This window comes from Netta rufina (assembly GCF_964035555.1).
Source record: "Netta rufina genome assembly, chromosome: 6".
Lineage (NCBI taxonomy): Eukaryota > Metazoa > Chordata > Aves > Anseriformes > Anatidae > Netta > Netta rufina.
In genome coordinates, this window is record NC_140129.1 from 39,741,166 (window position 1) to 39,984,958 (window position 243,793).

General features: G+C 46.8%; 7 protein-coding genes across 9 annotated transcripts; 2 read left to right on the forward strand and 5 right to left on the reverse strand.

The window, feature by feature from the left end:
* Positions 1 to 28,160: 28,160 nt before the first annotated feature.
* GALNT5 (polypeptide N-acetylgalactosaminyltransferase 5) lies at positions 28,161 to 36,431 on the forward strand (the record flags this gene model as incomplete). The annotated part of the gene is made up of 9 exons (XM_084288933.1): positions 28,161 to 28,511; positions 29,370 to 29,489; positions 29,891 to 30,026; positions 30,402 to 30,521; positions 30,975 to 31,092; positions 31,643 to 31,966; positions 33,763 to 33,843; positions 34,351 to 34,512; positions 36,291 to 36,431. The coding sequence occupies exons 1-9, from the start codon at positions 28,208 to 28,210 to the stop codon at positions 36,429 to 36,431; spliced, it is 1,506 nt and encodes a 501-aa protein (XP_084145059.1). The 5' UTR covers positions 28,161 to 28,207.
* A 4,141-nt stretch (positions 36,432 to 40,572) lies between these two features.
* ERMN (ermin) lies at positions 40,573 to 43,249 on the reverse strand (the record flags this gene model as incomplete). The annotated part of the gene is made up of 3 exons (XM_084289210.1): positions 40,573 to 40,991; positions 42,590 to 42,676; positions 43,003 to 43,249. 3 exons carry the CDS (start codon positions 43,247 to 43,249, stop codon positions 40,573 to 40,575), a joined length of 753 nt encoding a protein of 250 aa, XP_084145336.1.
* Positions 43,250 to 50,582: 7,333 nt separating this feature from the next.
* Positions 50,583 to 60,283, reverse strand: CYTIP (cytohesin 1 interacting protein; the record flags this gene model as incomplete). Its single annotated transcript, XM_084289519.1, has 8 exons — positions 50,583 to 51,055; positions 51,750 to 51,816; positions 54,518 to 54,587; positions 54,893 to 54,986; positions 55,137 to 55,239; positions 57,455 to 57,509; positions 57,725 to 57,774; positions 60,119 to 60,283. The coding sequence occupies 8 exons, from the start codon at positions 60,281 to 60,283 to the stop codon at positions 50,583 to 50,585; spliced, it is 1,077 nt and encodes a 358-aa protein (XP_084145645.1).
* Positions 60,284 to 75,005: 14,722 nt separating this feature from the next.
* ACVR1C (activin A receptor type 1C) lies at positions 75,006 to 92,115 on the reverse strand (the record flags this gene model as incomplete). Of its 3 annotated transcripts, XM_084288816.1 has the most annotated exons (8): positions 91,947 to 92,115; positions 79,875 to 80,120; positions 77,704 to 77,934; positions 77,217 to 77,384; positions 76,309 to 76,465; positions 75,870 to 75,994; positions 75,465 to 75,595; positions 75,006 to 75,131 (listed from the first exon to the last, which is right to left on the reverse strand). In XM_084288816.1, exons 1-8 carry the CDS (start codon positions 92,098 to 92,100, stop codon positions 75,006 to 75,008), a joined length of 1,338 nt encoding a protein of 445 aa, XP_084144942.1. In that variant the 5' UTR covers positions 92,101 to 92,115. The 3 variants fall into 3 exon arrangements, with proteins under 3 accessions (XP_084144942.1, XP_084144943.1, XP_084144944.1); XM_084288817.1 differs by lacking the exon at positions 79,875 to 80,120; XM_084288818.1 differs by lacking the exons at positions 77,704 to 77,934; positions 79,875 to 80,120.
* Positions 92,116 to 114,844: 22,729 nt separating this feature from the next.
* Positions 114,845 to 174,622, reverse strand: ACVR1 (activin A receptor type 1). The gene is made up of 10 exons (XM_084289658.1): positions 174,509 to 174,622; positions 148,476 to 148,549; positions 141,803 to 142,069; positions 141,124 to 141,341; positions 136,184 to 136,283; positions 133,865 to 134,011; positions 131,146 to 131,421; positions 127,132 to 127,329; positions 120,903 to 121,033; positions 114,845 to 120,109 (listed from the first exon to the last, which is right to left on the reverse strand). Exons 1-10 carry the CDS (start codon positions 174,514 to 174,516, stop codon positions 119,975 to 119,977), a joined length of 1,554 nt encoding a protein of 517 aa, XP_084145784.1. The 5' UTR covers positions 174,517 to 174,622; the 3' UTR covers positions 114,845 to 119,974.
* Positions 174,623 to 183,511: 8,889 nt separating this feature from the next.
* On the forward strand, positions 183,512 to 190,109 carry UPP2 (uridine phosphorylase 2; the record flags this gene model as incomplete). The annotated part of the gene is made up of 7 exons (XM_084288622.1): positions 183,512 to 183,537; positions 184,040 to 184,157; positions 185,167 to 185,325; positions 187,087 to 187,201; positions 187,713 to 187,922; positions 189,350 to 189,496; positions 189,928 to 190,109. The coding sequence occupies 7 exons, from the start codon at positions 183,512 to 183,514 to the stop codon at positions 190,107 to 190,109; spliced, it is 957 nt and encodes a 318-aa protein (XP_084144748.1).
* A 2,070-nt stretch (positions 190,110 to 192,179) lies between these two features.
* On the reverse strand, positions 192,180 to 243,470 carry CCDC148 (coiled-coil domain containing 148; the record flags this gene model as incomplete). Its single annotated transcript, XM_084288623.1, has 14 exons — positions 192,180 to 192,326; positions 193,030 to 193,170; positions 195,399 to 195,516; positions 199,805 to 199,923; positions 206,280 to 206,420; positions 222,989 to 223,195; positions 225,242 to 225,380; positions 232,098 to 232,279; positions 232,364 to 232,459; positions 232,704 to 232,867; positions 233,033 to 233,115; positions 234,142 to 234,245; positions 238,405 to 238,526; positions 243,335 to 243,470. 14 exons carry the CDS (start codon positions 243,468 to 243,470, stop codon positions 192,180 to 192,182), a joined length of 1,899 nt encoding a protein of 632 aa, XP_084144749.1.
* Positions 243,471 to 243,793: the final 323 nt, after the last annotated feature.

Genomic DNA, 243,793 nt, shown 5'->3' on the forward strand with positions numbered 1-243,793 from the left:
GGTAACTCTTGTCTCTTAATAGCCATCATGAGGGGCTTACTCTCTGCTGCTGTCAATAGCTCATATGTTTGTCTTCTGTCTTGCTGATAGGTAATAATTTTCCAAGCAAGCTTAGGGAGCAGTGACTCTTTATTAAAACTAATAAGGGTGAGAGTCACGGGTTTTTAAAAATCACTCAGGAAATTATTACTGACAACTCTTTCTTGACTCATCGTGTAGAAGGAAAGCAATGAGAAGTTAAAATGCCTTTCAAGAGGTAAGCTCATGGTTTTGCTGCCACATTTACTCAGGACGTAGAAAACTTTACAAAGCAATTCCTTGCAACAGTGGCAAACAAATACACTGCAAATAAAACCATCCTGAAATTTCACCTGGAGTAGTAAAAGCTTTGAATCTAAGTTGTTCCAAGTGGATAATTTTGGTTAAATATGGCAAAAACAGCACGTTAAGGAAGTAATTAACAGTGAAATATTTGTGGTGCTTTTAGCATCTGCTCAGGTACAGGACATTCAGACATGGATAACAAAGCACAGTCAGCACTGATGGCGTGAGGCTGGGCAGAGCCCTCGGCCAGGCACACAGCAGCCTCGCCCCCAGGGGCAGTGGGAAGGGGGCAGCTGCAGGGCCTCGTCCTCCTTCCTCTCCCTGCTCTTAACCCAGTGTCCGGAACCCGTCTCCTCTCCAGATCCTGGACCAGTGACCCTGCCCTGCTCAGTAGGGCAAGCTGCCCCCGGCCTGCCCCATGGGGGATGCTGTGAGCCGCCTGGAACCAACAGCCATCAGCGGCACCCTGGCCTGCAAGGGATGCTAGCACGCAGTGACTCCCATACCAAGCTCGCATCTGCTGTTTCAGCGTATCTTCCATATCTTTGTAAAAATAAAAAATAAAAAAATAAAATTAAAATAAAATAAAATAAAATAAAATAAAATAAAATAAAATAAAATAAAATAAAATAAAATAAAATAAAATAAAATAAAATAAAATAAAATAAAATAAAATAAAATAAAATAAATAATTTAAAACCTGCCCAGCCATGAGGGGCTTGCCTGGAGCTCTGGCTGTTTTCTGAGAACTTTCATGTTTCAAAATCTCCTTCCCAAGGAGCAGAGCCCAGAGCTGGACATTGCCCTGCTGCGATTTCCCCACCACCCTGTCCCACCAGGCGGATGCCCTCGCCCCTCGCTTAGCTCTCACTCCCCAGGTGCCCACCTTGGTGCTGGGCACACGGCGGGGCAACATTTAGCCCAAAGCTCGCTGCTGCTCTTTCAGAGCTCAGCAGGAGCCCGTGTGCCAAACCCTCGCCTTTTGCAACTGTACGAGCTGGTCTAATAAAGGCGCTGACCTCTGCCTGTGCTTCAGCTGGGAATGCGATCTCAATGAGGTTACTTTTATCAATCAGACTTTTAACCTAATAAAAAAGATGACTGGGGAAATGACATAAAGACCAGTTTCTTGCCAATATTGTTGCATTACATACTATTATAACAATCTTCTCTGAAAAAAAGAACATGAACACGTGTGGCAACATCCATTTCTGTCCTGAAGGATGCTGGCCGAGGCACTGCCTTATTGCCACCCAGGACTGTCCCTCCGCAGGGAGCCATCCCTCGCTGTGACTGGCCGGGGTTCGCCTCGGTCACCTGCGGGGCTCCTCTGACCAGCCCCACAGCGGGGTTTTCCACCTGTGCCACTTCATAGCCGGGCTATCACACAAACAGTGGCATGATTTCTGCTTCTTCACTCACAGAGAGTAAAAGAGCCATTTGGGGGGAATATTTTAAAATGTTGGTGTTGCCCTTGGAACAGCAGAAGCACAGGGTGGCCCATGTACACTCTTCTAAGCCAGTCATGATGCCCCCCAAGCATGGAAAATTGATCCCACAAGGCAGCTCAGCCCACTTCTGCCCAAAGGCCGGGCCGTGGCACCCCGACTGCCCCGGAGAACGTACCCACACCAGGGGGGATGTTTCTGAGCCACCTCTGAAGACCAAAACTTGCTCATTTGTCAGGAACTATGAATGGCTGCTGAAAAATGGGGAGAATGAGGCTTTGTGGTGGCAGCATCTTCACCCCCAGTCACCAACCTACCAGATTCAATGCTTTCGTGCTCAGTCGTATCTGCAGGCTGGGCAAGAGTGCCAGCACCTGGCATTAAAACTACTTTATCTGCACTGCATACTGTCAGGCGCTTCGTTTAGAAAAATGCATGGGCTTTTTCCGCTCTCTTATTTTTGCACGCCTAGATGCAATTACTTTGGAGAGACAGCAAGGTGTTCCTGCTGTCAAATGGCCGGGGCAGCCCTCCCTGACAGCGCTGCCTCTGTAAATTATAACTTACCAACCTGAGCCCCATACCAGCTAATTTGCGGTGGGACTGGCTGGGAGTGTCTCCAGTGCTGCACTCACAGAAGAACGGAGGACAATGGAGAGAAGGAATAGGATGCACTCCCTGCATTTCACTCAGGTGTGTCTGCACTTTGGAAGTGAGCAACATGACAGTGCAATCACAGTAATTCACAGTATCAGTCCCGCAGTCCTATAAGGGTTCTGCATTAGTGCTCCACTTTTCCACTGTCTGCCCTTTGTGTTTCATTTCCAGGCTATGGGAACGTAAGGCCCCCAGGTTGGCAGCAGGGCCAGCAGCAGCCCGAAGTGGAGAGGTCAGGGGCATGGGTTGCCACACATCCCCAGAGGGCAAAGAAATGTGGGCTGGGGCTGCTGGAGGCAGTTGTCTCTTTGGGGAAGGAGCCCAAGGCTTGTTCTTGGTGTCATGTAGCTTTAGGGACACCTTGTGACAAAGTCCCCTATGTCCCATGGATGCTCTGAGTTTCTCTTAACAAAGCCAAAAGGAAAACAAAACTCCCACAGGCAAGGTGACACTCATGGTGATGCTGGCCTCGATTTGCAAATGGGCTTCCCCAGCCCCTGTCTCTCAGGGGGCAGTGGGGACAGCACTCAGCAGCACGCAGCAGGTCCCGGTCTGCTGTGTGTCCCAGCCACCCCCAGTGACGGCAGCTGGTTCGTTCGTAACCACCAAGTGGCGTGGACTAAGGGCCCCTCGTCCTGAACTTGGACTTAAAAACAGAAGCTTTTAACTTTTCATATGCCTCTTGCTTTCCTCCAGATTGTCCAGCTAGGTAAAACAAAGGGAACTTATTATGTTCCTGTGCCTTTTTGCTTATGACTGCTTTGGGTTTTTAACAAATTGCCACAAAATGTGGACCTTCTTCCCCAGAACACCCTTTTCCTCTTTACCTTTATTTTTGGCCATGCGTCTGTTCCATTTCCCATGCAAATGCCAAATCCTTTTACCTTGAGGCATTGCGTAGCTCTCAGGATCCAAGGAGCTACAAGAGGAACCTTTTTCCCACCTGCACCGTTTTTGAGGGCAGATTTGTGGGGCGCCAGGTGCCTGCAGCAGCTCCAGCTGCAGTGCCTAGTGCCCAGGAGCAGCAGAGATGCCTGGGTCTGGATTTGCAGAGCAAACACCTTTAAACTTTTTTTTTTTTTTTTTTTTTTTTTTTTTTTTAATTCTAAGAAAGGAGAAATATGCAGCACACTGTGAACTCCTCTCATGCTGCCAGCCGGGTGTGCACCTCTCACTCCCAGTGCACAGAGCTCCGGCCCTGCCTCCCTCTGACACCCTGGGCTCCACAGAGGCCTCTGAGCACTGAGAGCCAGAGCACACCCAAAACAGACCTGGCGTTACTGGGACTCCCAGCATCTCCTAGCTCCACAACTTATAATTATACAAGCTCTATAATTACAGAGTTAGCTTTGGAAAAAAAAAAAAAAAAAATCCAGCAAAGTCAGTCAGGTTCTATATATGATATTTGCTGGTAGATAATTCAATTATTGTAAAAAATTATTTTAAACATTAAGATGCACAAAGTTCAGTTTTTCCCCGTTTCTACTACTATCATACAAGCTATTGATAAGATGTCTAAATTTATTGCAGAATAATTCTGCAGGAAAAGAGATAAAAGGTTCCTGAATAAAATATGAGGCGAGAGCTGTAAATTGTAGCAATGCATATCATTTCATTCAAATGTAGGAAGCAATTACCATCTGCTATACTCATCAGTTCCCTCCTTTATGACTTAATTATATGTTTAATGCTATCAGATCAAGGAAAGGGCACAATAGATGAATGAGTGAAAGAAATAGAAAAGATTCAGCAACAAGACAAAAGGCAGATGAAAAGTAACCCAAGAACAGAATTGATTTCATTTGTTGGGAGAGAAGTTAATTTAAATAGTATATTCTATCATCTCCTGTGCTGTGCCGAGATAATATAAATCATGTGTTTGTGAATTTGCTTCATACAATTTTAACAAAAGCATTCAAGTTTCTGAAAACCTAGGGTCTGCAGGTTTTGATTTATTTATGAAACGAGTAACATTTACAAAGAAAGAGCAGTGACTGACAACCAAAGCATTTAAATTATTATTAACAGTACTTTGCTGTACAAGTATCAGATGACAGCGGAAAAGCTGACAAGCCCTTCTTGTTCCCTCCCTCTCCGGGTTAAATACCGGGGGCTCTCCGGTGGGCCCCCCCCGGTGGGAACTCCCGGGGCTGCTCTGCTCCCTGCAGGCGGCCGGGTGCCAGGGCCAGGTTGGCACCTCCACGCTGTGCTCCTGCGCCCTTACCCCTGCTCTCTCCACAAGTACAAAGCAGTCCTTGGTACCATCCTTTCCATCCTGCTCGTTCTTCTCTTCCCCAGTCCCTGGCGCTGCGTTGTGGTCCTGGTGTCCCCAGGTTAAGACAGAGCGCGTCTCCTGCCTTTAGCAGGGAAATACCCATTCCCACACTGCAGAAACCTCCAGCACCACATGTTTTGCACTTACACGCTTACAAATCATCCTACATTTGAAGGTCCTGGTAGTTTATTTACCAGCAAAGCCTGACAAGGTACCTGCCTGCTGAATGCTGTCCCTGCGCTCAGCAGGCTGCATACACATTTACAGCCTGGCTCGCGTTGCCACTCGAACGAGGCAGGGTGTCCTTGGAGGAGGTGGTGCTGCCCCAAACCCACACCTCCTGTCCTGCAGCAGCCCCTGGGGCACCAGAGAGGCCAGACCCCAAATCCCTGCTTGTGGACACCACGCATTTCACCTGCCATGTGCCAGGCTGGGGCAGTGATCCCGCCTGCATCCAGGGCTGCCGATGGGGCTGGCGAGAGCAACAGGCATGAGTGGAGACCCCACCAACACAGCCCAGACCGCTCCTTCCCCTCAGAAAGCTGAATGTGCCTTCTCCTGACATTTAGAAAGGATAAATGCTTGATTTAAACTAATCCACTTTAGCTAGACCTAGTCTGTAGGAGATTGTTTTGACAAAACAGCGCGGCACCCACCGAAAGCCCGGTAAAGTGGTCAGAAGGAGAGTGCCTGGCTGCAGCGCCCAGCCTGCCTCACCAGGTGCTCGTTGTGCCCCTGGGCCTTGCAGCACATCCCCTGTGCTGAGGGGAGAGGTTCCTAGCCTGGCAGCCTGCAAAGCCTCTGCCAGGCAAACCCTGCCATGGGCAGGGGCTGGGGAGCAGGGGGAGAGCGGCTGCAGGGGGTGCTCAGGGGGCCTTGATGCCTGAGCTGCTCGCAGAGGGCAGGCATCCATTTTTGGGTTATCCCCAGAGCAAGCAGTTGTAAGTGCCTCTGTAAGACAGCCATCCCCGTGCTGCCAGTCTTCTTGCTGCTTCTGCCAAATTCCAGTCTGGGGGAAATGTGGTTGGTGGTGCTGGAAGATGACAACCGTGGCCAGGTCTGAGGCCCTCTTGTCTCCCTGGTCTTTGTCAGAAGAACTGGTTGCCATCAGAAGCCCTTGTTTTTACACCTGTTATCCTTTGAACCCATTTGAGTACCCTTTGAATAACCAAGGCATGGCACGGCTACCACAAGGGGCAACCCAGAGCATCCAGAATCCGAGAAGAGAGCAGCCCCCTCCAGGCTGGTTATTGTGCTACACTTCATGTGGACGGAAAGTTAAACTGCTTCTCTGCTGCCTGCTATAGATACACATACAAAGGCAAAGCCAGGGATGGTTTGAGATGGATAGAGGGGTGGGAACATGGGAAACCCATGAGAAACCCAAGCAGAAGCCATCCGTGCCGCATGGATGAAGGCAGCCCTGTGGGTCCTGCCTGGGCTCCCACCTGCAGCTGGCAGAGCCGGGACCACAGCTGCCACGGCCCCACACGATGCTGCTCCTACAGCAGGGCAGACGCCGCCTGCACTAACTTTGTTTCCCCAGGGGCTTTATGGTATAGCCCCACGCTGAGCCTATTGCATTAATCTGTCCTTAATGGCGCTGCGCACTCAGGTATTTCATTAAGTGATTTCACTTTATGTATGTGCTCTCACTGGTGCTGCTGGGCCTGAAAAGCTTGCCACTGCTTTCAGTGGGAACAGCCTGCTCCTCTCCATGTGAAATGCAGTCTCTTTTCCAGCAGCTGTTGGAAACAAAAATTGAGGTACGGGTTACCTCTTCCCACGTTTCCAAGCACTGACAGAGCTGTGCTGGGGCGCAGCGGTGAGCTCCAGGAAGGAGAGGCTGAGATAGCGGGGTGTTTTTGGAGGGGTGATGTGGAGGGGTGGAGAGAGAAAGGTGTAGTGCTGAGGGGGCCTCGGCCAGCCCACCCTCTCCTCCTGGCTCTGTGCAGCAGTGGTGGCAGTGGCAGTGGCAGCTCCTGGCCCTTGCCCCAGGCCCCTGGCTGCGGTCAGCGCAGCAGTGAGCAGGAGGCTTGTGCAGTGCTGCCGCCCGGCAGCCTTCCAACCGCAGCCGGCCACAGAGAGAAGCAGTAATGGAATCGTGTAATTTGCTTAAATATCGCGTGGTAGGGTTAAAACACAAAAAAAGTGTGTCGTCTTTTAACATACTTTCTGATGCCTTTAATTTCCCCTACTGGTTTCAATAATGTGCAAGTGGCAATTACACTGCTGTCTAAAATTATGGGGTTGTAGGAAATAAAGCAGTAAGCCCTTTCAGAAAACCCAGGCAGAGCTGGAGTTAGATGCAGTTACAGGCACAGAAACAGCCCCATGGGCTGTATCTAGAAGTGCTCATCCCAGGAGTTAAACGTGATGAGCTCTGAGCGTTCCTTCAGAAGAGTAAAAAAAAAAAAAAAAATCAAAGTTTTTACTAGTTTTTATTTGAAGTTTGAATTCAGGTTGTGTTCAGATCATAGCATCACACTGTTCCTTACAAGCTCTAATGATACGGTGTTTGTCTACGGGTGATTTTCTCTCTGGCATGTGTGAGGTGTGCATGAGGTGTACCTTCCTCCAGCAGCTGATGGCCCCCCTGGGGTCTTCCAGCCTGACAGACCAGACCTACATGCAGCCAGGAATGCACTGGGGAGAAATTACAAGGTGTAATTCCCAGGGGACACGTGGCAGGGCCAGTCCTGCCTTTCTAGCTGGCAGATCAAGGGGCAGGGCCCACAGCTGCTGCCCCAGTGCCTGGCTCCAGGCTTGGTGCCCACGCAGCCACCCAGGTGTGGGCAATGTTGGAGGTCTCCCCAGGCCTGGTTTCTTCTTCAGGTTCTGCCCGGGCAAACCCTGACGGCTGCTGACAGACCACATCACATTGCCAAGACCTCCAAGGTGATTTCCGTGTCCGAAGTCCAGGCTGGCAGGTGCTCTTGACCTAAATCCCCACGTGTCTCACTTCCCCCTCTACAAGGCACCAATACTACTTCATTCCTGCTGTAAATACTTCGGGTGCTTAGCCCTGTGCCACGCCAGCCCACCCCAGCACTTGACCCCGCAGCACTCTCCTGAGGGCTGGCTGTGTGCAGGACAATGCCTCCTTCACAGCTGGCACCACGGCTGTGTGGTGGTGAACAAAACCCACATGGAGATGCTTTGGCTCCAGAACCAGGTCAGGGCTGGCTGAGCTGGAGGTAGGAGATGGCGTTTAGTGAAATGGTCTCAATTTTGGACCTTCCCTCTGCTAGCACTGCTTTACTCTTCTGTATCCCCACAGTACAACAGAGCACTGGTGGGTTTGGCTGCCACAAAGGGCAAAGCTCCAGAAGACAGCTAAGCACGGACAATCCCGCACTGCACTTGCGGCTGTGGGGTTGCCCTGATGCTGTGCTCTTGTTCCTATATGGGCACATGCAGACCATTGCCTTTGCACAGGATAGCCTTGCAGAAAGCACATGCATGCAAATATGCGCTGGGAAATCTATGAAGAAAGAACGCGGTTTTATACTAATTCCCTTAATTTATTCACACCAAATGTCAGTGCAGTGTCATATAAAAATCTTTAATGATTTTAAAACAAATGGTCCCTGAGGCAGGAAAATAGTTATAGTGTCATTTCTAAAATTAATTTAATTCCTTTGGAATAGAAATAAAAAAGAGTGCCTGCTCAATTGCATATGCATTACAAATAGCATCAGAAAATATCTGAGGCCTCACCCAGCCCCGACCAGGCAGGGTTTCCCAGCCTTGCTGCCGGTCCCCTCGACACGTGGCTGCCGGCCCGCGTGCTGCAGGCACTGCTCCCGCTGCCGCTCCGCACGCCATAAAGAGCACCCGGATTAATTAGTACCTGTTATTTTCTTTACACAGTAGCAGAACCTATTTTTATTACATTTCTAAATGACTCATAATTGTGTATCTTCTTGCCATATGTGCACAAGCTCAGGACAGCATTGCACTGATATTCTGGGCCTGGAATCCTTCCTCTCCAAGCTCATGGGATGATCATATACGGTCCCGCTTCGCTGCCCACCACCCCGCTCAGATGCTGCCGTACCTACTCACCATATGCTGTGCTGGCCTCACGCTGGGCGCTGCTGGCAGCGGCTCCGACGGGCAGCCAGCCCCCTGCCCCGGGGCCGGTCCCCGTCCTGGCTGCAGGCTGCACTCAGCCGGTGGCCACGCGCCTTCCCGCGGGCACCAGGGCAATGCAGCAAAGGGAAGATAAGCAAATGTGGTTAGAGCTGAGCTCAGCCCAAGAAACCAGCAGCAAAACCACAGTCCCTCAGCTAGAGCTGCCATACAAACCCGAGGTTTCACTGGGTGCTGCGTGGCAGCGCTACCGATCAGCTGGGACCTCTGGGGAAACACTCAATAAACACAGCCTGGGCACCAAACGTTCAGGTCACATCGCCACCCCCAAGTCCATGAGCTTAGCCCAGAAATCAAGCACCTTTTTTTAAAGATCATACTATGAAACTGATTTTTCACCTGCATTTTTGGATGCGTTCTGTGCCTCACCAAGTCAGACGTTGCTGCCAGACCTCCTAAATGCCCTGAAGGAGTTGGATTTGGAGCTAATAGTCCTCCACGCTGCTTATCTGTGCCAACTGCCTTCCAGCCTTTACCCAGCCTTCCAGCTCCTAACTAGGATCTAGATTTTTCCTCTTCCCCAGCCCTGAAATTAATTACATATGCCTTGGTGGTCCCTCACTGAGAAGCAAGTAACCCTGATATTTCCTAAATGTAAAGAGTTTGTCTTTGCAACCCAAAAGAACTAATTTTCTAGCTTTTAAAATGATGGTTTTAAATAAAAATATCATTTATCCTCCGCAGATTGGCCCTCTGAAGTCAGAAGCTCTTCTGTGCTGCCTCTGTTGAAGCTGCTGATTCACCTGCTCCTTTCCTCTGCTGCTCCCACTGGTTATCTCCCCTCAGGGAAATGGTTAACAGGAAAACTAGGCAAAGGAAAACTGCACCTCGCCAGATTCTAGACAGAAGCCTAGAAGGGGCAGCGTGAGATGGCACTGCAGAAATCGGCCGCCCCTCCCAGCAGCAGTTGCGGGGTGGCTCTAAAGGCAGGGACACCTCCCACCCCTACCAGGCTGCCCGAAGCCCCATCCAACCTTAAACACCTCCAGGGATGGGGCATCCACAGCTTCTCTGGGCAGCCTGTGCCAGTGCCTCACCACCCTCAGAGTAAAGAATTTCTTCCTAGTATCAAATCTAAATCTACCCTTTTTCAGTTTAAAACCATTCCCCCTTGTCCTATCCTTACACCCCCTGACAAAGAGTCCCTCCCTAGCTTTCCTTTAGCTCCCCTCCAGCCCCTAGAAATCTTTGTGGGATCGGTCAAGGATATCCCTGCCTGAGATCTGGTCCTTGCAAGACAAGACAAAGTTGTGTGTTAGGGAAAGCAAAGGGAAGTGTTGGCTGTAATAATTTTTAGCACATTGGATAAAGAAATGCTTCTGCTGCCTGGGAGGCAGCTTTGCTAAAAGGTTCTCTCGGTAATTCCGTAACACCTGTAACTGGAGAGTTTCCTAGGGTTTTCCCACCTGGAGCTGGGATGACACAATCGTGCAGTGCTTTCTTCCAGGCACAGAACAGAACCGTTATCTGTGCTGCTGTTGCACGGAGACTGGAGTCTTCATTTCACGTCCTACATGCATGGTTGCAGCATTAGACCACCTGTAAATGCAGACGGGTAGATTAATAAATTGGATATTCGTTCCATAATTTCACCTTGTAAGTACATTTCTGGGAAAGCACAGGCACAGATTACTGAAGGGTAAATCTCTTCCCCAGCCTTGCCATCATGGTTGTGATCAACCTGTGTATCAGTCCAGGAGAGGAGGTGGGCTGCTGAGTATTTTCTGTAAAAGTATGCTAGTAAAAACAGCAGAGCTAACCCGTACCTCCCATTGACGCGAGCATCGTTATGGGCACTGACAGGGAAGCGTTAGGAGTAGTACAAAGGTGGGAGATTTCCTGAAAATTGCCAGTGTGGATAATTAAAAAAATACCCAAACACATAAAATTATGTTCAGTGACTCAGTCCACACACTCCCACTCTCTCCTCCCACATGCCTTCTGATGCTCTGGGAGAAATTAAGCGCTTTAGTTTTTTTCATGTTTTGTACTTGCAGCTTTACATTTTCTCTTTCCTCATCTGAGGCTACCTCCAGCATGACGGTGAGTTTGCAAACCTACTGGAGATGCCTTCACCCATCCCAGCTAACCTGAAATGCTTGTGCAGAGAAGCCTCACAGCAGCACAGCTGCATTTTTAAGATAATGACTTTACATTGCTTATGGTTTTATTTAAAGTACCCAATTCACAGTGGGCTTTAAAAAAAAAAACTGAGGGATCATACAATTACCTCGTCCAAGGTTCTGAACAGGGCTCAAATTTATTGTGAATTATGCTCATTATGATTTTGATGGACTTTTGCAGAATAATGTGGAATCATCTTCTGCTTGTCTCCCACCTGTGTGGTTGAAGTAGTTCACAAATAGTTTGTGTTTGTGCTGTCTGTTGCTGAATGCTTTGCTTGTGGAGATATTTTCCAGAAATATTCTCATGGTTCTCCCAGAAAACCTGAGAAAATCACGCACACCTGATGCGATGCGAGGCTCCTCTAGCCTGCATGTTGGCCTTCGCCTAGAGCCAGCTCTTCTCATAGCATCCAGAGGCTTCTGTATGAGAACAATCACATTAAAGTCAGGGACCTAGAGAAAAAGCAAAAGGGAAAATTGCTGTTAAGTGCTTTAGTTTCTTTTCATTTCTTCCAAATCCATTATAATATATGCAGTTTTATTATGGAAGTAACACTATGTTTAAAGGAAAAAAAAATCCCAAAGCGTAGAAGGCAGCAAGGTGCTTATATCTTTTTTGCTTTAATTAAGAAAAAGGTAAACAAATCTGTTTAAATATATATATAAAAGATCTGGTGTCAACAATTCAGTGTCCTTATTTCCAGCATTGCTGTGAAGTAAGTTAAATACCATGACTTTGAATTAGTGGCTGCACTTAAACTGAGGTGCCAGGTTCTAATTATTAACAGATTCGATAGCATCCATATGACAGTAGATTACATTTCAAATGGAGATTTGACATTTTAATTTCAGCTGTGCCTTTAAATTTATTCAGGTGGAAAATAGAACAAATGACCATCTCCAAATATATCATTAAGCCATATGTTCTTAGCCTGACTCTCCTTTCCTTTTAGTTTAAAAACTGGGCTAAAACACAAGAGTACTCAGAAAAAGCTCCGATCCCAGCCAACTAAAACACTCAACTTCACCCAAGGTGGCCACTGCACTTGGCTGCTTATCAACAGACCGGAGTTTCAGAGCTTTCATGAAGCCTGGGGACTGGACAGGGGTGTCTGAATGTGGCAGCACACCTCATAGCGAGGGCACGTGTGACATGAGCAGCCGTGCTGCCAGGAGCTGGACATCTCCCACCTCACGTATCTCCCACCTCACGCATCTTCAGCCTTCAAGAAACCTGTCTGCGTAGGATGGGGCTGTCCAAGGGCTGCCCAGCTCTGAGGCACAGCCTCTTCTGACTCACCAAACTCCATCGGTGGTGTCTGTGTACTTTCCTGCTAAGGACAACCATTCCTCAGTCACAGCTGGGTGATTTGCTAGTCCTTGGGACAGGCCTCAACAAGGATTTTCAAGCTCATCTCCATACTGTAGTGAATATGCCTTGCAACAGGTCTTGTGTTCCAAGATCCTTTAAAGCATTCTTGAAAATCTGTCCCTGGGGTCATCAGCTCCTTCCACACTGACAGACCTCTGTAGGACAGGAATAATTCTTCACACACGAACATCAGGAAGATTTGAACAAATAGCATGCTGGACAGATGATTGATTATAATTTCCAAAGCCACCAGTTTCATCTACAATATGTGAAATCCAGCAAAATAATGGGGTGATTAACAGGTCAGGGCATTAAGTGCAGGTAGCATATTAGCTGGTGACATGTGGAGGGTCAGTCAAAGACATTTGTCTGTGCATTGGAATAAGCTATTATGGCTCCACACACAGAGAAGCACATAGTTTTAGCCCTCAGATCTCTCTTGAAAGTAACTTTTGCAAAAAGTCTGATTCATTTTAACCCACTGAAAAGTGGTAGTAGTACTCATCCAGGAGAGCCCCCCAGTCTGTCTCCTGATGGAGCTGGAGGTGTTGTAAAATTAAAACAATTTTTTACTAAACTCTTAGAAAAAAAATAAAGCTAGCTAAACTTGGGACACATGAGAAGAGGAAAGTAGTGTCATTTCCATTCTAGTTAACATTTTTGGATAGAGCAAGCCAACTTATGGAAGCATGCCACACCATGACCTGGGAACTCGGTTTTTGCTGTAGCACAGCCCTTGCTGACCTGGTGTGGGGCTGGCTCGGGGCTGGGGGTCACGGCAGGGAAGGGGCACACTGTGGAGGGTCTGCTCCCACAGGACTTGTCCCTGTGGCCGTGGAGCAGCCAGGCTCTCCGGGAGTCCTCGCACCCTCGTGCCGTGTGAGTCTGAGCACGGCCACAAGCGGCTCTTGCTCCAGCACAGCGCGGCGCAGCACCGGGCAAGGCACGGGATGGCTGGGCTTGTGCCTCAGTGCCTGAAACAACTCCTGTGGAGCTGAATAGGAAATGACAGCACTTCCGTAGGTACTGTAGTGTCCTGCAGAAAGTAAATAGGCAATCAGAGCCGTGTTACAAAACATCCTGGGACATCCAATAAAACAAATGGAAAATGTATTTCATTTATGCATTTGTAGAGCACGGCTCACCTGGGCTGAGTCACTAGGAAATCCCGACAGACTTTCCCACGTGGAAAGGGCTGCGAGGATTCGGAGCTGCTTTACTTGCTGTTTACACACCGAGCCCAGCACCCCGGAGCCCCGCACCCCGCGCCAGGCAGAGTGCGGCCTGCGAGCCCCACCGACCCCGGCCTGCCGGCACAGCCCGGCCAAGCGCCTCAGCACGGTACCGCACCGCCTAAGGACAACTGCTTTGATCCCTAATGATTCTTCTAAAATTAAAGACTTTCGTCAACAGTTTCCGAGCTATTTTTGCTGTACTGCCAGGCTATAAAGAGGGCAAAAGCACCACCCTGTGGCTAGAGGAGAAATACATTTCTGGACGAGGCACAGTTGGACAATCGCGTTTGTTCTTCCAGCAGCTGGTTTCTGAGAACACTGCCCATGGCCCTTGCTAAAAAGTGAGCGTGAGCGTACCTCCCTGGCCCATGGCAGCACCAGATGTGCTGGAAATTCCCGCTGATTCCTCTAGGCTCCTGATCCTGCAATGGAAACGAGGTAAATGCATCGTGTTACTCTACGATGAACTGTATTTTCAGCGTAAGCCCTTAAATCTGGACTCTGTTAATAGTCCACCAAAGATGTTCTCCCAGGAAGGCCCAGGGCTGGTGCTGATCTCTCAGGCTGGTGCAAACGGGTCTCACACCAGCACCGATGGGCACAGCTGCCTGTCCAGTCATCGGCCTTGCTGACTGCCAAAAAAACTCATTGCAGTGGTTTTGCATCAGTTTCCCTGCATGTGCAGCTATGGAAGATCTCACTCTGACCACCCTCAGAGGGGATGACCAGTTTCTCAGTTTACTATCCTTGCTGCACTAAAACAACTTTAAAATATCAGGCCCCTGTTATTTGCTTCTTCCTCTCTATGCAGGGTCAGCAGAGGTGGCCTGGTGTCCCAGCTCCTTGCTACAGGCACCCATGTACACTGGGATGCGAGATTTTATTTTGGATGTGGCAGAAACAAGATCAGGAGTGCATTTTCAAATAACCTATGGGCTTTTGAAATTGCTTAGGAAACCATTTTGATTGGCAAGTCTAAACAGTACATTACATATTACTGATTACTTTCCCCAGCTAGCAATAGATTACTGATTATTTTTACTTTCTTATGCATCATGCATGCGAATCTCTCAGCAAGACAATGACAGACTGCCTGATGGCGATCATGCCGACTGTCTTTACATGACATATCGTTTCATGGCCATCAAACTACCAAAACATCGTCACTCATTCTCAGGACAGGACTGTCAAGTACAATGACCGCCTGGTTACCCCGGATTTCATGGCAGGATTTTTAGATCTATCCATTCCTGTGACCACCCTTGTTAAAATATTACAGAAGGAATAGGCATTTCCTGCTATCAGCTCTTTTAACGTTTAGAATATTTTTAAAGTATTAACATATTGCATGAGCAATTGAGGACACATAGCACGCACTGCCTAGTGTCTTCCAGGACAGATGAACCTTAGCTCAAAGGAGACGCTGCAGCAGTGCTGTGGTGGGGCTGGAGCAAGTTCTGGCAGAGCACCACGGTGTTTGCTGCACCAGCCCACCCTGCCTGCCCTGCCTGCCCTGTCCGCAGCTCCAGCGGATTGCACAGGGATTCACTGTATCACAGAGGGGGTTCAAAGTTTTCCTACCACCAGGTAGAGGGAAGGGCTGAGGAAAAATCATCCAAAAATAGTCACTTTGTTTTGGTTAACTAACCCTTTTGAACTCCCCAGCACATTCTAGTTTTAATTGCTGCCAATGTCAAGATCAATGCCAAAAACATTTTAATAATTTCCCAAAATATTTGTGGTTTTAAAAAATGCAAAATGACAAATATTCACCTTGCAGTGGAGAAGAGATGCTTTGCAAAGAGCGGACACAGCCAGCCTACCTGGTACAAATACAAATGAAGAGCTGCTGATGCCATGCTCTAACATAGGCATTATGACCACACACCCTCGTACTGAAGGAAATGCCCCCTTTTTCCTAAAACTCAATGTACAGAAATTTATGGAGCAATTTGTTTTAATGTATTCACTCGGTAGTTTTAGCCAAAAAAAAACAGTAAAACCTTATATCTCAAATATAGATGAAAGAGTAAAGCTAAGGCTCAGAAGGGAGACTCTTATCTTTGATTTTATGTTGATAAAGATAAGCAACTCTACCAGCTTACTTTACTAACTTGGAGTGACGTGCTGCTACACATATTTAGGGAACAGCTGGGCCTTTCTCTCCCACCTGCAGAAACTTCCAGAAGACTTTACTTCCTAAGTTACTTAAACGATTTTTCAAATTGTACCCAACATCACTCAGAGGACAGGAGAAAGATCAGTCGGTGGAAGCAGAGCCTCCCAAAGCGAAACTTGGCCCTGCGGCTGACCGGGACGTGGGGAAGGCAGGAGACCCGCGGAGGGGCTGCGCCTCCATTTAGTTCGGGTTGCTGCCCATGGAATGAAATACAGGAGCGGCTAGACGAGGCAGGAGTGTGACTGCAGCCAGACAAACGTCTCCTAAACCGTGTTTGAAGACATTTGTCTCAATTCCCGGTGGCTGCATAGGTCAGCCATGTCCCGGTCCCTCAGTATTTGCTATTCACCAACATGTGTGTGCCCGGTCCTGTTCATGCAAATATTAGAGGAGCATTGCCTTTGGTGCTAATGTCCACTTCCACATGCAAACAAAGGTATACATGATTGCACACCTATAATTCATCATATATTAGCCAGCACTTGTGATACCTTTATTAACGGTTTTAGCCCTTCAGGCAGGAGGCAGAGAAAATAATGTATAACTTAGGAGAGCAGTCAAGTACCTCAAATATTAAATAATTATTTTGAACAGGCTTTGAACACCCTACCTTGTGAGCTGAGCACATACAGAAGTATATATTTACAAAAATCTGGATCCCTTCATGCATTAATTAGGATCAGAATAAAAGGTTGAGCTCGCCTGCTAATGTATTCATGGTGGGGCTGTCATCCTTGAAATACAGAGCGAGCAGCACCGTGAAGAAATGGCTGGGCAATGCGCTGTGTGCCCTGGCCTTAGGCTGCCTGCAGCCATGCTGCATCGCAGCAATGTTTGGGGTAGACCACGCAGATTTTAATATTTGGAATGAAAGAGGGAGAAAAAGATGTGCCAAGAGGGCAGGGGGCTTCTGGCAGCTGCTGGGGAGCGCACAGCACAGGGAAGTGTTGTGGTGGGTGAGATGGAGAGGTGGGAGCGGGGATGTCAGATGAGGAAAGCCTTCATCGCGGTGAAAAGCTGAGGACAGGGCCTTTGCAGCACTGATGGGTGGAGGTAAGAGGTGGCATGGCCCTGGCAGCAGGGCTTGTCAGAAAGTCTTGGCTGGAAGCTTCTCATCAGAGAGCACCCACCTGCCCCATCCTCCAGGAACTGCTGCATGTTGCTAAAATTTGATTTAGAGAAAAAAGGAAAACCAGTCCTAATGAAAATAACATGCTTATGCCAATGTTGTTGCAACATTGCTTCTTTTCTAAATTTTCTCCTTTAATAATTCTGAAAATAATTTCTCTTGTATTCTGCTTCATCAAACACTTCACAAAAACACCTAAAAGTAATAGTTCCATTAATATATTTTGAAGTTACCCTAAATGTTTGTTGGTTTTGTTTTTGTTTTTCTGGAATTTTCTTGCAAAGCTGGACACACAAGGCAGAATGCCCCGAAAGCCGCCCTGCACTGGGAAGGAAAGCACGTGTACCACCAAGCATGGCAATGACACTTCCACTTCGGTGCAGTGTGTCTGCTGGCCTCCAAACACAAGCTCTCCTTGCTGTAGGAAGGCCAGATGAGGAAGCTGAAGTCCTTCCTTAGAATCGGAATCATCAAATCTCCCTGCTAGGGCCCTGCCGCTGTCGAAGCAGCTGGTGCCTGCACGGTGCTATCTGTCTGGTTTTCTTTGGAGAAAGATGTCAGGGGAGCAAATTGCCTCTGCCTTCGGTGCCTGCCGCAGGTCGAGCACCGTTTCTCCATCATTAGAGCTAAGCACCAGCCGTTCCCATCCCTGCTGCTCACATCTCCTCGCCTCCCCAGCCCAGCAGCACCCAAAGCCGCCAAGCACCAACCTGCCCGGGGGTCCTGCCCCACCACAGCACCTCCGAGCGTCCCCAGTGCTTCGGCGACAACTTGACAAATTTCCTTTAACTATTTTGATGTAATAACGTAATTAGGTAAAAGGGTTCAGCAACCGATTGCGTTTCACTAATTTCAACCATCTGCTTCAACATTTGTTCCTGTGTGTGCCAGATTTCAGAGTGTCTTTGCTCTAATAGTAATTAATGAAACTGTTAATAAGCTACATATATCATATTATGCTGCAATAATTTATCAAAGGATAATGTTATGAGACAAATTATATATAACAATTATAGAAAACGGCTTACATTACTAAATGTTGCACACTGCTAACTAGTTTCTTTACTCTTCTCTTCTTAATGAATTCCCTAATTAATTTAATGCATACTTTATGCATAATTTGAAATTTAAAAACATCTCTGGGTCAGGTTTTAACCATCCTCTTTTACATGCTGTCTGCTTCTACAAGACACATATTAGCAAAACATGACCTCTATGCAAATGACGGAGACCCGCTGCTATTTCCATTCCCAATCCCGGCGCAGGCGCTGGGGCGTGCGGGAGCCCCGGCCGCCCTTGCTGGCATCCCGGCTGCACAGCAGCACACACACCCATACGTGGCCCAGGAGAGCCACTGTGAAAGTAGGTCACTATTTATACCCAAAAAAAATAAAACTAAATGGCTGTTCTAATCTTTTATTACATAACCAGCTCCGTTTTCGGGAAAGCTGTTCACTGTTATAGTTTGTGCAAACAGACATCTAAAAATAGAGCTTCGCCGGCATCATACATCAAAAATCATCCCGTCCCCAGAATAATGGGGTCAGATTAAAAATCGAGAAATCTTTAAAAATGGAAATGTAAAGTTTAGTTTCTTAATCTTCACAGAATCACAGAATCACAGAATTTTCTAGGTTGGAAGAGACCTCAAGGTCATCGAGTCCAACCTCCAACCTAACGCTAACAGCCCTCCACTAAACCATATCCCTAAGCTCTATCTTCAGATGTTTAAGCCTCCAACATATAATTTTCCAATATTTGCTAGTTTTCTACGTCTACAGCTTGGCAGCTTTACTGCAGAACAAGACCATAAACTTTCCTTTCAGAGCCAAAGCTTCTATTCTTGTCTGGCTGTAGGACTAACTGTTTTCTGCTGGGATTTCAGGAAAATCACCAGCACCCCAGCATTCCAGATAAATCACAAGCATACTCCAAGTTTAATGTTTCCTATTATTTTCTTCCTGAATTTCCATATTAAGAGATATAAGATACCCCTGAGCAGGACCCCACTCACCGCAGACATTACAGTGCGGTAAATTGCAGGCTGGACCACTAGCAAAATCCACAGAGAAGGGTGAAACTCCTTTTTGGCACACACAGGAGAGCCAGAGACTTAGCTCAAGTTTTGACACTTCTCTGTGATTTGCCAGCTTACCATAGGACACCTCTGGGTTTAAGTACTGCACATACCTGCTACTTCATTACAGTAACACTACTTACACTTTATTATACGTTATTTAATGAAGGGCTGTGAATTTTGTCTAGGAACAGGCTCTCAGCGATGCAGAGGGCAGATGCTTGTTTCTGTAGCACAAACATTTGCTGACGCACGAATGATCCGCTCTGCTCCTCATTCCAGGGCTAACTTGTTCCACTGCTCGCTATGGAAAACTTCGTGGGTTCCAGTTTCTGGAGGCAGCGATGCTGCGTGGACGAAGAGCAGACGCTGCGCCATCCCGATAGGCACTCAAGGGCTTTGTGCTCTCTGCAGGCTGTGGTGCCTGGAGCCTCTCTGCAGCGCTGCCTGTAAATACAGCCTGTAAACACAGCCCGCGCTTTAATAACTAAAGGAGAGAAGCATTTCCTCCCAGCAGTAACAACTGTTTGGTAAGCAGAAGCACGGATGTGTTTGGGAAGGGCCGCATTATGAGCCACAGACTGCAGGACAATTATCACATCAGCTACCAGCGCCCCGTGCCCGCCTGCCCTCGCGGGGCTGCAGCCCCCGAGCTGGGGGAGCCCCTGCCCCATCCCGCGGGGAGCACGGCCAGGTCAGCTCATCCTCCAGCACGTCCCCCGCGTGGATTCCTGCCCCGTTAGTCACTGCCTGGAACCCAGTCCGGCGCCCCTGCCAAAACACGCTCAGCGCCTGGCCAGGGAAAGCAGAAAGCAAAGCAAAACAAGTAGCTCCGCCACGTGGTTCTCCCAGCCCCCGTGCTCCCAGATGTCCAATATCCCACTGAATGAGGTAACAGCCTGCTGCAGCAGGTCCTGCAGCCGAGCCCTTCCTACCCGCCCACCAGCGTGGATTCTCTGATGCCTAGTAGTGTGGGTGAGCATTCACCTTTTCTTTCAGCAGGATGCTGAGCTGGGGCTGTCTGGCCTCCACTTGGGTACCTGAAGTCTTCATGATGTGTACTGCTCTGTCAAATTCAGTTAAGGTTAATCAGCAGATGCAAAAGCTAGCAGGCCTCAGAGACGATGCACAGACACAGAGATTTATCAGACATTCTTAATTAGTACAACTAATATCTTATGGAACTCGGTATCTTAATGAACAAACCATTCACAAATAAAGTTTTGTGGTGAGTTGATTATCATTTGGTAGGCATGATTGTATTTCAGAAGTGAAAACATGATTCGTAACTGGGAACACATACGAAGAGTGTGAGCTAGATGGAAAGAGCCCGAGCGCTCAGGTGGCTTTAACAACCGAGACGCCTGGGGTGCGGGGAGGAGCAGGCAGACCCGTCTCGTGCACAAAATTTAACCTTCAAATGTAGCAAAGGTGATGATAGGATACATACACCAATTTCTCAGTAAGATCCTTAAATGCAAAGTTTTCCCTTCTACTGGCATTCATGCTTATGCACATCTATACTGCTGCTGTCCCCTTCTCTGCACAGAGCAGGGTTTCTTTACACGAAGGTGCTTTTCAGCATGGCTTGCTTAGTGCATGCCCGTGTCCATATCCATGCCAGAAGTGATTAAGTCATCAAGTAACTAAGATATAGCAGATCCTGCCTTATGGCAAGAGGAAGAGCCTGATGGCTTTCTGAACTATCCATTTGCACTATTTCCTGCTATTTTCAGCCAAAAGGGCCCTTGTATTCTGCACGGTATGCCTACCCACAGGGGTCTAATCTTGCCATTTGTGGACAAAGGAGTTGTCTTCAGCTATGTTTGGTCTCTTATGCTCCAGAGCAGAAAGACAAGCTACCGAGCCAGCCAGCCTTTGGTATGGGATCATTCCTCCCTGGCTGCTCTTTGGACAGTATTTTTTTAATATGTTAAGAAAATATTATACGGAGAGCCAGAGCAACTTATTGTGATGTTACCTCACCTTCTGGCACACTTCTGGCAGGAAAAAAATGTTGAGTTTTCATCTTCAAGTTAGCTTGCTTCTGTGTTTTTCAGTCTGACACTTCAGATTATTTTAATGATGGAGTAGCCTTGATTAAATAATTTCTCCCTACAGAAGCAGCTGTCTTGTGTCAAGGAATCTGTTCAAGTATCTGGAACGTTTATATTTGCCAAGGAGGAAAGCCAAGGCGTAGAGCTAACAGTGGGAATGCCTGACCATACCCAACCAGTGACGACTTTGTCGTAACGAACAAACAGAAGCCGACGCTTGGAGAACCATTACAGACCTCCCCTTCCCACGGGTCGGACATCGCAGGAACAAGCCCAGGGGATAGGGAAGCTTCTCCCTTCCCTTCCCTTCCCTTCCCTTCCCTTCCCTTCCCTTCCCTTCCCTTCCCTTCCCTTCCCTTCCCTTCCCTTCCCTTCCCTTCCCTTCCCTTCCCTGAGCACCCCATGGGGTCAGAGGGGACACGCAGCCCCCCAGGGACATCACGTCACAGCAGGACCCCGAGCACTCCTGCCGCTGGGACAGGCAGACAGAAGCAGCAAGGGAAGAAACCAGAATAAAAACAAAGAACTGGTGCCAGCGTGGTGAAGGAAACCACAGTCCGTGGTTTATCTTAAATTTTTACTTCTAAACTGAAGGTATTATTTATCTTGAGTTTAATCTTGACTCAGAGCTATCCTAGTCTCCGACAGCTACTCATTTGTTCCCTTTTAACAATCCCTTTGCAACCTTATCCTTCACTCCCGCTTCCTGAAAGTCCTTAAATGTGTACCATCCGCACAAACAAATCCTGCTGAAATCAGATCTGCCCGGCACGTCTGAGTGAGCTTGCTTTACAAAGAAAAGCCTTGGAAGAACAACAGAATTGCCATTTATTTCAAAAAGGTATGCCTTAGATCTCACAATATAAACACAGGCTGGGCTTTGAAACTACTATTTTTTCTTAAGTATGAATATGAATGAAATTTTTTTCCACTTATTTATTTCTTTCAGTATTCATATATGCACTACAGTGGGTTGGAGACTTAAAAAAATGCTTTAAAAATATGTTGTTTTGTGATTTGGGGTACTGTGCATTGCTTTTAAATTCATTAATACCAGATTTTAAGAGAGCTGCAAAACATCGACTTGAGCTTTTCCCTCTTCCACATCCGTACCCGTATCCTGAGTTTTTGCAAGTGGTGCCCATACACCACAAGCGGTGCCCATACACCACAGGTGGTCACAGCTCTTTAGGCTGACCGTGCCTACAGGCTGCACCTGCTGTGACCGCCCAGCATTGCCCCTGCTCGCTGGCTGCCCTGCACGTCTCGATGGATGCACCCCGACCCCACGCAGAACATCTCCTGAACACCCTGGGCCCACGCAGGCCACCCTGGGTGACCATCTCTGCAGAACAGCTTCTGCTGACGATCCAGTGGGTTTTGTCCACGTGCAGCCTGTGGGCCTGGGCAGCGGGGACCCCAGGGGACACCGCACCCAGCTGTGCCCACAGCCGTAACCATGCTGTGCCATAATCCATAGCCACGGCCGTGCAGACCAGCAGTGCTGCCATGGGGGTGTTTATAGAGCTCCGGGAAGCCCTCCACGTCCTCACCCGCTGCCCAGGGCAGGAGCAGGGTAGGTACTTTCCCGAGCCTTTTCTCAGCCCATGCTCAGTAAACACAGCTTCTGTGCCAGCTGCCCGAGCCAGCGCCGTGCAGTTGTGGCTCGCGTGCCCTGGAATTAAGGCGGCATGGGACGAGCATCCACGTGTTCAGCTGAGGCTTAACCTACATGCTGCAGCGCCAACAGCCGCGTAAATCACACACCGGCACTGCTCCGGGACCGTGCCGAGTCCCTGCCAGGCAGAGCCCCGGTTACAGCGGCGTTCCCTCAGGGCTGCCCCGTCCCCCGCCGTGCGCTGGCTGCGGTACCTAAAAGAGACACCCTGCATCCCATTCCTCTTCTTCACCCGCAGGAACGCCGTGAGCTGACCCGGCAGCAGGAGAGCCGCAGCCGCTGCGTGCATCCCCCGCCAGCGGGTCCCCTGCGTGCTGCGGGAGCGCTGCGGGGAGCGGGGCCCGGCGGGGGGCGGCGGGGAGCCGCAGGCCGGGAGGGGAGCTGCGGCTCGGGCAAAGTCCTGCCGAAACGGTTAACAGCCGGCAGGACCCGGGAGGTAAGAGCCCGGCAGAAAGTTTGCTGGGTAATGGCCTGAAATAGTTTCCTTATGCGAGGAGGTGTTGAGTTACAGCGCAGCCTTTAGCCTTTGAGGGCTGGGTGGAGAGAGGAGAAAAAAAAAAAAAAAAAAAAAGAAAGAAATCTGCCCCGCCACCTTCCTTTCTGTCCGGGCAACGTGTGCAGCAGCCGGGCCGGGGCGCGGGGCGCGCTGCGGGGCCGTTCTCCCTGCCCCGGGCCGGCCGCAGGATGCCACGCAGGCAGCGGCCGGCGGGCGCCCGGGGCTGAGCTCCCCCCGCCGGGCCGGGCCGGGCCGAGCCGGGCCGGGCAGGGCAAGGCAGGGCCGGGCCGGGCCGGGGGCTGCACCGCCCCCCTCCCCTCGGGCGGCCGGGGATCGCGGTGAGGATGCACAAGCTCCGGAAGCTTTTCCGCGGCAGCGGGCGAGCGCTGGCCTTCGTCTTCGTGGCCTCAGTCGTGTGGCTGCTCTTTGACATGGCAGCGCTCCGGCTCTCCTTCGGCGACGCCGCCGGGCAGCGGGCGCTGGCGGCGGCGGGACGGGGGCAGCGGGAGCGGGGCCGGCTCTGGAGGGGCTCCCCGGGGCCGGCGGGCGGTGGGCGGCGAGACCCCGGCCCCCCCCGGGCGGCGGCGCCGCGGGGGCCGGGCGGGGGCAGAGCCGCGGAGAGCGCGACGGCGGCGGCGGCGGAGGGGAGCCCGGCGGGGGGCGCAGCCCGGCGGGCGGCGAGCGGCACGGCGGGGCCCCCCCCGGGCAGCCCGCAGCCCTCCGCTGCTAAGGGCCGGGCGGGGGGCTCCCTCCGGCCGGCTGCGCCCCGACGGTTCGGGTGGTCCCCGGCTGCGGCGGCCGCGCGGAGCGACGTGGCACCGGCGGCGAGCGGCCCCCCGGCATGGGCAGCGAGGACGGCGGCGGGCGCCGTCGCAAGCACGGCCCGGCTGCCCGGGGCACCGCCAGCCACGGCAAGCGCCGGGGGACCGAGGGACAGGGCCCTGAGCCCGGACCTGCCAGCGCCTGAGCCCGCGGAGCCAGCCGGGGCTGGGGCGGCGGTGCCGGAGGGAGCCGCGCACGCCGCACATGGGAGCCTGGCCCCCCCCGGCAGCCCGGCACACCGAGCCTCCCGGGCACCGTGGCACCGCGGAGCCCGAGCGGGAGAGGCAGCAGCGTCCCCTGAAAAATACTTCGTCCTCATCGGCAAGGCGGGGGCAAAACCCAGCAGCAGCGCAGCAGCCCCGAGCCTCGGGTCCGACGCCGTGCCGAACTCCTGGCGGAGCCCCGAAGCACGCGGAGCGCAGGAGCTCGCAGCCACGAGGCTCAGCACCACCCTCGCCGCCAGCACCACCGGCAGCGCCGCAGCACCGCGCTCCCCTGGGGCAGGAGCTGCGGGGCCGGCAGGAGATGCCGGGGGGGCAGCCGAGCAGGGCAGGCAGGGGGTGGCGGGCAGCAGCAGCCGCGCAGCCCGGCCGGGGGGCAGCCCCGGGACACACAGGGTCTTGGCCGTGGATGCAACGCTGGCCCCCAGAGACCCCCAGGCTCCCGGGCAGTTTGGGCATCCTGTGGCAGTCCCTGAGGACAAGCAAGAAGAAGCAAAAAGCAGGTGGAAAGAAGGCAACTTTAACGTCTACCTCAGCGACCTGATCCCCGTAGACCGAGCCGTGGCGGACACCAGGCCTGCCGGGTAAGATGTGCTTCCCTGCGCACGGGCTGCGCCGCGCTGCCGGGGGGCTCGCGGGGAGGGCAGCGGGGGCACCGAGGCCTTGGCTGCGGGCGTGCCAGCACTGACAGGGCTCCCTGTCCCCAGGTGAGAGGAGCTCGTCACTAACAGTAAAGCCGGGTAAAATTCCCTGGTGTCCAAACAGGCTGGGGCACATGAGGCAGGCAATGGGGCTCGGGCCTTTTTGTGCCTTAAAATGTTTTATTTGCCTTGTTGGGTGTAGCAGCGAGCACTGCTTTGTATCGCTCTCCGTGCGTCTGGTTCCCCAGCCACTTCTGCACACCACCAACGTGCCCAGGCAGCTGAAGCCCTCCCTGCCTGGGAGCACTGGTGCTCTCATGCCTGGAGCTGCCACTACCCCCTTCCTATCCCCCCCACCTAAAGGGCACAGAGGGGGCTCCTGGGCAAAGCCACCTGATGAATGCTGAGACAAGGACACGGCAGGTGGCTGCCTGCAGCTGCAGCAGCGCTGGGATGTCCTCGGGATTGCTCCTTTTTCCCACCAGCATCGCTGGCTGCTGCATGGCACTTTTGTTCTGCCCAGCGCCACGTGGGTGTGCGCTGTGTGAGCTCGGGGCCTGTGGGCAGAATTGTGGTTTGGTAAGCGATTGCTTCACAGCCGTCCCCCTGCAATGTGCAGCTGAGTCTGCAAATGTCAGTATTGCACTTTGAAACACAAACCAATGCCCTGCCGTAGGCCACATGCAAAAGCAGGGCAAGATGTGGGCAGTACCTTGCCAACAGAAGGGGCAGACATTCATGGGGCTGCTTTCTAGAGCAGGTGCACCTGAATCGCTGCAGACAAGGTCTAGAAGAGGTGCAAATTCAGGTGAATCCTCCTGCCCCCCGCATGGGAGCAGTGGCACGGGCTTTGTGCTGTGACACACAGGACAATACACAGGTGTTCCTGTGCCGCTGTCGTTACTCGCTTTGTGAGCCGAGGTGAAGTCCTGGAGAGGCAGGAGCAGGGCAGGGAAGGAGCTGCAGCACCTTTCCAGCGTGCAGATGCCAGGTATGGGAGCCGGCTGCATACAGAAAAAGAGCTGACGTGGCTCAAAACCAGGCTTGAAAGACGAGCCCTGGCGAGCTGCAGAGCAGAACACCTGCCTGCCTTCCAGGAGCACCCGCCCGCCTCCGATGAATCAGGCACCTGCCGGGAAGGGAGGCGCAGCCGCTGGGGTATCCGGGATAACACCTTAGCCAAACAGGGGCTGGTCCCAGCACCCTGGCCCCAGGACCTGTGCTGCCACATGGGGTCAGGCTGCACCCTGCGGATGGTGACGTGGGAAGCACCCGCGGGCACCCCAGTGCTGGCAGGAGCCGTGCAGGCTCTGAGCACATGGCCTGTTGGCACAGGGAAAGCTGGACGTGAAGGCCAGCTCTCTGCAGTCTGTCTGGATGTAACGCTGACTGCTTGCTGAGCGTTACTGACCAGCACTGGGGCTTGCTGAGCGCTGTCTCTCTGTAGCAGTGCATAAAGGCAGGGTCCCACGCACGGAGGGGCAAGATGCAAAAGCCACACAGCCTGGGTTAAATGTCCCAGGGCAGCTGTGATGTTTGCAGGCAGAACACTCAATGCAGAGCCTGGTAAAAAAAAGTGCTGCATGCCACTGTACGGTTTAGTGAGTCAGCCCCTGGGTGCCATCAGGCGCGGTGTGCCAGCTGCTGGGCAGGTGGGGCAGAGCAGGGCTGCGGTGAGGCTGCTGTGAGGCTTGGGAGCAGCAGACCCAACAGAAAGATCATCCAAAGCAACTTCAGCGACATGAGAGCCTGCACTTGACTGACTTTGAGGATGAAGTTAGCCAAACACAGAGGCTATGGACTGTTTTTCTGTAGAAGCCTCTCTGGGGGTGAAATTCCAACAGAATTTGACTTCTGCTTAATATTAGTTATATATATTAAGCAATATATATACATTATTTGTGTATGTGTATTTATGTAATTAGCAAAGAAACAGAGCCCAAACTCATATAGAACATTGTGAATACCTTTAGCTGTGTATTGACAGTAATAAACCCACTGCTCCGCCTAGAAGCCCTGTTTTTTAGGCAAGGAGGGAGAAAAAGGCACTCCTCAGTTTGAGGTTGCCTCAAAGAGCTGCTTCTGCCTGTTGCAGCCACTTGCCTCCACCACGTGCTGCCTTGGCCCCTTCCTGCACCCTGCATGGCTGCCCCTCGGAGCCTGGGCCAGGTGCCGGGGAAGTGCCTTGCGAGGGGTCTGTAATTTGGGGGCTATTTTCACTTACCCACAGCACTCCTGGCTAGCTAACACCTCTGAGGAAGAAGTCACTTCTCTGTACACTCCCACATACATATATATGTATATATATATTCACACACATATATATATGTGCATATATATATATGGCCCTGTTTGCTGTCCGCTGTGGATAACGGAGTGAACAGGAGCTCTGATTCATCACTGATAAATTCATTTTCTGCATCCGCAGGCAGGCTGGTGCCTGTCCTGCCTGCAGGTCTGCTCTGGAAGGAAGAGAGGAAAACCTGTTATCAGACCTCAGCTTATGGATGAGAGAAAGCAAGTCCCAGTGCGTCATGAATGTTCTGGATAAAGTGGCGCGTTTGGGGGCCCGCAGCTCTTCCTTGAGGCATCCCGGGCGCCTCGAGATGCCCTCGGAGATGGATTGCTGCAGGAGCGCAGCTCCCCGCGGGCAGGCAGCAAAGTGGTGCATGAATTGCAAATAGCGATGAGAAAAGCTGCTCATCGACCTTTTGTTCAAACACTGCAGACACAGGCCTGACCCAGCCGTTACGTTTTGGGCTGTCACAGAAGAAAATGACAAACTCACAGGCAGGGAAAAGATGTTATCGCTCCCTTGGCCCAGGCTGCGGGCGGTTTGTGGGGACGTGGGTGCTGCTCGGAGCCCCTGGGCAGGGCTGGGGCATGGCCGGTGGCGCTGGGTGTCCCTGGGGAGGTGTGGGTGCTGGGCTGTGAGACGCAGGGTGCTGGGGGAGCGGACCTGCCAATAGTGGTACACAAGAGCTGGATTTTTGGGTGTCTTCCCATCCTGCATGGCAGTTAGGTGCGGAGGTTGGGCTGGGAGACCCTTCCTCACCATCTGCCGGCTCCACAGGTTGCCCGGCCGGGTGGCCCCTCATGGAAATGGCCGTTCCCTGCACTCTGAGCGTGCTGCTGACTTTTCCCAGACAAGGCAACCTCCTGAAGCCCAGGGTCCCACGCCTGCAGGAGCTCAGAGCATCACAGGAGGGCACCCTGTGCACAAGGCTCCTTTCCCCGCAGGTGTCCCCAAGAGCAGGGTGCAGAGCTGGGACCGGCCTCGCTCTCCAGCACCCTCCCATTGCTCGTGGGGAGGAGATGTTGTCTCCTGGGGGTGGGGTGGAAAAGAGAGGTCCCTGTTGGAAAGGAAGGGTGGGTGCATCCCGTCCCCGCAGGGCTGCCCCCTGCTCTCAGCCGGAGGCAGTCAGGGCACAGCAGCAGTGCTGCCGTTGCAGGTGCTCGGAGCAGCGGGTCCATGACGACCTGCCGACCACCACCATCATCATGTGCTTCGTGGACGAGGTGTGGTCCACCCTCCTGCGCTCCGTCCACAGCGTCCTCAGCCGCTCGCCTCCCCACCTGGTCGAGGAGATCATTCTGGTGGACGACTTCAGCACGAAAGGTAGGCGAAGCTGCTTCTGCCTTTATGAAACTAATATAACTTGAGGCTCAAATACAATTTGTTCTCTGTAATTCAATTCTGAGTTGCAGGAAGAAATCGCATTTCCTTCTTTCCATGTATTGAAGTGCTTACGCAGCCTGCACGCTCATGAGGTGTCCTGGCTTAAGGGCACATGCGTTCATAAAGATGTTCTCACCCTTCTCTGCGCAGTTTCCAGATGGGTGCACATGGGTTTCAGTGCTGGTGGCAGGCGCACACGTCCAGGGTTGCTCGGACACAGGAGTGGTTATGATAAAAGCGTTCAGGATCTGGCCCTGTCTGCACAGTGACTTCGCCTGTGTAGTCACAGACATTTCACATCATATCAAACCTCTGCTTTGTAATACTTTGGCTTCCTGCTGTCTTCAGCCCTTACAGCTTTTAAAACGATGTAATTTTTCTGCTGCTGGTTCTTCAGCAAAGGTGCTGTCTCGACAGCAAGGCTCATGGCAGCACATAAAAACGTTTTCCAAAAGAGCCCCTAATGCAACAAGGCAATAGGTGTGAGAGAAGGAAAAGGGCTCTGCTTGCTCATTTTTTAAATAATCGTTAAACATGTCCATACCATCTCCTCCAAAGTGTCTCTGCAGTTTTCCTCTTCACTTTCCTCCTGGCTTCCCCTTGTGTCTGCTCATGAGCCAATGAAGCAGCAGAAACCTCGCTAGCACAAGTGGGTTACGGGGAGCCGTACTCTACGCTGCTGTCACCTAATGGCAGCAGCAGCGACCCCCTGCAAATGCTTTGCCCGTGGAGCCTTTCAAAGCCTGTGGCTGGCAAACAGCTGCGCCCCGTGCAGCCTCATTCTCTCCTTCTCCACAGAGTACCTCAAGGAGAAGCTCGACGCATACATGTCACGGTTCCCAAAAGTGAAGATCCTGCATCTCAAAGAGAGGCACGGTCTGATACGGGCCAGGCTGGCAGGAGCACAGGTTGCCAAAGGTAAGGAGAAGCCCGGCCACACACCTGCAGGAGCTCCTCTTGGCTGCCCTCGCTGAGCTCACGTGTTGGGCAGCTGAACACCGTGCTGAGCAGAAGTGCTCTGCAGACACCGTGCTGAGCAGACACCGTGCTACAGCCCTGCCCAAGCGGCTCCAGGCTGCAGAGCTGAGGGGCTGGTGGCTCACAGGTGGCTGGGAGGAGGGCATCTTGGTGTACCAAACCCGGCTGTCTGGCACCTGAAGGTGTCAGCAAGCATCCATCCGAATCTCCAGCTCCCCGCGCTGTAGCTCTGCTTCCCAGAGAAATTTTGGGAAGTGCCGGGGTGTGGGGCTGTGGCACCGTCAGCCCGTGGGGTGCCCGGGATGTGAGAGCCTGATGGTGCCCGTGGCTTCTGCCCACAGGCGATGTCCTGACGTTCCTGGACTCGCACGTGGAGTGCAATGTGGGGTGGCTGGAGCCACTGCTGGAGAGGGTCCGCCTGAGCCGCGCCAAGGTGGCCTGCCCCGTTATCGAGGTCATCAGCGACAAGGACATGAGGTAACACTTCACAGCACTGGGAAACCCAGAGATTCCAACCCATTGCCCTGAGAAAACCTCTTACCCTGGCCATAAAAATGTTACTTTTAAAAAGACATACGTACAACCCTTCTAATCAGCCTTCCACAGTCTCTCACAGGGGATATGCAATATAGGTGACTTCCACACAATCAAATTAACATTAGCAGCAGCCATGGCCACTTCATTTACTGCACACACCTTTTCACTTTTTCATGAATTCAGGCAGGATTCCTGATGAAATTTGTTAGAATCTTGTTTTAATTATGTGCAGATATTCCTCTTTGCTCATTAAGTGTGACATTTCAATCAGGAATGTGACTCAGAATTAGTCATCTCCATCTCTTCTGTGTTTAGCTACATGACCGTGGATAACTTTCAACGTGGGATTTTTACTTGGCCGATGAATTTTGGATGGAGGCAGATTCCACAAGAGGTCATTGAGAAAAACAAAATCAAGGAAACTGATATAATAAGGTAAAGAAAGTGAATCGGAGAGGTTTGTGAACCAGCCCATTCTGCTGTCACTGATTTAGCTACAGAGGCTCCTTCCAGGCTGAGCGTTTTGCTGGTAAGGACGATGGATGCGGTGGCCCAGCACAGATCACCTCACCTCACCAAAGCCCACCAAGTGTTTCCTGCTCCTGCAGCCCCGTGGGTGCATCGTGGTGCTGCCAGGACGTACCTTTGCGTGCCGTGCCACCCTGTTTCCCTCCCATCCCCACTCCAAAACACCATCTTTTAATCTCGCATTTGTCAGTGGGCACTGAGGGGACAAATCCTATGGTCCATGCTGTAAGCGCACATTTGGGCACCATCCCCGAGCATTCAGTAACTGACATTTTCGTGATGATTCCTGTGTAGAAGCAAGGTGAAAAGGATGGGTATTTTGTGACCGACTGATGTGCCACCTTGCTCGTCTGTTCCCAGGTGCCCGGTGATGGCGGGTGGCCTGTTTTCCATCGACAAGAAGTATTTCTTCGAGCTGGGAACATATGACTCAGGACTGGATGTTTGGGGAGGTGAAAATATGGAGATTTCATTCAAGGTACGTTGCTCTCGGCAGCCTGTCCTGTATCTCAGAATCACAGAGTCACAGAGTGTTAGGGACTGGGAGGGACCTTGAAAGATCACCTAGTGCAGCCCCCCTGCCGGAGTGGGAACAGCGAGGTCAGGTCACACAGGAAGGGTTTTGAGTGTCTCCAGAGAAGGAGACTCCACAGCCCCCCTGGGCAGCCTGTTCCAGTGCTCTGTCACCCTCACTGTGAAAAAGTTTTGTCTCATATTAAGCAGAAACTCCTATGTTCCACCTTGCACCCACTTCCCTTTGTCCTGTCATGGGTGTCACTGAGAAGGGCCTGGCTCCATCTTCTGACACTCGTCCTTTAAATATTTATAAATATGAACGTCACCCCTCAGTCTCCTCTTCTCCAAGCTGCCATATGCCTGGTTTGGGTGCTCGGGGGGCCCTGTCCCTCCTGGCAGGGCACAGCCCAGCGAGCCCCCTGCTGCCCCCCTCGCTGCTTCTCTCCTGGCGTGCGCAAAGCCAGAGCACAACCCTAGCCCGTGTTTCTCTCAAAGCAACCTCTGCTCCTCAGGTCTGGATGTGCGGAGGAGAGATTGAGATTATTCCGTGCTCCAGAGTTGGGCATATTTTCAGGAATGACAACCCTTACTCCTTCCCGAAAGATCGGATAAGAACGGTGGAGAGGAACTTGGCCCGTGTCGCAGAGGTCTGGCTGGACGAGTACAAGGAGCTGTTCTACGGCCACGCGTACCACCTGGTCCTGAGACGCCTGGACGTGGGCGACCTGACCCAGCAAATCGCGCTGCGAAAGAAGCTTCAGTGCCGAAGTTTCAGGTGGTACCTGGAGAACATCTACCCCGACCTGGAGGCTCCCCTGGTGAAAGCCAGCGGGCTGGTACGTACCCAAACCGCTTGCTGTTCCTCACGTCAAAGTGCTTGCAGCTAGAGCTGCGGCAGCATCCCGGTACGCCCGTCTCTGTATGCCTGGCGTGTGGTAGCACTTTTGAGTACCCAGCCTGTCACGGTGGTTAAACATCTGGTTTATAAGACAAATTGCAGTGATGCCAGGATTCAAAACCGAAGGGCTTGCTGCCTTCCCTGCCCACCCCGTGTCTCTGAGTGCAGCCGCAGGAGAGGCTCTCGCAGAGAGGAGGTGGCCAGGACCTGGTGACCACGGGGCTGGCACGGCTGAGGCACTGGGAACAAGCACTGCCTGTCCCCTGCCTCCCTGCCAAGGCACACAGCCTCAAACCTCTCTGCAGGCTGCTCTGGGAGCCAGGGAAAGCACAGCAGCCCTTTGGCCACGCTTCAAGGTTGTCTGCAGGCCAAGGGCGTAACGTGCAGGCTCCCACTCACGGGCATCCCTCGCAGCCCAGCCAGGCTGCCTGCTGGACGAGGCTGTGCTGCAGTGTGCCATGAAGGCGCGGGGCGGTGGCTCTGCAAGCACAGCGTGAGCTCTCACTGCTCATGGAAAAGGCGTAGGAACCCCCTGGGGTCGGGCACGTCAGCGGGTTATGAGCAGCTCATCCCTTCAGAGGCCTCTGTCCATCCCAGCGTGCCCCCAGCCTCGGTGCCTCCCGCAGCAGGACACGTGCTGAGCACTGCCTGCGGGTACCTGGCCCCAGGCTGTGTCCCTCTGCTTTCTCTTCGGAAACACCATCTGAGTTAGAACGAAGGTTTCTGTGAAACACCAGCTTAGGTGACTTTTTTAAAAAAAGGATTAGTAGTGATAATCTTGAGAGCATCAAAAAAAAAAAAAAAAGAATTTTTGGAAAACATCAACTTTTTCAGCTCTTTCACTCAGAGCAATAAAACCTTATGTCAAATCTGTGCAGTGCAGTTAGACCGTGCATAGAGACCTTTGTTTCAACAGGAGCAAAACCTCCACTTTTCAGTTCTGTGTTCACGAAAATGTTCACAACGGTGCCTTGCTTTGTCCTGATTCAGGCCACCTGAATGGTTCTTTTATCTTCATTCTCAAAATTTAATAGGGCAGAAAATCTGTTTTTCAGCTAGCTCTGCAAATTCCAGCTGTGCTGAACTCTAACCAAATTTATTTGAGAACTTTTTTTCTGAATAGCCTACTTACCCACTGGGATTAATTCAGAAATTCTTCAGCAGTCTACATTTGCAAGGAATCAAAGACAGGACTGGCCTAACCACAGCTGCGTTCCCCCGTGGGTGACGGTGCCAGGGCAGGCAGCCTAGGTGACAAACAGGCAGGTGGGGCAGTGAGCGTGTCAGGTGCTGCACTAAATGCAGAAATCCCTCTGCTTTCTGCCAGGGGAAGAGGGAAGGCAGGTCCCGGGGGTGGCAGCAGTGGGAGGGTGGTGGTGGGGGATGGTGCCCCCAGGGGGGGCGCGCTCCTTCCTGGGGTGGTGGCAGGACAGGGGTCGTGGTGGGCAGTTGGTGCTCAGGGATCTGCAGAACGGGAACACCGGCTGTGTCCAAAGGAAACCCAGGGAAAAGCCCGTCTCATCCAGCTGTGGATGCTCCCAGAAAGGGATGGTGTTGGGCTTCTCATGCTAGAAAAACGTGTAACAGGGCACGTGTGCACTTACACATCCCACCAAGGACTGGCACCATGCCTCTGCTTCGCTCCGTTGACAGTATTAATCAGTGTCTGCATTGTAACAGCCTCTCCTCTTTCTTCACAATTTGTGTCTAAATTTGCATTTGGTTATTTTCTAGCTTGTTAACATAGCCACAGCAAGATGCATCACTGTGGAAAACACCACTCTAGCTTTTCAGACGTGTGATGTTAACAACGAGGTAAGGATAACCCCGTACTGAGCACCCAGTAGCACCTCCCCACACTGACCTTGCCTCGCCTGCAGGGCTGGTGCCGACCCTGCCGTCCTTCCTGCCCCAGACACACCAAGTGGAGGGGCAGGAATTGCCTCTGCTTGCAGGGGCTGTAGCCAGGCACAAGCGCCCTGCCCCAGAACTAGCAGGAGGGTCAGATAGATCCATGAGCCTGCACGTGAGCATGGGGACAGACGCTTACATCCAAACCTGTGCTGTGTGCTGCTGCAGCACCAGCTGCGCCCCGCTGAGCACTCACCCCGGTGCACCGAGGGTAGCAGGCACTGCCAAGGGGCACACACGTGCCGGGTTGGGGCTGCTCTGGCACGAGCTCTCTCCTGAGCTCTGCCGGTCCCTGAGGGGCCCTCTACCGGGACACAGTTCTCATGGTGGGTGCTGAGAGCATGGAACGGGTGGGTTGTGACAGGGCAGTGCGGGGCGCGGGCTGACAGCTCCCTGCCATCCCTCCCACAGGACCAGAAATTCAACTACACGTGGCTGCGGCTGCTCCGGCACGGAGACCTGTGCATCGCCCCAGCAGGCACCACGGGAACACTGGAGCTGCGGCCGTGCACAGGCTGGGAGAGCAGCCTGGCCTGGCAGCACAGCAGCCTGGCGGCAGCCCGGCCAGAGCTGGTAAGTGGCCTTGGCAGTGGCGGTCCCATCACGTGTATGTGCAAAGGCACGAGCCCACCGTGAGGCCCAGAGCCTGTGGGCTCGCTGGTGTCCCCAAAGCTTTCACCCAGAGGTGAAGGTAGCCTCTTCGGTCCCCTGCCCGCACGGCCTTTCACCGCCTGGCTGTAAAGCTGCGCTCTGCTGTAGGTTTTGCCACTCAACACGACCCGCAGCCAGATCCTGCTGCACAGCCCGGCCAGAGGGCGAGATGGAAACTTGCAATGCCGAGGCACTCGCTCCAGCAGGGGTTTGCCATTTGTGGCACAATAGCAGAAAGTCCTGGTTTTACATAGAGGAGATCAATAGCACTTACATGGATATTACTTGGTATCGATCGGCATTCAGTTCACAGTGTTGTTTTTCTAACAGAAAACATTTATGAAAAGGAAGAAAATGGGTACTTACATTTATTACCTGCACTGCAAAAAGACAGAAAGTCATGGCTGTATCTGTGTCAGCCTTCTGTAAGTGGCGTTCTCCCTAAAAAGCTATAAAATGGCATACTTTACAACACTTAATTTAGGAAAGAAAAAGAGTAGTAGTTAAGTAGCACACTCGTTCTGTAGGCAAGATCCCATTCCTCTTCAGTCTAAAAAGATAATTCTTTTGAAGCCAAAACACTGCAGCATCAAGGCTGACAAAAGCCACGATATTTTGTGAAAAGTACAAGAAAATTGTCCTCCACTTAGGAGTCCAGACAGCAGTACAGGTACACAGTCAGTCATTGTCACCTGTTCCAGACTGAGCTCACATTAGTCTTGTCTGAAGGTCCCGGCCAGCATGGGGAAAGCCGTGGTGCCCCCCAAAGCCTGGCTGCTCCGGAGGGGTTGATGCGGGCAGCCCCAGACACCCAGTGCTGCTGCCCTGCCTGGGCTGGTGGGCAAGGCACAGCTGGAAATAGGAGCCAAGGGAATGTGCCAGGCTCTGATGTGCCGCAGTTTTACCATCTCCACACGGTCACTTAACTCAGCTCAAGTTGGGGAGCTGGCTGACCGCTGTGCTGGTGTTCATGGGGCAGTCCCTGTGTGAGCAAAGTGGCAGGGCAGTGTCACAACAATTTACTGGTCCTTTCAGGAATATTCCGTCTAGGTATTAACCGAATGATCGTAAGAACCATTGCAATGCTAGGCAGTGAAATGGAGCATCCCTTACCTTCAGCGGCACTCATCATATTGCCTTGCTGGCCACATGGGTTAAGTAGATAAAGATGAGCAGATGTGAAAACCAAAAGGACTGATATCACTCAAACTCTTCATTCCTTCCTAATCCAATTTACTACCCCAGCATTTGAAGTTCACTGCTGAATTACCTATCGTCCTTTTCATTGCAGTAAATGTGCTTTGAGTTCATTAGCAGAGAAACTCCAAAACACAAAAATCCGTCTCCTGACATACGTTTCCCTATATTGCAAATACCATCTGGAGTGATTTCCTTTGCATGGTAATTGCCACTCGGACGGGGAGAGAACTAATCTTCAATTTCCAGGGAGCTAAAAGCCACGAGGCACAGAAGGTATGGTGTAATCCTAGCTCAGCAACAGGTGTAAGTGTTGGATCCCACCCAAAATTCCTTTGAGTCAGCAAAGAGACCTCGTGTTAGGGAAATGCAGGAGAAAGAAGAAAAAAGGCATATCATAAAGAATCAAGCTCTCGGTAGAAAAGCAGAGCAACGTGCTTTGTTGGGCTTCAAACAGCATTTGCTGCGTGAGCCCAAGGACCTCCCGCCCCTCTCCCCTGCAGGCAGACCACCTCGTTTCAGAGCACCTCCAGCCGCCCGCCTGTCTGGAAGTGGATCCGTCTCTCCAGGCCCTGAGGGTGAGCGCCTGCAACTCCGCAAATCCTTATCAGAAGTGGCAGTTTGGCAATTACTATGCAGACTGAAGGGAACACAATCGAACCAGAAGCAGCGTGCTTTCATCTTGTGAATTCAGCAATGGCATCTGCGGGACTTGTGACAGCAATTACAGAACTGGAAGTTCATTTCCAAATGGTAATTGAAATCCGTAATTTAAACCGGCATATTGAGAGATCAAAATACCAAGAGTAGCACATCTGGTTTAACGACGTTTGAAATGTGGGTTTCCTTCAACTGTGAGACACTTTGGCAAAAACTCAAATAATTTTTCTGTGTTATTAAATGGAAACATTTTCTGAAGCCCCCCCCCCTCCTACTCTAAGCACACGTTCAGTAGTTACCTCCAGACAACAATATAAGCTAACAGAAATAATTCCAGGGCTCTCTAGTCTGTAAACAGTAAATTGGGCCATTTGTTTTTCAACAGCCTGGGGAAATGGAAGCTTATTGAGCAATGCATTACAAAAATCCATCCGACGTGCCCATGCTGGGCCTGGTGGCAGGATCCTGCCCAGCACGACCTGTTGCTCTGACAGTTAAGCATCAGAGTTGGCTTAGGAATTGATTGTGCATCGAAAAAGCCTGTTCTTGATAACAGGAGGCAAGTGTGGGTCGATAGCCAGCTGGGGCAGTGCTGCCTGCCCGCAACCCTGCGTGGTGAGGGTGTAGGCGGCCCCGTGAGACCTGGGGCAGGCAGCAGCCCCCAGCAGGACGCTTTGTAACCCACTCCACTTTGTAACCCGGCTGTGATCAGGATGGACAGGCACCCACGGCAGCCCGTGGGCACTTCTCCTGGCACACAGGTGGCTGTGAGGGTACGGGGGCCTCGCACAGGGAGTGTGGCACCGGGGAGATTGCCCCTCATCGGCCCTCGTGCAGCTGGGCCAGGCTATCAGGCCCTGCACACCACGAGTCCCTCCGAACTTGGTGTCACAGGCAGCTTTTGTTCTTACTGTGAAACTTGCATCTCCAAAAGCTGACCCCGGTTTTTGAAAGTCTGGATTAGAGAGGAGAGCAAATTCAGATGTGACAAGTCATGAGCCCTGAGATAGGTGACGCTGCAGCGCCACAGAAAGGACATGGCCAGCCCCGTGTCACACAGCTCCCAGGGGCTCGCCACGAGGAGCTGCCACCCGCACTCGGCAGTGTCACCAACAGGAAGGTGGTGCTGCGTCGCCGGGTACCAAACAGGCTTCTCCAAAGACGGGCCTTCTGCTTTGCACCTCGGGATCTGCAGGACTGAGCACTGCCCTGACTCTGGCGCCGCTGCTCACAATGGCCAAGCCTTCGCCATGCAGCATTTGCAGGCTGATACAAAGCAACTCACATCTCTCCTTTGATTTTTCAAGTGGCACCAGCATAATGTTACCTCTCACATCAAGGATCAATGCTGACAGCACTTGACAGGCTGCGTCTGCCAAAATATTGACTGGCCTAACAGATTTTCACGATTGGCTCCTGTTCCAAATGTCTTCCTGATTTTATCTCCCTCCTTTGGTGCTGCTCGCCTGCAGTCACTATCAGAAAAATTACACAGATGTTGTTTGTGCAGTCATGTTTTATCAGGAGCATGAATTTCATTAAATGCTGTTTGCTGACATTCAATCATTTGTCACTGAATAGGCAGCGAGTGTTCTCATGTCATGGTCACATCACATCTCCAGGCTTGTCACTTGCACTTTTATCCCCTGTTGTGTAAATGCTCACTTCCATGCTGGTATCTTTTACTTACAGACCTGAGCATGCCTTCGGGGACCGTTGGCCATGAACTTGGCTGCGCTGTTACACAACACCCAGAAACACCCAGATCTCCCCATCAGCCGGGTTTGCAGGAAGGAGAGCATTTTTCTGGCACGCTCACAGGCGCATGGGGCACGTTCCTGCCCATCCCCTAACCTAGCACTGTGAAAATGGGGAGGAATTGTATTCAGAACAACTCTGGGCCTGCAGTTACAGCATCCCAGAGCTGGTCACCCTACTCACCATCCCCACTCTGTTTTCTGTGCAAAACTTCCCCATGTGGAGCAGGAGCATTTCCAGGCTCTGTGTCCCCCTGGGTGCCCTGTAGCATGCTCTCCCCCTGGCTGCTCACAGCTCCTGCTCCAGCTCGCCGCAGACGTGCTTTGGGCAGAAGCAGCCCCTGCTCTGTGCTGTGCCCTGGGGTGGGCTGGGTGGCAGCACCCATGGGAGAGCATTCAGCTCAGTACTGCTCACTCTCTGCTGCATGCCCCTTGATTTCCATTTTCCAGCTCCCCTGAGGGTTTGGCAGGAGGTCTGTCTGTAGAAGAGGCCTTCACAGCATCCCCAGAGTTTACATTTTACTTTTCCAGCCACCAAGCCAAGCGGGAGAGGGAGGTCATTGCTCTCAGATGATCACATTTGCTTTCCACAGAAGCAAAAAACTCATCCAAGCTTCAGTGGGAGGCCACGCTCAGCTGGAGCCTGACTCTACAGTCAGCACAGCAAGTGTCCCTGCCACGCATGGCCCTGACAGCACGGGGAGTGGTGTGCTGGCTGCCTCCAGGAGCGTGAGCCAATGCTGCAGACTGACAGGGACAGACACGGTAACTCAAGGGATGTCTGCCTTTTGTGCTACAGCTGCCCCATCTCCCACCTGAACCCCACTGCTCCTCCTGCAGACATCTGCGTGCACCTCCCCGTGCTGTACTCATCCAGGCACCAGCCTTACCCTCAGGTTTTTGTTTCGCCTGGGGTCTTAGCCATTTTCTTCCCCATTACACTCTGTAACTGCAGCTGAGCACATCTCCAATGGCCCGTTGTCGTGGCGAGCACAGCTGGCCTCACTGCGAGGCGCGCTGCGTGCCGGGAGGTGACCGTCGGCAGGTCACGGGGAGCTGTCGGCGCACCCCAGCTCTCCCAGACAGCCCAGTAACAATCTAATCGTTAGGAGAAATGTGCCGTCATCCTTACAGGAATCGCTGAGGGCAGAAGTGGGTGGGGGTGCAGGGCAGCTGTCAGAGAGCAGGCGAACAAACTGGCAGTATAAGTTTATACAAGCAAACCTCTGAATTTTTGCAAGCCAAAGAGCAAATAAACAATTCTGAATAGTACAATGAGGACTGTGTTTTGTTTGTACAATACAGAATTGCCATTTATTAGTTTGACGTTGCCAATAAATAATTGCCTTTATGTGGAACAAACAAAAAAAAAATCAAAGCAATATTCAGTGCTGCTGGAAATGAAAAACTAATAGTTTAAAAAGCAATTGTGGCTAAAGGAGGCCTGGAGTTGAAGTCACAGCCTCAACCCCATTCTTACCTCCTCTCCCTTTTCAGCTGCTCTCAACTTTCCCCAGTTCTTTCTGGGATGCCATCTGCAAAGCTTAGCTCCAACTCAAGACAAAGCTTTCTGTAAAACAGTTTGAAAGAGACTAAATCAACAGCACTGTAGTTATGCAAAGGCTTTTAAAACTGGAGAAAGGCTGTGTTCAGATGACAAAAATAAATCGTGTTAAAAATCTGCCCTGTCTTGAAAAAAGTCTGTAAATTTTGCATCTAAACTTACCCTGGAAATTGAGAAGAAATGTATGAGAGCAAAAACTCACCGTCCACACTGCTGGCACTCAGAACAGATTTCTGGTGCCGGCTGGTTCTATTGGACAAACCAGTGTGCCCGCACAGACACACTGGTGGTTCCTAGCGCAGCACGAGAGGCACTGGCTGGCAGCAAGGACAAACAGCAAGGGAGTGCGCTGCGGTTGCAAACAGTAGTGGTGTTTATTATTCACCCTGTGCTGCCCAGCACCACCGGGACGGCTGCACTGCCAACTCGGTACCAGCACGGCTGGATCACCTGCGTGCCTGCAGCTACAGAAGCCCCAGCTCATTCTAGACATACCAGAGTTGGAATATGGTTACAAAACAAACAAACAAACAAACAAAAAAGGATAGAAAATAAAGGGTAAACTTCAAATCAAATGGTATTACACTTAGTGACCTGATTATTCTCCTGTTCTATGGGTGTCTCTGCCTGCTGGCAAAGTGAAGCATAGAAGTTACATTTTCACAATGTTTTATGAAATCATACAAAAAGCCAAAAAGCAGTGACTTCATGTTGCATGAAGAAATATGTCGGGGGGCAGGGGGAAGGAGACAAAACAAAAACCAAAGTGAACTGCTGTCTCAGTAAGCAATCCTCCGCCTCAGTTTATAAGTGCATCATGGACTCAAATTCATCAATTCTTTGTTTGGTGTTTCCTTTCCTAATCTTCCGGTAGGAGATGGTGTTGTACCGGGAGTAGCTGTGTCTGGAGATGTCATTCTTTTTCCCCAGGCTGGGCTGCTCCCCAGCTTTCTCAGCCTGGGTGTTGCAGCCGGGGCTGGTGGGGGGCGACACCTCCTTGCCGCTCTCTTGCTGCTGCCGACGGGACGCCTCACTGGTCTCCTTCTGCATCTCTATCACCTGCACTTCGTCCTCCTCGGTGTCCTCCTCTTCTTCTTCCACCTCCTCCTCCTCCTCCTCATCAGCATCATCTGCTCTCTGTTCAGCGGTGCCTGCGGGGGTCCCCGCCACCTCCCCGCTGGGGCTGGCCGCTGTCCCCAGTGCTGGCTGCCCACTGCCTGGCCCTGCAGCAACACAGTTATGCAGGTGGGGGCTGCCTGCCCGCATGCCCCATGCCACCTGCCTGCTGCCTGGCAGGACGAGCTGCTCCATCCTGCCCTCCCAGGACCAGATACAGCCCCCAACACACTGCAGTGCCACGGGGGGCACCCCCAGCTGCAGCTCACCCACCTGCACCCGTCTGCGTGGCCGTGGGGCAGGGACCCCACATGCGGCCTTCCCAGGGACGCGGGCACATGCACGTCCCGGCTTCAGAGGTGGCGGGCAACACTTGGATGGCTATTTGGTATTTGTCCTGTTTGGCACATCTCTGCTCCAGTGTCACAACAAACGGTCTATTCAACATTTTGCCTGTGGAGTCCTGAGTATTAATTAGACTAAATTGGTTAGGTACTAAAAAGCTGCCTGCAATTTAGAGATAAAGTGCTTGTGGCTGAGATGGATGGGGGGCTGTGCAAGATCGTTTAATAGGTTTTATTGTGCACTTGTAAAGCAGCACAGCTGGAGTGGAGATGTCAGCTCCGAGTGGGAAAGCCACCATCATGATTCACCTCCTCAAAACCCATACAGTTGCTAGGAAATATTATTTTGCCCAGGACAAATGTTCATACTTTTTTTTTTTCTTTTCTTAATCAAAGCAGCACCAGTTTCTGTTTACAAGGCACGACCATATATCTTTTATAGCTCTGTTCAAATGACTTGAGCTTTGCCAACACCACAACAACTACTCCGAGTTGTTAATCTGCTCTTCTGTGAGGAGAGGTTCAATATTTATGTGGCAGCTGACATACAGACACACCAGCTTATCGCAGCCTGGTGGGTGCACCAATGGAGGGAGAAATGCGGGATGGCCGTGGCCAGGAGAGCATCCCACCGGCATTTGGGACATCCAAGAGGATATCCCAAATCTTCAAGAGGACTTCACCCTGCACCACCAGCATGCAGGTGTGTCCCCAAGGCCATAAAATACCCCTCCTTTTTCAGTGACCTTTTGCATGGTATAACTAAATATGCTCACTGACTTTGTATTTTGGCGTGCCCACGAAGACAGAGAGCACACAGTGCCCCCAGCCCCACTCTGTGCAGGGGCAGGGGGGGCCCAGGCTTGGCCGGAGCATGCTTGTCTGTTTCCATCCAAGTACAAGTGGAAGGACACAGGAACAGATGTTCCAGAGGGCAGACAAATTTCTGCTCGTTACTTAGGGATCAGGGCATTTTAGACACTTCATAAATCAGGAAGGGAAGAGTTTGGGTTCTGAGGATGCAAAATTTAGACTTACAGCCATCCAACAAAACAGCAGGTAAACGTTATCCTGCATGGAGCAGAAGATGAAGCATCTCCCGTCCTGACAGGAGGGCTGGAGACCCCGTGTGTCAAGGCCCCAGGGTGCTTCGACCCCAGAGTAAAGGTGTCATGCACAGACCGCGGGAGGAGAGGCAGCAGCTGCTGCAATCCTACGGATGGGAGTGAGTCACCCTTCTCTGCAGCGTGAGGGTTTGAATGGATTTGAAAAAGATAAACATCTGTATAATCTCATCTCTGAAGGCTACTCATCACTATGCCTCAGAAGAACAAGTCACATCACACGGCATTCTTCATTACCTTCCTCTGACTCCTGGCTGCCGGTTCCTGTGTCCTGGAGATCAACTGATCCCTGCGGTAGCGTCACATCATTTTCCTCTTGCTTTTCTTTAGGAAATACAAAGCACGAGAAATGTACTTATGGAGCAGTTAGTGACAATAATTAGGTTTTAATGGCTGCAGATTGGCAGCAGAATTTTAGAGCAAAGTGAAAAAAATTGCTTTTTCCTTTGGTCATATACTTTTCGTTTCAGTCTCTGTAACCTCTAGCTCAATCTGTCCCTGACTCCCCATTACTCTGAGCCATTGTTACTATGCCTGTAGCTTTGCAGTTCTGAATAACACACACAATACATGCCATTATTCATAAGACTATACACAAAATAGAGGCTTTTCTCTCCAAATACCCAAATAAAGGCAGCATCATACTTTACCTTCGCATCGCTTTTCTCTGTCAAAATCTGCACACACTACGTCCTCCACCAGCGAGTTTCTACTTTCCTCCTCATTTCCTTTTGCGAGTGGCGCGTCAGGGCTGGTGTCTGCGTTCGTGTAGGGCCCCATCCCGATGGGCCTGGCGATGTCATCGATGATGCCAATGACCTGGAGCGGTCCCTTCTCAGGGACCACGCTCCCGTTGCACTCGGGCATGCTGGGCACCGCCGGCACGTCCTCGGTCATGCTGAGCACCGTGCCCAGGGGCTCAGGCCGTGCACCTGCCGGCCCCGTCCCGCTGCTCCCGGGCTGGGCCGCTGCTCCCGGGACGTCCTCGCGGTCACCGCGTGTCCCCTCTGCGGCCAGACGGGGCCGGCGGTGACAGCCACGGGCTGGCGGGGGCTTGTCCGCCGGCACCGCCACCGGGACCCAATCAGCACCTCGCCCGGCGCTCGGGCTGCTCGGCCTCGTAATTAGATGCACCGCTGAAATTTACATAAACAAACAATCTGAAGCAAGGCGGCTTTTGTGCTGGCATGTAGAGCGGGTCTTTCAGCATGTCAGCCCACGGTAATACACAGGGATTTTGTATTCTGCACACAATGGCCCTTTGTGCTCCCCCCCTGCGACAGGAGCACCGACTGTTCTCGCCTCCTAATCCGCCGAGGGTGACCTCGCTCCCACCACCACCGTGTAACCGGCTTACCGCAGCCCCCCGTTCCTGCCCCGTAAGCCCCATGGGCTGCCGCAGGACCAGGGCCTCATTTCGCCCTGTCTGAGTGGTTCGGCTGGGCCTGGGCACATCCTGCACGATGCCCAGTGGCTGCAGAATGTACCGTGCCTCCGGGAGGCAGCTTTGGGCCACAGCAGCTGAAATACTCCTTAAAGGAACATGGAAGGGGCAAGGCATGAGATAAACACATCGTGAGCCAGCAGACGGACCTACAAGCTCGCAGGGGGGCGAGGGTGGCGTGAACAGCGCCGGCCATTTCCTGAGCACAGCTGAACTCATCTCAACCCTGCCGAATGAAGCCAGGTTTACATAAGAATGTAATCGCCCGCTCTGAATGATTTTTTGTTTTCATACAATACAACATTTTTGACATCTTTGGGCTTTGGGATTTGGAAATCCTCTTGTTGAGATCAGACCTTGATTAGAAACAGAGCCAAAACACTTTGACTGTTCTTGTTCATCTGTGAGTTTGCATCTTTTAATCAACAACTTTTCACTGTGCTGTAAATGAGTTTGGTGTAATTGATTCAAAAATCAATCCTTTGTTGGAAAAAAATGTCCAAAACAAATGGATGATGACATTTGGAAGCTGGTTGGCAGCACCCACTTGCAGGTACCCTCATGAGGAGAGGGGTGGGTATGTGGCACAGGCTGACAGCTGGAGGGCAGAGAGATCATTTTCTGTTCTTCCCAAGCTATTTCCTTAGCTCTGAAATAATCCGAAAAGCCCTTGCATGCGATTCCTTGCTTGCCAGGTCCTGTCCCTAGGGTTCCCTCGGTCTGGAAACACCACTGAGGAAGGTCTGGCAGCTGGGAGGCTCCTCAGCACCTCAGGACGGGGAGCAGCAAGGCTGATCCGCAGTGCGGGAGGCAGCGCTGCAAGCAGCGAGGTGTCCCACGGGTTGGGGCAGCCCCTGGGAGCCGAGCTGCCCCCCAGTCCCGGTGTGGACAGGACAGGGACGGGTCCTGTCCGCCTCTCCCCAGCACCTGCCTTTCTTCTTGGTGCAAAAAGCTCTGGGAACACGTTGAGATACTTCGTGGTGCCATCTATTGGTGACACAACCAGCTGTCCCCCTTTCACGTCCCAAATTAGCGGCTCGTGGTTGAAGCTCTATTTGCATGAATCTATTATAAACCATTTTCCGAGTGACCTTTTAAGAAAGAAGTTTCCATTCAACAAGTCCCATTTTCTAAAATTTCGTAAGTAGCACCTGTGATTGCAGAGACACCAGAGCACATTGGGAATTTGAAAGTCGGTGAGCCTCATTAGGGCCACAGTAACTCAAATTCATCTCAGAAATACTAAGAAGCAGGTGCTGCAGGGTATTTGCAGGGTTCTTTAGGCTCATCTGTCATTAACTGCTTATCCTCCAGTTTCTGCTCCTCTCTGTCCCCACATGATGCCGTAGGAGGAGCAGCACTTTGCCTCCCTTCCAGGCAGGAATGCGTTCAGGAGTGGCAAAGCAGGGGCACACTACCTGCAGACAATGGGCACAGGCAGAGTAACTCAGGTGCTGACAGCCTGAAAAACAAACAGCTGCCGCTGGCTTTCTGGGAAGCGAGGAGACCAAAGTGATGGCCAGTGAGCATCCCACACAGCCGCAGGCACCGCCGGCACAGGACCCATGCCAGAGCCATGACAGCAGCAAGGAGCTGCCCGCCCTGTCCCCGTCCCTGTCTCTGTCCCTGTCCTGCCACGGTGGCCAAGAGCCCAGTGCTGCTCAGGCACCGGTGCGGTCCCAGCCAATTTTCATGCAGATGGAGTCGGAGCTGGGCACGAGGGAGAAGTAGCTGCAGGTTCCTCCCACCACTGGCAGCTGTTTATAAATAGAGTTTGGCAAAAATATGTTCTGAGCCTACAACAACATTTCATTTGCACAAACTGAAAGCCATCCCATTTCTGCCTCTTTAACCTTTTAAGAAAAATATTTTCCAATGAACGAGACAAACTTTACTGAAGCTGTTCCAGCTGCAGATCCCCCGAGGCAGAACACCATCGGGTGCCACACTGCCTTGTGGTCCCCAGCACTTCCATCAGGTCTGTCCCCACCTGCCTGGGGCAGTCCCTCGTTGCCAGCAGCAGCCCCGGGTGCTGCCTTAGCCGCAGGTTGTGCACCTAGCAGGAACAAGCAGGCATGTGGTGCTGAGACACGTGCGGCAGTGCCAGGGAATGCAGCAGGGCATGGGGCATGGTGCAGAGAGGAGCAGGCATGGAGGGATGCATGGGCACAGGCAGGGACCCCATGGCTGTGCACAGCTCACCTGCAGGCAGCCAAAGAAAGGAGCCGGGCAGAGCTGGCCTTAGGGGCTGCAAAGAGAACAGGAATTAGTATCTAACGTGCTAAAGGCACCACACATAGCAGACATTCTACTTCTTTTTGTATCAGTTGGGTCCAGATGAATAATTACATCAAATTACAGTGTTAAGAATTGAGTGATATTAACAATGAATTCTTGGCTTTATGCGTGTGCGAGGCGTGCTTGCTGTCTGAGTTGCAGTGGCAGGCAGCAGAGAGTAACCCCACATAAGCACGTCCCGTGATCTTCTTCTCACTGCTACAAGAGCTAGGTGCCACCAGCTGCTACAGAACACTTCTACAACAGCTGCACGAGAAAGGAAATGTCTGGTCTGAAAGCAGAAACTACCAGAGCAGAACCACATGCACGAAGGCAGAAGAAATGCAGCCATCCCTGAAAAACAGTGAACTGGCCACCGACATGAGAGGTGCCTGCCCCGAGCAGAGCTGAAGTGGAATGGAACAAAACCAAGGGCAAGCAGAAACTCGAGTCTGAGACAGGGAAATGCAAAAGCCTTGCGTCTGTCAGTAGCTTCCAGGCCTGGACCTGTAATCTGCGAGGGGTGAGTTTGTGCAGGGCAATACAGCCTTGAAGGCAGCATGCTTTTCCACTGTATTTGAAATTTTCCCAGCAGAAGCCAGAATACGCTTCATGGCTTTGTAGAAAAAACTTCAGCAATATGAATTACAGGCCAAGAGAGCCGAGCAAAATAACTGCAGAGTGGGAAGGTCACTAAAAAGGGGCACGGCTGGCTGGAGAGCTGCAGGAGCGTGGAAGAGGCGAACAGGTCTGAGGAGCAGCAGATGAGGCACTGCCAGGCCCTTGAAAAGCCACACTGAGCTGCCAACCACCAGTGCCTGAGCAGCAGGGACCGACCCGTGTAACCAGAGGGAACTTTGCTGCACCCTGCGCCCCGCTCCCCCCTTAGCAGCATGCGCAGTGCCGGGCGCGGAGGTGCTGTGCCAGCCCTGCTGCTGGAAATGCCACCGCGTGCTCGGTCCCATCACCGTCACCTCACGCGGAACTTCTGCCCATCTGCTGCTAAACCAGGGGCTGATACGGTGACCTTGTCCTTCCCGTGGTTTTTGCTTGGAGAGGGATCACCCTGACCCGGTCACTGGGAGGGGCAGACTTCAGGCTAAAAGAGGGGAGATTTAGATTAGATGTAAGGGAGAAATTCTTCACTCAGAGAGTGGTGAGGCACTGGCACAGGCTGTCCAGAGAAGCTGAGGATGCCCCATCCCTGGAAGTGTTCAAGGCCAGGTTGGATGAGGCTCTGAGCAACCTGGTCTGGAGGGACGTTGGCAGGGGGCTAGAAATAGATGGTCTTTAAGGTGCCTTCCCACCCAAACCATTCTGTGGTTCTTCACTGAGAGGGTGGTTGGGCACTGGAACAGGCTCCCCAGGGACGTTGTCATGGCCCAGAGCCCGCTGGAGTTCAAGAAGCATTTGGACAATGCTGTCAGACACAGGGTTTGATTTTGGGGTGGTGCTGCGTGGAGCCGGGAGCTGGACTCAGTGATGCTTGTGGGTCACGTCCAACTCAGGGTATTCTTATTCTGTGAAACATTGATTCTTTCTGTTGGCAGCTCGGATTGTCCCCTTTATCCACGGGGGATAAGAAAAGTCAGTCCCCTGGCTCTCAGGAAGCCAGGCAGCCCCATAAGCGCCGTGCTCAGCACCAGCATGTCCCCAGGAGCTGCAGCTGGCACAAAGGCTTGCAGCGCCGCTCCCTCCTCAGCCAGCACGTGCTGCCCCGTGCCCCTGGGCGTGCTGGCCCCAGCCTCACCACAGACCCAGCCCACACCACCACAGCATCCCTGTGCACATCCCGGGAGCACAGCAGGAATTGCTCCCAGCTGCTCCCTGCAAGAAGCAATGCAGTTCTAGAAGCTTTCTCCTTCTTTTTGCTCTCTCTTTAGTTTGCCTGTGTGTTTCTTCCTCCCCTCGAGAGGCTGTGGCACCTTTGATCCCCCGCCACGCTGCAGAGCCCCACAGAGCTTGCCGATCGCCCACATCCTGTTTTTGATCAGCCGCGCAGCTCATGGCCCTCAAAACACCGTGCTGCTGTCACACATCGTGTTGTAGCAACCCGAGTGTCCTCACCACCACTAGAACAGCACCATTTATCTAACTGCCTTTCTTACGCTTGCTGGGTGCCCAGGCTCATGGGCCTTCCCAATGCTAAAAGCAGGCACGTATCTCCCAAGGCTAGGAATATTTGTTTCTTCAGACATAAATGCATACAACAGCCACGGCCCTGAGTCCTGGGCCAGACGGACAGAGGTGTGCTCTGCTGTGGCAGAGCAGGACTTGTCCATGGCTCACGGCGATGGGCAGCTGGAAGCACCCCTTCTGCAAGCACCCAGGCTCTGTGCAGCTCTCTTCCTTTTCTCTGAGGTCTGGTAAAGACCTCAAACAGTGTCTGTGTGGCTTAGGGTAAAAGCAAAGTCACAATGTCCGATACTGTTCTGTGCAGGTCTCTGAGCACTTGTACCTCTGGGTTTGGCATTGGCTGTGTACTCACTCGTGTGACCTTGCGAGGGCCCTTTGCTGATGCCTGTGTTTTCCAGGAAGCCCAGCAAATAACAACATACATTTACTTGCAAATGAAAATTAACACATCTAAGGAATTCCTAGTCTGTTTCTTAGCAACTCTACACAGCAAGGAAGAATCTTGACCCTGCTGAAATATGAGTATTGCAAGCATTTCATTCGGACTCCGACATGGACACAGAACTTGCAGGTACAGTTAGCTCAGGCATAACTTGGTAAGAATAAGCAAACAGATTAGCTAAATTAGACATATTTCCACTAATAAGTTAGGCATGTTACTTGGCATGAGTTACAAAATCATAACATTTGCCGTACCAAATTGCAAAAACATGACTGAGTTTAATGTCTCTTTTTAAGTGTCGGATCTCTTTGTTCTCTTTGGGGTATTAATCAACCTTCGCCAGATTTTCTGGTTATTGTGGCCACGGTTGCTTTCACTTGGACACCCATGCAGCTGCCTTTAACTCCAAGTTGTCCATGTGGAAATAATCTCTGCCTTTCTTTGTTGTCTCTGCCACCATGACTGGCAAAGCGGAGCTGTTTCTTGAGGCAGATCACAGGCCAAAAATTCGGTGTCCAGAAACAAGCTCCAGTGAGGGGAATCATGGTGAATCCAGGCCCCAGCCCACCTGTCTGATGAGGATCAGCCCCAAGCCCAGCTCCATGCCCAGGTGCCGGGGCTGAGCCTCCCTCGGGGGCTCCCCGCCGGGCCTCCAGCAGCCCGCAGAGCAACGTTTACTGATTACAGGAGTACCAGGACAGTACCAGGCTGTTTTTATTTGGGGTTTGTCTCCACGGAAAGCTATCAGTTTCAGTCTGAGGTTTCTGAAAAGACCAGGAAATCCTGCCACAGCAATATCGGAATTGCAAACAGCTGCACATTCTTCTCGGTCAACAGATAAACGAGGCACACAAGGCATTTAAATTACATTTAAAATTCTTCCAATTGTACCTGAAAAACACAATTAGGCTGCTTGCTCTGGCCTAACAGCCTATTTCTGTGTTGCCTGAGAGGAAAATAAAAGTCCTCTGTTTCTTCACATTTATATCCATATTTATTATAGCACCTCATAAGAGCTGTCAGGTGAGCCCTCATTGCCTGTTGTCTCTGTGGGGTGGAGAACAAAACCAGCCCACAGGGAGACCCCGGCCAGCGCCTGCCTGCACCCACACCAGAGCCAGCCCTGGTCGTCCCTGGGGGAGATCCTCTGCTCCACTCACCTTAAAGAGGTCAAATTAACCTGAACTGTGTGCTTAGACCACTGCATGCTGACGAGCATTTTCTCCAACCTGCTAAAATTCCAGTAAGCTGATTTGATCGCAGTAATCTCAAGGGGTGATGGTGACGACACCCAGCACTGAAATGACCTGTCACTGAGCTGACACAGCACAGAACATGCTGTTTCAAGTAAGCATGATAGGAATTGCACAGAAAAGCTCTGTGGCTTCCACAGGGCTCCAGAGAGCCCCACCGCACCCTTTGCTGGTTTGGTCACTGCCACCAGCCTGTTTTCATCTTGGAACATCTCCCCTGGGGTCTGCCATAAGCTCCGGGCTCCAGCCCGTTTCTAACAGGACTTTGTCGCTGGCTTTAGTGGAAGTGCTTGATTTATTAGACACCGTTGAGGACTCTGACTTCAGTAACAGGAAATAAATAGCTACAAATCTTGCATTCAGTTATTAACCATTATTAATACTAAAGTATGCTGAGGAAGTTCTGCAAAGGTTCTTCACATCTTGGAGTTAGTCGTTTTTCATGTTAATGAAGAAGTCCACAGTGCACTCTGGTTAAAAATTAAAATTAAAATAATTAAAAACCCCAGAGCATTTTAAATACCATCAGTCCCACCGTAAGGTTGTGCGAGGAGAGGAACAAATGCAGCCTTGGGTTTGACCCGCTGCAAGCCTCCAGGTGGGCTGCAGCGTGTGGTCTCTGGCCCCGCTGTGGGCTCCTGAGCAGAGCCCCAGGCATCACGGACAGCATGCGCTGTGTCAGACCCGACTTTCTTCCTCTTCCAGCGCTCGGTGAAGGCCTGGGATGAATTTCAGAAGCTGCTTTCGTACGCTTGATCTCCTGCTCTTCCGTGGGAGTGTCCCAAAGCTACTCGAGCAGCTGCCTCCCTCCCAGAGGGGGGACATGGACCCGCTGCTGGCCAGGCTGATGCTGCGGTTCCTGCGCAGGGAGGACCTCCCGACCGCGCCGTCACCGTCCCTGGGGAAGAAGCACTCATCGTCGATGCTGGACTGGCGGCTCAGGCTCTCTGCAGCAGAATCATCGAAGGCACTGCTCTGGTAGAAGCTGTCCTCACTGTCGATGGTCATGGAGCTCAGCCGGCTTCGGGAGCTGCTCTCGCTGGAGAAGCGAGGCTTGATCGGAGAGACAGGTCCCGGTGTGCCACAGCCACCAAATAAGTTGGCCTCTTCCAGCTCCAGCATGTCCAGCAGAGCATTGTCATTCACCTCTCCTGGAAGCAGAGGTCGAGGAGGAGCATTATTCAATGGCATCTGCTCAAGGCCAGAGAGCTGGAAGCCTGTGCAAGCAGAGATGGCCTCAGGCTCCACAGCAGCTGTCCCAAAACAGCGCTTCAGGGAGGTCAGCGTGGCCATTCCCATCCCTCTATTCAGCCAAGGCCATCAGCTGTGTCTCTCGTGGGTTTCACCCTTCCCCTCCACCCTCCCAGCTGGGGCAGCCTGAGGGGTGCTGTGGTGTTTCCACACCATGAGGGAACAGGGGAGGATCACACCCAGTGTCCCTTCTCACCCCACATTTCCCAGCTGTGTGGGGCTCTCTACCCCTGCCTTGCCCCAAAATGCAGAACCAAAGTTGCCCCCAGGGCAACCTGTAAATAAGGGGAGGGCTTTGTTTGTTTGTTTTTAAGTCCATAAAAAGAGAATGGAAAAGAAATTTTACAACCCACACAAAACTCGTTTCCTAGAACTGATGCAAAAGAGCCTTCAGTCTGCATCAGCAAAGCAGCATCCAAATTCATTAGTCACTAAAAAAAAGCTTTCCCGTGGGCCAGCCCCATGCCCTCATTAACAGGAGAAAAAGCAAGCAAATGAAAATCAGGTTAAAGGAATGCTTGCTACTGATCAGCCCGAGTTTCCACGGAAGGTCTCAGCAGTGCTGTGGTTTCCGACCCGGAAAAGACGACTTACCATGCAGCAAGCGCTGTTCCCGTAAGTGCAAGGAGCGGAACTCCACCCATTTCTGCTGCAGAGTTTTCTGTGAAGGATAAAGAGGACTACCTGTCACTCACACGCTTTCACAGAGGCTTAGAACGCTTTAACAGACAGGGTTCTCAGGCCGTACGTTTCACCTACAGGAAGTATTTGTGCACCCCCTTCTCACCAGCACAACAGCAGTTGTCCTGGAGTTTGGGAACCTTCCCCCACAAAGCACAGACTCATGCCCTGAGTGCTCTGACCGAAGCGCTTCACATATGAGATTTGTGAAAGCAGAAGGCTGAAATCCGGAGAGCATGCAGCATGCATTCGGACAGCAAAGCTAGAAAACCAGTTTCTCAGTGGGGAGGCACAGCCAACCTCTGTCAGAAACCTGCCGCAGCCCAGAGCCGGCTGCCTCTGCCAGGGCCCCGTGCTCCTTGCTCCTGGCTCTGCCAGCAGCGCAGGCACATCACGGTCAGCAGTGCCCCAATCCTGCAGTAGGGAACACATCCCCCCGACTGTCCTTACAGCCTGCAGGTGCTGACAAACCATCCTAACAATGAGCAACGCCTAACTTTTTTCCTCTGTTGCAGATGATCTTTTGATATAACAAATACAATGCTGCATAACTGATTCAAAACCAGCCAGGTTAACCTCTGCCTGGAGTAGGTGCTACCTCAGTGATCTTCATGAACTCGGTGCACCTCAAACATGCAGCTAGGTGCTCTGACAAGTTATATTTATACTTGCAAAGTGCCCAGGCTAAGCTTGCGTGGACAATCTTGCTACTCCTTGCACATTTCTCCCCTGCTCCACGCTTCAGGAAAAACCAACCAAGCACACACACAGCCTCCTGAGGGCAAAGCACTGCCACCCATCCAGCACCCTGACAGCCTCCCCTGCAATACGGGAGCAGTGACTGCTGTCAAGGAGGGCCTGAGACACCGCCGTGCTCCCCTCCTGCCTCTGGGCGACCGCAGCTGCAGGGCAGGGCTGGTGGTGCCCGCACCCAGCGCCACGATGTGCCTGCTGTGGGGCAGCGGTGCTGGGGAGTTGGCCAAAGACATTCTTTGCCCCCTTTGGGACCCAAGCAAAGCAACCTCCCAGTGATGGTTTCTCCCATTTAGTTAGGCCTCATTAGCAGCTGGGCTCCCCAAATAACTGGCACACGGTACGTGTCCCCGCTCGCTGCTGCCAGCACGCTGCTCCCTGGTGTGGTTACACGGCTTCCAGCTGCTGAACACGTCCCGCGGTGAGACATCAGACACAGTCATGACCGAAAGTAGGTTCTTTCCACTGCCGCCACACTCCTGATCACGCAGGGCCAGGCCCACACCCAAATTCTGCACTGCGAGAACTCTCATTGCCAAGATTTGGCACTTCTGGGAAACAACTGTTTTCTAAAACCCGAAAGCAGGGCATTTCACAGGAGATTTGGGTTTTATAAGTTCTCTGGAATGGGAGGCAGCCTGTGTCTTGTGACTGTGCCGTTATTTCGTGAAGCTGCCTAAGGGAACAGCCCGGATGGCTTCTTCTGGATGTGGGTCTGGGACCAGTGGGTGGGCAGTGGGGCTGAGCGGGACTGGGAGCACCACAGCACAAACTGGGGCTGGCACCGCTGCCTCTGCCAGAGCAGTGCCTCCGCTTCAGCCAGCACTTTGTCCTTGCAAACTCCCCTGGGTGTTGCAGCAGGTCCTCTTGGTGCCAGTACCTCCCAGAGGCTTCAGCTGGGCAGCTCCATCAGGCTGGCAGGGCGAATGCATTCCCCTGCATGCCTCCTGCACGAGCGCAGCTCAGCACCCAGACACCGAGCAGCCCTCTGGGCTAACAAAGGTGTCCCAACCTCCTGGTGGTCCAGACCAGGTTTCAGTATTGCCAGCAGTCCTTTGTCCCCCGTCACCCTAAAGCTGAGAGCATCCCACAGCCCACAGATAATTTTACCTCCTTCAGAGAGAAAATAACAGCCAGCTGTGGGGCAGTAACACCTAAACCCAGCCCAGATATCTCCAGAAGTATTCTGCATAGCCAAGCTTAGTTTAATGAGTACTGAAGGGCCTCGTCCTTCCTCGCTGTATCCTTGCTGTACAGCCTCCACGTAGCCATTACATCAGCTACATCATAAAAATTATATACCAAGCTACCATGCCCTGTGCTATATTCTCATAAATTCAGTGCCAACCAGATCAAGGTTCCTCATCAATCTTACAATTTGATATTTGAGGGGGGGGAAAATACTCCAAAATTTCTACACACAATGTTTTGACATTTTCAAAATGTTGTGTAAACTTAACTGTTTACTTGGAGCACTCGTTAATTTTTAGTCTGACAAAATTTAAGAAGAGGTCAAAGCTATCAGACATCTTTTTTTTTTTTTTTTAATCATTTTTTCATCATTTGACCTAATTCAAAACAAGGCCATGAAATGCTGTCAAGATGAACGTTTTTTCTTCCCTAAACCAGGGCAGGGAAAGAGCTGGAGAAGCTCAGCGCCCCAGGCAGAGAACACTCAAGCCCATTCAGAAAACACCCAGGGGCTCAGGGAGGAGTGCTCCGTCCAGGCAGTCCTGGCACCGTCCGTCCCCGTGCACCCATGGGACCTGGCAGCTGCAGCACCACCCCTGGAGGTGCTGTGGCTGGCAGTGCCAGCACAGGGGACACGCGGGTGCCATCCCCCTGCCACACCGCCCAGCCACCTCCACAAACAGCAGACCCACAGCAGCCTCTGCGCTGCGCGGCAGAGAAGGGGCTCACCACGTTACCTTCAGCAGCTGCAGCTTGGTCTCGAGTTCCATCTTCCTCAGGTACATGGCCCCATTGACAGTCTCCAGCCTGGAAGGAAGAGGCGCTTTGGATACTGGTGGTCCCACAGCAGCACGTGGTGCCGCGGTGCACTCGGGGAGGGGACGCACATGGGACAGGGCAGGCCCCGTGTGCCGTCACCTCTCCTCGACAGCTGACTTCGGCAACAGTGGTGTTGGTGCCAGAGGGGCAAACACGGTGCGGGCAAGAGACACGCACATTACAGACCTATGCATCTGGGGCAGTGTGGGGCTGCTGGGTAGCACGAGAAGGTTTCCTAGCTTCCAGTGGGACAGACTGTTAAAGTACAAACACTATGGAGGACAGGTGCCTACCTTAAATAGTTCCCTGAAGACTTTATCAAGTCTACTATTTGCTTGTGACTAAACCCATCAGTGTTCACTCCATTGATATTGGCAAGGATATCACCTGTTAGAGATAAGCAGAGGCTATAATGAGCATCTTCAGCATACGTATCCCTTCCACTTTCTCTAAAATAAAACTAATGGGGATAAAAAGCAAGATAGGGCCACCCATCCATAGTGGGGAAAAAAAAAAAAAAAAAACATTAGTAGTTACCAATTTGAAGGCCAGATAAATGAGCAGGGCTTTCTTCTTGAATTTTGCAGACACAAGTGCATACCTCCAAGGAGTAATCATTTTGGTTTGGAAATCTAATAGTCTGTAATAACAAAGCAACAGTGTTACCAATATTAAAGCCATGATAGCAATTTAATACTTAAAATACTGTCATCCAGACTAATTTGTTTTCATAGTCTTTTTACATCTTTTTAAAATGGGAAGGCTGCGTTGATCAGATTATATGATATGATTATATTAGAAATAGCTTTCTTATGATTAGAGAACAGCAGGCACCTGACAGATGTCTGTACATTGTTTTTGCAAAATCTAGTTTTAAAGCAAGTTGATTATTCATTATCAAAAACTCAGTAACTTCAGTCAAGAACATCTACACAAATTGCTTTCTGGTTCTCCCCACAACTGGAAGGATATTTCACGTTCCCAGTCACGACATGGCAGGGCATGGCCTTGGCTTTTCAAACAATAGACTCCTCCTCAATGTGAACGCTGCATTAAGCCATCAGGTGTTGCCAGACAGACAAGTTAACAATAACAACTGAAAAGATTAACCAACTTTTGCTCTTCTGGTCTCTGAAACTCATTATCTACGTCTGTGCCTTCCTCCCCCTAAAAAGTGCTTTACGTTTTTGACTTATGCATTTAAATGTAGGTTAAATAACTGTAAGCAAAATCCATCATCTGATTATCAACTCTGACATTCATTTAGAAAATGCTAAACTAGGAGATGTAACCCCAGCAATCCTTACCATGACAGGAAATGTCTTTTTAGTTACATGCAAATATCAGTACTCAGCCACATCCTCTACCAAATTTTAGTACTGAAGCTGAAGTTCCTGAAAACCTATGACAGCCAAATCTATCCTGGATATAAGAAGTCATGTTAGTTTCTCAAATTTCTCAGTCCACATGGAACAAATAGGAATGAAGACTGGAATGAGTTCAGAGTTTATCAGGCTAAATTACACCAATTCAGTGATTTCAGACTTAGAGACCAACAGTAAAACTTTCAGTTAAACTAAGGACTCCAAGAGAAACACGAGGATTTTGAAGGACTTCACATTCAATACAGCAAATACAGCAGGCCAATTATTTTGGAGCAGATACCCAGGTTCTAGGTGGCTGCAGAGTGGGGAGAGACATGGGGCTCAGTGCCTTCCTGCAAGCATCTGGGCACGTACAGATCCATACTGCATCCACCTCGCCTCCAGACTCCAGTTCACGGGTGGGAAGTCCTAGTAAAGGCAGCAGCTCACGAGAAACTCTGGCACTCAGCCATCACTGTAATTCTCATAAATTCCCTGCAGATGGTGGACCTAGAGTTTCACATTGTCTTATTCTGGTTTGCTTAAATTTAAATTATAGTAATGGAACTGCAACTTCTAAATAATGGATTATTTTTAGTACCAGACAGATGCTGTCTTTTCAGAGCCTGGACTTTCTAGTGAAATGCTTACACTGAATGTACGTTCAGGAAGAAATATGCCAAGAACAATTAGTTTTAATCAGAATGTCACATGTAATGAAAATCCACCCTGACAATTTATACAAAAGCCCAATAATTGACTCAATTATATTCACTTCTGAAAGCTCTCTACTGTTCCTGAGCTGAACACTTCCACATTCATTAGTCACAGAACCAAATCGTAAAAAGTTAGGTTTTTCCTAATGCACTCATTTCACTGAAGTTAGTGTTTTCCCTTTGTGCATAGATAAGGGCAAGTGCTCTGACGACGCGCTGCAGCAGCAGTAAACGAGAGTGAAGGGGCAGCGTGGGAGGTGTTCTCATGCACCGCCGGGACAGAACAGCTCCTGCTCTCACAGAAGAGGCGTGTGGCTCAGCGGAGATGCCTAATGCTTCCTTGAGGGTGCTTCAAAATGCGTTGTTCATATGCTCTGCAGATGTTCCCATGTGGTTTATTTCACACCCTCAGTTGTGCCCTGAGGCAGTAACCACACTGCCTTGTACAGCAAGCACAAGGTGTTTTTTAGGAAAAGAGCTGTTTGATCTCTATCTCTTTATATAAAAATATTTCCATACAAAATTCTCTAAAAAATATTCAGCTAGGGAGAAAAGAACATGTTACCATTGCACACTTGGGATTTCTCCTGCTCTCAGTGCTCTGACTTCTGACAGGTCAGAAACTCGTATCTATGACCTTTGCTATGAAAAAAACATCAGAAATGCATCCCATTTCTGCATCGCTGCTCTATTAACATAATTTGGAGTATGTGACACTTGAGAGTTTGCACCAGATTTTATTTTCAAATGAATTGACTCATCATTTAGGCCTTACCTGTATTTCAAACCCAAACGTCTCTTTGTCATCCTTGAATATAGCAACAAGGTGTCTGTAAGGAAAACACTCAGAATTACGCACAGCCCCGGGGTGCACTCCCTTTCCAGCAGGGTCCTGTCCCCTCGCTGCCCCGCTCCGTGCAGGCAGGGGCACCAGCACGCCTCGCTCGCGGCCACAGCCATGGGGCCACCGCGCTCCCCGGGCCCTAGCCTGGCGGGCTGCGCTTCTCCCAAAACACGCGGCTGTTGCAGAAGGGAATCTTCCTACCTCTGTGGCCTGGAGGAGTCACCCAAGGAGCTGGATCTGGTTAAAGCAAGCTGGAACCAGAAATGGGAGAGGAAAAGGGTCAGTGGGTTCGCAGGTCCGTGGGGCTCTCCCTACAGCAGGTGCTCTGGAGGAGGTGCAGGGCACAGAGCCCTGCCCTGAGATAAAATCGGGGGCAGGAGAAGCATCTCCCCTCTTTGCACAGCCTCTGGAGGCTTCCTGAAACTGAAACACATGCAGCACGACGAAACTGTGAGCAAACGGGGCACAACTTCAGATAAAAGGCTGCACTTTAAAGTAGAAAACTGTCATCAGTCAAACGTGAGCATAAATGCTCAGAGTGTCAGGCAGAGCCAAGTGCAGGACTGCAAGAGCACTCAGCACCGCTCTCAGAGCCCTCTTCAGTGCTGGCAGCAAGCTCAGCAAGGTGCAGGCAGCCACAGCACGTTCTGGTGCAAAGCATGGCACTCGCCTGCATGGGGCCATAGTTGAAGGAATTCATGTGTATTTGTATTATGTTGGAAATTAAGCCCTGAAAAATGAGCTCTTGCATTTTTTCCAACCCTATAAATGCAAAATGAAGCACTACTGAAGTACTAACATTACAGAGTAAAAAAAAAAAAATACTTTTAGTACATAATAATATCGATTCAGTTGTTCTCCTCCAGTGAAGATCAAGGTATCCTCACTGACAGACAGTACTGCAGTGCCAGTCCCACCTTTACTTGAAAAAAATCAGTGTAACTACTCAAGACAGTAGAAACTGGGAGAACACGAGGCACAACCACTGAAGAGAAACCCTGCATTCAGTAGGGCTTCAGAGATGGAGCTCCCATCATATTTTAGCACACAAAACTCTAAAGGAGTGAGGCTCCAAGACTAAAAGCCAGGGATTGCCATCACTTCCATTAAAACTGTAACGGTTACCTGCATGGTGCCTAAATCATGTTTATGTTATGCTAAGACCTCACCTTTCTTTCACACCTTTTCCCTAAAAATCTGTGGGCACTTATAAACTTAACACCTACAAGAAAAAGCAGAAAGCGCACAGACACACGCTAAGAAAACTGCAGGCAGCTCTCAGCAGTTTCTAGCGGTGGCCACATAGCATTTCCAAGCTGATGCATGGCCATGGCAACAGGCACCTGGCATCCCTGCTTCAGGCAAGGCAGACCCGTGACTAAAGAGGTCTGGAGAAAAAAATAAAGGATCAGTGCTAAATATCAATTCTTCCCTTCACTTTTAGTGAACAACAAATTAGGGATTACATTATCGATACATAAAACATCCCAGGCTTCAGTGGTATAAAGTCATGCATTGTAAGACCACCTATAAAACCTCCATTTCATAAATATGCATTTACTTGGAGAGAGAAAAGGAGAGGAAGGAGAGGTGACTGCAGTAAGAAACTGGATGAGGTGGGAGAGCTAACTGCAGGCCTAAACCCAGGCTGCTCAGCCCCACTAGGCAAGGTCTCTGCGGAGCAGTTCCCATGCCTAATGTACGTGCTGTAATTTATCTTTAACACACACAGTTGCGTCACGGCCATTATCATTTGTTTATCTCTACATCTGGAGCAATCGCCACGCAAAGTGCTCCTCTGTCACCGCTGGCAGTGGCTGAACCAATGCACTGAGCGTTCCCAGCATTTGCCTGGTCCTGGCTCTCCTTTATCGTCCCAGGCTTGTACAACGAGACGGATGGAGTGCGCTTCTGTTACTGCGCTAAGCAAAGCCTTAAGTGCACAGACACTGTGTGCTGGTTTTCTGATAATACTTTGAAATTATGTGTTACAAGCGCTTTCTATTTAAGCGAGTTCACACTCGACAAATAGACAAGCTAGAATTGCTCAGCTGGCAATTTGCAGCAGCAGCAAAAGGGTTTTGTTGGACTCTGGTTGGAAACAACAGAATTTTACTGTTCTGCATGAAAAACACAGTGAAACAGACAGCCAAAGCAGCTACAATAGTTGTAGCAAAATACTCCAAAGTTTGGGAGGAAGCAGCTCGGGATACATCAGCTCCCTGCCAGAGATGCAGAACAAAGGGAAGCCCAGACAGGACACCATGCTGAAGCAAACCCAAATTTAAGGGTACCCCCAGTAGCAGGAGCCTCTGTGCCTCACAGCACAGCTGCAAATGGAGAAGAGAGGCAGCCTGGGCAGGGTACAAGCTGCAGAAGCTCTTCTGGCCCCCAGGCGCCCGTGGGCAGCCTCCTCCTGCATCTCCTCTCAAGAGCACCCTGCAAGGTCACTGCAGGAAAGACTTCATGACAGCCCCAAAACCCGTTCAGCCCGCGGCAACCCCTCCGGCACAGGGGGACTGAGCAGCAAAGCCCCGTGCTGGTGGCAGCCCAGCTCGTGCCCCAGGGCTCCGTGTGGGCTGTGAGGTGCCCTACCTGCTTGCGGCCCCGCGGCAGCGTGCCCACCGTGCTGGCCAGGTGCTGGAGCCGCCTGCTGTCCATCTGCGGCCCCGGCTCCCCGTGGGGCGTGCACGCCGGCCCCGCACCGAAGCCCACGGTGCTGGCGTTATGGTTTTGCTGAATGAGCTTTTTTAAAGACATGCCAGCAGAAGGGTTCCTAAAGAGGCATTGCTGAACGCTGGCATGTCCGAGGGAGCTCAGATACGCACTCTGAGCGATCAACAAGTATGAAAACGGAAAGCGGGCCATGTGACTTGTGGTTTAGGTGCACATTACATAAACCTCTTCTTGTAGATCACCAGGGCTGCTCGGCATGTTTTGTGCTCACAACAGAGTTAAGAACTCAGGTTGGCAGCTACAGAAATCTGCTTAATTTTTCCATTCCTGCGCACAGTAACAATTTTCTCTGAACAGCTTCTACTTTCTGCAATAGTTTGTCCTTAAACAACTGTTTGCTTTAGACACTTGCTTGAATTCAGCTTCCTCGTTCTTTCCCTTGCTCGCCATCCCTTGCTTTGCTCAAATTACCTTTTGGTAAAGACAGGAAAATAATGTTTTTTCTGGACAGCCATGCCGATGTGTGACTTTCCAGCCACAGGGAGAGAAGCAAGAACTTCTTCTACTTTCAGCCCATAGCCTGAAAGTAGAAGCTGAAACCACTGCTCTGCTCGTGCTCCGCAGTGTTAGCAGAGCGCTCATGCTTCGGTAAGGAGCGGTGACGCACCCAGCAAAGGGGGTTAGTGAGCAAACAGCAACAAAAGCACGGGGACGGAGGACAGGGACACGAGGTGCTGCCCCAGAACCAAGGGACAAGCACGGAGCCAGGATGAGTGTGGCCAGAAGCTCTCCTTGCCGCGGCTCCTCGCTGGCTGTTACGGTGCTGGCTGGGGGCCGAGGCAGAGCCATGGGGGCTGCGTGCAGGCAAAACGATGGGCAGCAGCAGAAGCACCGTGCCTGCGAGGCCCCGCACACTGAGCAAAAAGGGGGCAATGCCTGCACCCCTCCTTGTGCACACCACATGACGATGCCCCAGCAGGGTGCCCCGTGGGAGCAAGGTGGAACTGGCACCTTGGCAATGCCTGCCCCTGGCAGAACATCGTGCAGTAGCTTTAAAATCAAGCTTTGCACAAGGTTCCTTTCTTTGAAAGGTTTTACCTCAGCAGCAAACACATCTGGGAGGACTCAGGACTGTTGTGGAATTTGAGGCTGTTTTGTTTTTTCACCCCAGTTATCCTGCAACCTGCAGTCCATTTCAACCTGGTTGCTAGCACCCTTGAAGCGTTGATAACCTTCAGGTGGGTTGCTTGCTCCGTGGGTGTTATGGACAAGCCTGGGAGGAAACACAGAGCAGTGTCTGTCTCTGCTTCCCTTTGGCGATAGAGAAGTGGTTCAAAAGAAGAACTGGAAGCCCGGGAGGACCAGAGTTGCCCTCTCGCTCTTCTGGCTGTGCTGGCCGCCAGCCCTGCAGGCAGCCCAGGAGCAGCTGGGGCCACAGGCAGTGAGCCCAGAGCCCAAGCCCAGAGCCCAGAGCCCCCTCCCTGCCCCAGTTCATGACTGCGGGACCGCTCTGGAGCCGATGGGAGCACTCTGCCCCTGCCAGCTGCTGGTGGCCAGCACCAGCAGGAGTGGTGGGCTGCACATCTGCACACTCACTTGGAAACCCGATTCTTCAGTTGAGAAGGCTGGACAAATATCAGGGAAAATAACTTTACAAAGGAACTGAGTGTGTCACAATTAACCCTAGCTGGCATTTGAAGCTCTGAGGGGAGCTGTGACCCTGAGAACAGAGTCCCTCCCGGGGACGAGGCAGGCAGGGGTGCAGCAGCGCGGCGCTGGAGTGAGCTCTGCTTGCTGCTGGTGCTGTGGAGGCTGGGTGCAGCCCGGCATGAGCAGTCACAGCACCTCAGCTCGGAGCTGGTCTGCATGCCTTCACGAGCACACTGCCTTCACAAGTGGCTGCGGAGGAGGAGCACGTGTATTGGTGTCCGGCTGCGGCTGCGAGTGTTCACATGCTGAAAAAATAAAACCTTTGAAGTAAAGGATTACGAAAGAAGCGGTATGAGTTCTTAAAATAAGTATCATTAAAAAAAAAAAAAAGTGTCTTCTCTTAAGCTGTAAACAAGTTCATTTTTGGACTGTGAAGCACTATAAATCACACAGGATCTGAGCAGAATCTCAGGGTGAGTAAAACCACGAGCATGGTAGGATGGGCTATTCAAACTCAAAGATAAGTAAAATTTAACTCCTAGCACAGGGTGTTGTTTTTGTTTTGTTTTGTTTTGTTTTTGTGTGTGTGTGTGTGTTTGTTTTTTTGGTTGGTTGTTGTTCTCTTGTTTTTTCCACCAAACAGAACTCTCCCAGAACCGGGCTGGCAGCAGCGGTTACAGCGTGTGGCTGGGGGACACTGCCAGGGTGCATCCACCACCGCCAGGTGACACCGATGGTTCACCAGCCAAAGCTTGGACCCGCCGGCCCCCCGCAGCCTGGCAGACCTCCATCTGCCTGACGTGCCCGAAATTCTGATCTTGTCATTTATCTTACGCTTACTAAAGACAATGGCTAGTTTGAAAAGTAAAAGCAAAAGCTGCCATGGTCTTAAGCTGCACCAGTCATTTTTGTCAAAATTGGAGCATCTCCCAGGAGATGCAGAGGGTCTGCCCCTTCTACCAGCCCTGCCAGCTGGAACAACCTGAGCGCTCCTCTTGGCCCAGCAGAAGTTGCATGATTAAGCTCCAGCTAACACTGAACAATCGAGACTCTTCCTTCCTATGCTCCAAAAACAGGGATGACAAGAAAAGACACAAGCGCATTGATGACGTTTGCTGACTGTGAGACACGTCGTGCTGCCTCCCAGCCCTGCAGCTTGGATTCCTGGGCCATGTGCATGGGCTTCTGCAGCTAAATGGTGCACATATCCCAGCTTTAGGGGGAGGTTTTTATGTCAACCCTGAAAGATAAGGCTATCAGCACACCAAAACTTTTGTTTCCCAAGACCAAAATTCTAGTCTATCGAAAGCCAAATAAACCCCCTATTTTGCAGGTGATGCGTGTGATACAGCAGGCAGGAACACAATATCTTCCACTTTTAAAGAAGTACTGACAAGGCTTTGGGATACAATGGTAAATGAAAGGATTTTTATTTTCAGGATTTCTGGTAATGAATGAGCTGTAACGCTCTGTGGAGTTAGCCCTCGTGATACCGAATGCCTGTGAGAAGCATGGTGCCCACCTGCGTCTCCCTGGGGACCTTGACAAATGTCATTTCTATCTTCAGCCAGTGGTTGAGTTACCATTAGTACTATTTAGTATAACCAGTTTAAAACATGGCCACTGAAATGTTTTTATGTTTGGCAAGTATTTACAAACTAATCAAATGCCCTGGAGGGAAGGAAACAAACAAACAAACAAACAAACAAACAAAACCTTCATGGCCCAAGCTCAAAGTTCTGTGGAAGTTCATGTTTTTCCAGTCATCATTCCCTCTTTATCATCCCAGTTTCACCTCACGAGCTACCCCATGCTCTGCCCGGGATGGCTGCACATCCCGGCAGAGGGGGGATTCTCCCGGTGCAGCACTGCTCTGCCCGGGCTGGCAGCTCAGGCATCTCACACCTCCTCCCATGGAGCTTGCTCAGGAAAGAGAAAAAAGGAAGGAAAAGGAAGAAGGGGGAAAAAGGGGATGGGGAGAGGAAAGAAGGGGAAAAGGGAAAGAAAGTATGACGGGGGAGAAAGCTCTCCCATTTTTCCTGAGCAGAGTTATCTGTACCCCAGGGGTGACAATAGCTCAGTGCCTGAAGCAGGCTGAGTAATGCAGGGATGTGGTGACTCAAAGCCTCTTCCTTCTTCGCTGCTCACCCTCACCCTGCTGGGTGCCTTTGAAAACAAACAAAGTGCATTTCAGTTCCTCAGGCAACCCTCTTTTACGTTTCTGAAACCAAGTGACTCATCTCCAAACAAGCCAAGGAGAGAAACAAATTAAATCTCCCATCAGGACAGGGTGCGGGGGACCTGCACCAGCAGCCCCTCCACCCTACCCATCATTTGCTGTGAGGACATGGGACACTCTTGTACCTGCATGTGGCCTGGGCAGACACACGGCACTGGTTCCTCCGTGCCGATGGAAAGGGCAGAGCCTGCAGCTTCTTCAATGCCATCTCCTCAGGCCTGGCCTGGCTTTCCCAGGCACATCCAGGCTCAGCCTTTTCCAAGAGACATCTACCCCTCATATTCTTCACCCTGCTTCCTTGGTCTAATTCACTGCCAAGTTCTAGCTGTTGTAAAAAGAAACTAACAAGCTCACATGACGTTAAGGGACTGATTTTGCATTTCGGTAATTAGGTGGACCACCACTGACTTGGAAAGGGTTTGCATGCATATCACAAAACCAGAACTGGTTCTTGCTGAAAAGGCAACAGAAGGGTGTCCCTGTGAGGTAGTCTGAGCTGAGTGACTTCACCTGCGGTAACACAGACTGGTTTGATGAGCACGCATAGACCATCCTGGGGCCTGCATGAAATCTGCTGCATGGTTTCAAACAAATAGTCTCTCTCTATATTTTTCTAAGACAGTTTTCTAAGTTTTGTATTTTCACACTTTAAAATATAGAAAAACCACAAAAGCCATTTTGTATAAGTGGCTAATCCTTTGTGCCACCAGATTTTCCACTTGACAAGTAGCTGGCAAGCCATGCAATGACTCAGAATAACGGTTTGCATACCCAAATGAGTATCACCCCATGTGCCTCTCCCCTTAGCTGCTAATCCATCCCATATGCTCTTCTCTGCTTTCCTAACCAACACATGAAATTTGCAGAATACTAACAATACTCATGAAACATAAGGCTGATTTTCAAGAAATCCTGAACAGCCCTCTTGCTGAGAGTTGAAATTGTCCTGAAAGCTTAGATTCCTAACCTTTGTTTCCATGATTTTACATTAGATTTTCAAATACTTGCAAAAATGGAAGACAGTGATCCTGAGCAATAGTCTTGGTGCTTTTTTTATAGCCAGTAAATTTCCAGCACCTCTCATTTAATTTACCAATTAAATCAAAAAGGTGTTTTACAACAGATCTAATTGAATGCAGCTTCAGCTGCATGAGCAACAGTCCAGAAGTATGCCAAGTATCTGTACAGTTAATTTTTAAACAAATACATACCAAGTACTTGGCAGTATATTTAACGAAAATAACTAGTTGAAGGAAAACAAAATCCACATTTTTTTTCACTGCAGTATAGAGATTTGTATGGTTGCATCTGATATATGTTAAGGTGTATGTGTATAAAAACATAGAGAAGATTTTTATATTCATACAAGATGACACATCAAAGATACACAGTTTGTGTGCAGCTTCACACTGACCTTGGTGTCCTCCCCGTGACAGCAACAAGACCTTTGCCAATCCATGCTAGAGAAATCCTGAAAGACAAGTTTGATTGTCTGCTGTCATCTGACCGTTGTAATAAACCTCTGGGCATACCAGGATTTCACAATGGCTGTGCACCACTGCACAGGTGTTTGGGTATCTGAGAACAACATGTTTGTGATATCAGGGATAAAACGCAGGTTGATATGTTTCTCAGCAAGGCTGTCGTGTTAAAGGAGATTTCTGCTACCTGTCACTGGAGTACATCTGGGGAACACAGCTTCACAGTACTACCAGCTCTCAGGGCATTCAGCTGCATGACTGTGTAAATAACTGCTTATAGCAATGGAAGATCCCCAGACAACTTCAGTGCCACTGTATTGCAGTACTCCACCTGGTTTTGTTTCATTAAAATATAATTTAACTCTGTCCACCTTATATACTCTTCAAAATAACCTCAGTGTTTAAAACAGATTTTTCAGTGTTACATTCCCCCCACACACACACACACTGGCTCAGTTGAGTATCAATTTCATACTAAACTTTCCCATAATTTTGCTAGTACCACAACATCGAACCAAATGCCTCCTATGGCACAGTTCTGAAAATGCAGCTTCTTAGCTATTGCATTCCACACTAGAGGAGAAGGCCTAGGCAAATTATGTAAATCTCGTTAAACCCCAAACCTCCTGTTGTCCTTCATGTTATCACCACGACAAAATCAGCACAGAGTAGCTTTAGGGGCCTTTTCCTACTTGCTCTACTCCTGCTGCAGTGGACTGTTCATCCACGAGAGGGCCTGAAAAGCTAACACACATTTTTACCCTATGATTTTTTCCTGTTTCACTGGAAATAAAGTTCTAAATGGCAAACATAGCTGCTACTGATTCTGTAGTCCTATGAAATGAGTGTTTCTCAAGAGTACTCCTCTACCTCTGGAGGCTTCTAGAATTATAGCAAGCGTGCCCAGCACTGAGCAACTTGAAGCAAATCTTTCAGTAAGCCCATAACCATCACACTCAGTGCAAAAATCATCCCTTCCTTCCCCTTACATGCTTTATTGAAAGGATTAGCATGAAGCAGGAGAATAATTATTTGTAAGACATATCATATCAGGTCTGGAACATGAGCTTATTGAATTATTACAAGCATAATTAAAGTCCACTGCAAAGCTTTAGAATGTTATTTGCAAAGAAAACAAAAAACTTTATAAAAATATTGCAAGGAAAAGATCCAAGCATCTTTCAGTTTCTTTTACATGTACTTTGAAACCAAGTTCTAGTCAGATGCCAGATCCTATTCCCATTATGGTATTAATGACAGCAATATCTGAAGTGTATTCTTTAATATGAAGTGACAGAGTCTTAAAAGAGAGTCCCTTGCTTCCAAAGACAGCCCTCAAACTGTGAGGCAGATGAATAAAGCAGTGCCCTCCCACCCAGACTGTTGCAGACACAGGGCACATGGGCAACAACAAACACTGAAATGCAATTGCTACCAAACAACTAAGATGTAATCAAACACAATGAGAGAGGAAGAGGCCCTCCCTTCACAACATGATAACACTACGGCCTCTTCACTGGGGATTGTTGGGTTTTGGTTGATTGGTTGGTTTTGCCTTTGTTTTCTTGCTATTTTTCCTCCTTTTAATTTTCTTTATGGACTGCCTACACATTTCCCTGGCTCTCCTGAACTGACATGCTCCCTATGTTCCCACAGTCCAGCTGGCCCAGGAAAGAATCAAATGAGATACTACAGCTTTCTAAAAGCCCGAGTCATTTGGTGGTGGGACTGTGCCATTCCCATAGCTGTGGGATAACCCCTGCATCCAGCCCCCAGCGGCTGGCAGGGGCTCGGCAGATGCTGTGCAGACATGAACTGCTCCTCCTGTGCACAGGCATGCAAGCTCCTTACACTAATTAGTGCACATGTACACACCACCCTTCAGCCTCTTAAAGACAGAAATCTTTACACTTCATTACAGAATCACAGAATTGCCTAGGTTGGAAGAGACCTCCAAGACCACCAAGTCCAGTCTATGGCCTAACACTAACCAGTCCTCCACTAAACCATATCACCAAGCTCTACATCTAAATGTGTTTTCAAGACCTCCAGGGATGGTGACTCCACCACTTCCCTGGGCAGCCCATTCCAGTGCCTAACAGCCCTTTCGGTAAAGAAGTTTTTCCTAATATCCAACCTAAACCTCCCCTGGTGAGCTGTTCATTAACAATTTCCATTACAAAACAAAGCCTCCACGCACTGCATGCTGCACCATGGTGATTTCTAGTCAGTCACTGCTATGCGTTCAGCTCACTGTGTGATCAACAGGGACAGGAAACACCAGCTACAGATCTTGGAAGGGAGTCACAGCCTCATGGACAAAAAGCAGTGGTTAGCATCTCACCATGGCTTTGCAGCTGAGCTCACTGTTAATCTAACTCTGAAACACTCAGAATGCAAAGCGAAGCGTCCCTGGGATCAGAGCTCGTGTGAAGCCACCCTCTGCTGAAGAGCCCATCCTTCCAGCTCCGAGCTGCCAGCAGGGCTCTGCCTGCACTCTCGTTACCCAGACAGGAGGAAAGCAAAGGGAGGTACCCTCTGCAGGATGTCGACCTGTAGATCCATGCATCTGCAGAGCTGGCTCTTTACCTTTCACTCCAGGTGTACACCGATGACTCCAGTGCAGTTGCTTTACCTGAAGACAAGGACACGGAGCATTAGCAGTTTCTCTTAGACCCCAAGCACACCAACTAGTTTGTCCTGAACACCTCCCCACATGAAAGCCTCCAGCATGTTGCTGACATGGCAAGCACCAAGCCAGACACTGAGCACGGCTGCAGAGGCCGGGGCACAGCACCCACACATGGGAGCACCTGCCTGTCTCGTGGGATGAGCTGCGCCTGTCCCAGGGGATGAGCTGCGCCTGTCCCACGGCCGTCCACAGGCTCTGCTGGCAGGCAGCGGGCTTGCGCCCACTGGGCAATGGCAGCCCACACCCATGCAGCTGAAGGCGGCTGCCGCTGTGTGCCTCAAAGCAAGCACAACATGTACATCACAGACAGCGTGACACTTGAAAAATCATCCTTGAAATGGGCAGTTGCCAAAAAGTAAGAGCACACTTACCTGAGTTCCTGTCTCTTGCAGGACAGAACTGACAAGCAATTGCCTACAATACAGTGCTCACTGTAAGGGAGCAACAGAAGGCCACAATACCCTTCAAGAGTCATGAACATCTTGTTACTGCTTCGTAGTAGGATGGTGGATTTTATGCTGATGTGCCTTCAATTTGAACACGGCTGGACTTAAAACCCCAGGTTATGGCTATGTAACAGGGATTTTCAAGCAAAGAATTCAGAACTGAAGAACTTAAACAGCTGGGAGGATGGGGCCCAGTGACCTCTGTATTTAGTGAAGCCCAGCCAGTGCTGACGAGCAAAGCGTGCCATGGCACAGGAGCACGCACAAGGCCCAAGGCCATGCACAGGGTCTCCTCCCCACAGGAGCCAGAAGGCAGCCCCTCGTCTCAAGCCAGCTGTGCCAGGACACACGGGGCACACTGGTTCACCACGGGGCTCCCTTGCTGTCCACCTCCTGTATGGAGAAGAGGCGGATGCAACGCGCCACGCATCGCCACGTGCAGGACTGGAGGCAGCACTCCTGCACCACTGCTGCCACCCGCCGCCTCCCCACGTGGGAGCCCCCATGGCACGCAGGTGCCCCTCCAGACAGAGCCAATTCCCCCTTCGGGTGCTGCAGGGAAGGGTGAGCAGCAGGGATTTGGCCTTCCCCAGCTTCTCCTGCAGATGGACAGGAGCACCATGCTTGGCAGGGGCACCCCCGGCCAGCACAACCACAGCACAGCAGAGCCGGGGCTGGGGGCATGCAATGCTGCGGGAGAGCTGTGGTCACGCTTGACACCTTCGCTGTCTACAGGCGACCTGAAACAGCCCTCAGAGCCCTCGCAAAATGGACATAACAAGCAGAGGTTTACACTTCATGGGAACACAGCAACAGAGTGTGCTTAATTTATTAAAATCTCCACATTTTTCTGAAAGTATATTGGTATGTAAAATATGCATACAAAATACAACATTTCAACAAATTATTTACATCCAGGGGCAGCTGAGATTTCAAGCAGTAACTTGAGCAATAGTTTTAAAAATAACTTGCTGCAATATACACTAGATTAGGTATTTCACAATACGTAGACTGAATTTCATCCCTTTACTGCTATACTAAGTTCTAAAATATTACAGTACTTCCAGATAAAATATTAATGCTTTTTTTAAAAAAAAAAAAAAAAAACTTTTTTTTTTTTTTTTTTAAAAAAAGACGACAAGCTGGGATTTTTTTAGATTGACAGAACACTACACATTTCTCTTTGGGGACTGAAAACCACAGCAGATTTAGACACAAATGTGATAGCTACATTCAAAATACATTCAGTCTATTTATGCCAAAAATACATTCATAGCCTTTGGTTACAATTTATTGCACATTTCTTATATTCTGTAGAAATATATTGTACCTCTTAATGCTTTCACCCTCCTCTACCCCCTCCCCCCTCCCCGTACATTCATAAATTGTGCTGCCTGTTCGAACAGAACACGGACATCTTTCCCTAAAGGCTTACACCTACCGGAGTACCACAACGCGACACGACGGTGCCCACCGTATGGCTTCAGATGACAGACACACCGCTCACAATGCCCCTTCCCCAGGAGCTGCTGCGGGAGGGGGCACGGCGCTCTGCTGGCTGGCCAAGGAGAGCTCTGCGGAACTGATGCCAAACCAGGGCAGGAGCTTTGAGTCTCAGCATTCATAAACGCACACCACTGCACAAAAACGCACTCACGCATTTGTACCTGTTGGCTGAGACCCGTGTGTCTTCCCACCGGCCCTCTCAAGGGACTCTACTGCGTTGGCGAGACCACTGCACGCCCTACCCAAGCAATACCTGCCACAGCAAGGAGCACTGGTGCCAAGCACTTCCATGTCGTGGTGAGGCACTTTGTAGGATACTGTCCTCAACAACAACACGTGAAACAAACAAACAAAAACCTTCCTTCCCATTAGGATGTGCTGGGGACTGAGGGCAGCCAGAGCCCATCACTGGTCACAGGAGATCCTGACAGGAACAGACAGCAAGAAGATATTGTGCTGTCCAATGTCAAGACCTGTTGTGGGGACTAGATATGCTTCTACACACATTTATTTATAATTCCTGAATGTATACCCCCCTCCCCAAAAAAAAAAAGTGACCTAACAATGGCTAAAATATTGGATTACATGAGGGAATGATCTTGGTTAAGTGCAAATGACTATTAAAACAGCAAAGTGCAAAATAGATTACAGTTTGAATTTCTCATAGGGTATTTTTGTGGGGGGAAGACTTAAGGAGACAAAAAATTAGGTTCAAGAGAAAAAGTTCATTAATTAACTTTCCCTTTCAATTCTTGTTCCATGCATTAAGTTTTAGGTTGTTATTACAAGTAAATTAAAAAATATTAATTCCCCCAAAGTAGAAGAATCATTTAGGAAGGGCTAACTATGGTCACTAGCCTTGAGCATCATCAAGCTTGAAAAATTCTATGAGCTTCAGAATTTGTGCTTTAACTGGAGATTAGCAGGAAACATACTAATCTCTCTCTTTAGAAACCAAAGGCTCCCTAAATGAGCAAAGAAATAGCTCAGTATAAGTTCTATTTTTAAATTTGAACATGACACATCTACATGGAGAGAAAAGGCAACTAAAACAAAGGTTTTGTTTTGTTTTTAAAAGAAGCACATGGTTTACAAATATTTTGAAGCCCAATACAACGGTATTAGCCACTTGGCTCTGTTATGTTTAACTCTGGTTTACTAAAATATATATTTACCTCTCAAAACAAAAACAAAAACAAAGTCAATGCAAAAATACTGAGCAAAATGAATAGCGAGGAAAAACAGACCATAGCTTCTCATGCCACAAGATACACACAGGACAAGATTTGAAGTGTTGACAGGCTGGAGCTGCGACCAAGCCAACCTACTATCCAGCCCAGCAGAGCTTCCCCGGGCTCCAAAGCAGGCTTTTTCAAATTCCAGGACAGTGATTTGCAGGGACTCTATGGGGAAAACTGAAAAAACATAACATTAAGATCCACTACCACATATGCCTGAAAAAAAAAACAAGGAGAAAGTGGCATTTTCAACTAATAAAAAGTTGTGTATGTTGGTTATTCTGCTGTCCAAAGCCACGCTGGAACAAACAAGTAGGAGGAGCAGGCTGTGATCCAGGGCAAATGACAGAGGAGAAGCAGAAGCATCTCCTTGCTGTGCCCCACAGCAGGTCACCACAGGGGCTGCCCAGCGGCCTAACACCCAAAAGCCCAATATTTAATTTCACAGTGAGACTTCAGTCTAGCACAAGTCCTGACCGAGAGGAGCTTCTGCATAGACACCAAATTCTAACAGTGTGCAATCAAACTTACAGGGGAAAAAAGCCCCAGCAACAGTGATCTGATATGCTTCAAGGGCGCAGATACTTTCAAAGGATAATATAGAAAAAAAAAAAAAAAAAAAAGAAAAAAGTGCATATTAGTGAATTTGAAACAAAGAAAAAGTCCTTACAGAGTATTCTGATCATTCTCCCCATGAAGTTCAATGACTGTCTCCACTTTAGGGAAAAAAAAATATGTATTTTAAATGTCATATTAGGTAACCTTAATGTCTCCCTTGGTCATCTTGCATCGTGTACATTCTGTACAGCAACTGATCAACTTTCCACTCATGAGTCCTCACATCTCACGGCTGCTGCAGGCACCACCAGCACCACTGCTGAGGCGGTTCCTTCACACTGCTGCTCCCTGCCACCACGAGCCCGCTCAGCTGCAAACCATGCTGCCAATGTGAGACCGTATTGCTGCCAATGCAGGGCTGGGTGTGCCTCACACAAAAGGGCTTCTGCTGCATTTTACTTATGGAACTCTTTGTTTTATGATTGCTTCCTTCAGTTATTTCAGTGCTATTTCAAAGTATTATTTGTGTTTTGTGATTTACAACTTCCATATTTGTAAGCAGTGCTGCAATTTGTGCTGCCACACCATCCTGTGAGTAGCAGACGTTCAAAAATACACTGCAGCAATTTTTAAAGTTCCTATGGTAATTGTTCACATCCACTCTGTAACATCAGGCGGCCCAGTAAGACGGCTCTGAAACTTCACTAGCTTTACTCTTTGGTATGTTCTCCTCGCTGTTATTTGTTCGGGCACACTGTTTGTAGTGCACATTTTAACACACTGCTCTGGCTAGTCACAAATATTTGATTCTCTTTCCTCAGCACAGAAACTAACTGGATCTGTCAGTGTTGAGAGTTTTGGAAAGACTGACCATTTCATCCAGGCACCTTCCCGAGCGCTAAAGCAGTTCTGAACAGTTCATCTCACCCGCACAGCCTAAATGATTTGAAGAAGCAGCCCTCTATCAGCACAGTGCTTGCAGTTACTCTATTCCACTGCTATTGATCTCAGACACCCTATTCTACAATTTCAACGCAAGCTGATTTCAATGTATGAGAAGTTGCCTTTTCCCACTGTATACACCTGTTGAACTCTCCTGGTATACCTCATGCAGTTGAAGCATTTAAGAATTAAATCAGACAACTTTGATTACATCTCAGAAAGCATACCAGAAAAAAAAAATCCACTAGTAATCTGGTAGAAATGTTCTTCACCATTCAGCTAACAGACCATAACATGAGGCAAAGACTTGCATTAACACAAGCAGAAACGAATAAAAGTTATACAAGAAGGTAAGTTTCACTGGAGCCTGTTTATGTGGCAACTAACACCCCTAAGAGTCCATAACGTCCTAGAGTTTGTGCATCAGGATGAACCATGTGACATTGATACTACCAACGTCCCAATCACTGAAAGTTCAAACCATTCTTCCATGTAGAAGCCCCTGTTCAAGAAGTTTCATATCAAAGTTTGATCTTAAATACCATAATCAGCTAATAGCTTGCTTCCACAGAAGTAAGTGGGTGCTACACCAAATTTTTGCAAAGCTTTACTCTGGAGACATCTCTGGGTTTAACTTCCATGGACTGCCTAGATTTAAACACCTGAAGAAACAAAATATTTGTGAAATATATAATGCTGGCAACTAAAAACACTAGAATGATATATTCAAATGTGTGGACCACAGACTGTGACAGAAGTCACACAGTGCCAGAACTTGGGGGCATTTTGAAGACACCCTGCTTTCCATAGTTTGCAGTACTACGGAAATAAGATTAGGAACGTTGACACTTTCCACCAACCTGGTGCTACTACAGAAATTCATAGGAAACTTCTGAATAGGCTGCACTGACTTTTTGCAAGCACATCAGCACTTCACAGTTACATTTGATCAGGTACCTAGGCTGTGACAGAAAACAGCGACCCAGTCCAGAGCACAGGTACATCGGGAACAGCTGTGTCAAGCGTCAAAACTCGGGTGGCAGGGAGCACGCTAACCCCAAAGCCACAGGACAGCCCAGTGCACAGCCACACACCTGAGCTTCATGGTGGTGGCGGCAGCGGTGGCGAGGTGGGCTCATCGCACACGTCGCCACCACGGGAAGCGAGCTGTTCTGCTGCTTTCCAAGAACCAGCTTTGTCAAAGCTTCTCCCTAAAACATCAAAAGGCACTACAAAACGTTACCAATGATGGATTGGCAAGATGCTGTTTAAAAATATACATTTTCTCAGCTACAGTAAAATTTCTCCCATTCCATCCCTATGTACCTATCAGAATATTATTGCCTGCATTGTTTTTCCTACTAACTGTTAAAAAGAAAAATTGGCCCTTGATCAATATGTTCAACACAGATGAAAAGAACAAAATAATTCCAAATCCTAACTATAACAATATAAATGAAATCGAGACAATAAAAACAAAAGTTATTTAAAAAAAACAACTAGGTACTTTTGTTCACAATATACACGCTTAGTAGAATTTTCATCTTATTCACTTAGGTATTGATAAATACAGTATTTAAAAATTCATTTTATTTATAGCCCCTTTTCAGATTCCTGTGTAGAAATATGTAAAAAGCTTGATTAAATTTGGTCTTTTACTTCTTTTGAGGTTAAAATGTGTGGTTTTTCTTGCAAACACTTTAACTAATCCTGGCTGTTTGCAGTAAGTTTTGGGTTTTGACTAAAGTAAAAAGCACAATAGCAAAATGTATTTTTACACCGTGGTAGTGTTTAAAGCTCCTTTCTGCCATTCAACCTAGTATCTAAAATACTTTAGAAAACCCGCACAACCCAGGGACTTGCTGTACAAAACAAGAACTACAGGTCAAAAGCTGCCCCTCCCAGTGGCCAACTATGAAGCTAGATGTCAGTGCTCTGGTCCGGGCACTTAAATACTGAACCACATTATGTGAGGTAGACCAAAAATAAAAGTAATATCACATGTTAAAAGATGAACAGAAGAATGCATTCCCGTCTTCCTCCAAGGAGTTCTGTTAGGCTTTGGAGTCTTCCTGCATGCAGAGCTGTGAAATTGTCTTCTTGATGCGGAGCGCAGTCAGCCGGGCGGCTCCGTTAGCGTACCAGCACTCGCGCATTATCCGGCCCATCACTCGCAGTGCCTTCAAATCACAAGTTAGGAAAACAGGTCAGGAACAGAACCACCGCCTGCTGCTTTCAGCTGCTTACATGCAATGCTAGAAGATAAAATATAGCTCTGAAATGACAGAACAGCAATGCCATAAGTCAAGACCTATCTACCACAGTGAAAGAAAGAAGTTTGGAATTTGGTGCTAAGACAGTTTCCTACGCATTGATCTGGGAGCTGAAACAAGCCTAGACATCTGAATGCATTTAAACTGAGTGGAGGCTGGGCACGGGCTTCCCTCTGTCTCACTGAAATGTTCTGTCTTTATTTAGATAGGTTTTATAACAAACTCGAAAACTGCTTTTACCTCACAGCTTTGCCACTGGTTTGGGATATTTGGTCTGAGCTTCTGCTCACAAACTACCCTTCTCATATCTTCTATCGATGGATCAGAAGGCACAACATCATAGTAAGGCAGCTGGTATTCCTCAGTGATTCCTAGGAAAGATTTATCGTTTAGGGCACACAAAATGCACAATCGCTGCTTCAGAATACACTCCGATTGTTTTTATAGGCAATGAGAAGGAATGGGGACATTTGGGGCCACCTTGTTTCTTGGTGCAGAACAAGTGCTCAACAACAGATTTCTGCCTCCACATTCTACGAGGGTAATTGAGAGTACGGGGCCAGGAACATGGTTCCTTTAATTGTGTTCGGTTTATTTAGGATGAAAGCAGTCTGGACAGCAGAATAAAAAGGGCAGACAGCTCACCTCCAATGCAACACCTTCGTGCTATCTCCCAGTAGACTAGCCCAAGAGAGTAGATGTCTGCACGCTTGAAGGACTCGAAGATGTTCGTGTTCATCGCATCGTCAAGTATCTCAGGAGCCATGTACCTTTAAAGGACACACAGGTCAGTTTGCTAGAGCCAGCTCGCACAGATGACTGCGGCTGCGCTGCCACGTGACAGACATACAGACAGGAAAGAGGGATGCCATGGCCACCTCAAGTCATTGCAGCACCGGGAAGGATGTGCGGGCTGCCCCAGCAGTGTGCCCAGTGGCCACCAGCCTGTGCCCACCACACCATGCTGCACCCACCGCGCTGCACCACACCACATCCACTACACAGCATCCACTGCACGGCACCACACCACCCCGCCAGGAGCCTGGGAGCCTGCGGGGAAGCTCGTTGTGCTGCCTGCCCGCACCTCCTCGTCCCCACCCGTGGGTTCTGCGGGATGTCGATGGTGTTGAGAACGGAGTCGTGCTTCACAGCCAGCCCCAGGTCTGCGATGGCACAGCTCTCGTTCCTCTTCACCAGGATGTTCTTGGATTTCAGGTCTCTGTGTGCGATCGCTGGCTTGCCTGCTCACAACAAAGAACTGCTGTCTGTTCTGGTGGTCGCAGTACAAATTTTAGTATAATGAGCAAGTAAAACAAAAACATTTTTATTCAGTTTTGGTGCTATACCTTGTAAAAAAACACGACAGGCAATTTTGTTCCAAGTAAAGCTCTGATCAATGCTATCAAAATAAATAGTAAAAAAAAAAAAAAAAAAAAAAAAAGCATTTTTGTTCAAATATGTCTGTTTCAGGAACAAAACTGTAAATTCTCACTCCAAAGTCATTTAGAGAATCATTCATTAGCATACCCCTCTAATAGAGCTGCTCCCACAGATGCTCACTTACAAAGGCTGGAGCAGACAGGCAATGAGTGTTTTTTGAAACAGACACAATTAGCTGCAGCACTACCCAAACGCAGTGGTTAGCTCTGTGAAGTGGCTGCTTCATTATCACATCAATAACAGAGGAGAGTTTTGTTTATCCGAACACAGACCGGCCCAATATTCTTTGTGCCTGACTGGCAAGGAAGGGGTGTAGTTAGGTTATCCCAAATTACAGCAGAAACAGTGCCGAAAATCTGAAAATCTGCATTTTAAAAGCTACGAGGACCACAAACTCAGTTGGGAAGATTATATTGCTAGTCTCTATTTACCCTGTACCATGTATGCTCATGCTAATACAGTTTCTGGTGGTGCAAATAACACATGCTCTGCTCTATCAGCACCACCGAGTCCCTTCACATACCTGAAGGGCAGAGGGGGAGAAGTGCTTACCCTGCGTGCCCACGATCTCCATGTGCAGGTGTGCCAGCCCACTGGCGATGGACAGTGCCAGCCTCACCATGCCCTCCACTGTCACCGTGCCCCTGTTCAGGTAGTCGAACAGGGACCCTTGCTCGTGGTACTCGGAGACGAGCCACAGCTGGGTCCAGGTCCCGTTATCTGCCAAGAGGATGCGAGATGGTTCAGCTTCATAAGAAATGTCACCAAGAAAAGTCCTCCCCATCATCTGGCCAGCACCCACCCCCTTGGCAGGTCCAGATGGGGTCCCAGCACGCCTCAAGCACCACCTGGCCCCGTTGTCCCTGCCCTGGGCAGACGGTGGCAGCCTTGGCTGGGGACCTCCCCGGCACTCACTTCAGCTGGGACCGGGGCAGCAGGGCCCAGCCTCAGGCAGACACTCCGAGTGCCCCGTGGTATGGGTATGCTGTTGGCCAGACAGCTTTAAATTGTGAAACTGAATGAGGAAATGCAATTATACCCTTGTTATCAGCAGCAATAAAGCCCAGGATATTTTCGTGTCTCAGCATAACTGTCTGATAAATCTCTGCCTCCCGAAACCATGACCGCTCGTCTCTTGAGGAGAAGATTTTCACGGCAACATCTTCCCCACACCACTTTCCACGCCAGACTTCACCAAAGCGGCCTTTTCCCACGATTTCCTGCAGAACGATAGTCCTTGCAATTGTTCTTTGTACGAGCAGAGGTAAGCCTAGTTTGAAAGGAAAAGATGGGCGTCTGTGAAATAGGTCAGCAATTTCACAACTTTTGCAAGAAGGCGTTTTTTTTGTTTGTTTGTTTTATAAATAGATGTTGCTAAGTCCCGTATACTGTTTACCACAGCATTTCTCAAATACATTAAACATAAACTGACTTTTCAGATTTGTATGAAGTTTAGAGCATTTTCTTCCTCTCAGAAAAGGAGCATACACCCAGGTGCTAAGAAACATTGAGAACAGTAACACTAACATTTTCCTCACTTGGAATGCACATACATGTACGTTCTCTCCTTGTGGCAGCAGCCTTATCAATGTCAGTTGTGGTGTTAAACACACCAGAATTAATAACACTCAACCTCCACTTGGTCTCTTAAGTGTATTCTTCTGAAGAATTTCATTTTTGAAGCATTTCATTTTTACACATACATAACTGTACTTATGATCCTAGTTTTCCACCAGCCCATGCCTCAGTCAGTACATATCCCAAATAGTGTTCGTTTACTGAGCACCTGTAACACTGTGGGTTTTTTTTTGTTGTTGTTTGTTTGTGTTTTTGTGTGTGTGTGTGTGTGTGTGTTTATTCATTTATTTATTGTTCCTAATTATTTGATGTGATGTCCCATGCCTCATTTTCAAAATCTTGCTCTAATGTATCTGGAACTTTCTATCATATCTGGGATCTTTTCTATGGTATTCACCATATTTTTCCCTTTGTTTTTTCAAGCCATAAAGCCCTGCCTTGTTTGATTTGATACTGCATCTTAAAGCAAAACTTTTTATTTTTCTTAAATCCAGACAGCCTGGCTTTTAACAGAGAATATTAATCAGCATGAAAAATTACAGTTTGAAGGTCAGGTTATTCAAATTTATTCAAATTTCTCCTCTGGTTTCCCTGGCACCTTGTACCCACTGCTGCCTCTGTACAGCCCTGTCCTGGCTGCTGGTGGCCACCCTGCAAGCATCGTGGCAAGGCCACAAGGAATGCACTTGTTATTTGCCTGAAATCAGAATAAACTGCACCAGTGCCGGTAGATTCTTCCTCTGCCTCCACTGCAGGCTGGCACAAAGACAGCCCTGTGGTTAGCTCAGCTGCGTGTGAGCAGTTAAACCCGCAGGGTATACAAAGTTTATCATATCCACAAAGAAAGATTGGGAAAGTATAATAAATTAAGCCTGCAGGTATGCAGTCCATGGAAGGTATAGTCAATTAAATTAAGCATCATTTGCACATTTCTCACCTACAAATAAAATTCAGCATAATTTATGTATTTTTCAGATAAATAAAAATTATAGTTACAGCAAATTGGGCCACACACACCAGATGTGCCACCAACACGATGAACTGGAATTTGGGATTTTGTGATTCTGTGATTAGGCAAGTTCTCAATAGCAGTGGGGGCCTCATAGCAGAAAGGATATTACAAATGGGGAAAACATTAAAAATATTAGTATACTGCTCAAAATAAGTATTTGGAGTAATTGTATTTTGGCACAGTCGGGAGGACGTCAGCAGTGGCTTTCTGCTTCATCCAGTTAACAGCAGTACTTCCTGCGGCCAGCTAGGACATATTAGCCACCAATGGCTCTGTTAGCACAGGCAACACACTTCTGAGTCACCTTCTTAACCTTTGCGTCGGAGGAAGGAATTGAGCTTTTGCTACTTGACAGAAGGAGAGCAACCAAAGCCTGGCCAGCCCTCCTGGCCTCCCCCCAGCACAGCGTGTGCCAGGCGTGGGAGCCCATGGGTGCCCCTGCACCAGATCCCAGGCTCAGAGCACGTCTGTCACCGCTCTGCAGGTGAGTGCTTGGCTCAGTATCACCAGCGTTTGCTCTGAAGCCCCACAGGGAGCCAGCGACAGGGCGAGAACAGCAGCCCTGCTCCCCATGGTGCTGGTGGACACGAGACGCGGTGCACCCAGGGACACCCCCGTACCAGAGCCGGAGCCAGACGTGGTCATGTCGTAAATGAGGTCCTTGAGCGTCTTGCCCGAGCTGACCAGGTTGCACTCAGAGAGCGGCTCCTCCACATTGGGCTGCTTCTTCCTGCCGTAGGCGCAGCGCCGGCCCTGGCAGGCGCAGGCAGCCAGCACCGCCACGAGGGACAGGACGCAGACGGGCACCGCCACCGTCACCGCCAGCACCACGGGCCCTGCGCTGGCACGGCTCGGGGACTCGGACGCTTTGGGGAGAGACAAGGGAAAGGGTGGGGGAAAACAGACAGTGAGTGAGGGACTGCTGAGCAGATGAGACATCGAGGTTTAATTATTTCCCCGAGTCCTGCTGGCAGCAGGACAGACCAAGGCTCTGCATGCTACTGAGGCTTTCCCTGCACAGGTCTTTGTGTGTACCTCGGGCTCAGGCCAATGCTGTGTTACCACTGACAAGCACCACCACAAACACCATGGATGAGGAGACAGGACCAGCACAGCAAGCTGGCAGCAGGGCAGACCAAAATGCAGCCCGGTGCTAGGGCTGGCAAGGCACAGGCCGGGTGCGAGGCACCCACGGCACAGCTGAGACTCGGCCCCACACCCAGCACGACCAAGTGGTGCCACACACCCGATCAGCTCCACCGCCGGCAGCACCATGCCCTTCCCTCTCCTAACAGCTCGTGTACAGATTTCTCAATGCACTGTCCCAGCCAAAACCGAATCCTTGGAAAAGCTGCTTCCCTAATACTGAATGCATAGGGGAATACAGAGATCTAGTAATGAGGCAACAAAAGGATTTCTAAGACAGAACGCTTTTGAAACTTGTGTTCACAAAGTTATATTTTACAAGTGTCAAGGAAAGGGACTGTTCTGCATCAGTTTCCATTTAAAACTACAGGGGTAAAAAACATACCAAGATGCTGCAGGAATACATTATTACGGTGTTTACTTGTACATGGTCTCCCTAATGCCCACAAAATTGTGAATAAGCTAAAAAAATAAAACAACCACTTAATCAAAGCACACCGAATCACAAGTTCCAAATTGTGGGCCTAAAGGTTATAGAAGATTCAAGAATCATCAACTTCATACCATACAACGTCACTCCTGTAGTATTTCTAGAAAAAAAAAGGTCCTCTTTCCCTTTCAGAAAGTGCTAGGCAGTGAGTGTGCTGCAGTTTGGGAGCAGCTGAGGCACTGCACAGAAGCACTCTGCAGCTCACTCACTGCTCTGGAGTCTCAGAAGCCTGACGAGTTCCCTGGCTCTCAGTACGGACACTTACTTTCCTCCAGTTAATACTATGACTGAAGCAGTTTTTCTTCAAAGGACAGTATCAAGGCATGCACTCCATGATTCAGAAGTGCCAGGATCAGCAGTTAGCTGTGCAAAGTCAATTTGGTCCTTTTTCTTCTCTCCCTTACATTTTTAACACAATGCACTTGAATAAGTGAGAAAAGAAAAGAAAATAAACAAAAAGTTAACAACAGACCCGTGTCTATTCACAGAATACAATTCAAACCATTCTGAAAGCAAAGTCACTACATCTCGCCCACGGGCTTTTCCTTTAATAGTCTTCAACAGGATGTTCACAGGGTTAGCTGGCAGATTCATAAGAGGATTTGCAGGCAGGATGCTTCCTTGTGGCTGCTGCTCATTAACCGATGTGCTGTGATTTCCTAAGCTGTTTTTGACTGCATCCACATGCCAGAAAGTTCCTCCAGAGGACTGCTGAAGTGCAGAAAGCAGGTATCCTTTATCTCATGAGCTTTGGTGCCGCAGCTGGCTCTGGGCACTGTGGGGCCATTCCTGCTGCTCAGGCACACTGCTCCATGTATGACTTTGTGTGTGCTGGGCCCTGGCGAGGGCTGCCCAGCTGCATGGAAAGCTGTGCACCTGGTGCAAAGAGCCAGGGCAAGGAGCAGTGACTTGGGTGGTTGGCATACAAAACACAGGACTTCCAGTGCATTGCCCGAATCAATGCCCCCACGCACAGACCTAGGCACATTCACTGTCTGTCAGCGGGGGCTGGTAAAGACAAACATGCACAAGGCACTTTGAGATACCCATTCCTTCACCAACTGCTGAAAAACAACATAAAATGAGAAAACATACGACTTTATTGTCCTTAGGCCCATGCAAATAAGATCAAAAGAAAAAGAAAAAAAAAAAAAAAAACAACTCATGAGGCTTTGAACAGCAACAGTCGAGCAGCAGGAGAAGCGTTTCAGCAAGGAGGCGTTTCCATGCGCGGTCTTTGGAGACGGGCACACAAACTCAGTGCCCACGAACTGAAGTGGCAATCCTCCCTTCCTGCAAGAAGCGGTGACAGGTGGTCCTCCTATGAAATATTTGCTCCAGTTGCAAGTGACCTTAGGCACCTGCCATGCTTGTGGGTGCTGCCCACGTGGAATGGCTACGGGAGGCAAAGCAAGCAGTAGTCCTGATGGGACGTTCTTCACCCGCGCCTCCTGCTCCTGTCTGCAAACCTCCATCGCATGCACACGCCTGCTTTTGCCAGGCAGACGTTTTACTTCATCACCACATGGTCTCCTGCCAGCCCACTTCTGCCCCTTTCCATCAAGTACATTCACTGCTCCCACGTGTCCCCCTCCTGGTCCTTCCCTTTTGTCCATTTTCACAGCATCCTCCATTCTAGAGCACCATGCTTGCCAGAAGCAAACTTCCTCAAAATCTTCCATTTGGTTCCTTTTTATTTTATTTTTCTTTCAAGCCTTGTGAGTTCCCTTGCAAGCTTGGATGTCACAGGTGGCAAACCTGTACAAGCAAAAAGGATAACAGTTACTGCTGGCTTTCTTTTAATCTTAAAACTATATACTTATCTATGTATATATAAAAAAAAACTTTCCGTGGTTTCCTGAAACTGGGTGATGACAACAAGCACAAAATACTGATGTCTGAGCAAGGCAAGTGGTGAAACGTGCACACCCACAGCCACTTCTCTCATTGCAGGGCATGCTCCTGACTCACCCAATGAACCTAAAAGAAAGCACCCATTTTGATGGAATTTTAATATTAAAGCCATACTACGGCAGTCTTTATGTCTACGATTCTATGTCATACATTCTGCAAATCTAGGTTTGGTGCACGGATTTGCAAACAGAATTAAATGGCACAGCAATCCACCTGGGGCTTCTGGAGTAGGGACATGAAACTTTCTGAACTTTCAGTGCACGGGTTGTACATTGTACAAGTGTTTGTGCTGATGAAAGAGGTTTTATGGCAGATTTTTGGGACACTAAAAAAACACTCAGCATGTCTTTAAAAAAAAAAAAAAAACCTATGATTATCGGTAAAAAAAAAGTCTCAAACTGTAGCACCAAAGTGATCAGACATTTTTACTGAATATAAAGCATAATTTGTATTGTTAAACAATAGCAGTGCAGGCTGAGAGAACTTTGCATAACTTAATTTTTAAAGACATTTCCCTCTCAGTATGGTGCTTTGGGAGCCAGGAAAGCAGAAGCTGGCAGGTCTAGCAGGGACATAGCGAGTACAGCAGGCCAACAGGCACATTTTAACTCCTTGGGCACAGAGCAGAAAAAACTTGCCTTGCACAGGAGGATGGGCAAGGGGACACAGAGACAAAGACACTTAGGGTCATGCTGGGGACTCAGAGTGGGACATCAGTGAGGCAGAAGCAAAGCTCAAACACTCACATCCACTCAAGAAGGTAACATCCAGAATCAGGAATACAAACAGATGCCAACTTTATGACTTAAGCAGTAACAGTTGTTCAGAATAAAATCAAGTTCAGTGATGCTTACAGGACTCCTCTGGGATGCTGCTTAAGTTGAGAGTGCTCAGATGCAGGAGGCGAGGTAGCAGTGAGACTGGGAGCTGAGGCATCCGGGGCGGTTTGCATGGGGTCTCCACCAAGTTCCTGGGAAATGAAGAGATCCTGACTGTCTAGAGAAGTTTCTTGGAAGGAGTCAGCTGGAGACCACATTTGTCCTCCCTTAGTCTCCTGGCTGTACCAAAGCGTAGATCGAGGCTGCTGGCAACTACTCAAACCCCTTCCAGTTCTTCACAGAGCACACACGGGAGCCTTGGGAATTACCAGCCTTGTGCTTTCTGCTTCGCGTTCTGTTGCAGGCCGTCTTCACATGCTGACCCCTTGCGACATGGCATCCTGCAGCAGCACCGCGACCGTGCCCTGCAGCGTGCTGCTGTGGGCTGGGACACCGCGAGCCCCTGGGGCTTCCCACAGCAACGCCGTGTGCCGGAGGAGCGATGAGGAAAACACACAGCACACAAGGTACAAACAGTAATTTGAGACAAAAGCACCAAATAAGTGTGGTAATGTTTACGGCAGTTGAGCAATGTTAAACACTTTGGGAAATAAGAAAATCTCTCATGACTACCTAAAACTATTAAATCAACACCATTAATCAAAATGTTTTGCAATCTTATGTCTAATGTATTATTCAATGTCTTACTGATCAAGAATAGACCCTGAAGACATGTTGCCATGTATGAAACAAAAATAGCACATCTGGCAATCTTTAGCAATTTCACAATATGGTACAGTTATATTCCAAGTTGTGTAAATAGAAGAGTGCTTTTAGGCAGGAGAAAAAAAAAAAAAAAAAGTTATTTTCCCTCCCACAGAAAAGACATTCTCACACATGGCATTTGCCTGTTTTTTAACATATAATGGCAACCTTAAGACTTATAAAAGTCCTAAACTATTCATATTTAAGTTCCTAAACTACTTAGGTGGGAAAAAAAATATGTATTCTTTCCAATGCTGTAAGAAAATGTATTGTATCTAATGCAGAGCTCTAATCAGATGTACAGAATATTAAAATACATAATTTGGACTAGAGACTAAAATCAAGTTTCTCCAGCCTCCACCATGACTGCAGACTCCACCATCCCTTTCAGGACATTCAGAAATCATCTGGGAAAGGCCTGCTGAAGGATCTGGAGGTTCAAGCAAAGCCATCAGGGATACAGCTGCAAGATAAACAGATACATTACCTAAATTCCCATTTCCCCGATTCCCTGTCCCTTCCCCTGCCTTCTCTTCAAATGGCTGTATTCTTACAAATTCCTCTGGAGAACATGAACCTGGGACAGCCAAGATGTTCAACAGTATGTGAAATATTTGCCGAATTACACATTCACAGAGCAGCTATGACAGGCTGCAGCTCTGCCTACAGAACCTTTTTCAAGGAGAACTTCAGATCAGTCCAAGTGGGAGATTATTCGAAGAATTGCATCAGTGGTACAGCACCGAACTGGGTGAACATGGAAAGGAAACAGGTTTAGTACAGCTCACACAGTTATTTTAACCTCTGAGCAGCTCTGCACCACGCTACAACCCATGCTGACAACCTGTCATTGGGTCAGCTAACCTCCTAATGGCCAGGCAGAGAACGTGTGTAACTTAGAGGCTAAGGTCTTCAGGACAGCTGGTACTGGATGCGGCACTCCTCACAGTGGTCCAAACAGGTCCCACTGATCACATCTGCTCCAGAGCTTCCTGGCCAGCTCAGCTGGCCACTAGCAGGCTGCAGGACCCCGGGTCCAGGTAGAAGCTGGTCAGCAGCAGCTCTTCTTCCCCCTTCGTTTTCCAGTCTTAACCTCTGTCCTGACATCCGTGCCATAACATCATCTTTTTCATCAAAAACTCAACGCAGAAAACAATCAACTAAATGAAGTTTCTACTATTGCAGTGCAGCAGAGTAGTAACACAAGCTGTTAGTGTTGGCACTGGACTCTGGCACTGGCTTCCAAACCCACCAGTTCAGAAGAAACAAAGTGGCCTCAAAGAATAGCAAAAATATATACCAAAATATTTCACTTCCTCTTTTCTTTTTGCCGCATTCCCCATCCTCCCTATTTTTATCCATCACTAAACATTTTAGAAAAGTTAGAAAACTCAGTGAAATAATTGTCTTTTTTCTCTTCGCTCTCTCTGTACCTTCCTTCTAAGCTATTCTTGATGATGCTAGTACTGGGAAAACAAAAATAAACCTTTACATGATGTTCAATAAGAGACAATGAATGCCTAGAATAAAGAAAAGGCAAAGCCAGAGCCTTACCCTGAACCCTGACCAGCAGGGCAGCCTGCTCACCCATCTGCCCTTCAGGATCCTTTATAATCATGTTCCTTAATATGGATCTTTTTTTCTTTTTTCTTTTTTCTTTTTTTCCCCTGCTTTAAATTACAGAAAAACAGTTACTACTTTTTCTTACATTTAAACAATTGAATGTATTTCCTTTATAATATATTTTCAAACACTTGATTTCATTCTGAAAATTATTAGTTGAAGGCTGATTCTTCTAATTTTCTGCATTACTATGTGCCTTATAAACTAGTACAGCAGTATCTGACTTCTTGAATATTAACAAATCTGTGCATTCCATTCACCTAAAAAGGCTTTAATTTTTTTAGGGATTTTCAAAGAGGTAAATATAGTGAAAAGTAATTATTTGTTCATTAAAAGCAAAACAAAACAAAACACATAGATATTTAAAAAAAGAAAAGAGAGAGAGAGAGAGAGAAAATATTGTGTGGTAATTAATCTAGCTAGTACAAATCATCTTTCTTATCAATATGAATATGTCCAAGGATTTTTTTTCTTAGGATTTGTTCTATATTCCACTTTCTTTCATCCTGCTGTGTACCTCTGTAGGTGATATGAGTGCCTTTTGTGACTGCACAGTTTAGGCAATGACAGTAAAGAGAAGAGCTGGCAAATTACTTATAATACAGTTTGTTAATCCCACTGCTATCTTAATCTTGTTCCATAAAGCCTCCTCACTCCTCTGACTCATTTTCCATCATATAAATACAGAACAATAACTTTTTCATCTCAAGTTCTAGAGATGCTGCACCACCAGGACCCCAGAGTGAGCAGACACCTTTCTAGCAGTGTGGTGCTTTTTGGTGGAACCATGGGGGTAAATTTGAAGAGGAAAAGTGGAAAAAAAAATAGAATTAAAGCTTTTACAGAGACTTTTTGTTGTGTTGGATTTTCCCACTAACTCACAGGTGCATTATTGTACAGTCTGAACACATCACCAATTTCCTTCTCATAGAGGTCAAGGTTTTCTTTAGGCAGTCACTGAAAGCAGGCTGCTCTGAAAGCCCATAGCCCTATGACACATTAGCAAACCTACCAGCACCCATCCAGCCTCAATTTTCAGTATCTGTAAAGACAGAGACTTAATATTTGGCATCACTAGGTGTTTGGAGATCAAGAGTTTAGAATGACAGTCACACAAACTTTTCCCACGCATCTATAAACAGATGATATGCGAGGTTAAGAAGGCCCTGGTTACTGCACCTGGTAACAAGCCTAAGAAGTCTGAACCTTCAGGCTTGGGTTCAACAGCTAGTTCAACAGTTGAGTTACTGCCTCCACCGAAGGAGGTGACTGAGGCCAACACCAACATTGCTGCTTTGGAGAAGAGATGGGAAAGAAGTTCCCCAGCCTGTTTGTATTGAGACATGCTAAGCTCAAACACCGCCCTCCACCATAACCAAATGCAAGCATTGAGTTATGAGAACCTCCAGCCACCTGCCCTGGGGCTGCAGGTAGAGGTCTGTCAGCTATAAATAGGCTTGTGAGGGGGCAAAACCCTCTCACAAGTAGGGTGGGGACAGATCACAAGGACCATCTCCCTAATCTGAAATACAGTCTGATAGCCCTGTGAAGCACCAGTCTACAACTTGAGGAAATCTTCAAGATCTTATTAGCAAGCCCTTAAAACAGTCTGCAACATGCTGAGGTGAACACAGGCAATTTCTTGTAGACACACACATTCATCGAAAGAACCAGCATGGAAGCAGCATGCAGGCCATTTTCTGTAGACCTGATATGACACCACACTGACAGAGAAAGGTCCTCTCAGGTCACCGGCTTGGGCAGAAAGTGTTGTAGCTTAAATAGTAGAAAACTGGAAATAAATTCAGGGTAACAGAAAAACCCTAATTATTGAAAACCAGTCCTGCACTTTGGAACATATGACCTGTCAACACAAAAAAATTGCGATGAAATCCACAACAAGTATATCAAAAGCAGATATGAAGGTCGCATCTGCCCTTAGAAATGTTTATTTTCTTCACACATAGTAAAAAACCCAACTCAGAACAAGAGTAACCTCCTCTTGCACACGACACAGCAAGGACAGCTCTGCTGCTGAATGAGGCACGCAATGCCACCTGCAGCCTTACCGTGGAAATTCATGCATGGGCAATCATAAAAAACAAATTGCTTTCTGCTTCAGAGATCCTCACAGTGCACATCACTTCATTGTTTCCCAGTCACTCTTGGTATTACACACCGTGAGCCCTTGGTAATTAACACAGAGTTGAGCTGAAGCGGGTGGGCACAAAGAAGAGCTGCTGGAGAGTCCTGGGCCCCCAGGCTGGCGGGGGCTGCAGGAACCGGGTGGCAAGAGCCTGCAGAAGCTCCTGCCTTCTGGCAGGGATGTGCCCTGCCTTGGACCTTCCCAACACTTCTCAGTGAAATTCAATCCTGCCTAATGGCAAATTTTCCGTATCCATGCACTCTACTTTTAAACTAGGATCTGCATAGTGGAAACATATGTTGATATACATTTAACTCCCGTATTAAGATGCCTGCACCAAGTACCCAACTATTACGCTTTTAAAAAAAGGGTGGCTGTAGGTGGGCTGGCCTAAATTAGCATCTTGACAAAGCAGGTATGTGTTAAAGACCAGAGAGCCTGTGTGGCCAAGTGAGGCACCAATGGACAGACACTGTGGCTTGGTTACCTGCTATCACTGACAGCCAACATGAGAACAGCCATCCAGGAGGTGTCTGGTGACATGCCAAAGGATGAAGTGACCCTGCACATGGGCTGCTGGACCAACCACTTCTCCCTGGGGACTTGTTATGAGCACACCCTGAGCAGAGCCCTTTCACAAGTCCCAGCTGCGTGAATCCTGGCCTCATCCTTACACAGCAATGGAAATGAAACTTTTACCACTTCAGCAAGATCCTGGACTGATTACCACACCTAGAACTGTCTCTGGATTGCTTTATTTTTTTAATCACACCAGCTGATAGTTGCAGTGCCTACTGGTTATTTGCTACGGTGCCTCCATTTTACATTTCTTTCCTCAGTGATGAGTCCAAGACCTCAGTTAGAATGTCCAAGTATCACATAGGACTGGAATGAAAGAAGAAGAGATGCAAGCTGAGCAAGGAGTAGCCTAGAAGTTGCTTTGGACACAGAACCTCGCTCAGCGAAGGACCAGACCAGCGAGGCAGCAGAGGTAGCAGCAGCCAAAGCCTTCACCGCGGCCCGCAGGCCTCCCTCCAGCTGAAGGCCTCCTGCAGCACAGCGGGCCCGGCACAACCCCATCTCCTGCTGCCCAGCTCTTTCACCTACATACTCAGCAATACCCCTAAGAAAGTTTATCCCTGCTGGAGCCTAAATAAAGCTTTCAAATAATGTTAATTATTTGGAAAAGGGCTGTCCAGCAAGACCAGCAAGCAAGTAACATTGGCACTGTAAACTTTTGACTAACGTGAATTCCCCCAAATGTTTAGAGCAAAGGGCTCAGGCTAAAAATTAAGTAACTTTTGCTGGTACTGAAACACATAACCGGAGGTTTTGCAACTACCAGTTCAAGTGTTAGGAAGACAGACAATCCTCCACTCCATCTCAAAATTGCAGCTGTCTCCCAAGTTTCCAGCATCCCAACCTGAACAGGTGTGGCTTTTGCTTCTACGTATCTAGAGGGTAACTACTAAGAGGGTAACTACTATTAGTATCTCCCTTCTGTTGTTGACCAAAAGACACATACCCAAAAAACCCTTACTCCTTAGGTCAGGTTGGACACAGGGGAGCAGCCCCCCAGCCAAGAGGCCATGACCCAGCCCAGGTGCTCAGGGGATGCTCGCAGGGGCCAAGCCCCCTCCAGTAGCGCCCGGCCCCTCAGTCAGCACCAGACACCAACAATCCCCAGGGCCAGCCCAGCCACACTCCCTTTGGGTGATCCCACAGAGCGCTCTGTAGGCTCCCACCACCGCTCCCCTCAGGTACGGGCAGCTGGGACACACACATCACCTGCAGCAGGCACGGGCACTGTCCTGCGGGGTCTGCAGGCCCTGAGGTAAAATTGTTCCTGAAAACATCTTCAGCATGCAGACAACAGCAAGGCAACAATGAACCGAAGAAGAGAAGTAGCACAGCATGTGAATGGGCTTGAAAAAGCAGAATGGATTGCATCTCCATGGATAAGAGATTTGAAATGCTCATCCATCCATCTAGACACCGTTCAGTCGACTCGACTCGTACTACCACTACTCACATAGTTGCAAGTGTCTCTGTTGACATGGCATTAAGTGTCCCCTAAATGGGTCTCCTCACACACCATCACTTCCCCTCTCCCCACCCTACCTGCAGTCTCCTAGCCCTCCCTCCCCAAACCCATCCCTTCAGTGTCCCCTCTAGAAACTGACTTTTCAGGAGTCCTTCCCCTCCCTGACAGCTGAGTCTGCCCTCCTGTATCTTAAGTATCAAATGCTCACAGAAACAGATGGTTTTAATTCTGTTAGCTACTCTACAATAGCAGCTGAAGTGCAAATTACAACTGTAAATTATGTATTACTTTACATCTTTCTTATCTGTAACATCTCTCACTAGTGGAACTATACATAAAAAGGTATAATTTGTTGAAGTAGTAGAGTTGACAGCTTATTCAAAAAGCTTGGATGAAGCACAAGTTTTACTGGAGAGAAGGGTGAAGTATATTATCAATAATTAAATCTAAAAATAGCATAAATATATGTTTTCAAACGGACCAAATCAACTTCACCACACAGTTCTGAATCTGCCAGACTTGAGTATTGCACTGACTGTGTAATATACAGAGCTCCCAGAAGCATAAATCTTTTTCCTCCCTCTCATTGGAACCAGGAATCTCACACCTTCCTGTGTCTGCTGGGCAAAAATCAATGATACTGATTTAACACAGAACAAAAGCTGCACTACAAGCTGCTAAAATGAACTGCAGAAGCCAAAAGCTGAAGACAGACTTACAAAATTGCTGAAACATAAGTATTTCCCCCAGCAACGACTTTGTATCCTGTGTCCCTCCTCGCCCCCGCCAAGCCAGCCCCAGGTACCACACAAGCCCATGTCACTCCTGCCCATCACAACAGAGCTGCAGACGCGGCTTCCAGCAGAGCAACGTGCCTGCACGACCTGCAGCAGCTGCTGGGCGGTCCAGGCCAGGAAGCAGGATGCAGACTGCGCAAGGGGAACGGGGAGAGCAGCTCCCCACATGCTGGGGCTGCTTTATCCCAGTGCAGGCTCACCAAGCATCAAGACCCTCATCTGGCCAAAATCATGGGCTGGGTTTCCCACATGCTGTTGACAATAAGCATCTACAATTGCCTTCTTTCCACACCTCCCTAGTCTGAATTCTTACCCAACCCATCTAATGCAGATCTTTTACATTGGCTGCAGAGACAGTTTAGGCTGTAAATCTTAGGCTGTAAGGTCCTCATTATCTCCTGGCAAAGCACCAGTTAACACATGATCCACTCACTCAGCAGCGCACGGTGCTCCGCTCCCCACAACCACCAATTTGCAACTGCAGTGGGTTGCTGATCCATGCCACATGAGAAGCCCCTGTATGCCAGCCAAAACCTTCCCAAGATCTAAACTAATGCCAATTCAAACCACAAACTCACTTAAGATTCCCCAGCCTATAAAGATGTGTAAGGTGATAAGGCTTTTTCCTCCACACACCTTTTGTCTTCATGGTTAACAGCTCCTGGGATGCAAAAGACAGTGTCTGGAAAATTTAGGCAATGCAAGAAGTTTCCTTTTCCCCAAACATAGTCACAATTTAGTTTTTCCTCAGTTGGGAAAAAAAAAAAAAAAAAAAAAACAAACAAACAAACAAACAAACAAAAAAAAAAAACAACAGCTTTTGCTTTACAGCTAGCCTTTAAAATCTTAATTAGCTGCTCTCACAGCCGTGCTCTCTGCCCAGTGTTTCTGCAGCTCCCATGCCATCACAAAGCACTTGCATATCACTTTGCATTCAGGCAGTACGTACCTATGGGCAGGCGGAGGGTGATGTTGTTGCAGAAGTCTGTGTAGCAGCACTCGGTTTTTGTGATGTTTTTGGAACTGTGGCAGAAGACTTGAGCATTCAGCTCCGGGAGGGAGACACAGGACTTGACCACTTCTTCCTTCCCGTTGGTCAGCATGACCGAAGCCCAGCACGCTCCCTCTGTCTGGCAGGTGAAGTTTGTGTGCTCGCACAGCTGGCACACACACTTGAGACCTGAAAAATACAATTCAATTTTCCATGAGAAGACTGGGGTCACTTCACCAAGGCTGGCCCTTTGGTCAGGAGCACCCACGGGTGGTCAGGGCCAAGCACGACCAGCAGGAGCCCACGCTGGTCAAGGGGCTTGGGGCAGCAGGAGGCGCCCAACAGCAGATGTCTCCAGTACCCACTGCTGAGCAGCATTTGAACCATGTGCCCTCAGTCACAGGAGAGCTTACAGCATCTCTCCCGCATGGTGGAGAAGACTGACACCTCTGAACAAGCTTCAGGGGAAGCTGTCTTCTGCTTAGATGGGGAGACAAAGATTCAAGTCTTCAGCTCTTACAGACTTGGTGCAACATCTCCTATAAGTCTCACGACAAGCACATGTACACACTGCTCAGTTTCAGAACGTATATTTAGACACAGCATTAGGTACTGAACTTTAAATAATATCAACAGCCACTGTTTATGTAACTATGGACTTCCCAAAAAAGCATTCATTTCTCCTCTGTGCCAGCCAGGCACCTGTGGGCTTCCAACACACAGTCTTGCTGGAGAACCGGCTGGCTCGGAGCAATGGGACGAAGGAAGCACCGAGGCACAACAGGACATTCTGGCATGCACCTCCCTACAGGCACACACAGGCAGCAATGACAGACTTTTCTCCCCCACGTCATCTGAAACGATGCACTTTTTTCAAACGTGCAAATAGTTGCCCAATTTCTGTTTGTGCAGAAGTCAGGTGTCTGCTAAGTATTACGTGCTTTTAACCATATCTTCATGAGTTTTTATCTGATTTTGTAAAACATTTAATCAGTAACCACCACATTGAAGATGCTTAGGGATATGGTTTGTAGAGCTTAGGGATATGGTTTAGTGGAGGACTGTTAGTGTTAGGTCAGAGGTTGGACTCGATGATCTTGAGGTCTCTTCCAACCTAGAAATTCTGTGATTCTGTGATTTTCAGGCTTTATCGGCTCTTTCTTGGAAGGGCAGGGAACCCAAACCACATCATCTCAATGAAACACCAGATGCTGACAGGTTTTTTGCCTCCCTTGTTTTCTTCAATTGCTTAATAACAAACAAATTTTGCTCTCTTCAGGACAAGGTTAGGAACCCATATTAGCAGTGATATGGTAAGCAACGCATCTTAATCTTGGGCTGAACGCAGTTTCTACAGGAAACCCTTCCTTAACTGCACTTCATATGATTATTTAGTTTGTGGTAAAAGAAAAGAAAAATTAGAGTACAGAGACTTGATCTCTTCTTTTGACTTAATTCCTACCCTACAACAGGGTCCCTAAAATGCATTCTGCATGCCTTCACCAGGAGGGCCACCATCTTCACTCTGCAAGATCAAACACTGCTCTACCGACAGGACACAAAGTCTACAAAATATATATATATATATATCCAAGCATCCATTCTGTTTCTTTGGGAACTAGGTGGGAGTACGGAACACTTTTTCTTCTACTGAACAATAACAGACATCTCAGAAAGGAAAGTCATGAGGTGACTAGAATCTAGAAGGGCCACGAGGAACAGAAGGGCTTTCTCTGATTGCTAACTAGCGCTCAACAAGCCAGTGCAGGCTAACAGATGATGCATTTCTTATTATGTTGCATTTCCCTGTCCAAACTGGGAGCTAAATCAGACTCTGCCATTGCCCCAAGCTGGCAGCTGACAAAAGATTAATTTCCATGAGAGTGCCCCAGCCCTCTGTGCAATATGGGTATGTGGATAAGTGTCCCACATTCATGTGTGAGGACGAATGCGAGGTGACCTACAGCTGCAGCAGGACTAACGGGGACTCACAGCTCAAGCAGCCTCTTCGGGTGAGCCAAGAAGCCCTGACAGATGTCAGTATGAATCCCATTTTTGTTTCTGTAACACTATTTGTTTTCTTTACAACAATCTTCATCCTATGCTACCCTTCTGAAATAACAGCTTGTAGTGTTTATCTTCATCTCGGGCCTGCAACAAACTTCCTTGGCACCATATGTTCATGTTTATCCTGGATGCAGGGTATGCCAGGAACCGTATCACTGCGTGTCTGTTTCAGTGTTCTCTCTGTGCAGGGGAGTGAGCACAATCACCCAGCAACAGGAACAGGTGAATCTTCGGTAAAGACATAGTCCTGGAAGAGATGCCAGGAGCAAGACTCATCAGGTCCAAAGAAATAAGAGACCTGGCAGAAGAGAAACAGACATCATCATCAATGCTGCAAAATAAAAGGATTACTTGAGGAAATGAAAATAAATGACAGTTGCAAGTGTCTTCAGTGATTCAGATATGCCATTATGCTCTTTTCCCCCACCTTCTCATGGGCTAAAAATAAAATAGGAAATGGTCTTTCCAATGTCATCCACAGCAGATAACTGCTTTATCTATATCCTGACATTTTGTGGATTGCTTGAAAGGAGAGCTAATCAAAACTGTCACTGCGGTTCCTGAACAGCTCCAAGGGCATTCCTCTGAGCACCATGAACACAGGATGAGAAAAGAGTGTCTAAGAGGCTCTGCAGCCCCACTTTGACCAAGCTAAGATTGTCTCCTATTTCCTGAATAAAAGATCTTTATTTCTTCTCCCTCGAGCCTGTCTGCAACCAGGGGTGGCTGGAAGTCACACGTGCAGACCAGTCTGACGGTCAGCTTGCTTGCAGGGAAAGCAAAGAGTGCCACCACAAGATCAGTATTTCCTCCTGCTGTATTCAGAGACTGCCCGAAAGAAAGAGTCTAGGCCCATTTTTCCTATTTCTTCTGAATATTTTGCTTGAAACTGACTTGTCCAATTTACTGCCCACAACTGAAAGTTCACGAACCTATGGAAATAAGGGCTATTCCCCACAGAGCTGCTTCTGCAAGAAGCCATTATACTAAGTAGAACAAAAAGAAAAAGCTTTTTGGTAAATATTGTCAGTACAGCCCAACCACAATGTCATTGCTTCTGAAAGTGAAAGCAGATGACCAGCTGGGAGGAGCAGGGAAAGGAGCACAGGGAACTCGATACTTTCAGAGCATTTTTTTGCTCTCTGGAGACCACAAAGTCCTGGAGCCTGAGGCAGCTCTACCAGCACTCCTCATTCAGAAATACCAAGCATGCAGAAGTCACGGAAGATACACACGAAGGTTTGATGGGAACACTAAGTTCAATTTGGAAGAGACACACAGAGAGCAGAACTTGTCCACACCCAAAACATTACATCCTACAAAAACATTACAACATGCGTGTGTCCTGCCACACGAGCACTGCTGCCTTTTTCAGCACTCCTTTGGAAAAAGCTGTGAACCGCTGCTCTAGCAAGAGCAGTCTCCAGCCAGTGCTTCCCAGTTCCTTCCAGCTCTCTGTTCTGGTTCCGACTCTCAGCCCATGCCCACCCCCACCTCCCTGTCCCATTCACCCTCCTCAGACAGCTGCAGGCCCCCACTGCCATCTCGTCACAGGGACCTTGTCATGGGACTGCCTGCAGCTCCCCTTCGTGGCACCCTCTGATCGCCTCTGCTCCTCCCAAGAGGGCTCACGCTCACAGCTCACACCCCACCAGTTCCCAGAGACTCATCGAAGCATCCTCCCAGTCCACACGTCTCTTCCTTCACCATCTCCCAGCTCCGGCTCTACTCCCCGCTCTCAGTCACTCTTTCTTTCCTTCCAGGTTGCCAGCTGCAGCATTAGCCTCCTCGACCTGTCAGCCCCCGTTTCTTCAGGCCCAGTCCCATCACTCCCCACCACACAAGGTCTGGTGCTCTCCCTGCAGGGCAGTGCAGCGATGTGCTGGCAGGCTCCAGGGAGAGGTTTCCTTGCCTTCAGCAACGTCCTACTGCTCTGCACCAGCCTGCAGGCCAGCTCCTCCAGCCGAGGCTCCCTAAAGCCAGGTGCCCCGGGATGGAGCAAGTCTGTGCTGTCGGATGTCCCGGGTGAGAACTGGAGCAGCAGAGGGGTCAGCAAGAACGAAGGCTCTGCACATCTTTGTTACTGACCAGATGCAAAGGGGCTCTACTGAGGCTTGAAATCTGCACTGCCTCCTCCCTCCTGCCTGCATTTCAGCTTTCCCTGGTGTTATGTCTTCTGCCACAGCTCACCTGAGTCTAAATGCTGCCCAATTTCAAGCCATTGCTCAAACAACAACCAAACCAGATACATCTATTCAGAGACAAGATTAGAGTCTGAATTGTAAGCAAGATGATACTCTTTCTTCCTAGAAAATATACATAGATAACTTTTAAATGTAGTTCATCCAGAAGCAGGTATCCAACATGGAGAAACTGAGAAGAAATTTGTGTTTGGCAGACATTACAATAAGAAGTGCCTGTCAAGTGTAACAGTCTGAAATAATAGGAAAGTGATAATGTCACTGATCTCTTGAACAGCCATCCATAACGTTTACAGAAGAAGGAATAAATATCTCAAAAACTGATACGGAGAGAAGAGAAGAGAAGAGAAGAGAAGAGAAGAGAAGAGAAGAGAAGAGAAGAGAAGAGAAGAGAAGAGAAGAGAAGAGAAGAGAAGAGAAGAGAAGAGAAGAGAAGAGAAGAGAAGAGAAGAGAAGAGAAGAGAAGAGAAGAGAAGAGAAGAGAAGAGAAGAGAAGAGAAGAGAAGAGAAGAGAAGAGAAGAGAAGAGAAGAGAAGAGAAGAGAAGAGAAGAGAAGAGAAGAGAAGAGAAGAGAAGAGAAGAGAAGAGAAAAAAGACATGCAAGATTCCCCAGATACCTGCCTGTACTACTAGCTAATTTCTCCTTTAGAGATCAGGATAGAATACCCAGAGTAGACTCAAGTATCTGACCTCGTTTCCAACATTTATGTACACCAAGAATCCACTGCTAATAGTGCAGAAAGATCACCTTAAAATACAACCACAGCAGTGCATGGCAGAGCAGCAGCCCTCAGCCCTCGCCACGTCTGTCACAGCCTCGTGCAGCTTCCTCAGCCTCCCCCCCACCAATGCTCAGGGACAGGCGACTCGCTGGAATTCGTGTGCTATCCATGCCGATCCACGCTGTTTGTGACAACCTCCTCTATTATCCTTCTCTTTTTATGAGAAGAAAAAAAAAATGTCCATATTCAGTGGCTACATGAAGTCAAGCTCTCTCGTTACACATCCATGCAGTTTCTGCCCTCCTTTGCCCTGCAGCTGTCCCAGATGGGCTGGCAGGATGCTCACCGCAGCCCATGGACTGGGGCAGCAGACCACAGACCTGCCCTGCCCATCACACCCAGTGCTCGAGCTGACCTCGCTCCTGAGCTGTGCTCCCTCCTCCAAGCCCCCACCTGATGGCACAGCAGTGCCAGGGCTGCCAAGAAGGCCCGGGGAAGGCACGCGGTGCTGCTGGGGTGCTGCTGGGGTGCCACACCAGTGAGAGGTGGGACAAGGGGATGGCAAAGGAGTTAAAGGAAAAGGATCAAAGAGGCAGGAGGAAAATGTGTTCCCAACATTTCAAAATAAGGCACTCAACGCAGTAGCGAACGTGACTCCCTTATTTACTCAAGCGTGACAACATTTCCCTTAACGCATTGCATTCTCCTGTTGAGAAACTGGGAGAAAGTGGACAACTGAAACACTTCCCAGCCTCGCAGAGCTATGCCAGGCATCCAGGCAGGGTTGCCAATGGCTACCGGGAGCTCCCCAGGGCTCCCTGGACCACCAGTCCCCCCGTGCCCATGGGCAGGGAAGCAGAGCCAGGGATCCCGACGGCAGCACGTGCTTCCTCCTGCCCTCCGCAGAGAAGTGTGGTGCCTGTCCAGACCCACACCAACAGCAGGACAAACAGGCAGGTTGGTTCACAGACCACCAAGTACACAAGGAGAGAAAGTTTTAGATACAGAGACCACACAGAACAGGTGTCCCCTCTTTTAGAATTTTTAAGCCATCGGTAGTTTTTAAGGATTTTTTTTTCTCCCGTTATTGCAATAGGAATTGAGGCTATACAGTAATTTCTTGGATGAGACCCACTGTGAATCAAAGACAGAATTATTTGCTCATCAGAGCAGAAAGTAACCTACATGACTTATATAAGAAAAAAACATTATTTTTTTATTTTCAGTTTTCAGGGCAACCTTTAGAAAATGCACAGAACAGGCAAACACCCTGTGAACCTAACTTACGCAGCAGGAAGAACTGAACCAGCATTGGATTCCGAACAAATTAACACAAAGATGCACAAAAGGCTTTTTTCTCTCAAGTGTCAGCTTCAAATACATGAATCACTAGATATCTAAGGAACAAGAATGATGTTACACGTAAACAACAGATGGAAGAAAGAGTTTAGGCACCAGCTTAATGAAAGCAGCTAACAATTGAAACAAGTAGATGGATGTAGTGCAACTTCAAAAGTTAAAGGGAAAAAATAGAGCACGTATTTGGCATAAACTGACTAATAGTGTGGGGCTAGAAGTATAAGCTAAGAACTACAGGGAAGATGGAACTTGCTGCCTCCTCTGGACCACAGGTTTTACATTTAATACTGACTCTTTACTGTACAGATTAATGCAGCATTAATCTTCCATTAAGTCATAATCCATCCCTATCCACAAAAGTCAGCAGTTTCACATTGTGACTACAGGGCAGGAGAGCATATCAAAATGAAATTTGAAAACAAACATCGACTACGTGAAAAGGAACTTTGCTGCCATGAGGCAGAGCTGTTTCCATCTTTTAACCGGGTGTTATCCTGTTTATCTTGTAACAGCCAAGATAAAAGGTAGGGAGAAAAGCTGTCAGTTTTCACAGCAAGAGGCTGTTATCTCTGCAGAAATGCATGGTGCTCAACGTGCTCCAGTGATCTGGAAAGGGGCACTGATAATGAAGCAGTAAGACCTGCTGAGGACAGAAAAATTACACCTGACTTCAGAGCATCGCAAAGGAACCTCACCGTGCCAAGCAACCCGCAGCCAGAGGGGAGTGAAACCAGAGGGGAGAGGACCAGGGCTGTACAGCATCTTGCTGCTGCCACAGGGAAGGCTGGCCATCAGGAGGTGCCAGCAGACCCACCGCCACCGCCCAGCACGTGGAGCAGCCCCAGCTCCACTCCGAAGGGCACCGGGGAGCTGGGAGGAGGCACCGGGCAGGTGGCAAGGGGGACAAGGAATTTAGAAACTAGGCTCTTCTGTGTAGCTTCATGCAGAAACCTTGCATCGTATTGAGAAGATGAATGGGATCAGCTGATTATTGTTTCCCATACCTCAAAAGCTCCGGGCACCACAGATGTTCTGGACAGTAATTTTACAACAAGCAAGAAGCACTCCTCCCTTCCACTCCCCCTTGCCCCTTCCCCAAGAGGTCTTATTGCCGACATTTGGGAGGCAGTGTTGGCCTGTTCAAACAAGTTGTTAGACAAATTCACTTCCACAAACAACAGTTTCACAGACACTGCTATGCACAGCGGTACGGCACCTGCAGTCCTTGACCTGTGAGAGCTGTGGGTGCCAGCTGCGAGCGCGTCCCCTCCTCTCCTGCTGTGGCTGCCGCAGGAGCAGCGGTGGCCGCCTGCTGCCTTGGGCCAGCCTGCTGCGGCCAACATCATGCTTCCCATGCACCGCTGTGAGCTCCGGGTGGAGGAGAATTAACGTGCAAATATTGACCGAAATCTGCAAGTCTTTACACGCAGCTTGAAATGCTTATTTCCCTCCCAGAGCACTGCGCCTGCTCTTAAGGGCAGAGTTCTCCATTTCCTACAATAAGCTGCGCTGATGGAAGCGATAACGCGATGCTGTCAGTTTATTTTCTTGAAACTATTTCTTCAGAAGAGGAAAATAGAGCCTTGAAAAATGACAGCTCTTTAAAAAGTCTTGCTGTTTGGACTGCTATGAAATATATGGAAAAGCGCTCTCTCTGGAGAGGACTCTAGAAATAAAACATTAGGAGCAAGAGTAGATTAAAGGTCCATTATGTAAACATCCTGCAAAAAGGACTGATATCAGACTAGAAAAAAAAAATAGAAAGCTGTTGGGAAAAGAAAATTAATTATTCCAGAACAGAGGAAAATGTCCTAGAATGAGGGATATTAAATAGTCCCAATGTTTTCATTTCTGAAAAATAGGTATGGAAGTGCTTTTAGTAGTACGTGCAAGTATCTTGATTTTGGAAGCAGGATACTGAGTGCTCAAGTCCCCACTCTAGAAAAGCTTAGCAACCATGACAAAGCACAGTGGACAGAAACTGAGGGCATGCATTAAAATTAATATCAGCTGGGCAGGGCGAGGGCAGCCCAGTGAAATTATTTATTGCTGCAATAAGCTGTGAAAGGACATTCATTCACTTCTCAATAGCTTCAAATGGACAAGGCATCCTTTGAAATGTTATTCTTTGTGAAATACCAGCTATGCGACACAACACTAAGGTAACCGGCAAGATCTGGTACAATACAGCACAGGCCAAAAGCGGAGGCAGAAACCTCTGCTCAGCCTGCAAGGCGCCGAAGGATGCTGTGGGACCGGGCTGAGGTGCCGTCCATAATGGAGAGCTGGTGGCACTGAAAGGCAAATACAAGCAGTGCGTGAAAACAGCTTGAAAAGGTATTTCACATTCAGGAAGTCACACTGATCTCTCTATTGCCACACAGCTCCTCTCCAGTCAAATGCAGCGTGCTTCTTCTCAAAGAGTAGATGTTGCTGGAGAATGAATGAACGTCCCTAGAAGTCTGACTTTTGAAGATGAAAATATAAATGTTTCAAAGTTGCTGTAAATAAGAAGAACAAAGTATTTCAAAACAACATTTGGAATACTAAAATGTCTCTTTTACTTAACTGCCGTTGGTTTTGCACAATTCCATGTCATTCTGACGACACGTTTGCTGCTAGAGAAGTAAATGGGATGTGAGTTCTGCAAACACTGCTCTGATTACCTAGAATCAGCTTCCTGATAAAAATGGAATCAAGATAACCATCGACTTTTCAATGTACTTTATTTATTCTTGCCATCACCAAACAGAAGATGAACCAACAACAGAAAGATAAAAATGCTGACTGCATAAGAAAAACATAACTTGCAAAGACCATTTATTCTGGAAAGGAGCGCTTCCGAAGTTACATCCAGCAGCAAAAGGCAGCTGCATCTGCGTGAAGTCTGAGCTGAGCACAGCCGCGGCTACATCCAGCCCTTCCGTGGGAAGGGAACAACCTGCACCTCTGGGAGACACCGGGCTTGCAGCATCACCGGCAGCACTCAGGACAGCAGAGGTGTGCTGCAGGGACAGACACTGCCAGCTGTACCAAAGTGACTTGCATATGCTCGGATTCATTGGCATATGTCCAAAGTTGTCAGTACAAGCTGTGGTTTTTGTCCCTTAAAGGTATTCATATCTAATTTTAAGCATCTAACTTGGGCTTCGGTTAGGATGTTGCTCTCTGCATGGCAGGCAGAGGCAGTGAAGGATAATTCAAAGCCTAATAGCTCTTGAGGTACGAGAGAGGAAATTACATTTTTTTAACTGGGATGGAGTTATTAATTAAGTGTCTCTTTGCTATCATCAGCTCACTGCCCAACCCTTCCACATCTCTGTTTGGTGAACTACCGGGTAGGTTATCAGCCAGGCGCGAGCTGAACACCTAGCCTACAAAGACCAGCATGGAGAAGAGCCCCAACCCCTACACCCTCCAGTACCTGACACGGAGATGACAGTGATACTACCCCACCGCACCGCTGGGGTTCGGCATGACATCCAAGACCCCTTTTTCCACAGATTACAGCTGAGAGCTCTGACTTCTCAGTGCCATAACCCAAGAGCCCTCGAGGGCCTTGGGCAGTGCCCTGGCAGAGCCCTGCACCAGCAGCCACATCCCGCAGCTCAGTGCCGCCCCAACGTGCTGCACAGTGCACGTGGGGACCACACTGCCCTCATTCCAGCAATGCTCCCCAAAACAACAAAATATCCCAGCCAGATTAAAGCCTAGAATAATCGTCTGCAAGCAACTGGTAAGGTTCTAAAGCCTACTCCACTGAAAGTAGAACCAAATTACACCCACTCACCCCACATATAGCCTTTTATCTAACGTGCTGTCAGAATTATCAGCAGTCACCCTGGTAGCTTGCAGAGTCAGGATTTATGCTCAAGAAGGCCAAACTAGTTGACCATTAAGTACTTGTAGTTCTCATCCACGCTGCTTTATTAAAGCTTTTTTTTTATTATTATTAAAGATTTTTACTAAAAGGTATGAAAAGAGAGCTTCTGTAGCCCAGAGAAACTAGAAGAAAGCCTCATAGTGGTAATTTGTTACAGAGCAGCGAATTAAATCATTTAGTGGAGAAGTACAACTGCTTGCTGTTACAGGGCATTTTCTGAGGACTTGTTATTTTTGACACTTGACAACACACAGGCTTTTTGATATTAGTAGTTAATAAGGAGTAAGCAAACCAAATTCTGCAGCTGGAATGAAGGTGCTTTTTGCAGAATGCAGCTGTCTGAACTTGTCAGTGAGACATCCACACGCATGTGCACGTGCTGGTCTAGAGCTCTGTGGGTGGGCAAGCGCTATACCTATGCGTGCTCGGGACTTCAGGCTTTACATCAAGTTTACATTCTATAGGAAGCACTGGAATAAAAAGTCTGTGCTAAAAAATCAGCACTAAGACTCACAGGGCATTTGAGCAACTGCTTATAACAATGCAGGTACGTTTTACACTATGGGACAGACAAGAAGGCAAGGGTTTTGTTTTTTTTAGTTCAGCACTACTCATGTAGTAAGAGTCTGTGTAGAATAGTTTTATGCTATTTTCATGCATTTATCGTTATCTAGCAGCTTTCAATACCAATCTGTCTTGCTTCTCATTCTTAAGCAAATAAAATGTTTATGTTACACCTGGCCCTAAGAAGCAGCGGCTTGTGTGCGCGCTCCCCGCTCTGCTTTCAGCTCCCAGAGTTAGGGCAAAGAGCTGCCCTTGTCCTTTCACACCCAACTGAACGTACAGGCATCTTCACTGTGCTTCAGGGATCGTTTATGGCATGCGTATTTCGCTTTTGGAAAAAAATAAAACGCATATAAGTGGGAAACAAGCTCTCACAAACTGAGAAACATCTAAAGAGGCTCCTAAGAAATGTGAAACAAGGCATTTCAGTACCGAGCGCTGCCCAACTCCCACATGCCTGCACGGTGCAGAGTAACACATTTCTTTACTGCAGTCCACACCCTTGACTCTGGTTTATTTGGAAATGCTACAGCATGCTGAGTGCTCCTGACTTGCCCCAAAACAATGCCGTGATGAGCACAGAAGAGAGTGCTAAACGTTTAATGCAGCGGAGATTGAGATGTGGAACAAAGGTGTCAGGTGTACAGAGTTAAATCATAAGAAAAGCAGCACCAACAGAATGTAAATTTTGAGAGAAATAGGGAAGAAAAAGTTTACCAGCGCATGCTTAGTCACGTATCTTGATCAGGCAGGTTCGTAGAGAAATGTGAGCGGTGCAGTGCCGATGCAGAGCTGAACACCTGATCCAGCCCTGCTGGGGAGACCTGGACACTCTCCCTAGGTACACGCAACTCCACCTGGTGCCCCTCTAAGGAACTGTGAGGAGGATGCTGCCCGTCCGGGCCCACGTATGTGCACACCAGCCCGGAGCTGGACTCTGAAAAGATAACTAACAGCGCGGGGAAAATGACGGACAAAACCATTGCAACTTAAGAAATCAAAGCAACACATGATAGCTGAATATGAACAACCAAAGCCAACGAGATCTGTTAGCGTGCTGGATGGTCACCAGAGGGAGGTGGGAAGGGCATGGTGGATATTGGTGATGCTTCACTTCAGGTGTAGCAGGGGAAAACAAGCGTAGCATGGACTGACTGCTTCTGTGGTTCACTTCCACACTTACATAAAAGAAATCCAAAGAAATATGCACCAGATTTCACATCTCTTGGAAGAAACAAGGATTTACTGGATGTACCATACTGCACACTACACAGAAATACTCAAAACCTCAACAGCCGAGCCTTGTCAGTCCTCCCTTCCCAGAAGGGACTGTAAGAGTACTTTGACATGGGAGCAGCAGCAGCCCTTCCCTTCAGCTGAGTGCTGTGACCACCTCTCTCTGCAACAGCATCACCAACATCTGCCAACTCCTGTGGCAGAAGCGTTGAGAGACAAGGAAACTGGAGTATGGCTAAACAGAAGAATTAAGGTCTGTTCTGGATGTCCCACGTCACCAAGGGAGAAGCAGCTATGACAGTGGACTTGAGACACTGCAGGCTCAGCGCCCCTGCCCGGAGCCCCCCAGCTGGCTGTGCACTTTGCCCCATCCGTGGTGCGATGGGATGGGACCTGTGGTACCCAGCATGGGGCACACACTGGGGCCTCGAGCTGCCCCGAGCCCCCCAGGAAGGCCAAGCAGAGCAGGGGGTGCATGCTGAGACACTCTCAGGGCGTGACCTGTCAGAAGCAGCTTGTGAAAAGCCAGCCACCAGGAACTTTCGAGACACCGGTACCCAAAGAGCGTGGGCTGGAGCCCGCTCAGGGCCGGTCATTCCCCATAAATCCCAACTGACCTATTTCTCGCGCGCGCACGTTGGCCATAATTAAATGCATTAAGCTCCTTAACCTCCCGAGGAACAGCGCTGACCCCGGCCGGGCACGGCACAGCTGGGAGCGCAGCGGGACGGAGGCAGGGCCGGCTGGGGGTCCCGGCCACGGAGCAGCCCCCGGGGCCGCGCATCCCCGCCCGTCCGCGCCCGCTGCGGCTCCGCCACCTCCCCCAGCCCCAGCCCCAGCCCCGGCCCCAGCCCCAGCCCCGGCCCCTACCTGCGCACAGGGACACGGCGGCGCCCAGCAGCGGCAGTGCCCGCAGCGCGGAGCTCGGCGCCCGCCGCATCGCCGCGCATCCGCGCCGGGAGCGGGGCCGCAGCGGGAGGCAGCGGGGGGCAGCGGGGGGCAGCCTGCAGCCGGGGGGCAGCCTGCAGCCGGGCGCCGGCCCCGCCGGGTCCCCGCCTCCGCCGCCCGCCGGGCAGCTATAGCGGGGCTGGGCGGGGAGGGGCCGCTCCGGACCGGCCTCGCCCCTCCCGCCCGCCCCCGCCGCCCTGCGGGGCTCGGCGCTGCGGGCAGCAGCCCCCGCACCGCCCTGACAGCCCCGCACCGCCCCGCACCGCCCGTCCCGTCCGTCTCCCCGCGGGGCTCCCCCCGCGCCTTCCCGCAGCCCCCGGCAGGCTGCGGCGGCTCCTCCGGGTACACTTGTGATCTCCGACTTGTGAAGAGCTGTCGGCGTTTCTCCGCTGCTCCCTTGTCTCTTCCACATCGGGACCCCCAAAATAAATAAATAAATAAATACATAAATGAATGAATGAATAAATAAATAAATGAATAAATAAATGCTTGCAGCCCCCACAGCTCTCCACCGCACCACAAAGCCCCATGGGCTTTTAAAAAGGTACTTAGGGGCACCATCATAAGCCAATTACGTTTCAGCTATAATCAGGTGCGTTCTAAAACGGAGCAGACTCCATAGTCCGGATTGTCTTCAGGCGCTGCACTCGCCCCAGCTGCCTGGAGCTGTTTTAAGGGAAGGCACTAGCAGGAGCCCCCTTGCCCATGCACTGCTACACACAGCCCCGGACTGCGAGCAGTGCCAGTTAAGCACCACTTTCCCTGTAGCACATTTTTAATACTATTATTATAGATGTTATAGTAATGACATCTCTATTTAAGCCTTTTGAACGGAACATAAATTAGCGTGGTATCAACAGCACAAAATTCAGACTGCTTACAATTCATTTTAAAAAAACGAACCTGATGTGAACTCAGGCACCCAAATAGCATTTGCAGCCACTTATTTTACTTTCCCTCAACCTCAGTTCCCTCTCTCAATCGTTTTCAGAAGTTCATCAAGTAAAACAAATACAGTGGTATTTTACTTCCTTAACCAATCAGTCCCTTAGTCGTGCTGTTACGATGCTTACAACTTCTTCTCCCAGTTTTTGAACACTGAAGTTAGTGGCATTGCCATGTTGGCCTGCTGCAGCCTACCTTGTTCTACCTGATTTTTTCAGCTGAGCTGGAAGAGGTTCCACAGCAATATTAAATCCCCAGAGGGAAAAAAAAAATCTCCATGCATCCATTTTATTCCTGTACTTTCCTTAAGTACTTGTTCAGGGCAACAACACTGGCCACACATGCAGCAAGGCCCTTCCCAGCTCCCAGCTCCCTGCGTTTCTCCTCCCCATTCCCTGTGCCTCTCTCCGACTCGCCAGCTCCACCGCTTCCATCCAGCTCCACTGAACAGCTTCTGGAGGCAGTTACAGGAGGGCCCTGGTGCTTTCTGGAGGGAGGAAAAGGAAGAGAACAGTGCAAAACGCACAGTAAGAGGAGCATGACTGCCTTCCGCACCGGCTGCACTTGTATTCAGACAGCCCACAGGGAAATGACCTGGGTTATTGGGTAATGCTGCAGCAGAGCATCCCTTTGTCCCCCCGTGCCTTCGGCTGCAGGGGTGTCTGGCCTTCCCTTCCCTTCCCTTCCCCTCCCCTGTGAACACTGCCCCTTGCTGAACGCGTTGACCTGGAGGACATGGGCTGTCAGGTCAGAGGGGTTGACTTCGGATCCAGTGAAGCAAACTGAACATATTTGTTTGTTTCAGTGCTGTGGGTTTGTTCCCTTTATTTTATCATGTACTTATCTGAACTAATGTGCTCAAATTAATGTTATTTGATTGCAGTGCATCTTCACGATTACTAGCACAAGCAAATAACACTTGACTAAATACTTTTAGAAAGAAAATGAGTTAACCTCAATCAACAGAGAATTTAAGATACAGAAAAAGTGAAATCCAAATAGCCTAGAATTGCATAGCTGAATTACAGAGCCATTGGATAAGACCAAAAAAAAGCTGCTTTTTTTTGTTTGTTTGTAATTGTTATCCAGTTATATCCAGGTAAGGTATGTGGGACTTCCATGGCACCCCATCATCAGTTAAATGCAATGGCAATCACAACAACTTGGTAAAACCAAGTCCAGCATCTTGACCGAAAAATTACAGGTGTGCAACATCAGCCTGAAATATCACACAGCACCATACTACGTGGCGTATTGCCTTATACATAGAAAGCAATTAGAAAACATATGCCAAGGTCTAATTAAAACCAGAACGCAGATGTGGATGTCAAAGCAATAAAATACTTATTGCGGTTGCCCCCTGGAAGCAGGGAGCTGGTGAGCACTCGCTGACTCCGGTGTGGATGTGTGGAATGATATCCGTGCATGGAGCCCAGGACCACCCGGCTGCAGCACGGGGATGCACGGTGCCCCCCAGGACCCCTCGCTTGGGCCGCCCGCAGCCCCACGTGTAGGCACGTGCTCCATCGTCAGCTCCCAATTAGCATCGCTCTCTCCTCTTTTGTTGTTGTTGTTGTTGTTCTTCTGCGTTTAAGTCTGGTTTGGTTGCTTTAATTTCTCTTAATTGCAGCACACAATGGAAGAACCATGCTTCATGTTCTAATCAGCCATGCTGAAATCAGACTCCATTTGTCCTAATTAGTTTGTCCTTAGTGCACCATGTTTTTTATTACGTGAAATTTGTGAATGTTAATATTTTTTAGCTTGATTTTCAGAAAGGCAAAGTGCCTGACCTTGCATTGAAGTCAATGGGAGCAGAGGTTATAAATAGCTGAAAACACTTGTCTTGTATGTACCGCGAACAACAAATTACAGAAATTTGAATTGGGTATACTTCTGTCAGAGATTTTGTTTTGTTAACCCTTGCACTTTCATCACACACAAATATGAAGTGGCTATCAAACCTAAAGTAATTTAAATAGAACAATGCAGAACTATAGCTTTAATTTTAAAGTTTATGAAAATATCCCATTTTCTGTTCCTGCCTCCCCCCAAAAAACACTTTTTTTTTTTTTTTAAAGCAGTGTCTAATTATTCCTTCAACACAGATACTGAGTTTTTCTAGTCTTATTTTGGCCCACATTCTGGCTTTGGGTTTTGTCTTCTGTTCTTTGCTTTTTAAATACCTGCTTTCCCTCTCACACCTGCTATCATAACTATGTTTTTTTTTGAGAATCCAAAATATATAAACATTCAATTATTTAAAATATCCCACAGTAAATCTATTTTAATTATGTATTGTAGCAACCTTAATCCCTTCCTTGTGATTGCTCCTTTCCCCACCATCCCCAATCACCTAGGAGCATGAGTTTATCTTTACTCGTTGACACCAAGAGGCATCTTGTGGTTAAAGGAGATCTAGTCCAAGTGACACCTACAATTAATACGTTACTAGAAGTGTCTAATCAAATCCCTATTCCTTCCAAAAAATGAGGAGTGCTGTAGAAGGTTTTCAAGAAAACAATAAGCACCTTAGAAACACATACAGAACAAGTTCATATAAACAAGTTACGTGCAACCAGTTAATATGTTTGGTTATTGCACTCAGTCACTGAGATAAGTGTATGATGAAAGTTTCGGGGTTTGGTATGTTATTCAATTGCCAGAGTCTATGACTTCTCCTTTATAAATCCAATAATGTCATCTATCAGTAACTACTACTTGTTTGGATCAGATCTAACCAAGAGCATCAGACTGAGATGATGCACAAAGACTACAAAGATTGTTTTCTGACTGTCAACGAAAGAGTGTGGTTGCATAGCTTATTACTGTTGAGAAACTGCATGACTAACTCTATATCACATGTGACCACCTATTATAAAACTGAGAATTCAGCTTAAAAGCCAAGATGTTCTTGGTGCTTTCCTTATTCTTCACCAAGATTGAATATATGACAAATTGAGGCAAGGGAAGGACTGAGGGTTGTTATAGGCAGATTTAAAATTAATGCTTACCAGGAATAATATTAGCTTTCTGCATTCTGATAGAGTACCTTCTTCAAGTGCAGAAGATGGGTCTCTCAGGTTTGGTCAAGAACCCAGGGAGTCGGGGGACAGGACACAAGTGATCTTGTCATTTCCTAGCTCCAGTTTGAAATCCAGTTCTCTCTTTTCCTTGCTTGCAAAGAACTTCCAAGTTTGCATGCTGGTACTCCGGCTATTCAAAGACAGTAGCCTACATGGAAATCCCATGGGATTATTTGCATTTAGCAACAGAAAAAATGAGAAAACTGACACTAATATGGACCACATATTAGTTATTTTACCACAGGACCAGTAGTTGATGATGATGAAATTAAACAACCAGAGAGCAGCAGAGCTCAAGGAAAAGCTAACTACATGTAAGCACAGTTCTTTTAATTTCAGAAGTCCTGTTCCTAACCCAGGATAGCCCTGTCCTCCCAGATACCTAAGGGAGGAGAAAACACCACAAGCTTGACCAAAACTGAAGAAGATAAATTGAAATCCTAGCACCTCTAGGCTTCCTATTTTCTAAGACAGTTCTCTCTCTTTTTTTTTCCCCTTCTCTTTTAATCTTCTAACACCGGTTCAATATTACATTTTGGGGGTGAGGAGATTCACAGAAAATTCTCTCACCTGAACGTGGTCCATTTCAGAACATTTTTATTTTCATGACTTGATGAGAACTGGTTGGGCAGATTTGCATCAGGAGCAGCAGCAGACAAGCAGAACAAAATTAATTTTGAGAAGAAAGTACTTACATGAGAAATCCCACTTGCAGTAAAATTAGAATTTTCTGGCATACAAGCAGATTGGGTTTTGTTGGATTTTAATTATTTTTTTTTTAAAGACACATTAATAACCCAGACATGCCACACGTGCACCTTGAAGGTCTGAAATACATCAAGCATTCCCACGCACTGCTGTGCAGCAGGTTTTTTGGGAGACTGGGGTGGGGGAGGACCTGTTTAAAGAGAAGCTCCTTCCCTGGGCTCCCCACCACCACCACTCACCCTGAAAAAAGAACTTCTCCTTGCTCAGAACTTGCTGGGAGTTAAACGAATGCTGCATTTCCCTTCAAAATGCTCCAGTGTGCTTAGAGTGGGTGTTATTTCTAACTACAAGCAAGGATGCAAGGAGAATAAATTTTTGCTAGAGAGAATTGTTCACTTGAAATTGTATTTTCTACCATGATACCAACTTTGTTCCAAGACAACATCTATAAAATCAATGGCACAGAACCCTGCACAAGAGGCGGTAAATTATTTTTAATACACTGCTGAGAGAAATTACATGGGGAAAAAAAGTAGATAAATTTATGGGTGCAAACCAAACAGTTCTTGGTGTTTTTTTGTTTGGTTGTGGTTTTTTTGGTTGGAATTATGATAGATGATGGCTGATGCATTAAGGCAAGAAAGTTTCAGTGAAATATACACTTAAAATCTAGTTCCACTAAAATGTATAGCAAAATTTCCAGCCATATTGAAGATAATTCCATCATCTGAATGTAGCACCCAGCTGTTTGAACAAGTAGGGGAATATATTGTATCTATCCAAGCCCCACCTATACTATGTGTTATTTTACACAAGTTGTCCATAGAGTTTTAAAAATGGTGGGTTTATTCATTATATGCATATTGAGAGTGGAGGAGTACCATGAACAAGTTGAGGTACCTGTTTATTAGCAGAACTTGTCCCAAGGGATTTCAAAGCCTTCAGCACTGACCACACTGTCAGAGGCCGGATGCATTCGGGTCAGTGTTTAGGGATTTGAGCACAGACAGCTTCCTTCCAATAGAGGTTTGGTGAGCTCAGGAGAAAATGCCAGATGTATAATAATCAGAAAACATACTTTCAGCAACAAGTAAGATATGCTTTCTGGGACAGAAGTCCTAGTCATCTGATAGACATGGCATTTAAGAGAACATAGGGATGGAAGAGTCCTCTCTAAATATAGTGACACCATATAGTGACACTCTAGTGACAAGCTCTAGAGAATACTAGTGAGGTGATGGACTAACAGACCGAATAATTCAAACAACTGAAGACTTGTTTATGAAAAGCAATGTCATAGATACTTGTGTGAGAAGGCTGGAGTGTTTTATTTGGGACAAAAACAAAAACAACAAAAAAAAAACAGTCCATGTCATTTAGAACATGGATATTAGCAGTGTATTAATTATCCGACAAGTTTTTCACATTTTGCCTAGTTTATATTTGTATTTACGAAATAGAAGTGGTGTATCAAATTAGTAATAATATTGTTCCATAGTACTAATTAGGCAAAGTGCTCTACCCAGATTTTTCGTACATCACATGGCAATGCTGTTGATGTTATCTATTTTAAACATGGCCCCCTTCAGGAGATCTGATCCTGACAATGCTGTCTTCAAAACAAATTTCAAACCTTTTGTTTCTCTGTAAGCTATTAAAATTAATTGTCTGGGTACTTAATACACTACTTCATTTTGCAGTATAGGATGCCTAAATGATTTGGAACAATGCGTTTCAAATTGTCCATTGGGTTTTGAACTCTTATTTCAATTGGCTTCACAGAAATAAATGTATTAGAATCACTATAACCATTACTGATACAAAATCACAAGCTGCCTACATTGCAGAACTGTTTTGAAGCTGAATTTTAAGAAGAGCCAACCCCAAACTCATTGGTATTCTTTCAAACTTCTCTCTGCTTAGACCTCCATTTTCATTTGCCTCCAGCACTTAACCTCACTCACAATTTAGGAAGCACCTAGGGTTACTACAATATGCAATAAAGTCCATTGCTGAACCAGCAGCAGTATGCACAAATGCCTTTTTACAAAGTTCATGCTCTGAACATTGGCCTTTTCTTGTTTTCCAAAGATTACCAGATCTGCTTTACTCCACAGCCATAAATTTGGTAACTTGTTTGAGATACGATAAACACAGAAAATACAATAACTTGAATTTAAATTGTTAAATTGTTAAAGTATGTGGTTTAAAATTGGAGCTCTCTGCTTGTGTCCATGAGCACAGAAGCAGAAATGAGGAGCAGGAAGCGCCCTCCGTCCCCTGCTGCCGCCAGCGCAGACACGGGCAGCAGCTCCTCCACGGACGGCTGAGCTGGGGCAGGAACCTGCGTGTGCGGGGCTCTGGCTGCAGCTGCCCAGCACCTCAGGACCTACCACCAAGCTCGTCTGAGGGCCGAGACAGGAGGAGAGCCAGCGACTCGCATCTCACGACATTTCTAGAGCTTTCGGTGGTTTGCAGGTTCAGGTCCCCAGTTACCCGGGACTGCTGATCTTTCACCCTTTGTCTCCAGTCTTCATCAGGCCTTTGACACACCAAATGCCAGCGGAGAGGAAAAAAAAAAAAAAAAAGGCAAACAAAAACAAGGCATGGAGAATAAAAACGACAAAAAACCACTTTGAGGCAAATGTGCTCCCCAGTTAGATGTTTGCATGGCATGGTTCATAGTAGGACAGAAATAGCATATCCTAGGGATTTAAGAGTCTTTGGAAATGGGTAACACCATAAAAACATCTGCCAACTGGAAGTACTTCTAGGGTTGGCTGGAAAACAAGAATTCTGTTTTGTAATTTGTTTTGTTCCACATCAGGAGCAAACTAAGACCTATTGAAATTTTGTGCAAGCAAAACAGAATAAAACGCATAGACAAGAGCCAGCAGGTCAGTAGTTACCACTTACCTCAGCCCTCTGCATCCCAGGTCCATGTCCTAACTGCAGAGCAGTCTTGCTGTCTATTTGTCTCCTACTCCGTTCATTCAGTAATCTGATGAAAGCTTCCAAAATTGCCACAAGAACGATATATTTTTGCAAAAATATTACACAGTTGATCATAGCAAATGAAAAAAAAAAAAAAAAGCCAAAGAATTCCCAAACTGTTCCAAGACCCATTTTAACATTTTCCTGGTGCCTGGTACGTGTACGGTGTGCATTGAAGCGCGCTAGGTAAAATCGGCAGCACAGAACAGCTGTGAGCTGACAAAGCAGCCAGCCTGACACCAGCTCAAGTGAGATGCAGTCAGTACGGGATAACGTGAACTCCTCTGACAGCGGTAGCAGTGACTCAGGAAAACACACCAAAATGCTCTTTCTAGGAAAGAAGTTTTACAAGAATAGCAATAGGGAACTGTCTTCGCTTTGCCACCAGACCCCTTTGCCCCCAAGCCCACAGGACTCCAGAAGCGCCAGTTTTACCTCCAGGCCTGCCAAGCCTCCGTGAGGCAGTAAAAGAGCACAGCTCCACCAAGGCAAACCCAGCCTCGCTGCCCAGCTGCAGCTCCTATGAAGGGGACGACGGGCATCCAGCAGACGCAGCGCTCCCGGGTTCTTACACGCGCAGGGGAGAAGCTGCAGCAGGGTCCCCGTGGTCATGGCTGGGACTCACTTGTTCGGCTTTGCCAGTGACCAGGAGATGAGTGGCAAATGCACCTCTGAAGAAAACATGAACCATGCTTACGTGACGCTAAACTCAGCTGGCAGTCACAGCTCAGGAAGCAAGATCCCCGTGCCATCATTGTCTTTTCTCCAAAATCCTTTGCTCACTGTGCTGCAGCAGCCAAAAATGCCAGCAAAATGTTGGTCACCACCTCAAATGTCATCACTAACAAAACAGCATTGTTTTACCAGGATATAGCCTTGGTGACTTCACACGAGGGGTGTATGTCTGCAGTTCTGGTCTCTGTGGTGCTAAAGAGCACAGACAATCACAGAACATCCCGAGCTGGAAGGGACCCGCAACCACCACCGCATCCAGCTCCTGGCTCTGCACAGGAGCACCCAAAAATCAAAATACAAACCATACCTTTGAGAGAAAGGCATCCAAAATATCCAGGGGGCAAAGTATCTCATGCAAAAAGACTACGCATCTTGCACAATTACAGCCAGAACACACTTTGTTTTCAAACCCCTGCTGGCAGCACTAGCACTGTCACACAGCAGGCTGGGAGACCTCAGGAGGCTGTGGAAGCAGAGGGGATCAGCGAATTCAGAGAGGAGTTAGAGAAACGCATGGGCAGCAGGTCCGTGAACAGATATTAAATGGGTTTAAGACGGTGAGGCAGGAGTGTGACTTAAATTACCTATCCCTAGCACAATAGTTTGGGATGCTGGACATGAAGGAGGGAACAGAGTGCAGGCACCAGGCACATGAGTGCGCTCCATCGCTGCTGGGGCTACTGGTTTGGACAGAGCATTGCTCTGACCAGCAAGGCACGTTCTTATTTGTACATGTAAGTAACTCACTGAGCTTGTGCATTCCTCTAGGCGAGGATGCATACAGCCAACAAGCCCCAAACTTAAAGGTATTGCCGGCTGCCTCTCCATCAGTAACCGTGTGCTGAAGAGCGCGCACTCAGTGCTGGCTGGAACAGCAGCAGTCCCAAACCAGCAGGCAGCAGCTGGCTGCTGCTACACACTTCTGCAACCCTCTCTGTATCCACCCCCAATGCTGCTTTTTGCACCTTTGAAATCTTGTTAAAAAATAGCCTTTGAATCTATGGAAGAGTTTGTATTAACCCGAGTTGGTGTCTTTTTGATGAGGAGGATGAGGGAGCCTTGTGGGACGTTTTAGCACCATTTAGACATGGAAAGCAGCTGATTCATCACTGACTTCACATCATAAACCCTCGTGTAAAACCCTCATATTGCCTCGACACACGTGTTGAAACCACACCGCCACACGACCGCCCTCCCTGCAGGAAGGCGAGGGAGAGGCTTTAAGGGAGAGGCTTTCTCCTCCAGTGGCCTCCGCGCTCCCCCTGCCTCCCTGCCCGCCGTGACCCTGCCTTGCCCCAGCACAGGGAGAAGCACGAAGGCTGCACAGCGTTGTCTACCAAACCCTGAGCATAAGAAGATGGTAACTATTTAGTCGAGAACAAGCAAAGGTATTTATTAGAGCTGTAGGTATAAATAGTCCCGAGGAGCTGCGCTGCCCCAGGCCGCGTGTTCGCGTACCAGCGCTGCTCTGCAAGGCTCCGCTCCTCGGCTTGGACAAACGCCACCACGCGCGGAGCAGCGCACGCAGCAGTGACTGCGGTGAGAAGGCGTACAAACGTGGTTATTTAGACAAGTCTCTCAAGTCAGATAGCTGGCAGGCACTTTGGTGTATCGCGGTAGACACCATCCCCAAGCGGATCGCGTTCCTGGACCACTAAGGCGTCTGACTTGTACAAAACTGGTCTGACCCAGCAAACAGATGTCCCAAGCCTCTTGGAAGATCCCTTTTGCAGTCTCCTTCTGTGAAGGACGTTTCACATGGCTTCACTTTCCACCACACAGGCTCTGGAGGTAGTGACACAAGTCCATAACCAGCGAGGAACTGCACGCTGCAGATGAGGTCCCAGCTCCGGCGCTAGCAGTGCCTCTGCAGCCTTCTCTTCCACCACGATGGGCCCAGATGGACGTGACCTGTGCACAGCTGCACTTAGCTTTCCCTGGCATTCTTTGGCATGTGTCTTGGCATGGTTTCTTGGTTCAGACACTAAAAATGTGTTGTTTTTTTTTTTCTTCTAACTGGGAATAAAGTGAATGCGTTATTCCCAGGTGAGAGCATCTGTCAGGTACATAATTAACTCCACATTTGATAAAATGCTTACTTTTTCCACACAAGTCTTGGCTTTAAAATATGGAAGTATTCTGTATTTGAGAAAGATTTAAATTTTCTCTATACAAATAAACAGCACCTGTAACATCTTTGTTTCCCTTCTCCAATGCCAACAACTGTGCCAAGGCTGATCTTTTTACTCAGCAAACATTTCTCCCCACAGGGAAGAGAGTTTTTCCTTTTCTCTCTCTATCAGATCAGTTTAATCCAGGTAAATAAGAAGTCTAGAAGGCTTGATAGGGATTTTCATGGAAGCTTTCAGCACAGAAGACCCATAAGAAAAGTTACAAACAATTGAGAGGAAGACTTCAGCCACATATTCCCAGCACACTAAAACGAGCCTCTGACCACAGGCTTCTTTAGGCAGCTGTTCCGATATGTATTTGTCAAAGTGCAACATAATCCTAACTAGCAACAAACAAACCTACTGCATATGGAAAAGGGAAACTAGCTTTTGGGGGGTTGCTTTTTTCTTAGAGTACCTCTTTTCTTGCCTATCCTCTCCCATGTAACCGTCAGTGCTACCCACGTGCTGATGCCTCGATGCTTCTTTTATTTTTCCATCCATTTACTTCTCTTACTGGAGCTCTGACACACAGCCTGGCCCTGTTTGAATGACAACACCCCAGGTCCATGCTGGCAGTATTCAGCACAGATTTGCCAGCCACATGAATAATTCAACATCAACTACGGAACGGCTTGTGCCATCTCCATAGCAATAAATACTGCGACGCCCTGAGAGCAGCAGATTATATATAAGCATTCCAAATCTCTTTAGAAGATTAGATTTTATGGGAGGACTAGAGGAACATCCATTAATAAACATACAGGAAAAACACCACGGGGGGTGGAGGGCGGCTGTCTTCCTCTACCTCACCTGGAAACTCTGAAGTGGCTTCCCCTCGCCCAAGCCGTGACACCTTCAGGGGAAGGCAGCAACAAGTTTTCTCCTGTTACTATTCAAACAGACCCTTGAAAGTGAGACCGAAGATAATCCCTCGCTATCACCAAGTTTCTCCTTCTCTGATCCCAGGCACACCACCCTCCAGCTCCCAAGATGAATATTCAGAGCACTTTGCTATTTCTGCTGTTTTGGAAGCACAGACTGTGGTACAGCCAGCAGCTGGACTGAATGACTTGTTGCTAACGCTCACAAATTAATCCCTATGATATTTTTTCCCTACTCAGAGGTGTTTTTGTTGCTGTAAATTTGAATGCTCACCTAATTAAAAAAATAGTTCATATTTCCAATTGTTCAGTCAAAGCCTAGACCAAAAGTAGTTCATTTGCAGGGCACAAACATGGATTTTGTTTAAAAGAACCCCTGGACATCCTGATCTGCTATGGGAAGCCACCAGCAGCACCACCACTTAAAGCATCCTGCTCTGGGACACTGAATGTCCAGTACCAAACTGCTGAGGTTCTGCCAAGGTTTGTGTTCTTCCTTTAGCTGCTTGTCTCTGCTTTATGGGCAGGGAAAGATGAGACCGGAGTTCTAGCTTACACTAAGGTTCCTCAACCAAGCCTGTATCCCAGCTCAGCAGAAGGCAGTGATTTCCAGAGCCCTGTCCTGGAAGAGCCCCCTGGAAAGCTGTGCGCTTCCCTCCAGCAGCCCAGCACCCCGCAGGATCCAGCTGGGTCCGACACAGGTGACAGGACTGGCACCCAGTGCTGCAGCCCAAACAGCCACACCGCCAGGAACGGCACGCTGAGATGCTGCAGAGAGCACAGAGCCATGTCCAGGCTGAACTCGTGTCACCCTTCTACATACACGGTACTGTTCAGAAAATGCTGCAGCACAAAGAGGCCAAGGATTTGATGTAACCATCTTTCCTAATATCTGCAAGATGCTGTGATTTGATATTTTACTGTTTGAGAAAGGCATGACCAATTCAGCCAACACCGTCAGTGCTGTTAATCATCCATGTGACAGATTGTCTCTCTGCTCCAATACTTCCAGTAATAAATGCTGAGAGGTGAAAACTCCAAGCAAAAAGCCTGGCAAACCCATGCTGAACTCCCGTTGTGCACTGAGCTTTGCCTCAGGCTTTGTCCCTGGCTGTCCATCCAGCTACCTCCCTCTCACCTCCACTTCCAGAGGTCCCTGGCTGTGCTCACCTGCGCACTGCGGCAGTCGGGGCCCTCAGGCTGCCTCGCATCCCGTTTGGTGTAAGCACCAGCCTGTTCTGTCACACAAGTGTACAGGGAAGAAACACACACGTGTGCACCAGGCAGCTAGAACCAAGGAACCTCAGGCAATAATCTGTGTCAGAAGATTATCGCTAACTTCACTACTGATTTTGTAGTTGCAACATTCACGATTACTTCCACTCACATAACACCTTCAACCCAAGAGATTGATTCATTCGACTCGTTTCTGAAACACCCTCCTTCCCAGGCTGCAGCTGTTTAACAGTCAGCCCAGCGTGCATATCCAAAGCAAACCAGAATGCACTCAGGCATATATTGTTAAAAACCAATATATAATACATATATTCGGCAGCACTAGATCTTGTCAGATTCTCATAAAGTATAATTAAGAGACCTGGCAACTGCTAGCAATTCTGTTTTGCAGGGCTATCCTATGCAGTCTCTTAAACCCATGAAGTGCCTATCTGCAAACTAGGCTGCTATTTCTACACGAGTAGAAACGTAGAAAAAGGCAGGCCACTCAGTCATAGGAGGACAAGGAAGACTGGGACTGAGAAGGAGAAATTAGAGGGAAGAGGAGAGCAGAATCTGGCAGCCATAAAGCCAAGAAGGGAACCTTAAAGAAAATTTTGAATGCAGAGATGAAACATGGCTTAATGGCTCAGTACTTTTTTAGGTTCTTAGATTACCTGGAGGATTTCAAGCCAACAAGGAGGTTTTTTTTTCAAAAAAAGATAAAAGAACACTGTCACTCCATAGTTACTCTTCCATTTGGAGAAACACACGATATGAAAATACCAAGAGGTACAGGTAGAGAACACAGTTTTCCAGGTACAAAGCTGAATTCTTCCCCATAAGATTAAGGGACAACACATCCCCTTCTGCAAGGCATGCTTTAGGAGGTTTGCATGGACACAGTTGATGTCATATCCAAAAAGTACACCATTTCCGTGCTGTACTATTTTGGGATCCAGCCCAGCACAGGAAAAAACACACCCAGACAAACAACAGTCAATAAGCCTCAGTACCTTGGTTTTAAATCTGGTGTTAACCTGAACCAACATTATTTACCTGGGAGCATGTGACTGGAAATACCCATTGCTGCTTAGTATACATTTGTTACCAATAGACAGTAACAGAACTAAAAACACTCTTTTGTTTGACTTGAAAACATTCTATTTAATTTATACAAATAACTACTAAATAGAAAAAGTAGATTAAAACAAAATAGTTATTTTTTTCTGGCAGAGTTTAAATGCATATTATATAGCTTAGAAGAAATAAAATGCATTCTCCCCACAGCATTCATGACCTAAAATTCTAGTTAATTCCTCCACTGCTTTCCTCTTCTAGATCAGTAAGATACTAGACACATTGTCATGTGGGTAACAGCTATATATATGTTCCATATTTGAACTGAAAATTGTTACAGACCACACACCTACAAATGTGAAGCACTTAAAATGTGACTATTGAGTTGTAATATGATAATACAGAAAACAATTATGTTTCAGGTTATAGTGTTACAAAAACATTTGTGTAAGAAATCATGAAAGAGGCCACATAAAAATAAGCTTTAACTTTATGCACTTATTTTACAGTTTAAAAAACTGGCAAGTGCACTAGTAATAAATAATTTGCAAGTTTTGTATAAACGAGAAATTCCTAATGTTCAGCATTATTGTAAACATCAGTACACATGTAAAATGCAGCTAAAATCTGACAGTTACATTTTCAGTTTACCAAATTCATTTCCTATTATTCAGGCATAGATCAATGTAGTATACAGCCAATCATATTTTTGGCAAGTCATGTCATTAAAATTAACAGTGACAGTGCAAGTAAGGAATGCAAAGAATTCCTAGTGCAATAAAGAAGAGAAGCACAGGCAATATTGCTGATTAAAATTTACCACTTCCATGTGTTCACCCTGGGAGTGATTAGGAGGATTAAAAAAAATGGGGGGGATAGGGGGGAAGTAGCTGTTCAAAGCCATTATTTAATGCCCTGATCTTGTCTTAGGATTTCTCTGTCTTCCTTCAGGCCACTACCTTTGCAACAGTACATCCAGCATGAGTCTTTATAGCTTGACCATTTGTGAAATGCCCACTGTAGTCACTGAGCAAAGTCCATATGGTTCTGATGTCTCCCAAACAGATGGCTTGGTAGAAACTTCTGCCTCTATAAGAAGCCACATGGGGACCAATTATATAAACCGTCTAGCCAGACTACTTCTGAACCAGACAAGTGCCTTCCTGTCAGGAGAGCACCATGAGAAGGTCAACAGTCAGCTTTCAGTTTATCTAAGGAATTATCAATTTTGGTCAAAGTCTTTTTGATTCGCAGGGCTGTTAGTCTTGCTGATGGATTTTGATACCAGCATTCTTTCATCAACTTGGCAAGAGATGTTAATGTCTGGGAAAAGAATAAGAAACACAAGACACTTGTAAGTATATAAATCACAAGTCAGAAAAGCAATAGATTGGGTTGTTAAGCACTAACACAACATGGTTTTATTGCCTCATTATTAGTCAATTTTCAGAGTCTAGAGATAACTTAACACTATTCGGGTATTTGAAATACACAAGTTTCAAGTGTTGAAAAGTAGTTCAATAACAAAAGAAAAAGTAACTAGACAATGGGTTGATTGCAGTGTCAAACTAGCATCATCTTTAAGAAGTCCAAAAAAAAAATGTTTGAAAAAACACTACCAAATCTTTTCAATGAAACTGTTTCCTACAAGGTTAATGACAAAAAGCCAGAGAAAATACACATTTTTGTCTGATTTCATCACATCCAGAGCAGCTTCAGATGACTGGGATTCAGAGCTGGCTGGTGTGGCAGCACAGGTCATGGCTCTACAACCAAAACCTAACATGAGACTTAGCAGCAGTGCAGGCCCCAGCCAGATTCAAACCAAGCTCCACAGCTTCAGAAATAAAGAACACAACAACTGGTCAACCTGAGGAGTCCAGACTAATTCTGTTGAATAAAAACATGTTTCAGCAGCAGCCTTTCAAGAACAGTCCCTTAGCCTGTAGGCAGGAGAGGGATCAAAATTCTGTTGTAAATCTGCATGCTTACGAGTCACAGGAAGGCTCCCTTTCAATTTCAAGTGACAACTGAAAATAGCTTGCATGACTACAGTTCAGAAGAAGAAAGATCAGCTCATATCTTCTGCAAACCATACACAGGCATATCCACTTACAGGGTCTGAGAACCACCTGTTGGGAATGTTCGGCCTTTGCTGATCTACACAGACCACTTTTCTCATGTCTTCAAAACTGGGATCATTTGGGACCAGGTCATAAAATGGAGGTTTATAGTCTTCTACAATACCTAGTGAGATACAAACAAGAGAGGCATTATTTACTAACTGTCAATGAAACAGCATCTCTGCAAAGAGAACACCCATGACCTAACCACCCAAGAAGCACAATAATATTTTTAAAATAAATCAATACCACCATGTCAAATTGTCACAAAAAAAAAAAAAAACAGAATAGCACTACTATAGAAGAGTTTTTCCTACCCAAAATGTTAATTGGCACATACTATAATACTGAAGATTAGAAACCATATCCATTTTGCAGATGCTTGAGCTGTAGTGAGTGATGCTTGAGCTTCACTTGCCAGAAGGCCACTTTCTATAATGCACAGAAGTTTAGCGACTACTAGAAAACAGGGATTTCTACTAGCAAAGTATAAAAGTTTCCAGGTCTGCATTGCTTGTTTGTTTTTAGTAGGCTCATCAGACACTTTGTCTTATTTTTTGATTCATGACAAAGTCCAAAAAGGACACCAGTATCTACAGTCACTAAATGCTGGAAATTCACGTACAATTTCTTGTTATATACATGTAGTAAAATGCCTAGGGTACAACACTAGTACAGCATACCATCACAAAACCAAACACCTGGAAGTCTGTGGCAACCAGTATCTGAATGGACTTTCACAGATTCTACTTTGAAAAGCGAGGAAACAAAAAGCTGATGTGTGTGCTCCCAGCTTATCACCCAGGTTACACAAAACTGGCAGGCTAGAAAGCCTTTTGCCTACTCAGTGAGGCATGTGTGCAGCACTGCTGTTTCATCGGTGGATTAAGCTCACAAATGATCCAGGGAACTCAACTTTCTTAGGAAGCCAATTTAAAAACTAGTGTTCAAAGGCAGACATTTGAGCCAGCAGCTCGGAGAAATACCGAGTGAACGAGGCTGGCTGCGTACAGCAGGAACATGGGCAGAACAACGCCAGAACTGCTTTTTAGCAGATGGCAGCTGTCCTATCATCAGATGCACAAGACATTCAGGACATTTTCTGAGAACCTTTTTTCTACTTCAGAATATCCAAAGAAATAGAAACTTTGCTACAGTGGTTGGGATTTAGTTTTCTTGTTCTGTTGAAGATAAAGATCAAAATCCCATAGGTTCTCTGTAAAAATCAGTAAATCCCTACCTGAGAAGACTAGTCCAAAGAGAACCGGTCTGCAGCAAATGCAGCTCACGTAAGGAACTGGAGGTCAGTTCAAAGATCTGGCTACCCAAGCAAGCTACCAGAACGAACGCCTCCTAGACTGCAGGGATTGCCCTGTGGTGTTCTGACAGGGACACATGACAGACTGCCTGTGCTACACGCTGCATGAAGCTGCATCACCTACACTTCCAAGCAATTCTTAATTGCATATACTGAACATCATCTAGAAGGCTGAAATCTTAGTTTTACACTCCTCCTGCTTCCTCCCAGAACACAAAATAAAACTTACTGCAAGAACTTGAAACTACAAAAATCTCTTGTGTATCTGTATCCTCTGAAATGGTAGAAAAAGTAGTAGTGGTTTTTTTCTAAACATATGCAAAGCCTCAGAGCTACATCATACAACTCTGAAAGTGATGCCAGGGTCATTAAGACATTAATGGATTACCTTTATCACTAGGAGAGAGTCCAGCTCTATTTTAATTCACTACATTCATGTGGCCTTTCCAACAGAGTATATCGATGGCTACTTCAGATAAGATATATCACATACGAACTGAATTTGGTCTAGCCTTTACTCTAATAGAGTAGTTCTGAAGTACTCTGCTCTACCACAGCCAAACGTCACAGACCCTGTGGGATCACCGCTGGCTCTGCAACAGTTTGTCTGCTATGCCAGCAAGCCACTGTAACCTCTAGCCCACACCACTACTCCTAACAGAACTGTCGTCCTGAACTGTGACACGCTTCCCTTGCCCACTTCCAGAGGAAAGAAAACAAGCCTCTTACTACAAGAAAGCCCCTTAAAGTTGTTCAGCATGACCTATAGCTTGCTATTTTCTGGACAGTTTCAAGATGACTTTTGTCATTGACAATAGGGTGTTGTTGTTTTTTCCCTGGGGCAGCTGTCTTCTTGCTATTCAAATCAATTGGACCTCAGAGCAGCATTTTTTCCACCTTTATTCTTTACATCTTTAATGAAAGCTTATCCTATGCACTTTTGAATATACTGCTGGAGCAATGTAAGACCTACCCAAATACCTCAGTAACAGATACAGCCTTGCAGACATAATGCTGATAACATACCAGGCACGGCTTTGAGCAGCAACCACCTTTCAGTCTGTGGTATTAACATCAAGGTCACAGTACTGGAAATGACACTGAAGGTCCACAAGGAACTGAAGAGTGTGTGTGTCAGAGGCCAGGTAAATAAAGATGCCCCAGCACTGTACACTAGGAAAGGCACATATCCAGCAGCGGTGGACAACTGCTCTGCAGAGAACAAGCACTGCTCAGAGTAAGATGCGTGGGGCTTCAATCCCACTTCTGAGTACAGGGAGAAATGTGGAGGGGCCCCTACCCAAGCACAAAGACAACACACACACAAGTACTCCTGGCTGTGGAGGGGCTTAGTAACACATTAAACTCCACAACAGAAAAATATTAAGAATCACCGTCACCTCGCAGACCATTAGAGAAAAAGCAAGCCAGATTCACTGGGCAGATTACAGCAACTTAAGAATCTCCAAGAATGGATATGCAAAACCAGGGTGACTCACGGCAACAGACTTTGTCTTTCCACTCAGAACATGGTAGACAGCAAGCATCCAGCAGCATAGGATAAGCAGCAAAATGTATAGCGTCTCTTGCCCATCTAACACATGCTATCACCTGGTTCACACGAGCACACTACCTTGACCTCAGCATGCTCACTCCAAGTGCCAAAGTCTTATTACAGATCAAACAGGGTTATCTGAATGACCACCTGATGAAGTAACGATTTCCACACAGCCAGCCATTTGGATTTTTGAGAGAAAAATGTTTACTTCACCTCAAACCAGTGCAAGGAAATGAGATTACTTCTGGCAACAGCTAGAAATACAAAACAACTGCAAACAAGTACGGTTAAATTAGTATCACATTCGCCTTAAACTTAAGGCTTTATTGACATGACTAATGTCATGAAGTATCCATATTACTGTTAAAAGCGCTTCCATGGTAGCACCAAGCTCAGTCTGAATTAAATTACTGAAGCCTTTATTTATCCTCTTCGGTAGGTCTGCAGTCCATGCCGAGTTTCATACTATCTTTGTTAAGCTGTAAACACAATCTAAACCTCACTAAGTAGCACTATATATACATATATATATAATCAATAAATATATTGGGAATATTTAAACATGTGCCTTTTCGTGAAATTTTCATTTTGAGAGGTAACTAGGTAAGCCTGTGTGTTATCTACCATACACACACACTATACAAAAAAAATTAATAGATAAAGAGTAAGACATCTAATATTCCAAAAAGGTTCATCAGCCTCCAAAACAGCACTGTAGCTAAGCAGATTTCAGATGAGCTCCTCAAAATTTAAGGCTAGCAATAAAAACATATCAAAATCTTACATATGAAGTTTGGTCATGATGTAGACTGCTAGGTTCAAGCAGAAGATACGCTACACGGTGCCCGCCCAGGAGCACGTACCCCTTTAGGTACTGCTGGTCCCACCACTCTCACTTAGGAACACCATCCCCCAGGTGACAGCAGAGGAGCACAGTGCACGCGCTCATCTCATGCACTGGCTCCCACCCTTGTAGCAGGGAGCGCTGCCTATTCCAGTGAATTCATCAGCCCCTGTCCTACCACGGCAGCTGGCAGACCACAGGCTGCTGAAACAGGCAGAGCACAGAACACAAAGCTGCGCTGAGAACAATAAAGTTATGGCTCAAATCCTCAAGGCGCTCCAACTGACATGAACTGCAACCCAGAGGTTTCCAGATATTGGGAAATGCAATCAGCAACGCTTTGTAACTGCCTACAACACACATTTGCCAATGAACAGAGTACAGAAAAATGAACACCATGAATTCACAGGACTTTCCTCCTTTCTCCAATTAACCACATACACCTTAATGTGAGTGGGGTCATCATCCCTCCCTGTGATTCAGCTGACATGTTCTTGCACCTCCTCTTGCTGCATCCCTCTTCAAGGAGCTCCTCTGACGGGGCAGTAAGAAAGGTGGCAGGATCACAAGCTATGCTCTGGCCAGAGACACAAAGCCTGTGGATGTCCCCTTCTGCTCCTAGTGTCACTCCTAAGGTTTCACCCAGGAACTGCACACTATGGACCCTGCAAGTTAAACCCCAAACAGCTGTCTAGCCACACAGATTAACCTGGTCTTTTGATTTCAGAGGAGAATCTATTTTAAATCACTTTAGAATTATTGACGGCTTATAAGGATGCTTCAATTAGCCTGCTGAGCCTACCTGCTGCATTTTACAACCTCTAAGTCAGCTTTGTTTAAGCACCTTTTAAATATCCTAGAGAAGACAGGCGCTTGGGACAGAGCTTGGGTTCCCAGGGAGCTTCCTGGCAAACTTGGAAGGTCCACAGATCTTCTCAGAAGTGCCTCCTTCCAAGGGCCTGATTTCTCAGAAAAAGTCTCTCTGCAGCAATGGAGACAACTAGCTGCTTGGTGGCTGCTGTACTGAAAACTACCTTTGGCAAAGGAATAATACTTTATTTATTTATTTTTAAACTCATGGGTAAATTATTTTAGCCACCAACAAGTAACATGAAATGAAAGGCTTGAATTTAAAAGTCCTGTATTATAACAGAGCAACAGTATGTGCTTGCCACTAGAGAACCTACATGCTCCCTGGAGTCCCACGAGACAGCAGCTGGACAGGATTTCCACTGGCTTCAGCAAGCAGAGGGGAGATGGTGCCCAAGAAACAAGATGGAGCAAATAACTTCCTCTGGCATTGGAGCCAGCCTTTGTTACTCTGCATTAGCTACCACGAGTCTTCACTGCCATGGCTTAGGGCAGCCTACCCCATCCACTCAGTGCTCACTCACACCCATCTCTCTGCAGCAAAAATGCTTCCTCTGTCCCCTCTGGCTCTTGGCAGGTGCCTTCTGAGAACATCTGCAAGGAAACCTTAATCCTCTCCTCTACAGTCTTCCCTCAAATTCCCACTTGCAATAGTTTCCTCAAAAAGACACCACAAACCACTGCCTGCCATTCTGACCATGCTTCCTTCGTTGGGGTTCGTGCTTGGACCAGCTGGCACAGGACATCTGCGCTGCAGGGTTCCAGCCACGCCACGGGAACACAACCAAACAGTCGTCTTTCCTGAAGCAGATTTTTTTTTGTCTAATGTCAGTTATGGAATCCCAGTTTTGGCTTACATGGGAGTAATAGAAGTAATGAACAAATATGAAGATTCAGAATTTCCTCAGATTTAAACATGTTACAATTAACAACTTGTCGCTGCTGACATCTGCACATGTGCCTGAGGGGCATCTTCTGAGTCCCCAGAGAACAAAACCCAAGGAACAAAACTCAGATAGGACTGCTATGCTAACAAGGACAATAAAAACCACACCAGCAGATACCCAGCTTCAAGGTTCTTAAATTCAGAGACCTTGGCAATGAAATAATGCTACACCGTGCATTACAAAACAGAAATTTCAAGACCATTTTTTCAATCAGAATTGTGCTTCAACCAAATCCTGCTTTGTGAGGCTGTTTAACTTGGTAAATCAAGAGCATCCCTGAGTGCTGACCACTTTACTACTTAACTTTCTACGTCTTCTTTCTCTGTTCCATAGGTATTATCATAGGAAATAAACACCTAGAAGCATTCACTATGGTTTAATGGCACACAAAAGTTCAGAGATGGGTCTAAAATTTTAGCTCAACTATTTGACATAAATTGTTTCTCATCATTAGTTCAGCTTTAGCAAGGGACTCTCCTTCTCTTCCTTAAAAGACGTGAGGCAACAATACTTCATCATGGTACCCAGCCTAAATTCTGAAGAGGCAGCAAAACGTCAGGAATATAAATATCTTGGAGGTCCAGTATGTTGCTGTACATTCTATGTATTTCAGTGGCAGATGTTTTGCAGTGAATGATTTGCTTCCTACACTTTAAAAACAAAGACAGGAGTCCTAGATACTCACCATTGCTAACCATGCGCCTAGCTACTTCCCAGAGGACCAGCCCAAAAGCCCAGATGTCGACCCTTTTGTAAGAGTCGAAGCAGTCAGCCTGGATGGTTTCGTCCAAGACTTCTGGAGCCATATAGCGTTTGGTGCCCACACGGGGATTGTTCCCCACATCCAACTGATTCGTGCTTTGGGAGTGCATAACCGCAAGGCCTGAGCAACAGAAAGACACACACAGTTAAATCCCCTTCAAAGCCGCACATTTCAAATTGACTGCAAGCACTGACACCCATCAGACAGTTTCTTAAAAGGAAGGAACTGAGAGTCCAACCGTCCAAAGATCAACTGGGTCAGCTCCAAACCTGCTGTCAAAAACAGCCACTGTGTCCACAGACTTAGCCCAATTATCTCCTAAGGGATTACCATTAAGCATGTTATTGCACTGTTGTAAAGTGTTATTATAGGAATTGAGTGTTTTGCAGCCACTGGATGTCACCGGCGCTCTAGGCACATACATGCAGAAGGCCAGGCATCTGTTACTTAGAAGAAAACAATTTCACCCAGCATTCAAATTTATTTATAGAACTTTTGGGTAGGCGGTTATAACCAAGCTGTGGGGAAAAGAAGAAAAACACTGCATGATGGATATACGCAAGTTAAAAAAATAAAGCTGAAAAATAAAACCCACCATATTTGTAGTAGCTTGAAAAATAAACATCCTCAAAGTGATCTAAAATGAGTCAGTCAAAACCACTCTACCTGGTTTCTACTAATTACCAAACATTTAAGCAAAGAACATTATGTGAGGGACTAAATTACTGTAAATTTGGAAACACACAAAGTACTCATCTTGCCGTGGTAAACAGAGAGCACTACAAATTGAACAGCAACAGGTGCATGACATAACTAAGCAATGGGAAAGAAACAGACTCCGTGATTTCCTCAACAACTCTTGTAAGAGGGACATATACTATTTACATTTAACATGACTTTATTTTAGATGAAACTTAAGCTTTTACTTCAGTCCCACAAAGCACTAACCTGTCTGCAATACAGATTGTGTTTCACAGTAACACAATCTGGAAAACTCTCTCCTGCAATTTAAATGCCCTTCAGATAATTTCAGGTTGCTAAGAAAATGCTCATAGCACTTCTAGAAAGATACCGTGTGTTGTTTTTTTTTTTCAATCCTGAATATGTACTTATTATTATACATACATATGTATATTTAATCTTCCACACTGGAAACAGAGGTTAGAAAAAGAGTTCCCAGCAAACTCTGAACATGTCAAGACTCTGGAGAACTTTTGTTAAAAATCGTAATGCTCCATCCAAATTGGGCAAAACAGATCCAATAAACTGACAGGTCAAAGGTTTAGGGCCGAGGGATGCAAGTCAGCATCCTGTACGCTACAAACCAAGAGTGTTGCAACAAGGTCAGGGGACAACCATGTTGTAATCAGGTTCTCATCATGGTGGCATCCATGCTGCTGACAAGTTAGGAAGCAGATATTGCACTGCTTCGTTTTCCTTTCACCTCAGGAGATGTCACTGCACATTTAAAACAATGGAGCTCTTGTTGTACAATAATACATCTCTGGGGCAAAAATTGTCAGGGATATGTATTAAAACACATTGTTTTCAGGATGGTGAACGAATCACCTTTAGCATACTGGAATATCTTCCAGAAACAGAAATCGAGCAAATGCATTTTGTTAGCATTCTTTGCATTTTCCTTACAAATACTATACAAATACCAGCTCTTGCTTCAGCCTGATGTTCATGTCTCTAGGGGGGAAAGTGACGGTGGAATGGAAGGAGGGAGTAAAAAGAGGGTTGAGCTTATTTTTCTTTGTATACAAGCTTTATTCTGCCATTTCTCAGTAAGACCTGTTACCATACACATGAATTGCTTTACAAGCAGAACTGACTAACTGCAGGGCAGAACTTCTCCAGGTCTGTCAGTGGTCACAGACTGAAGTGAGGCTGACATCTATCCTTGGACTTTATCACAGGTTCTGTTTAGCTAGGACATACCTGAAACAGACAGTTTTGTAACTGCAGCTCTGGATACTTGGGGTGCTGTTGGAGATACTAGCATCCAGCTGAAGGACAAGCAGAGCAGCCAATTCACAAAGCTCTTGCATTTACTGCCAGCCACAAGGACTAGGACTGAATGGCAGCAAACACCAAGCGCCAGAAGTGGAGCATCTGAACTGCAGACAAACTCATACTCCAAACAGCAGACGTGTCAAAGCAGTTTTATTCCTCAGTTTTCCAAACCAACACATTCTTAGTGGGTACATCGCAAATCCAGAACCTGGGGTGACTGACAGAACCAAGTCCAGCTTAGCTCTGGGCAGCTGTAGTGAGTCTTTATCTGCTCTAATCAGTCTGTAAGCACGATTTTTCTTTAATAGCCTATTTGTTGAAACAGAAGAGAAAGCCACCAGAGAAGGAGAAAAAAGACAAAGCTATAGAGGAAAAAAGGGCATGAATATATCCCAGAAGCAAGAAAAACCTTTGTTAAATCTTCTCTTTACACATAAATAACAAGTAAAGACTGCATCACAGGAGCATACATGAAGTTTTCAAGTTTAAAAAATATATATATTTTATCATAAAAACTAAACCAGGAAACATTTATGGCTGTACTATCTCAGAAAATCTCTCAGATTTCTGATAAATGTAGTAGGAGGGCTACAAAGATGCTCAGAGGGCTGGAGCACCTCTCCTATGAAAAAAGGCTGAGAGAGCTGGGGCTGTTCAGCCTGGAGAGAAGGCTCTGGGGAGACCTCATTGCAAACTTTCAGTACTTAAAGGAGTCTTATAAAAAAGATGGAGAAGGACTCTTTACTTGGGTAGGTAATGGTAGGACAAGGGGGAATGGTCTTAAACTAAAGAGACAGATTTAGACTAGACATTTAGAGGAAATCCTTCGCTGTACTGGTAGCAAGACACTGGAGCAGGTTGCCCAGAGAGGCTGTGGGTGCCCCATCCCTGGGGGTGTTCAAGGCCAGTGCAGATGGGGCCTTGGCCAAGCTGACCTAATGGGAGGTGTCCCTGCCTATGGCAGGGTGTTGGAGGTAGAAGATCATTAAGGTCCCTTCCAACCCAAGCTATTCTATGGTTTCACGTGATTAGCGTGGTGATTGATAATCAAGGCCAGTTATGCTCTAGCCTCTTCTCAGGGTGAATTATGAATTAGAAGCCAGTCTGTGAAGTTTTGCATTTTTCAACATACACCTCCATTATTATTATTATTATTATTTTTAATTTACTGTTCCCCCTGCAAATTTAGATAGGCCAGCCCTCTGTGGCTCAGGTGTGTGGCATTTATGTATTTCCTGGGTGTTCATCATGTCCCACAGGAATTATGCACTGGAACTATGAAAAATCCCACTTACTAATATGCTTCTAATCTAGCCAGTGACTTCCCTGTACTATAATTCTACCACTATCTTCTCCCTTGCATTTACAAAATAAGTTTTGGCAGGCAATCCCATCCCTTGGAATGAACATTCTTGCAACTCTCTCAGCATCCTACCCGCTTAAAAGCCTAAAACCAGCTGGTCAAAGGGACTTCAGTTCTGGACTCACTGAATTACCTGGGGAAAGGCTCTAGCTAGACGGATGCCATTAAGACCTACAGAGCTTGGCACAGTGAGCGCATGATGCTTAGACATCAAACAGGAGGACATTTACTTCAGAAGCAAAGCGAACCCTAACAACTGCTACGTGCAGAAATCTATGAATGGCATTCAGCAACTAAAACCCTAAGAACAAGTCAAAAACAATGCATTTATTTCTGAACTCAGACACTGTACTGAGCCTCTTCAGTAGCGGTGGCAGCAGAGCAGCATCTCTAAGTTGTAAGTGCCATCTAGCGGCTGTTACAATCCTGCAGGGTAACACCAAAAAAGGTTATTTTAAGGTTACTTCAAAGCTTTTCAGGTTGGAGTTATCTAATATATTTATAATTACGTTACTGCAGGAACGCAGAGTATATTAGCACTGAAATGAACTCACCTAAATCTGCTATGCAGCACTGTCCATTTTTCTTGACGAGGATATTTTTGCTCTTCAAGTCCCGATGAGAAATGGCAGGCTTCCCCTGGGTTCCAAATATCTCAATGTGCAAATGTGCAAGACCACTAGCTATGGACAGGACTATTCGCAGGCAGCTGACAGTGTCCAGGGTAGTGAGCTGCAGATAGTCATACAGAGACCCCATTTCGTGGTAGTGGGTAATTAACCACAGCTGGGTACTAGAGTTCCTGGAAGTCATATCAGATGCAATAAAACCTTAAAAAAAAAAAAAAAAAAAGATGACAGTTCCTTCAAGACTCTCCTAAGAAAAGAATCAATATTACTAGGCCTCTCCTGTAATTTAAAACTTAATTTAATTAAAACTTGTCCTCCATCATACTGCACTGAAAACAGACTGCAGGTTATTACCATGATGGAAAAAAGATGTTTTATTCTGGAACTCCAACTCAACCCTACACACAAGAATAACCATATCCTATTTTTTCAGTCACACCAAACAATTAGTTGCCAGGACCACATACTTGAAAAAAGTTTTTAAAACACATTTGTTTTTTCTTTGTTTGTTTCCACTCTCCCTCCTTCTCTTCCCTTCCAAAAGACTTGGCAGGTTTAGCTTCCAGTTAAACAACGAAACCACCAGGTAGTAGCAGCACATCTGCTGTTGTCCACTCAACAGGATTACACTGCAAAGCAGCAATAAAATTTCATTTCTTATTCATGGACAAGAAGTAGCCAGCGTAAGCTTCTGAGAAAAGGTTTAGAAGTGTTTCGTGTAAGCTTCAAATCTCCAACAGGCAATGTATGTTGTACCAGCTTCACATTTACATTCAAGGTGAGTCTCTGGAGCACTTCACCCATCAGCCTTCACGTGTCAGAAGCTTACTGTCCCTACAGGAAATGTCACACCCTTCAAATCAAACAGACTGAAAAAAAGCACATCTCACCACAGCAACAACTTCCACCCCAATGATCTGATTGTTTAAAAGACCACACAGGGATGGCTGGGGCCTGACCTCCGAGACTGCTCCAGCCTCCAAATGCCTGATCTCCTTAACTGCACACTGGCACACAATGGAGCTGCAGAACACGGAGCGGCAGATGGCTAAGGAGAGCTTGGCAGCACCAGGAGATTAGCACAGCAAAAATAGCAGTAGGAGCAGCTCTACTGCAAAGCGGGGCGTGCATCACTTCCACGGGGAAGTAAGGCAGAGCACCTTTACCCGGCACAGCTGTATCTCGGTGATTTTCTAGAAAGGAAGAAAGGAATTTCTTTTCTAAGCCCATGAACTGTCTTAAAACTGAACGTAATGTTCAGGCGTAGCTCCCTTCCTGGTTCCTCTGGATTTGTGGAGGCACACTGTTGGTCTCAACAGCTTTAGCTGGGAAGCAGCCGAAGTTTTACTCTCAAGACAGAGAAACAAATCATGTTTATTAAAAGCCCACATATGACATTTGTCAGAAAGAACACCCACCACTTTCTCTCCTAGAAGTCAGATTTCTCCACAATGTGACACTTCTGTAATCCGTGATATTGTTTAATATTGCATCTAAAAAACTTCTATAAAATAGCCAACAAATTTGACAGTTATCAAGAAAGACTGAACACAAACAGAGGAACATGGGAAGTGTGTAACGCAATTTCAGCCAAGTTAGTTGCTCTCTGGGGAAGGAAAGTTCAATAACTCACATTTCAGGAGGCCACTAAGTTATTTTTGTAGTAACAAAGGAATTGCTTCAGGAAACAAACAAACATCTAGCAGGGTAAGCTATAGAGCCAAGGAATATTCTCAGTCAGGAAACAAGAGGAAGGAGCCCAAGTAAAACTGACTGAAGTAAGAAAAATTGTGAGCGAGGTAAAGCCAGTAAACAGAAGACAAGGTGTTACTGTTATTTGTAAGGCTGGCACACCAAAGAGGGTTGTCTCTACCAGGAATCAAAACGGCTACTTAAGCTTCAGCCAGGGTTAACACGACAAAAGCAGCCCTTTTCTAAGCTCCTGGAACTGAGCACACGAAGTACGAAGGATGCAGATTAAAAATCATCGCACGTTATCTTGTTTCCTTGCAAATACATATTGAAGTTTAAACTTCAATTATAGTTTAAATTAAACACCACAGACGACTTACCAGTTTGACCCAATCTCTGTGCAGAACAGTTGCATTAAGCAGAGAATAATGAATTCATACCACAGTTTATTCGGGCACAAGGAAAAAGATTCAAATATTTAAGTCCCCTTGTAAACTCCTGCCCACTCTTTCTCCCAGTTAAACTAAAGTTACAACAAAAACAGATCCACTAGAAGTTTTCTGCCTACATACTGCACAACACCCTACTTTGCCATTTTGCTACCCCACAACAAGAGCTGCAAGGCTGAATTCTTAGCATGAGGGTCTGTGGCACCTCCCTTCATCTCTACGTCCTATGCTGCCAACAATGAATTCATCTCGTTGATCACCTCCTGCAAGACTGTTTCTGCAGAAGGACAATGAATCATGGCTGCTGAGACACTTCGTTATGGGACTCAGATTTTAGCACCTTCCTGCAAGTCTCCCCCCTTAAAAATTTTCCTTCAACCATTTAATGCAAGTACAGGAGGCAACTCCTGAAGACTGCAAGATATGTGACAAATTTGCAGTACTTTACGAGTTAACTGTTAAATTACCTTTATGAGCAACATAAATATGGTTGTTCTACTCACCTAAAATGTTCTCATGCCGCAGCAATACAGTGTTGTACAATTCAGTTTCCCTGAACCAGGATTTTTCATCCCTAGAAGAGAAGATCTTCACAGCAACATTTTCTCCTTGCCACTGACCCCTCCAGACTTCTCCATAACGTCCCTTTCCTGGTCAGCAAAAAAACACAGTAATTAACAGTTGTGAACTATAAATCCTCACAGGACTGACTGGGTGAATTTAGTCTAAGTGACAGCACCACAAACCTTAGTATTCGTTGCCATCCTTTGCCTTCTATAATATTAACAGGACAATATGTAAAGACACTATGCCATTAAACCCAAACAAGTTTCTAACAAGCATGAGCTTGCTGGCAGTATGCATAAATACTTAGGCACACGTACACACATGTGAAATACCATGTGTGCTATTTGTAGCACAGCTGAACAAGGCTACAGGACACAGCTAAAATTTTATTTTCTCTACAACCCAACATAATTGCCTATTTGCCTCTAAAATTTTCCACAATGCATTGTGTGCAATAATTCCTTTTCCACTTTGTCTAGAAAGAAAATAGCACTTCACATACAATTCCCTGAAGCAAGGTTACCTCAGCCTCACGATGCTGAGAGCAGCCAATAAATTTATACAAATATACCAATGATTTCTGAAGTTAGGAGGACAGAAGAAACGCATACACACACCCCACAGACCATAACCAAAACATCAGTCAGGTGGGGATCAGTACACACTGTCTGCACGCCGAGCAAACAGTGTAAAATAATATATGAAAGTATCAAATGCCTGTCAGCAAAGCAACATCCCGGAGCAGGCACAATGGAAAAGTTTCTGCTCATCATCATCTTCATGGCAGCTGGAATACAATAGCCTGAGGGTTGACATGCAATGCATTCTGTGTGATTTGACCACTATAAACATCCAAATTCTGCCCATCATCGCCGAGCCATTCAGTGTTCCTAAAGGCACATATCAGTAAGCAGCAGATAAAACCAAGTGAACACAGATACCCATCGCTTGATGGCTCAGTGCTGTCAACCCAGAAGAGAATTCCTGCACAGGCACTTTTATCTCCTCCTGCTATATAGGCTAAAGCACGCGGTCTCTGGAAATACCGCCAGCCTGAGTTACCTCAAGAGCAGGCATAATTCCAAGGGAAGACACACACACACACACACACCTCCATACTGCAGGCTAGATAGCTCTTCAGATAATCGTGCATATCATATTCCACAGTTTCTGATGAGAAGTTTCACAACAATGCAGGATGTACAGTAGGATTTAATGCAAGTGTGAACACGTGTGCCTACTCGCTACACACCAGGAGCCAGAAGCCAAGAGACACTGGCAAAATGTAGACCAAGTCTCTACAGACTCACCACAATTCAGTCACTGTAGTCTCAGGCTTAATTTAAGACCCTGACAAGTTCAAACTTTTAGTGACTTACAAGAGTGTCTTAAATGCTTCCAAATTCAAGTCACTGAAGCAGCAGCATAAAACATTTAAAATGTGGTGTTTTTTTCCCCCTAATAGAATCAACCATTATCACACCTCCTCCATCTCTCTTGCATCAGCACAGCATCAAGGCTCAATGTCGCTGCCTTGGGACACCTTGACCCAAGTGCTTCCTAAAAATACTAAGTTCGATTTTAACACTATTCAATTAATACACACATGCTGAAGAAAAGTGTAACAGACCCTTAAAGTTAACAATAAAGTTCTAAAAAAAAAAAAAAAAAAAAAAGACTCAAAAGAGTTTTAAGGAAGAATTACTAGGAATTATTTATTCTTAATTAAAAAAAAGATCTGCCCTTTAGGGAGGGATAGACCAGCAACAATACATCACTGCACACTCCCAAAGCAACACTGCAGGGCAAGTAAGCTACAGAATGTATCAGAAAGACAGATATTTTGGAACTAATTTTTAATAGTCTCAAAGTCCTTTTGAAACCATTGTTAAGAGTGGAAGGCTGCAGCAAGGATCATCAGAGACACAAGCCAACTCTGTAAACTCTGTAGCCTACGTAAAATGAGGGTTTGGTCCCATGGCTCTAGGATCCTCGCAGGAACTGAAAGTCAGGGCCCCCGGTGAAGTCGGGATGGTGAAAACTGCCTTTTCCTTGACTCCCAGTTATCAGAACATTCACAAAGGAGAACAAGCGTCACTCCACTTACCAAAAAGAAATATATCCTGTAAGCTGAAGCACGAAAAGTTTCACGTTATACACAACTGAGAAAACAGCAATTAGGATACAAGATAGAGTTTTCTACCTGCATTTGTTACCAAGACTCAGCACTAGACACGAACAAGACTTGTACTAACCTACACACTCCACAAGCGTGATCTGGCGAGCCACCGTCCTTTGCACCAAGAAAGGAAGTCCAGAACCACTTCCAGATGTGCAGGAATGGTCCAATAAATCCTGTTCAAAAGAAAAAATCAGAAGATGGAAAACAGGGTAATTCATGTTGTAATTTAAATATACAAAGGTAAACCTCTTCACAGGACAGCTTAAGTTAAAGCTTATTGGTATCTCCATGTCTCTGGTGATACTACTTGGCCACTCGGGACCAAGATATACTGCTGCCACTGTACAGATGGGCAGACAACACTCTTCACAAGGTTTCACCATCAGAGACCATACTGTGCAAAAAGAAGAAGAGAAGGGGACCTACAACTTATGTATAACTGGTTTCTCTTGGAAATCTTATGGACAACAAAACAAGGAACAGCAAACAAATTAAGCCTTGTCTCATTCTCAGATTTCTTATGTCTCTATCTTATTTTGCATTACAGCACAATTTCTTTCCAAACAAGCTTTGTTTGTTTTAAGAATTAACATTTACTGCCTGTGAACCTGGAAGCTCACTTGCAGCATACAAACTATCCTCTATTAGGAGATTCTGCTCACACTTTTTTCAACACTTTGTCCTTTTACTGAGCTTATGACGATCTCTTGACTCTGTATGTCACTGATCTGTCAAAGAAAAGCACCACTTGCTTGTGAATATGCACGCAGACTTCTCCCATTCTTCCAGTGCCCCCTGATTTCTCCCTGTTAAAGAGGACTAGCAGGGCACAGCACCACAAATGTGCTTTTACTAAATCAGAGCTCAAGTCATGTCCCAGACCTGCTGATCCGGGGTATTGGGGATTCTCAGTCTGCTTTATGCATCCTTGTGAATAGACATGCATTGGAAAGACACTCAGAACTTTTTGCTTAACCACTTTGCTCACCCTCAACCAGAGAGCAGCAAAAGGCTTCCACGCAGAAGCTGCTCCGCCAGGTGGTGGCCCCCAGCACCCAAAACTGAACCCCTCCTGGAGGGGAGATGGCCAAGAGACCTGAGGGAGCGGGTGAGCGTGCACAGCAGCCCCGGCCTGGTTGCGCACACGCAATCCGCCCCAGTTCTGGGGAGGGGATTTACAAGAAATATGGTGCACACTGGTGCAAAGCTGAGTTTCAGCCAGTTCGGAGCAGAAGGAAGCTCCAACAGCAGAAGGCCAGGGCAGCAACCACAATTTCCTCACTCCTGAATGCCCCACTCGGCCTCTGGGGCAGCAGGAACGGCTGGCTAGCTGCTGGTCAGCACTCTGCAGCCTTTCTGCTCCTCCTCATTCACTCCTCGTTCTGCCCCCTGCCCGGTACCATTACGCTTTCCTAACGGCCTCCTCAGCTCAGCTGCCAGGCACACAGCCCTCCCTCCTCACGCATGAGCAAGCTTTTTAAATCTGAAGTTTCTGAAGTGGCTCAAAAGAGAGAACTCCAAGCACGCCTGTGGCACTACAGCGGTCCCTCTGATGAATTTCAAGTCCCTTGCAAACTAGAACTTTAAAAAAACAAACAAAAAAACAAACAACACAATTCAACTAGTTTATTGTAATTCTCCTTCATTAAAACAGCTGAACCACAGCAGATGAACACCCCCTCAGAAAAACTCATCCTGTAGTACTCATCCTGTAGTAGATAAATCATGGAAGATTTATCATTAATTTGTCAATTATCATTTATCATTAAATCATTAGGAAGAAATTCTTCACTCAGAGGCCAGTGAGGCCCTGGAGCAGGCTGCCCAGAGAAGCTGTGGGTGCCCCATCCCTGGAGGGTTCAAGGCCAGGCTGGATGGGGCCCTGGCAAACCTTATCTAGGGGGTGGCATCCCTGCCTACTGCAGGGGGGTTGGAACTGGGTGATCTTTAAGGTCCCTTCCCTTCCAACCCGAGACATTGTGTAATTCTGTGGAATGTTCTGGCCCACACTATTCAAATCTGACATAGTTATGAACAACTGAGAAGGGTTTTGAAATCAACAAGGTGATGGGACTATTATCCTATTACCTGTATCACATACATGAGACGTGCAATTAATACTCCACAAAATCTTTCATGACTTCTTATGAGTTTTATCACTTTCTGGTATTTTTAGTGCATGGAAACCAGACTTTAAGGTGTATGCTCAAAGAACATGAATAAGATTCTGATTGAATGTTAAAATCTTATTAACCTTTAAAAGTAGCTGGGTATTAGCACTTAAGAGCTGTACTAGTTCAAAGCATTAATAACTGGGTGCCCTGTATTACTGGGCTTTTTCTTTAAAAACAAAAATAGGATAGAAAAGCATAAGCATGATCAACCGTAACATTCCCAGCAAACTGCACTACCAGGCCTCAGCTAGATCCCATGAAATCCCATTCCTCCTAACAATTTTTTAATGACTGCTCAAGAACAAGATCATTTAAGAGTGACTGGAGACTGCTATTTTGTTTTCTAATGTGAACTGAGAGCTCGTTTTCCTTCCTGCTTGTATCAGGCAAAAACTTATCTACAACAATGACTGTAAAAACAAGATTTCAGGAGGCCCCCGCTCTTCACATTCTGCATTAGGAAGCTTAGGGCTGTATTCATTGGGCTACAGAGACTAATCCTACGTGTAAACAAACCTGATGTGTAACAAAACTAGAGATTTAAAGCACACAACGGAGAAGAAAAATCTTGACCAAAGGCTTAGATGATGTTTAGATGAACGTTTACAGACAAGAAACTATCATTTTTTTATTTTTTTAAACACATCAACACCCAAGAGGCACAGCAGTGACACTACAATCATAAAGCTACAAGGGTTTGATAGCTGTGAACAGAACTGCTCCATTAAACAGAAAAAGTTGCTAACTGTAAGTTGTTCTGTTTCTTTTGAAAGGAATTTGATTTATTCTTCCCAGGCTTTAATCACTGTTTTCAAGGAACATTAAATGACAAAGTGTGAAAGGTCTGCAAATGGATGGAAATGGGCTAGCACTGATAAGAGAGCCACTAAAAGCTGGAAGTCAGTGCTTAAAGACAGAACCAGTTGTACACATGCCTGGTTTGTGGTGAACACATCAAAACTGACTGTTTTAAAACAGAGAATCAAGCCTTTGGGGCTAAATAAAGAGAGCCAAAGACATTTAAAAAATTGCCAAGTATAGCTGATATATGGCCAAGCTGAAGCAGAACAGCAGGGCCGCAGCATGAAGCTGCTGCAGTTTACAGCACACTGGATCCTGCAGTTATCAGGGTGGCCACTGTGAGGTCCCTACAGACCAGTATCTTATCTCTGATCATACCCCAAAGCAACGTCCTTTATTACAGTACTAGTCACGGAGTGAATTGGGTTAGATACATCATAACATCACAGATTGGTTTGGGCTGGAAGGGACTTCAAAGCCCGCTCAGTGCCACCCCCTGCCATGGGCACAGACCTCCCAGCAGCCCAGGCTGCCCAAGTCCCATCCAGCCTGGCCTCGGGCACCATCAGGGCTGGGACAGCCTCAGCTCCTCCAGGCAGCCTGTGCCAGTGCATAATCACCCTGAGTAAAGAATTGCTTCCTAAGATCTCATCTAAACCTACCCTCTTGTAGTTTAAAGCCGTTACCCCTTGTCCTATCAGCACACTCCCTGATGGAGTCCCTCTCCATATGGAGGCGTATACGGGGACTTTGGGGTATTGGAGCGTTAGGCTACTGTAAGCAGAGTGAATTAGAAGCAAGTGTGGGAGCACTATAACACGTGTGAGACACTTTCCTCTAATGCCCTTCCAGCCTCCAAGCACATTAGTATCAGAGATGGGACCTCCCTACTGGATTTTTGGGGGCTTCTTTTGGTGGTTAGTTTTCTGTTTTATGGGATCAGCAATACACAGTCTCCTCATCCTATTTCTTTTAATGTATACAGACCTGCAGCATTCCAGAAAAATTTTTGTTCCCATGGAACTCCTTGCCAATTACCACTTTGTCACACCACCTTCTACATATTTATCCTTGCTAATTTTGATGTCTCCCCCCACCATTATACTGCGGAAGGTGGAAAACCAATTCCTACCCATCTTCTGCAACGCTTCTCTCCACACTACCCCCTTTCAGGAGAACCAGGTCCATCCTTGATGAAACGCTGGTTTACTTTCTCCCTACACAGACTATTTCCAAAATGCACACTGGGGTCACCCAGATGACTGGGAGTCTGACTACTATCCGTTTTAACTTACTCTTCCTCAAAAAAGGAGGAAATTTTACCTGCTCCAGTGGTATCCCTTACTGACCCCCTCAGATGTATTTGTCAGGATGTACTGTCCTGCGACAAAAGCAGTTCTTCTAGCTCTTATTCACAGCAGTATTTTCTAGAAACATCTCTGCCCCAAAAACAGAAATACCAGAAAGTTTCCAGCTCCCCAGAATAGATTTTTTTAGTGGTCCCATAGATCTATCTCCCTTTTTAGAAATGCCCACAGTTGGGTCTGCAAAGCAGTTGTCAACTTCAGTGTGAGTAGGTGCAGCAGTTTTCTGTAGTAGGTTTCTGAGCACAGTCAAAACTGCTCCCCTACCTGGTGGTAACCAACACTTCCTAGCAAAGACACAGACATTGAACATGGAGTTTATTAAGTAAGGAATAACCTTCTTTCTCCCACTAAGAGAATTACAGTCCAAAACACAAAGAAAATAGCCATCCAATGTATATAGCAGCATACTGTTAAAAGCATTTGTTTTGGACTTTTTTTTCCCTCCTTTAGCCACTTTTCAACTCTTCAGTGAAGGTATGTTATGGAGTAGAAGCACCATCATGGGAAATACTTCCAAAACTCTTAACACTTGAAGAGGGTCTAAAGATTTTCTCTGAGAAAAATGAAGGGGAGAGAATTTCTCATCTATCCTTGAGGGGATAGACGAGGGGGTTTGGAAGCGAGTAAAGCAAAGAGAGGTCATATTTTTACCATGCATAAAGATTACTTACTGCCAATGTACTGTCCCCAACGTTTGATGCAATGAGTCCCTCAATTGTGCCATACTCTGCATCTCTAGAATTTAGCCTCTCCATATGGCTTTTCTGTATTCTCCGGATGATCAGCACAGCTACCGCAGAAAAAAATATCAGCACTATCACAGGAGCCAGTATAACAATAATTAGTGTTTCCATGCTGTAACCTGCAGCTTCTCCTTGAAGTGTTTGCCCTTGGAAAGGAAAGAACAAACAAAAAAAAGTTGGAGAATTCCCAGAGAATGTCTTTTTACAACCAGGAGTACTGAAAACATTTAACTTGGTAACCACCCAGACTGGAAGAGAGGTTGGTCCTAACACAGCCGAAGTTCTGTTCTGTAGTTCTACTGCAGTGACTCCTCGCACAACTGCCAGAAATACCCCGGCCCCTTCAGACCAAATCCCACACGTGAAAGGGAATTGGCGACCACAGCTCAGCCCCGCACTCCAACCCACCATTCACTCAGCACTCAACCTACGGACATCAGATGTCTGCCAGCAGGCTCCAAGATGGAGAACAGAAGTAGGAAGAGACTCACTGTGCAGTTTAAAGCCTGATTTTCACTAGCACAGAAGCCATCTCACTCCCATTACATCAGATCAAAGTTGAACCACTTTTCTTTCTCAAAATTCATTACATAAATTAACCTCTCACCTTTAGAAGAAGGCAACTGTGCAGTGATATTCATATTGCACAGGTATCCTTGGCAGCACTCAACAGCTTGGTCGGGAGATGGTGGTGTTTTGCACGTCATTTTCCCTTGTTCGTAGACTTGGAAGCAGCCTTTCTGGTAAACCTTAGCACCGTCATTAATGCTTAGAGAAGCAAAACATTGCTGGCCTTGGCAACGATCTCCGTTCCCACAGGACATGCCCTCACACACACACTCGTAGTGGACCATATTCAGCTTCAGCTCATCGTCTGTAAAAGGGAGAGTTGAGAAAGAAACACCATCACACTCTTTTAGTTTCACATATTTAGCGATAGCAGTCATCTGACAATAAAATCTTCTGTTTAAGGGAAGAAATATCACTTCCAATTAGTGCTGAAGAACCGCCAAGTAGGAGCTAACGATACTGATTTATCGGTTTCAGCAAGACAAAAGTATGAGCTTGCACCAAAGAAATACCAGTCTTATCTGTCCCACTCCAAGCATTCACATTTCCAGAGGTCAGTGACATTTAACGTTGCCTCACACATGTGCACATGACTTGGGGTAGCCAGTACAGGAGGGTCATCCACAGGGAGAAAAACTAACAGCGCAAATTTAAAGCAGATTTGCCAAACCACATTGTATTTCGATATGAAAATGTTTTTTCTCAAGTGTTCTGGAAATGAGTAACTAAACCAAATTAAGGCCATTTAAATTCCCAGTAGACACGGCGACACAGGGCTTGGTGGGCTTAATTAGCTCGCCTGAACAGTAAATTTGGAACAACTTCCCCAAGAAGACAAGCCTTTGAGAAGCAGCTTGCAAACCTGAGTAACCATGGCCATAAAAAGCAAACAAAAGCAGTACAAACTATCAGCAAGCACGCTGCATCCCTTCCAACTCTGAATGCTACGAAAGTGGAAGAGCTTTCGAGAAAAAAGGAGTATAAAGTTGGAGACTTTTCCTCCACGTATCATCAGCAAAATGTCCAGAGACCCCCAGCTGTAAAAAGAAAAAGCAGTGCCCCTGGGCAGGGCTGCACACACGGCTGCTCTCAGGAGCAGCACGTGGCTTTAACACTGCCCAAAACACCCGGTCACCTCGGTGTTTGACTGAAGGAGAGCACAGCACGCCTCTCCGCTAGTGAGCGAAAAGCCCTGACAGCTCTCCAGCACCCCGGAAAATGCTGATGCCCATCAGGGTACAGGCACAGGGCTGCTGCACCACACACCCCCCGTGCACACACAGCAGCCTAACTCACCTTCCTCAGGTCTATCACAGTTTCCAACCACAACCCGGTGGGTGCTCCTGAAATAGCAGCACCGTACCCCCACGTGTGTGACTTTTTCAAACCCATCATTAGAGCCTGCCCACCGGGAACGTAACTCCGTTTATTTTCCTCCCCTCCTCCCACAACACACAAGTACACAGATGCAATTTGCTATTTTGGAGCCACTAACAAAAGCTAAATGGGGGAACGTGTTCTGGAATCAGGCAGCACCTGTCACGCTGATCTCAAGTACTGGTACACAAAACCCCAGACTTAAACGTCCTGACTAATAACTTGCTAATTTTGTGGGACTTAAAAAAAAAAAAAAAAAAAAAAAAAAGGCGTCAGGCAGATTGCCACAATCCATGTCCTGTCCCTTCCCCGCCCCAGCAGCGACACAGCCGGTGGTGCAAAGCCCCAGCCCTTAATCGCAGCTCATCCGGCTGGAATCACCCACGGCGTTCACAGCCAGAGGCCTGAGGGATTTTCTCCGGGGGCACAGCCAGGATCTGCTGATCTGTAAGGATCTCCTGATCTGTAAGGATCTCCATCTGGCCCTCTGTAGCGATGGTTTCAGCGCCTCCCAGTGAGCGGGACACCTCCATGTCCCCAGCCCGCAGGCCGAGGCAGCGGCCCCGCAGCGCGCCCCCACCCGCCCTCACCCCACGTCCCCCTCTGCTCACAGCCGGCTCCTGCTGCAAAGATGCCTCAAGACTGAAGGAAACTCATAGAAAGCAGAGGAAGAGCTCTGGCAGAAAGCTGCCTCCCCTCACACGCTGCCCTTCGGAGCAGCTCTGGGACCCCAAAATGTGCCAAGCAGCAGCCACACCATCCAGCTCGCCTGCCCACGCAGAGCAGCCCGCCATCCCTCAGACAGGCACTGCCTCCGAGCACGCTTCCCAGCCGCACACCCTGCTGCACAGACACCCTCCGTGTGCACAGAGCCAACTCCAGCACGTTGCTTGTTCCAGCAGTATTTCCACACAGCGAACACAGCCGTGCTTACAAAGCCCAGCTCTGCTGGCGGACAGTAACCCACAGCACAGGCAGTTGTGCTGGATGCTGCCTCCCCGCAGCTCTCCTAGCCGTGCTGGCAGCTCCGTGGGACAGGTACAACCAGCAAACGCCACGGGCCAGCTGCAAGCCAGGCGATGGCTGAAACCTCCAGCCCCACGGGCACCCGGTGATCGGAGCACTCCTGCTGCACAGCAGCTCCGGCACGGCGGCTGTCAGGGCAGCGAGCAGCAGGCAGCACACATGGGCAGGGAGCCAAGCCCAGACACACCTCCACTACCTGACCGCATGCTGTGTGTCTGTCTGTTTGGGAACGCAGTCGCACTGCTGCGCTGTCGGTCCATGTCTATTGCACACACCTAGAAATCTGACTTGCCACGCAGATTGACATGAGCTGCACACAGAGCTTCATATTGGAGTAAGTTCCACACACAGCTCATCGCTGTGGAAGGGCTGCAGCTGAAGTTCCTCTATTCTGTTTGCTTACTCACTTTGCAAAAGTCAACAGTTAGAGTGCTGACTCTAATCTAGGTATTTAAGCACCACAAGGCACTCCACATTGGCAATTCCATTTCACTGATTACGATGTTTAGCCCTCTTTAAAGAGGTCCTTTCCGTGACTGCACAGAACGTGCCATGCTGCACCGTGCTCGTGTGTGCAGGCACAGCCCAGCCTGTCCAGTCTGGATCCACATGACACCAAATCAGGAGATTTTGAGGACTGGGTTAACCATGGAAATGTACATATGGAAGGAAACAAAGATGAGGGGTGGTTACTTCTAGGTGAGTTTTGTTGCACAAGAACAGTTACTAATCTGGGCAGCTTTATTTCCTATGTTGTATCCAACTCCTGGACTGTAAACATGTCGGTAACTGAACATCAAGTTCTACTCTCCGAAGAGAAACACGCTATAAAATGTTTCTGGTAACACAGGCTGTTCTGAGCTGATCTCTTCACATGTAGCAGGATGCTTCGTGTTCTAACCACCCAGTGAGGTCAATAGGCACTAGGCCACCTCTTCTTACTGAAGCAACAGTTCCTTAAAGTTTTTCTGATTTCAGTTAACTGTAATTTGAAATAAACGCTACATTAGCTCTGTGAGATGGTCAGCAAGTAACGAGCTAATAAAAACCATACAAAAAGTCAAAACATGCACCTTAGTAAGAGTCATTTTTCTTTCTGAAGACAGCCTCAATGTTACATATTGAAGAACGGCTTTAACTGTACCAAATCATTTCCTTCCAGCAGCACGGCACCATTGCATATCCTTGCAAAATCTCAGCCTGCAGACAGACCTGGTGCAACAGCAGTACGTGCATCAACATTTAGAGAGCAGTCAGGCAAGCGTTTGGAGGGAGAACCTGCACACACTCCTGTATGTGGCTGGAAAATAAAGCCAGGCGGCCAAGAACTGAGGGAGGTACGTGACTGTGAGGCAGCCAGGCCAGCTGAGACCTGACTGAATGGCCATGCACCCTTACGAGAAGGACCCCGGGCATTTGCATCATGCATCTCAGGCACCGGGGATCACTCCTTCCAAAGGGGATGGCTTCCAAGCAAAGCCTACGCCAAGTTGCGGAGCTGCTGACAGCTCTAGGAGGGTGAAAGAGGCTTCATACTCAAAGGTCAAAGTGTCCAAAAGCAGCTGTATTATTTTCCTTTTTAAATGACTAGGATTAGGGGTAGAGGTGGGATCTGCTAGGGCTTCATCCCTTAATGAATTGCAGATGAAGGAAAGCAGACACGGAAAAATGGACTTGAGTCCATTCAGCTGTACATTAGACAAGTTGTTTTTTGATTGTTAACTTGCCTTTATGCTTCCCTGTGTATGACATTAAGTATAGGCATTACATTATATAGCAAGTACTGCACTCTAGTAGTGGCTTAGTTTGCTGGGAAATGAAAAAAAGCTTATTTCCCTACTTTACAGGGCTAACCAAGTGACACAGAAGTTAGAGACACAATAAAATTTTATTTTCAAATTATTTTCTGGACAATCAAGTAGGGAAAAGACATTTCTGCATTTGGAATTCTACCCAGTTTTGCTTTTTTTTTTTTTTTTAAAATCATATTTATTTCCACCGTCTGAAGCCTGCTAGCAATGCAGGAATAGTCGAGCATCAGCACCCAACTGCTGCCTGAAGATATGCCCAGACGGTTTTGCTCATGGAAAAAGGGTAAAACAACAGTCAAGCCCAACTCTAGTGAAAAGAACGGAACTGTGAAAGAACAGATTAAGAAAAACAATGAGGAGGCTTTGAAACTTAATTATTTGGAGCATATAATAAAGGGAAGACAAAGGAACTGTTCTCCACCAAAACAACCATCTCTGACCAATTTCAGGAAAGCACACGGTGCCTGGTGCACAGCCATGCCTGGGAGCGGGCAGCAGAGGATCCACGTCCATCCATCCCCCTCCTGCTGCAGAACACCACAACCAGGCTGTGCTCTGGGGCTCAAACACCAAGCGGCACTGAAAGGCCTTTAACAAACAGAGCAGTGTGCTCCTGCACTGCTGTGACGAGCCTTCCTCACCAACCTGGCAAAACCTAGATGAAAAAGCATCAATGAAAGTTTGCCGAGGGGTTCCCTAGGTATTTCTGCCTCCCCAGATGCTGCTGTACAACCAGCCTGGCAGTAGCAGACTGCTTCCAAAGGAAATCAAACGGCATTCCTGCCAGCACACACGAAGAGGGGAGCAGCAATAGTAATGAAATGCACCAGGCGAGTAATTGCTCAGAGAAAATTCACCACGGGAAGTATGGGGGGGGTGGGAAGGGACAGAATAAAGCAAGAGAAAGGAAAGCAAGACTGTCACACCACGGAGAAGCACAGGCCCAGGCCCATGGTTCCTGCAGCAGGGTCCCTCAGCACTGCAGCCTCACACCACGGCACGGGCCATGCCCCACAGACATCCATCCAGCTGGCCATGGGATGACAGCACCCGCACACCTCCTCCCTGCACACCTCCTCCCTGCACATCTCCTGCCCCCGCCCTACACTTTCCACAGCCCCGTCCAGCAGCACATCTGGCCCAGCTCTGCCTCTGCTCCCAGCGTAGGCACAATCCTACACCTCCGGTTTTAGGATCACAGGCATTGCCAGGAAAGAAGGAACAGCGAAGGAATGTCTCGGCTTGGATTTAGTAACTCTTCTCTTGCTGATCACCTGCTTGCATCTTTTCAACACAACAGGACAGTTTTCAGCTCTAAAACCTACTTCCTTTTGTTTTTTAAACACAGATGTCAGATCAAACAACGAAGATTTTAACACCTGTAGGGTAGCTTTGGAAGGTGGTTTGCTTTTTTTGTCCTATAGGTTGCACTACACATTATGCACGCTCTACAAGTGAAGCTCACCAGGAATTCCAAAATTAGCAGTTCGATTTGTTTTCCACTAACACCTGTCCAGTGTTCCTCTCTGTTTAAATTGTCTTCATAGGCATAACTGAAACCAAACACCAAACCTCTGCATGCCTATTTTCACCTTTCACCATCCCTTCTAACAATTCCACTTAATATGCTCTGCCTTCTGTTCTTTGCATCAACATTCGAAAGCAAACATTTCAGCAGAGTATTTCAGAAAGAGGTTTGACAAGGTAAATAAAGAAGAACACCGTTTGCCCCATCCCTGTAAATAAACACTTCCAGGCCAGGCTGGGGCTTTGAGCAACCCAGTGTGGGAAGGTGTCCCTGCCCATGGCAGGGGGTGGGTTCAGATGGACTTTAATGCACTTTCCAACCCAAAGCATTCTGCAGTGCTGTGATCAATACGCCACAAACACTAGACTCACGTCACAAGCCACTTGAAATGCATTTACAACCGAGAAAGAACCATCTGCAGAAAATGTTTGCTCAATACTGAAAAAAGGCTGTTTGGAAGCAGCCATCTCACACAACTTCCAGAAGACCTTGGGATGAACCATCACCACCTCTCCATGGCAGCAGGAATACCCTTCTCCCGTGTTGCTGAAGGAAATCTCAAATGCACAGCATGTCTTAAAGCCTTCCCAAGCACACAGCTGAATACCAACGCATAACCAGCCCCTCTGCATTTCCAAAGACTTCACAAAAGCTGTCATGGAAAAGTTATCAAATACGTTACTAAATGCTCCAAACACGAGAATCTTCCTCGAGCTTTAACAACCCAGCTTTAAGAATGCAAGTGCACCTGGGCCCACACGCTGCAAAGGGCTGCTCCTTACACACAGCAAGTTTGCCATTCAAGTTCCCCCTTCCACTCCCCAGGCCCTGCTAAGACCTGTGGCAGCCGTACATACTACAGACTTTATACGTAAACAGGCAACAAATATCCTCTGAAGCAACCCCAAATGCAGAAGCAAACACAGCTCCAGCAGCAGCAGCTGCTGCACCGCCGCCACGGCACTCACCTTGCACGCTGCGGGGGGGAAGCGCCAGCAGCAGCAGCACAGGAAGGATCATAACTCCATCTATCATCGCAGGCCTGCGGAAAGAGAAGAGACTTGAGAGCTGTGCACACTTTCACTGTCGTCTCAGGATGTACCCACCCCAAGGCCAGTGTTTCTCAATGTCTCATCAATTCCTTATACAGCACTCAGAACAACCAAGCTTGCTCCTGTTTCATAAAGGAGTTATTTCCTTCATCTACGAACCTTGTAATTTACTGCAATTTCTTAAATGTGATTGTTTTTTTGTTTTGTTTTTTAAGAGTCAAATATCATTTGCAGCTACAGTGCATATTTAGAGGTGTGCTAACAAAGGCGTGAACCCTTAAGAGCCAAGCAGGCACGTACAGTAGAAGACAGGCTCTTCCAACCAGGTTAAATAAGAGTTAAATTACTGTGAACTTAAAAGGAAGTCCTGTAAAACTGTATTGTTTGGGCTTTGAGAGAAAACAGAAAAGATCTGAGCCAGACGGCTCTGAATAACTTTCTTTAACCAGCAGAAACCAGTGCTAGATGGCAAGAAAAAGCAAGCTGTCTGTAAGGGAGAGACCACTCTTGGAAGCGTCCAGTTTTGTGCCTCTTTTCCAAGGGCTCTCCCCTCAATGGCCCAACTTCATTTCTCTGCTATTGAGGATCGGTAACTACCTCCTTTCTGAAAACTCAGAGTGTTTCCAGCATACCAGCAAAGGCACATGCTCCATCTAAAAAAGCAAATAAAGGAGTGGATTCTCTCGCATACTTCAAATCTTTTCCAGGATACTTGGTCTTTACAAGAAAATGAAAGCTCCTCTTTTCACTTTGAAGTACGAATTATTTAACAAGCTACTGAAAGGAAACTCTTCTGTCTCTTAAGTTCTCCACTGAAACGATCCCCACTGCAAAGGCACAGAGATTAGCTACAATCAGCCTTTGTTGGGGCTGAATCCAGCAAGCAGAGCCGACAACCCCGAGTCCCTCCAGCCCCGCGCTCCGGCGTGCGGCAGGCCTGCCACCGCAGCGGGCAGCACCGCGCTCCCAGCAGTGAGCAAGGCTCCGAGTCACCGCTGCTCCTCTTACAAACACCATTTACGTTCAGTTACTCAGATTAGTTCTAATTAAGCAGATGAAAATTGAAGAAACAAATTGATTTGCCATTTTTCTCTCAGCTATCTTCTGTTGTTGCCTTTTCAAATCATTAGCAGGCTGCCTAAGTGCTTGGTGACTAAAGCCAGGCCATTTACTTCTGGATTTATTTCCTGACATGGATTTGTTTTGTGGAATAAGGGAAAGATTTCGGTAATTGCTTCATCATCAGTTAAGGCTGTCAAGAATTTATGAACCTGAGTGCACGGAGCTTTAGTTCTTACGGAGGTTCTCTGCACAACAGAAGGATCAAGCAACGCTCACCGCTTCACCTCTGGTGAATCTAAACTCTCACTTGTAGCACCCACTCCCCAGGTAACACCGCCTTCCTCGCTCCTGATGCGTGGCCAACGCGCTCGGAATACACATCACTGCATGGTACTGGCCTTCAGCAGTCCCGCTGAGTAAAATAAAGTCCTGTGCAGCGTGATCGCTGAGCACGCGAGCAGCAGGGGGTTGGAAGGAAGGGAGCTGCCCCAGCCAGCAGCTAGGTGCTCGGTGCCCTGCGTCAGCTCAGCACAGGGCAGCAGCAACGTCAGGCCCCCCGCACACCTCACATAAGCAGTTTCCTCAGCGCTGCACCCAGAGGACTTGCTGCAAGCCCAGGCAGAGGTGGCTCGGGAGACGTGCCCTCTTTCTTTCAACACGCCGATGGCTCAGACAGCAGAGGCAGGACGCTTTGATTCCACCAATGCTGCCCCACAGGGCCCTGCAGGAGGGGGCCTGGCAGCGGGACGTGAGGCAGAGGCAGCGCCAGAGACAAAGGAGCTGAGAAAGCACGCTAAGAGCAGCAGCAGCACGCTGCTCTGCCACCAGCACCGAGCAGCTCCCTGGTGTCCTGCAGGTCTGCAGCTCGTGGCTGCATCCAGCGCCTGGCTCAGGACAAGCAGCACTCTGTCCCCTCACGGCGGGGCACCCTCACACTGCCCCCAGCGCTGTGTCTGCTATGAGACCCACGCTGCAGCTTCGCCCACTGCCCCTCTCCCGCAGCCATCGGCGCCCGCGGGCCCTCCAGCACCCAGCCACGTCAGCCTGGAGCCTGCCAGGAACAGGGCGCAGAGGAGACAGCGAGGGACTCAGCTGAGCTCTGCTGGGAAATGAGATTAAACACAGAACTGAGCTGGAGGCAGGCTGCAGAGAAGGGACTGAAAGCACAGGAAGCAGCCTGCACCGAGACCAGGAAAAATTCGCAAGTATTTGTTTTCTTTTCAAACAGTTTGTATCAAAAATGATTGACCAAAAAAAAAAAAGACAAAAACATACGCAATCCCTGGCCTTTTATTTCCCAGGGGGAGGAGGAGGAGGAGGGAAACCCATGCTGCACCCCCGCGAGGCGGCCGCCCCCCACCCGCAGTGACTGCTCCGCATCTCAGCGGGTGAGCAGCAGCAACACCGGCACGGTGCCGCAGCCAGCCCCGCGCCCCCCGGCACCCCCTGCCCGCATCTGTGCACCAGGACAAAGCCGGCGTGGGCTGTAGCAGCCAGCAGCTCAGCAGCAAGCCTGACAACTTTAAAGCAGTCCTTGGCAAATAGCTTAAATAAGGAAACAGGCCACAAAGCCACGACGACAGCAGTCGTTCCTGATCCCTTGTCCGAAGCACTGCGAAAGGTTGCCGTGCAGCAGAGCCCGCGGATGACTGCACAGAGGGGCACAGCCAGGAGGACACCAGCGCTCCTGCACAACAAGTGCGCGCCGCCAGCACATGCGGCTGTGACTCAGCCGGAGGAGCCTCGGCCCGACCCTGCACCCGCGGAGGCCTGCCGAGCCGCCCGGCACAGCCAAAGGCCTGCAGGCCCCTCGCCGCCACGCTGCACCTGTGCCACCAGCCCTTACAAATAAGCCTGAGGAGCCGTGGGCATGGGGACGGGGACCTGGGGCTGCCCCCCATGCTCCCTCGGCAGCCCCACGGGCCGCACGCAGCGCCCGGCGCCGTCAGCTTGTCCCTGCCGCAAGCACAGGGGGAGAGCTGCAGGCTCTGCCTCCACGGCCTGAACAAAAGGCTTGTTTTTGAAGCACTCAACGCACATAAGAACAAAAATCTGTCTCAAGTAACACCAGCAAGCGTGTCTCTTCCACTTACTATTTGTTTAGAGACAGAAAATAAATTTGAACATAAAGAACACCACATTCTTTAATAAATCTCCATAGCAACGCCAGCACTGATTCAAACACCAGGTGGTGACGAGTCCACGAGAACTTCTCAAGGGAGGAGTGGGATTTGATCCAAAGAACGAGGAACTAGGAAGCAACCAGCGAATACTCACAGCATTTATTTTCCTCTCTAGACAGACCAACCTTGCTGTATTTGTCTGCAGCCCTTTGGCATGCCCTACGCCGAGTTCCCACAGCTGCAGGAACCACTAGATGGCATCGAAAACATGAGCACCTGTGATCCCTGCACCCCGGGCCACGCTTCCTACCACCCGATCTCAGAAGCCGTACGGCAGAGCTGGACACTAGAGTCTGGAAATTCCTGTTTATGTACAGTGAAGAAAAAAAACAACATTTTCCCCTAGAAAATCGTGCAATTAGGAAGTCTGCAACTTGCTACAGGTCACAGTAGAGATCCGCTTTTAAGGCAGCAGCTCACAGATCCCCACACACCTGCAGAACTGCACACAGCGCGAGCCGAGCCGCAGAGCAGGCAGGTATGGCTAGAAAGCCAGCCCTGGATTCCTAAGAAAAGATCAAGTGGACTTTTCAGGAGCATAAATAAGCAGGAATACATCAGAGAACATGCCATTAAGAATACCCAGTTTAACGTTCAGATGCACAACTAATTCTTGTAGGTTCAAGAGCTGACAGAATTCTTGGTTTCTGTTCATCAAGTCCCAAAATTTTAAAGGATCTGTTCTGAAAACCCCACTCCCCGTGCCTTTTCCAGTTCCGCAGCAAATACATACCCCTTCCTCTTTCCTTCCGAAGAGGACCACTTGTCTCCTCCCCAGACACTGCCCCGTGGCCCAGCGCAGGAGCTGGGGCACGAGGCACCACCACGGGCCGCTGGAGACTGCGTTTGGCCACTGACACCACCGCCCCGATAGAGCGAGGAACGCGCCAGACGAGAGAGCAAGTCCAATTAGAGAAGAAATTTCAGATTGCATTTCATCTTCATATGACACAGACATGGGAACACAAACGATTAGAGCAGTTCAGACTCCTCTGATGAGATCAGAAGCACCCACACTATCACTGACAGTCCTGGTGGCAGCCGGCCAAGAGCCCAAGGGCTGTACATATTTTGCATGTACCTCGCCAGATTTCTATCAAAAGAAAACATCCACAGCGCTGGGTTGTAATTCTACCATCCACAGTAGCCACACACAAGCTAAGTTCATCAACAGCCGTGCCTTCAGAAGGAAAGATGTGTGCTGAAAAGCAGTAATTCACATCTGGTTGTTGGAATTGAAGCCCACACGAACGAGCAAGCTGCCTCAGAGCAGCACATAAAGGCGCTCCTAGTGTCAGGGACTGGCGGACTTGGGTGCTCTTGCTTTGCCAAAATCCAGCAAGATGAAAATCCAGCCCCAAACTGCAGCTGGCACCCACCTGCAAGTGGGCACACATCGGTACACTTCAGCTCAAGGGACTTCACAAAGGACTGCCCTGCCACCCCCGAGGCCAGGTGCTTCAAACGGGCTCAGACTGCAGGCTGTGAGGCACGCACGGTGCTGGCTCCCCTGTCCCCATCTATGCAAAGCCGAGCCCTGACACTGCTGAATGCAAATAAAATCCCCAGGAGGCAAACAGCCCGTACAGCGTGAAACATCAGTGAAAAGCACAAGTTCCTTCTTAGCAAGGTATAGCTCTGGATATCCCCATGCACAGCCACTCCCTTCCTTTAAAAAGATGCAACCACAGATGAGAGTAACTTACAGAAATAAAATCCTGCCCAGTCTCCCTGCTGGCATAAGCACTAAGAACGCATTTGTTGCCTGTGCTGTCACCCACTGCCTTCAGCTGACATCCCCATTACAGAAACTGTTGCTAACTTCTTGTCCCGTGCTGGGACAACACATGTCACAGTGTCTGGGGGAAAAAAAAAATTATCTCAGAGGAAAAAACATCTTACCTAGGCAAAAGAGGGCTAAAAGCACGGAAGCTTTCACTGCCACTTGGAAAGAGGATGGGAAGAGCACAAAGCAGGAGCAGCACCAGCAGCACGGTGAGCGGCTGATGGAGGTGGGTCACGCCAACACCCACTGCTCCAGCAGCAGGGGAAGGCACAGCCAGCCTGTGCCCAGGAACGAGCAGGGCAGCCCAAGGGGCACAGAGAGCCCAGGGCCCAGGCCGGGTCCCCACACGGGTCCGCTGGGGAGCAGCTGGGATCGCAGCCCTGCGTGGGGGCCGTGGGAGGCACCGGGGAGGCCTGCTGTTCAGGCAGGAGCCCTGCCGTGGGCACCAGGGGCAGCCCGGCAGGGAAGGCTTACTCAGGCCATCACAGCCACGGGTACTGCACCGCTCTGAGGGTCCCGGCGTGTATCACTGCTGCCTCTGAAGTCAGACGCGTGTCCTACCCATCGCCCGCTGCCCCGCCGGGCAGTAAGCTCTCGGGATGAACGCTGCCCCACGGCCAAGCCTCCACGTCTGAGGCATGGGGCAGGTACTGACCACGCACGTCGGGTACACCTGGTATTGTTGCTTCTCACGTATTTCAAAAGCCCCCTAAGCACCCTGAGCATTAGACAAAGATGTTTGATTGTACTACAGGCATTTTATTGCTGCACAGGCATGATGTGGAACACGGCTGCTGCCAGAGGGGAGCACTGCCCTCTGCAAGCACCACAACAAAGGCTACTCTGTAGTGTGTGGTGCAAATTTTCACGGACATTTTCACTGTTAAACAATTGAGAAGTACAGACAACCTTGGGCACCGCTCACTGTGGTGAGGCCATTCCAAATGCCCACACAAATTGAACCATTTCCATTAACATCTGGCAGCTTAATTGGCATTGGGCACAAGAGGCAAGAAAGACACCCCCCTTCAGATCTTGCTACCACACAGCGCTTCTCCCACCAGCACCGTTCTTTCTCAGCCAGTATCTGCTGTCAGACCTCAGCACACAACTTTGAGGGACGTTATAAACTCTCTCCACCCTGAACACAAACCCTGGATTTATCCACAACAGCTGTGCACAAGATCCAAACAAGTATTTTCAGCTGAGGAGTGATCAGAAGCTGTATGTACAAACTGTTTCCATATCCTTGAAAACACGCACACTGACAGCTACTTGCTTTTAGCTTATTCAAAGTCAACCTCTTGGAGTCTTGGGCTGCTTGCACCCAGCAGGCAACGCTTTGTAATGGAGATTTTATCCGTGCAGCATGTGACAAAGGAGTTTGGGAGAAATGCACTTTCGCAGCTCACGGGCATGTCAGACGCACTCCCAAACACTGCTTGCAGCCCGTTCCAGGTGTGTTTGCCTTGATGGGTGGCAGAAACGAGAGATATGGGCAGAAACACCAAGCTTAACTCATATCTGCACGGAAGGGGCAGGCACTTCAACACCAGATCAAGGTCAGGTTGGAGCCGGGCACGGTTTCACAGCCGGCTGGGACCAGCGTAAGGCAGGGGAGCCAAGGCCAGCCCTGCTGCCCTGTCCTCGGCTCGCTGCCGCCACCGACCACGCTCCTGCCCTTCCTCCGGACTGCAAGGCCGCAGGGTCTGCTGCCCACGAGCCCTGCTCACTGCAGTGCTCCCCCAGCACAGCTCATGGCCAGGGACCTGCCCCCTACCCCAGCACGAGGTGGGAGCAGACAGCTCCATCGCAGAGCCGCGGGCTGGTTTGGAGTCACTGTGATAAACGCTTCTCGGGTCCCCACAAGAGAAGGAGACCAAAGGGAGCTCTCGGTGATGGCTCCCCAGCTCTCCAAGACAGACAGACTTTGCCCAAAGATAACGATCTGCCAAATAAAGGGACTCTCACAACATCACTCCAGGGCTGTTTGTTTTGTGCTGCTTTTAGGCTGAACCCAAGCCCCGTGCCTGTTCACTTTCACTTTCCCTTCACCCCCCAGCTGCCTCCTGACCAAAGCCCTGCCGCCAGGCCCCAGCCCGGGAAGGTGCAAACACCTGAGGAGGGACAAACAGCCGCCCAGGGGGGCCGGGGACAGGCTGGAGAAGGGGCCCACATGATCCTAATGAGGTTCAAGTCCAACTTCAGGGTGCTGCACATGGGCCAGGGCAATCCCAGCCCTGAGCACAGCCCAGAACTCCGAGAGCAGCCCCGCAGGGAAGGCGCTGGGGGACGAGAAGCTCGACAGGAGCCAGCAGCGTGTGCTCACAGCCCAGGCACCAACCGAGTCCTCAGCTGCATCTCCAGAGGGGTGGGCAGCAGGGGAGGGAGGGAGGGGATCGTGCCCCTCTGCTCTGCCCTCATGGGGCCCCACCTGGAGTCCTGCATCCAGGGCTGGGGACACAGCACCAGAAGGGGCTGTGAGAGCGGGGCCAGAAGAGGCCACAAAGATGCTGAGAGGGCTGGAGCTCCTCTCCTACACAGGCTGAGAGAGCTGGGGCTGTTCAGCATACAGGTGAGAAGGCTCTGGGGTGACCTCATTGCAAAAGGGGACTTACAAAAAAGACGGAGAGCAGCTTTCTGCTCAGTCAGATAATGACAGAAGGGGGAATGGCTTTAAACTAAAAGGTGAGATTTAGATTAAAGGTTAGGAGGAAATTCTTCACTGTATGGGTGGTGAGGCACTGGCACAGGCTGCCCAGAGAGGCTGTGCATGCCCCATCCCCGGAGGTGTTCATGGCCAGGTTGGATGAGGCCCTGGGCAACTTGATCAGTGAAACTCCGTCATCTTTGGGGTCCCTTCCAACCCGAGCCATTCTATGGTTCTATGCTAAATGGGTTCCCTTTAAATGACATTTTGCTCTCGAAAACCTGAAGAACCCTGATCAACTTTGGGAGTTTCAGAACATCAGCATGGTAAGGTATAGCAAAAGTATCTCTGCACTGCAGCTTCACCATACGGTCAAATGCTTCATCACCACGCCGGACTGAAACCAGGCATTAAAACACTGCACTTGTGTCAAGTCCCTGGCCCTAGAGAAGTCCATGGCTGTGGCATGGTTTGTGTACACTGCTGTGACACCAAATATTCCCACACAGCCCCCACCTGCACTTTGTTTTTAACTCTTCCAGAGAATGACATTATAATTTCAACATTCTCGTTTCTTGGTGAAGTTGCAGCACAGATAAAAACCAACAACTGTTAAAGTAAGAGCAGGACTTTTAAAGTCTTTTTAGTAACTTTTAACATTAGCAGATTGCCTATCAAAAGTTTCTTTCTGAGCACCTCAGCCAACATAAAACATTTCAGAAAACAAGTCTTCAGCTCTGGACTCAGCGAGGAAAGTCCTTTCCCCCCAGAGTCACAGCAGTCTGATCTGTTTGTTCTCCTCCCTCCCACCCCCAAGTTTTAAATACACATCCTCGTCTTGGGCTGTTACCATGTTTTGGTTTATTTTAGCGTAGTAGCCAGGGCCTGATTCTGTAACGTGAGCAGCATTTAATGATCACCTCTCATGCTGGCAAGCCCCGCCAGAAGAAAATGCAGCCTGAATCCTCCAGATGTATTAAGCGGTGTCTCACTGCGGGCCAGTTCTGCTTTCACACATGCAGGGACTTTAAAAGGTGCAAATGCCTTTTATTTTCAGCCTCTGATGTTATCAGGCTGGATCATTTAAGAGCCAAACACCAAGTATGGGAATTCAAGGAATGCACTGGAGCCCTCGCGCGCTGTGGTCACTCGGTGACCCCTTATCTATTTCGGTGTTTCACCCCCAGTAAGGAACCTCCTCCGACACCAACAGCCCCAGCCGGCCGGCCTGAAAATCTGAACCTCCACCACTGCTTTCACATCGTCTGCAATGTCAGCACAGCACTCGCCTTACGAGCCTTCGCCCAAGCACCCTAACCAGAATGAAACTCAGGGTATTTTGGCATAATTCAGCTGAAAAATATATGGGTTTTTAATCCATGTAATTGCTCTGGCAGAATAACTGCAGCAAGACCCAGCAAACTGAGCCGGTCACTCGCACGAAGCCACCAGTCCCACAAAACCCAGCAGGACAGCAGGGCACCCACAGCCGGGCCAAGCGGGACGGCCCCGCTCGGAGCAGGGCAGGGCTGCGGGCAGCGAGCCCCGATGCACTGCGTGGCAGCTTCGCAGGAGCGATGGGCTGCTGCTGGCAGGGCAGGCTAAGGGACGTGGAAGAGTCAGGTGGCTGCTCTGCACACACTTTAAAGCTTAACTACGCCAAGATATCAGCGAGCCAAAGGAAGCCAAATACAAATTAAGGAAATATTTTTAGAGCAATCAGCCCGGGAACAGAAGTTCCTACCGCTCCGCCGGCACGTGTCGCTGAGCAGCCCTTTGTCTCGTCAGCTTCTTTCATTAACTGTTACTTCTGGAGTCCAAAAAGCTGAATGTAATTAGCAGGCCAGAACGGAGGAAACACCCTGCTACATGAGAAAGCAGAATTCTTCAGAGATTATATTACACCAGCGCGGCGTTTTAGCAATATTGTTCCACAATTTGGCCTTGCCTGTTTGGACAGGCCAGAGCCATTTTCTCCTGCTCTTCAGCACAAAGTACAGAGATCAGATTACACCGCGGGCACGGTGGGCCATCCTCCTGCTGCACAGCACAGCCGTACCAGGGACGTGCACCAGCACAAAGACCGCCTCAGCTGCTGCCCCAGCCCCTCTTCTGCTTCCAGGGACATCGTACGAGCAGGACAACACCTCACGGAGGCACACAGAGCATCAGTACATCTAGGAACGTGACACCGGGGGCCAACCATTGCTTCACGAGGAACCCACTCAAAGATGAGCTGAAGGAACTCGTAGCGAACAGCCTTCTTCTTCTCCCCATCTTGGAACTCTCTGATTAGACCCTTGTCCCCCCTGAGGGGTGACACTCACCTGGCTACGGATGATCTTCCTGCTGACCTTCACACCAGCTTCCCCCTTTGCTCAGCACGACTCCACCTTGCTCCTTTCCCCTTGCTCTGCTCCTGCTGCCTCAGTGCACCCTGGAAGCCGTCCTCCTTTCTCACCCAGTTTCTCAAGGCTCTGCAACCTCCACCATGTCTCCATCTGTTCCTCTCCAGTCTCACCTGTGCCAGCCTTGCCTCCAAACATGAACCCAGCCACCATCCAGAGCTGTATGCCAAGAGAGCTTGAGTTGTTCCCTCCACCAGGCCTCTCCTTCTTTCCAAATTACTATCCCCTGACATTCCCTGATTACCATTTTAGCCACACTCTTCTTGATCTTCCAGGCAAACATCTCTGTCCCTCCTGGTAAAAGGAGTTATCTTTTCACAGTCCCAACAGACATCCATCATTGCCGCAGTGCCCAACCCTCAGTCTAGTAATCGGGCATCTTGTCACAGCTCCCTACCACTAATTTATTCTAAATATCTGCAGTTCTGACTCCTCTTACCAGAGCTCTGTGCGATGTCTTCCCTTTTCAGCTATTTAGCTGTAAGCTTTCAAATTCATGCATCCCACACGGCCTTGCCGAACCTGACTGTACTTGTGTATTTTCAGAGAACTGCTCCATACATTTACTCCGACTTTCATTTTAATTGCTGTTAAGAGATGCCAGAAGTAATCAATCAAATTACTATTCACCAGCTAAATTACTGTGACTGACCTTGCACATACTTCTAGCTGCAAGCCTGGAGTAAAGTGGGAGCTAAATTTCTCTTCAGAGGCAAGCGCAGCGTTGGATTTCTGAATGAAAGGCCGTGAAGGAGTCACTCATCTGTGATCACACAAACCGAGCTGTGCTCTCTCGATCAAAGCGAGCTTGTAACATACAGCCACTGGCAATTCCCAGGGCTCAAAATCTCAACACAGAGGGTCCGTCCGTGATCGCTGTAATGGACTGAATACAGGTCAGGGTGAACCCTCACCCTCTGTGTCAGAGAGGCAGCGCCCAGGTCTGCTCGGAGTCGAGAGCTCACCTCACTAAATGGACGCGATGGGTTAGGAGACCATTCTGAATCCAGTACGAGAGAACCATCTTTCACACAGAGGGTGGCCACAGAAGTTTTTTCCCCCCAGTGTCAAGAAGAATTCAGCATAAATCCATTGTTCTCAGAGATAAGTACATGAGTTACAGGAGTGAATACAGAAAAACTTCCAAGCAAACTGCTCCCAGAAGAAGAGCATTTCCGAAGCTACAATGAACTAGATTTTGGATGCCTGGATAGTTACTCTGTCAGCCCCCCAGTGCAGCTGGTAATATCGATGAAGAGGTCCAACAATCAGTGCCAGAAGGTCTCCATCTCCTTAGGTCTGTGGAAATGCAGAGGATGGGTCAAGCCAGTCATCAGCAAGGCCAGACCTACCTCCACGGGAACCCACCCACTTTGCACCCATCTCCCGGCCACAAAACAGGCAGTTCCACACTGCAAGGCCTCCCACTCAAAGCAAAAGCAGAGAGGTCTCGGGTTCCCAGCAGCACGGTCTGGCTCCGAGAGCTCTGCGGGCTGCAGAACAGGGCTGCGAGGTGAGGCGCCGCTGCCATGCCTGCCTGCGAGCGTGTGCTTATGTCAGGAACCATCCCAGCTTAGCTGGACTAGACGCTACGGAAACCACAACAAAATGGACTGAGGGATCTGAAGCTATTCTCAGAAAATAGGCCAGACCGGGCACGAAAACATCTGGGCTTGGCTTGAATCACGAACCACATGAGCGAGACACCCCACCGCTGCCTCCGGGCAGCCGAGCGCAGGAATGTGGAGCCGCACGGAGGTAGACGGCAGAGGCTCCCAGACCAGGCAGTCTTTCTGCATCTTCCACATCTCCTGCAAACGTTTGCAACAGCCTGCCTATTCTGAAGCACCTCCTGCACCCCGCTCGTTTGGGTTTCCAAGGACAGAGCTCCTGCAGCACCAGGCAGCGCTTGCACAGTCACAGCCACCCCGCTAACCGGCTCCAGGCACTGACCCCTACTGCTGGGGCAAAACCAAGGCAAAATGGGCTAAATCGTCACAATCCGAGCCTGTTAACGCACGCACCCAGCTGGCTAGGACCGCACGCACACCAGCCGTCTGTGCGGCTTACCCGACACACAGCAGGTCCTCCACACCCAGCAGCGCACAAGAACAAGCCCTTGTCTCAGCAAAGTACGCGAGCTGTGACGTGGACGAGTCATCCCGATCCCGAGCGGCAAACACAGACATGACTTCAGACACCTCCGTAACTCCGGTGAGTCAGCGAACGCACCAGCAGCTCCAGCTTTATGGGACTGAGCAGCTGCAGTCACCTCGGCACCCTTAGGGTGGCTGCTCACCGAGGTGAGAAAGGCTGGCGGACATCTGAACCACACTCGAAGGGGCAGACGACAGGGGAAGCTGCCCACTGGCCAGAAACTTCTATTCTCTAGTCTCAGCAATGGATTTTTTTTATTATTATTTTCCTAAGGAAGAAATTAGCAGAACTGGAGCAGCCATTTAAGAAGCACACTGCTCGTACATTTTCAAAATCAGCGTGATGGGAGCAGTGAGCCAGGAAGATGGGGACACACATTTATGTACTCACCCCAGAGCACGGAGAGCCAGCAGAGCACCGCGCGCCAGCTGTAGCCAGCACAGGAGGCTGCATTCCCGGCTGCTGCCTGTGCCCAGCCAACGTCCCAGCAGCTCTGCTCAGCACAGCTCGAGGCTGGTGCCGCTGCTGGGAGCTGCACGGCCAGCACCCGGCACCTTCGTGCCCCCGGAGGAGCCCAGCACACACGGGCCCAAACCACCCCACATCTCACAGAGCACTTCCCAACCCACACGGGTGCCCCAAAACAGGGCGGATGCCACAGGGGCCATGAGCCCAGTTGCCCCCAAAAACGTATGCAAAGTCCAGATTTACTGCGGTCGCCTCCCCCCAGCCTCCCGCACTCCCTGCAGGAGCTGAGCGGGCAGGACCGAGGCGTGTTGGCAGGGGAGAAGGAAGGGGACCGAGAATTAACTTTTAACTGGGGAAAAACAAGAGCCGCACACCCTAACGAACCCCACTGCCACAAAGCAAGTTAATGTTTAGTGTCCCTTTAATAGTCCAGTCTCCGCAGCTGTCTCCTCTCCCAGTTGGCACCGAGCACTGCCAATCTGGGACTTATTTCCAGTGAGGACAGCATTGTTTTATTGGCTACTTAGGCAGCGCATGCCCCATTAATGGCGTTTTTATCTCTCCATTTTCCTGTCAGTGCAGAACCAGCCAGTCTGACTCTGTTAACATTAAGAATGTTTTTTTTTTTTTCCCCTCCATTCACTATCTCCAAGCCAAAACAACATCTGGAACTTCAGCTTGCCGCACAAAGAAGGGAGACAGATTAAAACTGGAAAAAGCTACACATCAGTTTCCAGAGCATTACATGGTTCTGCTTTTATCCAAGTTTCCCATATGTACCTCCCAGAACAGCCCTGCTGGGAGGAAAGAAAGAGTCCCTCACGCAGACAGCACAGCATAAAACCTTTTCCACTTCAAAATAACCTCAAGCAGGATTATCAGAAAAATAACAGGAACAAAACCGATACGAAAGTTTAGAGTAAGAATTTACCATAGCTCTTTAAACAAAAGGAAGGTGACATACCGGTGACCTAGAGAAGGAAATTAAACAAAGAAATACTGCTGCTGTGTGTTACTTGATAAAGTAATGGAAAAAGGACTGGCGCCACGGCAGCATACATGCGTGTCCCACTCAGGCGACACTGGAGACAGCTGCCTGGTGGTGTGCTTCTGCCGAGCGCACCGTCAGCGGGGCATGGAAATCAATACAGGGACAGCACAGCAAGCCGGGCTGCAGACACGCTCGGGAGCCAAGCGTGTACCAACTAGCACCAGCCTTCTCTGGAGGAAGACGTGCCAAACACACACAGACGAGTTTTTCCAACATGTATTTAACTCTCGGTGGGTAATTAGCAGCAGCCACGGCTGCTGGTTGCTCTCTAGCCAGGCGGCGCGCCGAGGACCAGGGACTCACGGCGTGGGCCGGGGTCCCCGCAGCAGCAGCAGGCTGGGGGGGCTCGCGGGGCAGCGCTCGCCCCGAGCCGGAGGGGCTGTGGCGGCTGCCTCCAGTGGCACCGTCCTGATGCAGGACCCCGAAATCCGGCCCCACCGATGGGTGCACAGGGCCGTGCTTCCTCCTCTCCCCTTCCTGCTCAGCAGTGGGCGCGATGGGGGCAGGCCCGCAGAGCACGGGGCGGCAGGGCTCCGCGAGGAACAGGCTGCAGGAAGCTGCCGTGCTGCTGAAGCACCGCCAAAGCCCGTGTTTTTTTCAGCTGACAATCACATCAAGTGAATGTGAACGACCAAAGCAGGCCAGAGTATGCAGTTTCAGGAACAAACAAAATATATGCTGGGAATTTCTACATCCAGCGGAGTTCTAACGTAATGCTGAGTGGAAACCAACTGACACAGCTCCTCGCAGTGACGGGATGGGTCCCGTTCGGCCAGGGGCAGGACGGAGTGCCGACCGCTGCTCCGCGCTGCCATTTTAGCAGGAGCCCACAGCAACCAGATCAGCTTCCAACAGCCACCTCCTGCCAACTGCAGCCCACTTGGGGAAGCAGCAACAGCACGCGCTCAGTGCCGGTCTGCCACCCAACGCCACAAAAACAGCCCCTACCCAACGCTTCAGAAGGCAGCGCGGGTTTAACAGCCCTGTGCTCCACAGCAGCTGCCGGCTGTTCCCGGGGCACCCCCGACTCCACAGCCATTTTCAGCTTCCAAGGGGGGACGGGGTAACTCAGGTAACACGGGTAACTCAGGAGCCCCAGCGCCACCCACACGCTGCCAAGCACTATGGGCCAGCCAGAGCCAAGGGTGCACATTTGCCATTGCTGCCTTAAACGCATCAGCCATCTGTATCCATCGTATGAAGAAACACAAAAATTACTAAAACATCTCCGTAACTCCCAGAATTTCCTGAACAACGTGCAGTTACTTGACAATTTGTGCTCGTGAGAGCAGCCATCCCTGCCCATCTGTGGGACAGGCATTTACCTGTGTTTGTGCAGTATTTGCCACCGATGTGGATAAGACTGCACTCATTTGGTCAAAGCTCTAGCACATCTTACTGTTCTCTGATGGAGGGGACTTTTTTGTCCTGCCAGCATTTTTCAGAAAAGATCAAGTAATATTTCTCAGAATCCCAGAAGAAAAATAATCAAGACCACGGCTAGCTGAGTTTGAAACTCACAAACCACTACAGCATCAAGTTCTTTGTCGGTCAGATTTGTTTTCCATGAATAACCATTTACACAATCAAATAAAACCTCTCTGCACAGAATTTTCCTGAATAAAAAGAACATTGCAGCATTTTCTTAACACCTAACTTACAACAGGACACTAAACCAAAATTCAGATGGCTACAAAAACGACATGGCATGAACCATCTAACCAAGAAAAAGCACTTTGACTTCTCTCATTCCATGCTTTGTCACCGTGATGATTTTCACTCACTTCAAGACTTTCAAAGGGATCATTTTCAGCCCATTTTCTGGAATTCCCCTATCCTGACTTTTTCATTTGCCTTCCAATGCACAGACACCCCTTTTGGTCACCTCCTTCAGCTACCTTCCACACCACTCCAACTCACATATACGACATCGCAGATGATTTTCAGCTTGCTTACAAAAGGTTTAGCCTGAACTTGTGTTAACGTCCAAGGAAGAAGCTCAGGGTGCCTGAAGCGTGTCCTGCTCCAGCTGTGTGACAGACAGCAGCTTGGGGCCTGGGGTGGGATCTCATTCAGGGCACTTCAGGAGCAGACTAAGGAGAGAGAACTGAGTTCCTCCTCCACCCTCACACTTTTTTAGGGGGGTTAAAATAGCTTTTATAACCGCATGCAATGCACAATCTAACAGCTTTCTGTAGCCGAGTTCAACACCCTTTGTTCTTTCTCCTTATCACCGTCTGAAGAGCGCAGCCCCGGTGCCAGTCAGTTGGGATCTCTAGCTATGACCCCAAGTGTTAACGATGCAGCATCTGGGTTCTGATGAAGGCAAATGTTGCTGGACACAGGGTAACGCTGGTTTGGAGACTTAAAAAACACTGCTGCAAGAAATGTAATTCTTAATAACAGATCTTTAAATAACAGCCCTTTACAAGGGATGACTTCTTACCTGCAGCTGTTCAGAGGGACCTGGAACTGTGCATTACCTCCCAGCTGTCCTCTTCAAGCAGTGATTAAGCCATACATCTCATTTCTGCACTTTGTCTTCTCTCATTAAAGTCCAGCAACTGCCGTATCCCTGCATGACTGGGGGCAGACAGCCTCGCATCAGGCCCACACGCGAGCCACGGAGCAGAAGGCAGTTCTGGCCTGCAAACCCCAGAGAGCACGAGCTCTGAGCAAAGGCTCTGCTCCACAGTCACATCAGCACAGCCTTGGCTCCCCCGGCACCAGCTGCACAGAAAAGGGCAAAAGCTGCCCAGAAGATCCAGCTGCCACCGCAGTGCTACGGGGCAGCAGCAGCAATGCCAGCTCTGAGCCCCGGCACCAAACCCAGCACCGCTGAGGCTCCCACCAGCAGGGCTGCAAAGAAACCCAACAGCTTCAAAGCACTTTTGTGGTGAGCTTCCTGCGGCAGAGTTGCCAAACGAGCAGCGCTGGGGAGGGGCGATTTGTACAAGCCAGGGATCTTTGCAGGTCTGTACTGCTCCACAGGTAAAAACAATCCCTGGCCACCTGAAAATCCAGCCAGTCTACACGAGCTGCCTCCGGCAAGCAGCGCTGCCCAGAATTATTTTAGCACCATACGGAGCATTTCCATCCTTCCTAGGCTGCTCCAGCTCTCCGCAGCACGACGCCGGGGTGGTGCTACACCATGCTGGCTTTACAGAAGCTCCTCCTAGGCTGGTAAAGCTCCCCGTGGTACTGCCACACTCCTCCAGGACTTCATCCCATCGCATCCCTGTCTCCTCCCTCAAACTCAATCTTGTTCTGAGAAATGCATAAATATCAGTAAGTTGTTACATCAAAGCACTGCGTGACCCCAGCCCCCTCCTCAGCTGGCACCCTGCATAAACCCGCACCCACCAGCACCCGGTAAGCCACACTCCCCGTTCTGCAGCAGCCACTTCGCTTGAACAGAGGATTCTGCACCCAGGACAGATGCACAGGACGGAGGTTTCCTTGGGCCACCACCGAGAAAAAGGTAGCTACAGAAAGCCAAAATGTACCATCCTGAGTAGCTGTGCTAGCATAACTGCTTGAAGAAAAGCTACGCAAAATTCAAGGTCAAAAAACACTATTTGGAATTGTACTTGGTTTTCTCGAGTTTCCCAAATAGCATGCTATGCCTGCTGAGATGGGCTGTGCATTTCAGGCTTGGTACGTGTCTGATCACTGTTCAGCCTGGAGGTGCTTAACTCAGTAACTTAAATCAGTGTAAGTCACAACTTCAGTAATTGATTTTACATCTGGCTTTCCACTTACATTTTGTTCTTCTCTGACACAAAGTTCATTACTGTTCAACGTAAGTGAACATATCGGTAACACTAACTACAGACATTAAAGGCCACTTCCCGTGCAAAAGACAACCTTGTCACAGCTGAGGGGACAGAAGGTAAGAGCACGGCTCTCTACTGTCACTGGCAGCACGCTGTGCTGGCGGGCAGCAGTGGGCAGGGGCAGGCCCCGAAGGTGCTTCCCCAACCAACAGTTCGAGCAAAAGGGACTTGAAAAGTGCACAGGGCAAGAGGCAGCAGAAAAGCACGAGCACGTTGCAGAGGAGGTACACAGCACGGGAGGGAGCAGGACCCACAGAGCAGCCCAAGTCACAGCTGCTCAGGGCAGCCTGCTTTGCACTGCCCCATGCACACCTCACACACCGCCCAGCACAGCCCCACACCTCCGCCTGAACACCCAGACCTCTGGTTTCTAGGACTTACAGCTTACATTTTACTGTAAGAGGAGGCGATGCAGGAGAATAAGTTACCAAAATTCCAATGAGAACACTTCAGAAATCTGATCTGTGCTGGAAAAGGAGGAGTTGTGCAAGCTGAAGATGAGCGAGGCTGCTGCGGGTGCACGGGATGCAGGGCAGCACGCCTGCAGCCAGCGGGAACAGAGCCCACCCTGCTGCTGGCACTGCCAGCACTCTGCATGGCCTGTCTTTGTGCCACAATGGCCTTTCGGGATCAGAACATCAGCAGTCTCCCTTACACATTTAGATACTTAAATATTTCTTTGGCCTCTCAGGAAATTGACAGAACACTATGTAAGAAAACCCATTTCACCTTCATTACGAAGGAAAAGGCACAAACCCCGGTTAGCTGTACAATCCTCCACTCTCCCCTTGCCGTTGGCTTGCTTATTGACACAGCAGCTGCCGTAGCCCTCTTGAACAATAATCATTAACCAAGGGAGGACTCACTTTTTTCTTCAGTTCTTTGAACAAAAGATAATTGCATAATCTGCTGTAACCCCAGGAACAATTTGGCTAAGAAATAGGAGCTGCAGCAACTTGTCAATTAATACATTTAACAGACACCTTGTTTACCCAGTTGTGATCGGTAAATTGAGAGCATTAAATCGGACATTTCTGGCTTTCTTGACATCCATTTCTGGATTAACCTGCCATTGTGAACTGCATTCGGTACATCCTCCCCTGGAAGTTTCAGCAGCGCCAGAAGAGCGCACACAAACCACTCGCAGGTGCCAGTATCTTCCTGCACAGCCTGCAGCACAATACAAAGAAGAAAACTCCTGGTGCAAAACTAAGCCCAAGCACTAAACTAAAGAATGACCCGAGTCTGGGCTCTTGCTGTAAGAAGGCACCACCTTCAGAAGGGGGCTTTTAGGGAAACTGCTCTCAGAGCACCTTCAAGAGCTAAGGCTAGGAGGCACATTTGCAGTAGGCAACGTGTTCACACATCAGCTCTTACAAACACAACCCACTAATTTTCAGGAGAATCCTTCCCTTCACACACAGCCAGACACCTGTGAAACCAGCGCAGGATCCAGCATTGCAGAAGCCCTAGCATCTTTCTTTTTGGAAAGAGTATTTCAGAACTTTTGGGGAAAAAAAAAAAAAAAAGAAAAAGATGTCATGCCCTTTTCCACTCTTGGCACACCAAAACCTCAAAGGTTTCCCTTTGCAGCTCAGTGTTGATGCCTCTCTGGTGTTGGCTTTATTTTCTCCATGCTCACACCGGTGAGTGTTTCAGAAGGGACCCTTCCCTGCACAGCCTCCGGGCCGTGACGGGCCCCCCACCGTTGCCAAGCCCCAGGGAGGGGCCTTGCTTTGTTTGGCTCTCAGCTGTCTTCAGGCCTGAAGGGCACTTGCTTCTCCTTCCAGTTTGTCCCATCACAGCCGAGGAAGACCGAAAATCTGCTTCCTGCCCCCGCCCTGGCCGACGAGGGAAGCAGCCATCAGGTGCCAGGAGCCTCGGCAGAGGAACACACGCTGGGAACGCTGCAGCCCTGCCGAAGGTGCCCGATAAAGGCTCACCTACCAAGGGAGGAGCGGGGATGGTTCTCTAGCTGGCATTTCGTGGCCTTCGATGCTCCCGGTTACATGCAAGAGGGTCTTTTGAGAATACAGAGCACCTGCTTGGGGAGCCGAACCAATGTAATTATAACAGGTCTACACAGCAAGGTTTCACACATCCCCAGAGCAGAGACAAAGCGAGCTTTACCCCTGGCGGAGCCTTTGTTAAAGGAGGCAGAAAACTGCACTGCAGGCTCAAGCGCCAATTGCTCCCCACAGACTGTGTGAGAAAGCTGACTGCCTCTAAAAGTGGGCTTGTGCTCACGGCTCACAGAGGCACATCGCTTCGCCCATCCCAATTGGGAAGCAAAACTCCCTCAGTCATGGGCATTACTCACATCAGAGTCCAACAAATACTGCAGTGTCTGAACAACATCCAGGGCCAGAACCTTAACTAAGGTGAAAGCTTTGCCCACTCATAAAAAAGCCAATTTTTGCCCACTGCATGGGAATACCGTATTTCTTTCAAACAAATGTACTTTAATGGAGCTTAAGTTTATTTCCATAATCCAGAACTAGTCATATCGGTGCACTCATTCTTCAAAATACTGTGTGTGAGAGAGAGATGAGGGACACGGACAGGGGAAAGGTCTCAGCAGCTTCAGATCTGAGAACAGGTTTCGCAGAACAATTACTGCAAGGTCTGCTCCAGAGGTAAGGACACGAGTCTTACCTGTGTGCGAGGTGCCTACTCAAGGCTGAAAAACACCTTATTGTGTAGGCAAGCCGGAACAAGTTATTCATTTGGGTTATTCTCTGCTAAAGGCTGATGCAAACACGCGGGTCCACAAACACACGCAAAAGTGTCTACGTGGCACTTCTGGCACATTTGCAAAGGCTTAATTGACAATCAACTAATTTGAGGTTAAAAGAGATAGCAAAGCAAAGCCAAGGAGGTGTGGAAGAAACGTTAAGGAGCACACGGTCCTGACAACAGGAGCCATGAGCACAGACACGGAGGAGAGACCAGCCAGGGGAAGCTGCCGGCCACACCACGAGCCGTGCTTCGCCAGCACCACGCGTGTGTGACACAGGGACGGGCTGCGTAACCCCGGCTCCTTGGCAGACCTGCGCGTGGAGCTCGCAGCACCGTGCGTGTCCCCTCCCGGGCAGGGACGGGCTCGAGCTCCACCAAGCACCTCTCTGTGATGCGCACAGGTTCTGCCATTCAGTCCAAAAACACCGGTCAGGCAGAATAAAAGTTACTTAGATCAGTGTCCAATAATTAAGAAGGAACATCTGGAACAAAATGTGCCTGTTTTCCAACCATTTACTGTATTCTTCTACTGTAACCGCATCTATGAAAAGCACGTCCCTCCCTTTTTTCCTCTTTACAACAAGAGACCAAGCGTCGGCACTGTTTTCATGAGCTACCAGTACATCTACATTCTTTTCATCATTTCACTTGAGCCAGCATTAAAAAACTCAGCTTAAGAGAGCTTTTTTTAAATGTAATCTCAGTTCCTCTTAAGTGGATATGATTTAGCTGATTTAATACAAATTGCAGTGCACTAGTCTGGGCAAATCTTTTCGCTCTGACAGCAGAGGACAGGGAGCCACGCGTTACAACAGCCCGGGACGGACAGCCAGGTAAAACACCCCGCCAGGTCACCCCACGGCCCAGGGTTTGTGCAGTCCTCGCCATCAGAGCCCGGCGTCTCAGCAGGCTGCTGCACCGAGCTCCAGCTTCACCCCAGCATCAGAAAGGAGCCGCTTGCTAACAGGTAAGCAGCAAGGAGCACATCACGCCTAGCAGAGGCGAGAGGCTCAACAGGCAACTCGGACACAACTCTTATCAATAAGCAACAGCCTGCACATGCCAACTATCTTCCTTCAACCTAACACGATGCAATTAATTCACTCTCTCTTAAACCAAGCCCTTATCTTTTCATTTTATTTCTCTTTTAAGATTCCGCCTTAAAATGACTTAATTGTTCCAGCCCACCCACACAAACACAAGAGGCAGCTTCATTGCAGCGGGCAGCCCTAAATAGCACGGCCTGTTTTAGGCTGATACAAACACGCATTTTGTTTAACTCTGCATTTGCTCCTCGGGAGGCTGCCAGCTCCCCCCTGCTCCCTCCGACTGCCAGCACAGGTCGTTGAGCTCGGCAGAGGGACCCATGGCAGCGAGCAGAGCCCAGCCGAAGGCAGCCCCACAGCTCTGGTGACGACCAGCAAGGCTGCACACAGAGGTGGCAGATGGTGCCCCCCGTCGCCCCGACCGCTCACTCCACCAGCAACCCCTCCTCAGCACCAGCCCGAACCACGAACTGACCCCAGCTGGAAGTACTCCGGCAGAGAGATGGAGTTTCACCAAAATTGACGCCCTCATGCAGCTCACCGCGTGGCGCAGCAGTGCCGGGAGAGCAGCAGGCACAGCAGGCGGGGAGGCAGCCTGCTCGCCCAGCACAAGGGCTGGTGCAACCACAGCGCCGGCTGCGCGGCCAGGAACCCCGGGCCATTCGCAGCGAGGCTGGAGGGGCCTGCTGAGGCACACACACGCACGAAAGCAGCCATCAGCAGCTTGCAGGACTTCAAAAGGAAGCCACCTCGAGCCTCCCAGCTATCCGCCCAGCCAAAGGCTGCTGTCGAAAGGCTGCCAACCTGCTCCTACTGTTACAGGATACGCGCCAGACACACAGCAGACCTGCAATTAGAAGAGGTGTTTGTTGGACTCTCTGCCGCAGCTTATTAGCAGAGAGGCGAGGTTTGGAGCTGCTTTCCTCAGAACTGCCCGACCCCACTGAGCACAGCTACCTACAGCCGCGCTGCACCAGCCCTCCTGCCCGCTGCCGTCCCGCTGAGGAGCCCTGGCCTCAGCACACCGACAAGGAGCACCCCGGGTACGCAGGGCGTGAGGTCCAGAGCTGCAGCACCAGCTCTGCTTCCGCAGAGGAGCCTGGGGAACAGCGTCGGCGTCCTCCCCTCTCCCTACATCCAGCTCTGCTCAGGCAGCCCTCAGATTCTCCACTTGCCCCATGCCCCAGGGAGCTGCCACCAGCCGAGGTGTTTGTGCTCACTGACCTCCCCGGCTGCTGCCTGCTTTCTCCAGGACAGACGGGAGCCGAGTTACAAGAACAACACACGGCCACGCACATCTTCTCAGCAGCACCACAGGTAACAGCGCAGAACCGTGGCCTGCCACTCAGAGGAAGGGGCAGCGCTCACCCGCAGCAGTCACTTCTAGCAGTGCAGCCGTTCAGCTCCCTTTCAGGTCAGCAACAAACCGTGTGCCCGGCCCAGCCACCTGCCGGCTGCAGAGGCTGGTGGCTGATGCCTTGGGAGCAGCATGGGGACACACACACACACAGGTCACCTGTCCTCCCCTCTGCCCCCGCGCCTCAGAGATGCACTCCCCAGCCTGACACTGCACCCAGACCCCTGCACCACACCTAATTCCTTTCCCAAAAGGAGAAACCCCTCCAGCACCCCACAGGCACCACACAAATGCTGCCTTTTAGAGCCGCTGCCCCTTGCCTACACACGATATTCCCCAGCTCCTGCATCACGAGGGATAATGTACAATCACCCCTCCGTTTGCTCACATTTCAGTCACGAAAGGCCTCTGCAGTGCTTCCTTCCCAACACTTCCCTCCTCAGCAGGAGTCGGTTCCCTGGACACGCCGCAGCCGCACGGAGCAGCCCCGCAGAGCTCACTGTTACCCCAAGAGCTTAGGGAGCTGCGCCGCCTTTGCACTTGAAAAGAAGGGAGCACAATCGCTCCATCAGGGACTTGCTCCTGGGGCTTTAGGGGCGTTATGCTAACGTGCAGGCCCGAGGAATGCAGGAGGTGTTCCCATCACAAGCGGGCAGCTCTCAGCCCCACAGGCCCTTAGCCCACTGCCCGGCTGCCAGCACAGCCAGCAGCCCGCGGAGCAGCCCTCACGGCCAGCAGCGGCTCGGCAGGCGAGGTGGAGCTCCGAGGAGCAGGAGGAATTCAGCACGAAATGAGAAGAGCAGATCAAAGGAGCCCTGCTTAGAGGAGGGATCGCATAATAACCGGCTGAGGCGGTGATGCAGCACCTGATGTTGACTATTCACCAGCAGATGAATCATCAGGTCAGTTCTGGCCTTCCAGGGGAAAGCCGGCCTCTGAGCTGCTAATGAGAACACCACCGGGCTCCTGCAGCGCGCTGCTCCTTCTCCCACGTTACTGGGAACGTCGCCGCACCGCCAGCGCTCCTGCCAGAGAACAGGAGCATCCCACGAACCAGCATGAAAGCAGCACTGAGGAGCCTGGCCTCTGTAATCACGGCTCGCCGTGGATCTCGTTATTCAAGAACAGCTTTGGGAGCACCTACAGAACGCCAGCAGGACATACAAATGCAACCCACTGCGAGACAGAGACCTGCGGACACCAACTGCATGTCCCCAGGTGACGGGTCCACATCCCCACGGGACCGCCCAGCAGCTCCAACTGGGCCACACCGCACTCGTACCCCAGCCAGGCAGAGAAAACTTGCACTGTAGCTGCTCTGCCACTCACCCACAGTCCTTACCTGCTTCTGAAAGCACTACTCAAACTGTGCTTTGGCTGCAAACAGCTAAAGAAGAGAAGAAAAAAGGAGTTTCTCAAAAGCATCTCCATTAAATTCCACATGTTTTGTAGTCAGTGGAACTTTTTAAATTGATGAGCTCAAAAAAACCAAAACGCACCTGAACTTTTGTGAATTCAGGTTTCCAGCACCGCCAGGAAATACTGGCGGTCCTCACCTTACAGATGCATACAGTTATGTAAAAAACCTAAACGACTTTTCGGTTCAGACACATTAAGGACCTGTTCAGCGCAGGATTTAAAAGGTGTGTGTTTAGACAGTGTCAGCTGCTGTCACTAACATGCTCTTACACTGTCTCAGTCTCGCCTACCCCCAGGTCTCAAGGCAAGTTAGCCATCCCTGAACGCGCTCGCACACCCTCATCACGCCAAGCTACAATGGATCCCAGTGGATCTCTGAATTCTCTCACACAGGGGCTGGACAAGAGCAATTATCGCTCCAAGACACCACACTCAACACCACCGCTGGCTTCTTCCGTAGCTGTGTACACACACAGAGCAGTGGGCTAAGTTTTTAACCCATTTACGCACAGAAGAGATAAAAGATAGGAGAGCAGATGCCGAGATCCTCTTTTGAGAGCTCAAACACCCAGGAACGGGAGCAAATCAAAAACCTTTTTCCCCCTGTTGGCAGGGGTGAGGCGGTTAAAAGGGGGCCCAGCTATTTTAGGCCGGCTGTCCCTGGATCCTATTTTAGCATCAGACTTTCGCTATATATTTAAGCATTGCTTCAGAGCACCAGCTGGCAAACAGAAAATACACACGGCCGTGCTGGCATCGTGCCCCTGCCTCTATTCTCCTCCTGCCCCGGGAGCTGCCCCGCTGCTCTGAGGAGCTGGAGCTGCCTTCTCCCCCCCAGAAGGTCACGGCACGTGGCAGAGCGAGGCGAGGGCAGAGCAGGGGCTGAGCGGGGCGGTTCAGCCGTTTTTATCCCTCTCCCAGACTCATTTGCATCCCTCCCAAGCGAGCTGTTTGATGTGTCTGCTGATGCTGCGTCTGGCAGCCCTGGCGGGGTGACGCAAGGCTCCGTGCTCCCCGTGCCGGACACGGACACTGCGGGCAGCCAGCCCTGTGCCAGCCTGCCCCTCGCCAGCCCCGGGGCTCCCTTTGGGTTCCCTCCCACCCGTGATCCCCAGCACAGCCGGAGCACAACGGGGAGAGAGCCGGCCGTGCGCCGGGAGCACACAGCTGGATGGGAGGGCTGGCCCTGCGAACAGACGGGTTTTGGAGGAAGGGGTTGTGTGCTGCCCTTCCCTCTCACCTCGGCTCCCCACACACTCGTGCTCTCCTGATCCTTCTGGACGGGGCTGGGGGCAGCTCCAACAGATCGCCCAGCAGGAAAAACGCAGCCACCGCCACACGGTAACGGGGCGCAAACAGGCGCTGGTACCAGGCACCGGGCACCGAGGCGCTGAGGGAAGCCCGGTGCCTCGCAGCGCGTCAGGCGGCCGGCCCAAGGCCCAGGTAACGCCGCAGAACCGCCCCGAGAGCTGGGGCCGTGCAGGGCGCGGCCCGGTTCCCGCAGGCCCCGGTGAGGCCGCACCGCAGAGCTCCGGGTACCGCGGGCTGGGAGCGGCGGGCGGCGCCCCCCGGGCTGCCCCGGCACCGGGCGGGCAGGGACCGGGCAGGGCCGGGCTCCTGCGGGGCGGCCGCTCCCTGCTGACAGCGCCAGGCCCGGCCCGGCCCCGCCACCCCCCCCCCCCTCCCGGTGCCCGCCGGGGCCGTGCCGGGAGCCGCCTCCCCCCCCCCCCTCAGCGGCGCTCCCGCCCCGGCCCCCCCCGGCCGCTCCCCGCTCCCCCCGCGCTCACCTCCCCATGGCGGCGTTATGGCGGCGGCGGGCTGGCCATGGGCGGCGGGCGGCCCCGCGCGGCCCCGTCCCGGCCACGTCCCGGCCCTGCCCCTCCCGGCCCGGCCCCGCGTGCCCCGCGGCGCGGCGCTGACAATGGCGCGGGGCGGGGCGGCGGCGGGCGGCACGGCCCCGCCCCCCCGGGGCACGACGGGCGGCCTCGCGTCACTTCCGCCCGGCCGCCGCGCCGCGACCCCGCCCCCTGCCGGCAGCGCGAGGGTCGGGGGCGGGGACAGGGGGCGGGGCGTCGGGTGGGCGGGGCCTGTGGTGGGCGGGGCGCCGCGGAGCTCCCTCCCTCCCTCCCCTCGCGGCCCCGCCGTGCAGTTGCCCGCAGCGCGGTGGCGGTGTCAGAGGCTCCCGGCGCTATTCACACCAGTCCGTGAAGGCTTTGAAGCTTTGCCGAGTGTCGCGGGGAGCTGCGGTACAGGAACAATGGGCCTGGCGCCCCTCCGTGCTGCTGCTGGTCACGAATCATTCCCTTTTGCCTTGGGGAAATTGCCGAATAACCACATATCTACACGCACATCAAACAGGCGGCGCTCCCCGCTGTAGTACGGGGACAGTCACAGCCCTGCCCGTCCCCAAGCACACAGCACAGCGCAACTCTGTGCAGCTGCCGGGAAAGCCCCGGGACGCGCCGAGCTCTGCGATGAGCTCGCTGCCCGGCTGTGTGACAGACCCGACACGGGCCGGGGCACTCGGGCGGGTGCCCGGCGGGGCAGGCAGCAGGCAGCAGGCACAGGCTGTGACCGCAGCGCAGGGAGCTCGTTAGTTCCTCCGAGGCCATGCCATTAGCGCGGGGACAGGCCCGGGGCAGTGCCGGGGACACGCTCTGTGCCCCCGCGCCGGGCGCTGCCGGGTGGGCTCCAGCGTGAGCGCCGAGCGGACAGTCCGCCCCCGGGTAATTAACAACAACGTGTAATTGCTGCTAATCCAGCGTTACACAAGCTACACACCGTTAGTAAGCGAGGCGAGCCGTGTCCTGGCAGCTGCGCGCGAGCAGCACAGCTCCTGGCCATCGCCTGTCCCAAAGCAGCTCCCGCAGTGCCCCCGCGCTGCTCCCGCCGGGCACCCACGGGGCTGGCAGTGGGCACGGCTCGGTTCGGCCCGTCACGGCTCGGTACAGCTCGGTACAGCTCGGCACAGCTCGGTACAGCTCGGCACAGCTCGGCACAGCTCGGTACAGCTCGGTACAGCTCGGTACAGCTCGGTACAGCTCGTCCCGGGCCGTGCCCAGCGCCCCGCAGTGCGCCCCCGGCCCTCTGGGGGTCCCCCTGACGCCGCGCAGGGCCCGGAGCCGGCAGCCACCGGGCGGCAGCTGACGGGGCCAGAGAAGGGAGGTGCAAAAAGCGGGGAAATGAGACAAAACGCTCGGAAACGCCCCCGCGCGCCGGGGGGACACGGGGAGCGGCCCCGGCACGCCGTGCTCTGCCCGGAGCCTCCTGCGGGTCTGCCCCACGCTGCTCTGAGGGACCGTAACGCCCGGCGCCTGCGGTGATGAGCCGTAATTAGGACATCTCAGAACAAATTTTCACACGGTGCAGACCAATTATAGCTCTGCTGACGCAGGACACGCTTTTACATCCAAGTGCAGGGCACTGAAGGGGCCTGCCTGGCACCACCGGCCTTTCCACCCAGAGCAAACACACAGCACGATGGCCCGGGAGCAACGCGTCTGGGCTGGAGCAGCCCCTGCCCGGGCAGAGCAGTGGTGGCACCCCATGGGCCAGGCCACGGGTGGCAGTGTCAGGACAGCTCCTAAAGCCAGAGCTCACTGGGCAGGAGGGGAGCACCATGCTCCGAGTCCAGCTCTTTTAAAACGCCCTTTTCTAATAAGAAGGAAAGTATTTTTCAAAGTAATGAAGTTCCTGTGCAGAAATGCAGACGTCACGTTCTGGAAGTGTCGGCTGGGGATGACACTGAGGAGCCAGTCGGCGTTCGGCTGTTCTGCTGACATGGCAGTTCATCACCGTGGATGAAGAAATGTATTTGCTTTCCATGAATTGGTCTTTTACAGCGGGAGAATGGTCTGTGCGAACGCTGCCAGCCTGCCCAGCCAGCAGGGCCCTATCCAGGCGCTTTCCCCTTTGAAATGCAAACGCTGCTGGCCGCGGTCCGGCACTCGGCCTCGCCAGTGCGACTGCAGGGCCTCTGGTTCCCATGGGTCAGCCCCAGATACCTGTGTTTGAGAGGCTCGGGTGCCAGTTGTTCCAGGGGTTAGCCATTAACTCTCACAGCAATGCCTGCTTCGTGCCGCCACGTGTGCTGCCAGCAGCCCGGGTCGTGTCGCACCGCTCACGGGGCGTGCTTCGTGCTGACGTGCTTCATGCTGCTTTCACAACCTGCCTGCGGCCCCAAGGCCAGCTCCTTGGCTCCGGGGAGCAGAGCCGAGCACGCTGTGCTCCCCTCGCCCAGCACCCCGAGGGCTGGGGCTGGCAGCAATCCCAAAAAGGGGCTCGCTTCCACCCTCGCCCGCTGCCGGGTGCTGCTGCAGGGGGACTGTGCTTGCCTCGGTTGAATCAGCTCGGGTCTCAACCCATGTAAGTGAGGGCTGGTTCTGCATCTGAGGAATAATTTATCTGAATTTCTGCCCCATGAAATGTAGCAGCCATTACAAGTCCCATTTCTAAATCATCAGAACAATCACACCGGCGCTTACCAAGTGCAGTTCTGCCGCTGCTGCCATAATGGGAACTTTCATGTTCGAGTTGCAGGAAACAGAATTGTGCTGCAAATGGATGAGAATACGGAATGAAGAAACACAGTCACACTGCTCCTGCAGCTGCTAAAACAGTTTATTTTTTTTTGAGCATTTTTCTTTTTTCCCCAGCACATTGCAGCTTACAGAGGCACTGGGTTCCTGTGCTGGCTCACACGTCTTTAACCTACACGCCTTCTTCTCTGAACAGTTGGAATGATGGCATTGAATTGAATGGCTGAAGGGTTTGAATACACAGACACGCAGACAGGGGTGGGCTGGTGCGAGGCCTCGCGTTGGCCCTGCGTGCCGGGGGCTGTCCCCAGTGCCCTGCAGGGTCCCACCAGTCTGGCCGTGCCACGGCCCGGTGCCACCTGGCCCCACGAGCAGCCGCTGGATGGGCACCACCACCGCAGTCCCAGGCTGCTGGCCGCGGCGGGCGGTACTGATGCAAGTGCCCTCGGCAGCAAACAGAGGGGTCTAAACAGCTGCCAAGCACTGGCACCTCTGCGGGTTCAGAAAAGAAAAGAAAAGGGGAAAAAAAAAACACCACACACACACACACAAAAAAAAAAGTCACATTGATTCATTCCCAAGCTTCTATTTTTCTGCCTTTTTTTTCTTGTAAAGCCTCTGTTTCACCCATCCTGGCACATCACATACAGGCTGAGGAAGAGTCAAAGTCACACAGCTCAGCTCTGTCATTATGAAAAATATGTGACCTTCTCTTTTCCTGACTTGTACGGGGCAAATCATTAACTCAGCTCTCTCTGTGCTAACTTCACATGCAGTTCATTCAGTTTTCTGATGAATTTATAGTTTTGAATGGCTAAGAACCTCATCTGTTTAAAATGCTCAATTTTCTAAAAATAGACTATTTAGAGCACTTCTACTCCACTCTGGTACAGGAACAGAGGAAAACAGAGGTTTTTGTGTCTCAAGCTAGAAAAAGACAAGAATTGGAAGGTCAATGTTGTGGATGACTTTCAGGGGGATGAACTGATCGGCTTATGCCTACCTGAACTGAACATCGGCTGAACATCACACTGCAGGGACCACAGTCATGGAATCAGGCTTAGCCAGTCTGAAACAGGTTTAAGGCAAAATGGGATTTTCTGGGATAGTTTCATCCTTTATTGTACATGCCTCATCTGCTTCCAGTAAGTGGCTGGCAGTAACACTTAAAAATGACAAGGGACATGCCAAAAGGGTGCTTTCAGGAGGCTCCTGCACTTCCTGAATGGCAAAAGCCCCGTGACCCCGAGCCCCACATCTGGCACAGCACCGGAGGTGCCGTATGCCCAGAAATCCTTCACCTTGGTCTGCAAATGAGGCAAGAACTGTGTCTGACATCAGCGGATGCAGGAGATACCAGGCCAGGACACCTCCTCTGTAGGCAGCATTTAGTCTCTTCATGTGTTTCCATCTCAAAATATTTGGATAATGTGAGGTCTGGACAGCTCATTTTTTAAAATGGAACCAGCGTAAGCTCATAGCTGCCTGGAAGCCCCTAATCCTCGGCAGGGTGCAGGAAGCTGCTCGAGCAGCCCCATGCAGAGAAAGCTCAAATCCTAACAAGGCCGGCACGCGGAGCAGTGCAGCAGGGACGGCCAAGCACAGCCACCCTGCCTGGGGACCTGCTCGTCCCCTGTCCCCGCAGGCACCCCGCCTGCACAGCGCACGTGGGCAGGAGCCGGTGGCACTGGAGAGGACAGGGCTGGGACGTGCTAGGCCAAGCCCCCGTCTGCTGCCTGAAGAAAAAATATTTCTCGTCCAGTTTTTGAGCTGTGATTGGCCTCGACAGGCACAGTGGCTTGGTGAGCTCCATGGAGACCCTGTGCCCTGCGCCTTGTTGCTGTCAAAATCTCTTCCCAGCCCTCCTGCCTCTGCCTGCACCCACAGGCATGCAGTGCCTGTCACACGCACCCGCAGGCCCAGCGAGGGAAGGACGAAGGGATAAAAATATCCCTGAAAAAAAAAAATAAAAAACCCTAGGCACCATCTGGATTCCAAAGCCTGGAGAGCAGGAAAATACCAGGCAGGAAGGGAGCAAGCGCAGCGCTCGGAGGAGCGCATGGATCAGCACCGGGTGCCACAGCCGGTCCTGAGTGGGCCCTGACTCTAGTCCCTGGCATGTCCCCAGGGTTTGTGGTGTCTCGTTTCTTCTCAGGGTGTCTCACTGACTTCTCCCAAAGCCACGAACAGATTTACAGCAATACTAAGCCAGGCAAAGAGAAGAACCAGGCAAGCTGTTGATAAATTCTACATTTTGCCTGCCTTGATTGCTATTCTGGACCTGGACTCTCAACGCAGGGAAGGGAAGGGGCAAGGGCAGGGAAAGCTGCATGCTGGTGGCACATTGCCTTGTTTTATCAGGTAAAAACAATCCCAAGTGCTTTTCCTACTCTTCTGTGATGATCGCTAGAAATCGGTTCTGGAGGAATGCACCAGACACCTCCTAGACTGGGCATTTTCATCAGCTTTCTGCTAACGAGCTGTGACTGATGACTTAAAAGCTGACACGGGCACGCATTGTGCTCAGCGGCCAGGGCTGCAGCATCGTGCATGTCGGCAGAGCCTGGGCACCACGTCGTGGCGGAGGTATCGCGGGAGAGAAATCAGAAAGGAGCTGACCTGAAGAGACACTGCTCAGGCTTGTTTGGAGCAGACATCGCAGCAGCCTGGGCAGGATGCGGCGGGCAGAGCGTCTCTGATGTGCAAGGGCTGACGTGCAGCGTCTATTTTAAACCAGCACTTAGCAGACTAGAGGTGTTGGACGTGTGCAGGAGCTCTGGCTCTCCTGAGCTCTTCACTCGCTCAGAGGCTGTCTGCATTACCATATGCTACCCTGCCGTGTGCCTCAGCCCGCTTTATTTGTCATCCCCTAACACATATGCTCGCAGCTCTGCTGCCTGGCACTCGGTGAGTCTGAATTTCGCTCTAAACCAGCCACAAACACACACTCAGGGCTCCGGGCTCTGTTTCTCACCTTCATCACTTCCCCACCTGCCTTGCAAAGAGAACACGGCCCTGCAGCGTCTGCCACCGCAGGCAGGACCGCGAACCACAGCGGGGGCACACGCAGCGGGGAGAACGGCCCCAGCGAACAACCGAGGGCACACCTGAGGCATCTGGAGGGGGACAACAGCACGGAAAACCATCACAAAGGAGGAACCCCAGAGCGAGAGCTCTTCAGTACTGACCAGAACCTGACCGGGCAGCGAGCCAACCCGCACAAAGACAAGCTCTGAAACTGCCCCAAAATGTGCATGGCAGCGGCAACTGCTGTCCCTTCACTTCAGGATCAGTTCTGGGAATCCAAAAGCACAAGGCAGACGTTTCCCTCGGGCTTGTTTACTTACAAAGAACATGCTCATTCCTTTTACCTTGAACACGTCAGGGACAAACATCATCGGGAACATTGCTTACTCACAGCTTCTCAGCCTGCCTTCCCAGGCAGAGCTTTGTCCCACGGGGATTTCTGCCTCTGCGCACTCCACAGGGCTGCTCTCCAAGGCCTTGCCTTTTGCCTCTTGGACGCCTGTAGCCCTGTGAGGGTGCTGGGTGACCCTGCCCAGGCCCAGCGGGGCTGTGCTCAGCCCAGCGGCACTGGGCTCCTGGCAGGGAATACGCGATGCTGTGCTCTGGCACTTCTCCAGCACCTGAGGTGTGCTGGTGGCCTCAGTCCCCAGCCTAGCCTGCGGCACGGGGCTGCTCCTGCCCCACAGCAGCACCCAGCCTGGTGCCCAGGAAGCCAAGGGCTGGTGGTCACACCACACTGAGCCCATCACACCACAACGTGCCCGTCACACCACACTGAGCCCATCACACCACACTGAGCCCATCACACCACAACATGCCCGTCACACCACACTGAGCCCATCACACCACAACGTGCCCATCACACCACAGTGTGCCTATCACACCACGCCATGCACAGCCCCATCCACCTCGCCTGCTGCAGGAGGTGGTACCAGGAGCAGACCAGCATCTCTGCAGGCTGAACACAAAGTGCCCTTTGGATAGCAAATCCAGGGCAATTTCTTCCTGGGCAAGTGCAGAACCAGTCAAAACCCTCTGAGAGAGGTCTTACATTTTTGGCAAAGGAGAGATGTGCTTTGTAACCAGGTATGACTGCAGCTGAGTCCACACTGGCCATCCGCCCTGCTCACTCCACTGGCAGCAGGCAAGGATATCACACACTGCAGCTGGGTCCACTGGAATATTATTTTTAGTTCTTAAGTAAATATTTAGCTAAAAATTCACCTGTGCACTCAGGAAAATTATTTTGTCAAGAGACAGTTTACAATAGCACAAGTGCAGATCTTGCCAGACATGTCCAAAAATACTTGGCTGCAAGTGTGAAGAAGGGGAAGCAAGGAAATCCTGCACTAAATAGACCAAGCCAGCAACCCCTGCCCACAGGATGTCGCTGGCTTGGGGCAATACCCACCCTGCTTCACCGCAGGGTCACTGGCATGATGAGAGCTGTCTGTCCACCCACCACTCTGCCAGATCCTGCCTTCCCCTCCAGCCCCGCTGAACTTGCTCCCAGCGCAGGCTCTGTCGGTCGCAGAGTGCCAGCGGCTGGGCTCGGCTCGCTGCAGAGCTGATGTTGCATCGCGCCGACACTGCTGTGCCACGGCACGACCAGCACCTCCTCCTCTGAACCTCTGCAGGCTGCAAGGCAGCGCTCGAACGGCTGGGAAGTGGTGGAGCAGGGTGAGAGACTTGTGCAATTCCTTCTGCATCAGCTAGGCTCCCGACACAAGTAGATGATTTCTGTGCCCACTCATCCACAGACTCATCTGGGCTCTGAGGCGCAAGCTGTTCTTCCTGCTTTGTGCATCACCAACAGCAATAGGTGCTCTGCAAGCCAAATTAGCCTCAGCGGCGGCTGGGTGCTGGCACCGACTGCAGCACAGCTGTGCAGGCTGCGGGTCCCCCTCAGCCCCGCTCCTCCAGCGGGGTGGGACCGCTGGCAGTGGGATGCTGACTGCATGTGGGGCACAGAGCCCGAGCGGGGCGACCTCGCGCCCCTTCGCCAGACGAGCAGGTGCCAAAGGAAGCTGGCAGACCCACGGCAAGCCAACACTGACCTCAGCTCCACCACAGAGCTTGCAGCCAGCAATTGCAAGTAGCAAACCTTCCTGGTGTCGTCTCCAAATGAAGTCATGCCAAGTGGACAACACTGCAAAGAGGCGCATGACAGTCCCTATATGAACTGCAAGGTGCCTGAAACATTTAATGCTATGCTGAGAGAGACGAGTGTCTGTGTGACTGACACAGTCCAAGACTGCAGGAAGCGCTGCATGTGCATCCCCAGGGACACTTGTTCTGCGTACCTCTCATTGCAATCTGGTGCACTCTGAAAGGAAAAAGAAAAACCAAATCCATATCCTTCAGGAGTGCTGTGGAGTGTCAGCAATAAGTCATCTTTGGCAGGAATATGTTAACAGCATCCAGAGAGGAGAGAACTTCATCTGAGCAGAGAAACCATTGCAGCCTGACTTTGGTACAACTCCAGCAAGTCTGAAATGTTCATACAGGCTCTGCTCCAGCCCTCCTCAGATCCTTTCTGATCCCGTCTTGGGCAAGACGTCCAAGTTACACTTCACTGTACAACTGGTTTGTAATGCTTATTTGACTTTTCCTGGTGTTTTGCAATGTTAAGGGCTTGGACACGTACATGCTTTGAAATGTCAGAGGCATCCCCACTGCCAGAAGCCCCACCTGCAGATACACTGGGCTGCTCTGGGGAGCCAAGCACACCACGCTCCAGCCCGGGGTCTGTACCACGGCCCCTCATGCCCTGGCACGGGAACACGCCATGCCATGCCATAACACACCATGCCATAACACACTCTTGGGGCCAACACACTGGTCACACAAAGCCATCACACACATGTGCCAGCCCTGCAGCCCTGTGCTGGCCAAAGGGCAAGTGTGCATGCAGCCGGAGGCGTGCCAGCAGCGACACACCTGCAGGGCCAGCCAATGCGGGGCTCTGGGACCACGTCCCGGGACAAGCAGAGCACTGACCCGCAGCAGGAACATCTGGCACCTACCGGACAAATGGGAGCGGGAGGAGGGGGGTGGTCCTGCTGCTGCCTGGGGTGTTGCACAAAGCGGGGCGAGTATTTAACCCCCTGCAGAGCCGCCTCAGATCCCTTCCTAGCTCCGAAAGCTAACAGCTGAAGAAATAGCAGCGTGTTTGCCTCACCTTTCCGCAGGGTATCGCTTTCAGCTGACTCTGGCAGAGCCGTCATGACTGAAACAACAGGTTACTCTGGGTGAGTCACGGGAGAGGCTTTGAATTTGTTTTAATAAGACAAGAAAAATGTTCTCTGGGTTTTCTTTAAGCCTTATTTATAAAATTGGCCTGTATCATTGTTTAGTTGCTTTACATCTATTAAAGCACTTGGAAAGGCAAGGTAAACTGACCTCCTGCTGTCTGCAGAATCTGAATTTAATTTGCACTTGTACTGCTAGGCAATTATTTGGGACAGTACAAATATAAAATCCTGATTTGCTACGAGCTTAATAAGCTGTCACGTATGAGGCATCACAGTACATTACCTGCTAGGTACTTCCAGCAATGTTGTATCAAAGAAAGAGCTAAGTCTGACAAAACTGAAGAAAAATATCGAGAACCCCTTTCTGCCAAGTACGTAGGGACAGTAAGACACTGCTGAAGGGGCTCCCAGAAGCAGTGGGTGTGAGCAGGACGAGCGCTCGCGAGGCTCTGGCAGGAGGCAGCCGCCCGCTCACCCGGCTCTGCCCCTCTCCCCGCAGCGGGGGGCCCGTCCTCATCAAAAACCCGCACCTGGACTCGATGGAGGAGGACATTCTGTACCACTTGGACTTGGGAACAAGGACGCACAACCTGCCCGCTATGTTTGGGGACATAAAGGTAAGTGGCAGGGGCAGAAGCGAGGCAGCAGCTCCCAGGCCTGCCGGCTCTCTGCCCCTTGTCCTGCGGCGCTGCCGTCCCGTGCCGGGGCCCCGCTGCTGTGGGCGCTCCAGCTGGAGCAGGATCTGGCCTCCTGCAAAGGGTCTCGGTGGCTTGTTTTGGACAGAAGGCCCAACAGAAAACTCTCCTTTAAAACACCTGCCGGTCGGTAAAACCTGAGGTTATTTTGGCCTCCCTGTCAGAGGCCAGGCAGGAAGCACTTGTCCAAAGCATCCGAGCTGGGCTTCGTGTGCTGGAGATGGGAAAGAGGATGTCCTATTTTTAGCTGAGGCCAAAGCACAAAGCTGTCAAGCACAGGCTGTCAGTGCTCCCATCCCACATTAAATCAGAGCAGGGGAAGAGTCGTGGAGCCACAGGGCTCGAGGAGCCTGGCGCAGCCACCACCATGCGTGGGCTCCCCCTTCCCTGCGGGTCGGCAGCGCTGCTCGCACAGCCACACGCCAGCCCCCTCCTATGTTTAAGGAGCATTTTTTGTTTCAGTATAGAAATTGAGAGTATTTGTCCCTTTCCTCCCTGATTCTGTGGCCTCCGTGTCATCAGCAGTGCTCTCCGATTGCAGCAGACACTGCTGATAGAATAAATAAAATGACAAGCCACTCTAACATCTGGCTTTGCTTTCCTTTGCTGTCAGTAGGAATACTAACAGCTTAAATTGGCCAAATGTATTACAGTGAGATTGCTTTAGATTTTCTTGACCTGGAGCTGACACCCAGCTCTGTGCAGCTGTACAACTGCCTCGGCCCAGTGCAGGCAGAGCCCCAGAGGAGCACAGCCTGGCTTTCAGGGCAGCTCCTGGCACTGAGACCCCTGCTGCTCCGATGCCCCTCGGCTGCCCGTGAGGAGGCAGCGCTCGCTGCTCGCATCTGGTGCAGCTGCACACTGCCGCGTTAGGACTGACTTGATGCCCGTTTTAGTGAGAAATGCCCACAAATTCACATTTTACACCCAGTTTGTCTGCGTTGGCGGCAGCCCGAACAGGATGAAGGCGTTTGCCCAGTTCATGCACAAGGAGCTGGGTCTCGAGGGCAGTGGGGAGGACCTGGCTGACATCTGCGCGGGGACGGACCGCTACGCCATGTACCGCACGGGGCCGGTGCTCTCCATCAGCGTAAGTACCGTGAGGCAAGGCGAGGCTCCGTGAGGCTCTGCCGTGCTCCGCGTGCCTCCCCGCCCCAGCACCATGGCCTCGGCCTTGGGCACAGCCTTGGCCCAGCTGGCGCCAGCCTCTGTCCTTGCCTGGTGTTCAGCCCTTGGCACCACCACGGTCCCTTGGCCACGGTTGTCCTCTGCGTGCCCAACACCTCCCGTTTAGAGGGCACAGTGCTCAGAATGAGCAGGCACGCATTTTGCTCATCTCAGCAGTGTGGCAGTTCACCAGGCAAAGACCAGTTCCCATCACGAATAACTGAAATATTGCCGACAGTATTGCACTGGCATGGGTTCCCAAGTGAAAACCTTGCCCCATTATTGGTTCCTCTGGGAACAGTGGTGTGTCTGGCACTGCACAGGGGAAGGAGCAAGCACGGGCTGCGCTGGTGGGTGCTGGTGCCCCAGGGCCCGCTGCTGCTGCCGCTTTTTCAGGCACGGGATCGGTCTCACACCTGGTTCACGGGAGGTGGCACTGCTCAGCCGGGAGGGATCGCGTCTGGTTCCTCTGACAGAACCGAACCAAATCTGACTGACAGAGAAGCCCGAGGGAACCGATCTGGCAGGATCCCAGGGAGAAAGCCCTGCAGGTTTTGCTCTGCCCCACCTGGCAGCAGCTGTGCCGGGCAGCAGCCACGCGGCTGCCACCGCCCTGTCGGGCACGAGCCGCCTGAGCACAGCACCCAGCGGCTGCCAGCACCGCCAGTTTGCGAGTTGCTTGGATACACAGATGAACTCGAACGTACCGGAGGCAGGAAGACAGCTTCCTGCTTTGAATATTTACAGGGAGAATAAATTTTTTTAGACATTGTCAAATAGCTCAGGCTGATGTTCCAGAATAATAACATGCAAAATGTTTTCATATTTAAAACGTGATAGAAGACTGTAGACCATCAGCCTCACAGCCAAAAAGAGACGTTGCAACATGAGGACTGACTGCCAACATGCTTCTTCAGATACATTTCCTTCAGGCTATTGAACACGATGGAAAGGGCAAAAAGAAAAAAACAGAGGCCTTTCTCATGAAAAAAAAAAAGGCTGTACTCCCAAACACCTTTTATTTTTAAAGGTGAAACTGAGAAAAGGATGGTGACTGAGCAGCAGAGCAGAGGCCCGAGAGGAGACACGAGGGAGCAGAGGAGGGGCAGCCCCAGCAGCCAAGGACTGAGGGGCGGCACCGGTCCCTGCCGAGGGGGCCGAACCCATCCGAACCCACCCGTTGTGCCTTGTGCCCAGCGATGTGGGAGAGGTGCTGTGGCGTGGGCAAGGACAGCCGGGAGGCACCCAGAGGGGCGGAGGCTCTGCTTTTGCCAGATCTCACTGCTAAGAGTACGATCAGGACATGACAAACAACAAGAGTCAGCACGTGGCATAAGGATGAGCAGTGTGAGGAAGCACTTGGAGCATTCAGCTGCTGGGGTGCATTTGTGAGAGCGCTTCCCTGAAGGAGAGACACCACCCGTGCCCCATGTAGTGGTCCCTGGGCACAAACACCAGCTCTACGGACAAGAACCTTAAAACCACCAAGGGGAGGAGAGGGCTAGATGCTTTGCCTGGGCAGGCTGCAAAGACATGAGAGGTGTCCTGCCCCAAAAGACACCTGCTGCTGGCCTCACCATCAGAAAGAGGCCACGGTGTAATCCTGAGCTCGCTGTGGTCACGTACCTGCCACCTACTGTGGTGTCACACAGAACATCCCTTTTCTTTTTTCTCCTCTCAACAGCACGGGATGGGCATCCCTTCCATTTCCATTATGCTTCATGAGCTGATCAAACTGCTGCACCACGCAAAATGCCGAGACGTTACTATTATACGCATCGGTACTTCTGGAGGCTTAGGTAAGCTGTCTCAGTAAGGCCTTTTCCCAAGCAAAAGGCTATTAATAGAAAAAAATCTCAGCAGGTGATGTAGTTACGAGCTTTCACATTTTGCCAAGTCCTGCAATATCAAACACCAAGACAATATTTTATTTTTGGGTTAAAACCAGGACACTTCCAGCAACTGGTTTAGCAGATTGCAGGTTTTCGTTATGCCTGCCAGGGCAGCAGTGCTGCTCGTTCCTGCGCAAGCTGGTGCTCGGGCGTGGTCTCTGCAAGCCAGAAGCAATTAAAATGCCGTCACTCGGCACGTTCCCACAGGCACTTCCCATGTGCTGATTTTCTGCATTTTACTTATACATCTGTACCACTGCATAAATTTCAATTATTCTCTCACATCTGTTTTGATAAAAAAATCAAAAAAAAAAACAACACTCACATAGGTAGCTAGTGATACTTCTCTGTCATGCTGAAGTCTTGCAACAGGTCATAAGTGCCACGAGCGCTGGCTTAGCCTCACTTTTTTTCACAGGGATCGAGGCCGGCTCCGTTGTGATCACGGACACGGCCGTGGACGCCTCCTTCCAGCCGCGGTTCGAGCAGGTGGTGCTGGGCGACGTGGTGGTGCGCAGCACGGACCTGGACAGGGACCTCGCGGAGGAGCTCCTCGCCTGCAGCAAGGAGGTCCCCGAATTCCCTACGCTCATTGGGCACACCATGTGCACCTACGATTTCTACGAAGGTAAGCACGCTCTGGCTGTTCCCCTTCCTGTAGACACAGTGCCGAGTGCTCGTGCTGCTTGGCAGGCAGAACCGCTCATGCTAACGATCCTACGGGCTGCAGGAGCTGACCCGCTGCTTTGTTCGTGATTTCGGAGGTCGCGGGGGGCTGTACCTCCAGAACCTGCAGTGCCCACCCCAGCACTTTGCCAGGGCACGGCCTTCCCTGCCAGCCGGTCGCCCTGCACTCAGCAGCTCGATTTGTAGTGCCAGCTGCACGGCCGGTGCTGCTGCAGTCAGCGGGGTTGCGAGGATCCACCCGGGCAGTGGTGGCTCCTGGGGGCAGTGCAGGTGCTGGGGACCTCTGCCATGACATGGGGCACCGCTTGTGCTTAGGGGCCCTCCAAAAGCAGGCCGAGAGCCTCGCCCTGGCAGAGAAACATCCCCTTGCCAGCACCCCTCCCCTTATCCCAGCAGATGGGTTGCGCTCAGCTGTTTCCTATGAGACTGTAGCTTCAGAATCACCAAACACGAGAAAAATGTCAGGAAGTGTGCGATGTTTATGTAAACAAACTTTGGTTACTCTGGAACTGTTTCCTTTGCAAAATGAAATGCTGATTACAGAGTAGATGAAGTGTAATAAATGAAGAATTAATAATATGAGAACTATTTATAAACCTTTGGATCTGCTTGCAAATGCGACCATCTGCGTATTGCTCGAGGCCATGTTTTATTTAAATAAAAAGTCATTAAGAGGGTTAACAGTAGGAAGAGCAATAAAATGCAGCGCTCTGCCCAGGTTGGCACTGCCGCAGGTGTATGTTTTGCTTGCACAAGGGATGTTGTGTGCTGTGCAAGAGGCGCAGCTGCACAGGCCCACGGCACGGCAAGGCCCACGGTGGGAGCGCCAGCGCCCCAGGGCCCGGCTCCCTGGCCGGTGCCCGAGGGGGAATGCCACTCACAAACAGCTCCGGCTGCCTGCACCCACAGCACTCCCTACAAAAAAAAATAAATCTAAATGAAAGGAACTTTCCTCTCCCTGATTTTCCCATCTTCACAGCTTGCCATGCTGCTGCCACAAAGATCTGGCACTGCTAGGATCTAAGCTGGCAGACCTGCAGCTGACGTGCACTGCAGACCTCAGAGGAGCTGTGAGGATTTGCCCCAGCAGAGTGCAAGACACCCCCTGTACTGAATCTCCGTGGTTAGTCTTCCTTTTTACAAGTGCTAAAACCTGTGGAGTTTTCTCCTCTATACAGAGACACAGCATACTAGCTTTAAAAGTTCAGGTTAACTGGAACATGAACTAAGTAGCTATGCAAAGGAAAACTTGGTTGGCTTCATACAAAACGTGGGCACTGCAGGGCTTTCCAGCTGAAGCTCCCCCCAGGGCACTGTGGCAGCAGCCCTGCGAGGACAAGCAATGACAGCCCTTCATTTCCTTTCAAGGTCAGGGGAGATTGGACGGCGCGTTGTGCTCGTTCTCCAGTGAAAAAAAGCTGGAATACTTAAAAAGAGCTCACGAGGCTGGCGTGAGAAACATCGAAATGGAGTCCACGGCGTTCGCTGCTATGTGCAGGCTGTGTGGTTTGAGAGGTGAGTCCCTGCCACGGGCTGCTGCCCCGGCCGTACCTTCACCCGACACGGGGCTTGGGTTCGTTATGAGAGCCAGTTGACCTGAAGGCCAAAAACACATTCCTAACTATTTCCACTAGAAAAAAAAAGTAAAACAAGTCCCGTGGCTCAGTAAAAAAAAACAAGTTTGTTTTAAAAGGTCTGAGCGTGTGTCAGACAAAAAAAAAAAAATGTGATTCCCCTCACCCCTCCCTGCTGGACATGCTTGTTGGCAGCAGAGGTGCAGCTCTGCCCCCATCTTGCTGGCCCACAGCCTCCGTGTGTCCCAGGGCTCCTGCTGCAGGCACGCAGGGAGGGCAGTGCGAGGGGCTCTCCCCAAGGCCTGGTGCCCGCCGCAGCGCAGGGGCTCCCTGTGGTCTGTGTGGTAAAGCAGTGCCTGGGCTGCCTTGCAGCTGCTGTTGTCTGCGTGACGCTCCTGGACCGCCTGGAGGGGGACCAGATCCGGGCACCCCGCGAGGTGCTGCGGGAGTACCAGCAGCGGCCTCAGCGCCTGATCGCCGCCTTCATCCGGAGACGCCTGGGGCTGCGCCCGCTGCCAGCGACTGAGGGCACCACCGACCGGCACGGCCCGTGAGCGGCAGCTGGGCCCCGGTGCTGCCAGCGCCCATGCACACACCTGGGGCACACGGGACCAAGCCCTGGCACGGAGCAGACCTTTCCTGGGAAGCCAAAAGGAGGAACTCGGTCACAACGCGCTCCCCCAAGGCCGAGCAGGCGCTGCTGCCCATGTGGCTGGGTTTCACAAACACCACGGTGCTGGAGCTGTGGGCTTCGAATGGTTTGAATTGCACCGACATCATCGAGCATCCAAGGAGAGCAGCAGTGAAATTCGCTCAGGAAATGAGTGTGTCACCAGGCTGGCTCCTGCTCAAGGAACATGAAGGGCTGTCCCGTTGGGCTGGCTCCTGCCCACCCTGCCCCTGGGCAGAAGATAACTTTGCTTCAGCTGCATTGCCAAAAGCTACGTCAACGGCATAGCAAAATTAATTTGCACTTGAGAACAGTGCTGTTACACACTGCTGTTACGACAAGCGTTCAGACTCACATTCATGCAGTATGGAACGGTGCTTGAACCTCGTGTGGCCCCAGAGCCCAGCAGGGCAGGGAGCACACACCAACATCTGCACCAAGCTGGTGTCACCAGCTGCAGCCACTGCTCCTCCACACCCTCTGCAGAGCAGCACACACCGAGGATGCAGACAATGATCTCTAAGTGTCACCACGAGCTGTAAAAGGCCAAATTGCTCCTGGGCAGTGGGTGGAGGGGCTCTCACAGGGGTGTGTGTACAGCCTGGCCAACTTCCTACTGAAATTGCTTCTAGTTTTGAAGGCTCATTTACAAGGTCACTTGCAAATTAATTTTGACAACTTTAGAACTATGACATTTAAAAGTTCAGATAAATAGATTTTTTACATATTGAAAAACTTCCAGTTCAGGAGATTCTTCCGAAAGATCGGTTCTGCCTGACTCTCCCCTTGGTGCACTTAGTAATTCTACACTTAGTGTAGAGTTACTTGCTATGTCAAAGGAAGACGATCTGATTTCCGTGCCAGGTAAGGAGGTATGTGGTAGCCAGCAGTAAAATTTCTCTCTTGGTGTTTGCCTTATTTGCACCATGGATTCTGCTGATAATGCTGATAGGCCCTTCTTGATCCTCATCCTCAGTTTCTCATTTGGGTAGTGAGGAATTACTGTCCGCTTTGCAAGGCGGTGGTAGGTTATGTGATCCATTAATGTCTATAAGGCATCACAACATTATGCTAACGAAGTTCCTGTTAACATCTAGATACACAGATATGGATGTTCTGATATTTATTGTCCTTTTTGGTTAAGCTGCTAACTGTAACTTGTTTACATACAGAATAGATTTCACAGTCATCTTATGTAAGGCTTGAAAACGTAATCACTTACAAAATGAAATGGCATCAATTTCCCTTTCATTTAGTAAAATTATGTTCCATAGCTTCAGCCGCAAAATAAAGATCCCAGATCTGAAATGGTATTTCTAATTTATAATTTATTCTGAAAGAGTAATTGTCAATATGAAATTGTTTGCATGATTGGTTTGCAGTAAATATGATGCAGCAAATTGGTTTCTAAATATAGACAAAGGTTAAGTTTCTTCTTATAGTAACCAAGGAATAATAGGAACATTCATGATAACGAAGATTTTATAATTAAAAGAATCAAGTTCTCAAGCAACCTGGAATGAATTATGTATCATAATTACTATGTATCATAGTGTAATCTAAAGTGACTGTGAAGCTATTTTGGATTTATGCTGTCAATTACAAAACAGAATTCCTACCTAAGATGATATATATCAAATTGGCCAGTAATGTTTGTGGGAGGTTTTCATGTACAGGTGACCAATTTTCTGGTAGAGGGGGACATGGAAAATTCTTCAGCATTATTCTACAGCAGCCTACACCCACCAGATTTCCATAAAACCTTCACCAAGGCAGGTGTACAGTGGTGTACTGAGCACCATATAGGAAAGGTACATTACTTTTTTTAAATGATTGTACACAGAGACAACAAAGTAGTCCCACTACATGGTCTATAGGAAATTTATTTAAAGTTTTTGCATAATGGCCCACACTACACCCCTGAAGCTTCTCTGTTCTTCGTACGTGATGTGCTCTACCTTTTAAAAGCCGTAGATTCCATATCTCTTCTTGGAAGTTTCAGTGGAGGAATTTTTGGTAAAATCTCTTTTGCGTAAAGTGTTTTATGAAGTCCAGCTTCTCGAAGAGCTAACTCAACTCGAATTCTAGGGTCAGAAATGATCTGTTAAAACAAACCACAGCAATGATGAATAAAGACAAAATGGTACAGTTACCTCAGTTTCCTGCTTCATCTACAGCTGGCTGGTTTCTTCTCCTTTAGCCATTGTATATTACATTCCAACTGATTTTCCATTCACCAACAGTGAGAAGACAGTCGAGATACTAATTTTCAGTTTATGAAGAGATACATAATATGGTTCTAAGGAAAAACGTACCCCACAATTAAGTTACCCATGACATATCTTTCTACAGTCAGGAGGACTTTCATGCTGAGGCACTTAATTTCAAGTTCTTAGTACACCAGTAACTGGAACAAGTGAAAAGGAGGCACTTTTTAAAGTAAATTCCTAAAAGTGTAAAACGGATGAGTTTTGAAATGAAGGAACAGCAAACAGATCACTCAAAACACCCAGTGCACCCAGGAAGTGCCCAGTTGGCTCAGCTCAGTCCATCCATTTAGCCCAGTAGCCTCAATGGACACAAATATCTATTGTGTACACTCCTGCTGTGCTCCTCCAGCATCTACAAACATCTGGTCAGAGAGCTTACTCCACCTATTACTCCTCATGTTTTTACTTTTACACATACTATACTCTATGTTCTACTGTTAACATCACTATTTCAGCTACAAGATCACTATCATATATTGCTCTCACAACATTCTTGCGTACAATAAACCGTACTGTACCATTACAGACAATTACCTGCTCTTCACTGAACGTATGCAACTTAAACAGTGGCTTTTGAAGAACAAACTCTTCCTTGGTTCCGATGCCCATCCGAGCTTTAGATGCCACTGTATCAGCCACCACTCTAGCTGGATCTAGTTTTGCAACAACAGAAACCTAAAGTATGAAACAATATGAAAATAACAGTTACTTTATCTGTTTAGATATACAGTGAGAAAAGGTCTTATTAATAACACACAGCCTTTCAGAATGTGATCATTTACCTGGTTTAGAAATTCCAAAAGTAGACTTAAGCCAACTTTTCTCCATATATAAATATGGTAAAGCTGACAACTTGAGTCCAGAGCATGAGTATCCCCTCCAGGGATGCTTAGCTAGGTCTCAAGACCAGCAAATAGCATTCTGCATCATACTGCATATGCTCAGAGAGCACTCAAACCCTGAATCAGCACACTGCTTTTCTTCAACATCTGTGAGGGCCAATGTCCACCAGAGCAGCTCAGGGGCTCTCTGGACGCCTGCTAACAGCAGAGCACCCCCCAAGCCATGTGCTGTCAGTGATCTCTAAGAAAGTACTGTAACAATATGGAACAAGAGGGAAAGATCCAACTCGTGAACACAGTAAAACTTTCTCAGCCTGCACGCTGGACATGGTAGGAAACCCACTTTGACAGAGACTGATACTCAGGGAGATTTTTTCCAGCTTCCCAGTGGAGACAATTTAATTGGCTGCACTTAATATAGCAGTGGGCACGCCTGGCAAGTACAGAAATGTTATAATGTGGAGAATTGCCTGTTATGTGGGCAGGCTGAACACACAGTAACCTGCATACTTATGAATGCCAATTGTCAGTCCTTAAAAACTGAAAATAACCTTGAAAGCTGAATGGCAGCTTTGTGTTAATATAGTCAGATACAGGCTAAAACTACTTTGGAAAATACAGAAAGATGCATGAGCAAAATAATCAGTCAGGACAGCAAAATGAATGGCTAAAACAAGAAAAAATATTTAAAATAATCTATAATTATTTTTTCTACCTCTCTTTTTAATAAAATGTCATCTTCATGTTTATCCTGTGAATATATAAACTTTATGATTTCACTGGAGATCTTAATTATTTTTTTCCACATATGACAAAGGGGATATTTTATGAAGAAGTATTTCGTCAGTGTGAAACACAAAGAATAAATATTGATTGGAAAAATAATGAAGCAGGAAGTCTTCCATCCTGGTCAAAGGCAATTCTAGAAGCATTTTCTAATTTGGTAAGAGAATTGGGTCAGTCAGTTCAGATCATGACTCTCAATCAGCCTCTGATAAAATACGTTGTAAAAGGCAATGCAATTCAACCAGTAACTTAGAAAAGACATTAAAGAGTTCTTTAAAAGAATGCACTGACAAACTAAAATCATAGTTAATACGACAAAATATATAATTGGACAGATTCTTAATGTATTACTGACTGGAAATTAATTTGAACTTAACAGTTTAAAAAATGACTGAACTAATGGTCCCTCTGGCTTCCTGTTGTGCTCCCACAGAAGACAGCTTGCAGTATTTGAACTCTATTATCTTTTTCTTTCTTCTTGAATTTGTACTCCATAACGCTGAAGTGAAAGCACTTAAAAGGCCACAAACAGTCCACAAGGGACTGAGGAAAAATTTCACTGGCACACTGAGATGGTTAAACCTAAAGCCAAAGGACATGCTGAAGGTCATGGCTGCACCACTGTATTTTTAAGTACAGGTAGTCCAGGTTGGAGAACTGCTGTATTAATTCTGATTAAATTATCCAAAATCAGAAGGGTTTAAAGAGCACCTTCTCTCCTTCCCCTATTTTCCTTTGGCTGCACATCCTGGAGTGCAAAGAATTTGAACTCTGGATTTTTCCTTTTAATTTTTGAAGTAAAAACCAAAGAGATAAGATACAAAAATATATATGAAGGAAACATTACTTCTTCAAAGTCAGAATGAGAAAAAAAGTAACTTTGTACATTTACTATAGCAAATGTTAGCAAGAATTTTCTGGGATGTCCTTTTGTTCTTTTCAAGATAAGGTGTAAAAGTTTCATAGCTTTTCATTTAAATTTCATTTAATTTTAATTACTCATAAACCTTGCCTGAGACTCAAGGCAGACTTATGATTTTTTAAAAAAAGATAGAAGACATATCTACAACAAATTACACTGTAGAAGCTGTTGATATAACATCTTAATGTTCCAGTTGTCAGTTACAAAGCACACATGACAGAACTAATGGCAAACTTAAAGGGCATTTTAACTTCATTTATTTGCTTGTGACTATTTTTTTTAAATCTTCAATATGACAGTATGTGTTTGTATATTTACTGTGTATGAAAATACTATATATATAATATAAACACCTTTTGTCGGAGTGCTTCAAGGCATTTCTCTTTTTCTTCTTCTTCATGTGCTTCTTGAAGGGCTTGTTCCTTTTTCTCCAGGAACCGCTTGTCTAGCAATGCTTGTCTAAACATTACCCTGTAAAACAGCATGTATACAAATGGAAAAACACATGGTCAATTTTCATTTCAAAATTGTTACTTTCAATTTGAAAATTATCCTGACGTTCTTTATGTCCACTTAAAAAATAAGATGGTTCATCAAAAACACCTGCAAAATGCAAAGAATGCTTTTTCATTTATATATAGAGAGATACAATTTTATTTATTTATTTTAGAAGTTGGCTAACCTTTCAGACTTCATTTCTGAAGCCTAGCTTTTCTCTAGCAAGCTTATAGCACTATTACTCATTTTTTTCCATTTTCTTTGCCAAGAAGAAATGTTCTGACATCTGTGTATGGCAGCACAACTCTTTCCTATAACCCTTTCCATTAAAAGAAACAAGTTGCTCCCAATCTTGTTACTGGAAGAAGCAAGAAAACTTAAGAATTAGAAACTTCCTTAAAAAGAAAAAATGAAGGTTAGCATAAATAAATTTGAAACTTTACCTATTACATTATTTTTGCTAATCAACTTTTTGCAATAGGTTTTTATTGCCTTGATAATACTGCTGTGACCATATTTCCTATTAGTTCTCAGCCCACTGCCAAACTCTGTTTCTTACGAAGCTGTAAGGATATTCTTTGCCATATCACTGTTAGTCCTTCCGCAGGAATTGCCACTGCCACACTCTGCATACAGAGTTATCCTTCCTTCCCCCTTCAAATTACAATTTGCCTATAGAGAACTGGAGAAGAAAAAGCTGCTTCAACTACAGTAAAACTAGTGTATTTTTATAATTCTCAAAATTTTCAGGAGTTCAAAGGAGTACGTAATTTTTGCTATGAACAAGTTTGTCCTAAGAGAATGGAAAAAAGCTGCCTGACAATGCCCAAGAGAGGCTTTCTGGTTATCAGTGTAGACATTGTAGTTTAGTCAGATGAACGTTTACAACAGTAATCTTCACCGGTAATGTCATTCCAGGGAGAAGGCTTAAGCTGGTTTTCATACAAAGAAAATGTAATAAAAAGCAGAAATACTTCCCCCTACCCCCAAAAAAAAAAAAATGTATTATATTGAAAATCTTTCTCTGTTCTTGAGCTGACTACTATATGAGTGTTTTAAAATACTCCAGGATTATCAAATATGAAATTCAACAACTTGAGAACTTCTATAAATTACCAAGAAAGAAAACTGAAGGGGTCTCACTGAGGTCTAATTTCAAATACTGCATCTCTTCTGTAGGAGTTTTCATACATGCAGGAGCATAAAACTTTACTAAAGCCAAATGGAAATAGTTTATAGTGTTTCCATACCCAGTATAAATATGTATAAGCGATAGCAAATGATTAACAAGTTAAATAACAGGCAGACGAAGGCAGAGAGAGGACCTACCATCTTGTTGCTCTGTAAAATTAAGTACAACTAATTTTATAGAAAGCTTAAAAAAAAAATTAATACACAATTTTGACTTTAAGTACCACTGTAAGTAACAATTTTAATAAATCATCGGCTGAAAAATGGGCTTAACTGATTAGGTTTGGTAAAACTACCTTTTGAAGTATTATGGGCATACACTTATGTAATTTTTGATAAGCACAATTTCATTAAAATTATGCTGTAAGACACTGTCTCATAAATATTCGATAGGAAAAATATTCAATATGAAACGTTTTTATTATGAAAGCTTTAGCTGGAACTTTAAAAATGGGTCATAATACAGATAGCATTTTTGGTCTGTATCACAACTTACCCTGTTCCCTGTTGTCGATTGAATAAATACCTGATAACAAGCAGAAAGCATTATCCAGTGGTTAGGTTACAGCACTAAGGCTAGGAAGATCTATTTGTTCGTGTTTCTACCTGCAGGAGGCTGGACTGATGCACGATGCTGCCAAGGCTCCCAGCATCTGGGATGTGCAGTGCTTTACATACCCACGTGAAGTTTTCAGAAGTAGCCTCAAGTTCCCATGACAAAAACTGATGGGATAGATCCTTTGCTAATTTATGCTGCAACCCAAGTCAGAGAGCTGTGGTTGTGTCAAGGTACACGGCCCAACTCGTATCTGAGCTCTAAAGAAATTCTTAAATGTAAGGAAAGCTTGTGGCAAAGCTGCTGTAAGCACCGGCTCCACAAACAGCATCTAATTTGCCTGATCTTCTGAATGGTCTTAAACATCCAGTTCTCCAACGATTTTCTGGATTCTTTAGGTTCCATGGCCCTTCACCATGGAGCACTGAACAGAGAGAGAGGGAGCACATCGGGGGTTTCCTGAGATCCATGCTTCTGAAATGGGAAAACCCCAAAAGGCAATAGAAGAAAGGCTGTCTGTCTGCCAGCATTCTCCGGAGGGAACCGCAGCAAACAGCACAAAGTAAAGGAGAGATGCAGTAAAAAATGAGCACCTTCACCCCCTGCGTGTGACTAACAGAGCAGCACAGCAAACAGCTGCCAGTGCTCCATTACTCATGGCTAGTAAGAAAATTCCTACAAATAGCAATGCTTTCCTCTTAGCTCTCTTAGCTCTGCTCCATGAATTCAGGGCTAGGACTCAGCACAGTGACTGTTTTTTTTGTTGTTGTTGTTTTTTTTTCTTTAATTTTATAAACCTGATTACTTAATTTAAAATTAAATGTAGAAGCAAGTCAGGATGAGGGCTGAACTTTTTTTAATATTTGATTGCACATATTAGAAATTCTACATGATTATCCCGGCTACATCTTGTCCTTGGAATAGTTGGTTAGCTCATGCATCTAAAAACCTTTTCCTTTCCCTGAAAAGCCACAAAATGTATCAGATAAGAATTGCTGTATTAGCCTGTCCCATCTTTTACAATCAGCTCTGCAAAGATCTGAAAATGATTTGTGGTCTGGAACAGGTTAAACATGTAAAAATTACAATTAGTTTCTACGGAACTGCAATTCTGCACTGTGAAATCATCATGCCATCGTGTATACCTTAGTTCTGTACAATACATGCCTTATACCATACTAGTGGCCGTACAGTACCTAGTAACAGAAACATCTCTGTTCTTCTTTGATTAATGTTTGTGAAGGCTTTGAAGATGAAAAGCACTAAATTATTAAAAGAGAGCATTTCTCTTTGACTGTTTTATTTTGTACAGTATGCCAATTTATGGAAACATAATGCTAAGTACTTACTGATTTTTGATTTTTAATAGCCTGAAGATATGATTATTTCCTTCCTGCTCTCCTCAATGAACTATGCCAATTCCTTATATTTTATTCTGATGTGTTTATTAGAGTAAGAAAATAATATTCCTCAACTGTGTAACATAGTACAGTACACAAGTTTAAAAAAAGGTCATTTTCTCCTAATCAGTTCTGCTGAAAAATCAGTAATTCAAGTATGTGTGTTTCCTTTGCTACTAGCTATGATCATGCAGGTATGTTTAAGGAAAGGTATAGGTACATGTCTACTTGTAGCATAAGGACATGTATATTTAAACTCAGCTGTCAGCAAGACATCACAACAAAAGATCAAAGTAGTGTTTCCCAGCAAATAATTAAGACCAAGTTTAGTCTTCTAATACCAATGGAACTTTATCCCTATTTTAATTACATTTCTCCATGCAGTCTGGTGGGGCTCTTTCTGTAAAAAGGACAAACTTACGATATGAGAGCACTTATAATCGGACTACGTACAAAGGTCTTTTTATGGTACTTCTTCAGCAGGTCATTAAAGGCCATATTCTGCAGACTGCTTGGCAAGGATTCAAATGTGAACAGGTTCAGCCTGTTCACCAAATGAGTGAACAGTAGCTACAACTAATGCATGTCTGCATTTTAATTTCACCCTTTGAAACATACTGGTTCTAAAGTCTGCAGAAGCCATCATGAAAATTTTCTCATTGGCATTCATTAAAATCCTAAATGAAGGTTGTTTGAGAGGAAGAAACCAAACAGTTCTATGGAAATACTTTTTCCAGTACAGTATTAAATACCATATCAATAACTGAGGAGTGCTAATGTGAGTAAGAGGCAACAACATTTACTAAGTCTAGGGTCTAAATACTCGAAAGAGAGTAATGATTTGATTGTCTCAAAATTTGAGGGCATAGTTTAAGACCCTCTAAAAGAATAAAATTTATATTTGAGGCTATTTGAATTAATTCAAACTAACAAATAAATTGCTTCCAGGATAGAACCATGATACAATCCCTGTATATAGACTGGGGTAACTGCCAAACAGGAAGAAACATATCACTTCTTTCAATGTGTTTTAATTTAGAAGGTTAGGAGATTAAGACAAATTATATGGTAAGAAGCTCCTATTGATACTATATTCATATTTAATTTCTTTTACCGTTCTCTGTCTTTAATTGCTTGTTTAGCCATTAATTTTCTTAATCCCTTCATACGTTGTAGATCTTTCTCTTCCTGTTCTTGCCACTTGAGCTGTTTCTCAGCCCAGTACTTTTTGACCTGGAGATTGAACAAATACAGTAAACAAAATAAGAATCATTTCTAAGCCAAGGTAGTGATATCAAATAAAGTTAGAAAAGTACTGAGTTAAAGGAAACCCAATATGATTTTTTTTTTGAATGAAATTTGTACTTCAGAATAGGCTGTGCTAACAAAAGATAGAATAAAAAGAGAGTATGGATTCCCCACAACAAATACAGTAAAATTGGGCCATGGATACTTTTGTTTGACCACTGCTTTCAGTTCTGCAAATTGAAGCGGCTACCACTTTCATTTGTTCCTTTCCCTCCTACTATGGCATCAAAATCTTTAACTACATTGCTTGAAGAAGTGAATGTTGCCTGAGTTAAAATAAAATGCCCCAGGTTAGCTCAAAGAGCTGTACCCGTGCTAGTCCCGTTCGTTTTGGCTGAGGTGGAGAGCTTCCTGAGGAACAGAAGGAAGCCTATGAATGTAAGTATGCAGCTTTTCCAAAGCTGGGTGAGAAGGAAAGGCCTCAGCAAGAGGAAAATAAAATAAAATAAAATAAAAATCAGAGGAGGGAAGCTTATCTGTAAAGAGAAGGGGTTTTGGATGTAAAAAGAGGAATCAAGATTTGAAGTATCACTCAAGCGAAACGATGAATTCTTCTCTTGAATAAATCCCACAGGATTCCTAAAACCAGTGCAGTTCTTCAAAGACAGCTGGTGGAATTTGCAGCAAACTTACGATTACCGACTCGCTGTGACGTATGTTACAAATGCTACCTTAAAAACACGGCTGCAGTAGCACACTTCCCAGAGTTCTGAATGATGACTTGAGCTAACATCGCAAACCACCGACCAGCTTGGAAAGCTGCTAGAACAGTTTTTAGACACAGGAACAAGAATAACCTTCTCATCTTTGAAGTGCTGGGTTCAGAGGGTTTTTTGTACAATTTTCAACAACATTTGAATTCTGCTGAAATTCAGTAGCATGACTCCAACACTGTGTTCCTAAGCTAGCGTTAGATGGACCTGCTCAGGTACTGGCAACAATGCTGGAGCTGTGCAACTCAGGGTTTGTAGGGATCTCGGGAGGTCATCTAACCCAGACAGCATGCTCGGCACTGAGCACACCACTCCTCTCTGGGTAACATCCCTGGAATACAAGTGTACTTACTTCGCTCCTACTGTAATTATTACTATTAATCTTCACCGAGTCTCTCAACTGCCATAGCTGCACTGCTAGCAGGATCCTGCTCGAAGTAAGTATTCAGTTAGAGGTGAAGCACAGTATCTGTAACATGATACAACATCAGCAGCGACAGTAGTAAAGACATACTCTATCCCCTTCATTTTTCAGCTATATTTACTAGAAGAGGTTATCTGTCCCTGTCACAGAGGTGAGCCTCTCTCACCTCAGACCTTGGCAGAAGCACAGACCTCCAAATTCCCCTGCTCTAAGAGAATACTTCTATGCTGCTCACCGAGCCAAAGCACAGCAAAAGTTCCTAAGCATGCTACATGCAGATGAGTGCCCGTGGCTGTTATCAAGCAACGCTCTCAGTTACAAGCAGTTGCATTTACCAAAGCTGGTGACTGCACGTAGCGACCTCTGCAAAGGCCAAGCAAGGCCCCTGCATGGGGGAGAGTACAAAGAGCCCTGGCTGCCTCAGCGCTCGAGCGCCCTGCGGGGGGACCTCCACCCCCTCCTGTCACACATCAGCAGCCACTGCAAAGCAAACCAGGCCTGGCTAGTGCCCAGAATTACTTCAAAAAGTAGCAGAAAAATATATATATAACTGTGTTGTTCTGACTCCATCATCTCAGAAAGGCACATTTTCATATGGACAGAGAAGAGAAACAGTAACGATCAAAGGTTCATTGTGCTTGAAGTTATTTTCATACAGGCACTGGTGGAATGGGATGTGGCTTTTCAGATGGAAAAGAGACAGCTTACAGGGAATATGAAAAGAAGCCTACAAATTCACAAGTATGATGAAGACGCTGGATGGGGATCAACTCTGTCTCTTCCAGCATGAGAAGTCAGAGGCTTCAGATGAAACGAGCAAGAGCCAGACACAGAGCAAATAAAAGAGTTCTACAGGCAGTGCGTGGACGACTGGTGGAGCTCCTTGCTGATGGACGCAGAAAGCTCACAGGTGTTTCAGGAGAGACCAGGCAGATACCTGGAAAGCAAGCCCCTGGACTCCTAAATTGACAAAGCACATCACCATCAGGTGGCATAGCCACAGACAGGGCAAATAACTGGGCAGGAGGGAAATTATCACGTTTCCTCTATTATTATGTGCACTGCTGGACACAGAACAGAGGGATTGGGTGGGCTTGAGGCTGGTGCCCGTGCCGCCCCCCTCTCCACTTCTCAGCACGCAGAACAGGCTGCAGGCACCAGCGTGAGACCTCAGCTGTTTACTGCAAACCCCAGTGCTGGGGGCACAGCTCATATCACAGCTTGGTGCAAATGGCATGGTGCGTCATACCACCTCTGCGCTGACTGAGAAACCCCTCGGCTCCTTGACCAAGCAGGCTTCTTGGCATGTGCTACAACAAATAGAAGAAAGAAAAACTACAAAATTTACACACACACACACACACACACACAAAAAAAAGACCATTTTTGGAAAGAATTTTTTATGATGAAAGAAGTATGATTTTAGTAAGAAAACTGGAATTGTTTCAAAATACTATCATATATAATTCACTGACAAAAACAGCATCGTGTTTCTAAAATCTGAAGTATAGCTGGAAAGATAGAGAATAGAAATTTTGTAAAGCATGCAAATATTTAAGAAAATCAGAAATTTTAATAAACTAAGAAAATGTTAATTATAGGCTTAATTAAAATTATACCTTAATAATCTGTTGATTTTAAAATTAGATACATAAAATTCCTTTAGAAAGGCTGCAAAAGCCTGAGACCTTATCTCACCTCCATATCCTCTGCATTTATAATACAGATATCTACTTAAAATGAAATTTCCTCAAGGGATCATCTCACATAGGAAAAGAATTGCATAAAATGGCAATAGAAATAACTTATGTATCATCTACTGAACTATACTGAATTTAAACCTCTCCTGGAGATTTCAGTTGGAAGTTGGAACATGGCTATTAAATACTATTTGGAATACTTATATTTATTGAATAAAACACTCTCTTTTGCAATTGTTACTGTTTTGTATTCCACATTGTCTGAAGGCTTTCTCATAATCTCTAAATAGAGACCAACAGATATTTCTGCATTCAGGACTTAAATACATAGAAAAAAAAAATCTGATCCGCAATCTAATAGGGCAAACATAGCATTTGTATTTACGATTTATTGCCATTTTACTCATTCTCAGGTTTGGAAGTATTTGACACACCAACATACCCTGTCTACATTATGAAGTAGGCAGAGCGTGAGCATGTTTCACACTGGTCATGGATATTTTACATATTCCTTTTGCTGTCACAGAACACTCATTAGAGAAGCAGCCACAGTATTATGTTAGCAGCCCTTTTTAAGGATCTAAGATGTAATACACTCAAACGAAACATATGACTACTGACCTCAAACAGCTGCTGTTCCATCTGTGCATAGGCAAAGGACTTTTCCATATAGACATTGTACACAGGCAAGAGAAAATTCAAAAATTTACACAACTAAAATATTTACACATAAAATTAACATTGCTGGTGGTCAGGTCAACACAGCCTCACAAATCCTTTTCCCTGCCTTGTTTTAGAGCTACCTTCCACCAGAAACATTGCCCGAGTAAAGACAAATAAACAGAACAAGCTGCAACAAAAAGTAGCAGCAAAGTTTCTCACAACCTAAGAAGAAAGCTGTCATCAAATATGGGCTGCCTCTCTCTCTGTAACTTCACATCCAAGTGCTGGTGGTGAAACCACAAAAGCTCGCAATCATACCCTCCAACTGAGACAACTTACACATTATCCATCAAATACCAGTCAAAATACGGTATTTGAGATGTCAAAGACATCTCACCCTAAAAACTCTTACATGGAACATGAATGCAGACAACAAATGTGGAAGTTCTCATAACTTCTGGTTTTTGCTTATCTTATTACTTTAAATCCAGAATCTAAGAACAGTGACAACATCTTAATCAAGAACAATTACAAGGAAACATGTCAATGTGAAAAGGTCATATATGCAATACAATTTTGTAATACAACACACATGCTTAAATAATAAGGAAAAATAGAATAAGCTTGGGGATAAATAAAACAAATTAAAATAAGGATAAAGACATGAGTTACTTGGTCAGAACTCACAGCTAACCCTGCTTTGTGCAGGAGGTTGGACTAGAGACCTCTTGAGGCCCCTTCTAATCTTAATATTTTATTCCTACGAAAAGTCAGCATTCTGTGTATTTTGAAGGAAAAGAGAAAATCATCCTTTTAAACCAACTTGTGGGCAATTAGTTGTAATTTGTGTGTATTTAGTCTTTAAGATGAATTGTGGAAAAGGAGTAAGATCAGGTAACCAACATAAGCAGAAACTCCTTCAGTTAGAAGAGAAACTGGATAAACATAAAATGGGAATGTAGTAATGACCAAGAACAATGGACTTACAAATCAAATAAAATCGATTACAAGTTAAGCATCTTTTCAAATTTCAGCCCTGGAGACTTGCAACAATGAGAATTAATGAGTCTACCTGGAGACAAGAAAGCTTCAGCAGCTTCAGATTCTTTTCTCCAGGTATCATTTTAATTCAGGTGTTTCTTTTGCAGAACTGTTGATACAACCAAATTCGATGGTTATACAAAACTACTATCAGGAAAGCAATAAGCAACATGAGCTTCTGCTCTTGACCTGTTTGACAGGGCATGAAGACATGCTTATTTGCACAAAGCATGGGAAAGATATTCAAGTGCTATAAAAATAGATAGGGAAATGCCTAGAAGTGTAGATTTTTTCTTTGTTTTTGTTTTTGTTTTTTTTTTTTGTTTTTTTTTTTTCTGCTAAGGTAGTCATTTTCAGCAGCCTGCAAGTCATTTATTCTGGTCTGCTATAATTTCTTTTCTGCTTTTAGTAAGCATTGTAAAGTAAATTGTTTTAGTAACAACTCAAGCAAATTGCTGTAAAAATAGATAGTCCTTGCAGGAAAGACAAGCAACAACAACAAAACCTATCACAGCAATAGATAAATCTACTGAAATGAGAATCCATCAGTTTCTAGGGAGTCTAATTGCCCATGTTTTAGTCCCATCAGTAAACATTTGCTCATATTAAGACATGTTACACAGAAACATGGCAAGTAAATAAAGACGAGAAGGCAGTCTAAAGAGAAAACATGGTAATATATATGAAGCTTTCATTTTCCTCTCTTTGCCCAGGCTTTCTGCAGTGTGACATAAACTAACGTCACTAAAGCCTTAAACATGCATCATGAAAGTACCCTACTTGGAACAGTTTAGCCTTTTCTTGACTCTGCTTTTAACTGGCATATTATGAGGACACAGTTTTTAGCAACTCCTCTTCTTGCAACCATGCCAGCACTGAGTAGTCCCATTACACTATTCACTCATCAGCATTAAAATAAATAAATAAATAAATCCATAATATTCTCCTACTTATTTTTTTCCAGAAATAATTTTGCAGTCTTAGCTATTCCATAGGTGAACTCTAAGCAAGCCAGATTTAAGTGTAAAAATAATTAGAAAAAGGGGTACAATTTTAATACTAAAAACTCCTGAATTTGTGCCATATCCTTAAAATAAAAAGGTCAACAGAGATATGTAAGTGACAATCTGATTTTCTTAAAGCCTTATATTCACTATAGTGGATTTTTGATTTTCTGCTAAGACAAAGTTTAGACTTTTGCATCAACGTCGTTTCCCAAGCAGTCACCATGTAAGTACTTAGAATAATGCTATATAGACGTCTGGTATCGTGAAGTGGTTAATACTATCATTGTACTTCAGGCTCACTTTTAAGGTCCTTGTGCTGCAAAGTGCAGTGCGGTATCTTGCAGACAACATACTGTAAGGCTCATTTACTGCATTGCAGCATACTTAACTGCAGCATTGGAAGCTTTCATAGTCCTTGCCACACTACTAAAAAGCACAGATCTGTCAGAGTTAGCCTCTGCGCTTCGTTTTTTGCAACATCGAGATAGTCACAAACACTGTCCCTGTGTGTGCTTCTTTTTTTTTGGGGGGGGGGGAACATAAAGTAACAGATGTGCAAGTACAGGCAAGCTTTAAGCTGAAATGGACAGAAGCAAGACTCCTCAAACCATTTGCTAATCTCTACGCTAATACTAAATACATTACAAGAATACACAGTAGTTAGATCAGGCAAAGATTTTAAAGGCAGTGGTACGTATTAGCAAATGCAAAAATGCTTTAAAGTTTATCCTACTTTTTCCTTCTCCTGAGCTCTGCGGATCATTTCCTGTTCTTTCCGTAGCCTTTCTTTCTCATCTTCCTTTTCTTTTCTTCTAGCAGCTATAGCAGCTTCTAGTTTAGCTGCCTCCTCCTGTTGCGCTCTCCATTGTAGAATCTGAAAGAAAAGGTTGATGAGACTATGTTTAGACAGTTGTGCAGTAGAATTTGTGCAATATTGTGATCCTGCAAAACTGAGACTGCTACGGAAACCCATGTGATCAATTTCTAAACCAAAATTTGCAATTTTATGAGCAATACAGAACCATTTAGTTAGCACTATCTTTCCATATATTAATATATAATTCACAGTTGACTGGTGTATTATGCAATAAAACCATATACAAAGAGATTAAGTAAAATTGCTAAAAGAATCTCAGTTAAGATCAGATCTTAAATTCCCTTTTAGCACTTGGACTTTCAATAATATGTTAATTTCTTGATGAACCTGTCATTTTCTTTAAAAGAAGAGATCTAGAATCTATGCCACTATGGCCACTAAGAGTGGTATGGTATCCTGTATTTCTGTTTCCCAATGTAGATGTTACTATCTTCTACTGACAGGTACTGCCAGTACAAACTGAATGGGAACACAGTTACTATTTTTCAAAGCAAAATGCAGCTAATCAGGTCATTGCCAATCTCTAACTTAAATTACGGACACGCAATCATGATTAAGCTGCTGCAGTTTGAGAACTGACAAATTATCACCTGAGCCTCTGTAATTATCCTTGGAGTTGGGGTGGCTACGGTAAGTGCGTTATTTGCTCACTGCAGTACAGGTACTTTATCATGCATCAAACAGGGAAAAGTGAAATCAATCATAAAAACAGCAAACCAGAAAAAAAGGATGGAAATGTGGATTCAGTACAAGTATTAACACTGTGGGTGTAAAGTAGCTGTTTGAGAGGAAGAGAACTGAGGAACAAGCTAACAGATCAGCTTCAGGACTAAAAAAGAGCAAACTGCTCAAAGACTACCCGTCATTTCCATCTCCAGCCCTGCAACTTTTCCATCCATTTGCTCAGTTGAATAGCTACGTGCTGAAAGACCCCTTGGAAAGGTTGCTCCATGTGACCATCACTGTTAGGAGCAAATAAAGCTCGCTTTCTCTAGCCAGCACAATAGGAAGAGTTCACAGAGCTGTCTCTTGCTGATCACTGTTTCCTTTTTACACTTTGCTCTGTACGCTTATGAGTGGTCTTAATGTCTGACTAGAAAGTCTACCCCTTGATTGCAACTCTGTTCTGGTATATCCAAGCATCTGTCTCAAAATCCCTTGTGTCCAGAACTTGGCATTCTCTAAAAAGTAAAACCTCATTTGCACAGTTGTCATCACCTAGTTGGTAGCATGTATTGTGGGAATAAAATTCTGGGGGTGATGTCCTTGCAGCCTGGTGACAGACACTGAGCTGTTCAGTTTGGAAGAGCCCACCTGCCTCACGCTTCCCTGGACCTGCCTGTCACAGAGGCAAGGATCCAAATGAAAAACATGAAGACAATACAGCAGGACACATTATTACACGTTAGCTTTCCCAAGCATGCACAGATATGTTTACAGACAACTTGTATGACTGAAGACCAGCCCTAAGAGACCAGAGCCCATTCACATCCTTCAACTCCAGCATTTCCATGGCAGCACTTAGCTTCCAACCAGAACGCTGCAGAAGGCAACAGATCCTGGGGAAAGAGCCTTCACCTTTGGTCAGCTTTCAAACTGTGCAAGTATCTAGTATCCCTGGTACCTCACCCTGGGTGATGAGGGGTATAATGGTCTCATGCCTGCTCCACAGGAGCGAAGGCATGCCGTGCTGCACATCTGCCCAGCCACTCTCAGATCACTCATGAAGTGCATGGACCAGCTTGGGCATGAAACACACATGGGGAAACCTGCGTATTTTCAGATACTCTTGAGAGTGTGTACTAACATATGCAGTCAGCATAGAAACATTTTTTTAAGCTATTCTTACAAAATTATTTTGAACTGGAATTCAGAATTGTACGCTAAAGAAAGAAAAAATTAAAATATTACTGCTGTATTCCTTAGCACAGATGTTATTCTTCATAAGTAATCTTTCTCCTCAGAATTTTGAAAGTGCTATCTTAGCAGAATCTTGTATCTTGGGTATATAAGTAAAAAAAAAAAAAAAAAAAAAAAAAAAAAAAAAAAAGTTAATGAAAGACATACTTAGTAGAGCTTCTTTGGTGGTGGTAAAATTAAAGAGAAAAGCCAGATCTTAAAAAATAGTCCTTTAGCCTGTCAGAGAAAAAAAAATGTTAAATTTCTCTAAGATCTGGGGAGCACACCGGACACTTGTAAGACACACAGAGCACTTCCCCCCCCCATAAGTCTCCATTAATGAGAAATGCTGTATTAACATAAATGGCCCTTAGACATAAGTACTGTAATATAAATAGCTCTAAGCATCTGATTAAATATTTTTTCTATAAACCAGAACTAAATATGACTGATCCTAATTGACTATATACTGCATATGAATCATCTACCTAAACTTCCTCAAAACAGGCTTTGAAAAAAGTACTGGGCAAAAATTTTTCCTTAGTTGTATATAGTGTCAACACCCTACCCCACCCTCCAGCAATACTGCACTTTTTGTCATCCCAAATACATTAATGAGTTCAAGTAGTGTGTTCCAAATGGTTTCCAAATTATTTAAAATTACTTTATTAATAAAGACTGCCATATCACAAATACTGTGAGCCCTCAGCTGAAAGTGGATCTCCCACATCCTAATTCTTTATTCCGCATAAAGAAATATGAAACCATGCCTAAAGTTAAAATTATTCCAGGTTACAGAAAAAAAAAATAAAAACCAGATTAGCTGATATTGGAAGGAACCTCTCCAAACCATCCATCCCACCTCCCCGCTCAAGCAGGGTCAGCTACAGCAGGCTGCCCACAACCATACTGAGTCAGTGTTTGAGCATCTCCAAAGACTGAGACTACACAGTTTCTCTGGAAACCTGCACCAGTGTTCAACCACCCCCTCTCAGCAGAAAAGTGTTTTACTCTGTTCAGATGGATGTATCTTCAGGTGTTCTGGTTTGTGCCTTTTGCCTCTTGTCCTGGAAACAGGCACCATTGAGAAGAGCCTGGCTCCACACTCTTCGCACCCTCCCTTCAGGTGGATGAGATACATGGATAAGATCCCCTCTGAATATCCTCTTCTCCAGGCTGAACAGTCCCAGCTCTCTCAGCATCTCCTCATATGAGAAATACTCCAATCACCCCACTGCAGTTGCTCCAGTAGGAAAGAAAGAACAAAACTCTTTTTGATTCAAGGATCTGTATCCAGCCACCACAAAAACTAAATGAGCATCCTCATTTTTAGACTTGTTTGAACCACCGTCTTCTCATCCCTTGACACCGTAACTCTTCCACTTGAAACCACTCTTTCCATGTTAAAAACATTCACTTGGGAATGTCTTCTCTGTTGCCCACTGTCTTTTCTTTAACATTAGAGAATTGCCCTGTTTTAAGAGGAACACAATTTCTCTGTAGTTCAGTCTTTACATTACTTTCCAGCACCAGTTCCACATTCAGTTCTGAAAGACTCAAGTCTTTCTCTCCTGTCATGAGTCCATTATTTCCTAAGTTTGTTCAAAGGTTGAAACATGAAATAGACAAGTGGATGCTCTAAGATTTATGCTAGTCCCTCTGAACTAAGTGGCATGCAAAAGGATCACGTGTTTAGCTATGTTTAGCATAACAAAAGTGTATTTTGTTGAGGAATATGAAAAGCAAAGATTATTGTGGTGTAGCTCAGAGTAGGGACAGTACCAAAAAAGCAGGAAAGGAAGCAGGTAAGGCAATCCAACACACTTTCTTGGGAGAGTGACGTCTAAGCTCTGAAGAGAACAGCAGAAGGGAAGGAATGGCCACGTACTAGGAGTAAGACTTAATCAGACATTTATTGCAGGGTTTTCTACAGTTCCGACTAATAACAAATTCAGCCCTAGATGACGTCTAAACAAATTGCTCAGCATGGTAAAAATGAAAAATGGATAAATGACCTAAACCTCTCTTATATAGCATTTTTTGTTTACCAGATGGATCCCACGGAGGAAGCCAGTGGGTTTGGGGTCTAAATCACGCAGAGGGAATGACAAACTGATTACAGAATTTCTAAGCTACACATGAATATGAAAACTATTCAGTAGGCAAAGAAATCCATAGCAGTACAATATTCTGAAGCAAAGTACTATGGGAAGTACTTTCAAGAGAACAGTCCAGAAGAACTTGTACCACAGTTAATGAAAAGAGCTAATTAAAATTTCAAACCATCCATCTAAACAGAAGTATGGAACAGTGATAGAAACAGAATTAGTTACACGAGACAACCATCTAAGAGACTTTTAGAGGGAAGCTGTCAATTTTCATAAGACCCCATTTTCTGGAGCTTAGCTGCAATATCTGAATGAAACCTCCCACACACTGTGAAACCTGTGCTCCAAGCAAGGTCTTTGTCTAAATGGAAATTTTTGTTTAGCAATTTTGACAGCAGTCTGCTCATGCATTTTAGCAGCATAAGAATCTAAAATAAAATGGTAAAGTGTTTTTGTTACTACACTAATAAACTTAAGCAGAAATGTTCTGAAAATGAATGTGAAAGAGCATACAGTAATTTCCACATCACTTTCAAAACAGATACAAAAATATATTCACAAAGCTTTTAAAGCTAACAACAAAACAAATGAAATCTGCTAGAATGCTACTTAGACTGGAGCTAAAATAAACAGCTGAGGAATTGAAAGGAAATTTAAACTTTGGTAATAACATCACAATTTGAGATATCCTGAACTAAAATGAACTAACAGAGTCAAGTCATCTAACAAAAAATGCTTCAAGCTTACATTCTCCAACATCCTGCTTCACATTCCTCTTAAGGTCTCTACAATAATGCAGTAAGTGCCAATATAAGCAGGCTCAAGACACGCTGCAGTTTCAGTTTTCTCCAGATCTGAGAATCCTCTCGATGTTTTACTGATCTTCTCCAGATATTAGTTATCTACTAACCAGAGATCTTTTTTAGTTATTTGATTTCAGCCATTAGTTAGCATGGTGAGCCCATTAAACTGATCTTGCTTTAAGTTAACTGAAACTTCAGGGGAACTTCTGATTTGTAAATAGGTGCCGAGACTAGAGTTGTACCAACAGTCTGTCACAAAGACAACTGATTAAAGGAAAGCCTCTAACAGTAGAGATACTAAAACTAGTCTAGACACAGCTCAGGCTTCCTTGTTCATTCATTTTGGTTAGCAGTTATTTCCATGTCACATATGTTGTGTCTCACGACAAGCCATAACCTCTCCCTACTTCTATGCACATAGCTCTTCTGTTAATGACTTCTGATTCACGATAGAAATCAGTATTAGGGCATAATGTAGATTTTCAGCTGGTTTCATACAAACAAGCGAGCATAACCAAGCATCAAATATACAACTTCCCTTAGCTAACAGAACATTAAGGATGTAAAAAGTTTTCTCAGGCAAAACTAATATACCACCCTATACCAATAATTCAGCTCATATCTCCACTGCTTTCGACATTGCTATTTACCTACACTGCCTTAAATCACTACTAAATAAACCCATTCACTTAGTGGGTATAATCTGCTTTCCATTTTTATCTAATCTAGTTAATATTTTTCAATGCATGTGCCCACTGCAGATCAAGGAAGTGGGTAATAAGAATGACAGAAGGAAGGAAAGTTTCATTATACTGTACTTCCCCACAAGACCCATTTACTCTTTTCTGGAGGCAGCATGTGATGTTACTTTACATCATCACTGCCCCATCCCACATTCATCCAATCCATGCCTTTTCAGTAAGGTGAAAGAGGAGTCACCTCCTTTAACAACTGATTAGCTATTTCAACAAAAAAGGAAAAGCTGGTAACAGCAGAAAAAGGCGATTTGCAAAATATTTATAAAATGTTATTCAGTAGGTTGGCACTATGCCATGTATTCCCCACATGAAGCATTAAAATAATTTAGGATAAAGCATTCTTAACAGAGCTGAGATAAATTAATGTTTTGTTATGTAAGAAATTCCAAAAAATTAGGTATCGAACAACTGAGTTCAATGTCAAAGTATTTCAATTTTTAAACCACGTTTGAACATGATCCTTCTGCTAGAGATTAGTTCTAGTCCCACAGCCTCACCTTATTTTGTGGGCCAGACTGCCTGTGAAGGGAACATTTTGGGGACAATCACCCATGGAAGATGGCACAGGCCACAATGAAAAGATTCCCCTGTTCATATTGTCACAGCTTGAAAAATAAGGAGCTAGACTACTTCCACTTATGACAACAAAGGATATGGTGGACTGCCTCCTACAGAAACCAAATCTGCATCTGTATTTACCTTGCAAATTATACTTCACTGTGTGTTTGTAGAACACATTGCACTGTGGGAACCCAATCCTATCTGAGAGCCTCTGGGCGCTGCTGCCAAACAGCATCAAAGGGCAGGCAGTGAGGCATAGCATAGTATTTGAGGAATCTCAGTGGCATGCGTTTCCACAATTTTAATATTTTTGCTGTTTAAAAGTGACTACCTGACGTTCAATTTCCAGGGTTCCTACAACATATTCTTGTCAAGAAAACCCACTGTATTCATCTGTTTTTTCCTCCAGAGGTAACATCATGTAGAACAGAAGAACAAAAACAATCCTGAACAATAATTCTGATTCCCTAAGGTAGTAATTTTGGACCACAGAATGCACAAAAAAATTTTTTTTGTTCTTGATTGCATTCTTTCATTCCTACTAGTACAAAATCAGAATGGTAGAGTTTACTGTATCAACAGTAAATGTTCTGTTTAAATACCAAAAAATCCTATTGGTTAAACTAATGCTAAAAATACACTAAAAATTGGATCCCCTATTGCCTGTTTCAAAAAGAAACTTGCATATTAGCAATAAAAGTACTGCCAATGTTAAGTTTTGAAGGTTTTTAATTACAACCAGCATTTCAAGTACATTTCACAGTTCATATATTATTAGCGGAGCTCTTGCCAAGTGAATTATTAAATTGCTGCACTGAAGAAAATACATATGTTTCTATTTTCAGTTCATTATTTCTATATTGCATATTACAATAATGTAAAGTACACTACAAGCCACTAAAAATAATTTATTAGTTCTTTCACTCTAAAGCATGAATAGTAATAACATATTTACCATGTACTTAATACTACAGATATATCTTTTAATGACAAAACTTTGGGAAGATTTTCCTTAAGAATTCCCACTATGTTAACACAAGCTAATGTTACACCATGTAAGGTCTTCTCCTTCAAGAAACATTGGCTTACATTAGAAGCAGGTTAAGTTGCCTTGGATGATACCAAGGAACTTGGCACCAAGCTCCTTCCAGCGGCTAAACTACCTGGAGCTAGACAAACAGGAACAGAGGACAACTGATGGGTGTAAAGAGGGTCTGTACAGTGAAGGTCATGCAAGAAATAAAACCATCCTTTGAAAACTGAAGCAAAAATACAGTACAAACCAAAAGGCCACAGAATGACTGGAAGGAAAGGTGACTCAGAATGGCTACACAGAGCTCCAGATCAGTATTCTGGCAGGCTGCACTGCTACAGATAAAACAAGCAGCTAGAATTCAAATTCTACACGAGGATTCCCGATTAACATGCATGATAGTTGATACTGGAAGTCATAACTAAAAGGGGAATAAAAAAATCCTCTGATATCCCTTCTTAATTACCAGTTTGGATTCAAATCATGTCAACCATGACTTTTTTTTTTTTCATGTTTTTAAGATAAGGACTGCAAGGATCAAGCTTGTGACGTAAGGAATTCCATTTACAAAGAAAAGGCCATTTTAGAGCTATCCATTGTGTTCTGAGAAAAAGAAGCAAGCAAAACACATGTAAAAGGTGATTAGGAAAAGTGACAAAAGGCTATAGGCTAAAGGAATCATAGGACTGCAACATCAAGTCTTCAGTAAGGATATTCTTCTCAGTTCTGTTTTTACTGGATATATATCACCCCATCAATGAAGATGATATATTAAAAATTGGTAAACTTTAGTTCCCCAAACAAGAGAAGGTCATTACTAGAAGGTTAACATAGAAAATTCATAAGAAGGTGACTTTCACTACCAGCAGCAGTCTCTTCACTTGCAATACAGCTTAATCGTTAATTCTTCAGATGAAAGTGGCACATGCTGATCTATGCCTTCTGCCTGAGCAACTCCATTCTCATGTGGGGAAAAAAAATAATAATAAAAAAAAATAAATTAAAGATCTAGTCTACCAAGGATTTACCCAGATAATTTCTATTAAGTTTAGCAGAAGTTTAGCACAAACTCCACTTGGGTTAATGAGCTAATAAATCCCTTGGACTCAAATATTTTCCAAAGGGAACAAGACAGCAGCACAGTGTGCTACAAAACTTTATATATATATATATATATTTTTTTTTTTTTTTCCGAAAGTAACTGGTTATAAGGAAATGTCTATTCAATGAGTATTGAAAAGTAATGCATTTCATTAAAAAAGTGTTTTCAAACTTGCTTGCATTCACCCACAATTTCCCATTACAAAACCTACCTTTACCACTCACACTTTTAAGATTGCTAGGTGCTAGGGAAAAAAAAAAAACATGTTGCAAGACACTTGCATCTCCAGGACAGAAGGATTACAGACAGAAACACCAAGCTCATAGTTCTTGCACAGCAACCCCGACACTCACAGGAATGGATGATTGGACACACTCTATTGATTGTTTGGACTTGCAGAAAAAGTCTGACATCTAGGAATCACTGAACCTACTGGTAACATTATGCCCATGTGCAGTAGTTTCAACAGCTCTCAGCCATACCGGACTCACAGTATGGGAACTGAAGAGTAAATTTACACTTGTGCAGTGGGCATTTCAGTTAACATGGTTCCAGTTAACAACTTGTTTGCCAGGACTCTGGAAGTCACAGATAAATTCTGCTTCAAAGCTGAAGTCTCCAAGGACACTGGGATGAATTATAGACTTGCTTGTGATGTATAATTTTATCAGACAGGAAAACAAACCTGCACTAATCAGCCCCGCTCCACACACACACATTGAAATAAAGCTAAGTGTTATTCTTGGAAATAAAATAAGATTAAAGTATATGCATATATTCCTAAATGGAAAGATAATGAGACAGGTGCCTCAGGGTGTGAACACTAGAACTCATAAAAGGGAAAAAAAAATGAAGTGTATATTAAGAACAGTTCCTTGGAGTCTAAAATATTATTCAAGGGCAGAGGAGGGGGAAGCTTATCAAAACAATGTAAGATAGCCATCATTTTTTAAATTTAGAAAGTCCTTTTCTATGAGCATCACACACACCATTTTCCTTTTCTTGTATTATCTTATGTATTATTAAGATTGTATCTTAAGTATTATCTTGTATTATCTTATCGTATTGTCATTACCTTATGAACTGACGTGAATGTTTAAAAAAGAAAAAATCTGTCAGTTACTAGCTTGCTAGTAGATTATGTCACTAGCTATGGTAAGAAATTTAATTTTAGCAGGGAGGGTTCCACACAAAATATCATTACGAAGTAGAAATATTTAGAAAGAATCATTGCTGTTGACATATTTTAGTTCAAGTGGTGGTAGCAGTGCAGAAGCCTGTGCTGATGAGTTCCTGTCTCACACCAGCAGGTTAAGCAACATGTTGATCAGGCATCCTGCTGTCTGTGCTCTGTGATACAGTGATTAAAATACTTCTGGCCACTAGCTTCTCAACAAACACCAAGCATTCAAAATCCTTGCTAACATCTAATCCTGAACACCCAGAGGGTTGGCTCCAGTACTGTTGTTTTTCCAGACAGTGAAATACAGATTACCCAACCTGCTGTGCCAACAGAAGAGCTCACTTTAGGAAGCCAGAAGGTCATAGAAGTAAGGGAATATCCAGGTTATCCTTCTCCTGGCCTGTTGAATATCATGTCCCATGCACATGTTCTCTCAGCCTTCCCTTATTTTCTAATTTTGCCTCATTCACCTCCTCGGTCCCTTCCTCACTTTACTCCTCTGCGTGCTTCTATTCTGAGTTTTTCTGCCTCATATCAGACAGCTTTCTCTTAAGATAGGTTTGGTGGGTTAGTTTTGGTTTTTGTTTGTTTCTTTTTAAACTACTTCCCTCTCTTCACATCACAGAATCAATACAAGGATGGACCTGGATTCTGTCCTGCTCTATCTCATTCATACCATGATTAAATGACCTTGATTCACAGCTAGTTTACAAAAGTTAGAAGAACGAATCAGTATGCAAGTCAGTGACAGGTTGTCCTGTAGTTCACCACTGGGTATAAGATGGCTTCTGTGAAGCTAAACATTCTAAAACTGCGAAGCGCTGAGTTTTGAAACCTGCTCATCAATGTGCAAATTGGCCCACACCATTTTGACACATGCTGATGTACAAAACAGCGAAAGAGTAAAATGAAATACAGACTGTACTTTTGACACTTAGCAAAAACAAAATGCCAGCCACTCTAACACAGAGCTTACAGGGCAGCACAGGCTCCAAAGCAGCAGGTCACTGACTCAGTGGTTCAGCAGTGAGAGCGCTGCTCCTTTTCCTCAGGGAGGAGACTTAGCACTACCACCATGGTGAAGGACTCGTCTGTATTACTGTAAAAAAGAGCGCTTCAACTCCTGAGACCAGATAGTTAATACATGAAGTAGTTTACAACATCAATGGTCAATGACAACAGTAGTTATGTGAACAACGAGCTATCATGATAACAACAGATAGTGGTCTGAAATCTCCAGTACCTTTCAGCTCTAAACAAAACAAACAAACAAAACTGTTCCCTCTTCTCTTCTAGAGTGGGAATTCTTTCAAATCTTCTGAAGAAGAACTGGAATTACCTCCAGACTCCATAGGGTCCCTTGAATGACAAACCAGGCAAATGGTACAAGCTAACAGTATTCTCTGCTTCTAACTGACTTAAAAAAAATATGAAAAATCCTTGATTAGAGCATTTGGTAATAAGATAACTAAGAAATAATACATTTGCAAGTTTGATTGTTTTTCTAATCACAGAGTGAGTTTACCTTCTGATATTAACAATGAAAGTTAACACCTCTAGTAAATTTGGACTGGTACTCCTGAGTAGCTTGTGCTCCACAGGCTACCCTCTGCAAGAGGTCTGCAAGAAGTAATGGAGGAAAACAAGTCTATTGCCATTAGGATTAGATTTCGTCCCACAAAAGTTCATATCCACCACTAGAAAAAAAAAAAAAAAAATTGAAAATCAGAAAATGGATGAAAGTAACTTTTCATCATTAATAGAACCATAGACATTTTTTTCAGCTACAAAAGTGCTTACATCAGAAAAAGGGATACAGAAGAAAATCATTTGAAAATAATCCTCTGTCAAAGAAAGACTAGTAAAAAGACACTATTTTCAGTTAGGAAATTTAGTCACTAAGGCTGGGATTGGTACCTATAAACCTTGTGATGCTGCAGAAGACCAGTTTCAGTTCCTCAATCAGATGACAGGATGAGGGGGAATGGTTTTAAACAAAAAGAGGGGAGATTTAGATTAGAGATTAGTAGGAAAATCTTCACTCAGAGGGTGGTGAGACACTGGAATAGGTTGCTCAGAGAAGCTGGGGATGCCCCATCCCTGGAGGTGTTCAAGACCAGGTTAGACAAGGCTCTGAGCCACCTGATTTAGTGGGTGGCGTCCTTGCCTATGGCAGGGGGTTGGAACTGCGTGATCTGTGCGGTCTCTTCCAGCCTGAGCCATCCTGTGATTCTATGATTCCCTGAAGCTGGAAGCATGTCACAGTGTCTTTGCTCAAGACAATACGTCAATGGTTTACTCTTCACAGCTTGTCCTGGCATTTCCTCTCTCCTGTCAGTCAGTATTATTTAGAAATGTTACAGTTCTTGACAACAGGATTGTCAACATATTATTAACAGGTTTAAATATTTTGTAGGTTTAAATATTCACTCATACATAACCTTAAACCGCAATTCTATTTACAACTACTTTGTACTGTATATGTAAGGATAGCAAATTAAGCTCACTTCTATTTATTTATGCAGTGCTATGAACAGTGTCTTTGATATTTTACTACTTTTGGAAAGTACTATTGCATATTATTTTACTTGCCTGAGGTGCTACTTTCCTAGCTGAAGAAGGAAGATTATTCTCCAAAGAACATAAGGATAAGGTGAGCTGTCTGCTTGTCTTACTATCCATTCCCAAGTAATTTGGGGATCATTGGACAATTTCAACTAAATCTGGCAGATAAGTGTAAGTCTCAAACATATTTGTGATCCTACAAGCTTTGATAAACTGAGCAGCCAGGTGACTGAGACAGATATGTCTCAGCAGAGGCACCAAACACTCCTCTGATTGAAGTTTTGGGTATTTTAAATGGAATTGTGATGGTATTCTCAGAAGAACAGAAAGAAACACATGCAGCTGTGTTGCAGTACTGAGCCCCGGGGGACTCCACTAGTCACTGGCCTCCAGCTGGATTTGACTCCATTCACCACGACTCTTTGGGCCCGGCTGTCCAGCCAGTTTCTAACCCAACAAACTGTACACCAGTCCAAGCCATGAGCAGCCAGTTGCAGTACCTTAATGTTGATCTCCTGTATTAGTCATTCAAATCAGTGATTTGACTATATTTGACTACTAAAAAAAACAAAACAAAACAAACAAACAAAAAAAAAAAACCACAACTGTTCTCATTACACATGAAGGGAGAAGAAGAAAGTCCATCTGCAACATCCTTTACATAACTTGTAACATTTCCATCAATTCCATTGAACTATCCTTCTTTTGAAATTAGTTTATCTTAGCTTCTGTCAGGATAAGGAGTGCAAAAATTGCCCTCCAAAAATTAACAATCTATTGCAAGAGATGTTAGCACTGGAGTGGGGATTAATCCTGGAACACAAAAGATTTAAAGGAAAAGGGATACATTTTTGTATGTGAAGGAAGAGATAGCACTCTAAGCATCATGCTCAGGAGATTCAACTCCCATTTAATCTACTTTTGTAAGTCTTTCCTTGACTGTCCTTTTTAAACTGTTTTATATGAAGGTGGAAATAACTGGACTACAAATATTTTCATAAAATCAATTCAAAAATAATATTCTGAATGCATGCAAACATCGACTGAATTTATAAATGCACAACAGCAAGTACTTCAAGCCATTAGAAGCCAACTGTGAAGCAGCACACTACTAACCCTCTTAAAAGATCACTCCCACTTTATTACCTAACTGCCTTTTGACAAAGAACAACATGCTTTATCTTGTTTAGGAAGAGGAATTTCAATAAAACACAGCACTGTGCTGAACCTGGATAAATCCACAAACTACAAAGTGCACCAAAAACATAACATGGGTCATTGCCCATCACTCGTTTAAGGTGTAGTTCTCCCACAATTTTATTTCCTTCCCTCCTCCCACCCCCCTTCCAGGGAAAGGGGGGGGGGGGAGGAAGGGGTTGAAGACATGTATCAGAAACATTCATTCTTTAAGGATATATAGTATATCCTCACTAGTATTATCCATTTCACACTTTATTTAATTCAGATGACTATGATATGGCCCTCATGATTTATTTCACTTGAGCTTCTTGGATTGTTTCAAAATTCCTCCTTAGAGACTCTGATTTTTGTTAGGGATGCACACTGATATTCTGTGACACGGAATGTGGAAATGGAATTTAAAAATCCATTCCCAAGTAAAAACATGTTACAAGCACAAATTAACTTCTCTGCTGTTTCACTTTTTAATTGTTTTATCACCTCTTGTTAGTCACAAAGCCCAGTCTCATGGATGGCACAGTTACCTCCAGTGCATTTAAAATAACTTTAAATAACATGTTTGCTAGTCTTTTTTTTTTTTAAATGCCTTGGTTGGTTGTTACCAGAGAAGAAATAAATACATATATAGATAGATGTTAGGTGATATTATGTAATTATTGCTTACAACAATAAAAAATACGTAGTCTGCCATATTCTCTTTTGCACTGCTAAATCTGTTCTACAATTAGAAACAAACAGATTTTGACACACAGAGAAAGAAAAATTCTTGAAAAACCCTACTATCTCCAAGCACCATGGAATTTTACAAAAAGATATCCCTTTTAAATCAGAATAAATGAAACAGACTCCATGGCATACTGACTGGAAGCAAAGGGAAAGGTGTCTATTCAGAGCCTAGCCTTCTCACAACCTATCATCAACAGCTGCTTAAACAAGCCATTTTGATTTTCATGTATTTTTGCACAGTGTACGCAAAATGGATTTAGCAATCCTTTATATTTCTAGAATTGTTTAGACACGTAGATCTTACAGTGTATGTGCCATAGCTTCGTTTTACAGCTGCTGAAAAAAGACATATGCATACTATGGCTTTCTCTGAAACCTGCTGGTGTAATGAACAAGATCTACATCTCTCATGTTCAGGATACAAACTCTTCACAAGCATACCAAGTTTAACTCTACAGCTAAATCATTATAACAACTACATTGCTCCTCTGGGAAAGTGGCTTCAGTAAGATTTCCTTACATTAAACTTACAGAAATGCAAAACGCTAAGGCAATTAACGGCAAAAAAGTGGGATAACACCCCTATCCCCTGCTTTCCAGCTCTACATTCCTTCCTTTGCAGAGGGCAATTCACTTTTTTAAATCTCGTCTTACAGACCCTCATCACGATGGCTTTTTAGTTGGTGTACATTTAACTCCCAAACCAAGAGTTACTTTTTAGCTGATAGTTGCCCACAACCACTTTCAACAACAGTATGACTTCTGTAGGTGCACACTTCAGAAGTGTGGAAAGAAAAGTCTGAAAAAGGAACTATAACTGGGCAAAGTATAAGTTTTCAAATGCATATATAGCTGCCAAAAACAGACAAAAAACACAGATATATTCAGGATAATCTTGAAAAATAGCATGCCCGGTTTCAGCTTCCATCTGCTAGCCCCTTCAGCTGCAGAACTGATCAAAACAGGGTCACAATGATCTCTTTCTGTAACAGCAAAATTGTACCTTTTTTATTCCTCTCTTCTGAGAAGCAGGTGAATTGCTTTTCATCAGGCTTTCAACTTTTTTTTTTTTTTTTTAAAGTCACCTTTGAAAGCAACCCTTGAGATATGTAGGCCTAATAGGTTTAAGTTTCAAACAGTTCCAGGTTACTGCAAACAGGAGGTCACAATCTAAAGACTCTGAGGCAATGAATGCAACAGTGAGAATCTTAAGCTACATGGAGATAACATAACACTTCCCTGGTACTTTTATGAGGGGGGGAAAAAAGTGACTGGCTGATAAAATTCACAATTCTGGAATAAGTGCTAGTGCAGGTAAGCGAAACAGACATTCCAGAAAGGGAGGCCTGGGGTCGAGATCGAGCTCTAGAAAAGCATTCCTCACACCACTTGGCAGCAGCCTGGCTCTGAAGTGAGGCATTCCCCACTCAGTCAGGCCCAGACAGCTTCTAACCCTAAACTGTTTGGATTCAAACCTTCCTATGTCAGAAGACTCTACGAAGAGGGGAGGGCAGTCCTTCGTACTATTGTTACAGTGAAAAACTCAACTCAAAATCAAAAATTCTGATTAACCACAGTTCAGGTTTACTGTGATTTTCAGCTCTTTAGTACTTTGTGGAAAAGGGTTCAAAGACAATGTTGATAAAGTGAGAATAATACATCATATATGCTTTCATATGATAATTTCTGTGCAAGTGGAAAATCAGAGAACAGTTCAAACAAATGCCTTTCATGCCCAGAAATTTGATTCCCCTTATAAATGCCTCAGGCATCAACATAATGCTCTCCTCTTGTGTCCAAGCTCCTCCGATTTTATTTAGAAAAATACCCTTTGAAAAAAAACACAGGGTTTGTTTGTTTTAAGTCTTGTTCACCTCTTCACACAGCAAATCTCCTTTCAGGATATTGTGAAACTTCTATAACAAGGGCAAACACAATATGGGATCAATTTTTAAGAATGCTTTCTATGGCTGAAAAGTAAACAGAAATGAAGACAGATACTCATTATTTCTCTGAAAACAGACTACCCTTTATCAAATAGACTACTGGTAGTGATGATGAATGGAACATGTTTCACTGCCACTTAAGAAGATTCTAGCGTTAAACCCAATTATGACATAAACCTCACACAGTACAGGTATTAAGCCCACTTTGCTAAGGATGAAACCAAAACACACAAATATTTTGTGATTTGCTAGAGTTAAAAATGAAAGCAGAGTCTGACACCAGACCTCTACTCCTGGTGGCTTGTTTACAGTCTAAACAGCAGAACAGATCTTGTTCTTCCAATACAGAAATACCAATTCAAACTCTTAGATGGTGTTCAAAATCCACCAATAAATGTGATCACAGTTCATGCAGAGATTACACCCACGGTATGAAACTAAGAGTAAGGCCTAAAACATAGTAGGTAATCAAATTCTTAATAAAAAAAAAAAAAAAAAAATACAAACTAAGTTCAAGAGTCTGTAAGAATATGACACTTACAAGGATCCCTATGAGTAACGAAATGGAGGATCTTCAAAACCATACTCTAATTTTTAAAATTTCAAGTTTTTGCTTGCATTCATTTTGAATTTGGCAGTACAAAACAGATGTGCTTGTGCTAGATTTATAACAGAACCTACCTTGGCTTTCAGATCAGCACAAATCTCCTGTTGCTTCTGTTTGTTATTAGCAGACGCTACTTCTTCTTCCTGAGCAGCAGAGGCTTCAGCAACAGCCATCACCGCCTTAAGTAAAAAGGCCTTCCTAGCTTGAATCCAATTTAATATCAAAACTCTGTGTTGATTCCTGAGGAAATTGTAACGATCCCAAACTCTCTCATGAATAACCTAAAAAAGTAAAGCATTTCAGAAAAGCTTAACACCATCCATTAATACCGTATTTTGCAAACCTTGAATACCATTTGTATAATTATTACATCACCAATATCCCTATGGAATCCACAATTAGGGCCTGAAAGTATTCTGCCAGGCATTGGGTATACTGCAGTCTCCCAGTGTCAGTAGGCCGTGACAGCATTCCAGTATTTCCCTGGTGTTGACCCCTATCACATGGCACTTCAGTATCCTGACAAACCACTGTTCTTTCCTGAACTATACTTCTGGAATAAGAATAAATGAAACACATTCTTGCCATAGAGTACATACAATGCAGGTTAGATCCTTTCAATACATCTTCAGAGATAATGAACACTTTTAGCACGATGCTTTTCACAGAATGTTATGATCTCCTATAGAAAAACAGACCACCACTTAAAGCAGTTGTACAAGCATAGTACAGAGAATTAGATTCACTTTTTCTTTCTTAACAGGAAATTTGGAAATTGATTTTTGGCTTGCCAAGCAGCATACTGCCGCTACCAATACACAGTTTTTTATCTTAAATACACCTTCTTTGGCCTTATTCATTGATTTTCGAGAGGACATTCAAGCTTCACAACACTGACAGAAATAGTGACAGGTAAGGCTCCATAGTCTAAGGCATTAGAAACTTGGACCTGTTTTACATCCCAAGAAACTACCGGTTACAAGGATGAAGATGGCCTTCTGCTCACAAGTTCCAAGGGCACCATCCTTGATGCTCACTTCAAGGCCTTTGGCAGGGGCATGCTGACTCACCTGGTGCCTAGTTCATAGATTTCCTCTTGGCTCACAGATCGATGAAGCTAAAGTGGTACCGCTACCTCTGGAGATTTTTTTTTTTGCTCAGATGTGTGTAGGCCACTGTATGAGAGGTTCACATTGCCATCACTGGTCTCTGAAACTCAGGTGAGCCTTACTGGCAAGCAGCTAAACTAAGCTAAGAAACTACTGAGCAAGAAATGTGATGCACAGTTTGTTCTTCTAAAAAGTAGATCTCTGTCATGACCTGCTACCAGATCAAGCACTCAGGTACTAGTCCAGTGATCCATTCTTCAGAAAGAAGGAAGAATAGGAGGCTCTAAGTTTAGTTATGCTAATGTAACAAACATTTTAAGAGCAGATTCTCAGTACTGTTTTAACATTTCTGTATTTGTCATGCTGGTATGCATACCACATTCAATGCAGAATGATGATTTTTAAATTTTAAGTGACTCCCCGAAGAATTAGGGAGACCCATTAATAATGGGTATGTTTAAAAGTACACATATATTATACAAGGCATATAATTCTTGAGACCAGTTCTCACATCCAAAAGTTCTGAAATCCACCAGAACTTTACCTTTGGTGAAATTATGCTATTAATCGGTATCACTACACTGCCACTCCTTTGCACTAGGCACTCCTCAAACATAAGGAAGTAGATGGTCTAAAAATACATGCAGAGATAAGAAAAGACTCCTACTTTCCCTATGACATCCTGAAATGTTCTGGCCTTGAACTGGGTTTCTCTATTAGCTGCTATGTGCTTATTCACTGTGGAGTGTAAAAAGAATCAGTAATCAATTTGAAATGCATTATGAATGTAAAAATAGCCTCTCTCTGAGAGCAGGAGATAAGTTTCCACTCTTCCTGCTATATATGTGCCATAGAGCAATTAAAATAACTATTCCTAGACAGTGTGACAATGTTATACATCCTTATAAAAGATAAAAATAACAAGAGAAGCAGAATAGTGAGACATAACTATAAAATTGTATAGCAAAAAGCAATGCTAGCAAACTAGTTTTGTGAATTTGGCAGTAAGAGGTTGCGTAAAATCTCCATGGTGCTTATTTTGAAGAAGTGTATGTTTTTTGTTTGTTTGTTTTTAAGACTGGAACATATCTCATTGTACAGAATAAAATCTATAGTTAAGAAGTCACAAAATAAAAACCTTTGATAAGCATTCTTTAATACAAATGTTCACTACATGCTTTATACAAGAATGTATATAGCTAAACTAACAACACTGACCAGATCGTGCCTAGATTTGTGAGGAAGGTATCTCTGCAGCGCATCAAGGTACAAAGTCCTTCTTCTCTGAAGATCACTTGGATACTGATTGATAACAGTCTGAAAAACCCACTGATCTTCTTCTTTCCATTCAGTGTTCCTACAGAAATTCAAATTCAACACAATCAGATCCAAAGTAATTTAACATTTTAAAAGGAGAAGTTTGGTTCTAGCTGTTTACAAAAACAAACAAACAAACAAACAAACAAACAAAAAAAAAAAAAAAAAAAAAAAAAAAAAAAAAAAGCAAGGCTAAACCTTCAGTGGGTTCTATGACACAACCCTGAACCTGTAAACCTGATATTAGATCAAAACTGGAAAACACAGATTTTCTTTAATGAAACAAAGCAAATGCAGACTGCTTTCTTAATGTGACCTTTTACTGGTTTTTATTTTTATTATTTTTTATTAGGGAACAACATTGTGTTTCTCAATGAAGTTACATTAATAAATAATCACACAGCATGGAAAATATGGTGTGAAAAAGGAAGATGATCGGTTTCTGCCACTGAGCACTAATGAAAAGATTAAAGTGAATGAAATAATATCTGTATGCAGCTAAATAAGGGATTAGTCAAAAAAAATTATGATAGCCACAGAATCATGGCAAGACAAAAGATTCCTGTTTCTTTCAAGTAGGAGGTGAAATAATCAGTATGCCTGCATGCATTTCAGAAAATTAGAGTAGCAAGATGTAATAAACGTCAAAAAAACTCAAGCACAGTAACACAGGTTTGGAGGTTAGATTTTACCCTCAGCCTGAACACGTTGCCACGTAGGCCTTAAATATCAGGCTTTCGTCAGCAGCATTAATGTCAGAGCAGCAATACTAAGTCAGACCAAAAGGTGTCTCTATCCCAGAGACCTCTTCTCAAAAGTGACTAAAAGCCCAGGTATAATTAAAATAAGGTAATTATATGAATCTACACCCCACACCAAATTCCTGCAGCTTCCAACTGTTTGCAGCTCTTGGACTTCCTGTGCCAGCAGCGGTATATTGGTATGTAATGGCCCTGAATTCAGTAAGATGTTAGGACAACTTTATCCTTCTGTAGGCAGAAATACCAGGCATTTAGAAAAGACGACTGAGGTGCTGTCTTGTGAAACAATCGTATGTAATATTAAACTAGATTTTATGATACAATCTACAATTATCTCTAAAGAGAGACCAGTAAAGAAAAATATTTAAAATATATATTTAACACAGTTTAACACAATTTTTGTTTAAAGAATGCTGTGCAATAAAAACAGTGCATAATCACCACTGTAAAATACGCCAGGAAATTGAGAAAGAATATCCCTAGGTCTGCTCATTTAAAGATATGGAATGCTTCACCTACAGACATCCCTCAAGAACGCAGACAAAATAACCCATTTCAATAAACCATTTTTCCAAGTAATGCACTCTCAGGCAAGGAAACCCAACCTCTTGATGACATTTCTCACATTCTCCCCCATCCCACTCCAGCACTTTCCACTGTTGCTTGCTTTGCCATGAAGTTGGCATGAATTTGGACTGAGTTCCATTATTTTCACCTACCTAATAGCATTCATTTTGTAGCTTTCTTCAAGCAGACAGAAGAGTTTTATTTTTACCTTTCTGGTCTTAGAGATGACCAGGTAGGAAAAAAGAAGGATTTGACCTTCACCCACCTTTATGGAGACACCTAGTGATCAGAGTTTCTTCCTTCTCTTCGTTCAATTCCCCATTTAATGAAATAAAAATGTTTCTTAGCTTACTACACCATTTTCAGCATAGAATCATTATTCCATGATCAAAATGGCGGCAACATATAACCAAATTAAGAAGAAACATTAAATAATTTATTCCATAACTATGAACACCTGGTTTCTTGCCCTCCATGTGTACTTTCCCTATATTGTTTTTCTTTGAATAAATGTTAAAAGTTACTCTCATCTTTACCCAGATGACACAACGAAGATAACCGCATAATGAAAAATCACATCCTACTTCCTTCAATAAATTCCAGCAACGTTATTAATGCCATTAGTGCTACAAACAAAACAAAACAGAGCACTGCAGTGGTAATAAGTATAGAGAGAGATTCCACATATAACTTTTTTTGTTTCATTTTGGGGTGGGGGGGGACACAATATGAAGCATTAACTCTTAGCTGACCCTCTGTTGTAGTGAGTTTGTGTAACTTAACTGTTTATCAGAGTAAAATGAAAGCAACTCATTGAAAATTAACAACCACAATGACCAAGTGTCCGCAGGTAATAGTACCACGTCACAGTACAAAGGTAATACACTGATACTTAGATCTTTGCTTTTCCAAAGAGAAACATTCACAATCTGCATCTGCTGACAGCTTTAGAGTTATTCACAAAATGTGCTAGTAATAAAAAAATAAAAGTTCAACAGCAGCCTGACTGGAATGAATGAAAAGGATGCCAGCTGAACAGACCCAACGAACTGGCACAGTTAGCGTGGCACACGATGTCACACCCAGCCACTCCTCACCTTGCTGCTCACTGACTTCCCTGTCTACCCAGGACTTCAAATATTTCCTCTGTGGGGATGCTTTACAGTACAGTAGTGCAAACTCAGATGGAAAAGCTCCACAGCACTTGTGCAGTTACAGATTTAGGACTAAGAATACTAGAGTAATAAACTGGACTTTGACACTGATTAATGTTAAAATTAATACAATAGTGCATGGAGCTCTATTTCCCTCAACAATCTTATCTGATATAATTGTATTATTCTTACTCTCCACCCATTTTCTTTTTGCTTCTTATAAACCGTGTGGAATATCCGACAAACAATTTGTAGGACACAGATGTTTGCTATTAAATCCAGCATTATGAGGAGAAATAGAGACTGCTTTGAAATCAGGGAAAGAAAAATATTTAGCTCCTGTAAAAAGTTTATTTGCAGTGACTGACAAGACTGACAACTACCAAGTAAGTGCTAGAGACAACATAAAATGTGGAATCACATTAGCAAATGCAGACATTCTCTAGTAATTAAAGTGTTTCTTTATAGGTGATGGCTTAAATTTCTCATGAAAGACAATGAATATAGATGTCTGAGCAGAGGGTTTTCTCATATGCTAAGAAGAAATAGTGCCCAGGAGAGTAAAATGGGATTAAGGAATCCATTAAACAGGGAATGGTTGCAGTAATAACTTGTAACCTTCAGGTTGTAGGGCTTGTACAGCGGACACAGTTCTCCAAAGATAACAGCTCCTGAGCTTTGATAAAGAAGTGCCACTGGGAAGATGTGCTATTTTTGCAACCTTTACTGCCTCTGCAGAAGATGTCTTGCAACTGATCCTCAGAAATGAGTGCTTTGAAAAGCTCCCTGTAGAGAAAAGGGAGGAGTTTAATGAAATCTGTTCATTTATTAATTTTAGAATCTGTGTGAAATATGGGCTTTCTGAAGAGTAACTTTAATGAACAAATTAATTATTCTTTGCCATGCATGACTTAAATATCTGACTGCAACTGATGCTGAGTACCATTTCTTTTTCTTAAGATAACACAGCATTCTTTCCAAACATTCAAGTTCATGAACAAATGTAGGTCTTCCATCTACAAGAGTGAGGCAGAGTAAGATCCATCTTAATCAGGAAACTTCACACCACAAACTTGAGAGCAGGGAACAGCACGGGTTCTGTGCTCAGAAGGCTGGTCTGGTGACCTGCTGTGCCTCCAGAGCACATGGGCAGGCACACCAGTTCCTGCACCAGTCTCCACCTCAGTTTTCTCATCTCTGCAAGGATCCCTCTGACTTGTATATTGCTCTAATAGCTAGCTAATGATGCATCTCAATTTCAATCTCTCAAGTAGACTTATAAATAAGATGGAGAGACAGATGTCCTCTTCGCTCAGACAGATAATGACAGGACAAGGGGGAATGGTTTTCAACTATCAAAGTGATTTAGATCAGATGTTAGGAAGAAATTCTTCACTCAGAGGGTGGTGAGACACTAGAAGAGGCTGCGGATGCCCCATCCCTGTAGGCATTCAACCTGGAGGCCAGGTTGGATGGGGCCCTGGGCAACCTGCTCTAGTGGGTGGCATCCCTGCCCATGGCAGGGGGTTGGAACCAGGTGCTCATTAAGGTCCGCTCCAACCCGAGCCATTCCGTGATTCTATGATCTCTGTACTACCTAGGAACAAGACAGAGAAATTGAGAGGGGCGGAGGATACCCTGGGGAGCTAACAGCTACAGCTAGAGCTGCAAGTAGCTTATTGTGAGTAGGAAAACACTGACTGCCAGTGTCTTGATTTGTCAGCTGTGCCAAGCTTTGTCAGCTGCGCTTAGATTTTGTCAGCTGTTCATAGACAAACAGCTAAAAAAAGCATTGTCCAGCCCAACACAATCCAGCCCAGCATGATCCATTCCAGTATATTCACAACTATAAAACAGACAGAATTACAAAATATCCTGCCTGATTAAATGCAAGACATTCCCTTACTTAAAACTCTTGTAAAATTCCAGAAAGGAAGACCTCACCTAAAAAGAATCTGAAAAGCACCATCACATTTTAGATAAATATTTAAGTTAGCGTCATGGTGCTTCAGTGACAGGATATTGACAAGCTTATACAAGGCTGAATGTACAACCCAAATTTTAAATATACTGCTTGCTTCTCTTATATACATACGTGTGTGTATATATATATATATATATAATTCTGCTACTAGAAAACACTTCATTATTTTGTTTCAGAACCGAAGCAAGGTGATTGTCTTATATTCAACAGCCCTGCGGCAGCTCTTTCCTTTGAAACACTTACCCAGGGTTAATCCTCAGCTTTACACACCCTGCAAAATACAAACAACTTGGAAGAGAAGTTACCCTTTCTGCCCTATAATCCTCACATATCCTCTGCAATAGCTGGGACAACCTGAACTTGATGCACCACTGTGTGGTTGAATCTGCAGACGGATTGCAACAATGCCACCAAGAGATATGTTAACTTCTCTGTACCAAGTGATATGTTAACTTCTCTATCAATTGAGTCACTGCTGGTTGTTCAGCAGGAACATCCTGTCAATAGACCCAAAAAGAGGGACCAGGTGTACTTGACTTAGTCATAATATTCCTTTCATTTGATGTTGCTGAAGATACAGTGCTAAATATGTAATACTCAATTCATCTTTCAGTTATTCAAATAATTCAGACACCCTTGGAAATTGTGGCAAAAATATAACAGTGCTTAGAGAACCATCGGCTGTAACACACTGGTTCCAAGTCCACAATTTGTGGGACAATGCCCCCCCCAAAAAAAATAAAATAAAATAAAATTGTGTTTCAGCCTCAATACAATAAGTGGATTTGGATTGATCAAACATTCTACTCCTTTTTTTTTTTTTTTTTTTTTTTTTTTTTAAGTTTCTAAAAGCAATACACATTGTAGCATGTACTCTAGCAGGACTGAAAAACACACAAAGAACATCGCAGACCAGATTACCTTATGCTCATTTTTCTTCTTTAGATATTCTATGCACATTTCCAATTTTTTGTTGCAGAAAGCCTGAACAGTTAAACAATGATATATGTATTAACCCAGTGCTCTTTTCTGTACTTTCACACATATGATGACAGAGGAAGAATGACAGAAATAATCCTCAGATCCTTGGAGGAAAAAGTTACGATTATGTTACTACATAATTGTATTGTTCTACTGAGCAACTTCAAATTACAAGAATGAGTGAAAATGTATGGCAGTTGTATTGTCATCTTCAGGTAGACAGCAGTGAGATAACTGCAGAGATATCACAAGCGCTGCATTAGTCAGTAAAGTACAGTGGATACATAAGGTCAAAAATCTACATCACTCAAATTTTCACAGTATTATCTGTTGGATCAAGGTTACCTTGATGAATTATTGAATAATTAAATCTTAAGGCTGTATCTTTGCAAACTCAAAATATTTCCATGCAAATTTTCCAAAACAAATGTAAAAAGTAACAAAAAACATTGTGTTTTATAAACCCCATGTCTTGAAAGTAAGTGATTCTACAAGAAAAAAGCAAATTTTGCCTTTTGTATTGAAAATATTTCAATGTTGTGGATAGAAGCATAGAAATCAAAATGAGCAATAAAGATTCAGGAACAGAAGGCAAACAAAAAGATCAAGATTTAGCTTTAAATTCCATACCCAAGACAATTGCTGATGATTCATTTATGATTTTATACCTTCCCATCTAATCATACTGGCATACACAGACCCAAATCAGGTAATTTGTTCCAGGCAGCCTACCTGTGTACCCCTCTAGCAGGTTGGTGCCACTGCCACTTCCACCAGCTTTTCTTGAGCCACATTCCTCCCCTTTACTCCCCATCTACATAATATTAAACTATTCTGAATCTACATACAGTTTCACATTTATTTGTGATTACAATTACTGCAATGAACCAACATCCTTGAAGAGATTGGACCTATTTATCAACTTTATAAATAAATACGTTTAAGACCTCCCTCAGAAAGGCTGTACTTTTCTGACTTAAATTTGATAGTGTATCACACAGAAAGAATCACTTCTACTCATATAAAAGAGAACATTTGACACACATCAGATTGTTGGTTTTTAATTCATAAAACATTTCACTTATTATTTCAGATGAGTTCTTTAGAAAGAACTGCCTCAATTCTCACAGCTGTGCAAACAGTTACTGGCTTTAACCCCATAGAATTGGGCAGTGAGCCAACTATTTTCTGCAATGAATAAAATAGAACCAGCTATCATGGTAAGGGTAACTGCATGATCTGTAGATTGTAAAATACATTATAGTTTATTTTTTCCCCAGCAAAAGAAATCTAGAAACAGGTGTCATTACCTATATATGACTTTTAGCTGTTGATCAACCTCTTGAAGCTTAGACCAGTACTCATTTGCAAGCTTACAGTATTCCTTGATAATTAAGTTCTTCAAATCTGGATAGGGGAACTCCAAAGATAGTAGTGCTGAAGGAACTTCATGGAAAAGTTTGTTTTTTTCTTCAGAAGAACGCACTAAAGCCTGTGATGAAAAATGCTGCTCAGACTACTCTGCATTATATTTTTTCTCAGAAACTGTTAACTAAACTTACAAGGAAAAGCTTACTTTTCTTTTATAGGCTTCAAGCTCTCTTTCCACAGTCAGACTTTCAAGGTTAAGAAATTCCAGAATTTCTTCCTGTTGCTTCTTCACAAATTCAATCTATTTCATGAAATGCATTAGTGTTACTTCATATTGCTAGAATATGAAATTTCTTATTTGGAAACAAAAAGCTTGATTTCCAGTTTCACACTGCTATGCTTTTACAGATTTTAGTGAAAAATTTGCAGTGCCACAAATACAAAGCCTACTGAATACTCTGAGTTATATCCGTAAAACATTGCTTATAAATAAATAAAAATGCTAAAAAGACAATGATTAGAAACTGTAACGTTAAAATACCAACCTGCTGTAACATGTCAACTGGATTGAACTTATATTTCAGACAAATGTCTTCTGAGAGGTAATGCTGCATTTCAGACATCCACAATTTCAAATTCTCTCTTAGTTGCCAGATAGGAGCTACAGTATTTGTTTGGTATGCATCCCATTCCTTTGATAATTTTTGCTCTATATCCAAATGAAACATAAAGCTTTCTCAAACACACAGAGCATTAGGTAGCACTATACTTCCTAAATCTAAAGCTGTCATGACAGGAATTTAAAAACACAAACAAGTAATCAAGATAATTTTGACTATAATAAAGAACCAAGACATGAACTGGAAAGTCTTACCCAAGTCCCGTATATCCAAAAAAAAGTCATACTTATGACTTCCTTCATCAAGAACAATCTTTACTTCTGCTTCTGCTTTTTCCCTGCAAGACATGAATGAGTTTTTTTGTTTGTTTGCTTTAATACAGAAGATTTGATTTCTTTTTTATTAAATTGATAAGAATGATAAGCTTCAAATACTCTGATAATTAAGTAAAAAGAGAGATTCTCTGCCTGGAAATCTATTAAGGTCAGGCGTTTCACAGAAAAGTAGTATGGAAGCCACCCTCTTTTGAGCAAAACATGCTGTTTTTGATCTGCTGTACATGCAAAATGTAAGCTAGTAGACCTAGGACAACAAAGCTGTCTGTAGTTTGGTCAGCAAGTTACAAGTATTTCTGGAAAAAAGAAAAAGAAAACAAACAAACAAACAGAACATAAAAACACCTGCAGCAGGCCACCAAAAGTGTTCGTTCCTGAAAATTCTAAGATAAGGTACATGCATACATCATTCAAAAGAAGAGAAAACAGCTTCTGCAGCATGAATACAATAGAATAGAATAGTTCAGTCAGAAGAGACCTAAAAGGATCAAGTCCAACTGCCTGACCACTTCAGGGCCAACCAAAAGTAAAAGTACATGTATATTATCAATGACGTTATTCAAATGTCTCTTGAATGCTTCGTTCATCTTTAGCAATGAGAGGATAATTCTGTTCTCATGAGCAATATTAACATTCCCTTTTATAACTGTGAATGATTCAACATACCTAGAGACGCATTGACACTTAAAATGATTAAAAAACATCGGAAAACTTCTGATACTCCTACAAATACAGGCTCTTCAGATTCTGACAGGTCAGCTAAACAGCTGGAGATCACGGTATGTGCCACTGAGTACATGCGGAACATCCACCCTGTTCCGCCCTCCTTTCATCTGTTCTCTTTGCACCTACAGACCTGTTTCAATGCAAGCCACAAACTCTCCTGCCCTGCAGAAAGATTTATCTTCGGTTAAGATATTTTAATGTTTATCCTCCTAATGTCCCTTTAATCAAGTATGCCACACCAGAATCTCTGTCTGCTGATGTATTTCTTTAATAATAACTAACTAAGATTCCTCGGGTCTTACCTGTTCTCACTCAGTCTTTTATGCTCTTGCCACCACACTTGGCGATGCTGTTTCAGCAGCATTTGCTCTTTGTTATTCTTTGAAATTTGTTCTGTTTTTTTAATCTGCAGGAAAATAAATGCTTATAAGTATTTTTAAGTATTTTCAATAGCTTTATCACATGCCTTCATATCAAAATTTAACTACATAATGGTGAACCTAAAGGCTCTTTGCACAACTGTGTTTTCTGAAGAACAATGGGTTGCAGTGTAATCAATTTCCATGAAAAAAATTATTCCACTCCAAATCACAATTAAAATGAAAACTAGAAGAAAATGGACTGTATTTTTTTCTTCCTTTTTCTCCTTTTCTTTCCCATCCCTGTTGTCCAGGTGATAGAGGGGAGATTAGTAAGAGAAATAAAAATAAACTCTTACAGGTGGGAAGATGAAAGAGTAAAAATGTTTCTTTCAAGAAAAAGAATTTCAAAAATTGATTACTGAAAACAGGGTGCTTTTCCAAAATCTATCCATTTAAAGATACTCTGAAATTGAGGGCTCCACAAGGACATTGCTTCCAACTTCAGTTAATAATAGGAAGACAGAGATAGACAGAGTTACTTCTTAAACTAGAGGGAAAGCCATACAGGCTGATGGAATAGCAGCCAGATGATTCGGGCCAATCAGCAACGAAGGAAGAAGGGAAAGAAGTCTATGGCTGCCAGAAACCCCTGAGCTAGGTCAGTTTTATTTTATCCTCCTGCCATCATGACTGTTTCCTGCCTCTCAGTGACTAATCAGGACAAAGCAGGATTTCAGCCCAGCAAACATTTGCTCCTCTCCTGCTACTTTTCTTGCTGCCCAGCCACAGCCTTCCTCTTCACCACCTGACCCCATCCCTCCCCAGTCAACTACTTCTAGTTGCAAAACCCCCCTCTGTTTCCAGAGCCACCCATAAATCACCCCCTATTTTTATTTTTATTATTATTTTTTAATTCCTCCTCCCCAGACCTTCCTTTATGCTGTATCTTTCTACTGCAGAACAGCAGTGAGCAAGGAAAAAAAAATTGGAAATGCTTGTCCCAGTTCATAATAAGGAGTAAGGAATAAAGGTCTCACTCCACATCTAGCCCAGGAAAGAAACACCATTATGAGACATAACTGCTCATTTTTCATTTGTCTCAGGTGGAAGTAATTCACTCTTAAAAATGCTTCGTCAATGTTCCTGCATAGTGAAAGCTGGACAAAGCCACACGCTGCCCCCTCTGCCTTCGCACGCACAAGGACTGCAAAACCTCTGAAAGGCCACATCTCCACTCCCTCTGCCTGCTGCGTAGGTGACAGCAGCAGGCACCTCAAAGAGGAAGCTGTGGGGCATTCCCGTACAGTTCTCATCCACGAGTACTTTTCTTCCTTAAGCAGCCAACAATTGATTTGTCATTTGCTTATTTGGTTCCACATCCATGGAGAAGTAACTCAGAACTTCAAAAACTGGATTACCTGAATCAGCAGCAACAACAAGAAGAAATAGGTGGGAACACATTTTATTCTCTGTGGAGCTTTCAGCATACATATTTTATTATCTACTCATTTGGAAAACACTTGAAAAAAGGTGAAATACCAAAAGACAAATGATGAAAAATTAGTTTCAAAGGGACAAACCATTTAGTGAACAGCTGGAGGAGCGCTTAGATGAGCTACCGTCTTCCCATACCTTTGGGTTTGCCGTTTAGTGAGCTTGTTCACAAAAATGTCCCATGTTTCCCCTGCTGAATTGTAGGTAATGGAAGCAATCAGAAGCCCTCCCTCAGAATGGTATAAAATTAAAAAAAAAAAAAAAAGAATCCATCCACTCTCCAATCTTTTACATAAGTGACACTGACAAGCCAGGTAATACATATTCATAGAGGATACAATGGCAAGCGAGATAGAAAGACACTCAAGCACAAATCTCTAAACAGCTCCCTCAAGTTAACAGGACCTTCTAGCTTCTGTTTCGGACCAGTTCTACGCATGGAGGTCTGACACTTGCCAAAGACGCTGTACGACCGCCCCACAGCCACGAGATCTCAGCTCAACGCCTGACTGCAGCAGCCGGGCAAGCTCCTGGAAGCGCAGCGCAGCCACGCAGCGGGGGCCAGCCGCAGGCCGCAGCTGCTGAGCTCAGCCCCGCTCCAGACGGGTACCACAAAGACACCTGAAGGGCTCCACACCGCACCCAGGCCCAGCGGGACCCCACAGTTTTGTTGTCATGGCACATGAAAGCTAAACTGTTTGTCAAACATGCGCTTCTGAGGCAAATGAGCTGTGTTTGTGCACTGAACCTACGCTAATAAACCAGCCCAAAGCCAACCTCGCTGGCTGCATCAAGGGCCCAGCTAAACTACCACCCCGATAAAAGCATTCCCAGGCAACTGGGAGCACACATGACAGAGTGAGCGGGTCTCATACAATAATTCTGCTTTGAAATGTGACCCAAAGAAGCGGCACCTTGATCAGCACACTAACATCCTATCTGATTAAAGTAAAAATCTTGCTTGAAAACGTACTTTGTCACAATATCATTGTCAGTATAAAATCTATAAACTTTGGAAGAATAGAATGTCACTTTTATAAAGCCTCTTTTCAAAGCTATGGCATACATTACTGATTTTAGTGTGATGTTAAAATAAGAATGGGGAAAATTTTGAAGAAAAAGTAGTAAGAATATATGAATATATTCTCCCTATACGAATGTACTCACTATAATTTTATTTTATTTTTTATTTTTTTATCAGGGAATACAACAAACAAGAAATATGCACATACAGAACAGCAGTCTGCCTTCTTGCATTCACTTCCCTAAAGGTAGTTTAAAGCTCAAGAAATTGCAACTGATTCACGTGTGAGTGGTTTATCTGCTGACAGTTCTGGTATCAAGTTGTCAAATTTCATCTACCTGTTACATAGACGTATATTAATGTAAGCAAGATTGATCAATGCTTTCACTCAAAATACTTGAAGATATACTAATTCCTTTAGGTTTCCTTATGAGGGTATTACTTCCTGTATTATTCAAGGTTTTTTGTTTGTTTGGTTGTTTGTTTTTGTTTTCTTGTTTGTTTTTTTTTTTGGGTACTATAATGATGAAGGTCACATGCAGTATTCAAGAGTTAGCTATATCTTAACCTTTCTAATTTAGTCTTCACATTTTCTCTAATATTTGGTCCTTCTTCTACAAAGCTGGAACTCCGCCATAACCTGTTTGGTGTATGCCTAATGTAAAGATTGTAATGGGGCTGTCTGGAGAACTACCAGTGCTCATCCTGTCCTCCCCCCTATTTAAAGACTGGCCGCATTTTTAATTTACTTACTCAGTTTTACAAATTCTTTTTGTCACATTTTCTTCTAATTAACTTGTACATAACTGAAGACTTTGGGTCTATCACTGTCAAAAATGCTTCCTTCCCTGTATCCCCATTCTTATATACCAAACTACCTTGCTATTTTCAACTTGTACAGTTATCACCCACTGTTGCATGGATTTATTAAATGTCTCTGAGATCAAACTTACAAAAAAAAAATTAGCATGTGAAATTACATCACTGGATGAGTGCTTAATCTGGATACTGGATTTGGTATTTAGTCTTCTCTCCAGTTTGACAGCACATAATTTTGTCTTCAGTTCTGCTTGTCACCCTGCTTTGTCAACACATCATAAAACATCATTCCTAACAAAAGTGGAGGTAAAGCTTTCATTGAACTTCATTAGTATTAAATAGACTACCTCTTATTTACTATTTGGGACATACTGCAGCTATTTACACCTTTCTGTCCAGTTCTGAATTCACATTATGTGGCTATAAAACTCTTTATTTTTTTCTCAAGCTCTATCTCGGCTTGACTTCTGGAAATCTTCACTTCATGTCTATATTTTTGGTTTAATTTCTTTCCAGAGCAATCCTCCTTCATTGCCATAACTTCTTCATTATCCCCACTATTTTGAGTTTGTTATCTAACGACTCTGGATGAATTTCCTCTAAGCACTCAAATATAAACATCTCCTGTCTTTTTGGGAAGCAGATTCCATGTATTTTGCATCCCTGATTCCAAGAAATTCCATAATTCAACATTGAAGTTTCCATGTCATAGTAACAGTGTTACAAACTTGCATCTTTTGCCCATCGTGAATACTGTTAAAACAATTTGTTATTCCTGTTCATTGTCAGATTCTTTGAGGGCAGTGAAAAAATGTCATCATTGCACTTTAAAAAAATAATTGATATGAGAAATAAAAACCACATACCTTTAACTGAATTTTTGCTGATGCTATTTTTTCTATTGCAGCAAGTTCATATAGATGTTTGTAGTCAATGGGTTTACACTTCTGGATGCATAGACCATTTTTCATAGAAGTCACCAGATTTTCTAGTTATCACAAACATTTACAGTCATGTCAAATTCAAGAAATACTTTAAGTATGAGCCATAAAATGAAAGCATTATGCATAGAATTTAGAAACAGTATAATAAAAACATTAACTGTTTCTATAACAAAGATTGGAGTTGCTGAATAAGAATTTGAAACAAACATACGCTGGTAGAAGTCATCAAGGTCTCTTCATGCAAGATTAATTCAAAAATTAGGCTCCTAGCATACCAGATGCAAACTTTACATTTATATTACAGGTAATGTGTTTGCCGTGTCTTTTATTTTAAAGATATAAATAAATGCTATATATCTTGTATGTATATGTTTTTGGGTGTACACATACGCATAAATCCATATTAACAAAAAATAAGCTTAGGTAGGTATGATTACAAAATATCTTTTCACAATATTATGTAACAAAAATTGGCTAAAGCCTAAGATACAATTATATTGGTCTACAAAAATACTTGAACATTTGCCCAAGTACTGTAAGCATACAGATTCCCAGTAATTTCTCATGTGAGCTAGGATGCTTATGGGGATAAAGAACAAGGCTTTTCTTTCCATCTCTTTTTAGGTACCTTTAACGGTGAAACTTGCCATTAGATATTAGGTTTGTGGTTTTTTCTATTCACTAGTAAGCACGTAGTGGCTGGAAGCAGTATGTCTAATAAATGGTTTCGCAGAAGGATCCCATATAAAATGCTAAGGTAAGTCTTGCAAAGCTATCTCATGATCCTCCTTCAAGTCTCTCCTAAGGATTCTCATTTGCCACATACCTGCAGAAAGCTTGACAAAATGACCCTAAAGTTAAGGTCTAATTATGGAAAGATTTTTCATGTTAAACATCAAAATACTACTGTAGCTTCCATATGCAACAATTATTTGCACAGAATATTTCAGAAATAGTTTTATTCTAGCAATTCAAAATACTTACATTTGAACATGGTAGCATACATACCTACATCACTAATCCTTTGAGGTGTAAACAACGTTCCATGGTCTGGTTCACACATTTCTTAGTTTGTTGATATCTGCTGAGAAGCAAACAGATATTTTGAGAATAATTTTGAGAATATCAATACTGTGAATGCAATCTAAACATACATATACAATGAGTATGCATAGTTTTGCTGAGGAGAGAAAATACCTTGCTGAAAAAGTGATTAGACAGAAATTCTGTAAGTTCATCTTTCATTTTAAGGAAGATTTCATTTTTTTGTACTAAAAAAAAGTCTCTTACATTCTTTAGAAGCTGATAAAAGGAAAACAAAGTATTATTTCTTTGATGAATCTGCAATGCTGTCAAATAGGAGGTCAATTTCCCTTGTACTATTCTAAACGTAACTACCATATTCACCCAAATATAAGTTTTTTTAGCTGCTCTTTGATTTTTAGAAGTTAAGGCTGAAGAGATCTCTTTTCTTATAGTTACATACTTTGGTTTATATGTGAATCCCTGTATACTCCCTTTAAAAGCCTCTCCATTAGCACCTGGCAACCCAAGCCAGCTGTTTCAACAGGGGCTTAATTCCTCATGAGCAGCCATGACAGGCAGCAGGAAATGTGTATCCACAGCATCTTGGGATAAACCTGACATTTGAGATGGAGCAAGATCTACAATGAAGTTAAAAAACAAAACAACATTAATGTCTGAAAAATATTCTTCCACTTAGACACATGTGGGCACCGTCACAGGTCTCACATACAAAGCATACATGCATGCAGTAGGTGGCCACAAGGTGTTTCAGCAGAACTGTGCCAACAGCTGAGGAACGCCAGAGGGGGACTCACGTTTGACCGGTGCCCCCGCAGACCCTGTCTCATTCCCAGCCCGACCTTTCCCATGTTTCCTAGACACAGGACTCCACCTGCTTAGGCACAGCTTAGGCATTTGTCCAGTCCCACAGCAGGTAGCAGCATGATAAATAGCTGACCTGCAAACTCTGTTCATTTGTGTTTTGTGGACTTCTTTTTCTGCTGTTCTAATGAGTTGAACCTGCTTATCCATACAAATCCCAAGGATGGCCCAGTGCATCAAGAAAAAGGGGAAGAAGAGCAGCAGAAGCAACTGAAAGAGAACGACCGACAAAAAGCAATTGGTTTCAGTCAAGCCAAACTGTAAGACTGCAACCAAAGATAGTTCCGCATGTTCCCATGGGCTGTAGTTCCTCCCGACAGCATTCTGCATTGCAGGATCATCAAAAACAGCTAAAGTGTCGAAATCTGATCTAGATGGACAAGTTTCATTGAATGAAGTTCCATTATTACTGCAGGCAAATGGTGAAGCATAGCTGAAACACTGTCTGTCATTCCAGTGGCTCAAAGCCAGCATTTGATATTTGATCTGTACATGTTTAGTTAACAACGCAAGTTAAAAAGCAAAGAGAAATCATGACCACCGGGTTCTGTAAACTGAATATTCAATGACCACACCAAGAAAATAATGAACTCACTGATGAAGTGTGACATTTCTCAATGCTTCTTGATTCAAATTCTTCGATGTTATTGAACACTATCCCTTGCACTAAGCCAAAATTCTCAGTCTAAATGCCACCTGTCTTCACCCACGTGTGACCATTCATCAACAACAATGGAACCTCTTTAAATTTGTTCTGAAAGAAAGTGATGGTATCAGCTGGTCAGAAGCTAGAGTCATCTGACCACAGAGGCTGGAATTAAAGACAGTTAAAAGTAAGCAAATATGAAAATACATTTGGGAGTTTGCTTCCCTTCTGAAAGATTAATGTGTCCTTTACAATCCAGTAGCCAACTGCAAATAAATCTACAGTCCTACCCCAAAGTATACACACTCCTCGATGAAAAAAGAAAGCAAATAAAATGAGTTGACACACGTGTTTTGTTGATCTGATTTTCCCTCCTTAAAGCAATTATTTGGTTTTAACTTGTAACAATGTAACACTGCCAAATTCATCCAGACAAACGACGTAGTTCTCCATAGCAGAAGCAACCCTGTTAGCCTATTTGTCATGATAATATTTTATCTCTACACCAACTTATCTACATATAATTCTCTATCTGCATACATACTTCTGCATATGTACATACGTTGGAATTGATTTTTTAAAAATCACATCTGTGCTATCAGTAAATCCTCCAGGTAAAGATATGAAGAACCCAGTAACATACGGGAGTTGCACCTTCTGGTTTTGAGATGCACAAAGACAGTTTACATGGTGCTTCCTTACCCTCCAAACAAACATATTGTTCTGCTGCTCCTTAGAAAGACCAACTATGCACAGGCTCATCTTTATTTCTTGGAAGAAATACAACTGGAACAAGAAATGCTCAACCACTAACACATACATCTTTAAGCTATAGGCAGATCAATTAAAAAAAGCATTTCGTTGAGGTTGTTTAGAAATCTGTGTATTATGACACTGGAAGTACTGAATTAAACGTAATTCCTTAGATTTCCAGCCTCCAATATTTTCTTTCTGGGAGGAGGAGCAAGTAGACATCAGCATCATGAAGTTCTGTAATTGTTAAGAGGGAACAGGGGGCCCTAATTAAAAAAAAAAAAAAAAAAGGTGAAGCCCTGTAAACTGGCATAACTTATTGTGAAATTCTGTAATACTCAGCATTTTCTGTAAACTCCAGCAGTTATGTGACACACACTCTTCCACTGAATTTATGGCAGCTAAAGCTGAACAGGAAAAAAAAAATAATAAGAGCTCAATAGTTACAAGAGGTATAAGAAAACTTGAAATTTTTTTACTCATCTTTTTAAGGCTTTCAGTATCAATCACAAAACAAAAACATTTTTTCTTTGCTTAATTTTATTCTTCCTTTGAAGAAGAAATTAACCACATACCTGACTTTAGAAAAAAGGCAAAGCATCATGATATACCAAAATTCTTTATTTTAAACCTGGTACTCCTGCTTTGATTGACCAGTCTAAAACAGACTTTCATACGCTTCTCCCTCAGCAAGATCATAAGTCATCACAATTCCTAGCCTCATTCATGAGGATACTAATATTCAACACTGCCTTGATATTACTCTAATCCTACATATATTGATACTGGCATAACAGCGAGGAATAACTGCCCCATGCCTCCTCTAATACCATCAGATAGACACTGTGTTTGCATAAAACCAAGAAAACAAGGGTGAGTACCAACACAAGGATTCTGTAAGAGTGTGACCATTGTCGGGCAGAGCCATTTGACCTCCAGAGATCAGCAGCATGATTTTAAAACAATGGCAAGCTGTTCAAAACAACAGCAATGTTTAAAAGAACAGCAAGTTCTCTCCAGAGATTTGGCATGCTGTGGCTAATATTTACACCGTAGTGTTGACTTCCTATCAGCAAGGATACCATATTCAGAGATTCTGCAAACAGAAATAAATCTGCATTAGACCTGAAACAGACTGTCTGCATGTGCTTTGTGGAACATTCTGACTTTTTAGATTTGTAACAGCCCAGTCACAGCAGCAGCTTTGACCAAGTTGCCAGAATCCCTCAAATTGAAAGCAGCAAAATGTATCTACAAAGGGAAACACAGCATGGGATAGTTTTAACTACAGACTGAGACATCAAAGTTCCTTACAACATCAAAATGAAAGATCTGTAACAAAGCAAGACAGCTTTTCCTTGCCTGCTAGCTCTTGCAGTCCTTGGCACCCAATTTCTCAATGCTTAAGTCAGAGAGGGAACTCAGTGCTACATACAAGTACAGCGGTACCAAATAAACAACCGACCCCAAGGGATTCCCTGACTTGGCTCTTTTCACTAGGTTAGTCCTTATAAAGAACATTTAAGCCTCCGTCAGCAGTTTTACTGTCTGCAATCATCAGTATTACAGGGGAGCTACTTTCTATCGATACAGGCAAGCTGCTGTCAGGCAGCATTCTTGCAGCATGCGGTGTCGTGTCGTGTCGCATCAGTAGTCCGAGGAAATCCCTGCTGATCTCCATCGCCACAGCCGAGTGAAAAGAACTGTGATTCAGCAATTTCAGAGAACAAAATCTACTTCCATTTTTCATTCTTACAAGCATAAGCCATGGACAATCACACATAGCAGAACCGTTTTCTACTTCCCCTGCATTTCCACTCTAGTTCACAAAAGCAATGCACGTATTCAAGGGGACATTTTGCTTTTTAACAATGCTACTGGATTTTGTGTTTTAGTACATCCAGAAGTGCTGTTAAGCACACTTCTTCCTTTGCTCTTTAGGTGACAATCAGATTTTTTTTAAATTTATTTTTTAACATTAAAAGAGTAGCTTCCTCTATGAGA

What these genes read in the sequence shown, in the direction of transcription:
- ACVR1 (XM_084289658.1), bottom strand. An exon ending in TTGGGGACAGTACATTGGCA is followed by an intron (nt 136,284 to 141,123) that starts GTAAGTAATCTT and finishes TCTTTTGAACAG; the next exon opens with GATTTATTGGACCATTCCTG. An exon ending in TAGGCGCATGGTTAGCAATG is followed by an intron (nt 121,034 to 127,131) that starts GTGAGTATCTAG and finishes GTATCTCACTAG; the next exon opens with GTATTGTAGAAGACTATAAA.